We start from the raw sequence: 286,237 nt of genomic DNA, 5'->3' as shown, positions 1-286,237 counted from the left end.
TTAGCCCAGTCTTGGATATCCCAATTAATGTGTTCCCTTGTAAACCTCATTCGTGCCATACGGTGTTCCCTGGATGACAACGGTGCAGTAACAGGCATTCTGGGTGTGATTCAAAATTTTCTTAACCTATTCCTAACGGTTTTAATGGATATTTGAGCATTACGAGCCCTGGACAAATTGTGTTGCAGTTGCCGTTCGTATACGTAAATAACGATCATCTACAGATATAGTACATCTTCGACGACCTGGAACTGGCCTTCTGATGTACTCTCCTGTATTTCTAAATCGTTTTACAACCTTTGAAACATTGGATTGGTTGATTCCCAGCAAATCTGGCACATATTGCTGCCATCTTCTTCAATTAGGGTCTGGATATGGGCTGCTTGTTCAGGTGTTAAATTGCTTATTATTTCTTTAAAATGCCGTAATAAACATAAATTTTTCACAGTATTTCTATTTTGTTTCTTTTCATATTCTTTATACACCACACTTTTAATTTAAAATTGTGGTTCATATTGGTCACACGAATCAATAAAGTACCAAATAAAAAGTTCCAGCCAATACTACATACTTTAGGTAACGTAGTATGCGAAAATAAAATTTTAGGAAAATTAGTACGTATTTTAAATTACGAAATATATATTTTCAATATGATAAAATTGAATTACTACTGGAAATATCCAACGCAATTTGAAAATAAGTTCCACATTGCATTGAAGGAGAAGATGTAATAAAAATATTTCTGTTACAAGTTGTAACTTTCAATTAACACATTTAAAAGACACTGAATGGAAGAGGGACGCCTCTATGAATGGCGCGACGAAATGCACTTGTGCACTCGATTCAATAGCCAGGGCCGGCACCAGGGTACGTGTAACCCATGTTACTGTATGAACAGAAAGAATGTAGATTTTTATGTAAAAAATGTATATTTTTAGGTTTAAATGAACATAATTTGTGAGTTCAGTTATTATAGTATGTTATGATTAATAAAATTAATACTACTTGCTTAGTGAACGGTCTGATGATCTTTGAAATGACTCGAATTTGATTTAATATTAGTGGCTATTAAACATGAGGCAGTGCCTCACCTATGAAAATGATTTTATTGCTGACTGTGCCTTTTATTTTCAAAGAGTAATGAAGATATTTGGTATAAAAGTGATTTTTGAGACAAAAGTATTGAATTATATTCGAATTATATGTTGTTAATTATGAGTAAATAAAAATAAAATATTTTTAATGTGCCTCACAAGACTCAAAACTCATGAGCCGCCACTGACTATTTGAGGTTCTCTTATTTTAAAAGATCTTAAGTTTAATTCAAAACTTTTTGATTGAAAAAATTGTTATACAACACATTTTTAGTTCTTGTTCAACAAAATCGATATATAAATAAAAAGTTAATACCTTAGATACCAAGTGAAATAATTCATTTACTATTTTATATTTGAAATCTTGATATTATTGGAATTATTTCAATTATTCTTAATATGTTTTTCTACTTTTTTTCATGGAAATGTGTCCAAATTCAAATCAACTCATTTTATGTTTTCTATTTTTATTGTATAATATTTTTATTTCTTTTTGTTTAAAAATTTTATAATATGAAAATTATAAATAAGTTAATTGTACTCTGTATACCGGGTGTCCACGAATTCATTAGAGAAGGACTTCTAGGACACTCGGTATATCAAAATGAGATCTGGTATAGGTAAATGGGAGGAGAGTTTTCGCATATTTTTCACCGGAAATGGTTCCGTTTTCGAATTTTTAATACCCTGTTTAAGATTATTGGATTGAATTGAAAAAATTGTATCCAAAAATTTTTCTTTTAGAAAAAGTGCCTGTCAAAAAAGAGTTGCCATTTGAAATATAAAGTAGTTAAACCTATTTTTATTGAATTATAATTTATTCCTGAAAATGTAAGTATGGATTAAGTGAGAGAAAAAGAGAGGCGGTAAATGTACTTTTGGCTGAAGGCTCCGAAATGTCCGGAGCCGCCCCTGTCGATAGGAAGGTTCGATGTTCGATTGGCCAGTTGGCGAGTGGTATAGTGGCTGATAGTGGCGGAGAGAAGGCAGCAGCAGCAGCAGCAGCAGCAAGCGGGCAGCAGGGGAATCGCGATGCAGGAAAGAACGGGCGGTAGGAATTTGATTTTGCGATTTTGAATAAGGGAATTGGCGCGAGGGTGCGCACGCATCCCGTCTGACAGTAGGTCGCGGCAGCCGTAGAACGAAGGAAGGAGCTCGTGCGCCAGTGGCGCCGTACCACAACTGCCATTGATTTGGCGGCGGACATATTCATGTGCTGAATTCGCGGACCCACCGAGTGCTGACCGCGACAAGGCGAAAACGACACGACAAGGAGTGCGGCTGCATCGGCCCGTGCCCCCCCGTAAGAATCGGTGATCCCGCCGCGACTTTGTGCCACTGCGGCTTCGAAAAGTCGATTTCGAGTCGAAAACTGACAGAAGCAGGGTGTATCGTGTAGTTTTTGTGAACACCGACAGAGCATCAAACACACAAAAAAAAATCATAGGCCAGGATCTATTTTTAAATTGACACTTTTGTGTTTGGTGTGTGCTATTTTCGATGTTTCCTCAGTAAAAATAACCCGTGTGTGTCCACCGTCCATACACATACAGGAGGAGATAGTATGTCGCGACAACTCGGCCATTTTTCGGTCGAGTGAGTGAGTTTTAATCGCATCTTGCGGAGTGCGAGAGGAGCCCTATTTGAGACGTCAGACGAGTCGGGTGCAGCTCGCCGCGATCGACGACGAGTCAGGTGTAGCGGTGCAGAGGTGTAGTGTGTCGGGATGTTGCAGCGGATCGGCCGTGGCCTCAGATGAGTGTCTGTGGTGTTGACGGCGGCGAAGAGAACGAGCAGAACCGCACGAGCACAACACAGGTCAGCACAGCCCCCAGTAGCGGTTGTAATGGTCCGCGGCCGACGGCAACCGGTTGTTTTTGTTGTTAGTTAGGTGAGTGGATGTTGTTCGGCTGTCAGTGTTGAGTGCGGGGCGTTGCGAAGACATAATAGCAGCCACGGTGGCGTCAGGTCCAGAGTGTGGCGGCCCAGTGGCCGCCGATAAGGGGGCCGATTGCTGGTGGTCCCCCTTGGCGGCCATGGGTTGCTTCGGGAATCGAGAGGCGGCCGGCCCCACCGAAGACACCAGGACTCAGAAACGTATCAGTGATCAGATCAACAAGCAACTCGCCAAAGAGAAACAGGTCTATCGGGCTACACACAGGTTGCTCCTTCTCGGTGCTGGTGAGTCCGGCAAGTCCACCATAGTCAAGCAGATGCGGATTCTGCACGTCAACGGCTTCAGCGAGAGAGAAAAGAAACAAAAGATTGAGGATATCAAGAAAAACATTCGAGATGCCATTATTGTAAGTACCTTTTAATATCTACCTGTCTCTCATCCACCTACCTTACACCAAATATCATATTTTTATACAGATATAATCCTCACTGAAAAAATTTACAACCACAAATTTAACATACATACTTCGTTAAATTTGTTAATATGTTTACACTTATTTATGTACAATCTCTGCTAAACATAACCTCGTCTTTAACAATGCCTAAATAAAATATTGGCTAATATTAAACATTAACAAAATTTGACAAATTATCAACTAAAATTTATTTGTCCTAAATTTATGTGTTTTATTTATCTACATTTTCTAATCTAACGGCGTGTAAATAAAATATAAAGCTAAATCAAATAGGATTAGGAAAATTTAGCGAAGAACCAACCAAAATCTATTTGTACTTGATGCCTGGATAGTAATTAAACTCTGCTGGCACATTTATTAACTATTCAAAATTTTATTTACTGTATATTTTAGTAGTTACTGAACTAAGTGGTTATCAAATCAATATAAAATTATGGAGACAAAAAATTTGTCATCCTCATTATTTGTATAATTTGTAAGAGTCAAAGGGCGAAATTTTTATATAACTGTTTTATAAGATGCTTCTGTATATGGTAATAATATTTTTCTAAACCCAAAAATAGACTGACACTAAAAAATAGTTTTGTTACTACGTTAAATGCATATCTAATTTTTTTTAAATTTAATTTTAAAATACACTTAAAAATTAATTTGTGTATTTTTTTTTTGCTCATAGAAATTCCATATAAAAATCCATTAATTTTTAACACCACTGAATATAGTTTGCCAATGTTATGTGTAAATATTTTGTTTTCGTTCATAAATGATTATTTCACGTCGCCTAGTGTGGATAACCAATTTTTAAGATATTGTTTTTGACTGTACGACGAGGAGAAATTTGAGCACCCTTTTAACTGGATAAAAATGCGAATAATAGAATGTGAAATACATTTAAACAGAAAATCAACTAGATTAGTAAAATCAGATAATTTTTTCACTAAAGTCTGTTTATCGAAAGGAATTCAAACAAATTTTTGATTGTTGGGACTTTTCCTCCCTTTGACAATTATGTAAGAGAATTTATAATATTGTGAAATAATGAAAAAAAAAATTGTGACAATTAATCCAGCAAATTTTTTCGCTTGAAATATTATTCAAGCACTTTGTAGTCGTTTTGTGCTTGCATCCCAGGAATTTTGCAGAAACTTTACTCTTCAAAAACGTATCCTCTAAAAATTAACGTTGTGGAGTAATTTGACATTTCGACTTGTTTGTTACGTTATGGTGATAACAAATTATAAAAATATTGGGTAAAACCTTAATATTTTCAAATAACCGCTACACATTATATATCTAAAAGACTAACAGAATATTTTACATTTAGGTGTATTATTAATTAATTTATTAAAATTATAATACGCTTATCTCAATTTATCTAACAGTTTCTAAATAAAATATTACCTAATGTTAAACATTTACAAAATTTGAAGATCCTCTCTAACAATCTCAGATAACGTAATTAGGTAACAATATTATATTTACAAAAATTATTATTTAATTAAGTAAAATACACGAAACTGGTTCTCAAAAAGCCACAAATAACTTTATGTTGCGTTATTTTTATTGTGAATAAATGAAATACATTTTTCTATTTTAATTCTAACGAACCAGGTAATTAGCTTGTTTCCGTACGATAAAAAAATTACCAGCACAATTAACAAAGCTTATGCAATTAATTTATATTTTTTAATTTTACATTCAGGTACTTACTTTATTAATAAATTCATTAAACTGATGTTTACCTTTACTTGTCTGTAAACTTTGAAACCTCCACCAATGTGTAAATAAATTTTTAGCTAATATGAAACATGATCCACAAAAAATTTACCGATAATCTTTAATTACTTTAATTAATCTCGAACGAAATTGTTTTTTTATTTAAATATTGTTTATTAATTGTAAAAACATTTAGAATTAATTATGTTTTTCTAACGGATGATATCATAAGGCGATAATTTAATAATAATAATATGCAACATTTTCTATCAAATAGACTTGTTAAATGATATTCGTTCGATAACAAGTTATTGTGAATTCTTTGACGGAATGTGATATTCACAATAAGTTAAGCTCCGATTATTAACACGCCACAGTTTATAAACACTGATAATTATTCTTGGAAACGAAACTTATCGCTAAAACCCTTATTCATTTTAAGAATATAGTATAAGCTGTTGTGACTAATTGAAACGTGTCATTTTGAAAATTGATCCAGTAAGTTTACTTTACATTGATAAAAATAAACGACCATTTAGTGACGACAGACTCACTGTTAATACTGGACGATATACTGTTAAATAATTAATATAAAAAATTAAATTTGGAGAAATGTTTGTTGTTGATTAAACTAAATTAAAATTTAACTAAAAATATACACAAGATTTCACTTACTGTGTGGTATGTCCGAATATATTAAGTTCATTTGACACCTATGGATCCTTCATTTATGTAAAACATGCATTAATTATACTCAGTGACAAAAAATTGCAACACCAAGAAGGGGGTGTTCAATGTTAATATTGTTTTAGTAAAACATAGATGTTATAGCAAGGGGTAAACGATTAAAATTTGGAAATAAAATAAGATTTTAGATTTTTCTTTAAATAATTTAGCTAATATCTAAACACTCTCTAACGGGTCTTGGCATTGATTCAATGACGTGGCCTATTTCCTCTTGAGGTATAGTATCCCAAGCTACGTATACTTCATAACTAACCTCCAAAGTCTTATGGCAAGGAAGAACATACGGCTCCACTACTTCCTGAAAATAACGTTGCGTTGTCATGTTCCTTTAGTAAAGACTAAAGGTACTACTACTACTATTTCCATGAACAATAGCACCCCATACCATAACGCTCATTGTTCAGTGCACATGTCGTTCAACATCAAACTGAGGTGTCCACCCAAGCAGTATCGGGAATCATCACAGAAGACGACTGGATGCCTTTCCACATTCCAATGTTGTTGTTTTTTATACCACTGTAGTCTTCGATGCTCAGCGGTCAGAGGTAGCAAAAGATGGGGCACATAATGCTGCAGTCCAAATGACCTTATACGACGGTAAACCGTTACAAAATGCCCTTATTCTCCCAACTAGTCAAAGATCTAATTGTCAAAAATCGGTTTTTGAAGGCCATAAGTCTTAGTTAGACGTTGATCTGTGCCCCTTCGACGTCCTGTGTCGAATATTCTCTGATTTTGGGCACTATCAAATCACGCTTGACAACACCTTAACAGTAGTTGGATGTCTGTTAGTGCGATTACCGTGTAGAAATGAAAAATCCACCTCCAGTAGACCAATAATTGGGCCTCTTTCAAATTCACTTAGCTGGCGACAAATTTCACGTACTCGCTCTCTAGGCATTTTAACATTAACATCGATATTTGATCCAACCAAACAGTTTAATTTTTTAAAATAACAAAAAAAACGAATAACAAAATTTATTTGAATTGTGGTAAAAAATGAGTTTACACATATCAATACAAATTTAAATTGTGTACTCCTTGCTATAACATCTATGTTTTACCAAAAGAATATTAACACCTCGTTCTTGGTGTTGTAATTTCTTTGTTAGTGGGTATATGCATATTATATGAATGTGAATGTTAAATTATAAAAAAAATCAAACTTTTCGTTATTAATTAGTTTCAATGTAATTAAAAATTTGAGTGAAGATCGACAGACAATGAGTGAATGTAATCAACGACCACAGGAAATCAAAAAACGTTTCTAGACATTAGAATTGTTATAGATTCATTGGATAATTATACATTCTTAAATAAATAGACCAACTACTCTGCGTGTTATTATTACACTGACACTTTCTATAAACGTTTACAAATTTACCATTTAACAGCTATTAATACGCATATGTCATATTTAAAGAATAGTCGAGTAATTCAAGGTCCATAAAATTATAACCGATGCATGCAAACTTTTTAAAACTGCAGCAATTAACTTTTCCATCTAAAATGTGTACCTCGTAAGTGTTATGTAGATTTATACGGATTAAACGAAACGAATATATTTAACTTCGACTGTAACCATGTTGACAAATGAATCGAGGTCAACGAATTGCAATTTTCAAAACAATTTACAATAAAGAATGACTTCCCAGGAAAATCGTGACTACATGTGAGTTTAATTTTATGACTGTGTAATAGGATCAAATTTTAATTGAAAAAAAATCACCTCGAACGAAACTCAATGATTATTATGCAGTCAATGATTTTTATCTGAGTTTAACAAACGAAATGAAAACGTTCGGTTGATAATAAATCTTCGTCAGTTTCACCGAGCTCGTGCTAAGTATTGCAAAATCGATATGTGTTAGATATTTATTAAGGAAAGTTGAATGAAGAAATTAAATCACGAAGGAAGTACTTCATCGAGTGTTGAAGACTCTTTAGTTGCTTTATTTATTGTAAAAAATGTTTGATTAATATCATCCGATCTTTGATGAACGTGATTTATGTTCGGAACAATCTCCTTTTTAAATCGGCTTATTAATGAAAAATGAAGCTAAGTGATATGCACTCGGCATTAATGTAAATTAGTGGTTTGATTTATTGAACTTTTTAAATCTGTTTTAATTGATATTTGTTGAAAATTAATGATGATAGATGGTTTTAGGTATTAGATTAAAATAGTTTCGGCTTGTTAAGTTTGTCGCAGTTCGGAATGTTCAACGCCACGTACTTTTGTAATTAATAATTTACGAAGCCTTTATATTAATTAATATTTAAAATGCCTACGGTCCCATAAAATGCATTCACTTAAGATTACTCAAACACGTAATTTGTTTGAATGGTTTCACTTCATTGGATAATTATAGACCGTCATTTTCAGGGTAAAAATTTTTAATAGCAATTTAATGACTGTGTCATTACGAACATGCCACCGACAATTAAAAGCGAAAAGGAACAGATGTGTCTCCCACAAACAAATATAAATTTTAATTTCAATAAACACTTGTTGGGGAAACTGGTCAAGTAAATCTAAAACACATAACAATTATTGAAGCACCGACGGTCGTTTAAAAAAGGACACTGACACAATAAATTATTTTTAGAATCTAGAAATATCTACGATTCTTAAGTGAATCACTAAAAATGTTTAATAAATATATGTCATCTCTTTCTTCTGTGTCTCTAGATATTATACGGTCTAGCCAATTAATTATTTATTTATTTTTGATCGTAATAATTAAATACATACTTTCATCGTAACGTCATTTGGAGCGCTATTGTTGTCTTTCGTTTGTTGTATAATCAGGTGAATTTATACAAATCCATATTATAATCGAATTGCATCATATAATTTTGTATAAATATATATTATTTAAATATTCTAAAAATTTCTACACTCCGTTTTTATTTCAATTTAACATTTTAAAATGTTATTATATTAAATTTAAATTTGATTATTTGTATTGTATCTGAATCCTTTCATTAGAATTTATCATTGTAATATTTATTTAATTCAAATTAAATGTGATAATTTTAGTTAATATTGGTAAAATTTAAGTGTATGATGCCCCTTTTCAATTTCAATTTATTGTGTCATTATTTAATTTATCAATTTTAATACAAAAATGATTTTTAATTTTTTCATTCATTAGATTTATATTTTATCATATTTTATAATTTATTTGAAAACAATGTTTTTAATCATGTAAATATAAAACAATTTGAATATGATTCTGACTATATTTAATACTCGTATATTTTTTATTCACTGTTTTATGTAAAATATTAAGAAGATTTGTATAAAAATTTAGTAAATTACAAAACAATGCCTTAATAGTAATGATTGATTTCAAATGAATTTCTAATTAATTGATTACTTTACATAACTTAACAATGACACAATTTTGATAAATATTTACTCATTGATTAATATACAGTGTGGCCCATAAAATTTTTGTCCGATTTTGACAATTTTTTTTCAATTGTCAGTCATGAAAATATAGACAAAAGGTTACCAAAAACATACGAGGTAACCATGAAAATTGAAGAAATCATATTAGCAATTTTTTTATAGAAAATTTAACTACCTTACTGGATTAAGCACCCCTGAAATTGGTACCAAATTTCATAAAAAAATTACCCATATTCATAAGTTTGTCGAAAAATTAAAGATCATATTCTTTTTATGAATTTATTTTTTTTATTCAATTAGTCTATATAATAAACTATCAAAAATGGCACAGAATATCTTATTTTTCAATAATATTGGATACCTGGATATATTTTTCAATATATTGGATATACTTGTACTAATGCCTAAATTTTAATTACTTCCATCGTTCAATTTATTTTCATTATACATTAATTCTACCACAAACTTATATTATATTATATATATATATATATATATATATATATATATATATATTAAGCACCTTCTGAAATGGGTATCTACTAAATTTCATAACTTCAATTTTCATGACTAAAAAATTACCCTGAAGATTTTCATTTTGAACAGAAAAACGTGATATTTTGACAATTAGTACATATTTTCATGCTTTACAATTGAAAACAAAGTTTGTTAAAATCGGACAAAAATTCAAAATATTGTACATTGTTAGACTTCAAAAAATTACGTAAAACTCTTGAAACATCCAATTATGCCATATTTATTTTAATCTCAATTTAGTTTTTGAACAATTAACAACATAAAATAAGCTATATACTAAATGGAGATGTGAAAATACTTAGAATTCAATACTTTTATCGTTTAATTAGTATGAAAGTATTATAATCAGTAAAGTAACATTTGCATGTGAAACATCATTTAAACTGCATATAAAACATTTCAACTATTTTTAGAACAGTAGGATTTAAAATAAATTGTTTTATTTCTTGTTCACGAAACTGATAACGTACCATAAATTTATATAAAGAAACGACCGTGTGCAATATAAGATATTAAATTTCACTGGCGTGATTCTCGATTATCACCCGATGCAATTCTTTTCGAATCGATAAAGGGTATCGAATAGCACTGAAATTTTTAATGTGACGACAAGACAATAAAAATATACAAGCGTTATGAATCATGATTCGATTAGTTCTGGCAATATTAGTGATAAAAATCGCTAACAATACAAAATAGAATTGATTTAGATATAGCACAACAGCTCGCTGTATCTATGCAGAATTTGGCTGTATCTATCAAATATTCGTTAATAATCCCATAACAATTATTTGTTAAATTATTTAGCACGTATTGCAATGACGACGTGGAATTTTAATTGGAGATAATGGAAATTAACAAAATTTGTGTTATACGGGGTGTTATTTTACTCATATCGTGTAACTGAGAAGGACTATTTTGGGAAATTGTTTGTATGTTAATCTTTGATTAACACTAAAATATTAATTTTTACTGTGTGTATTTAATTTTATTCCTCCACATTAGAAAACAACATTTTTTAAAGTATTTTCTAACTCTTTGTGGCACAGAATCAAATAAATAATGAAAAATTATTCGTTATTTATATGATACTATTAATAAAATTTTAATAATCATTCAGTTGATTGGAATCAATATCTTCAATTAACGTCTATTGCGGCTATATGTATAATATGAATACAAATTATAATAATTATATTTATCAATCCATCATTAATAAAATAGTTATTTATAAAAGTGCCCAATTTGTCAGCACGTATTTATTAGTTGTTACCTTAATTATGTCTATAAACTGAACGATGTAAAATATTTTAAACAATAGCTTATATTGGATTATTGGTCGAAAATAAAATACGACACGACTCAGTGTTAACGGATATGAAATATCATAATATGATTTGTGACACAAAATGTGTGCAGAACATTTTGTATGCTAATTTTAAGTCGGCGATCCTTAAATTTAAACAATATTTTATACGTGCTAAGGATTAAATTCCAGCAGTGAAAATGTGAAGGTTTTTTTCCTGTCAGTCAGGTTTTAAAAAGAATTTAGACATAACCGAAGAGCTTGCAACTCGCCGAACTTAAAATCAATAACGGGAATCGGGAGCGAGACACAGGTGAATATTTTTCCTCAATCCAATCTCGGCCACCGGTTTTATTTAATGTCTGTTAATGGTCGAATTTATGGAGTTGGTGCGTTTGTCGAATGGGATGATGGTAGCGTTGGATGTGTGTCTGTGCGAAAAGCATCCGGTGCCCAGGAGACAATCAGAAATATTTTATTTGATAAAAATAAATTCCGTATTTTTAGTTTGAAATCCGCTAAAATTATTTTATGGCTGCATAGCCCAATGACAAGTGTAGTTTGTAATTTACCGCAAATACTTTTTACAGCAACATTAACGCGTTATTTTTATTAATGATAATGTTCGTTATCAGACGTTCTGTTTGATTAATGCTGCACTAAAAATATTTTTTCGCCGCCGTTCGAATTTCCGTCCGGCCAAAATAGACGACTTGTGAAATTTTTAAGATAGATAATTCTTAATTATAGTTTCGTGTCTAATTAATGGTTCTATTTTTATACTATAATAGTACACCGTTTGGAATTGTAAATGTTTGATATGATTTTACAATGACAAAATGATTCAATGCGGCGCGCGAGATTGTTATGAAACCACTAACCTCCACGACTAAAAATATCGTTTCGCCCGAATATGGGTGTGCTTTTACCATTTACATCGGTCAGATTTTGAACGATTACGGGCCCCGGTGTGTGTGTGTGTGTTGCAAGCGTGAGACAAGCGAGATACAAAGAAATGGTATTAACGCGGCTAATTTTCGAGAACAATTCCAAAATTGGTCACAGAATGTTGCGACACGTTTTCCACTGCGTTCGGTCGTGGTCAAGGTGATTGTGAAAATTCGTTTGGGAACGTGAATTATCCCAATAAATGTATATGCTTTGATAATAATAACGGTCTGCAAAAATACATACCCATATTGTTATCAATCATTTCTCATAGATTAGGCAAAAAAATAAGTTGCATCATCGTGGAGTAAAATACATTTTCTCTTAAAATTCGTCAAGAGACAAGAAGGTGTGAGTTTAAAAATTACGGTTTATATAAACGCAGTCATTTGGTCTTCGCAGCTGGAAGTTGGCAATTAAATTGCGCATGCGTAAAACTATAATGAAGTTTAGTTCAATATTTTCTGTCTCATTCTGGTGTGAAGTTGTTAGCAAATGAGTTTTTGCAGATAAAAGTTAATGATTTACTTTATTACTCTTTTAAACATATAATTATTAAAAATGAGTTAATTATTTAACTAGATTATTTTTCAAATGGAATATATTTTCGATGCATTTGAAGATATTTAATATTGTCGTCTATGAAATTTGGTTTTTAAGAACATTAAACAGAATAAATTATGAGCTACGTCCTCTTTGTATCATAGACAAAAATCGACGAAATCTACGAGAACCATTAGTGTAACCCCTAATTATAGCAACTAAAATATATTAAATATATGAGCTGAAACATGTATATTATTGTTCCTTCTCTGTTAGTTGTATGCAACTGGTCAATTTCTTTAAAAAAATTCGTTGTTTTTTTATTTTTCAATGGACAATGGAAATTATAACAACTTTTTACTTTATGGTTTTTCATTGCTCCCTGTGAATTTAAATCGATTATTTGCTAGAGGTCTTATTACAATTATTTAATCATTGGCCGAAGTGAAACTGTAAGAAAAATTATAATTCATAGTTCCCAAGACCGAGAGAAACAAGAAGATATGACTAAGAATTTATGGTTAAATATTTTAGTTGTTTTCTAATTATTAAACAATCTAGAGAAACTGGATAAGTGGTAGCTACGAAAAAACTTGTCTAAGTTCGAAAAACTTGAAAGAAATTCGATAACTAGATAATTCGAATTTTATCGTCAATTGAAATTAAAGCTAACCTGGAGGAAATAGGATTTGCTGAAATTAGTTCAAGGACTGTGAGAAGATGTGGATGAGGGTTCGTTTGATCCCAGACCTACAAGGAAAACTCTACTAAAAATGTGAAAGTTTTATTTTGACTTCTTAGGATCACATTCACTTGATCGCAGAACAGTGAGGACGATTAGTTTTTAGTGAAGAGTTAAATTTAATTTATAAAAACAATTATGGTTTTGCTTATGTTAAGCAACTCAAAAATATAGTAAATTTAAATATAAATTGTCAAATCTATGTCACGAAGATGGATCAAAATTATAAAACATAGTGTTAATGTTAAATTAAATCACGCAGATTTATTAATTAAAAATCTCTTCCAAAAATAATGTTGCTATGTTTATGTCCGGCTCAATTCAGAAAAATAAATGTAACTTTTTATTGAATAAAAAAATAGTAGTAGTTTTTATACTGTATAAAAAATAATAGTAAATTAATTTTATTTTGCCAGTTTACATTAACAAAAGCGTACGACTACAATATTTAACATTTCAAAAGGTTGATAATTATGACCACCACTGTATAACAAATTTTTCATTAATATTACTATAATTATTAATCAACGATTATCTAGACACAAATATCACGATATTTGTCCTTATTTGTTTAGAAACTTTCTCTTACCTTACATGTAACGAGCAATATTTTTATGTGAATTCAGAGAAAAATTGCGACAAAAATTTATTCCGTAAAATTGGTCAACTGAAAGTTTCAAATAAGTTATTTTCTTTTGTAGTCGGGTGAGTTTCTATTTTTATCTTTCACTTGTGTATTCTACAAAAATTTACCACAAAAGATATTATATTTATGAATATCTTTGTAGTATTCCGTGCGTATGAAAATATAGTAAAAGTCCTGTTCTTTGTGTCGATTGAATAAAAATTCCCGTAACCTATATATTTTTTTAAAATAATGCACATGTCAGCTGATGTTATCCTATTACATCGACTTGAAATATTCTGACACAATTTCATACAAAGCCATTAATTATTTCATAAAATTGTATGACTGAAAAATTGAATTTAATTGAAACTTTACATTGTGTCTTGGTTGTTATTAAATGGACCATTATATACGGGACAACCTAGATACACTATCATACGTTCACACTTGTTAAATGAGCTTTTAGACAGTGATAAAAAATTCATGATATTACAATCAAAGTTAATAAAAAACTTGGTTGATAATGATTAGTTAATAAAACACTCAGTGACTCGAGACATGAACAAAATCAGATGGTCTGCGTCCTCCGACGTAAGATGTTCCAGATATGTTGCAGAAACTTCTCTACGTCAACTCAATTACTGTTGCAAACCTGTGTGGCAATAGCCCGAGAGCTCAGCCAACGATATCTCTATCGTTGATAGATAAATATTTTGGGGGCCAGTCAAGTGTTTCTGTACCAGATTCATCTAAAAACTGTAATGTGTGGTGGGTTGTATGAGGTCTGGCATTATCCTGTTGGAAAACTGGGTGTGGGCGGGCTTTACAGGTATGATAAATCAACAGGTTGTAAAATATCACTGATGTAATGAGCAGATGTTACTACTTCTACTTCTGATAAATACTATGAATGATCTGCTTACCAAGCAAATGGATGGTTCCAACGGAAAAATTATGTTTTGCCTCTAATCTGTCTCTTCAGTGTTGGTCAGGAAAAGTACTCCTTCAGCACAGTTCACAACTGATTCTGATTGGATGTGGTTCACTCAAAAAAGAAGGATAAGCTTGCTACAGTTGTATACCTGTAGCTCTAACAAAATCATGACGGATTTGTTGAATTTATTCGTGTTTTTTAAACATAACTCATTCCAGTACCAATCACTCGACCCTTTTCAAATTCCGATATTAGTTTACAACGGTTTGGTGCACCGTGATATTTTAACACTTTAACAAAACTACCGGAACGTTTAATGGCATACGATAAACATCTCGCAGGTCGATTTAACTTACGGTTTTTAAATCTGTCTGTTTAGGAATTCGAATAAAAAACTTACTATAAACATAAAGATAAACAAACCGAAAATCGCTTTTTTATTTAAGTTAGCTAAGCTAAACAATAAATATATTTTCTGTTCTGTTTAAATATATTTAAAGGGGATTTTATTGTTTTGTTTGGATTTCTACATTTTAGAAGAAAAATGAGTAATTTGAGTTTTTTAGACAATTTGTCATTTTTGGAAATTTTTAGAAGAAAAAAAAATTCTTATTCAATTTTGATATAATTATAAATACATATATATCAGGATAATTATTAGGGATAATTATCGAGGCATGTTGGATATCAGGATAATTATCAAAGAATGGGTATAAAGATAATTATTAAGGACAATTAAGTAAGATTATTATGAACGAACTCATTTTGAAATAAATTTTAAGAAACCCTTTTTAGAAGCTATTTTATATGTATTATATAATATTTCTAATATTAGATGGAGTACTAGAAATAGAATAGAATAAAAATTGATATCAACTAATAATATAATAAAAATACATGATTTAATGGAGAAAATATTGAAAAAAATAAAAATAACCAAAAACCAAAAATAATAATAATTTTTGTCACAAATTTAGATAATTGACAATTAAAATTGATTTATACTAAAAAAGAAAATAAAATTACTACAATAATTTTTTTGATGATTAATTAGATAATATGTTATAGAAAATTTTTATATAATCGAATTGTATAACCATTGATAAAAACGTATTCATTCCTTTCTTATACATCACATGTGTCAGATCGATGTTGTATAATCTCAGTTATGTACAGTTATTGAATAAAAACCGTCATATCAAGTGTATCTAAAATTTAGATATAAACTAGTTTTTTGGACACGGTGAATTCATTGCTAATGACAGACAAGTTGTTCGAGACAACCTAATAATAATCTAAATTAAGCAGAATCGGTATATTTAAAACTCGATGTGTTTTAACGACGTCTATTTCGAGTTGTTAGATAAAACTATTCAAAAAACTCGTTTTTATCTTTTTGTTTTCGTATTATTATTATTAATTTAAAAATAGCCACACTCTCTAAAATTAAATTTATTATTTTATTATATTATTGTGCAGAATGTAATAATAATAATTGATGACCCTTACAGACGATATCGGGCGCCATGTCAACGCTATCGCCTCCGGTGCCGCTGGAGAAGCCGGAGAACCAGGCGCGCGTGGACTGGATCCAGGACTGCGCCACCGGCCCGGACTTCGATTACCCGCCGGAATTCTACGAGCACACCGAGGCCCTCTGGAAGGACCGGGGTGTGCAGGCGACGTTCGAGCGCAGCAACGAGTACCAGCTGATCGACTGCGCAAAGTACTTCCTCGACCAGGTGCACATCATCAAGCGTCCGGATTACACGCCCACCGAACAGGATATACTGCGTTGCCGTGTCCTGACCAGCGGCATCTTCGAAACGCTCTTCCAAGTTGATAAGGTATAAAACTAGAGGCGTAAAGAGGTGCTGGTTTGATCTGACCAATGTAGTGTTTCCACTTAAGATGGACCTCCGTAGCCTTGACGCTTGTGACTTAATTTGAATCAATTTTGGCTCAAAAGATAGATCAGAATGAATGAATATTCTGCATCATCTAACTGAGATATAATAATATAATTTTTACTACAGTCACAAAATGTATTTTTCTAGTTTTAAAGATATTTAAACAAGTAATGTCTGATTGTAAGAACTAATATTTCATGTCTCTATTTAATATTCATTGTTTAGTTCGTTGAAGAAATAAATTTATAGAATGATTTTGTACTCATTTTATGAAATTTGGTTTTGTGCCCATTTCTAATGTTATATATTATTATCAAAAATAAATGTCTATGGGGGTTTCTATTACACTTCATGTATCAGCTTACCAAATAGTGGAGGTCTTTGCTCCACTAACAAAACAGGTAATGAGACTTTTACCAACTACTTGTCCCATTTGAAATTTTTGAAAAATTTTGTAATTTTTTATATTTTAAATTAGTCCGTCTAGCAACCCTAAAATATGGAACATAGATGTTTACTAAAAAGGTTTTTTTTTTAATTTGAGAAGTGAATTATTTTAAATGAAATTTCACTTTGAAAATTAGAAATAAAAATTGAATTTTATAGAAAATAGTGGTGTTAGACCCCCTGGCATTTTAATAACAAAATATTTTCCATCTATTTTTGATTAATTCCATATCTGTTTAATTTAAAATAAGTGAGATGTAGCTTAAGACCTCTACTATTTGGCCAGCTGGTATATAAGATACATTAAAGAAACTATTTTATACAATTACAAAAATGTGAGTCAGTTTATCCTAAAAAATAAAGTTTAATATTTATTTTTCTTAGTTAAATTAAGAAGTTAGTTTTTGTAATGTGAATTTTCAAATCCAAAAATAATAGAAAACATTTAGAACATTGAATATTATTATTTATTGTAGTATACATCTATTTTTGTTAATTTTGTATAGTTTATTGTTAGAAAAACTGCTAAACTCATTAAAGTTTTGAAAATTTAATTCACTAAATGTGTAGTTTTATATTTGAATTTGAATTGTTTCAATTTAGAAATGGAATAAATAATATCATTCGTCATTACGACAAGTCATTATTTTGATTGTGTATTTTACTATTATTTTTCCAGATGAATCATACATGAGTTTGCAGTAATTAAAAGTTGTTTAATTTTTCTAACCAAACATAATGATAACAATTATAAAATAAGTAAATTATTTGTTGCACTGAATTTTTAAATAATTAAAAGGTATTTTTACATATTACATAATGCATAAAAAATATATCACTATATTAAAAAAAATTAAAATTTCTCTTAGTTAATCTTACTTGATGGATTTTACTAGATAATTTTTTAAACTCTGTGTTTTTATTTTATACTGCCATACAATTATATTATATTATTTACAAGAATTGATTAAAATGCTCGTGTACTTCGCAGGTCAACTTCCACATGTTCGACGTGGGCGGTCAGCGGGACGAGAGGCGGAAATGGATCCAGTGCTTCAACGATGTGACCGCGATCATTTTCGTGACGGCGTGCAGCTCGTACAATATGGTGCTGCGCGAGGATCCGACGCAGAATCGACTGCGCGAATCGCTGGACCTATTCAAATCGATTTGGAACAATCGCTGGCTACGCACCATCTCCGTCATCCTTTTTCTCAACAAACAAGATCTGCTGGCCGAAAAGATTCTGGCGAACAAGAGCAAGCTGGAGGACTATTTCGGCGAGTTCGCGCACTATCAGACGCCGCCCGAGGCCCAGAACGAGGCCAACGAGCCGACGGAGGTCTTTCGGGCCAAGTACTTCATAAGAGATGAGTTCCTGGTACGTATCCGTCTTTCAGCTACCAACCAACGGTTGTCCCAAATGACACGGACTGGTAAAAATGTATTTTTTGTACAGGATGAGCTCAAATATTGAATTTACTTGCTTGGAAAGATTGTTGGCACTTACATTTGATAGTTATATATGAACTCCAATCATGGATGAACTACTTATATTTAAAGTGCCTTCGAATGAAGTATAATGTCAATTAGTAACTAGTAAATTTTAATTTTTAGAACATTTAATTATTTCACAAATACAATTTTAAATCACAAATTACCATTAGAGAGCTGTCATTATTACTACAATTCATTTTACTGAGACATAAATGAAACAATTCACAATTATAAAGGAATTTACTAGATAAATCTGATTACTTTAACCAGAAGATAATAATGAGTATTAAAATAATTATAATTTATGACAGCATCCTACTGTGTGAAGCCTTTAAAAGGTATTACAGGAAAGTAAAAATGATAGCTAGGAAATTGTAGTACTACACTTATAAGTTTTAATTTTCATAACATTTAATTCTCTCATAATTACAATGTTAAAGCAGAAATTGCTAACCTAGAAATGTTATTTTTAGTAAAAAGCAATATTATAGCGAGACAAACGAAGCAACTGACAATTAAAAAGGAGTTTAATACGTAAGCTTTGATCACAGCAAGGAAGTTATTATACAAAAGTTGAAGGAAATTAAAAATTATATGCCATCGTTTGATAAAACGTTGTTGTTCGTAGAATGCGAATAATTCATTTAGGTTAATGTCGTCATAGCACCGCGATCTTTAAATTTTAACAATATATGCTACTTTTAAAAATGCTACATACTGATAAACCTGTAAATGAAAAAGATATTTTTAAATACATGAAATGCAAATCACAAAATGACTCATTCATTCGTGCAACCGATGCATGTAGAAAACGTATTTAGTTTTTTACACTTCAATAACCATAAAGATGTAATTCAATTGCCAATCGAGCGTAAAATGAATTCCTTGTTTTAATCCATAAAACCAGATTAAAACGTGTATCTATTATTGTCGGATTCTCAGTGTAAAAACGATTAATATTAATAGTTGTTTTTTTTTATTTCAGCGTATAAGCACAGCCTCTGGTGATGGCAAACACTACTGTTATCCCCACTTTACTTGTGCCGTCGATACGGAAAATATCAAGAGAGTGTTTAATGACTGCCGTGATATCATTCAGCGTATGCATCTTCGCCAATACGAACTTTTATAACCGCCCACCTGTTTTTGTAGTCATCCCCCATACAAGCCCGTCTCTCCCAACCTCCACTATCCTGTCTACACCCGCCTCGTTTGTTGTTTTTACGTCTGGATACTTCTGGTTACTCTCGTCTCCAACGCTGAACGTCTGACTAACGTAGATGTTTTCGCTCACTTCCATGTTATGTTTGCTAGGGACCGTCGTCATATTTTGACTCAAATAGTAAGAAGTAAAATTATATATGATTATATATATATTATATAGTAGGGATGAATGTTCCTTTCAGTTTTAATTAAACATTATTTGGTAAGAATACAGTACCAAGACCATTATTTTTTATTTCTTTATACATTGACTTTATATAAAGCGTACTCTTGAACATTGTAGGGTATAAATTTAAGTGTATGCTGAATATTTTACTTTATATACACTTAAGATTCAATGCACAAGTTAGTCTATACAAGTATACCTGCGAATATACATGATAATGAAACGCAAAAATTACAGTTTTGTGCTATTGCATTTAAACGGGTATTAATTACATAATAGGATACAATTAACACAATTTATGATGTACATGAAACTAGAAAAATAATGATATGTTCCATTTAGGTTAATGTGTGATGCATTTGTCCTCTTGGTACGGTATTCCGAACAAATACGCTATTTATCACTGTCGTCCAAAATTTATCGCCGGTCTCCACTTTTTCGTTTCTCTGAAAAAATGAAAAAAAAAATATATAAAAATAAATAAATAATCTCAGCAGTCGTGACGCAACAGTAGGACCAACATTTACAACGCAATATTATCGTTAGTTATCACATGACTGGCCAATCGTAAAGTGGGCACATCGTTGCATAAAGTGTTACAAAGAATTGGTCGATCTCTGAAATGGATGAAATGCGAATGAACTTCCGACCCCGAACATAGGACTCGTCAAATAGAGTACAAATTACGAACATGAATTTATATCGGTTTCCCCTTCTCCCATTAAACGGATCATTTTTCAAGCCAGTTACATGAATGTACAATATAAAAGTCGATTGATTAAATTGATTTTCTAGAGACCAAAACTCGTTTAAAAAAAGTTTTTATTCAAGAACGCCAATAAAATGAAATGTTGTTATTGCCACGTTATCGTTGAAGTTGCATTATGTTTAAATACGTGCATTTATGAAATTTTATGTGTATTAAGTGTATTGTATGTTCATGTGTAAGCGCCTGACACGCTGATATTCGATACATTTCGTTTTTCTTGTTTTGTGTACCTGTTATTCGTTGAGCATTGTGCCAAAAATATTGTCAAGGACTACATTATAAAGGTGCGTGTCTGACGTTTATAATTGAGTTTTTATTTGGTTTTAAATTGTGATTAAATATGTATAGAATCCATTTCCAAAAATACCTATTATAAACCTGTTGAGACGTTATTCAATTAACGTTATTATTTTTTTTATTTACGTTAACATATTTTTACAGACATTTTTATATTTATTGTATTTGTTTTGTTTTGTATAATATAAACCTATTGTTAGTGCAATATTTTTTTCGTCGATGCCTAGAGTAATTTAAACTGGTCGTTTTTTGTGTTTATTTGCTTTGTGTCACTAAAAATTGTATCTTTTCAACTAGACGAGGTAAAAAAATGAACATCTTTATTTTATAGTGAAGTACTTAAGTGTAATGTGTAGATGATACTGTAATGCATTTAACTATAAATAAGTTTAATATTCTATAGAAGACACTCGTATTCAATAATTTCCTGTCTTGAAACTTCGACGACATAAGGGGTCACAACCACGTTACATGTATTCTTTGATTCCGTCAGTTTTCGACGTGTTTCGGCTCACTGTCTCATGATTTATTTTGAGTGAGCCAATCTGTTGATTAGATACAAATTTTAGTGGCGACAATTCAACACACAACGTGTAACATGAGTTAGCAATGGAGACTATGTTTAATTTTTACAAAAATAAAAAACTGTAGATGCACAAAAAGAGTGTAAAGTTTAGATTTATGTCCAAACTAAAAACTTGTAAATTAAGGTATGGAAACTAGTGTAATAAAGTACATCACTTATAGATGAATGTTGATGCCATAGTTGACAATGAAAGTAACCAAACGTGGATACATCTCTGTAAATAGAAAGTACTTCTGTTTACTTTATGTATGGTGACATTATGATAAATCTTGGAAAATAGAAACTTACAAAGTGTAATACTAGTGATACTGTAGACCAATACAAAAAATCACCATTCTTCCAAAAATAAATAAATTAAATGTTATCGTCTATTATCTGGTCTTTGAAATTTTGTCACTAAATAACCGTGTTTGGTTGATTTGCATTGATACCAAAGGCATTTTTGTAAATTTCATGTCCTTAGTTGATCCTTTTTATTTTTTCAAACTGTACCTCTTTGTTTTTTTTTAACATCTTTTGTTTATACGCAGATTTGTCACTCCGATGAATTCATGCTTTTATTAGTTCTGTAGTGACTAATTAATAATAAATATATGTGACGCTAGTCTAAGAACGAAAACGGTGAAATTGCGTGCTTCAATATCCGCATAGGCCAAACCAAGTGTGGACGAGTTTCGCTGTTTTAGTTATAAAAGTTTACTGAATGTTATATTTGTTAATAAATTATAAATATTTATATCTGTAAGTGGGTCTGTGGTCAAGTAGTAGAATGTTTCATGTTCTCAATTTCAATTGCTTGTATCATATTTAACACACTACTGAATGTATAATGTTATAGTAAATGGACAAGTCGTTGAGTAGTTGATGGTTTCGGACGACCTAACCTGGCTGATTTTATTTTTTATTTTTAATTCAAAGCAGAAAATTATTTTGCACAAACCATCAACCATCTCAAACTTGCTGCTGTCAATTTTACTTCTTGACTATACACACACTAAAATGAGATCGACGGATCATGTAATATCAACATATTGCTGTGTTATTGTTTTTTGTTATTATATTTAATATTATTACATAGAGATATGTTTACATATGTTAGACCTCAACCTAACACGTTTTTTTAAATGACATTTCTCAGCAATAAACGCGGCATATTAACGTGACTTTTTAAAGCGAATTATTTTAATAATCACTTTGTACATTTGCATTTTATGTTTGTGTTTTAAAACAAATTTCACGTAAATACGACGCAATTATGCTGATTTTCCTATTTGGTAAAGAATATTTTTATTTTTACGAGTACTGCCTAAATAGATTCAAATCTTTTACTGCTTTAATTTTCTGTAACAGCTATAAATTTGAGGAATATTGAATTCGCAGAGACATATTGTCAAATGTGTACTAAAAGCAAGTATTCTTATGTACAAGAAAATTACCACATGTAAATTATATATGTAGAGGTCAATAAAAACAGAATGGTGATATTTAAATAATAGAAGATATTTGAAATTAAAAAGAATATAATATATCGTAAGGAAACGATTTTGACTATGTTTCTTTTCTTCACACTTCAATGTTATAGTTTTTACTAGAAATGACCAAATCTAAAGTAACTGCAATATATCATTATAATTTGTCCTTGGATAAAAATAGTAATATGCTGATAGGCTACATCAACTGTCTACCCTTTCTCCTACTCATACCAGATTGAGGGAAGTTTCCCCAATAGGTTTAATGAAAAATGCACAACTGCAGTATAAAAAGCAATTTTGTGTAGGAACGATTGATCCCCAATTGTATCCCTCATATTTATCAGATGATTGTACACGTTCTACTTATACATACAATTTCTATGAAATTAATTCATTTAGAGATTCACTAATGAAACCAATGTGTATTTAAATATTTTCAAAGGATGGCTCATTTATACAATTAAAATTAATATTATAACTGAATGGCTAGTCTCAATATGTACAATGGTTTTATTAAAAGGACGATAAATATGAGGGATCTGGTCCTGAGCCATATTCTCCCTTCTCCCTAAAACTATGAATGGAGTGTACTGTACACATGATGAATATGTGAGTGAATAAAAATAGTTGTGAGCTGAAATAAGCAGTATTTTTTTGTTTTATTTGTTTATTGTTTTCGCCAATATTGTATATGTGAACACAGTGAGTGGTTCATAGCATGTGCTGTTTGATAAAAACTGCCTGTAATGAATCGCGTATCTATAAATATATAAATAAATATGAAATTATGTAACTAAATGAACTGTAATAAATATGTCTTATTTATATTAAGTGTTTGCTTGGTTTTGAGTTCATTTACACATTTTTTTATTTGTGAACATATTTCTTTACGAAACGTAATGTTCTACTGTATAGTGAAGAATTTGGAATATTTGATCAAAGCTTTATATTAAAATTAGTGGGTAGGTAAATTTTTGTTTATAATATGTGCATAAAAATAGAATGTAACTTTTTTTATGATATAACAAAATCTTTTTTAAATTGATTAAATGCCCACCAAATTCCATAAAAATATTCCACCAAAATTTTGTGATTGGTTACATCATGGAATTAGTAACGCATTAGTTCTCGGTTTCACTAGTAACAGTTATACTGAAGATGTTTTAACACTATCAATCTTGGGAATAAAGGTACCTCATTCTAAGGTTTAGTTGATACATATCATAAATTTAATGAATGCCACTTTTAATTCCTACCTGTCTACCCTAATATGCAATTTTTTATGAAAGATGGTAACTTTCGTAATTTTTTTGTCTATAAAAAGTGATATAGTACATCTGCCAGGTGATATATGTGAATATTTCCAGTTGAGTAACACTATAATTAATTACTTTGAATTTTATAAAAAATGTAAGTAGAATTAACAAAAACACTTTTAATGTAAAATAATATTTATTATCACAAACATTGTACATTCAATGGATGATGTCCATTAAATTAAAAATGTCAATACAATCACCAAAGTCTAAAAATTTGGCAAATTGTAAACATTGTATGTAAACTTATTAACAAATTATACAAGACAAGCTAAAACGCTTGTAAATAATTGCACATCAAGTAATCAGTCTATAAGTTGTTCGGCATAAACTCAAACAAAATTTATAACAGCTATAAAAATATAAAAAAAGAAAAATTCTAAAAATTAACAATACTTTTCTTGTGGTTTATTAACTTAAAAATTGTAACTAAATTGTAAATGTAACTAAATTCACCGAAAATTCTATTAAACATATCTTAAAATGATTTAAGTTTTTTGAATGTTTTGTCGTTGAGGCGCCTGATTGGTGTTTTGTTGAGCTGCGGTATTTTGTGTCTTCGGAATGGCCCTGATCGGTCCCAGGGTGACCATCTGTGTCGAACCTAATGCCGCCATGTTGCCGGGATTCCTGGTGTTTATGAGCGGCAGTGATAAATTTTCGCCGTTGGGGCCGGACACGGCGATGTAATTGTTGATGCCGATACCGGCCAGCTTTTGGAATATTCCGGGCTGTTTTAAATTGATTAGGGGTATAGCGAGATCACAGATGCCCGCACTGGTTTTGTGGTAGCTCTGCCTATGCTTGTTGAGACCTACGGCGTTTGGATATTGTGCGGGACACAAGTCGCAGCGGTACGGCAGACCGCCTCGTTGCTTTTGACTTGCGTTATTCGGTTTTGGAGGGTTCGACGATACGGCAGTGTCGTCTGTGAGATCAACCAAGGGCAGTGCCTCTTGAACCTGCATCAAATCAGGAATGTTAAGTATACGTTATGGAAAACAATTTGGATTTACGCACCTTGGCATTTCCGTTTGTTTTGGCCGCCGGTAATATGCTGACGGCTCCGTTGAGATTCAATGACGAAGGAATAGCTGCACTGACTGGTTTGGAGGGTTCTTTTTCCTTGGGCTTTGCCGTGGCCGTAACAGTGATGCCACGTGTCGCCAGTATATTTGCCACGGCTGAAGCGTCCGACTTCTTCGCTTGTTCCGCTGGTTTGGGTGGAGGATTACGAACCGACAGCGTGATTGAATCGGACAGGTGCATTATGTTGCCTTCAGATGAGTCAGGTTTACCCCCCTGCAACAATCGAGAGATTTTATATTATATACTGTGCACTTGGTGTTCGTTGTACATTTAATAATTTAAAAGATTTTGAAGAAAGGCACAAAATACCAACAGTGGTAGTGAAAAAAGTAGCACACTATTTAAAATCAAACATTTTGTAAGATATTTCATTATTCCATTTTTTTTTTTGCTTATAACCGTTCGAGATATTACTTTGGACAAAAAAGCAGCATTTAAAGTTGGTTAAAAGATAAAAATGTGTCTCGTTTGGCCAGCGTAATGTCCAGATCTAGATACAATTGAAAAAACATCAAATTTAGATGAATTAATATGTCATGAAATATTTGCTTCACCGTTTACAGGTTGGTTATAACGAACAAAGGATACCCAACAAAATATTACCAATTTTGTTGGGTTATGTATAAATTATTCAATAAATATATATTTTCAAAAGTGTGTTATTCGTGACCAGACTCTGGTCACCACAGTATTTGAAAATTTATTAAATCAATTCAGACTTCTTTTCCAAAACGTTTCAAGTAACATGTCACTGTGACATCAACCTTTTTTATTTTTTTATTATACAAAAGATATTAAGTAAAATGTTTTAATATCTCAATTTTTTGTAAAAATATTGATATTTTAAAACTTAAATAATTTAACAGATTTTGAAGGAAGGCACAAAATATCAACAGTGGTAGTAAGAAAAGTAGCACAAAATTTAAAATCAAACATTTTGTAAGATATTTCATTATTCCATACTAAACATTGTAGATATTACTTTGGCCAAAAAAGCAGCACATTCAAATGTATTTAACAATACTCTTAATAGTTAGAATTTATTTTTAGTAGGATTTATATAATTTTATTGAATAAATTCAGTTTCAGTGAGAAGAAAGAAATATGTGAAACATCAAAGTCTAAATACTGCTGATATCGATAAAAACTTATGATGATATCAACCTTTTTATATTTTTTATTATACAAAAGATATTAAGTAAAATGTTTCAATATCTCAATTGTTTGTAAATTAGTAAATAGTAACTAATAAAATAAAATAAATGTTACCTGAATATTCTCAATCTGTGGCAATCCCCCATCGGTATTTTTCGGCTGCATGCAAATGACTTGACAGTCCTCATCATCCTTGTCGGGAGTCAAAAGGTCGACACGCTTCTTTTTAGGTTGAAGCTGCGGGGCGGGACCCCCTGCGTCAGGTCGTTTCATGGTCGCCACTGCTGGACGCACTTGCTGTCCGTTTTGCGGACCCGGGACGCGAGGTCGCGGATTACGTGTCTGTACAGCGGCGCCCCTTGGTCGCATCCACGGCACACGAGCGCGAGTTGGTCCTGATCCACGAGGTAAACCAGGCTGTCGGGGCTGCATGGGCATCCTGGGGTTCGGCGCCTGAAAAATTTACTTGTATGAAGGACAACGTTTCGAACATCCGTTGAATCGGGACGACCAATTTGGTTTCAAGCAACATTTACCGGTTTTTTCTTTTTCTTCCTGCATTTCTCAGACACAAACGTGTAATCGCTGCTGTGATCTTGGGAACTTAATACGTATTCGTCGCTGGAACCACCAACAAATGGTTCAGAAAAACTGTCTGAACTGTGTTCGTAAAACATCATATTTTGCTAAACAATAAAGCCAAACGGACTGTCAACTCGACTATAACGAATATACTGCTGTATTTACAAAGAATGGCATTTTTTTATTATATAAACATATCACAGAAAAAAGTGTTTAAAAATAATTGATCAATTCAGTTCGCTTCATCCGTATTTAAAATTGTTTAAGAAATTACTTACAGAGGTGCAAAATTGTCTTGATAAGAAGTCTGTTTTATACCTGGAGACTTTTCCACACAATTTTGGATATGAATGGTTAATACTATTAATGTTTACTTACTTATTATTTAATAAACCTTATTTTTTCAAATTACTTAAAAAATGTGAAATAATAAAAAATGAAATAGAAGTGTATATTTTTCACTTATCACATATAATAGATTAGATTACATATTAACGGTATTTTCAAATGTTGTGAAACAAATTCTGGGAAAACGTAAGTATAACCCAGTTATGTTGGGAGTCTTCAATACAACAATTAATTCGTTTTAGTCTCATTTACCAGCCTGGGATCATATTACCTTGTAGTAATAATAATAGTAATAATGTATCCTTCATAAATTGTCAGTTACACCTAAAATAACCCACATATTATTTGTGTTTATAACAGCCACAAGTATCGCACTTAACCTCGCAGCTGTTACCGGCTCCAACCGACGATATTTACCGCCCGATTTCACTTATATGTCCATCTCTCTCTTGCATATACGATAAATGTCTATTGCAAGATTAGTCGTTACCTAACCTAACCTAATTGTTTGTGTTATTGTGAAAAGACTTTGTACTTACTGGTTGTCGAGGTGCTGCTTGTCTAGGCTGCATTTGAGGCCTGTAGGCTGGCGGTTGTTGTGTTTGCTGCATGTTATTCATGTTTTGACCTTGCGAGACCATGGGATTGGGTGGCTGTCCCATCGTTCCAGTCTGGTGACCAGGTGGTGGACCGGATTGTACCATCGGTTGGCCCATTGCAGGTTGGTGGTTACCGGGCGGCTGCATTTGACCCATTTGAGGTTGCATTGGTGGAGGCATGTGGGGTTGCGGTGGGTAACCGGGGGGATAATACATTGGACTTGGAGGCCTAAAATAATATAAATAAATATGAACTGTTAATAATAGTAAACAATGTTTCTTAGAAATATTTAGACAATATATACCATACGGATAAGTTAACACCACTTGGAACCATGTTAATGTACCGGATACAATCGTAATTGATTTATCAACTCACGCACCCACAACTTTTTTGATAGTTTAAATTTACGTTGAAACAATCGGTGAGTTTCAGTTTGTTTATAGTAACACCTACTTTGTTATTGAAATTGACATGGTGAATTTAAATGATATCTATCATCAAGCTGGCCAATACGAACTTAAAATTAAAGATTTGAAAGTGCAATTCAAATTAACATTTTATAAGTAGAAGAGCGATGTTCAGTAACGTTCAAAAAGAATATACAAAGTTTTATTTATGTATATGGATGCAATCGTAATCGAGACCTGAGATAAGATCCACTCACGCACCCACAACTTTTTTTGGTGATTGTTTAAATTTACCGTGAGTTTCAGTTCACTATAACACCTACTTTACAAGTAGGAGAGCGATGCTCAAAAAGAATATACAAAGTTTTTTTATGTATTCCGATAAAAGATCACTTAGCACAGCAGTTAACTTAAAATACTCACTGATACTGATATGGCGGGTACATTGGAGCTTGCGGATGGTGGGGGTACATTGGCGGCGGTTGATATGACGGCTGGGGCGCTGAAGGGAACTGTTGGATGTTGATCAAAACGTTTTGCTGATGAAGAGCATTTCCCTCGCGGTTGGTGGATTGTAGCCTCGAGACTTGTTGCGCTAATGCCTGCATTGGCAAGCCCGTTATGGAATCCAACGGGTTCTGACTCGAAGTCACCACGGTGTTCTGTGGATTGTATACTTGCTGATGATAAATTAACGTTAGTCAAATTATTAAATGATGTCGATTAAATTTACCATTGCTCCTCTGTTTCCTTCTCCCAATCTATCCAGAGATATGTATTCGCTGTCGGTGGAACAAAATCCATAGTCTTTCGCCTTGTCATTGTTGTTGAAAAGGGCCAGAATATTGTTATCGTCACTTTCTGGCAGTTTCAAAGGATCTTCCAGTGACGGTGTTGACCACATGGTGTTATTCGAGTTGTTTGGAGCTGAAATTATTTAAAACTTATAGTTTATAACTCTAAACTAAAATAAAAATGATTAAAAGTATTTAAACCAAATTGTTATGACATTATTGTTTTGCAATTTCATTGAAGTTTCCATTTTTAGCAATAATTTACTTATATTAAAAACTATTATTAAGTTTTGGATGTAAAAATAAATAGTTAAATTAAACATTTAAAGAATATAAACATGTTAGTTGACATTTAAAACATAAAATAAATAAAAATTCATTACACAAAAAAATAAAGAATTTACCGAAAATCTAATTAATTAAATTAGTGAGCAGTAACCATTTTCATTATGTTGTTTACAAAAACAACTACAAGTTTATTTATTAGTATTTTTGAGGTTAAGTTGTAGTTTTAAAATACATAAAAACTAAGTTAGTACAATAGTGGAAAAATAAATATTTATATATTATGGAGAAAATAAAATCCAATTATTTACTTTAATAAAAGACGTTTTTGTCCATTCCAAATATAAGAAATCTTAAATATAATTAGAAAAAAATGTTAAAACATTTAAAATGACCACCTTCACTTCAAATTTTTAAGCGTTAAATTTTGACGTACCGTATACAATAACATATTTTGTGAATGGTCAACAGACGCGATGAAATACATAGATTTGTTAATTTCAATTGTGCAATTTATGGATATATTAAAAAATAGTGTATTGCTTTAAAAAACCTCTACTCTTTTATCTAGTAGTATATTTAAATAATTATGAATATCGTGTTTCTATTTGAAATTTAATTGTGAAAAACGAACGCAGTTTCTTTGTGTCAGCAAAATTATAGAATTTTTAATTCAATTATCAATGTTATGTTCGGTATAACATACGAGATCCGCAGTTTTTATGTTTAGAAACTATGCATATTAATTATTCGCATGTGAGAAAACAGATTCTGATAAAAATATGTTCAATACAAGGAACTGACTTTTTTAAGATGGCTTATCTTTACAAATTATTTAATTAAGCAAAAACATTTACTTAATCAGAATCTATTTTTTAAAAATGTAAAAATAAAAGGAGATTGAATAAAACTATAATTAGTAAGTAAGTAATTAAAACGATCTCGGCACTAGTCTCCCCGATCTTCCGCCGAGATTCAATTTTATTGGACCCATCAAAGTGTCACGAAATGTTTATCAGTCGGCTTCTTTGAAACATGCCAATATTTTCATTTGTTTATTATTATTTAATTCCATTCGTATAAACAATGTTAACCAAAACATACTAATAGTTTAATTAATAAATTATTCAAAAGAGAGAACGAAATTTATATACCAAAACAGCGAGTGGGTACTACATTCAATAAATATTATATTAACTAACAATGGATCTTTTGGTAAATTAATGGCCACCTAATGGACTAAATATCTACATATCTGTGCATGTTCTTAGCGCAATAAAATATTTATTGTAACCATACCCATATTGGGATCGCCGGTTGGATTTTCATCTGTGATTTCGGTAATTGTCAGTGGTTCCTTGAGTAATCCGGTGGTCTTGATACGGATCTTGGGATAATCGGGTGAAGGTTCAGGCGGAGGTGTGGGCTGGGCGCCCGGTATACCGCCATACTCAGGCGTGGTGGCGCTGGTCGCGTCCGCTGCCGTGTTTGAACTCGTGGTACTGCAGCTGCTATTGCTCTCGATGTTATCTGTATCGGGTTTAAACAGTTAAATGTAATTAGATCTTAATGCTCTCTTATTGAACAAATTCTAATAGATTAGCTGACATGAAGCAACTGTTACTAAATGAATATGTAGAAAATTCCTAATTTTTCACATATACTCGCTGACAAAGAAATTGCAACACCAAGAAGGAGGTGTTCAAATTTAACATTGTTTTGGTAAAACATATTATTGTTATAGAAAGGAGTGAATGTTTGGCATTGGTTTTCTCATGTAAACTTATTTTTTACCAAAATTTAAATAAATTTTGTTATTCGTTATTTTTCATTTTTTTTTTTAAATTAAACTGATATTTAGTAACGTTAATAGTACGTAGCCAGCTAAGTGAATTTGAAAGACGACGAATTATTGGCCTAAAGGAGGTGGATTTTTGAGGTCATTTAAACTGCACCATTATGGGCCCCATCTTGTACCATCTCTGACCGCTGAGCATCGAAGACAACGACTTCAGTGGTGTAGAGAACGGCAACATTGGTATGTGGAATGGCATCCAGTCGTCTTCTCTGATGAATCCCGACTCCGCTTGGGTGGACGGGGAGAAACACATTAACCTCAGTTTGATGTTAAACGACATGTACACCGAACAATGGGCGTTATGGTATGGGATGCTATTGCTCATGGAAGTCACCTTTAGTATTTATTAGAGGTAACATGACGGCGTAACATTATCATTGGGAAGTAGGTTTGCCGTATGTTCTTCCCAACCTTAATCGGTCCCGGGGATCCTGCCACAAGTTGTCAACGTTAGTTTAAACTCTGATGCCACGGCTAGCCAGATCTCCGACCTTTCACCCATGGAACATCTTTAGGATATGATAAGTAGAAAGCTAGGAAATTTACATCAGCCCCCACGGAGTTTGGAGGTTGTAAGACATGAATTACAGGTAGCTTGGGATACTATATGCCAAGAGGAAATAGACCATCTCATTGAATCAATGCCAAGACGTATTGGGTAGTGTTTAGATAACCTCGATAGACAAACAAATTTAACTAAAATTTAAAAAAATCTAAAATTTTTGATACTTTGTTTCCAAATTTTAATCGTCTACTCCTTGCCATAACACCAATGTTTTACCAAAAGAATATTAAATTTGAACATCCCCTTCTTGATGTTGCAATTTCTTTGTCACTGAGTATATATAACATGATGGATTAATATTTACTGTTAATAATGATGAATTAATATTAATTAATACTAATTAGGTAGAAAATTTAGCCTTTTATATATCTATCTAACATTTTATTTTTTTATTAAATCTTGTTAGGGCTTAAAATATTGCAACTGAATAAACCATCGATTAAAAATATGAAACTGGCGTGGAAGTCATTGAAAATGGTTGAAAATCGTCTGAAACTACTTGACAGTTGAAAATTCATCAGCTGTAATTCAGCTGTATTTCATCCGATTTAAGCGGATTGGGTACCGTTGGTCGCGCAATTTTATCACCTTTCTAACAAATAATCAGTTCAATCGAGCTTGCCGTTCACTCCGGACACTAGTTTCAAGTCAGGACATAAATCAGAAAAGACAAATATTCCGTTATATATATGAATGACCCAAAAATGAAAAAAATAAATTTATTTATCATAATAATAATACAAAAAAAAATTCTATTTATCTAAAGTTCAATCCGAAGTAATTAGATTAAATACAATATCAGAAAACTAGATAAAAAATGTTAAAGTTTGTAACAAACCTTGTTTTTGTCCTTTTTTATGCAGTGTTTATTTAATATTCTCAATTATTCTAACCCAAACAATTATTATCTGTTTATTTTTTTTTTTTTTGTTTCAAGTATACCGTACGGAAGTACAAAATATCCGTGAAATGCGTGAACGGATGACAACGGCTGCCAATAATCTGCGTCCGGGAGCAGTAGCAAGGAGGAACGTTGAAACTAGTGCGATGAAATTGGATAAGACGGATCCACTTGTCTACTTGTAGGTCAATGGAGGAAACTTTGAACAACTTTTGTAGAGTAAGGTTTGTTACAAACTTCAGCACTTTTTATCTCGTTTTCTGTTGAAATTTTATTAGAATTTTTTAAGAAATCGACTTATTAGTGCACAAGCTGGTTAATAGAATTCGGATAAGTTATGACACACCCTGTATACATATTAGTAAATCATAAAAAAATATTTTTAAAGTATTTCTTTATTATAAAGAAAACTTGCATAGTAGCTTCGATAATACATATTAATTAAATTATAAAGTAACTTTGATCTAAACCCATTGAAATGCTTTAACTAAGATGATCAGAGAAGATTACAAACCTTTCTCGCTGCCGTTCGGCGTCCTCGTGCCAGCGTTTGAGGCGGGACTGCTGGGAGCGGGCGACACAACGCCGCCAGCTAAATTCGGCGAGAAACTGACGCTCCGTTCAAGTTCCTCGATGGTGACGTTCTCACTGCCGCCGCCGGCCGCGGTCCCGTTTTCCTCCTCTTCTTCGTTCCGCTCTGCCTTGACCCTTTGCTGCGGTTCCGCAGTTGCGCCGCCTGAAATTAAAAAGAATCACGTGTATATGCTGAAACGAGTTTGGTTTTTCGAAAATGTGACTAACCTTCGGCCAGCTTGACAGTTGGGGTCGCGGACTTCGGGTACGTTGATTCCGACTGCCGATCGGCGTTGTCGGCGTTCAGGGGCGATGTCACTGACTGTGACGGGCTGCTCACGATCTCGAAGCTGTTCGGGCCTCGAGTTCTGAGCGTGACCTTTAACGGTGGCAGCTGCAGCTTATCTACCACGACGCACGGCTGTTTGATGTGAAATATTAAGTGTTTGTATAGATATTCTTTGGCTGTGAAGGTGATATTACAGTCCCAGCATCGTAAAGGCGCGTAATCGCCTTGCTCCAATATATCTGAAAATATTCACTGTGATAATTCAAACGTTGTTTGTAAAATTCACTGAAAATTCAAAATAGACATTGTCTATCAGATCTGGTCTTTGAGAAAGGCTACATTTATCTTACTATACATTTGTACTTACTTTGTACTTTTAACATGAATATATATTTAATATGTTTATTGGCTCCCACTACGAGTTGAAAGACTAAAATAAAAAGTGTTTCTATTATCTCTTGTATAAAGTACAGTCTTTTAATTTGAATGCAAGTAATCTCAAGTCTCTTTGAAAGATTCAGTTCTTGTTTATTAAAAACATTACGAAGTTGTTAATTATACTCCAACGTCACTGTTGTTTTTTCCATTAGGTTGATGTTTCTGTATCATTTCTGGCAGTGCTGATGGATGGAATAAGAGTTTCTTCAAAATGCGGTACAGGTCTTATTGCTGAATCAGATTAGAATATAACCCTTTTCACAAAGACATAAATAGATTTTCTGTTTTCTTTCAAAGTACATACATAACAAAAAACGTTTGTCTGATTGGGTATGCCACGTTTTTAGAACAACTTTACTCACAAAAGCTCATCAATCAAGCCGGATAAGGCAGAAGATATTAGCCTAAAGAAGATTAAACAGGTATAGGTTTTAATTATATAAATATGGATGTAGAATATTTGTATTCCATCACAATTCATATAATAAACCACCCAGAAAAAAAAATAAATAAAACATGTTTTATTAAGAAAAATACTAGAACTCCCTAACCTAAATTACACTGACTTATGTTTCCAAAATTAAAACTGTTAAGAATGTTAATCATGGATATATCACTATTTGTCTGTGTTATTTCATTTTCTTAATTATTCAAGTTCTTATGTAAAAATTATTCATCAAATGAATTTAATAAACAATGAATAAAATACAAGCAAAAATAGTTTAACCCAGGTAGTGATTAGCCTTGTAGTATAATTATAAATAAACTCATTCGTTTTGAACCTTATTTCTTGAGCTTTGCTTCTCTTTTTCTTTATTTGTGTTTCCGTTTCTTTTATATCAACTTCCTGTTAAGTTAATTTAAGCAATCTCTTAACTCTCTCCAATGACAGAAATGTGCAAAAATATCTCTTTGTTGCGGTCCTCAGTGGATTGTGATAATAATATAATGCTTCTAGGATTACAGGTTTAGTCAACTCCTGACGATCGGTTTACGTAGTCAGCATATTGCGTAAAAGATAAAAGGATTCGATTTACTTTCCCTGGAAATGCTAGAATGCTAATTTTACTCCACAGGTACATCTAATTTTTAACCGCAATTGAAGCGAATGCTTGCGATTTACATATAAATTATACAGAGTATCTCAAAATATGAGTTGATTCGTATAGATATTCATCAATATGGCGTCAAAGGTTCTTATAATTTTTTTCTTAAAAAGCTCCCCTAAAGCATCTGGCTAAAAATCGCATTTTATTGAAAAACTTTTAAGGCGCTTGGTATAAAATAATATTTTTTAATAAATTGAATACAAGATAGGTATGTTTAAAATCCTTTACACACATTTGGATTCTTTGGTTCGCTATTTGCGTTTGACAATTGTCAATTCTCTCTTTGCACGCGATGCAATTGAACTTTTTATTAATCGTATTGTTAAAACAGGCATTACGAGAATTCTCGGCTGTATTGACAATAGATAACTCTGATGGAGCAATATTAAAATCAAGAAAGATTTTGATCATTGTATGATGAACTGAGCTGGAATTCAGCATATTAATATATTTGGAGGTGGACATAAATCTTAAATAATTCTGAAAGGAATTTTTAATGAATAAATCTTGTTGTTTAATTTTTGCTTTGTTGATGGGCTTAGAAGGATAGCAATTTTATCGATTATTTTGCTATCTACCCTGTCGTGGGAGAGGTGACTGACTGTGAAGAGTTGTCTTTGAACATTATTCAATGTCAATCGGGATTCATCCAAGCTATCTCAGAGTGCCGAAGGAAGTGTTGTGTCACACGTTAGGTGCTTCGCGGGATTTAAGTCACACACGACTGGTTAGGTCCTTGTTCCCTGTAAAGGGTTTTAAGGTTTGGTTTCGGATCTGAGTTACAGGTTCTGATTTCGGACTCCGTTTCCAAAGTTTAGTTCCGGAATCTTAAGTCTCGTTCCGTTACAAGTAAATGTATTATCTGTTCGTTCACTGGAAACAGGCAGGCCTCCGGACAGACTGGCGGTGGTCTTCGAACGACCTTTGACACGTTACTCAGAACTTTTTGTGCAGTTTAACACAAGCAGAATCATCACTTTTTATTAATTAAATATAAACTTATCACTTAAAATTACTCGTCCCCATTGTTCTGTGGTTCGGAGAACGTATAGTAGAAATTAGGGTTTTATTTGTAGGTCTGGGATCAAACGAACCCCTATCCACTAACCATCTTCTCACAGTCCTTGAACTAATTTCAGCAAATCCCATTTCCTACAAGTTGGCTTTAATTTCGGTTGACGATAAGATTGGATTGTTTTTTTACATTCGAATTATCCAGTTATCGATTTACTTTCAAGTTTTTCGAACTCGCACAAATTTTTTCCTGGCTACCACTTGGCCAGTTTTTTTAATAATAGGAGAAACGATTAACTTATTTAGTCGTAGACTCTTAACCATCTCTTCTTAGTTCTGTCGGTCTTGGTAACACTGAATTATATTTTTTTTTTACAGTTTCACTTCGACCAATAATTATACTCGTTACAAAAAGTATCACATAATTTATTTTTAACTAATTCTATGTGGAGTCCCCTTATAAGATCCATATCCAAAATTTCCGATTCTTCATTTAAAACGTCTCCCAGCTTATCAAGACTGTCTGGAGCGATATTACGGATTCTTATTCGTCTCCGTAGATACTCGATTGGACTTAGATCTGCCCGATTTGCTGGCCAATCTAAAACAAGAATTTTGGCAACGTACGGGCGAGTGTTGTGCATAAGAACAAAATTATCGCCTATAACAGAGACAAACGGTACTACATTTTCTTCAAGAATCTCTTTTATATACCGTCAGAGATCCACGTCACTATTTACTCATTATGCGCTTCTAAACATCAAACTAGAGCCACCTTCACAATTTCGGGTTCCTCTAATAGAACACTAGAATCCGTCTGTTAGATCCGAAAAGTGAAAATCTGGACTCACTCTTGCAAACTTTATTGTGTTCCCTGGTTAACAACGGTGCAGTAACAGGCATTCTGGGTTTGACTCTCTTACCCTTTTCCTAACGGTTTTAACGGATATTTGAACATTACGGACCCTGGGCATATCTTTTTGCAGTTGCCGAGCTGTAAGATGCCGCAGACGAAAAGATCATTTACAGGCATAGTACTTTGAACGACCGGGAATTGAACTTCTAGTGTACTCTCCTGTTTCTTTAAATCGTTTTACAACCCCTGAAACACTGGACTGGTTGATTGATTAACATCAAATCTTCTACAAATGGCTACGATCTGCCATCTTCAATTAGGGCCCCGGTTTGGGCTGCTTGTTCAGATGTATAATATATTACCAAATAAATCAAATGTACTGTACACAAACAATTTTAAAATAAAATTTTTCACAATATTTTTTGTTTTTCTTTATTTTCTTTATACGCCAGAATTTAAAATGGCGGTTTCTATTCATCTAAAGAAAATCATACACAAATATAGATTTTATTAAGAATTACGATTAAATTTTAATCTGTTTTCCTATTTTAAAAATTATGCGATACTTTTTGTGATGAGTGTATAATAAGCAAAAGACCGCCAGTAAATAATCGATTTAAATTCATAGAAAGCAATAAAAAAACATACAGAAAAAAGTAGCTATAATTTTGTCCACTGAAAAATAATATTTTTTAAAAAATAAAAATTATAAGAAATAATAGACATAACAATAATACAATAAACATTATAGATACTGGTATCCAATTTAAGTGGAACAGCTCATTTTTAATAAGTTGCTATAATTATGGCAACTACTGTATATACAAAATTATTTAGTAAGGCATATAAAAAAAAGTAATTGTACTTCAGGAATTTTCTATATGATATTCTTATGGTAATACGAAACGGGGAGTTTGCCCACATGTTTTGTAACACCCTGTATATGCACTGCAAACTAATTAAAAAGATAACTTCAATTTTTGTAGGTTCCATTTATGGATTAAATATTATTTCCTTCTCTTAACCCACTGTACATTTATTATTATTTGTCTTTGGACAGTTTTTTCTAACGTGTCTTGAAATACTCAAATCATTCAAAATTAATTATTTTGAGACACCCTGTACATTTATTTATTTTATTTTTTATTAAAATATGAATTAATACATATTTATTGAAAATTAAAAGAGTATTTGTTGAATAAGACACATTTTTCAAAAGGGTTTACTTTATTGTATCATTCCTTACTAAAATCACAAGTTTGTTATTTAAATTTGTGAAGACCGACTATAAAATCAGTTTAAAACTAATACTTTTTCATTTGTCAGTGACTGTAATTCACATTTATTTTCTAAATATTCGAGTCACATTAAATTCGAATCACCTTGTATGTTAAAAAAAATCGCATTTCTTTTTGTCATAAAACAAAACATATAAAATATACTGTAAAAAGATATTGATTTAAATCGAACATAAAAATTTAATAGACATAAAAATAAATTTTAAAAGGCATAAAAATAAAGTCCACAATATAATTGTGAATCACTTATAAACTTAAACTTATTTATCCTAATTATTAAAATAAAGTAAGGCCGCCAGTGTCGCCGCAGTCGTCGAAGTTCATTACCTCAACCAACTAAAATGTAGTTAGTTAGTCATTAAATTAAAATTGAACCGGGCTCTGAGCCGAGCACACACATTCATACGATGCGAATATGTGAGAGAGAATTCGCACACGTGATACTCAATTACCAATCGTCAATTGAGTTTTTGTTAATGGTAGGTTAAATATTACCGATGCACAACATTACCGATGGAGATGTTGCGAACATCACATTCGTTCTCTAATTCGCACGCTTACCTGTATTATCCTCGTTGTGTGGTGAAAACTGTCCAGTGCTCGAGTCCGTACTCATTTTTTGCCTACAACAATATATAAACATTCAATCGTGTCGTGTAGCCGCAATCAGTCCCTAAAGGAAAGCTAATCTAAGCTAGGCCATTGCATTCATCAACAAAATAAAAACTTGTTGCTTGGGCTGCATAACTTCAAAACAACAAATCAAATGCAAACTGTCACATCACACTATAACCACATTGCGCAAGATTCATAACTTCTCAAAACACCGATTTAAATACTCACAAGCATTGTTAATTCTGAGCTTGTCACTCGTCACTGTCAGACACACATGCGAAAATTTGGCGCGACACGCGACTTTCAAATCCAATCGATTTCGTATTGTTTATTTATTCTGGTAATAATCAGCAGTGGAATCGCTCTCCGTCTGACGCTGCAAGTTGTGCGGCTCTTCGACAACTGAGAGTGGAGGGGATACGGTATAACGCCGCAGTTGTTTTGGAGTGGGGTGCGGCGACGGTTCTCATTATATTGGGGGGAGTTTATGCTGGTGATGGAGAATCTCTTTGTTCCGTCGCATGGTGAAACTGTGGTTCTGACGGCGTCATGGTGAAACACACCGCCCTCCTCCTCCTCATCCTCCTCCGGCCTCGCCATTCCCCCACTCCTCTCGTCTCACTCACTCCTCACCCTCGAGCGATCGGGCGGCGCCGCATCAACTTTGGAGTTAACGTTTGTTTACGGGAGTTTGGGTTCACTGGTTATCGATGCCGACGTGTAATTTATGCGCGAACACGCCAGCTTAGTCACCTCATTAATGTTTCAATCACAATCTCACCAGTTATACCGAATTATTGAGATAAACTATTCAAGATAACAGTACACAGTTTAACACCAATGCTATATTTCTATAAACTGACATTAAATACAGATGATAACTAAATCCACTGGAACACACAAACATTAAATAAATTATTACAAAGTATAAATCAATAACTATACAATTTAAATTCAATACTCTATAGTTTTAATTTGAGAATATTCAATTGCATTATAATTATGAATCTCATTAATTTTTTACCACAGAATACAAACTAATCAATAGCTTAAAAAATAAATAATTAATATTGCATATAATTTTCACTCATTATTTTATTTTAAACATGACATCCTATTATATTAATTTCTGTAGTTTTATACTAGTTTATTCAATGAAATGACTGATTTAATGGGTCATCAATTAGTCATAGCTTCGATTAGTCACGGTGATTAACAAACGATATCCATAAAAAAATAATCAGTGATGAAGTTGTCGTATCTTGCTTCGAAGCTTTTAATGTAAATAAATGATATATAAATCAATGTTTCAAGATAAGCATACTTTTTCTGAATTTGTCAAATATTTCTTAGAATCAGCTATCGATTTTTCAGAAATGTTTTATTTTGATATTTATAATGACGTAAAATCCCCATTTTTTGGGTAGTGGTGCAGAGTAGCGTAATTTTTTAATTTATTTTTCAAAAAATATGTTCAACATGTTTTCATTATATCAAGTGGGTTTAAAAAATGTTTATGTATTGATATATATTGATATGAATTATTTATTTAATATAACAGGTGGGTTGAAAAGTTCGTAGGCTGACACATAAATAGCGCTACTATTATTAAATCTATATGATTCTCAGTTAGCCCGCACCTTAAAAAAACATGTGTATAAATTTGACAGGTTTCGTACTATTAGTTTTTGAGTTATAGCATTTTCAGTGAAACAACTTTTGTTAGTTTGAAAAAATGGAAAAAGAATATCGTGTGTTAATAAAGCATTACTTTTTGTCAAGAAGAAATACTACTGAAGCCAAGGCTTGGCTTGATAAACATGATTCGAACTTTGCACCAGGAAAATCAACCGTTGAAAAGTGGTTTAAAGGAGACGAAATGAGCACCGAGGATGATGCACGCAGTGGACGCCCCAAAGAGGCTGTTGAAAACATCAAAAAAGTCCACAAAATAATTTCGGATAACCGTAACCGCAGATAACTGAGACCCTTAAGATATCAATGGAACGTGTTGGACATATCGTGAATGAATATTTGGGTAATCGACCAAAAACAACAACGAATTGATGATTCTGAGCAGTGTTTGGAGCCGTTCAATCTAAATAAACCCGAATTTTTGTGTGGATATGTGACAATGGATGAAATATGGGTCCATCATTTCACACCGGAGTCCAACCGACAGTCAGCCGAGTGGACTGAAGCCTATTTTGAGGCTAAACACAAATCGTACTATAAAAATGCTATCGAAAAATTTTATGACTGCTATAATCGTTGTATCGCTCTCAAAGCCAACTATAATGAATAATAAAATCAAATTCTATAAAAAAAAAGATTTTTCTATGCTAGCCTACGATCTTTTCAGCCCAACTCAATTATTTAATACGAATCAGGTATTACAAAAGTTGTTTTAGATTAAATTGTCATTTTGATACAATATTTTAAACATTTTACAATAAACAATAAATCTTATGCAATCAAATATTTTTTATCCCAGTTCAAGTAACGAAGAAAATAAACATATTTTTTTCAATTAACAGTATCTTATCTAGTAAGTTTTGTAGTACAAATAAATGTAGTAACAAAGATATATAATGTATCAGAAATTTATGACCTTGTCTCTGAACTATCCATAAACACAAAAGATTTAACGACCATACTGAAGATTTCCAACCATAATAGCCTACTGTATATCTGCGGAGGCCGACTCTTGAATACCTCATTAATAGAGTACTTCATAAGACACTCTGCTGTACTTACAGAATATTTCCATTACAATACTAATTACCATAGTAGAAAGTGTTTGATTCATGTAGTTCTAAGAAACGAGCATAAACTCTAGTTATATTTAATAGTGTTGCAATTATTTATGCTGAAACTCAAAGAGATTGATTTTTTCAAAAACATCAATTATAATCAATACTATTTTTCATGTATGATCTATTTGATGATGCAGTTTTCATAAAATTGGAATACTGTGTACTGAACTTTTATGATATATAATAATGAACATAAGCGTAGAAACTTAATCCATTTCGAAAATTATTTGTATTTATAGAAAATATATAATCGAAAATACTATGTAGTTAAAAAACGATTTAATTTTACAAAACGAGTCAATTTTGCTAATTTTTTATTGTTTTACCAACTAAGGAGAAATAACATCAACTAAGATCTGAGATAAATATTTATTAGCAATGCTATATTATGAATATTACATGTAATTTAATTAAATTAAAACGCTGAGATTCTGCTTAATAAATTAAAAAATACAAAATTGTAAAAGTCGAGTGATTATTGCAGTAATTAATAATTAAATTTTATAATATTTCATTTTATGTTAAAGAATTATTTCTCTTAGGAGACAGTGTATCACTGGAATGAATTATTAATATTAAAATCCGACAATGCTAGCATATTTGTTTACTAAGATAAAAGTTACCTTATTACTTCTTCAATGTCTTTATTAAAATTTTCTTTAATTAAAACTGTCTAGTTATTAATAATCAATTTCTACATAAGTGGATGGCGCACTACTAATTGTTTTTTTTAGATTAGATGTATTAGTACATTTTAATTGTCTCTTACACTCCAAACAAGCTACATATATTGTAGCTCCGTTATTATTTTTTTAAGGCACTTTTTCTCCACATTTTTTTAGATTATACATTTAAGTTCCTGAAAACTTTTGTCTCACTCCATAGGGAATATTGCAATTGGCACCAGTCCGTCCACTTCTACTGGTAACAACGTAATATTTAATTTTGACAAACACCTCCTTCCTGTTGGGTTTGTCTCGATATTTTATCGACGTGTCTTGTAAAATTGATTATGCAAATTAGATTTTTCCAACTTTTCATAAAATATTAACATAAGTGAAAAAAATAGTACAACCACTTAATTAAATAAATAAAATAATAAAACACACAAAATATATTTTAAATTAAATTTAAGTAAGACACCAAATATTAACTAAATACAAACTAAAGTAATATGTATATACATACAATATTCTCTATAGTCTCAAACACATAAATATAAATTAAATAATTATTTTTAATTATTTTTTATTTATTATTTACACAATATATGTTTATTAAAAAAAAATATTGATTAAATATAATGTTCAAACAAAAAGGATTTCCCAGAATAATCGGAAATTCTGTAAACGGATTTTATTATATAAATATTTTATTATTATATCATATTTTGGATTGCAAAGGGACAGAGAATAAGTACACTTCAGTAGTCACTTGGAAGTAAAAATAAAACGAAGGATTCCACCAGGTACTCTTATTCAAGTTCCGTTCTTGGCCTCACATAGTGTTGATTTAAATCTTACGAGACTAGGACCAATCTTGTTCATCAATAACAGCTCGAGTGAGAAGTAGTATAAAAACTTTCGCGATCATTATTTGTTCTGTTAAACTTTTGGGTTTCGTCAAGTTTTTGCATAATTAATATATATGTCGACGTTTCGATCTTTCTGTTGAAATCATTATTCAAGGCTTAGGTTGTTTTTTGCTGTTATAAATTAACTGTCAGTAGTTCGTTAATTTGCCATTGATTGATCGTCAAACACATGCTTTATTTTATAAACAGAGTGTCGTCCTTAATAAAATGGACATTAACTTTCCGAATGATTTTTGGGGTGCTGTCTAATGAAAAAGTAACGTACATCAAAAATTAATTGATTTGGTTCTAAACATCTTGTTTTGTAAGCTATATCACAAAATTAGCACTCATTTATGACCAAAATATGAAAAAAAAATATTTTATTTTTTTACTTTTTTATAATGGGGTTTTGTATTTTGGTACGAATATTAAAAAAAAATACCACTTGGAATGCGGACTATCTTCGATTTTATATTAAGAGCTCAAATTTAAGCTCCTGAGAGCAAAGAAATTCGAAAATATCACTCCTAAGGACCACAAACAAAATTTCCAAATTATTGTCAAAACATAACAAAAATATGTAACATTACAAACGGCAAAATACAAGTTGCAGCAGGCTAACCCAAAAATACACAGAGCACCATTTACACATACTGAGACATAAAACGAACTTCCAAAAAGCAATAACCTTAGAAGTTGTTCCACGACATTGTAACTAAGATTACGGAAAGTTTAAAAATCCACAGAGACAAAGATAACTTGAACACTCAAGAAGGATAATCAGTCAACCCTACTTGGATCTGGCTTTTTAACAGAACAGTTTCAAGAGGCACCTGAAAGCTAAACCTTAAAAATAAAATCCCGGAACTAGAGGGTGAGTTACAGCTGTACCTTTGAGAGGATTTTGAAATCAGGTAAAATTTTACTAATGCAGTGGTTTCGTTAAAGGCCTCCAGCTAAGCCGGAAATGAGTTTGACGCTAATATCTATTACTGTTTTGAAAGTTGAGGGTTCATAGAGGAGAATGCCGCCTGAAAGGAATCTCTATATAGAAATATTCGAAATTTTCAGGATCATCTTTATTTCTGATGTGTTCCGGTATATATATATATACCAAATATCGTGGGGGTAAGTATAGATGTAAATTTCCCAAATAATTCAAGATAAGTATTGAAATCAAGTGATGTATTTTGGTTCCCAATTACAATCGAAGAAGGGATGTTTATTAAGCAAAAGTAAAACATACTTGTTTTTTATACCGTCAACAAAAGTGTATAAACTGAAAATTAGCCTTTCCTAACAAATAATAATAGATTTAATGTATTTTTAAAAGTGAAAACTTCTTAAGCCGCGTTGGGCATTTTTTGGTAGGGAAATATGCGTTCGCGTCATTGATATGTTCATGACTGGCGCACGCGCAATGTGCTTTGGATGGGTGAAATCTCGTGCGTTCACGTCACCGACATGCTTAAACCAGTATATCTGTAACTATACAATTGACGTATAGTGCTGTGTATATCTTATAAGTGAAGTTGAATGGATTTAGTGAAAAATTTATTTAAATATGTCCAGTGATCGAAAACTCAGTACTACAAAGCATAAAACAACAATCGAAGTCGCTTTTACGTGATACTTAGATAAATATTCTAACATTTTCATTTCTTACTTTAGTTACCATAAGCCTATTGTATCTTTTTATGAACAAAATAAAATAATTGAAAGTACAAAAAGTCTAAGTGTTGTTGAAGTTTATGATGACAATGATGCAAACAATTAAAATAATGTTAAAAATCAAGTACATTGAAATTTAAGTAAATACAAATACTATCCAAAAATAATAAGATTGTATATATATTAATTGTTATTTCAATTGAATTGTATTTATATTTTATCATGATCTTGTACAGCCCGTAATATATTTAAATAGTAAAAAAATTTATAAACATGTATAAAATTATTGTTCGGAATGTCAACAGATGTGAAAACCAAATTGATGTTGATAAATTTAATTCAAACATTATGAAATTTCAAATTTTAACATTAAAACTAAGTTGAGGTATTGTCAAATAATAAGAAAGAGGGATAAAGTGAAAAAATTAATATCAATTTTAAAATATTTTTTAATCTTTTAAGTTGTCATTTTATTTAGAAATTTGGATCAATTTGTCATTTTGGTTAAATGAAAGAATTGTTTCATAAACGTTTTACAATTTACATATTATTTAAAACAATTATTTTAATATTTAATGATAAGTAAATTGATATAACCTTGTCTGTTCTGAAATAGCATCACTCATAATTAGGGTCACCATACTGGATTTACCCAGACATGTTTGAGTTTTTGGTGTGTCCGGTCACAATTTGTAAAAATGTCCCTGGAGATCATCGTAAAAATAATTTAAATTTCTTGATAATTTTAATTTTTTAATGGATACTATGTGAGTATCAGTTGATCAGGATTCTTCATTAAAAAATGTTATTACTAACTTATTGGAGAATCAACATAATTAACCAACTAATAAAAAAATAAACTTACTTCTATGAAAGGTATAATTACCATATTTAATTTTAACATGACATGTTCTGAGTTTTCTGACTATAATAGGTCACCGGAAATTCTTCTGTCCTGAGTTCAGAAACCAGACAAATATCATATAAACTAGTTATTTTTACACAAGAGATTGAGGATAGAGTTTTGTGTTTTTTGATAGCATTGTAATTTACCAATTACCTTAACAATAGGCAACAACAACAAAAGCCTTTAAAGTAAGTAAATAAATGTTTGACATATTGTTTGGCAAACTCTGGATTTTTTCCAGATTTCTGGACTCACTGATTTATTGTATTGAAAAATTATTCTCTGACTGTAAAAAATAGTGATAATGATTAGTAATCACAATAAAATCCTATTAGGTTGGTGAATATATGTTTTGAAAATATATGACAAAGTTTGCTATAAAATACAGTTGATAAAATATACGTTATTTTATTTTAGTACATTGTAGCTTTCAAATTAAATAAATACATAATTAACTTATAAGTTCAAAGAATATTTTATACATAATTAATTACAATAACATAAAACGTAATAATGATAAATATATTCATCGAGACTTGTGTTTTGTGGTGAATTATATTTCATGTGAAAATACTTCAGCTGCACAACCAAATTATAATTTATACATTAGAATAACGAATACATTAATTAGTGCTACATATATTTATAATTTGTTTTGGTTTATTATACTAGTTTACAATTGGTCATTTGAAAACGAACGTAATTTATAATTCGAGAACAATATTGAAATTAATAACGAATATTTAAGCAGCCTATTAAACAAAGTTACGAGGCAAATCGTTTTTGCATTTCTCGAAAAGAATGAACCGAAATTGGTTTTGGCCGTTTTCCACTTTTGCACCGTCACCGCCCCCCCCTCCAATCCCGTCCCTACCCCAATCTTCGGTACGAGGAAAAAATTGGATTTCAAACTAAATGACACGACGAAATCCATTTGGAAATGAAACTCCAGGCCGACACGAACCGGTTGCACAAAACGAAATCCAAAATAATTGCAGAACAGCAAGCAGGAGGGCCAGGGGAAGGACGAGAGAGGGTTCCGCCGTGTGCTAAAACCTTGGAAAACGATCGATACGCGAGAGAGAACATTAACCAGGAAAACCGAGCAGCGTTCTGCCAGCTGGATATTGTGCTTCGAATACGACGAATACGCACACTCGCAGGAACAGTATTTTAAAGTGTGCATGTTTGTCGACGAGTTATAAACTACATAGCAACGCTCAGAGACAGTGATAGACGACCGGCTATTTATAACTCTTGGGAGCGATGTTTGTAACACACACACACACTCATACACATTTACCGAGCAGGAGCTATCAAAACTAGTTTCCGCTTTGGGAGGTTGGATAACCCAAATAACCTTTTACTAAAATAAGAACGATAAAACGTACGCTGTCGCGTTCTCTCTCCGAGCCAGCCGCAAAATTCATTTTCTATGCCTGGCATCATATCTCATCTTAATCACCTCTATATCTTTTTTCGTTTCTCTTTTCCTCTTTTACGATTTATTACTTTTTTCAAGAGGTCCCAGTCGAATTTATTCCGACATCTTCATGCTTATCAAAATTATCATTACTGTTTATAACACTCGTACGATTATCGTCTTATCTGCAAATACGAGAACTTTATTTTATTATTTTTTACTAAAGCAAATTGCTTATCTAATACACTTATTTATTTTAGCCATAAAATTTTAATCATACGGAGCGATACTGAACAGCTGCACGAAGTCGGAGAATTTCAGTCAGGGACGGACTTTTGAAGAAAACTATGAAACTTTTTGTAAATAAAATAAGCCGTTGCCAAACCAATAATGATCGTAGTGTATATTTTTAATCAAAATTACTGAAATGGATCTCTTCGATTAACGGTACGGCCGTGTCATGATCCTTGCGTAAACATCATGTAGTAATCCACTTAATTAAAACGGCCACATGGCCTTTGGAGGAACGGAATTGGGGTTGACAATCTCTTCTTTTGGCAACTATGAAACTAATAAAGTCTATATTAAGTTAAAAATTAAATGGGATAAAAGATAAGGAAAAATATAAGCTTATATTTTTATAGCGTGTCCTGAAAATTAGTGTAATCAGCGTCAGCAGGATGATTGTCATGCATGTACTTCCTCAATGACAACGGTTGAATGGTGAATAAATACAACCATAAATAGTGTTTAATTGAGGAAACGTCAACCTTGTTATAGATGGATAAGGTTTCAGCTGTTTTTATGTTACAAATTGTATCAACCAACTTCCTTTGGTTCTTATTGTGGGGTTTCCATCCTGTAAACATTGTAGATTATCAATAAAGTAAAACATGTTTTGTTAACCATAAATTTTGTAAATACAGGTATGTCATATTGATAAGCTGCGATAAAATAAGTACGCACTAACAAGTACTTGTAACGTTATCTGGTGACAGCAATAAATAGCTATTATTTATGGATATCATGTGAATCGAACAATAAACTCAAAACTTGTTTCCCCAAGAAACTAGTATTTTATTTATACGATGTCGATTTACGGAATACATTAATGAGTTTATTTAGTGCTCAGAAATATCCGCCTATAATTGTGTATAACAGCCTGGCATTTGTGTTCGTTACCGCCACCTAATCATATACATACAGTTATAATCATAAAATTATTCACATACATATATATATACATATCGCTTTTAATTAATGTTTGGAGGTCGTGCTATTTACATTTTGAGTTAACGTTTATCTAAAATCAACATTGATGCGGGCTCCGCTTTGTTTAGGAACGCTCAAATATGCCTGAATTTTCATACCATCCAACGTACCTACCAGCCTTACCCCGGCCTCGAAATTTGAGCTCGTCCGGTTTAGATCACCCAGTTGAAAGTTGTGACGGCTTGTTACGCTCGTTTGGGCGTATTTCATTTCTTCTCCACCCCCCACTCAACATCACTTTGACGTTCCCCCAAAAAATTTCCAACTATAGAGTATGCGGACGAGTGGAATTTTAAGAGTCGCGGGGAATAGGGGAGGGGACGTGCTAGACTGAAAGGTTCGTCACGATTCAAAAATGTTAAAAGTAAATTTTGATCGTTTCCGGTAACGTTTAGGAGGCAGTTACTGAAACAGTTAAAAACTCAGATTCGGAAGTTTAGCTAATACCTCGGTTTCCACAGACTTACTTACCTAATCCCTGGAAATACTTATTTCCATACGCATGGTTATGTTTATCTGATAACTGTTTCCATAAACACATTACCTTATGCATGGAATGTATACCTGGTTCCGAGGTAAATACGGAATAATACAATAAACACAGTAAGAGCATATAACCAGATAATTTTAAGATACTGTACTGGGTAATAAGGTTTGTTCTAACAGGCCACAAAATCAATTTATTTACTCATAGTTTCACTATACCGACTATTTTAATCTATAGCAATATGTAGTGTTAGTTTTGTGTTTTGCTCAGAATGTCTCAGTTTCCACATATACTTACCTAATCCCTGAAAATACCTGTTTCCATACGCATGGTTATGTTTATCTGATAACTGTGTATCCATAAACACATTACCATATGCATAGAATGTGTACCTGGTTCCGTGGTAAATACGGAATAATATAATAAACACAGTCAGAGCATATAACCAGGGAGTTTTTAGATAATATAGTGGGTAATAAGGTTTATTCTAACAGACCACAAAATCAATTTATTTACTCATAGTTTCACTATACCGACTATTTTAATGTATGTAGTGTTAGTTATGTGTTTTGCTCAGCATGTCTCAGTTTCCACATATACTTACCTAATCCCTGGAAATACCTGTTTCCATACGTATAATTATGTTTACATGATACTTGTTTCCATAAACACATTACCTTATGAATGGAACGTATACTTGGTTCCCAGGGAATAGGGAATAATACAATAAGATAAAGTAAGAGAATATAACCAGGTAGTTTTCAGATAGTATAGTGGGTAATAAGGTTTATTCTAACAGACCACAAAATCAATTTATTAACTCATAGCTTCACTATACCGACTATTTTAATTTATATCAATATGTAGTGTTAGTTATGTATTTTGCTCAGCATGTCTCAGTTTTCATAAGTACTTACCTAATCCCTGGAAATACCTATTTCCGTACGCATAATTATATTTACGTGATACTTGTTTCCATAAACACATTACCCTATGCATGGAATTAAAAACTTGGTTCCAAGGTAAATACATAATAATGCAATAAGAGGATAGTTTGTGGGTAATAGAAGGTTTGTTCCAACAGACCATAAAATCAATTAACCCTCTGGCATATGCGCAAAATGTTTTTAATGTTCCCTTTAAGAGTTTGAAACAATTTTTAAACGCTCCTTGTACAGAGCAAAAACTGATAATCAGAAAATAAAAATTTTAAATGATAATGTAGTACTTCAGACTGACGAAAATATTTTCATCTTTTGAAAGGCAATAAATAGATAAATTTAATAAATACTAAAAAAAGATAAAATTTAAAATACTCGAATAATTTTGTTATAATATTTTATAACCCGTTAAAATTTAAAATGCATACAAAATTGTTGATAAACTAGTTGCAAACCAGTGTACAAAAGATTGTTGGAACAAACCTTTTAGCTTCCCTTAAATCACACATACCTAATCCTTTGGATATTAACCAGTTTCTTAGCACAAAGTATATTCAGAATAATGTAATAAAATAGTCGTATCTTTTAAAATCTGTATTAAAATGAACAGTAAAAATGTATATTAATTTAAATTAATGCGAAACATCCATAGTTGACCAGATTATGTATAAATATATTTCCACTAACGTTGCAGTACAATAAAATTCATACGTCGAATATGAGGAGGTTTTTATAAATAAGTTTATATAGTGGATCTTCAAAATATTTATTTCGAATTACAACTGATGGTGAATGAAAAATAACAAGAAAAACTAACGATAATGTTGATTAGGGTGATCAATTGGATTTGAATATGGAAAACAAAAAAGATGAAGAAGAAAATTATTTAGAATGAAGATGAAGGAACAAAACGAAATTCTCCTATCTACCCCTGATCAACAAAACATATCAGGCAGAATTATTTACCTTATTTATCCCAGGTACATAATGAAAGGATATTTAATTCATAAACAAATTATACATTAATGAGCCGTGACTGTAATTTTCTGCTAATAACTTAATAACCTATTTTAATCCATATTAACCTTCTAATAACTGTCTCTAGCTTCAGTTCATTCTTTAGTCTATCATTAAAGTGAAGCTTTAATTATAATATGGCTGATGGAGATTAAATAGATATACTAAATGCCCCCACTCCTTCAAACCAACAAATATATTTCTACTGCTGCGTTAAGTCGATGAGAATAATTTATTGCGCATCAGCCATTAACTGTTTTTAAAATTAAACAGAATAATTCAAAACTAAAGCCAAATCCCATGCCATAAAATTCACATTACTATAATTATTATTATTATTTTGACATAATTTTGTAAATATTGAGTGATATTGTTATTTAAATATTTACATCGGTTGCAACCATTAATCAATTATATATTAAATATAATGTCATTGATTTGGTCCTGTTTAAGACATTTGATAAATAGTTTCAACTTCAATAATGAGTTTATTTTAATATTATGTCTACGTTCTGAATACATTGACGTTATTTTATACACAACGTAAATTAAATATAAAAATTTGGAGTTCAACTCGATATAATTATTTTTGATTAAATTGTACATTATGAAGGTCCGAGGTGGAACAGTCCTGAAAAAACAGCTTACTGTCCACTTACATCAGTAACGTTTTTAATGGATTTTGAAGATATACACGTTCTCCCCACTCACGTTTGTGGCGAGGCCATTCCGATGTTACTATGACAACCGCCTGTTTCCAACAGATTGCTTTGTTATGGCTGACGGCTCTGCTTGATTAATAGGCTGCTCATTGTTATGATAATTGCTCTCTGAATTGGGAAAATACTAATCGCTTTTTCTCTCAGAAATGTTATTGTGAAGTATTTCATCACATTTATCTTCATATTTTTTATTATCCCAGATAAACGATATCGTTAATTTGTTTTGTTCACTAATTATGTATTATTTGGACAAAAATAAAATTATTGTTATACAAGGATGCTGTAATCAAGTCGTCGTAAAAGTTTTAAGCTTTCGTAAAAGTATTCTGAGTTTGGTTGGCCACACAAAAATCTGCTTTTTAGCTTTAGTACAATACAAATTTTAATTACGTATGAAAAAAATTATTTGGAAGTTAAGTAATAACATTTACGTGTTTACGTTTAATTTTAAATGTTTATTCTCCAAAGATATTAACTGTTTATTGTTTTACCAGACTTGGGTTGTATGTGTTTTCTGAGGCTAGCTAACATCTGCTCCTCATGAAATGGATGCCTGAAATAACCTGAATTAATCTTTTTTTTTTAATTATTAGTGACCATAATTTGTTATATATATGGTGATATTTTAACTGTTAAAAACTTAAGATTTGATTGTTTTAAACAATATATTTATAAATTAATAAATAAAAATGTTAATTAAAATAAATTTATCAACGTAAAAATAAAAAGCTACCTACTTTTCAAAATGATAAATTAGGTATGTGCAGTATTTATCGTTTATAAAATGGAAAATTTTTACATGCCATATACATAAATTTAAATAAATACAAGGTTAAATAAAGATATTCTACATCTGTAATAAATAATTATAAATAGATGTGTTGTAATAGTTTCAAAAATATGTTAACATTTATTTAAATAAAAAAAAACATAATCTAATAAAAATATGGAAAATTACTAAAGTCAAAGTGTATCTGATAATTTTTTTTAATTTTAAAACTCGTATATCTCTTTAAGAATGACAAATGAAAGTATTAAAAAGCGACTGAAATAAGTTAAAAGTATTTAAATTTAGAACCTTTGTATTAAACAGCCTCCAAAAGAGCGTCGTTAAAATGCTGTTTTGAGGTTTCATTTGTGAAAGTTGACACAGTTGTGTAATTATGACTTAAACAAGGAGCCAATGATAAAAAAAAATGTAACGACATCCGTATCATTACTCCAAAATATAGAATTTCACATAGTCGACAGAAAGACGGGATAAAAGAACAAAAAAAAAAAAAAAAATAAAAAACAGATGATGAAGCCAAAGTGGCCAGAACCGAGAATGCTGTCAGGCAAATGGTCGTGGCGGAGTGGGTCCGTTGCGCGCAAGAGAGACAAGCAGAGAGAAAACATGCCAACATTACGGCGACCATACACATAACCTTCAGGCGTCCTTTTGCGGACTGGAATTGAAAGCATCAACATGAAAAGTTTTGCGTCTTCGTCGCTCGCCCTGTTCGCCGGCCTATTATCTCGCTCTGACCTCGTTATCGTTAAAAGGCTCGGCGTTGGGGCGATGACTCATCCAATTCTATGGATACAATTTCCAAAGCAACTCCTAACTTCCAAGCTCACTGCTACTATCTGAGCGGAAGGCAGTATTGAGCCGGCGACCTTTGTAAGTGCGGAAATCAGTTTAGCTTGTGGACTACGTGACTAGTTGCGAGTTGAATTAACTCGCTGATAATTATAGCTCGGCGCGCATAATAACTCTCTTGGCTTTTACGTCGTGCACATTTTAATAGTCAAAGTAATCAAATTCTTTTAAAGATAATATGTTGTTTTTACTTACATTATGTTTTATGATTTGTTTTACTTTCAAACATGTGTAAAAAATGTTAAATCATAAAATTCACATGAATGACTGAATATGATAAAATTTTGACTATAAATTTGAGGTTTTAGTACCTCTAAAATTTTTATACCTTTAAAATTGATCAAAGAATGAAAGTGAGTAAGAATTATAAGGCTATTTAGTTTATTGTATTTTAAACGATAGATTTACTTGAATTAATTTGTAATAAAATAAATAACGTATGTACTTTATTTATATGAACTCGATAAACATTTTTTTATTAAAATTGAGCTTTGGAGAAAATTTTTTATTACTATATATTTATGTTCTAATATTAGAATATGAATATGTTGTAGATTTCTTGGTAGGGGATCTAGTAAAAAATATTTTGAGGCCTCCCACGCATATTTACGCAATCATTGACGATATGTTTGATGTAATTTAATTAAAACATTTTAAAATTATCACAAATAAATATTTATATAACGCTGAAAATAAAAAAGTTTAAAAAGATAATATCTTAATGCTCATGAAACATATCTTAACTCTTTCATAGAAAAATTCACATATCTTTCTTACTTGGTATATTCCATTTTAAATTTACATGTTCACTCTGAATATGATTTCATTAGTATTTTTTGTGAACAAAAAAATAATAAATAAATACCTCAGCATTATTTTTTACTAAATATGTACATATTTATGTATGTGTATGTTTCGAATCACATATTTTAACAACGGTGTTACAGGGTTACAATTAAACACAATTACTTTATATTATGATGCTATTCAAATACTGAATAATATCATAATATTTATAATTTAATAAATTAAATGTAATAATTACAGAATTTCATAATTTCTAAGAATTCCTGACCTAAACGATTTTCCTATGCTATATATAGACTAAAAGAAATACTAAACAAAATAAAACCTTTAATTTAGTTTCTTTCACAAGCTTAATTCAAACTTTGTTCAGATGCTGTTTCACGATCTCATTTAAGTAAACTCACTTGACTATATAAGGTTTTAAAAAAATTATAAAATAGTAATAATCATCGTTATTTAACATTTTTGTGGTATCTTAAATTCTTTTTTTAACAATTTTTATAAGAAAATCGTAGTGAACGACCTTATTTGGTTCCCTAATCAGATATTATTTTTTTCCTTTGCTATAAGTTAAAGGAGGACTTTACGTTCATTTTTATTAATTCTTTCTTTATGATAAATAATTATTTAGTATTGCTGTAACATTTTATCATTAATATTTGTTATTATTATTATTATTATTATTATTATTATTATACATTCCACAATTAAACATAAAACTATTTAATAATTACTAACTTTATACAAATAATTATAATCCACAGAATATAACATGGAATGGATATTCCTTGGATGACCTTATTATCTATATAACATCGAATCAGTTTCTGATATCTCCTGGATGTTGTATATATCATATATTTTAATAGCATATTTTAGTAGAGGAACATCGATCTCATAACGATATACAAAAGTTAAGAAATCGCATTTTATTTTATTTATATTTTTTAATTTTGGTTAATAAACAACCAGTGGATATCTATGATAAAATATTTATTTAATATTTTCACAGAATATTTCAAAAATGTTAAATATTTTATTGCCATCTATCAATCCATTAGACATAAACGTGTGATATATTTTTCATAAGTTAGATCAAACTTTTTTTTTAATTTCATCTATTTCATATAAAATATATTTCAAATAAATTTATTTAATTTATTTAATCTATATATACAAGGCTTAAATTTTGTGTATATTGGGTTGTCTAACCTCATTAACCTCACTAAATTATAATCTAAAATTACGATGACGTTATTTACAGAAATATTGTTATGTTCGTAAATGTGAACATATTAATTGGTTTGAAACATAGACATCTTAAAAGTTTTATTGTTTACAACAATTTATAACCTGAAAACAAATGTCAGTTGTTTACAAACTACTGTGTTTTAATCTGTCTCTGAAGTTTTAAAGATTTATTGAAGCTAGTCTGTGATTAGAAGCTAACTTATGTGTATAATGTGGAATATACTCTGTGTTATGTAGGCTGACATGACGTGGAATGGTGTGAAAAAGTGTTTCGTGCCCGTTTGTTTGAATAATTCAATTGACTCCCCCCAAAAATATTTCTTTACGTTGCCGAGGTCGGAAAAAAGGAGAAAAGAATGGCTCGATACCGTTAATTTGCCATTTAAAAAGACGACGAGGTTTTGTTGTGAAGATCACTTCAATGTGAGATCTGTATAATGTTTAATTAAAAAGATATACAAAACTATGATTTTCTTTTAGTTAGAAAAAGACTGTACCAACTATTTGTATGCCTGTTTAAAAGGAAAACCAACTCTAAGAAGATATGTTGTTCCTCATTTATTTCTGTGTACTCCCAATCCAGATATCGACTATTCCCAATGTAAGTTTACAACACTTTGGATGTGATTTCTAAAGGTTGTTTTGAGAGTTTTACTGATTAAGTTTTGTGTTTAACGTAGATTTTATACTTTTCAATGGTAAAAATTAATTTCAGTCAATGAAGAAGGGCAAGAGATACCAATATTATGAATTGTCTAAAATGGGAATAAAAAAATTGTAATTATTATTAAATGGTATCTTTATATTGTTATAGATTCTTCATAACCATCATGGAAATCATGGAAACACACAGAGGCTATGGACAGCAAATAATTTGAATCTCATTAATAATTACCTAGTTACAGTCTGAATAAATCAATTCACTGTTGTAAACACCCCTATATGACTCCCAAAGTTTATTTATATTTTTATGATCTATTTTATTTTATATTGTGATTATAAAATTTATGGTAAATTAAATAATTTTTACGCAATTACTTATTCAAATTTTTTTAGCTTTTTAATTCCAAGTTACTCAAAGATAAAATGTGATTAGTTGGAAAATAGTGAATGAATCATATAATCAAATGCTTTTAAAATCTTTAAATGAAAAGAGAAACTGAATTTTTAAATTTCAAGGTTTTGGTTTACAGTGTTATGTACCCTCTCACTGTGTTTATATTTAAAAAATTAAATATGTAAAAAGAATAATAAATATAATGGTGTATAAATTATATTAACATACAGTTTGGAAACAAAACGAGAAAAAACCAACTGAAAAAAATTTATTCAGAATCTAGAAATAAATTAATTTACGTTAATATTTGATCCGGGAATTTTCGATTCCAGTGGGCAAACGGGAACATCCTTGGAAGCCTAAGCCCCGAATAAAGAGGACGAAAGCTGTGGTTTCAACTGTTGAAGAGAAGAATAATGGTAATTATATGTTCTAAATTTATATTGTAGGCAGAGCGGACAGGGGATTAACTTAATCAATTTACATTACCAACAAAAAAGTAGTGGTAATCATGGTATAATTGGTAAAATCGAAAATAAAATCAAATAGAATGTTCGCCAATCATATAGATTTAATATAGTATAGTGCTTACAGTCAATAATTTGTTGAACATATATGTTTATTATTGCAAAAAACAAATATAGATCTAGCAGATAACTGAGCCTAAGAAACTTTTAGTATCACTAAAGTTTTCATTTTTTTTATTTTTATTTTAGTAATAGAATTCAGGTATTACATGACTAAAGTGAAACTGTCCCAATCGATATAACATGCTAATAGAAATCATAATTTAAATGCTAAAATAAGATTATTTTGAGAGTATTGGCTGAAAATTATGATAAAAAATAAAGTAAAACGTCGTAAATAGAGAATCTTTGTGAACTACACGAGTATATGGTTAGTTCTTACAGTGGTGGGCACAACTCGTAGCTTTGTAATTTTTTAATATTGCCGAATCATTTTAAATCTGGAATAAGGAACTAATTGGCTTTTATTTGGATACTGTAATTTAGCGAGGTCAGAAGAATTACTCTTTAGAGAAAAATGCCTAAACTTGAGCAAAATTGTCACTTTTCTGTGGGGAGTTTTTGTAAAGCTTTCTACCGAAATAATACGAAAAGTAAGAACAAAAATCAAAAGTATTATATCTAATCATTAAAGCTTTGCTGAAACCTGAAAAGAAATTACGTGACACCCTATTTTTATTCGAATTTCCATCATAAAATAGGGGCGACACGAATTGTGTATCACATTCCTGTCTGTTAAAAACGTGAAGAACACCACTAGATTAAATAATGAACGCTGTTGCCGCATTTGCGATACAAGGCAAATAGTGGAGAGACTTCATTGTTGCTTGAACTGCCGCCATTCAGTCAATCAGGCAGTCGTGACGAAGATCTCATCGACCGTAAGACGCGTTTGGGTAACACAACTTGTCACTTGTATGGTATGTAGTACATAAACAATATTCGTATTTCTTAAATAATTTTGTTTTGATTGATATACCTACTATAAATATAATATAAAGCACTAACATTGACACTGTCCACAAAATCTCATACAACGTTGCTGATAACTTATTAATTACAAATAATGATACATCAGTAAAGACATTTAGTTTTACATACAAATATGTACGATTGTTTTTATATCATATATTTGTTAACAAAAATAAAGTAATATTCCTATTCTAATAATATTTGATAATTATAGTCAAATTGTCCAAAAAATTGTAGTTTATAAAATAGTAACAATAATTTTATTATTATAACATTAGTCAAATGTCTGAGACTGTACTACTCCTTTAGATTTCTTAATTATTCAAAACTAGACAATTATATATAATATAAAGAGTAATATAAACACAGGAACCAGTAATAAAATATTCGTAGTAACAACGGCAACGTTGGATCCTATATCCAGCCTAAATTGAGGCCGCAATTATACAGCTTTATTCAGCGTTTTCGTATTAATAAAAAGCCTCAAAATTATCACTTGTCTCAATCTTAAGCAGAAAAGTGATAAACATTAATAAACATTTCTTGTGTGAATTCAATGTACACTCATCACAAAAAATATCGCATAATTTTTAAAATAGGAAAAGAGATTAAAATTTAATCGTAATTCTAAAATTTTAAATCTTTTTATATTTGTTAATGGTTTCCTTTAAATGAATATAAACCACCATTTTAAATTCTGGTGTATAAAGAAAATAAAAAAAAAACGAAACAGAAATACTGTGAAAAATTTTATTTTAAAATTGTGTACAATACATTTGATTTATTTGCTAATTTAAGTTTATAACGGCATTTTAAGGAAATAATGAGCGATTTAACATCTGGACAAGTAGGTTAAATCGGCGCCCTAATTGAAGATGGCAAAGTTGATTTGATTTGATTAGCTATATGTAGCAGATTTGATGAGAATCAACCAATCCAGTGTTTCAAGGGTTGTAAAACGATTTAAAGAAACAGGGGAGTACACTAGAAGGCCAGTTTCCGGTCGTCCAAACATTGCGTCTGCGGCAACAGCTAGGCAACTGCAAAACGATATCCCCAGGGTCCGTAATGTTCAAATATTGTTAGGAATAGGTTAAGAGAATTTGGAATCATACCCGGAATGCTTGTTATTGCATCGTCGTTAACCAGGGAACACCGTATGACCACGAATGAAATTTGCAAGACAACACATTAATCAAGATATTCAGGACTGGGCTGTTATCCTTTTCACGAATGAGTCCAGATTATCACTTTTTGGATCTGATAGACGCATCCCAGTGTACAGACGCGAAGGTGAAATATTTGCTCAATGCAACATCAGAACAACCCGAAATTGTGAAGGTGGCTCTATTATGCTATGGGGTGTACTATCGCGTTCATAAGTGGTCTGCCACTTCAACGACGTCAGGCCGTAAACGGTCACATTCTGTATTACCGTGCTGTACCGTCTCGGCAGTGCACGGTAATACAGATTGTGACCGTTTACGGCCTGACGTCATTGAAGTGGCAGACCACTTATGAATGCGATAGTACATGTTTTGAAGGCCATACGTAGTTAATAGTATTTCATCGTGGATCTCTGACAGCTGATCGGTATATAAGAGAGGTTCTTGAGGAAAACGATAATGCTCCTCCGCATAATTTTAGATTATTTACGAGAGGTTGAAATTCTAGTTTTAGATTGGCCGGAAAATAGTCTAGATCTAAATCCAATCGAACATGTTTAGGACCTTCTACAAAGATGCATAATAATCCGTAATATCGCTCCAGACAGTCTGGATAAGCTGGGAGACGTTTTAAATGAAGAATGGGAAAATTTTGGATGTGGACTTCGTTAGAAATCTTATAAGGAGCCTACACATAGAATTGGGGATGTCATTAGAGGCAGTAACATCACGTTTTAAAATGACTCAACTGGCGTTGGAAGTGTTTTTTTCTCATTTTTGGTGATTTATTGTTTTAATATTTTGCTGGTTTCTCTTTTATTTTTAATTTTTATGTAATAAAGCTTTATTAACCATTCCTAAATTGTGTTACTTACCACTTATGAACAGTTTTAGAAAGTAAAAATAATAATTTTTAGACATATATCAATTATGAGATACTTTTTATGACGAGGGTACTAGCGTATTTGATTAATGATAATTACTTATTATACAGGGTATCCCTAAATTGACTGCTTAAAAATTAATCACATATTCTTGACCTCAAAATAGGTCTATTCGACCCAATTTACTTGTATAACATACTTCCTTAGACAGATACAGGCCTTCAAAGGTTCTTCCAGTTGCTGTAATGCTCTTAGTAACTGACCTCACAAAATTCAAAATCAATTTTGACTTCTTAAAATTTGTATACAGTGTGTTTAGATTAAACGTATTTGTTATTACAAAAATTAGAATATTCGATGTCCTAGAATTTGTAAGGTGAAACTTCAAAATTGATTTCTCTTCGAAACGGTGCATGCTATCGAAGTTCAACAAGAGGAGCATTTTTAGGCAAAATTTCATATTGTGATGTCGAAATTAAAATAAATTTACTTACAAAAAAGTTATTGGAGTTTGAAGTTCCTCCTCACTCCCTCCAACACCACTGTAGTCAAGTTTTTAAATAATTTCAAACTTATTTTGTTAAACTTAAAAAGTTGTGTAACTACAAAATTTAGTTATTCTTCCTTTGTTAGTTTCCGAGATATATCATGATAACTACATTCAGTAGCCAACCTCAAATCTTGTACGTGTTGTTGTTATTAAATTTGGTTTGTTTATAACACAATTTCAGGGACCAGACAAATAAATTTAATTCATAATTTTCTACTAGCATGGCTAATATTATTAACTTGATGAAAACTTTTTCCACAGTACCTAGAATGCCACAACCTAAGAAAAAGAAGACTAGAGAAGAAATATTAGCACAGAAGCGAGAAAATGAAAGGAAACGTTATGAACGAATGAAAAATAACCCAGACAAGCTAGAAATTTTAAAAGAAAAGAAAAAAGAGTATTATTTAATGTCAAGAACTACAGGAAAAATAAAAACAATATCTGAAATGACCGAACGTGAAAAAAGACGTTGTAGGAAGTCATGGCGGACTAGATCTAGCAAATATTATAAGAAAAAATGTGATGCTAAAGAGACTACTACACATTTTACGAGAGCCACCAAGGTATCAAGCTCACGTTGTCCGGATATAGTTTGTCAACCATCAACGTCCCAAATTGTGCCTTCACCACTTCAAGGACCATCTGCCAGAAACCGAGAAAATGCAAGAAAACGTTATGAACGAATTAAAAATAATCCGGACAAGTTAGCAATTTTAAAGGAAAAGAAAAGACAGTATTATTTGAAGTCAAAAATTACAGGAAAAATAAAAACAATATTTGAAATGACCGAACGTGAAAAAAGACGTTGTAGGAAGTTATGGCGGACCAGATCTAATAAATATTACAAGAAAATATGTGCTGCTAAAAAGTCTGCTATAGAAGCCACCACTTCATCAAGCCTGTGTAGTGAAGATTTAGTTTGTCAACCATCATCGTCCCAGATTTTGCAAGAACCATCTGCCAGTCAGCCGTCTAGGTTAAGGGTGGCTAGACAAAAGTGTAAACGAAACAAAGAAATAAAAGAGAAGGATGGACGAATTAACAAACTGCAAGGTGAACTGAATAAATAGTGAAATGGGCCGCTGTTTATTTTTTGTATTGTTGATTATGTGATCTTGTTTAAAACTCTGATGATTCCTAGGCCTTACTGTTTAAATTTTGTGATTAACTGTTTTTAAATATGAGATTTTGTCATATACACGTCACTTATTAAGCATTATTATACAAGTTTATTTTCATTTTCCTGTGCCACGTAACGCTTGATTTTTTAAAACGGCTATGTTTTAAATATTTATCAATATTTTGTCTGACCCACAAAACTTTAGCTTATTTAAGTCAAAACCTTGAGCTCTGGCCACTTTGCCCACTAAATATAGTAAATAAAATTGTAAACGTTCCGTTTTATTCCTTTATAATAAGAACTAGCCATATATGTCTGTTTTTAAAAATACTGTACATACTTCATGCTAACACTTATTTTAGGTAAGGCACAAGATGGTGTTTCCACCTCATCCAGTGAACCATCGAATACCAGTATGCATGAGGATAAAATGTTTTTTGAGAGGATAACACCTTATTTGGAAAAACTGAATTCGTATAAGAAGAAGGAATTAAAACAAAAAATTGTAATGTTGCTTACCATATATAGCAAACAAAATTTATCACATGTTACAGGTAACATATAAATACAGATATTACGAAGTGATTGATTTTGTCATAAATCATTTGCTCTTTTAGATACAATGAGGTTAAGCGTAGATGAACTTTTAAAAGTTGTAAGGAATAACCACACACTTATGTCTTTATATGGTAATGACTTTCACTGTACTTAATATTTAACAGCATGATAATTTAATAATATTTTTGATAGAGACAGAGATTTCATAGAAAAAGCCAATAAAACACAAAATATGTTATATATGACATTGGACAAAAGGGATCCAGATACATTTGAAAAAATGCACACATGCGATTCGAAGAAAATAGAGAATTAATTGATTATTAAATGTTGATGATGATGATGTTACATTTAAGGATGACTAGTTATCAAATTATACACTGCCATCCAACAATTTTCTAAAGCACAAATATATTTATAAAATCTTTTATGTTTGTAAAAAATAAAATTTTTATACATTTTAAGCTGCAATTTATTTTTATGTGATCACTGTAGCATCTTCGTTTAACGATTTATTCAATATTATACACATGATATTATTGCTAAAACCTTGAAATTATTAAAACCCAGAATACTTATCTTAAAAGATAAAGAACATATGGAAGGAAAGAACATCTGAAATACCTTTTGCAAAAGGTGCTTTCACTAAACCAGTAATTTAGTTGAAAAAGTAAGATGCAGAAAAACAACTAACAATATAATATCCTGTCGTCTCCTCAACAGGATACTCAATCTCCTGCATTTCACAGGAACTCTCCGATACATATATCAATATGTAATCAATTAAAATAAAATGTATTTTTATGTATGTATCATTTAATCCTAAATAATTGTATAATCGTACATAATTTGCACATAAACAATTGTGAATCATATAATTGTTGTACATTCGGTAACAATATTAAGGATTAAAATAGACCAATTATGTTGAATAATCCAAACTCCTTTAATATTAATTTTATAAAATTATCCGGAAATTCGCAGGCAATTTGTTACATCATAAAAAAAGAAATAATTCATAGAATTACTTCGAGCTGTTACGAGTGAAATGAAATTAAATTTATAACGAATTATTATTAATTTTGATCATTCATATCTATATTTGTAAGTTTTATTATTATTTATTAATAAATATTTTTTTTAAACGTGTGAAGTTTTAAGTAATTCTCAAATTTTACTGTACGTGTCAGTTTAATTTATTTTTAGTCTCTTTCAATGGTTTCGTCCTGTATGCATAAGTTTTGCTTGTGTGCGTTCAAGAGATAACATTTTTAAGTATTTATACTGACGGAATCAATATATTGTGGGGCATTTCACAGTGATATACAGGATATTACAAACATCTAGGCAACACAGTCAAATTAAAAAAAATGTTTTCCTGTTCCATCTTTAAATAATCACTTATCGTATATGTTTCTTCGCCACTGGGTGAGAAACACTGGAATTAAAATGAGACATAAACTTAAAAGATTTTCTTATTTATTTGAATTTAGCATGAAAAATATAGAACCCATCATTAACAAATAATTTTCACCCACCACCCAGTAGAAAATGATCACATTAAATTTTCAGGATTTCCTTCATATTGTTCAGCAGCCTGTCTTTCTAATTCTTGATAAACTTCTTCACTAGTAGGACTGTATTGCTCTAACGCTTCAAGCTCCAATACTTCTGATATTGTTACTTGAACTGGCAGAAAATGTTCCTTTAAAAAATGTAATTGTTGGATTAATATTACAATACAAAATGAAAAATTAAATGGTTATGTATGTTTTTCTTACCTCTTTATCTTCAGTGTGTCGTTGGGCTGTAGTAAAGTTCCCATCCAGTCTTTCAGTATTCTGAGATTTTGAAATATTCTGTGTCTTGACGTTATCTTTGCGTGACATACAAACTATTTGAGTTTGCGTAAATTGAGACTTATACAAGATTTTATTCCACAGAACGTTGATGTGCGGTGGGTTTTGGTTCGCCTTAAAATATTTAAGGATTATTATTACCTAATGACTGTTATGCTTTAAAGATTACTCTTAACCTTAAAGAAGCCTCTTTCTAAAAGATTGGCTAATATTAAGATGGATATTAGTGTGAAATGGGGACGCTAGACAGTACATATCAAAAAACATTCAAATCATGGATAATTTTGGATACATTCCAAGCCACTAAATTAAAACCAGTCAATTTACTTCAAATTTCAATGTATATTTAATAATTTTTATGATACAACAATAAATTTTATGCAATTTTCCTCCCCTTGGCTCCAGTAGTTTATCTAACGATTTGTTCAGTGTCTGAAAAAGTTTGCACAATATGAAAATCAAATACTATGTTTTAATTAAGTCATTAATGATATTTTATTGCATAGTAATACAAAAAATGCAATTAAATAAATATATTTCATGTAAAATATTAATGAGATTAGAATAATTTGAGTATATTATAATAGTACATTGTAAAAATACTTACATATAGAGAATATAACAGTGATGCAAAAATTGGTAGGTAAATTCATAACTGAGGTGCGAGTATGTGTATAAGAAAAATTTGTCTTAGCATGCACTTGAATTTACCTACTATACTTTTAATAATGTAATTCACAAATTTTAATGAGAGAATGCTCATGTTGAAGAATCTTGTGCAATGGTCAGATGGTTCGTCCACCTGGTTGGTCTGAAACACAAAAACAATATATTATGTATACTATAATTTCCTCACAATTTATACCATTCTTATTTATAATAAAATAAGAAAAAAATGAAGCAGATATAAAAGATATTGACCATCCAAGTTTAGGTTATATGTTCTCTTATATTATTCAATACAAATGAAAAACTTGATTAATACTAATTTTAAGTTTTTTAAGTTATCCTTTAGAAAAGTACTGGTATCGATAAATATTAAAATATTCATTAAAAGTCCGGAGACGTAAAAACCAAACTTTTCGTATAAATAAAATTGAGTCTTAAAAGAAGTAATACATCAAGTTTGGCTTAAATTTATCATATTTAAAAACTGATTACTATAAATTATTCCAATTAACGAAAAGTAAAGTTTCATTTGTAACTAACAACATTTAAATACATTAAAATTTCTTATAAATAATACAAAGATGAAATAAGAGGTGGCAGAACGAAGAAAGAATTTTGGCATTTGAAGAATTAATCAGGTTAGACTAGAATAAACACATTTATATTACAGGTATACACATGTGAACACCAAATCAACTCATTTTTTATACCTTAATGTAATTAATTTAAAATTATAATAAGTAGAACAAATGCTTCTAATGCCAAACATTTTTCTTCATTAAACTTCTTGTTTAATCCATCGTTATACTCATAAATATATTATAAAATGTGTAATTATTATTCATATTTCGATTTACGCAATATGGTGCAGACTTTTTCGTATAACACTGAATATTGTATACTTATTTGTTTCAAATCTAGTACTTAAAATATGCCCATTAACGATATCTAAAGATAATAACGCACATTGTCTTTTGTGAATTTGTAAAAATTATTATCTTCAAACATTGTTGATAGGGGAATAATGGAGATTGCTTACTTTCACATTAGAATAATTCTGCCTGTTTTGAAGCTCATTATTATATAACCAAGGTATAAAATGAGTGAATTGTGGTGGCACATATGTAGCCCTCTGGTAGGGAAGAGCTGAATGCATGAATGTCCTGACTATTAAATTTTGCGGTGTTTGTATTGCTACTGGATAGTTGGGATAGTGGGTATGCTGTTGAGATTGATGGGCATATCTGATGGGATTTGACGGACATGGGTGATGGACCAATGCCAATTGATAATTCGTATAATTGGCAACGTAGTTCGGAATGTAATAGAAGCTTGTCGTTGGAACTGCAACATTTATGTGTCTCGCGAATCTAGGATGTGGACGTGTCGATCTAATTGTAGGCGTCGTCTTCCCCAGTTTCATTTTCAGGGAAATCTTTTTGAACTTGCTGTTATATAGCTGCCAGTTTGGAGTTGGTGGAACAACACGATTTGTCTTTTTCATGTTAGTGGGTGGTTGCAACACTCTTAATGGAATAGGATCACTAGCAGTTGATTTAAACAAAGTTGATTTCTCCTCTTTTATAATAGTAAATGTCAAAGGATTTTCTGTTTCTTCCTCCTTCTTCTTGTCAGAATCGGACACAATTATTATGTTGTCATTCAGATTATTGACGGAAGAATCTTTGGGTGGTAATCCTTGTAATACGGCAGAATATAAGCGTTTCTCAGGTTTTATTTCTTGCTTTTTCTCCTTGTTACTACTTATACTGGCATTTAGCTCCTCTATTGCTTTTATTAAGCCCTAAAAATAAATAGTAAATCGATTTTAAATAAAATTATTCAAAATTGTGACTAAATAAATCATTTTGGGTATTTGGGGAACATCTAAGAGTAGATTTTGTCTATGTGATTAAATATTCATTCACCCTAATTTGCTCCAAATCGGATTCTTTATCATAGGTCGTCCACTTGTCGACATGTGAATTATTCTCATCGTCGGAGTTGGCTTCCTTGACATAAAAATTACCCATTGGAGATTTATAAATATTCATTATGATTTCATTATCCGGATCATGACTTGGGTTGTCATCTTGTTCAGTGTAAGTGGAATCATTTTGTTTAGTATAGTCGTCTGAAGAAAATTAACAATGTTAAAATTCAGCTTCAGTTTTGACCTCACTTGTTACTTACTATATATCTCGTCAACCTCTGGCAACAACCAAGGCTCCGTAGTGGTGTTGCATGAATCAAAGTTCATGGTTGTAGATGGTTCCGTTGTAATGTGGCTATTAGATTCAAGGTACGTTGGAGATTCTGTAACCACTTTATTTTCGGTACTACAAGAGGTGGCAGGCTTATTTAATAAGTTGTTGTCAGCTTCGAAGCACCACGCAGTGTGAGGTTCCGTATTATGTTCGAAATTCCAAGGGGGAGGTTCTGTACTGATTTCATTACTACAGTCAAAACACCAAGGAATAACATTATTAGGTTCGAAACACCAAGACGTCGAAGGCGCTGTACTTTTATCGTTATTAGAATCAACACACCAAGAAGTTGATGGCTCTGTACTTCTGTCATTCGCACACTGCGAAGAGGTGATTGGTTCCATATTTACATCCTTGCTTGATTCGAAGCACCAAGAGGTGGAAGGATTTGTTATGAAGTTCTCATTAGATTTCAAGCATCGAGAGGTAGAAGATGTGATATCATTAGATTCCAAACACGTGGTTGGGGGAGGGGCTTTGGTTTTATCATTATTAACTTGGGAAGATGTGGATTTAGAACGATCTGTATTTACATCATAGTTAGAAGACACACATGAAGACGTGGAAGTCCTAACGACTAATGTTTCGAATAATGCTGGGATAGGCTGTCGTCCTTCATAAGCTGCCCTTGTACTGTTCAAATCTCGTGGAACTGTTGGTCGTAACATGTGTTCTCTGATACAAAATTCCTGAAGAAAATGCACTGATAAATTTGTTAATAATTGCTTGATAATATCGCCTATATTGTTGTAACTTATTGTTCTATAAAGTAAATTAAAAAAATAGCTCGTTCTGAGTAATTCGAAGAAGATTCGTGGCGGTGTTTTTTCACTGTAATGCTTCTTCAAACATCTGGCACAAATTACTATTTAAAACATCAATATTAACTAAATAGGTTTTGTTTACATTTTTATTTTAATAATTTTAAAATATAGTAAAGACGTTTACCTGATGTGCCCTTTGATAGTCATTACTAACCCATGTACTGTCCCCATGAAATGCCACATTCTCATAAGCATTTTTCAAACGGTCTTCTATATTCATGATGGGTGTTGTCAAAAAATAAAAATTGAGAATAGTGTCAATTTCTCATGTGTAATAAGATTGTGATTATTGACAGTAAATTAGGAATAACTGCTTTACTGATTGAAATGGCTTTAATCTTAGTCTTAGCATTTAAGAATAGATAGTATGAAATATCTTACATAACATGTTGTCTATTATTGTAACTTACCTTTACATATTAATCTCTTTATTAAATTAAGTTTCACATGTGAACAATAATAAACTTATATTTTTATTAAATTTTTATTTTTACAAACAATTTAACAATGTTAGTAAAAATGTGGATGACTTGGATCGGTTAAAACATCATTTTTAAAGATTAATTAAAGAAATAACAATGTATGTTAACAGCAAAGCAATAGACATTCATTCATCAGAATTTTGAAATCAATTTCGGTGGAAATTCAAATTAATACCCAAGATATAACGAATGAAATTTTAAAAATTTCCCGTTATTTAACACAAGTTGAAAAAATTTCGTTGTAAACATTAAACACTAATCAAAAACTGTAACCACCAGTTTGATGGTCGAATACGAAACTAAATTCAAGTCATCCCATTTTATTTGTTAAGCGTTTACGCGGGGCACCTTGCAAAACGGCGGAGTACAAACGTCTTTCCGGTTCTTTCTTGGATGAACCGGGAGTTTCAGCACCTGCGGTTTCTACGGGGTCAACGAGCAATTCTTCGTCGGACACGGATGTGCCTATTCCCCTGGTTTCTTTGGGAGAAAGCTACAGACAAGAAATGTAAATTAACGCAAAAATAATACACAAACTTTTAATTATACAACCGGTCAGCTCTACCCTTGAACATTTTAGTCGTTATTACCTTGCTGGGATAGCGCCATTGATTGTAGAGACGCGAATATTTTAACATGTCATCAGAAGTCAACGGTGTCTCACATGCATTTACAATACTTCCAGTGACGCTACCATCGCTATCTTCAACATAACGATCTAAAATTGAAATGTGTGTGGAGATACATGCTTCTTATTATTTTACTATTTTTCTAAAATTACTGCTTAACTGATGCGCCAATTATAACACACTCTAGGAATTTACATGAACTCCTAGAGAAAATAATATCTATCTGTCTGATAGTATTTTTTAAACTTGCCGATTGTTAACCAGTTGCTTTATTAGTAATCATTTCTATTGGTGTACAAACTTATCTCTGATAAGCACTGAGCATTGACAAAATGTTATAGAACATTTAAAGATCATGGGGGCAGATGTAAATTACCAACTCTTCTTTTCATAATGACCCATCCATGTCATATGGACGAATCATCAGGAAATCTGACTGGGTGAGGCAATAAATTCATGCGGGCTTACCCAAACAAGTTTAGTAACATATGGATAAGTATTATCTTATTGGAAAAGGTTTAAATAATTTTACAGAAGAGTAAAGTAAAAAGAGGCTTGGTTCTTCCAAGCATTTATTAGTCAATTATTGGTGTTTATTAAATTTTGAGTCATATAAGGTAACAAACATTGGACAAATTATTATGATATTCTCAGTTTAGAAATTATAATCCATGATTTATTTGATCAGAAGATATAAATTTAGAAGACAAATAAATATATTGTTTAACCCTTTTTATAGATACGAAATTCAATGGAGAATAAAAAAAATGTAAAACATAAATTTTTTACTAATTTCGGATATGTTTTAAAACCAAAACAAAGGTACCAAATATTAATTCTTGGCTATACCAAGATGTTATTTAAACAATTTTTGTAAGGAAGTATATGAAAATAATAATAAGAATTGGTTTCATGCTGGTAATTCTTAAAACTCACAGAGATCATGGAACTTTGTGTAAAGTTCGTCAACTTCAGGCAACATCCATGGCTCCTGGGAATTAGCAGTGTTGTCCTCGACTGTGGTGGACGGAACGGACTGGGCAAGCGGTGTATCATAAAGTGATGGATCGTTATCTTCTGACGGTTGTCTGGTGTATAAATCCTAGATAATCGAATGCTAAATAAAAATATTTAAATCGATACCGTTTATTACCTTGTTTTGAAAGCCACTAGCCTGAGAAAATATTTCTTCGCCTGAGCATGGATCGCATACGGGAGACCGGGGGCCACTTACGGAACTCTCTTCATTGGAAGTGAACACAATGGGACCACCTCCGCCTAATTCTTTTAAAGCCAAAAAGGGTTTTTAATTAATTTTGTGCAATTAATTTACAAAATTGTAAATTTTGAAGGAATTCAAAATTGACAGTCATGTAAGAATGAATTTTTTTATATTAAAAGAGAGAAATATCAAAAGGGATTATAATAAATAATACGGCAGCTACTACTAATAATTTTTTATGTATTTATATTAAATAGAAGTACAAAAAACCATATTTAACATATAATTTTTCAAAAATTTTCACTTACCCCCTTTCATATTTCACCTATTTGATATGTCTAAACAAAAATATGACAGCTGTCATCGTTTCTTAATTTTCCCTAAAAAGGTGGCGTACAAAAAACAAATTAATTGGACATTTCAAAATGTAAATAAAGTCTTTGTTATAACTTTGAATAGCCCTCACCATAGTTTTGGTACATATCAATCTCGGGTAACCAAGAGTCAGTCCAAGATCCCTCAGGGCTGTCGTCACTTAGACGTTTAATGAACATAGAATTATGAGCAAATATTGTTTCGTATACTCCAGGTGGAGCCCAGCGTGCTTCAAAGATTGCTCGCCTCGCTTCAAATATTGCCCATCTCCTTTCCCAGTTGCGTAATTTCAATTCTCTTATATAAAAGTCCTGTAAATTTAAATTTATGAAGTACATGTGAGTTCCATTATTTTAAAAAACTAAGAACCAATACAACAAAAAAATTGTGGTATCTATAACATTGATGGAGAGGCTTTATCAAATTTCATTACATCGCTTTCGAAACGTACCTGATTGGCCCTTTGATATGAATTGGTTACCCAGGTGCCGTCCCCGTAGTACGCCACGTTCTCGTAAGCAACTTTTAATCGATCTTCAATGCTCATCATAAACGTCTAATAATTATAATGTTTTATATTGTCAAATTTTCATAACTACCTAAATGTAATCAATATAATCTTCAGTGTGGACTATTCAAAATATTATTTAACTTGGGTGGATTTATACGTATAAATGCCGTCTGCTGTTTACTACTTATGATGTATTTACATCTTATAAAAGTATTTCTCTACTAATGTGGAAAATCTAAACTTCATGATTTTTCTGAATTTCTTTCAAATACAATTTTCAATGTCAATATTGACACTTCGCTTTCCTGTTAATTACTGATAATGTATGCCAACAAAATTGTCACAATTGGAGGAGTACATTAATAAAACAACATCCGTTTTTAACAAATTTATTTCCTTTGTGTAATGATTGTGATTCAGAAAACATTTTTCGTAAATTAGTATTTACAACTTACAATGGTCATATGAGATCTCATAAATTATTCCTAAATATCACCAAAATGAGGTTTTTCAATTAAAACAGAACTAAATGATCACAAAATAACATAATGCAAAATAACATTGACGATAAACAATACCTTATTTTGCATCATTACGTTCCTTAACCTGTTAAATCAGTACTAAACAAGGAGTCATATTGATTATATAGGTAAGAGTAAATCAATTTTGAACGAGTTTTGATTCATTTTTAAAATTAATGGCCATTATATTTAAAAGTTACTCTCACTTAAGTATCCAATATGTGTATCATCATTAACATATTAGGTTAGGTTAGGTTGCATTTTTTAAAAATATTTATAGGTTAAAATATTACATAGTCTATTAAGCCCACACTTAACTTCAAAAAGAGAATACATCGGATTGATGCACTAAAAATATAGAAAATGTATGAAAAATATTTTTTCTAGTTAATACTGTTTTTTTTATTTTTTCTAAATAAGAAAATGCCATCACATTTTTGTTGTTTACTTATATGTTCAGTAATAAGAAATTTGATAATAAAAATCCTATAAAATTTTTACATTTACAAAGTTACACAGAAAATGAAAATATGCATTGATTTGGTTAATCTCTTCAACTTGATGATTATTATTAAATCGTTATAAAAAAATCCATGCTTAGGCCAATTTCCCTTATTTTTTTTATTTCTGCAGGTTATTGGATGACGATCTAATTTAAAATTTAATCTACACATATGATTTTATATGAATATAAGATACATGATTATACAAAATAAATGTTTAGGTCATTACATGATGTATGTTTTAGAACAAACAGTAAAAAGATATCTATTGAACGAATATATGTACAAACATTGGTAAACAAAGATTTCACACACATACTGTATCTAACGCAATTATCTAGTAAAATATGTATATAATAATTTATATCTATAAAACGGCTATATTACACTTTTTACTTTGGTACGAAACCATTTCAATTAAAATATAAAATAAATACAACTTTCCAATATGCCTTCTTAACAGAGAAACTACATAGTTATTAACTACCAATGAAAAGTAAATTGTCACAGTAGTCTAAGGCTGACAACGGTTTTATTTATTTGTCAAGAAAAGCATCAAATTCACTCTGTTCAAATGATTGAAAAATTTCTAAAACAAGACAATAATTATGGTACTGAATTAAATCAAACGTACAATTATAACTTAAAAAACTGAACACAATTTACATTTCATTAAAGAGAAAAAACAAGAACGAACGTGGACCGAAATTCAGTTCACTATCCATTATGTATTCCATGCCCTGAATGTGATTGAATTAAACTAAAAAGAAATGAACACATTTCCAAACTGGCCCCCTATCAGATGTAAACCTTTAAAATCATCTGTATGTCCAATACATAATCAACAGGTGACAAAAAGGATTTGCACCGTGGGTTGTAAATTTTATAATCCTAAATTCACTGTACAGGTGGGATCTATACAATAATCATTGCTTTGTTAATTGACCTCAATAAATGATTTATGTGTATTCTAAAACAAATATCAGGAATATTACCATAAAAATATAAAAACGGATATAAAAAATGGTATACATAATCATTCAACGAAAGCTTGTTCACACAATATAATATAAAATAAAAATCTGATTTTAAATGATTAAAACATCAATTAATAATATCAGATGATTATTGTATAAATTTAACAATATGTTTTAAAAATAAATAAACCTTCAAATAAACAACCAAAAAATTATAGTTCATACAAATCTACATACTTAACTTATACATAAATAATTTGTAAGCGTATTTTTTTACATATTTTTAAGTTTTAAGATTTTTATATAATTTTTTTCTCTTTGACATCATTTCATAAATAAAAGAATGCATTCAAATTGGAAGAAAAACTTAAAAATAATTTGTGTTTTTTAGTTTAATAAGCGACACTTTATTATCTGAACTTGAATATACAGACAATATGGATGACTTGGAAGCGTTATTTAAGTTAAAGATGTTTTCTTTTTGTTAGTGCCTACATTTATTTATATAATTATTTCAAATTATGTTTTTGAGGGTACAATAATATATCATAATTGGGAGAGACAATTTTTTTGCACAATTTACATTCAAGTCACCAATAATTAAAACCGAAATAGTTTAAAATGAGTATTATTTTCTGCCATTTAATTATCCAAGATATAAAGTAGTAAGTGAAGATTAGATGTGTTAACGGATCGAGATATCCCAATTTGGCTAAAATATATTACCAAGTCATCCATATCCCATTCTGTATCTAGACTTGTCACAGTTATCATCAACAACTGCAAGGGCGAAGATGTTTAACATTTCGTTTGTGCAGCGTCTCATGTGTCGGCTTTATATTTTGTGTATATTTTGTTTTATTATGCGCGACAGGCGTATAATGTCTGGGATGTGAGGGATAGGAGCTTAAGTAACGAGGGTTGGTTGCCAGTACCTGTTCGTTAAGATAAGGTAGGTGGCAGATAGCCTCTGTCACGCTTGCTGTTGTTCCTTCTGGTATGGTCTTCCGTCACCGTACATGCTCAGTGACGCAATATAATGATTGGGCATTATCTGTAATCAAAATGTTTCAGTTAGACATAATTTACAATGAAATATTAATAAGACAAAGCATTTTAAAGAAAATGCGTACTATCCCAATGTCTTTTAATACATAATACCTCGAATATGATGTCCTGATAACCGTAACACAGCGTACTTCCGAATGGATTAGTGGTGTTGGTTGAACTGGCTCTGTTCAATACAACAGGTCGATCGCTCGGTACCAATTTCTTGCAGACTTCTTCCCAATGAGAATAAGACGTAATCGTAGTTCCGCCGGCCGACTCCGGTAATGGCACTTCGAACTCGCATCTCATATACATGTTGAAGTTATAATGGCCCGGATAATTGGTATGAAGCACGAACTGTAAAATATATGTTGTTAGATTTTTTTTTATTATACTTCTGTATGTTTAAAAAACAACTAGCAATCAACTGGAATAACATATATGCACCTTCTTTGCTAAATGTGTTCTTGCGTCGAACAGGACGTCAAGGCCTAAAGTGAAGTAGTTGAAAAAGTAGTCACTTTTAGAAGCGGAGGCGCGTCTATGCGCATTTGGGCAGTGGATCTTCATTTTGTCCTCGCTTTTAAAGAACACCTGTAGAAATAAATTAGATTTGTTTCATCCAACAATAACAAAAAATTATAATTATACTTTAATTATATTACAACAAAATCGGTACTTACCCTTGATGGTGCTCCTAGTGCTGTGGCCACAACTTGAGCAGAATGACCCAACAGTACTTCCCTTTCAAATTGCAATTTAGAAGAGTCTATTCTTCGGTTGTTTGTGCCTATAAAAAATATCGAAATAAATAAACAGTTACTTTATAACTATCCAAAAATAACGAGAAAAAACACCATTAGATTAAGAATAAAAACAAACAGTAAAAATGTTATTTATTTCTAATTAGAAATACAAGAGACTCCAATCCAAAACACACAACAAAACAAAGTTTGTCAGAAAACAGACTTACAATTTCTTCTGGGTATGTAGCTTTTTAAAAGTGAAAGAGGAACTGAAAGGATCATAAATAATAAGAATAGATAATTACTGAAGGTGTTAATATCAAAAGTCAGTCAGTATAGTTAAATTAGTTCAGATTTACTTGAGATTGAGCTAGAAGAGGTGTTATTAAATAAATTTGTTGAGGCACCCATTAAAATAATTCAGAAGGAACCAACAATACTTCAACATAACAATTATAAATGTGAAACTACATTTAATTTTGTGTTGAAATCAGTATATTTGATTACAATTTGAACAAAAACTTACCTGTAAGTAAGCACAACTTCAAACCCTTTGTATAGCCTTCACCTCTAAGCACTTCTGCTTTATAAAGGTACAATTGGCCATGATAACATGATAGAGGTAGTTCTGGTGCTACAGCTTGATCTACACTTGATCCACTGTATATAGACATCCTGGATACCAGGGGAGAATTTCCTGGAGGAAACTGAAGAGAACCTAAAAACAAAGAATGGGTTTTGAATATGGTATCTTAATTTATTAAATTATTTTCAGTCCAAAATGTAGATATTTCTTTCACTTTTTTTCACAAATGTTTGGGAATTATTCTTGGATGTATCAAATTGATTTTCATTATGAAAACATTTCTCAAATTATATTTTGTAAATTGAAGGTTTTTTAATAACTAATTAACTTACCTAAATTATGAGAACTTCCAGACTGAAATTTAGATTCAACAGGAAAATAGAATGAGAGTCCTCGAAAATTTAAAATAAATAATTGCTTCTCCGAGTCATACACCCCTGGATGTGTGGCACCAAAAGAATGCTCAATTTGTTCTATAGACGGCAGCACTTCTGGTGAGTTGAATGGCAATCCACTAAAAAGTGCATGCAATCTATAGTTATAGCTTTTAAAAGTACAAGGAAGAACAAAATTAATATAAACACTTACCAATATTTTAACTTGACTAATTTCATACTGTATATTTCTATAATTTTAAGCCTCTGTGAAACTGGATCAAAAAATAGCCTTATACCATCCTGTGGCAAATTTATAACCAAATCAACTTCTAGAGGTTTCTAAAATACACAATAATAAGTTGGGGTCTATTAAAATGTTTGTTTTCAGTCTTACTGCATCATTATATAAAACTTGAACACCTTTTATAATACCAACTTGAGATTGTATTATTGAAACAGCTTGAGAAAAATGCATTCCTAAAAATTAGAATATTAGTTATAATAAGCATAAATGCCTTCTTTTACAATAAATTAAGGTTAAATTCACTTCATAAAAAATTAAGTATATTATTTAAAAACAATATACACAGATATATGTATATTATTAATAATATACGATTGTCCAAAAATAATAACAAAGAAATCAAAAAATCTGTAAATGTATAACAATCATCCTTTGAAGGTCATTTACATTTTGTTGCAATGAAATCCTTATAAAGAAAGTCTGCAACCATTAATTTCGAAGCGAATTTAAGTAAACACTAATGTCACCTTAATTTATATAAAAAATTAAAACGCATTAAACTGTACAATTAAAAGTAACCCACCTACAACGAATTCCCATTGTTCACAGCCTAACGAACGTTCAGGAACCACTTCGAGTGCTAACATCGTATTTAAACAAGAAAAACAGTCTTTTATAACTCTTTAACACTACAATCAATTACAGAACACCACGAAATAACTCACATTTACTGAACACTTCTTTGTCTAATTTCAGTTGAACGCCATTTTAGTTTTTGAACTGTCAGGCAGGAACAGCTGATTCTGTCAAGTGTCTGCGCAGTGCGCCGAACTTATGAACACCTGACATAAAGATTATTTTGGCGTGATGCCTCGTCCCTCGTTTCATAATCAAAACAAAGACGCAGAAAATTAGTCAGTCCTTAGATCATAACAAATAAACAAAACGCAGGAGAATGGCTATTTTTTGCACACTGGTATTGATAACCCAATCGTTATCTGCATACGCGCAGATAAGTTGCGTTTGTTAATCTTTAATTAGTACACAAAATTGTAAATACAAATATGTAAATTATGATAATTTAGCGTTTTATTAGTCTGGACGGTAATTAAGAATGTAAAGTTCATATTGCAGCAAACTGTTTTGGTTTCTCTAAATAAATAATTTATTTTTTATTATTTATTTAGAATATTCAATTAATAATGTTTTGTTTGTTTATTGATACAAAATAGTAAACGAAAATCGATGATGATAATTTTAAATTTTGTAAATATAACTACTCAAACCTAACTGGTCTATTTCAGTTTTGCAATTATTTTCTCTCATCAGTGAATAATAAAATTAGTATTTATTCAAGTTATAGACTCGCCAATAATACATAAACATAATTTAAAGAATTAATATGCTAAAATAAAATTTTCTATAAACATAATATATTTCGTTACATTAAGAACTGAAGTATAATTATTTAAAAGTAAAGATAAAGATTCTTCAAAGCTGTCAAACGGATTATATTATAAGAGAAACTTTTTCTATTTGAAATAGCATTTAAATAATTTATTTGATTAAAACATTTTGAAAAGAATTTTTCAAATCATTTTGTCTTATATTATTGATTGTTAATTTATACTATATTTTTGGTATTAATTTTTTTTTTACTTTATTGTCAAACCGACATTTTACATCATTTCGTTGTCTTGTTTAATTTATAATGAGAAGATTACAGTCTTTCATCACTCTGAGAGCTAAAGCTCTGTCCGCAGAGTCACAAAAAATTACACCCCATATCCTCGACTTGAGTTTATGGGTGGGTGTCTGTTTTCTCGCCGTCATTCGCTTCGAGATCAACGAATCTTGTTCTGGAAATAATCTGAGTATCAGCTTGCTGGAGTTGCTCATTATGGCTTTGACTTATTGTGGTTTGAAAAAGAGTCTGCAGGAAAAGAACTGGAAATATGCATGTCCTTGGGTGGTCATGATGTTATTCACGATGTATACCAACGAAATCAGCGGATTACACCACGTTATAAATGTAATGAAAACTTCAGAGTTTCCTATCTATGCGCCTTTGATGGCTCTTATCATCAACTTTATGTGTATGGCAGCTCGACTTTGCATGTTATTAAAGATCATTCCACATATATTTATTTCAGTGACGTTGTACCCAGATTTTGAAAATGCTCAATAATTTAAAATTATATGGAAGTGCCATTTCTACTTAATAAATTTATAGTGTAATATTTTATGATTTTTTTTTTTAATTTTGTCACACATGTGACATATTTTTTATGTCTGCATAAAGTAAAATTTAAACGTGTTTATTGACTTCAATAATAATAATTTAGCAATAATTTTTAATATGTACTGTAAAAATTACCCTTGAGTTATGCAAGTATATATGTACACATTTTCAACTGATTTGAATTGAATATATACCATGTATTCAATTGCATGAAGAATCTCGGAAAATCTGTAATTAATTTATATAAGTGTACATGTTTGAATATTGAGGCTAGGACTAAGTGCTCATGTTATTCTTATTATATTTTGAGTGAATGATAATACAGTTTATGGAAGGAGGCTAGTACACACACATACACTGGGTAGTTCAGTATATTGATCAATATATTAATATAAAAAACTCATCAAACATATAAATAAAAGGGTGCAATTTTTCTGGATACAATAATATTTATAAATTGAAATTTTGTCATGTTACAATAAAAATCTATTATATTGGAAATTTAGTTTTTATCCACATACATGATATATTGTTAATATTTACAAACGTACTATATACATATATAAATATATATACATACTCCATAAGAAGTCCATTTGAATGCAATATTAACAAAATAATGTTACAATTTGTAGTCCAATATATTGACCAATATAAAAATATATGTATATAATATATAATACAAAAACTTTTTGTTAATTATAATAAATTTATTATATTTAAGAAAAAAATGTCATATGATAATAACAGAAAAATTGATGAAATTTATAAACGTCTCTTAAAAATTGCAGTAACATAAATAATATTTAAGCTTGTTGGAATATTGGAAAGAATAAGAAATATAAAATATTAAAATTAACGGTATTTTTTAAAGAAATATCATTTTCCTTAAAGGGGTTAACGTTTAATGGGGTATTTCTGGAGGTGGCGCCATGTAATTGCCATTAGGATATCTCTTTTTAAAACTTTCAATCAAAACTGGATCTATAAGTCGAATACCATCCACTTGATTACCAAGCGTGATCCAGTTAGGTTGAATGTTGTGTGGCCTGCCAAATAACTCAATTTTTCTAGTTCCAGGAGATAACCTTTCTATCATGCCATATATTTCATCTGGTTTATGGCTAGTGGCTCTGACTTCTGCAACAATAACATCAGAATCCAGGCCTCTGTTTAGATTTGTTGGATTTCCCTTCATTCCAACAAGACAATGTTCCTTGCCATGATTGAGCCTGTGAACAAAAATTTAATTATATTTAATTCGACATTATGAGCAGATATAACTTGCCAATGCCCTGTTCTTCCAGTCCTAATAATTCTCTGTAGTTGATTAGTTTTAACCCAAATAATTTCATCAACACGTTCATATCCCCACAGCTTTAAACATTCTCTACCCAATTCCATGGCTCTACCTGTAACCCATAAAAATATCAGACCCTCATCTTGGAGTTGTGGAATTCCTAACTGCCTCATCTCGTCATCCGACATCGTACCATATGGTAATTCCATATGAATATCCCAAGGTGGATCCGCCATAATTACGGCAAATTTTCCTATTGATAAATTTTTAAAATTAAAATATAATAATATAAAAATACTAAATAATACTTAATAATCGTCAACACTTACCTAACACTGTCATATCTAAATAGCGAAGATCACATTGGACCCATTGAGGTGGGTAGAGGGCAGTGCTTTCTTGTATCCTTGCCGTGGGCCTGACCGGAGTAGAACTGCTCGCGTCTTCCCTTTGGCCACATCTATCAACTTCATAATGTACATATTTACAAGTGTCCATGTGAAAACAGGTGTTCAAGAAGGAACAATCTCCAAGTGATTCATCTGTGTGTTTTTGTATGATTTTTTTGAAGTGCAGTTTTTTACAATCAGCTCCACCGCCCCCACGTTCGCAATCAATTCGCGTGCCATGCGGACAGAACTCCATGAGTTGCTTTCCACCTTGGGATCGAAATCGTTCAGCCAATGAACGTTCTTTTGCAGTGGGTTTGCTCAATAAATCCAGTATTTCTTCTCCTAATTTTTTGCTTTCCTTTTCTTTCGTCGATGGCATTGATAATAATGACTGAAAATCAGTGTTATATAAGTTTCTTTTTAATTAAACTTAAAAAACAAAGAACTAAGAAATTTTGATACTAACTAACATACTTTAGATATAAGATCTAATTTATATTTTAACAGATATATTTTACATATATTTTACCCTTTAAAATATTAACTATGTATGAAACAAGATTTATACTTAAACTCATCTATAAAATATAATAAATAATATAAAATAACTAACATACCATAATATCTGCTTTAGGCTCTTTCTTTTCTTTTTTCTTCTTATCTTCATCATTATCTGAGGATTTCATTGGCAACTCATCTCTTTTCCTTTTAACACTAGGTTTTGTTTCCCATTTACTGTCTGCAAATTCAACAATCATAGCATTCACTTTAGAAACTTCAACTAAGGTAACTTCAACAGTAGTTGATCCATCTTTGACTGCTTCGTTGACAGTAATGAGTCTCTGTGTAGCAAATTTATATAGTAAATTGCATACTTGTTTGTGTGATGCATCTTTGTCTGTTGTAGGTTTTAAACAACTCAATAAATCTGTACTAGATAGTGGCAACTGCAATGTTACCTCACTCAGAGTTTTTAATAGTTGAGTCTCTAATTCAGGGTCGACTTTGACTAAGTCTTCTAAATCGGTGGATTCAGTTTTTGTCTTCACTTCTTCTTTAATGTTTGAAATGCCTGACAAACTGTTACTAGGGGATTCAGTAAAACTAACGGGAGACGAAGTAGATCCTAGATTTGTGCCCAAAATATCCTGCCTTTCTTTCTTTCGCTTTTCCAATCTTTCACGTAATATATTACGTTTACTTTTTATAGCCTGAATTTCATCCCACGCGTCAGACATTTTAACAAACGTTTTCATTTATCTGGTGTTAATATATTAATGAAGAAATTGAAATACCAACATTTTAAGAACCCTGTGATTTAGGCATCGTTAGAGGTTAGAATAAACAGTGCTGTGCAGTAGTTTATATGAACAGCATAGTTATGTCGATGTAAAGAAATTAACTAAACAAATATGTAAGATAAAATTATTGTTAATCATAAGTTCGTTATAAAACTATTTTATTCTCCTAATTATATATTTATCTTTTTGAGTTCAAAACTAGTTACTGTAGTTAGTGTAGTGTAGTAGTTTTAACTACTAATGGTATTCACTCGAACTACACATATTAAAATTATTATGTTTAAATAAATATTCTGCCCGTCCCCTAATTCGAAATTGTTTGTTATAAATTAATTAAACTTCCTTGAACTCATATATGTTTAACAAACTTAACTAAAAAAAAAATAATTTATTGGCAACGTTGCATCTGTGACGTTTACCACTTTTTATGATCAAGGTTTACTTTAGGCAAGAATAAATTATTTTAAAAATGTCAAATTTGGGGAGAAATCAGGTACTTGGTTTATACAGGTCGTTAATTAAAGAATCAAAGAAAATTCCTGCTTACAATTTTCGGTAAGTTTCATTCAGTAAATTGTCGGTGCTGAAATTAACCTAACTTTTTTAGCAACTATGCTCTACGAAAAGTCCGAGACTCTTTTAAAGAGAATAAAACATTGACGGATCCAAAAGTAATTTCGGAACAAATCGCGGATGCTGAACGAAACTTGGAAGTAATTAAGCGCCAGGTATTTGTGTTTCAATCACACAATATTGTGTAATCTAATTTTTTAATTTACTAGGCCCTAATAGGACAAATGTACAATACGGACAAATTAGTAATTGAGACAATTTCAGTGAGCAAACGGTAAAAATTGTGATATGTAAAAGACTGTGTGTTGTTACCAAAATGAGATGGCCTTTTGTGTACATTGTAGTGGAAGAAGAATCTAAGTTGTAAAATGTAGATGTAAGCTCCATATTAGTATTTTTAGGTATTGAATTATTCATATTGTTCATTCTTTTTAAGCAATGTAAGTTAATAATAAATAAATTAGTTCTTCTTTAAATAATTCTATTTTATATACTTAAGCATTGCATAATATCTCCACTTCCTCAAAATATTCTTTTCTAACATTTTTTAATAATAAACAAAAGTAATACATAAAATTTATTATGTGAAAAAATTACATCATTTCAATGGTGTTAACAAGATCACTTCCTAAAATATAAAAGTCCTCTACAATAGCATTTAAATTAAACACTAGCTTTCCATCTTCTAGTTTTCTTCCATTAACATGAGACACCTTAAACTCTTTAGTTTCAAATACCTTTGGATTCCATAAAACACCTATAGTATTTCCTCCAAAACTATCATAGAAAAATGAGGCATACTCTCCATAATTTTCCTGTAAAAGTTTAAAAATTAATTGTAACTACTATATTACTATGACAAGGTTTACTTACTCTTAATTCTTTTAAATATAGTTCAACAGGATTAAAATTAGTAATAGGAATTTTAGATTTCTTTTTAGGATCATATTTTTCTACAAATATTCCAGTTTTTAAGGGTGGTATTATTTGTTCATGAACTCTTGGATTTGCCGAAGAATTCAAATGTATTAATAAGTTGTAGCCTTGCCAATTTGGAGTAAATAAATCCTGAAATAAACCATTTGATACATTTAATTCTAAAAAACTTGCCTTCTTTCTTACCATAACATCATACTCTTCAGCCTCAAGAAGCTTCTGGCTATAAAAGTTTAATGTCACAGTGGCTAGACTTTGAACCCTTTTTAGAACTTCCTTTGTAGGGGCATGTTTAGTAAAAATTGACCGCCCTTCATCAAACGGCGTTATGATGTAAAGTGGCTGATGTGCACTTCTATTTTGCTGTAGTTTTCCTTCCAAGTCAGTTATTGCTTCCTCTGAAATGTTAAATTTAAAAGATGACGTAGAATTTAAAGGTCTTTCTCACTTACTCTCAATCTCATCATTGAAATTCACCAAGACGGGCTGCAAATCCCACTGAGCCTCAGAAAAAAATTTTAAAAATCGAAGGAATGATATTTGAGGTGTATTTGGAAGTAAGGATGTTCCTGATAGGTACAAAGATGCATTTAACAAGTCGATTACCACATTTGGAAACAGATACTCATCAATTAATTGTGACCTCAACCATCTTTTTATAAGTGCAGTACCAGGCCCAAAACTTGGATGCTGAGCTTGTATCCTAAAAGAATAATTCTAAAATCCATGTAATTGCATGATTTCATTGTTTACCCTTTGAGTGCACTGATGATTTTAGGCAATACATTTAAATTTAAATCCAAATTAAAGCTTTCCAATGTTTCCTTATAACATGTTATGCCATTATTATCAGACTCCTTTTTCACTAGACTTATTTCTTTTGGTACATAAATGCGATATCTGAAGATGAATCCTTTGTAAAACACCTCAATGTAGTCTTTTTTTACACTTGTGAGTATTTTATGTTCTGTTTTTAACAATTTGGACATTTCTAGGTAAAAAGATGTTTTTAAGTATCTTACTCCATCTAAATTATTTGGCCACTTTGAACTGTGCTCTGTAAAAGATAAATTTTAAATTTAATAACAATAACTTAAAATTGAATATACCTAATTGCAGAACATTATCTAAGGATTGTATGTATCTTGGAATTTCTTCATCATTTTTGTTAGAAAACACAATATTATTTCTATTAAAGTTTACATCTTTTTCAACTTCATAGTTGGTAGCCAAAGGAGGGAAAACGTCAGTATAACTAAAGGAAAATAAAAATGTATTAATATTTTAAAATTGTATCAATATAATACCTATAGACATCAGATACTCCTTGCACTCCTGTTATACTTAGAGACATTTTTAATTCTCTGAGTATTTTATTTAGTTCCTCAGATGTAGTAATTACTTTTAAACTAGCTTCCTCATTTGTTCCCAGAGGATAAGGAGTAAATATAATTTTGTTTCTTAAAAATTTTTCAAATTCTTCATAGTACATTTTATATGAGAGTTTCAATTTTTCTCCCAAAAGAAAATCAATAATTTTTTTCACTATAAAACGTTTTTCTTGTATTGTTCTTGTTTTAAAGTACACAGCTACTTTAGTGGATCCATCACGGAATCTAAAAAGATACAAATATTGCCAAAATTGTATTTTGATTAAAAAAATGTTTTTTTATACCTTCTATCACTAGACAATGATCCCCAAAATTTCCTAAACTTTGCAGCATTAATGTGATCATTCAATGCTGGTCCATGTTCTATAAAACTGAAGGCATGATCAGGATCCAAATTAATTCCAAGGAAAATTTTTTCAGGAATCCCATTTTTTCCAACATTTGTAATTTTTGGCACTAAATTTAGTACTCTCTTGTTTAAACCTTGTTTTAATACATCACATATTGTTTTTATTACTAATAAATGGTTATACCCAATTGACTGTGCTTTCTGTATATCATCATTGGGTACTTCCAAAGAATTTGGGAGATTACTCAGGCTAAAATATAAATGTGTTGTTTATATTTACTAATCAAAAGACATTTTAATTATATAGAGGCAGTCATTCTAAATCAAGAGCAAGTATGAGATAAAAGTATCTCAGAAATAAAGAAAAATTATTGAGAAATGTCTGCAGATTTTGTAAATTTAAATTAAAATTTACAAATATAAAATACTTACTTTAACACTAGGTCATACTGTAAGTGGAACGGTAACTTTGTTAAAAAGAGAGTTTGAAATGAGTTAACTCTATTATCATCTAGATGTTTCAGTGCCATTTCACATTCATTTTTAACTTTCTTGTAGAATTCGTAGTTCATAAAACCCAAGACATTGTAACAGCCACTTCTATCTATCAATACTACCTCATATTTATCTTTAAAATTATTTAAAACGTCGGGTGCAACATAATCACATATGCTGTAAGGAGTTTCATGTAGATCAGTGCTTGCAATAAAATTCCAAAAGTTTCTAACAACTTGATAGCTGCTCATATGATTGTTAATTTTTCTTTTTGTGGTCAGATATACAATAAAGTATAAAAGCACAGATTCAGAAAATGAACCAACTCCTTGATTTAATTCTCTCTGGTTTATCCAAACAGATAATAATTTTATTCCTTCTTGGATATTTGTTTGTTCATTTAAAACTGATTTTATAAAACTAGTATTTATGCTCAATGTAAAGTCATGTCCCAGTGTGCAATTGTATAACAAAGTGGGTGATTTTTTTAAATTTTCCAGATTCTCAATCTGGGAATGACCAAACAAATCAGTTCTAATATTATTTTGATTAGGTAAACTTCTTGCTGCTTTAAAATATTCATCTTCAGGTGTGGCATATATTTGTATAATCACTTTATCACAATCTGTTGGTGTAATATTAAGTATTGGGAGAAGGTGGTTGTCTTCATGATTAATTAAACTTATGCTTGATATTATGTTGGATGAACAAATTTCTTCAGCAATATACAGCAAGTAGTAATACCTTTTAACAATATATCTATTATTTAAGAAGTCTTTGATGTGAAAACATGCATGGGGCATCTTCAAGTTAACTTTGTATACCAAATTTGGACCTGCCAAGCAATTATTTTCATAATTTCCAAATGGTTCCACAGATTTTGGCTTTTTAAATTTTAAACTGACATCTTGATCAGTTTTAATATAATTATCATATTTGTTGGCTAGTTGACTTAAAAATTTTTCTGTTTTATTTTTAGTTTTCAAATGACTTTTTATATTTGAAAGTTGTCCTTCGTACTCCTTAATATTGTTGATTAAATCTTTAAATGCCTCAAGCCAATTATTAATAAACTTTTTTCTTTTGTTTTTTATCTCAATTTCTGTTATTAATTCTTTGATTTGAAGTCTGAAAAGGTTGTTGTTAAAAAGGTTTTCAGTTTGTTTTAGTTCATTCAATTCCTCAACAGTGGGTGGTTTGAACAAATCCTTCTTGTTCTTTTTATTACTATGTTGAGATATGTCTTCATATTTAACCTTTTTTAGAGTCTGTTTATCTTGTCGTGCTTTTCTTTTATTATTTTCAACCGCAACACTTTCCTCAGCATCGTCATCACTGCCAGATGAGTCAATTAAATCGTCAAACATCTAAAATTTACAATTAAACTCTTTCTCTGATAGAGAATACTATAAGCAGAACGTACCTCTTCTTCAAATTCCATGGTTTATTGTTATTTTCACGAACAAATAAAGTCACACTAACAACAAACTTGGTCACTTAACTTACATGTAAACAGAAATAAATAAGGTTAAGTTGGTGAGGTTATGTTTCTTAACACGTGCTGGCAACCATGCCGACAATAAACATTGCACCGATCACTAGTTAGCATTTAAATTTTCCACAGTAGGTGCAATCAACCAATCTAAAGACCTTGATGATGACAAGTACGGTACAATTGCAGGTCGATGCTTCGCTGCAAGGATTTATGTGGTACAAATTAATTAAATTAATCATTAAAATTATTTCGACAATTTTAATTTATTTAAAATTTCAACTTATAAATTAAGTAATAAAGTTCGATTCAGATGACATTACATAATTAATGAAAAAGTGATCTATAGAGATGCTTGGGTCAGAGAAGAAAAGTTATCAAAAAATTAATTTATTTCCAACCGATGAATTTTTCATAATTTAAGTTTAATTGGGAACTACATACCTCTAATTAAATGCAATCAAAATATTTTATATTTTATTTGTTCTGTACTATTTCTACAATTATTCATTTTGAACCTAAATCAAAATAATTTTTACTTAAATTAAATTTTAAAGAAAAATAAATGCGACATGTAACTGGTCACAGAAATATCACATTTTTGATAAATGTATATTTATTGAACAATTTATACATAACTTTAAACAAAATTGTTAATATTTGGTTCGTTATAACTACATGTAAACAGTGAGATAAAGATTTATTGAAATATTGAAAATGGTCCTTTAAAATTAAATTTCACGACTCTAATATTAATTATTAATAACCACAATTTTGATATTTTAATCGATATTATATGCCGTTCTTCAAGTTTTCAAATGTATTTAGATCCGGACTCTTTTAATCAATTTATCCTTGGTAAATTATCGTTGGCAAATGGTTGCATTACATCTCTTATTATGTCTATATAGATAAAACGGTCTATTTTACTGATATTTTTTTGTGAAGATCCTATACCATGCCAAGGAACGCAACCCCAAACCAAAACTTTTCTTCCATCGTGTTCCAAAGTTTTTCTGACGTATCTGGGATCTAAACTTTTATTAGGAGGACGATGGATGAATTTTTTACCATCTGAACATACTCTAGTTAACACTCTGACCATCACACTATGTAACACAGCCCAAATATTAAACAGAGTCAGAGAATACAAAAATAGCAGAATAATGCGCTTTGATAAAAAGGTCTTTTTGTAGTAAATACTATTTAAATAGTGGAAGAAAAGGAAACAAAAATAAACATTTGCAATTTTTTATTATGATTTTATTATTTACAGTCTATAATCCACAATATATACATAGATGAATATGTTTCATAACTGACAATAAAATATCATTTAAATAACATTTGTATAATTCTTTATTTAAAATGCCAACATTTCAAGCTAATCTTCAATAAAGGTAACTTTAACCCAGTAATTTCAATATACAACTTAAACTATACATGTAGATCATTAAAATTGGTTAATTTTATGATATAACAATAAATAGTAGCTATGTATATTTACAAATAAATAGACTTTAGTTAAAGCACTTAAAAAATATTGTACTAAAAGATATGTTCTAGTAAACAACATTAGGCTTAATATATATGACCAAAATGTGTAGGTATCATATTTGTCACGATTTAGTTTCCAGAACCGTTCAAATTAATTTTGATCAGATATTTTCACCCTAAATATAATTACAAAATATACGAATAATTCCATCTCTATCTATTGCTATCATTATACATATTTCTGCTATCTCACAGCTAAGTTTTTTGAGACATCCTCAAAATGATTGATGATTTTTTTAATTAAAAATATGTAATACTAAAACTTATATTTGGAACAATTTTAATACTTAACATGGCACAAATATACCTAGAAATTGTTAAAATAATTATTATAGATAACCTAAGGAAAGGTACACAACTATATAAATCACAATAAAAAAAAAATAGAAGAGTATGATTTTTGTATTAGAAATGTTTTCACAATTGGGACCGCGTGTCATAGTATTGTTGCAGATAAGGCATTTGGAAATATATGTTTTATCAGAGTTCGAACTATATTGAATATTTATATTAATTGCTCAACTTCAAATTCGTATAATGTTCATTTATCTCCAATATGGTCCTAACATTGTTTTTAGTACATTCACAATTTATTGTAGGATTTAAAATAAAATAATGTTATGTGAATATACTTTAGTGGTATTTATTAGAAAATCTTGCGGCCTATTTGTAATCAACAACTACATAGTGGCTGGTATCTCCAACAAGAAGCTAGTCAATAAATGAATTATCTAAAATTCCAAATCTATATATAAATACATATCTTTAATATATATATAATTCTTGTCTCTGAAATATATAATTTGTTTAAAGCGTAAATCACTAACTACCATATCTGTTAGTCTTTTGTGCATTACACGACTTTTTTGCATCTTGTAAGGCAAAAACGACTGATTATTAAGATTATAGAAGTCCAATTATATCTTTTCTAGCATCGGCAGTTTTAGTGTGTCAGGGACTTCTATTTCTTCTAAACATATCACTGAGGGGTTGAATGGAAATCTTACAGGGTACCTAAATTTGACGTCCATAAGTAGAGTCTGAAAAAATAAAAATAATACGTAAATACAAATCCCAAAATACATTTTTATCTTTAACATTTTGAGTGAGAAATATTGGACTTAAATTTAGAATATTTGCTGAATAAATTTACACAGATTATGCCACTATTTGTGTTTTCTATAGAAAAAAATATTGATCATCTAATGAATAAAATAAATATTCCTTTTTTTAATATTATTTTTCTATATAGGGAACACTCAGTGACATCGACAGTTCACATTTGATTTGACTCACATTGCCACGTATAAGTGTGGGTTGTCCTGGCATAATTTGAGTACCTTGTATATTGTTTGATCTTATAATAGGATAACCAGGAAGCATATTTATTAAGATCACCTAAAAGAACGTTTTACATAAGATCGAAATTTCCCAAGAAACTATGTTTTCATTTAAATTCCAATTTAAGTCCTTTTAACGCAAAAATATGAAGCGTCACATTTAAGTCAATGTTTAAATAATCATTGTATTTTTTCACTGGTAAATACATAAATAGAATGCATACCTGCTGCTCTTGACTTTGAGGCCTTTCCTGTAATTTAGCTTGAACCTTCTTAATAAATGACACTGGTACCCGTTGTTCGAATTCGTCGACTGGTGTGTACAGATTTAATATCTTGCAAATCTGTAATGGCGTTAGTGCACTGCACATTTCGCAAACACTGGCGACGTCTTCTTCATATTTTCTTGCTTGTAATAGGTGGGCGGCCTGAATTATAGGCTGGAGGGTTGCTTGAATCGATGTCTCCTGAAATGTACATCAAGTCGATGTAGTTTTATATATGAATAATTACAAACAATTAACTTACGTCCAAAGATTTCTCTCTGGTCCACATTTCGAAGTGTGAAAGATTGTGACGAATCTGAAGTCCTTTAGACCAATGACAAAGTTCTTTGCGCAAAAGGAGATTGTTCAAACTCGATGAACACAGGAAATAGAAGATTTGCTTGAATATTTGTGATATAACTTCTTGATCCACTCCATAAAATGACAGTATTTTGTGATGGTTCGTCAGTTCTTGTAATAATGCGGTAGTAGGTTTTTGATTACCTACAGGGCTTGTGGTTGAATTTTGCCTTGTTCTAAATCCACTCGGTTTATTCCCGCTAATACCGGCTATTTCTTCGTGTTCTAGAATGGCTGGTACAATGAGGGTTTGAATTTTACCTTCGAATGTTTTGATAAGGCCTTGATAAATCCAGACAGCAATATCTGACATTACTTGTCTGTACTCAGACAGATCGAAGTTTCTCAAACACTGTTCGTTTTGTTTCACTGTGTTCTTTTCTTGGAATGCTTTATCTCCGCTGTATTGCTTCATGTTATGGACCAATCGAAGTGTATTCGACAGCCACAGAGCTAACAATTCGAAATTTTCTTGATTTTTTCTTACAACCTTTTTAACTGAATTTGTGAATGCTGATAGAATTGCCTTAACTTTTTCGTCATCATTAACGTAGTCCGTGTGTCTGATGCACATAAACACTATGTAAGCTGGCAATCCAGGTAACAGGGCCACAGCGGTCCGGGGTTTAAGATCTACGAGAATAGTCAGATGTAATTAAAATACTTCTTATACATAAAACATATTTACCTATAACAAGATGTTTCATAATAATATTTTCTTGGCCCTCCGGGTATGAGAACATTCCTAGATATTCTCTATCTTTCTTTTTGATGCTAGGTAATGGCCTGTTGTGCTTAGGTACGATCTTATTATTATTGTCATTTTCCACGGTAATAGTGCTATCCACATCGAAACCAGTTTCCTTTAATTTCTTCATAAGTTGCTTCAGTTGTTTCTTTAACTTTTGCACACTCTTAGACAACGTATCCTTTGTATCGTGCAAATCCAAATTCTCGGCAGTCAGTCTTGCGATTTCGTGCTGCATGTAGATCTCATTCTGAGACTGGTCTTTGGAAGTCAAATTGGCAGAGAGAATTCGTTGTTGACGCTCGTTGTCCTCCTTCAACTTTTCAATTTCAAATTTATATTCACGCTCGTGCGCTTTGTATTTCGCTTTCTCATCCTGAAGTTCCAGCTCCAGTTGTTTGTTAATAGTTTTTTGAGTTTCATAAGCTAGAGCCAACTCTCCATCTTCGTTGATATACTCACCTAAAACGGAATCAGTATTATTTACGACAACATATATTACTAATGGTTTCTTTAATAATTCACCATTATAGTTTTTAATCACAAAAAAATGAAAACAAAACATGTCATGCAAAATAATAATAATAGTAAAAAAACATAAAAAAAAATAATCAACACACGATTCATGCAAGTGACATGCATGTTGTAGTCACAAACACTTGCCTGAAGCCTTCTTCTTTGGTTCTGAAATTCCATTTGCGAAAGGAGACCATTTAAAAATGATAAATAAATATTATAATATATTGAAATACCGTAGATCAAAGAACACGATATGTGACACCTACCTAGTCTTGTATTTGAGTTAACTAGAGACTTCATATTATTGGTTTGGTTGGCCAAAACACTCTTCAATTGCACCACCTCTTCACCTCTCCTGTCCAGTTCAGCCTGCATCTGCACCATCTGTTCTTGCAACTTCGACTTCTCCGTACCATCACTGATGCTGCTTCTCAACTCCATCAATTGAGATTTCAAGTTCGAATTGGTCAATTCTAATTCCGAAATTCTGACAGCATCGTTAGCCGCATTTTCTGCCCGTTCGACTCTGGGTGACATGTCTAGTTCGTCTAGACGTTTCTGCATTCTCATTTTTTCCCGTTCCATTGCTGATAACTTGTGTTGCAGCTTCAATACCAGACCCACGTCCACTTTACTATCCGGATCTTGTTTCGTATCGTTGCTGCTAGTCGTGCTGGGAGTTTGAGATTCACTTGTTGCACCTGCAGCTAATAGTAAAAAATAAATATTAAAACATCTTCTAAATTAATTTAACTCACCATCAACCTTCCAGTCAATATTTTCAAGTTTCTCTCTATTATGAGAACTAGACGTTGAGCGAACTGAGCCATATCCATGATCTTCCGGAAGATCGGAATTTAGAAGTGCTTCATCTACCATAGAAATGCTGCTTATATCACTGATGTTACGCCTGTGCGATATGTGGTTGTTTTGATTTTGAATTTGTTTTTCCAGTTCTTCGCAATGTTGTTCCAAATTATGGTATTCTTGTAAGAGTTTCTGATAGTTTTGTTTGTCGTTATCTTGTTCGTTCATAATCAAAATTTTCTCCTCTTCTAAACGAGTTTTCAGGTTTTCTTCTGCACCCTTCTGGTTTACCTTAACTATTTCATTGATGTTCTCCAATTCTTTACGCAGTTTGAGAGTTTCTTCCGCATACAGCTCGCTTTGTTTCATAGTTTCTTCCTTGAATTTTTGATGTTCGTTGAGAAGATCCATTTTTTCGTCTCGTTCGTTTTTCAGGTCTAATTCTATTTTCTCGATTTTCTTGTTCTTTTCTATTAAAAGATTGTTGAGATTTTTTATTTCTATTTCTAGAGCTTTGAATGTTACTAATTTGTTCCTGCAAATCAGATGGTGAGTGAAACTAAATAGAAAATAACCATTTAACTTACTTTAACTCCTTTACTTCCTGTTGGTACGATTTCATTTCATTATTTTGCTTATTAACTTCGTCAATCTTCTGCTGTAGGCTTATGATTTTGTTCTCTAATCCCTTATTAAGTTTCTTGACGTGTTCAATTGACCTCGCTTCAATACGTAGGCGTTTATATTGTCTCTTGGCCAAAAATCTTCGGATAGCAGCTTGACAAATAATAATTTGTCGTTTCCTTTTAAGCACTGTTCTTCTTGATAACCAGCCTCTAACATGCTTTTGTATAATGATTGCCTAGAAAAGAGGTACGTTAGTTTCATAGTATACTTAATATACCCATAAATATGTACTTTTGCGTTGTATTTAACTTTTAGGAATTCACGCCGGGCTAAATATCCCCTTGCACGAGACTGTATTCCAATAACGCATTGTTTCAGCCTCTGGTATTGTACTCTCTTTACCCAACCTCGCACATACCGTTGTATCTTCTTAGCAGCACGTTCTCGTCTAATATCTTGAGCAAGCCTAAAAAAAAATAAAAAAATTTAGTTCCGAAAACGAGTTTTCAATCTCTTGTTTACCTTCTGGCCAAAAGCCCCCTTCCATATCTCTGAATATTCAGTGCACAATTTTTAATTCTCAAGAACTTCTTGCGCCAGATGAATGCTCTAACTGTCTTCTGCATCATAATGCAGCACTGCTTGAGCTTATCGGATCTTAATTTCTCCAGGTAGGCGACCTGACCGGCCCTGAAGAAGATCTTTGTCTTGCCAAATTGGTACATATCCGTGTTCTTTATGTATTTGTTCAGAATGGTTTCACACGTTTTCTGCATGTTAGTCCTGTTGATGTCGTTGAATTTGCACAGCACTCGATAACGATAGAAGAAATCGATGTAAGTCCATCTGCTAGGAAAGCCTGCCGATGAGAGTCGTATTGTTTCCAGAACACCACAGGCTCTCAATTGTTGAACGGCTCTTTTCGGGTTGTACTCGAAAGGCGTTTTCGAATCATTAGGCTTGATACATCTGACGTAATGTGGTGTAGTTGCATTTAAAGTTGCCATGAGCATGTTTAGTGAATCTCTGAACTGCGATCCCACCGTTTTCTTGTGTGACTTTTGAGCACCTGGTAATTGCTTTGCCGGTATAATTTTCACTTTAGCATTGGGGGCTGCGAGTTTGTGTTCATTGCTAGCGAACAGACGTTTGACTAGATTATTTTTGCTTGCTTTAATGACGGAAATCTGTTCTTCAATTACGGTGTCCCTGTTTTTCTCTAAGAAGCCGTTGCTCTCATACTGGACTTTGTCGGCGAAGTGGTTTATTACGAAGGAAGACTGACCGAAACGGCCCTTCGAAAAGTGGGAGTATTTTATGCATTTATTGTACAATTTTTCTGTCCAACTTGCGTCGGAACCTCTGGGCATCTACAAGAAAAGTATTAGATAACAATGTGATAGATTGGAATTTTTATGTATGAACTTACTCTGCATTCCTCATCGAGTAGATCTAGTATTCCCAATTTGGTTTCGATGAGATCTATACAAGGCTGATTGTCATAAAACTCAATCATTTTCCATTCGATTCCTTCCTTTATGTATTCTTCTTGTTCGAGTTTGAATACGTGCATGTTAAATTGTTGCTGCAGCTTCTCGTTTGCATAATTTATACAAAATTGCTCGAACGAGTTCGTCTCGAAGGTTTCAAAACCGTAGATATCCAAAACGCCTGAATATTTAAATTAGTCAAAATAAGCAAATGTTGGTTCAAGTGTCAATAATACGTACCAATGAATTTGTGACGGTTTCCTGTCGACTCTAAAGCTTTATTTATAACCAGTACAATCCAATTGAATAATTCAGCATAGATATGCTTTGCCAATGCGTCCCTTGACATATTGGCATCTTCGACTGACATGGGTTTTAGAATCACGTCCCTCATAGAGACAATTTTCCTCGTACACAGCCATTGTTTCAAGTCATTCTCGTCAACGTCCAGCAGAAATGCCAATAAGTTCATGTGAACGTCTTTGGGCTAAAATCAAATGTTAAATTTAAAAATTATCCTTCATATTTCTGTTAGTTTAAATTAAAGTCATTCAGCTTTGCTGGCCTGTAATTGATATGTTTTTATAAAGACAAGAGAGTCGATTCATTACAACGATATAATTACTGAAACCCTATCAAGATAATTGTGTTTCTAATTATAGGAACTTAAATAATAATAAATTGATGTGATTTTCCAATCGTTGATTTCGCTACAAAACTTACAGAAATGCCACATCCTTCCTGATCCTGTTGATTCTCAGTCTTGATGACGCACTCGGCGAATCGAATATTTCCTAGATGTAGAATAGCTGCCAAAATTCTAAACATATCGTTCTGTTCCGTTTCCGAAAAACCTAGTAAATTGAGCGCGTTAACTGTTTCTTCGAAAGCCTCCAAATCATTCACACCCGCCACATCCGGACTTCTGCCCTGGTTTAAATATGTGAAATTGTCTTGGTGATCTGAAAAAACAAATCGTGTTTCCTCTGTTCAGCAAACATAACATCTCACCTACCTAATTTGAGGTGTGGTAGTTTTTTCCTTGCCGCGCAAAGTTGATAGAATATGTGGTAGTTCCTCTCATCTGGCGCTTGGAAAACAACTCGAGATTTCTCAAGGAGATACGTCCGCATGGATGCTCCGATTATGTGGTACTGCTTGCTGAATTGCAGTTCGATAAATTTACCGAATCTGGAACTGTTGTCGTTTCTTGTAGTTTTGGCGTTTCCAATTGCCTGAAAGTGAAATAGGTCGCTTAATTTTCTGTAAGTTCGTTACCATAATAACTATTTTTGGGGTACCAGTTTATAAACCAATTTTTTAGATATATAATTGTTAAAATTAAATTAATAAGCTTAGGTTTTGTTCATAAAATTTCTTTTTCTTTGATTAATGTTGCTTATAATTTCTAGGATTGTAGTACTTTTTTAATATTTCCTTTGAACTTTTCCAGTAGTTATATTTTTTCAATAAATGTCGTATTCCTAATTGTATATGCATTTTAATTTATTTTAAAACAGTAAATATGTCATTTGTAAGCAGTTCCTGTCGTCGATTTGTGTACAGAAGATTCATCATTTCTTCTTCTGTCCCAATAGATACCTACTTCCATGATGGGACTGCTGGCCAGCACCTTCTTCTCGATTTGAGTCTCGGTGGCATTGCCGCCAACGGTGGCGAAGTACCGCATCGCATACTTGGCAGAGACCGTTTTGCCGGCACCACTCTCGCCCGAGACGATGATGCTCTGGTCACGCTGTTCGCGCTCCAGCTTCGTATAGGCCTCTTCTGCGACGGCAAAGATGTGCGGGTCCAGGTCGCCCATCGCTTGGCCTCTGTACGTCTGTATCGTGTCGATGTCTGAAATAAAGCAAACCGGTTTATGGGTCGGTTGGAGAATTGACTGTTTCGGGGTCAGTATTGCCGCTGATGGACCGTGAATGCTTATGGGAATGGTATGTAAGTACCAGTGAAATGGATAAGTTATTCTATAATTGGTTTTTGACTTATACGATGGGTTCCAATAGAAACAAATCAGATTTAACCGGCAACTAATGATTGATGCTTTTGTTCCTCAATATTAAATATTTTATGATGAATAATAAACTAGGAATTACCCACTTTAATAAGAATGTAATAAAACTGAATTCACCGTGAACGGGTTTTGAACCGGCAAATTGAAATTATTGTGCAACTCAATTAAATTAAATAAATATTTTGATCGTTATCGAATTTTAAAAACGAAAGTGACTAGTTAAACAGTTAATTATGCCAATTAATTGCAATCGATTTCTTGCCGTGCCGGGCAAACTAATCTAATTAACTGCTCTAATGACTTCAACTTCAGACATTCATAAGTCGCATCTAAGGACAAACCTCTTTCGCAGTTCACACACAAAATAATCTTACCATAAATGGGTAATTCATCGTAGGGATTAATCGCCACCAGTACGATTCCACAGTACGTGTAAATATATTTATTCTGACAGAACCTGACTTGTAAGTTGTAGAGTACGGCAGGTTCGTGCAGATAGGAGAGAGTAGTGAGATCATTTTCGCCAATCAGAATTTGCGGATTCCTCAGGAACGGCAGGTTCTCCTCCGATTTGACGGCCAACGTTTTCGATTCATTGTCCTCGGTCACCACGTCGATCGTTTTCTTGTTTGGTTTGTAGTCCTCTGTCAGTTCGGCACCCTCCCATACTTTTTCCGGATGCGGGATCCATACTTTCGCACCCTGAAAATTAGTTGCTTTGAAGTTTGTTTGTAAATTCGATTAATTTTCGAATCAAATCGATGCGTTGAATAGGTTTTGATTGGGCGTTTATGTAAACACGGTTTCAGAAAGAGAACGGCCGAACGAAACAGAAAGGTCATGAAGTTAATAAAGTCTACGGGTTGAAAGCTAATTTGATTACCCAATATCCAATCGAGACCCCATAAATAATCGTATTGGCAAGTTGGAATGACTGCATGATATAATTCTCGTTAGATTTTGTACTTGCTTTAATTTATCCAATATCATCACCCATTTCGACCACTTTATTTATTAGTGTTGATATTTTGTATTATCTATTAATTTTAAAAAATATTACTTTGCTTCCTAAGCAAAGCAGTTAGAACATGTTAAATACTGAAGAAAACTTAAATATTATTTTTTCTGAAGTTTTGTACTGAAGAAAATACAGTCCTTCAAATTTAAATTTTAAGAATTGTTTTTAACTCATATTTTCGTAACCTTTGGTCCTCTCGTGTTTAAATTTGGTATGTATTATCCTAAAATATTTACCTTCAATTCGATATCGATTCGATTTCCATAATGACACAGTAGCGTAGATTTTGGGGGGTGCTCCTCTTTTTCTCGCCCTATTTTCCTCGCCACTGAGTATTTTTGAAAACTATTAAGTTTTTCATATTTCTTACAGAATTTAGAAAAAATGGTTGCTCTGGATTAATTTTGATTAACACAGTCGATTTTTTTATTTTAATTTTATTCAAACATAATCTGGAATGTCTCAAAAATGAATGTCGTAATTAAAATTAATCAAGAGCTTATATTATTTCTAAATTATGTAAAAAATATAAAAACCTTCATAGTTTTCAAATTTTGAGTGGCGTACAAAGTAGAGTGAGAAAGAGAGGAGAATCCTCCAGAATCTACGCTCCTGTATTACTGGATAAAGTTTATTACATTGAATTGCAGTCAGGTATTTTAGGATAACACATACTTAATTTAAACATGATTGGACTAAAAGTTACGGAAACATGTTTATTTTAATTTTCTTCAAATATTAGAACAGAAATATTTTAAAAATGGCTGTGTTAATCAAAATTAATCAGTACCTCTCATTTCTAAATTATGTAAAAAATATAAGAAACTAGTTTTAAAAAATATTGTGTGGCGTAGAAAATAGGGTGAGAAAAAGAGGAGAATGTAATAAACTGTTAGTATCGATATAGTTTATTACATTGAATTGAAATGTATTTTAGGACAACACATACCTAGTTTAAACACGATTGGACAAAAGGTTATGGAAATATAAAAAAAAATGATAAAATGTAAATTTGTAGGGCTGTATTTTTTTCAGAGGAAAAAAATTGAAAAATCAACATTTTAATTGTGGATGTGACTTCCTAGAAAATTATAACTTTCTCACAATATTTCGACAAAACTAAAATAACTCATTAAAATAATTATGGGAAATATATTTTTACACTACGAATTTTAGCAGATTGCGCATATAATTTAAAATAATGGTGAAAGCGAATTAATGAAGGAAATATTTATATTTACACCATTGCGACCGCTAAGTATTTCCTTGTGTATTAATAAATTGGATGCGGTTTTTCCTAAAAGTAATTAAATATTTCGCTTTTTTGTGTGAGATAATTTATATCATATACAGGAAATATGTAGGTGTCGCATATCTTTGACCACAAAAGGACAGTCGGTGGAATTATATACGTTACGAATCATTGAAGTCTTAGTAGCCACGATTGGCACACCAAAAATTCAACAAAATTATAATAACACGTTTTACAAATGACCCACATTTTATTAATAAGAATAAACTGGTTCAAAATGCACGAAAGATGCAGATATGTCGGTATGGCCGTTTAAGAAAGGACGTAAATGAAATACTTGTTTATATATAAGCCTGTGAAAGTATATAAAATGTAATATGTTATTGTTTTAACAATGCCATTTAAATACATAATTTTGTTTATTTTTTTACATTTGTGGCTAAAAACTTTGCCTGATTATAAATATTTTTTAATAATAAGGGACGAAGTGATATTAATATATATTTAACGGTTGGATGTATTTTTTCTTTAATGATACTAAATTATATAAATATTTATGGTTGCTTACGTTTAATCGTTTACTTTCTATACTTTAACCCATTATGTATGCAATTAATTCAATTTATTTTAATTATACAAATATCTAACACACTCATTTCCTATAACTACCTTCCAATAGTGCATTATTTCATTTATCAGTCTTCCACTATTCGAGATTTATCACATCACTGAATACAGTACAAAAGTTACATACCAGATCACAAGATAATGGGCGATATACGTTCTGATTATTTAAATTTATAAAATGTAATTCCGATAACTGTATACGTTATAGATTCTATACCGGTGGCTTTTTTTAAAGCGTTTGCTACAGTAACATATTCTGTTCGCCGTGACCTTTGCCAAAGTAAAAGAAATGTAGCAATCCTTGAACCTGAAACGTATTTAAAATTTCATGCACAAGCTCTTATACACTTGGGAAATATTAAAAGCTTCTTTTAAAGTATAATTTTCTGCATTTACAATAAGAATATAATTTGGCATCGTTCTGTCGCCCATTCACTGACGTTGGTCATGTTTTATATATTTTTTACGACGATAGTTATCTTGGATTCCATAAAATTTTCGTCACACACGATTTAAGTGCACTCTGAACGTATAGTAAACAGTCCAACATGCGGGAATAATATTCTCTCTATTATAATAAAACTGATATAAAGATGGAACAGATGAAATGTGCTACAGTTACAGGAAATTAAATACTTAAATTATTCCACGAACAATGACGACTACAAAATTATGTTTCGTTAACAAACTGAAAAGGTAATTTGTATGAGTCTTCGTTTGCGACACCATTTAGGACATAACGGTTCTACATGGACGTGCGAGTTGTCGGTTAAATTTTAAGATTCGTTCAAATTTTTAAGTCGGGGAATTTCCGACGGGTTCCTATCTCGGCATTATAATTAAATTAACCGAAACGATGCTATTTTGAAGTGGTTATTGGATGGGTGTGAGTCCACAAAATACAAGAAGTGTGTGTTAATTTTTATGTATATGTTTTCGAATTGGATAAATTTAGAATTGATTAGTCGGTTTTATTAATACTCATTTAATAGCCTATTGTGATTTTAATATTTAAATGTAAATCTTTTTGTAGGTCACTGTTATGAATAATAAATTCCATAAACATTATGTTATTTTTAAATGAAGTAGTTTTATTATCAGGGGAAGTAATAGTACTTCTTCAAATAATATATAAATAATAGGCCATCAGAAGTAGCAAATGAGATACTGTAACCCATAATTTCGTTCTATCAACAGCATCTATAAACACGGACGCGGAAGTGACATTTCTGCATATATTTTATAACAAACGATAGAGGCAACAAATACCCACAGTGGTTATTCAACAGATCACATTCAAAAGGTCTGAAAAACTGGTCTTATTTCAATGAACTTTCACTGTTACTCTCTGTTTAGTTTCGTCAACGTTATTGTTAACATTTATTCGGTGTATAATCTTCTCTCACAATGCAGCAACAATATCTTGCACCTATCATTATAATTATTACATTAATAGGAACTTTATTAAAATAGAATGTTCAGATAGTGGCCGTTAAATGATCACGATTTTGGAGTTGCTGCACTCAAGGATTTATTTCGCTTTTTTACCATAACATTGGACTAGTTAAACTTGATCGTATTCTCATAATTGGAAGCAATTATTGGAAAACTGTTTGTGGAAGATTGATTGTTGCGGATGATGCTGCAATAAAATTGTGATCGATAATGGACCGCATGAATCTCAGACCAAATATTTATCTGAGCAAAAAATTGGAGAACTGCATTAACGTTGTTGCCGTCGATGAAATAATTCAAGCATAATATCAATGCAGTTTCTCCATTAAATCATCCGATTCCCAAGTCACGTTTGTGCGATTTTAAGGAACGGTGTGTTTCTATTAAAATTAATCGTTGTTAATCCGACGTTTCTTGGATCACTAACCTTTCATTTCTAAAACCGGTACCTCTCACACACAAAAAAAAACACACACAACAACGAAAACGAACCAGTTAAAAAGTGTTCACTGGATATAATTTACAAGAGGTCGGATAGTTAAAAAGGCATTAGTTTGACTAGTTGACATTTAGTGGTGCACGTTCACTTTTTAGAATGAAATTTCATTGAACGGAGCAGCCACATGGTTTAGAGAACGTGCGTACGGCCTTTAAACGAATGGATGTTTATTAGTTTGCAATTCTTTTGTGATTTACCTGTGTATGTGGTTGTAATTGTTTCTGATTTATTATATCATGTCGCCTGTTGCAATAATACAATTGCATAAGGTAAAATTGGTGAACACTTTCTGAAGTTTGTATTCACTTTTGATCATCCTGGCCTCAAGTAATCTTATTAGTTAGATGTCAATGAAGTATGTTGTTATTATTATATTATTTATTGATGGAATCAACTGATGATTCATATTTTAGATTAAAATAAAATAATCTAAAAATATGTATATAAAATTTAGATGGTAATTGTTTTGAATCGCGACCTATTTTTAGCTATAAAAAATTGAAAAAACAACTTCATATATTTTTTTTAATATTCTTCTCTTCGGCGCATTATAAAATATATTTTGATCAAGTAAAAAAAAGATTTCCTAAAGAAAAATTAATTTTAAATTTGAAAAAATTCTGATTTCTACGGTTTATGCTTGAAATTTTTATGAACAAATTTTTTTATACTATAGGCCCTTTTTTCGAAAAGTTCATCTAAAAGGATGTTTTTCAAAAAAAAAAACAAGAAATAGAAAAAAAATTGTCAATAAAATTTTTCAATTTGATTTTTTTTCAATCAAAATTTCAACATGTGAAATCATGAAAAAAATATAAACATTTTTTTATTAAATTTAATAAAAATTACAAAATTTACATAAAAATTCATAAAAAATTGAAAAATCACTTTATTGACGTGAAATTAATTTTTCTCTTAGAAATTTTGATCTTTCAATTGACTGATTTTTTTTTTGTAAATATGAACTTTTTGAAAAAATGTATAATGTGTGTATGTATATGGTATAAAATTTTTTTTTCATACAAATTTCAAACAAAAACCGTCAAAATCGGCATTTTTTTAAATTTAAAATTAATTTTTCTCTAAGTAATATTAATTTTTTTACTCGATCAAAACATACTCTTTAATGTGCCGAAGATATAATTGTTGATAGCTTAATTTTTCGATTTTTTATGACTAAAAATAGGTGGGGCCGTGATTCTATAATGATTACAACTTACTAAAATGTATTAAAAATATGAGCTACTTGAATTGGATAACAGTACCAGAATGTTTATTTTTCATTAAAAAAATTCTTTGAAAAATTGTGCATTTTTATATTCAAATAACAAAATTAAAACAACTATTTACGTTATGGTCTTTCATTACTGTCTATGACTTTAAATCGATTATTTACTACCGGTTTTTTGCTTATTATAATATTGGTCAAAGTGAAACTGTAAGAAAAATTATAATTCAGAGTTACCAAGACCGAGAGAAACACGAAGATATGGTTAATAGTTTACGGTTAAATAAGTCAATCGTTTCCCGTAGTATTAAAAAATTTAGAAAAACTGGCCACGTGATAGCTAAGAAAAAAATTGTCTGTGTTCGAAGAACTTTAAGGAAAATCAATCAATAATACCAAAAAATAATCCAATCTTATCGTCAACTAAAATTAAAGCCAACCTGGAGGAAATGGAACTTGCTGAAATTAGTTCAAGGACTGTGAGAACATGATTAATGGATGGGATTTGTTTGAACTCATACCTACAAGAAAAATACTCTGATTTATGTTCAGAGATATACTAAACAATTTGCTTCCATACATTGAAGAAATAGTGCTCTTCATAAATGTATTTCAACATTCAACAAACGATCCCAAATACAAAGTCAAACAGTATCAATGTTATAAATTAAGTAACACAGATTTAAATATTAAAAATTCCTTTTAAAATGATCAACTCAGTTAAAAAAATATATGTAACATTTTAGGGAATAAGAATATAAATAGGTTTATAGTGATGGCTAATATATTCAACATTTTAAAATTTTGCTATAATAATGGCCACCACTGTATGTCAAAATGTCCGGTACAATATGGCCATTGTCAACTATTTTTTGATGGAAAGGTATATTGTGATATTGTGATATTCACATATTCATCCATTAAATAATAATTGACATCGATAATACATTATCTGCAATTACATTAATTTCTTTATTTTTAATTATTATTTATATGTAATAAAACTTGTATGAATCATATCTTTATCACACCATTATCTTAAGTAAATGATCAAATATTTACTTTTATTTACTATATTTGAAAAAGCATAAAATATAATTTGCCGTAACGAGTGAAAATATATCTAGAGGTAATTTCAAACCAACATTTCGGACATGAATTTACTCGTTTATTTTTTAGTATAATATGCGTGTTCTGGTTAATGCAAAAATATGAATGGGCGTATATTTATGGCGCCTACACATTTATGAAAATCCGTTTCAATTAAAAGTTGGTTTTCTTCTTACCTTGGATTTTACGTGGGTATTTAAAATAATTAAACTATTTTCCAGCATTCGTTATAGTTGCCATAATGATAATAATAATTAAAATGACTCATTGTATTAGATTTTGTGTATACAATAAAATAATAAAAATGACAATGTCAAAATGTAACGTTTCTAGTAACAGTAATTTACGTTTTGTTGATAAATGTCTATAATTATTTATTCCAGTAATCTGTAATAATACTTTAAAAGCCAGTTATTTGTACTATAAAAGTAGGAATAATATTTTATATATTAAAAGCATGAATTTGCATAATGCCAGTGCCTAAGTACGGAAACGCAGCGGTACCTCTATGTTTAATGAGAAAGTTCATAGATTATGCTAAAAAACAAAAATAGTATAATTATGTATATTTGTATTAATTTGCTATCGTAATTGCGGTTTTAATTTCCCTTATTTAAGTATACCCAAATGTAGATATTATTTTTTTAATTTCATTATTTTTTTATCGAAATATCTGCAAATATCGCAATCAATGAAACGTGAACGATAAATTAGATGTTTTTAGCTGTAAATCACGGATGTACATAAATAAGATAACAAGTAAATACCTGTCAATTAAACATTTAGCCGGTGTGGAAATTATAAGTCGTACCGTATAAGGTCTAACAACTGAAACAATTTTATGTTCCTTAATGCATGAAGGCTCTAATTAATTAGGCATGTTGTATTAAGGATAAATATGTGAGAATAACAAAAATATGAACGTTTGATTAAAAAAACCGACTCCAGTTTGAAACGTGGTATGTAAAAAATATTAATATTATTAAAAAATAGGACGTAATTAAATAGTTTTAATTTGCCTTGACCCCTTAAGACTGGATCATAGACCCAAAGATAAATCACACTGGTTACAGTTCAATGCTGTTATTGTTCTAGTGCAAACTCAAAATATGTTTACCGTTCGACTAATTAAACATATTTTAAACAAACAATTTTGTTGATATTTCGCGGTTAATTATTTATGGTGGTTGTCGCAGCATTTTACTGCGTGGAAGCCTGCAAGAGCACGTTGTTTTACATATGAGAGTGAATATCGACGTTTTCCACGGAACTAGGACAATTTTGATAAAACTGTATGAATGTTCCATTGAACCTGGGGACGTAAATTGTGCAGTGCACCAGAGAAATTTGCCGAATAATTAAAAGTTGCAATCGTTTCAATGGTGAATTTCTACGATTCCTGACAAACAATATTAATTCATGTATGGATGTTTTCCCATGGTTTTGATAAACATATTGTATTAAACGGTTATTGTTCTGGGGGATAATATGAGTGAAAGCGTGTTACTCTATATCGGTATAATTAGAAAAATTGTAAGAGTGTCATAAAATAGACTTTGTAAAATTTGAAAATCCACACAATGCAGTTTTGTGTGGAATAAAACAATCACTCGCACTGGTTATTGTTTTGCCCAAAATGGTTTTATTTTAATAAACTCTATTGCTCTTTTGACTAATTATAGTTCAAGGATGTGCGTACAACAATTTTTGTGTGATCAATTTGTTTGAACGGTTTTTAAATAAACATGAAGTTCGTTTAACTTTCTTAAGGTTAATAAAAAAACATTTCGAATTTCTCCATACAATTTCCATTAAATCCTGCATAATTCATCAATAGGTTACATATATTATATGTTTTTAAAATATTCCCAATTTTACATATTTTAAGCTTGCTTGATTAGATTGTGGTTTTACATAAATTATGTATCGTCTAAGAAGTCAAAAATATTCTAACGAATTGTGTGAAAGTCTTTTGTTGATATTAACAACCTATGTTAACAATGCTGGGTAATGTGATTAGATAGTGACGATTAACCAGGATTAGAATCGATATAAATTTGGCAATTTACCAGAACATTGTTTTAATCTAGTGAGTCAAATGTTGTTATGTCGGTACAGATAAAAATAATGAATTATTCGTTTACACAAACTGCAAGTACAACAAAGGGACCACGGTCGCAGTTTAAATCCCCGCACCATTAATTCACCAATCAAATGAACGCTCCGAATATTTTCAAGTAAAAAACAAATAAAAAAATACAGACTTTTTCTTGTAATATCAGCAGAATTAATAAATTTCAATAAATTTGTGCTGTAATTTAAAAAAAAAATTAATTGACAACACAAAAACGAATCGATAATAAATTCCCCTCCGTGGTCCCGGATTAATTCGAAAACATTTCTGCCCTACGTCAAGAAAACCATCGTTACCTTCGAGTACAGTTCCAATGTTGTCATTTTCCCGGTTAAATATCACAAATTGAACCCCAATTTCACAAAACAGCTGTATTATCACAAAACTCAATTTTTTTGCGGCCGCATTTGAAGTGCACTATTGTATACGTTACATGTCACACCTTATCTTATCACATTTTTCAACGCGACAAGTGTACACTGGCGGAGCGCGTAAAATTTTCTACCGTCCCCGAGATACAGTCCTGCTTCTTGAATGCGCACCATGCGCGTTAGTACTATGTAGAGGTTGAGATTTGCAGGAGGCATGTGTTAAAGTATAGATTTCGACGGTCGCAGTCGCCGCCCTCTGGCGAGCAGGTAAGGACTTATGGCGGTCAGCAGGAGAGCAGTCCCTGCAGGTGAATTTAAACCGTTCACGGTTTGAATGATGGAGGGCTCCATGCATATTATCCGTGGGTATATTTATAATTTGGGAACACACAAGTAAAAATAGATAAAAAAATATGTATGAAATTATTTGCAGGAATACTAAAAATTCTTGAATTTATAGTAGTTATTCTTCAGTTTAAAAAATTATAAATAATTATAATAATAAATTAAATAATCAAAAAATAATGTTAATTAAAAAATAATGTATTTAAGTTTTTTATATATGCCATTATAATTGAATTAGCTCGAATTAATTTGAAATTTTAGAAGCGGTTTATAAAATAAAATATATATTTCCAATAGAAAATACGAAAATTTTGTTATAATTTTTTTATTTTATATAAAAATATTTTGAAAATATTGATAATAATTATTCTTCTTCATTCTAAAAAAGTATAAAATAAATATAATAATAAATTGCTTAAGTGATTTAATTAAAAAATATTGAAGTACTAATTTTTTATTTATGTTTTTAATAGAAAATATGAAAATTTTGTTATATTTTTTTTATTTTACATAAAAATATTGTGGAAATATTGATAATTATTCTTCTTCATTCTAAAAAATTATAAAATAAATATAATAATAAATTGCTTACGTGATTTAATTAAAAAATAATAAAGAAATATTTTTTTATTTATTCATTAAAAATGAATTAACTGTAAAATATATATTTCCAAAAGAAAATACGAAAATTTTGTGTTAATTTTTTTATTTTATATAAAAATATTGTGGAAATACTAATAAAAATAGTAAAATATTTTTTTTATAATTTTTGTTAATCCAAATAATAATAATTATAAAAACACAAGCACAAGTAACAAAATTAAAAATTAAAAATTTTTTTTTATGTAATATATTTTATAATTGAATTAAATTTACTAAATTTGAAATTTTTAAATAATTTATACAATCATAAAATATGTAATATTATATACAAAATTTTTCTGAATTTTCTGATAGTAAACGAAAATAGTTAAAAAGTTATTTGCAGAAATATTAAAAATTCTTTTAATTTTAATGGAATATATAATTGATTTTAATTTAAAAATATGTAAAATAATATTAATAATAATAAAATGCAAAATTAATTAAAATAATTAAAAAGAAAACAAGGAAAAACAAATTTCTTAATTAAGTAGTTAATATATACCATTATAAATAAATTAATTGGAGTAAATTTTATTTTTTTAAAATGTTTATAAAGTAGTAAAATATGTAAATTTAAAAAAATTGTTATAATTTTAAAATATTATTGTTTGCATACACCCATTCTCAGTATGTTCTACTTTTTCCTTTTCCTAATTAATTATATAATTGATTGTTATATATTAATAAATATTTTACATTTTATATAAGTAGTGTCATCTATTAGAAAGTGGAATAATAAAACAGTATTCTTTCAAATTAAATTTAAGTGTTACTCTTTTGCAACAGATGGCAGTAGCTGTTCTATGTAATCTAAGACCTGTACTATTACAAATATTCTATACGTTTATCAATTGTATCAATTTTTTTTAATTAATTTCAATATTTAATAATAATAATTGATAATGTGTTTAAAGTTTTTTTTTTTAAATTTACTAAATAGTCGAAAAGATATTATTACAAAAATTTTAAAGATGTTTATAAATTCAGAGAATTGAGAATTGCTTCATAAATACATTAATCAATTATGTGTGAAAAAAATTTTTAGATGTCATAAATGGTTTTAATAATATTTTAAAACATATTGAAGTACGTAATATTTATTGCTATATCTATTTATTAAAAATATATATTATTACATAAATTAAAAAGTAAATGTATAAAAATATTTAATTTAAAAAATAATATCTTAAGTATTATTATCAATTTACGGTATTTATCCCTTTAGGAAATAATATATAGATATTCAGTTAGCATTTAATTATTAATTAAAAAAATTATGTTCCACTCAACTATTGTGTATTTAAAATTCATAGGATTATTAAACGTCTTGAGCAATTGTATTTAGTGTCTTTTAAACGTAATTGTTCGTAAAAATACCGTATATACAAACAAAACCTGTTCCATTATTAATCACTTTAAATATATGCCATTTTCACTTAAAATATTTACAAAGGCGATCGATCCATTTAGTCCGGGAAAACGTTTACCTTTTCACACAGCAACTAAACTAAATGGGAAGTTCTTATTATTTTCCGATCAGTCACTAAATTACGCAACTTGTACTATTCTTCCCAAGATGGTGCTGGACTGAACAGTCCTCAACATCTGTTTCTTCAGCGATCGCGTCGCGATGATCTCACACAAAAAGTGGCTGAACTAGCTGGATTTCCTTGTAATATCAACTTCATTATGATGAAGAAAGATTCCTAGTGTCAATGATCTTAACCGAAACTGGTATCTGAATTCGTTGAATAACTACGGCTTCGCTTTCCTGAAACGATGCCGATTATTTTCTGATTATGCTTTGTCTGTGACTGTCGGTTTCTGTGTTTTGGAAAAAACTCAATTGATTTTTGAATCCGAATAATGAATTTTGTTGAATAATTTGTATACTGGGCTGATGAAAATACATATATTCCAAGACATGGACATCTAGGGCCTTTATAACTTTATTTACTCGACTGATTCACAAGCTCTAAAATTATGAATGTTCAATAATATACAATAACTGTGTTTACATTCTTTCATTAACAATAAAATATTTCCCACTATTATGCAAAAAATCCTTTATCTAAAAAATTCCCACTTCGTTATATTTTATGAACGAAACATCGAGTTGAAATAGTTTGGCAAAGATTAAAATATTTGCGATTTTAAGTCGAATAGATACGTGTTATATGGCAATAACTAACTAACTAACTAAACAAGTTTCGGTGTTTCATTGAAATAACATGTGAAAGAGGTCATTAGTACTACGAGAAAATTATTAAAATAAATATTAATATTCGAACTAGGTCATTAGCAGGCAAAAACGGTAAATAAAACACATTAACAATTTAACTAAAACATTGCATAATACGGATAATGCACTGTTTACCTAATCTAAATATATTTTTTCTTAGTACCCCTGATAACAAATATTTTAATAATACATGTGCATCTTGTTTTATAACACTGTATGATTAATTATTAAACAGTGTTTTTAGGATTTAAATCCATAAAGGCATGTCGAACTGATTGATGTACCAAAATAAATAGAATATGAAATGCTTAAAAAACTACGAATGCAAGTGAATATTATTAAGTGATTTAATGATAGCTATGTGAATAACTGAATGAATTTTTAATGAACGTATGCTCGTGGTATTAAATACTGCTTTTATGTAACAGTTACGTAATTTCATAATATATAAGAATATTTTCTGTAATTACTATGTAAATTTATACCAGCCCAAAGCAAAAGAAGATAAATTTATATCATTATCGTTAAATTAATTAAAATGTTTAATGGGCTTTTTCATTATCTACACTAATGTAGTTGTTATAAACCCAATAAAAATACCAAAAATTATTAATAAGTTATTAAATTATTTTATTAGGCTAGCATTGTTCTGTTTTAAAAAATATTTACTGATGTTACAATATTTTGAAATACTAGTGAGTCACGATTCATTGTTGGGCTGATATTTGCAAATAGCTGGGGATCATTAACCTTTTAATATTAAATATATTAAAAATCAATTTTAAATTAAATTTTGCTTTGTTACATGATTATTTATTAGTTGAACATTTTTAATCGAATAATACGCATTAAAATTAGTTTTTAATTGGTTTAAACATTATTAATTCCACAGTTATCAATTCAGGAACATTAATATAAAGTGATATCAACAACTTTTACTTTTTCTTCCTATTGATAGTTTAAAATAATTTATAAAGTATAAGTTTTCATAATTTCATATGAATTATAAATAGTAAAAATTTAATAAAAACATAAATAAATATTAAAATAAATTTATTTAAACAAATAGTGTAATGTTATTGAATTATTGAAACCTTCTTCAGGTCGAATGTACATCAAAATAATTCAATATTTATGTAAAATTTGACAGCTTCTATTTTTTATATCCTAAAGTGTAAAGAATCAGACGTGCTTGTAATTACATGTGTTTTTTTTTCATTGCATATGTGTATAAGAATATAAACAATAAAAATATTAGTTTTTTAATTTATATTAAGTTAATATAATAATTATTATATTTTTATATAAGTAATTTAATAAAACAATTCTTACAAATGGTCACTGCAGAAAATATGTAATGTTTCCTAATTAGTTAGTTAGCAGTTAAATTATGGAATGAAAATTGCAAAAAATTATGAAAAACGTTAAATAAAGATTAAAATAAATTAATAATATAATATATGGAAAAATAATTTATTATTTGGGTGATTTTTTATAAAATAGTTTAAATCTGAAACTTTTTTAGGACTAGTACACTAAAATATTGAAAAATGAACGAAAAAGTGTTTCCGGCTTCTAGTTTTTTATATGCTAGAATATACAAGATAGTGGTGTAACAATTTTACATTTACAGTAGTAACAATTTTACGTTGTATTTGTGTACAAGAATATAAAAGTTAATGTTTTTTATTTAGTTAAAATTTATGAGATAATTTTTTCTTATTATTGTACAAATTGATATAAAATGGTATCTACAACAGAATTCTACCATATTAATAACATAAAGTAAATAATTTATAAAAAATAATAAAATAATCCTTTTGTAAAAAATAAGTACAAATAAGCTTTTAATTGTTTCCTAATCTTAAATTATAAATTATGAATTAAAAATGGCAAAGGTTTATTAAAAACAAATATATATTCAAGTATTAAATTAACATTATTTGGAATAATAATTTATTCTTATTTATATAAGTAAGATTTTTTTAGAAAATTATAATTTTATGAAACCTTAATTAAATTATGAATTAGAAGTGGCAAAAGTTTATTAAAAACAAATATACATTTAAGTATTAAGTTAAATTAATAACATTAGTTGGAATAATAATTTATTCTTATTTATATAAGTAAGGTATTTTTTAGAAAATTATAATTTTATGAAACCTTAACTAAATTACAAATTAAAATTGGTAGAAGGTTGTTAAAAACAAATATATAATTAAGTATTAAATTAAATTAATAACATTATTTGGAATAATAATTTATTCTTAATTATATATAAGATATTTTTTTAGAAAATTATAATTTTATGAAACCTTAATTAAAAATGGCAAAAGTTTATTAAAAACAAATATATATTTAAGTATTAAACTAAAAACATTATTTGGAAAAATAATTTATTCTTATTAATATAGGTAAGATAAAGTATTCAACTGAATTAATAATATTATTTGAAGTAATAATTTATTCTTATTTACGTAGGTAAGATAATTTTTAGAAAATTATAATTTTATAAAACCTGAATTAAACTATGAATTAAAAATGGCAAAAATTTATTAAAAACAAATATATATTTAAGTATTAAACTAAATTAATAACATAGCATTATTTGTAATAATAATTTATTTTTATTTATATAAGTAAGATATTTTTTTAAAAAAATTATGAAACCTTTTTCAGGTCTTGCGTACATCAAAATACTGTAATGTATTTTGTAACCTAAAGCGCAAAAAACTATGACAGTGGTACTTCTGGTACAAAATTATCCAAGTGCCATTTTTTTATATTCTTTATGTGTACAAGTATATTAAAATTAATGTTTATTATTTATTTAAAATTAATGAAGTGAATTATTTTATTATTCACATTTAAATTTCAAATTTAGATTAATCAAGTTTTTATATTCAAAAACTTTTTTAATAATTTTTCCATTACCGGTTTTTTCTCCCGTTATGAATAAACATCAAAATATTTGGAATATAACAAGAAAGAACAAAAATAAAGTCAGAAGTTCACACAAAAGATTTAGAACAATTTCAAAATTAAATAATGAATGGCAACTCTAACTGGATTATTGATTAATTTATTGCTAACAGTACGGCCTATTAAGGGTGTCCCATAAAAATGACTAGCCAATAAGTTTTTGGCGCCAATTAAAATCTGGATCAGTGTTTAATCCGGCGACGTGTGAACAATCGACGGTCTTCGTCGAAGTACCGGATCGGTACACCCGTGTGTGCGCCAATCATCATTTTCCCACATGTAAACAACAATTTCTCGGACGGCACAATTGCAAGCGGAGGCAGAGGTACGCCGCGGCGAGGATCTTGCGGCGAACGCCGCGTCGATTACAGTTTCGCGGGTTCCGCAGCTTCACCTCTTCTCCTCCGGAGGAGACAATATGACGTTGCAGCATACACACAGTCCTGTAACCTAACTGCTCTTGTACCGCTAACCGGGCGTTCCGTTATTCGACGACGGCCCGCGTGTCAGTGACCCCTGAAGCCTCCTCACCTGGGCCATACTCGTTCAGTAACAGCCGCACCGCGCAACAACAGGTGCGTTTTCCGAAACACCACCGTGTCTCACCGTCACTTTTTTTTTTACTTGTAACCCCGTCCCTGGTTCGCGATTTTCGTGGTTGGACCACCCCCCCACACTGTGGTGCTTGGGCCCCAATAGCCCCTGTTCTTGTGCTGTGTGTGCAGCAGGACGCACGTGATCGGTGAAATCCTGCCGCGGCTACGCGAGGATTCTTTGTTTGTGTGCGATTGTCAAGGACGAGGATAACCTTCAGTCAAGGTAATTTTATCTACCATGTGTGTGTGCATGTGTTACCACCTAACCATTTGCCCTAGGACGACTTTTCTTTCAAAATTCTATGACCGCCAATTTTTCACCGTTTTTCAAACTTTGTTCTGTTGTGTTAGTGACATGTTAACTTCTAAAGGTTTTAAGGGCTGTTTTAAATGATTTGGAAATTATAATCATACTTTGGGAACAATTTTAAACTCTTTAAGTTGCGTCCATTTGAGTCAAATTTGAAGTTTCGTCGCGCGTCTTTTGGATCCGATCTAAGTTTGTAATTCGTATTAAAAGTTTAAGGGGAAGTTCGTTCAATATATTAAATACAAAATATTTTAAATTCCGTTTAAAACTTTGTCATTTAATTGTCAAAATCTTGTTTTAATTATTGTCCTTTCAAGGATGGATGTATGTCATGTAACTGTTTCTATAATATTAAATAATAATAATTCTTTTAACTTGCTTACTATTAAATATTAAATTATTATTATGCTCACATTTTTAAAATATTTGTTTATGTAGTAATAACTAAAATAAATTATTACTTGTTTTTTTAAAGAAGAATATTTTTTAATTTTGTATGTTAAATTACTAATAACTTTAAAATGCTAAAAACACGTTTGTAATATTGTTATATTGGGACAAACGTTCCTTTTATGTAAATGTTAAATGTTTTTGAAATTTTAAATATATTTTAATATAATTTAAAACTAAACAAACTTCAAAAACTTTGTCTTTTCTTTTATTAATATAAGAGTAAATTTAAAAAAATAATAATTTATATTCAATAACATACGATATATGGCATATTTTTTAAAATTTGATTTATTGTAACTTGTCAATTACAATTGCCATTTTACCAAAAATTTCGTACTAAACTCTAACATGTATAATGTTAATAATATGAAGCAATTAATTAACGAATTACACGAATCAAATAGGAATTTGACCATTTAAAAAATTTGCTGATAAATGTAATAAACTTGCAAGCACAAATTATTAATAATTAATAATTATCCAGGTTCAAATATTGTCTATTAAGTCTTACATAAATTTTTTTATGTTGATTGTCTCTTCTAATTCAAACGTTGGTGAAATTTTCGGAACAGCATTCATACTGTGTGTTTATTCTAACTAACAACCGGATATAATTTTGTGAATAGTAATTTAAAATGTGTCGACTATTGTTCAATTAATGATTTTTGAGGCTGGGTGGTCTCCAGAGACGTTTTATTTTATGTCGAATGCCTTAAAATTAATTAACTTTCAAGAATGTACCATCGATTAATTTCCTATAACCTCATGAGAGAAAAAATATATCTTTACTGCACATACTAAAATATTTTAAATAATTTAAGTTAATTAAACTTTTATTTCCTTTCGTCATTGGAATATAGAATTCCCTGATTCCAAAATAAAAGAACATTTTTATTTTTAATTTTTAATTAATTTAAATACAAAATTGAATAACTAAAACGTTTCAGAATTTTGCGTAAAATTATGTCGATAAAGTTTGATGTAGTTGTTAATTGTAATTAATTTGTGATAAACTAAATTAGTTGTTGTACACATGGAAATTTGAAATGCTATATCAATTATTATACGTTTACAGTTTAATTAAAACAATTTTCTGCTGGCCGTATATTAATTTCATTAAATCCCTATTGAATCAACAACGGGTGTTTTTGTTTAAATTGGATTAATCAATAAACTGGGATTATTGTTTTATGATACAATCGAGTGGCGTTTAATTTTGCAACCCCCCACCCCCGGTCGTTGTTGGCGTGACGCAGTAAAATAATTTGGTAAAATATCACCGTTCTCGCAACGTTACATTTTGTCACGTTGCATGCCTTTACTTAATATAATTAATCTGTCCCATCCATTGCATTCTTTTATCCTGCATTGTCGCCCGGTGTCGTTGACATTGAAATTTAGCTTAGTCGAAATTAGCCTTTGTTTACTGTTTATGCAATTTACTTGTACGGGTTTTGTACGACACTTGCACATTATGGCAATTCGACAAACGCACGGCAATCACGACGAGACCGCGCCGCACTTCTGGCGACGTTTCGACCATTTCGGTCTTGTCGATTCGAAATCGTGGGGGCCTTTTAATTAACGCGTCATTAATTATTTCATCCGTCCAGGCCGGAACGGTGCGGAGGAAATGTTATCAACCCGATCGCCGACGGGGGAGGGTAGAGGGGGAGGTGAGGCTGTGCCGATGGAAAATTTATTCGGCCCGGCCAAACAAAGAGGCGAAAATCAAGCGCCGCGTAAAATTCGACCGGGAGTTCAAGACGGAGACATTGAACTTGTGCGTGTAGGCTGGCAACCAAACGCACTTTTTGGTTGTTCAATAATTTTAATGCTGGCCCAGAGGCGTGCGTTACGAACACGTTCTTTTTTTTTTTTTCTTTCTTTCATCGCGTACCCGGTGAGAGAATTAACTGTAAATGCCACATAAATTATATCTTCGAAAGCTCCGTCGTTCTTTATTTTATTGATCAATAGAAGGCTGAAATAAATTTGCCCGTCTGTAACTGAATAATTAATGTGACTTTATTTATTTAATTTATTTTTTCTTTGTGTTACAGTGTCCAATGGGGTGGAGATCGGATGGATCGGCGGATTTAGGCTTTTGACCATGTATTGCAAAATATTTGGGACCTTTAAGAAAAAAGCAACGTCGCCGTTTCGTGCTTGAAAATCATTGTAATCGTTAATTGCATAGGTACCTGTTTCGTATTAGTTTTACTCTTTACGTCACATACTTGAGCTGGCAACGAACTGAATGTGTGTGAAAGACAGAAGAGGATATTCAGTTTGCCTGTGGTGTTATGAGGATTTAGTACAATGCCCAGCACGATAAGAGGTAAGTCAGATTTCTCAGTAGTCGTTAGAGAAATCTTAAAAATGGCGAAAGCGCTAGTTTAATTTTAAAATAAAAACTGGCTTTGTTTTGATTTTTTCTTATGCCGACACAGGGGTACAACTAAATAAACCAAATTTATTAATATTTAGAACTTGGTGTTAAATAAGAAGCATCTCTCTGCTCTGTTCTGACTTCCAAATCATCATCAGCATCACCAGTTAAAAAAGAAATATAAATTTTTGACATAGCCAATGATGACTTGTAAATGGAAACATCTAGAATTTTAATATTATAATAAAATAACATTAAGAAAATAGATGTTCTGACTTACAAGTCATCAACAGAGGCTACGTCACCATTTAGAAAAGGAATATAAATTTTTGACATAACCAATGATGACTTGTAAGTGGAAACATCTAGAGTTTTAATATTATAATAAAATAACATTAAGAAAATAAACGTTCTGACTTACAAGTCATCATCAGTGGTTACGTCACCAGTTAAAAAAGGAATATAAATTTTTGACATAGCCACTGATTACAAATCATCAATAGAGGTTGTGATGTGATAAGTTAAAAAAGAAATAAACTAATGATGACTCGAAGATTTAATATAAATTAAAACAATAGCAGAGAAGTGTTTCTTATTTGATTCCAAATACTACTTCAAAAAGGAATAATACAATTCAGTTAATATTTAGAACTTTAATCACTTCTTTTATGTATAATACAAAAGAAATTAAATATTATTATGTTTCATCGTTACGCAAGATATTGAAAACTTAATCTCGTTTACAATGAGGAAGAATCCTCTTTAAAACTCGTATAAAAATCTGACGTATCAAGTTAAAAAGATGAATTCTGTATAGAAAGCTTGATAAAACCGCTTTGTAACGGAGGAGAGCTGCCTACAAAAACCAATCAGAATTAAATTCGGTCCCACGAATATTGCAAGCACTAAATTCGTTATGGTAAAGTTTCCTCTTAATGTTATATATTAATTAATTATATAAATTACATAACTTTTGACAACGTATATTGTACGTATTCTGCAATGACAAAAGTTCAAATTAATTTCCATTTTAATACATCATTTCCTTTTCCGTGTAGTATTTTTTTTCGTAAAAAGACATTTAGTTAATTGCGAATGTGTCCGAAGTTAACGCGATGCCGTGACCAAAATTGTACTTTTATCTTAATTGTCCGGAATTATCATTCCCATTGTTAACAAATTTTCTTTATCCGCCAAATTTCGTCGGTTTGTCGACCTCCGCATCGCCTTTTCAGCTGGCTATTGACCTCTTATCAGGTCGGACCCCGGACTTTTACTTTTCCCGGATGGCGAAAATGAAAACAATGATTTTATCGTTGTATATGTAAATCGTGGCACGCTGATGTTTGAGACTTGCAAAAAAGCTTTTGCACAGCTTTATAATATCCGCACGGTCTATTAAATGCTGAAAGCTTTTAATTACGGTACAAAGACCCCGGCCTCCATAATTCATGGTAAAACCTCGAAAAATTGTTGATAAAAAAATCGACTAATCAAGATCTACTAATTAATCTAATTTTAGAACTGCCACCATTCCAGTTTGAAAGTATGTTATTGTTATGTAATTTTTTTAGAGAGTCTCCCGTTTATCTTTTTTTTTAATTATTTGAATTGGGCACGTAATTATAACAATTTAACGTAATTTATCGCTGCTTAAGGCGATTTTGGGCATGTTAATTAATAATGAAAAAAATCCAATTCCAGAGCACACCTTCCGGCCAGACAGCTTTGTGTGTTTTAATCGTCCGAGTTGCGTGGCCGAAGCTGCAAAAATTGCCGATAAATAATTACGGTTCGCATAAAAAATCCCGCGGTAATGATATTTCCTGCCGCGAAACGAACCGGTACCGCCGATTATGTGTACCATCTCCCAAAATTGTGAGCCGCTCTCGAACCCGTTACCCACCGATAACTATCGATTCTTTATGGGGGAATTTCGAAATGGTTCAATTAGGTACCGTTAAGATAAACAAATGGGCATTTATTCAAGTTTATGTTCATTGATTGGGAATCGATTAATTACGGGGATTGGTTTATTTAAACTGTGAAGGGGATCGGTAACTGTTGTGTGGAACAGTTGCTGATGTTATTTTTTTTTTCTTACATTGACGTAGATACCACTTCTTAGAACCGTACGCAAATAATTGTCCACCTTTTGACAATTACCTTCCGTGTGTTTCCAAAAACGACTTAAAACAACTTAAACGGGTGATCTTACAAACGTAGCAGCATACCAATCATTTTACTGCCTTGTATCATTTGTTTCGTTAATTGTGTAACAGTTGTGGGAACACTGTCATAATTAAAATCACATATACGGTCTCGTTAATTAATTCATGAACCATTAGATAAAATATTTATTAGAAACGGCGCATAGTTTGACATGACTATTTCCTGCAATATAAAGCATAATCATTTTTACCAGTCCCATAAACAAAAATTAATTGACTTTCTGTTCATTTGCATCTGCATAGCACTTTAACGAAAAAAAAAAAAACATCAACATAACAGTACGTAAAACTACAATAAAATTTATAGTTGATTACGTGCCATCCAACTCGACGTCACAATTTTTCAATTTCGAACGCATCACAATTAATCATAGGAACGAAAACGAGACACGTTGCATAAGAATGTACGCGCATTCGTAAATAGTACTCGAATGGTCTTTCGGTCATGGGTGAACGTGTCGGTGTCAAAATAAAATAAAAATTCCATTCGTTTTCTGTACGAGGAGATGCGGGATGCTGTCGTGATGGAATTTCGACGTGTTCAACGGGTCACCATGAAAAAATTAAAATAAAGTTTTCGGATGCATTGGAAATGCGGAGGCGAACTCGTCTGAGAGGGAACATATCATAAGCGGAAAAGTAAACTTTTCTCACTTCGGAACTTTTACTTTTACGTAGTTTGCCACGTTTTTGGTAACAAGTTTAAACTCGAACAAACAATTCTAGACAATTACTAACAGGTAGTAATTTTGAAATTAAACAAAGACCAGTTACTGAAGAGAAAGAGAAATTTTACGTCCCACCCTCAAATAATATTTTCATATGGGAGGATAATGTATCAAAAAACCAGAAATATGTATTAAAGTACTTCAAAATGTCTCACATTTGGAAGCAAATTTTACTTATTTTACTGGACTTTGTCTATGTTTCTTAATGATTAACTTTAACAACCTAATAAATCTTCTGTGTCTTCTGACAATGCCTATTGGGCAAGCCTGGTTTTCAAATGTGAGACATGTGTCAAAGTACTTTAAAACATGTCACATTTGGAAGCCAAGCTTACTTCTCACACCTCCTAAATTTGTACTACTGAAGCTACAATTTTTATTAACTCTTTATATATCTATTGTTGCATCATATAATATACTTTGTGCAGCCTGTAATAAAAATACTTCCATGAACTCAAAGCTGAAAAATCAATGACGAACTATTAAAAATAAACAAAGATTTAAGTCCTCTTCCTAAACTCCAATCCATTTGGTCGGAGTCGAATCAAGGACGAAAACAAGGACGATTTTGAGGGTAGGGACGCCACTGGGTGGATGATCGCCGCCGCGAACCCAAGGGAACGAAGGTGTAATTCTTGAATGCGTGGCCGGGGCGGGCGGTTTTATTTCGGCGGTTTGATGGCCGGTCGCTGACCTTTCACACTCGCACCGTGACTCTGCCACTCTTTCGGCCGAGAGCCGCCTTTCCGGGATATTCCAGCACGAAACCAATACGTACACCTATAAATTAATAACGTCAATCAATTAACAGACGAGTGTAGTAAGTTTTTTTTCCGACTTATCTAATCGTAAAACTATCGGAAAGAACGTGAAAAAAATCACGTGAATGGATGCGACGTGGGAAAGTCCCGATGTTAACGTATTCGCTTCATAAAATCTAAATTTAGGTGACAAGGGTTATTTTCTTGTTCTTTGAGTGATATCCTCCGTTCCGCTTTATTTGCAAACACTTCTGACGTGAGCAGACAAAACAGACCGAATTGATTTTTTAAGTTCATTGAACGGGTCTATTTTTATAATTTGCATGTATACGACACTTAATTTATATTTCGCAGGCGGAAATAAAATGAGTCAAAATGTAATATACGACCGAAATGAAAAAATTGTCCACATAACAATGAATAAATTATCAAAGTCTGCACGAATGGTGAGATAAGAACGTCTGGACGGTTTTTATATTACTATTATTGTTGCTAATCGCATATTAAACAGGCACTATTTGGGTTAACGTCGAAAAGGAAAAGTGTATTCGAGTTTGTAGCTGAAAATGAGATCGCAAAAAAATGAGATCAAGAGCACAGTTTCGCTCTTTTCTATGTGGGTGCTCAACACGACTCCACTTGTGAATGGATTTAAGGTTACGGACCTACATACTAGTTTCAGATAATTTCAGCGAAACGAAAACTACTCTGACGAGATGAAATGTACATCGTGCATTCTAAAAAATTCTACTTTTATACGAAGTTCAGGGGCTCATTATTTTTAGTAGGCAATTTTTAATATTGGTTTCGAATAAAGTTTCTTCCTATAAATTTATTCAGCTGGAAATGAACAGAAATAACTATGTTCAAACACATTTTCAATTATGAATTCAAGTTCAATGTAGTAAGAACGTAAAGCAGATTCCAGCGTTTAAAGAGCAAAGGCAAAGAATACGTGTGGATCAGAAATTGAAGCCATGGTCAACTGCAGTTGATGAGGTAAAACAATTATCATACTAAATAGATATTCAAGAGTATATTGAAAACAATAACTATCATAAAATGCACTAAAGAGAAAGCTTGAAATTTCAGTTATGAAATGCCAAATGAACGATCAACATACTACAAACACGGAATAAAATGCAAGCTTTGACTAATGAGAATTTTCAGAGCAGGTTCAAATGTAATTGTAAAAATAGCTTCCATTCCATTCAATCCCAAATTTTATTCTAACACGCACCTACATACGATCAATTAAATTATAATGTTCATTTATAGATTGGAGTAATTTATAAGTCATTATAATTTCCCCGTTTTGTAAAGCTTTGACCATTAAAGACATTTAAATTTTCAGACAAGTAATTTATGTACAGCAATCATTTAAATTATAATATTTATTTTAACTCTGTGGTAGTTTATAAACTACTTTTTTGTCTTTATAAACTTTGACAATGAGGCCATTTAAATTTTTAGACAAGTATAAGCTTTAATTGTCAAAAAAGCTTTCATCCAATTCCAATCCAATCTTTTTATACTTTGACCAACGAGGACAATTCTAACAAGTATTTTATGTACAACAATCATTTAAATTATAATATTTATTTTAGCTCTGTAGTAGGAGTCACTAAACTACTTATTTTGTCTTCTCTAACTTTGTCCAATGAGGACCTTTAAAATTTCAGACAAGTATAAGCTTTAATTGTCAAAAAATCTTTTATTCAATCTCATTTTTAATTTCAACAAATATTTATCTACAACCATTATTTAAATTGTAATATTTATTTATAGCTCTGCAGTAGTTTCTAAGTCACTAAACTGCTTTTTTGTTTTTTTAAATTTTGACCAATGAGGAGCTATAAATTTTCAGACAAGTATAAGCTTTAATTGTCAAAAAAGCTTTCATTCATTACCATTTTTAAGTCCAACAAGTATTTATCTACAACAATTATTTAAATTGTAATATTTATTTATAGCTCTGCAGTAGTTTCTAAGTCACTAAACTGCTTTTTTGTCCTTTTAAATTTTAATCAATGAGGAGCTTTAAATTTTCAGACAAGTATAAGCTTTAATTGTCAAAAAAGCTTTCATTCATTACCATTTTCAATTCTAAAAAGTAATTATGTACAACAATCATTTAAATTATAATATTTATTTATAGTTTTGTGGCAGTCTATGAGTCACAAAAATATTTTTTTGTCTTGTCAAGGTTTAACTATTGAGAACAAGTTAAAAATAAGTTTTAATTGTCAAAAAATTATACATACAATCACATATTTCATTTTTAACATGCACTTAAAGGCAATGAATTAAATTATAATATGGCAATTTATGGCTTTACAATAATTTATAAATAACTAAAATAAATTTTCATGTCTTGCATTTACCTGGGATAAGTATACTTGTTTCGATTCTCCGCGGGGTTCGACATGTATTGTATTGTATTTCACATCACGTGCATACCTGAACACGAATCTCGAATTACATCCGAGCACTTTTTTCATCACTCGCAATTTGGTATCGAACAAAATCGACATTTCGCACAATGATCCCATAGATACGCGGGGGTCGTGACATAACAGTAAATATTATAGATGCATGCTTCTCCTGTACCATCCGGTATCGGTGTGGGTGTAAAATAATCGAGTAAGTGGATGAGGATTTTTGCTTTTGTGAAAATGGTTGATGGTGTAAACACTGGATTTTGATTTGTATTGCGTGACGCCACTTGCGGGCATCCAAACATCCTATCCACAGGCAACGAATATCGATGGAACATTTTCAAAAAGTCTTCGTCGGAGACGAGACGAATTCCATCGGCATTCCTATGGGTTTTTCTAATTAGTCGACAACGAAGATTTGGTCGTTGGCTCGGGAAATTGGTCTCAAATCACGAACTGTATCATGAGAATTTCTCGTGATCCATAAACTACTCCTATTTTATCAGAACCAAACAATGTTGTGCAATGCTCCGTAACCGTGGATGGGATTCGCATGAAATTTCGTGAATCACACAGCCCAAAAATGACTCCATCTCCTTTTAACTGTAATCAAGTTGAACAACCTTCTGCTGATTGTGATTCAGATTGCTTCATCTTCATCATGAAACAATTTTTGTCCGTGTTCACGCCTACCGTGTCCAATTCGTTATGATCAATGCACGAGGTGTTGTAAAAATAAGCATGACATATTTGCAAAATAAAAACTGATTGGCGAATTGCGTATGTTTAATTATAAAAATGTGTGCCAGATCGTTGATATAATATTCATGTAACATATAATAAATAAATAAAGAGGAATGACTTCAAACGTTTAACGAATTAATTAATGCAAATCAAATGTACAAAAACTATACAACATGAAATACTAATTGAATACAGCTTACCTGATTGAAATCTAGTTTATGGCGTATATAATAATTATCTTACAACGTTATTTAATTTTGTAAAAAAACCCACAACATTAGATAATAAATTATTTAGTTCTTGTTCAGTTCGATCGGCAGAAATGCAGCTGCCAATTATATGGTAAAACAGTATGTGAGATTTTATAACCTTAACAGTTTAAGTCACAATTGAGACACCTGTTCAACAATCATTAAAACAATCATTAATAACAGGAGTCCAATAGACCGTAAACACACACAAACAGTACACAAACAATAGACGTTTAATTTAGATAAATAAACAGTAGCGTCAGATTAAATTTTAAATATAAATTAATGGCACGTCCTTTGGGAATGTGCTAAACTTCTTTTTGGTCAGTGGTTTCCGTCGCGGAAACATGATTAAGTCAAAGTCGGCTGAAATCTCGATTAAACCATTCCGGATGTCATAGGATGTCGCTGCCTGCATGTTGGCCTGCTTTGTACTTAATTAAGACACATTTCCAGACCAAGACGTCAAATTAACTCCGCATGGGGAGGACTTTACCCCCCATTTGTGGTTACTTTAAACAAATTAAAATTTATGTGGTAACCATTAATTTTGTTTTATATGCATGTGTGCCGGACAGGATTCGGAATAAAAAGCAATTGGGTTGGTAACTGTTGTAAAAACAAACAATGAACTTTACTGTACTAATGCCATTTTAATCGGCCACAGTTACAGTCCTGATCTAAGTGTGTGGCATCGACAATTATCTATAAACATCTGATATGTGTGTAATGAATAACACTTTATCTGTGCCGTTTAAAACCGTTAACGTTGTTGAAACGGACAAATGAAGAATGGAAGAATGACCGCGGGGTCGACATCTAACAGTTGACTTCTACGGTTTTATAAATTCTCTGGAAGATAACGCAGTCGTGGTTAATGATTTATTGACTACTTCTTCACTTTGACAGTCGTTCATTCAGTTGTTTCAACTTAAATTGGAAACTGGGAAAAACAATCACCATAAATCTTTGTAATTATTATCTATGCTTTTTGTTTGTACATTTTTATAGGCCGTGTCTTTCCAATTTTAAAGGTCGCATATTTTATTTAAATACGCCACGAATTAATAAAAAATGTACCGTTGAAATACTCCTCCGAGTTGTTGAGTTCTTTCTCGGGATTTGCGTACGGGTTCTTGATTCGACTCGAATGTTTTGAATTAAATTATGTTGATGTGAGACGTAAAAACAAATCTTATTAGGCGCCATTTATGAAGTTGTTCTTTCATGTATTTCAACATATTATCTCCTAATATCATAAACGCGGACGGAAACCTTGAATAATGTAACGTTCCTCCATTTTTGAGCGTCCGCGCCTTTGATTTCGAATGGTTTCTTTTTATTTACAAAAATAATTACGAACGTTATTTACGGAACATCTTTTCCTCAAGACTCATTCATTCTTCAAAGCTCGACTGCCTTATAATTTAAATGTGTTTAAAAATTCACGACGACTGCTTTTTCCACTCTCGACAATTCATGCAAATTTAATTTGGTCCCATTCCACCTACAGTAATTATAATCCAGATTACGGATACATATACGTATAGACGGACGGCGAAAAAAATGAATAAATGAAGGGCGCACGACGTCCCGACATAAATGTTGGAAGTGTCCGCCGTCCATGGGAATTTATTCGTCCCCGGACGCGTGAATGGAACGTCAAAATGCGGAGTGTTGGGCCGCCCTGTTTGAATGCACCCTTGACGCGGAACAGGATAGGAAGCAACCCCGATCGAAATAAGGATTCGTCTGTGTCCTGCAGGGCGCACGCGTATCACAAAGGATCGTTTACAATGGAGAAGAGAGTCCTTTTCAATTTTCCGACCGGTGCGATAAATAAATCGGCACATCGGCATTATAAAAAATAAATAAATAAACAAATACACCTTGAACGATTATTTAGTTCGACCGTTGTCGGTGTCAGCGGTTTTAAAATTTCGTTTCGGGTTTGGCAACGTTTTCATGCAAATATCGTGTATTGTTGATGGCGGTTTTGTATGACAAATTGAACCACAATTTCGGGGACACGACGTAAAACGAGTTCTAAAAGAGGCTCGTTGAATATTTCGACCATAATAAGAGAGAATTTGAGGCGTGTAATAAAATTGAACTTTAATAAACCTGAAAGAGTGAACACGGGGAAAGAAATTTAGTTAATATTTTGGTAATTATTGCCAAAAATGGTCCAAAAAGTACAGCTAGGTAAGTTTTTTGTCGTGTTTTGATAGTTGTGTCTAATTCAATTTTAATTCGAGTGCACTCGTGAGCATTGAATGGACATTTCAGCCTCCTGAAAAATTAAATAGAACAAGCAAATGTCAGACGTGAATGGTAAAATCGGATGCGAGAACATGAATGGTAAACTGGTGGTATCGAAAGAATGAAAATAGGTCCATAATATATGGGTTAATGGTATTTAGCCGTGGCGAGTTTCCGCGTCGCGACGCGTCGTCCTTTTTCTTCAGGAATTTCCCCGTTGTGAACGCGCCTCGCTAGCGTCACTCTAGTGGCGTAGTATCGAACTATACTACAGAGCATTACCAAATAGACTCTGAACATAAAAAATAATTCAGGCCCAGTTTTTCAGTCGCAATCAGGTCAATAATATTAAAAAATTAGTGTGGATTCGGTAACGTCGACCGGAATCGCTGGAAAAATTCGCGCATCGGTTCCGGGACTGTTTGTAATACTAACCTGCATTTCAATCGATTAAAAAAAAATATTGATCATAAACAGAACCGTTCTGTAGTAGTGTTTACAAATTTGCGTCTGACGATTCTGATTAAACCCTAATGTGTTCGTATTTTGTGATGTACAACATTCAGTGTTTCTTGTGTCCAATTTTTTTCAACGGAGTACCTTAGAATTGTTACCTTTTTAAATAGTTTATATTGTTGTGTTGTTGATAATCTATGAAAAGTTGGTCGCATAGTTTTTACGCATATATCCCACACAGATTTCCGTTTGTATATAATTGTCAATAGAGGCCTTTCTATTTCCTACTCTCTTTTTTGGTTTGTAACGTCATAATAACAACAATAATAAATATAGCAATACGCCACAAATTTATTTCGAGGAAGCTAATAACTTTTTAAGACTGTCTTAGACTGAATTTGACTGATACCATCGGATTGACTGAAATTTACACCAAATAGTACGATTTTATTCGATTTTTCTGGTGTTACTGGACACGTCTGGATATTTCAATAATTTTTCGGTGTATCGTTTGTATATCATAAATTTCGATGTTTGATGTTTTTTATAAATTCACTTTATAGTTGTTCCAATTTTTGTAAGTTTTTACTGGCTTTTACCTATATTTTTTGATAACGCAAACAACCAAAACAAAAACCCAACAAAATCGTTCGATTATGGCACTCCGAGCTTAGGAATAAAATAGCAACAAATAAAAAAAAAACACACAGTGGACTTGATTTGTTTATTATTCGGTTCGCATCCGGGTGATCCGTGAAAATTATCAAGTTCGTCGTGAGTAACGTTATCAAACTGGCGGACCCGGACATAATCACGATCGAACTCCAGGAGGTGGAGGAACTACCCGATGCTTCGCCGCCACCTCCAGAGACCAGAGTCGAGACGACGTCCACGTCAACAGCTCAGCGACCGCCGCCGACCACTTCGCCACCGACTACCATGACAGGTAAACAAAATAAAAGTACCACACACACCGTTTTTTGAATGGTGACACATTCCATTTCTTTTTTTTTTTTTTTTTTTGTTTTCGGTGTGAGTCCGTGTAACGGACAGTTTTCCCTTTTTAATCGGGTTTCATTGTGCTGTCGATTTCTGCCCAATTAGTGGTGTTTTCATTCATTGCGTTCGTTGTGACAATAAACTGCGTGGAGGGTGTTTTTTCATCGCCCTGCGCGTTTTCCTTAATCCGACAGTTTAGGTTAGTTTTTTGAATAATCACGACAGGACCGTTTAAAATTTTAAACTGATTAGTTTATTTAAACCAGACTCATATCCAGACTTCACGGTGTTGTTGTCACATTTCAGTAGTTAGCATCACCACAAGTTTAAGTAACACTGTTGTATACTTTGAAATTAGAAACTGCGAGTGTTAGCTATTAAATTAAAAATAAAGAAAAAACAGATGTTTCGAACGATTTCTTGCCAAATATTAAATGACGCCTGTCGAGAAAAAAACTACAACGTAGCTATAAATCCGCTGACAAGTCGGTGCTAAACAATAACTTTAGTCATGAGTTAGTTGTTACGTGACTGATAGGATCAATAAACTTACACTAGAACAAAAAATAAATGTATCCTAGGATGAGTCAATCTTGGAAAACATGATATTTAATATGTTTATAACCAGACAAAACATAAAGTTGTGTATTTTTTTAAGTAATCCCGTGCGTTGTTTTATTTGTTATAGAAATAGTAGAAATGAGGGTCATAAAAACACGAAATTACCCTTAATCCTGACTATTTTCTATGGCAATTATACGATATAATAAAAATGTGTTTCTAGTAAATATCCTGGAAACAAGGACACTGAATCACGCTAACCAATTTTCTGATCAATCGAATTAAGGCGAGGATTTGTTCAGAGGATGAGTGTGCATCGTGAAGTAATAAATCAGTGGAAAGCCAGGTTTTAAAAGTGATTGCTTCATCAAAACCGTTAAAAATTAAAGTGACCGTATATGGTACAGACTGATGGGAACGGTTACGTAAAAAGAATGCAGGTGGCTCGTTAAAAACGAACACACACACACATCCATATGTACGTGAAGATAAAAATTGAAAAAGTATGCTTGTTTATTTTCATATTATTGTATATAACTATGTAGTTTTTGTTGCATGTAGTGATTTATACATACATCTGTTTTGCTAAATCTTTATTGTATATTTTGTTGATGTGTTTAATGTATAGGTCTGTGACGTGTATATGTCTTGTGACGTTTCCAGTATACAGTTTTCAGACAATATGAACTTTTTTAAGTCTTTGCAGTATTGGCTCTAGTAACTTAATATCTGTCAAGCCCCGTTACAATGTCCGGGGTTGATAGAAACATCATTAAATATTACACAAATGATTTATTGCTATGGGCCTTAACAAAATTACATTTGTTTTTCAATCATCTTTATTTCACATTTATCATAAAACCTATAATTTATTCATTTATTCTTAAGAAATAATAATGAATAAATCACAGAATGTTCCATAAGTTCATTGTTCCTATGATTTAATTGACCATCTTAAATAATAAAATTCTTGGTTATCTCGAAAACAATTTTACTTAATAATGTAATGTATTTTATCCAAAAGTAAACTAAAGATTCAAATTTACATTTAAAAGATTCCAATGCATTTATAAAGTTATGGAAAAAGGTCAATTAGAAATCTAGAACCAATATATACCATATAAAATCAGATGTTTTTGAAATTGTTCTTTTATAAATTGCTTTTAAAGTGCATTTTTAATTAATACAATTACTTTAAATACTGTTGAGTATTAATGAAAAAAATTGAATATGTATTTAACAAACAATTATTAATATTATTTTATTTAATGTCTCTAGTTTATTTTATATTCGATCTCCAATCAACTAAATTATTGTAAAATTATCCTCAGTCTGAAATTTCTCTATTTATAATAAAAAACGAATTAACTATTTGCCTATTTAATAAAGCAAATTAAAATAGTAATCATAAATCAATTAGAGATGTTTAAATACCTAGTCTTTAAATAAAAAAAATTAATTGTGGTGTTCACCAGCATTTATCTATTTTTAATTAAAAATTATTTTATTGACTATAATAGATAATTATTTGTTAGTTAAACAGGGAGAAATAAAAAAAATTGAGCTAAAAATTAATTTGATATAATTGAGCTCCAAAATGAACCAAAATCGACAAATGAGGAACGTGGCATTTTTTTAATTCTAATGCTCTATCTCAGTAAAATATAACATTAAAATTATATCAATTTTTTACCATTTAAATGAAACAATGTTCAATTTTTCTTAATTAAATTTTATTTTATAGATAAAAAATACATATATAAAGTATCTTGGGGGTATCCACAAACCTTTTGGAAAGCACACGTATTGATTCAAAATTAGGTACTTAAAGTATTTTAAAATTGTAGTTTCAATAGTAGAAAAACTAGAGACCATTAAAAATGACCGATAAGAATGGGTCTTTGGACAATGGCAAATGAGAAATGTTAAAGGCTTTGTTTTCAAATGTAAGCTTTGTCATTTTAGTGGTCATCAATGACTGTACAAAGTTCTAACAATATTACTATTAAATAACTATCGATGACCAGTATGTTGACAGTTGTACATTCACCTCAAAGGTCTCCAAACTGTGTGTGAGAGCTTTTGAGGTAAATTTACTAGTCGTAAGTTATTTATCATCAATTACAGTTAGTTTATTTAGTGATTACTTTCTAATTTGTACAAACTAGTTTATTATTAAATAACTGTCAATCATGACAAAGATGATAAAAATTGTATATTCTTGTTAAAAAGACTCTAAACTTTGTGTGAGAGCTTTTAAGGTAAATGAACTGCCAATTTACTTGTCTTTAATGACAGTTAATTCATTTTTCTAATATATTAGTACAATAATACTATTAAATAACTGTCAATTGTACATTCACCTCAAGAAATCTACTATTGCCCACTGGGCATTGTCGAAAGGTGCATTCCTAATGGTAACGGCCTCTAGCTCTTCTGCTATTGAAGGTACAATTTTTTTTCTATCTGTCTATATTTATTTTTGAATCAGGAATCTGCCCTTTAAAGGTGGTACCATTAGAATCCGTTAAAATATTTTCATAATCGATCCCCTTGAATGGTATATTTAGTTCTAAAAATGTCGTACCTATATTAAAACAAGTAATAGACAAAATTTCGTAGATCGTATATACATATAATATTTTTATAATCAAATGAACAATAATAATATAAATAATTATGCAGCCAGTAGCAGATCCAATTCACAGTTTTACAATGAAAATCTAGCACCGCAGAATCATGGAATATAGATCACGAAACGACCGTATACGAACAGTTGTGTACAGTTTTTCAATTTACCTAGAAATTCCAGTAATTAGCCAATTATACCACGCGCTTGATCCGCACAGCCAATTCTTCTATAGAGGTATTGGTATGTGTATGTGTGTGCGCGCGTACAACGAACGTATGCAACGGAGGAACGGCAAAACGGCAAAACAGAAAGAGAGATGCGGGCCACGGAGCTCGGGTATGAGAAGCACGCTCTGGGGAATAGCGGTACCGAGGCAACGAGCACTGGGTTAGCAGCGCGACCCGGTACAGTTAGGTGCGACCGGGGCCCCGTTAGATCACCGACAACTGCGCCTGACGCCGGGCCCCTTCGGCCTGGCTTCCACGCCACGCTCGTTGACCCAATGGCGCGCTGAGGATCCGTTTTGCACGGACCCACGTCGGTACAGACGTGTCTTTGGAAAGTTTCTGAAAAACCGCAGCTAATTTTTTTTTTCTTTTTGATTTTTTGGGCGCGTCCCGCGATGAAGATTGATGGTTCGGTGATTATTGGTTTTTGGGCAGGTCGCCGCCGTCCTACCAATTATTTTCGCGTTGCACTTTGTTTATTTTTTGTGTTTTTTTTTTTATTAATAACGATAATGGTGCCTACGTGATGTAGGTTACGTCACGTCACGTATAAATCGACAAATTTGCCACGTTCAGATTGCCTACTCCATAATTATTTTACCGTTTTGTTATTATTATCTTAGGGTTTTGTTGCTGATCTGCAGTACCAGATATAGTTCGGGAACCGTACCAATGATAAAAATTGAAATTTAGCCACAAAATTGTTAATGCAAACTTATGGTTTAACTTTGTTTATGTATTTAAATGGAAAAGTCTAAATCAGTGACAATTGTTTTGGAACAAAGTAAATATATGCAAATTAATTTTTGGTTTATTCAATTTTAATGCGGAATATCTCAACATTCTTTTTAATTTAGACTTTTTGATTCATTGTTTATTTATGTTGAGAAGTTTCATGTTTCTAAATTATTCTGTATGGATGAACTTTCCTCCCATTTCGTTAACCTACAAAAATTACAATTTATAGATTTTATAAAAATAAAAATGGGAATTATATAATTTTAAAAATATATGCAATTTTTTCTCAATAACATATGTAACATAAAATTAATACTACAATTTTAAAAATCCTCGAAACACAATAATTCATTTAAATATACTCATTATTAACATTAATAAACTGCTTCTTATTAATAATTTACAGTAATTATTGTAATTATTATATCGACTGTACTTCAAAAGTAAGTTTGTGTGTTTTCAGTGTATAAACAGTTAAAATATACACTGAAAACACCTATTTAGTTTTAGTTGCAAATATCTGATACAATTTTGATATTTTGATAAAATCAATTGAAATCTGTGATCACAGTTGTAGAAAAAAAATTAATATGTTAAATATCATAAATCTTTTGTCTTTTTTGCTTTCAATTTATTATTTATTTATTGAATTATCATGTTTTAGATGAACTTTGTTCTTAATTTATACCAAAAATAGATTTCTTTATTTACTATTTATATTACATTTATTAAAAATTTATTATTCATTTATAATAGAAATTATTATAATTTATGTTTAAGTTACAAAAAACAAAAAATAAATAGAAAAATTTAAATATTCAGGTACTTAGAAGATCATAAAATACTTCTCAATTACTTATAAAAAATTTAGTTAAAAACTAAAAAATTTAATATGTATATATATAAAAATGTTATAATATTATATAAATTATTAAATACAAAAATATAATATATTATAAAAATAAATGCTCCTATTAACAATTATTCAAATTATCAGTAAAACTATTTGGGTAAATTGTGTATTAAATTTGCGTATATTTAAATTAAATTATTAGAATATAAGTTTTTAATATTTTGTTTTTATCTAGAAAAATTATATATAAATACTTGTTTGAGTTTCAAGGACTTATCTTTAAATATCCTTCTAAATTATTTAAAAGACCATAAAAGAACTTTTTTCAACTACATGTCATATATAAGTACAGTCTGATGAAATTTTTAATAAAATTAGGAAACTATTGAACGTTTGACAGAATATTTTTGTCGAAATAGGAAGGAGCACTATTTTATAATTTATGAATATTATCATAAAATTTATGAAAGATATATTAAATTTTAAAATATAATAATAATAATTGTCGAACAATATTAATAGTATTCCCCCTACGTTAGTAAGTTAAGTAATTGTGAAAAACTTAAAAATTTAATTATAAAGAATTTTCTTGTCTCAGTAATTTTTTTACGTTATATTCGAAAAATTTTTATACGAATAATTAATGAAATAAAAATCTTTAATAAAAATATCTAACAAGCTGTTTCAATATAAAACTGTGAACAAAATTATAAAATTTTAAAAATTTTATATAAATCAATAAAACTTATCTAATTCGTATCTTTGTATAGAAATTTTGACATTCTTGATTTATTTCAATTAGTATTTTTATTATATTATTTTACTATTTTGTTTAATAAACTGATGTACATTTGACTTAGTTTACATATTTATATGAATATGTTTGTAAAACGTCTTCATTTTATTTTAAAAAAGATTTAAATAAAATGTTATTAATTTTTGGAAATAATAAATCTTAAAACTTTAGGTTTCCATCGAATCTAATTTAACAAGATGATTCAACAAAAAACTATTAATATTTATAAACAAAATCAATCAAAAAAATTCTTTATTTATATTTTTAACATTATATTAGAAAAATTTTCAAACTAATATTGAATGTAGTTATTATTATTTTTATAACGAATTTTCCAACGCACATTAAAAATAGGTTATCGTACACAAACCCACTTCGAAAGTTACACTTTACTTCCCACCCATGCCCGCTGAAATTTCCCATTAATTACAAACAAAATAACTGTAATCACACACTCACACATCCACATCATTGTGCGGTTCTCAACGAATATTTTCCACGATAACTCCAAGTAAAATCATCCGCGCCGATAATCGATTGCATTAACGTATTCACGTCGAAGCAAATTGCAGACATTACTATTTATAGTCAGCGTATACCGCTAATTTACCTAGAAATAAATCTCGCACCGCGGCTCGAGACAATGACACGGCCGCAGCCACGGACCGAAATTATTCATAAAATAAACGACGACCACGGGTCGTGGCTCAAATTTCAACTTTTATCTCGCTCCGCATAATTGTCTTTTGCATGGTTCTATCCGTATTTGGAATGCAACAACTGTTACTTGAACGATGGAAATTAAATAATAAAAATACGTAATCACTAGTCATGTAAATTTATTAAGGTAAATAAACTTCAGCACAAAACTATCGGCGCATTCACCATTTATGTAATATGATTTTTTGTTGTTCTTACTCATGAAAAAGGTCAACAATTATGTAAATGTTTCTAAAATCTCTTCTTTCTAATAACCCTTAAATAATAATACAAAAAAATTCAATAATAAGGAACTTTTAATATAAATTTACATTTTCATCGAATCTGATCTGTCAAGATAATTTAACAAAAAACGATTAATATTTATGAATCAATAAAATTTCACTAATTTCTATCTTTCATAAATTTTACAATATTACTATTTTTTATATATAACTTTATATTTTGTGTTTGTTATTAAAACAATTTTTTATTTTTCAGTAATAAGTAATAAACTAAAAATTTAAATTTTCATCGTATCTAACCTGATAATTTATTAAAAAACTATTTGAACAAATTTAATATAAATGATATATATAAATCAGTAACGATTCACTAATTTATATATTTTTGTAAAAATTGCAATATCCGTGATAATTATTGTTTCTTATTATTAAAATAAATTTATTTACATTTTAATTATTGAACTTATTAAATATAAATATTTTTAAAATTTCTTAATTTTAATTCTTCTTTTCTAATTTAAGTTCTTTAATAAAATTATAAATATATTTTGATAAGTCGTCGCATTTTGTCAGACAAATTGTGAACAAATTACAAAGAATATTTTATATAAATCAATTTTCTAATTTATACCTTTGTATAGAAATTACAATATCCTTGATTTATTCTAACTTGATTTTTATTTAATTATTTTGTTTTGTAATATTAAAATAATTTTATGTAAATCTCTAAATAAATAAAAATATAAAACCTTCTCAATCATAAAAATTTAAACTTTTATCGATTTAAATCTGATATTTTAACAAACATTTATCAATCAATCAAAATTAACTTAAATATTTTATATAAATCAATAAGGTTTCAATAATTTATGACTTTTTGTTAATATAATATATTACAATATTCATGATATATATACTAACTACTTTTTATTTATTTTATTTTATAATGTTTAAACTTATTATATATATATTTTTAAAATGTTTTAATTTTATTAAAATATATAAGAAATCCTTAATAAAAAAAGACGAATTTGTTTAGACAAATTGATTCGTTGTAATTGAAGCAATAAAATTTCTCTAATTTACATCTGTCTATTATTTGTATTTGTTCCTTATTATTAAATTAAATTTATGTATATTTTAATTATTTAATCAAATATTTTTAAAATGTCGTCATTTTAATTTAAAAAATCAACTATTTTTTAAAATGTTTTAATATTATTTAAAAAAATCTGTAATAAAAAGATATATATTTCGCCAATAAAATAAATAAATATATAAAGTCGAATATTTTCAGAAAAATTGATTTATCGTAATTGAACAAAATTACAAAGAATATTTTATATAAATCAATAAAATTTCTCTAATACATACCTTTGTGTAGAAACGACAATAACCTTGATTAATTCTAGAATTATTTTTTTATTATTTTGTATTTGTTCCGTATTATTAAAATAAATGTATGCATATTTTAATTATTTAAACAAATATTTCTAAAATATCGTCATTTTAATTTAAAAAATCTCCATATAAAAATATAAATACTTTTTCAATAATAAGAAATGCTTAATAAAAATTTAAACTTTATATCTTCTTATCAAATGTAAATGCATATGCGTTTTGATAATTTAACTTATTTACATATTTCAGTAATAAAAAATCAGTAAAAAAAGTTGTCGAATGTTTTCAAAAAATTGAAAATTCAACAAAATTACAAGAAATTTTATATAAATCAATAAAATTTCTCTAATTCATACATTTGTGTAGAAACGACAATATATCCTTGATTTATTCTAACTAGAATTATTTTTTTATTATTCTGTATTTGTTCCTTATTATTAAAAAAATGTATATTTTTAGTTAAGCATATAAATATTTTTAAAAATCTTTTAATTTAAGAAATCTTTAATTAAAAATAAATAATAAGAAATACTTAATAAAAATTTAAATTTTCATCAAATCTAATGTGATATTTTAACAAGAGACTATTAATATTTCTGAACAAAATTAACATACATGTTTTATATAAATCAATAGTTTCACTAAATTATCCCTTTTTATAAAAATTACAATATACATGATATATTCGAACTAGTTTTTTATTTTATTTATTATTTTGTATTTGTTTTTGTATTAAAATAAATTTATTTATATTTTAATTAGTTTACTTATTATTTAAACATATCTGTAAAATGTCTCAATTTTATTAACAAAATATATTTTATTAATAAAATTTATCTAATTCGTACCTTTGAATAGAAATTTCGATATCCTTGATTTATTTCAATTACTATTTTCATTTTATTATTTTGCATTAAACTAAACTGATGTACATTTTGCTTATTTTACATATTTTATATAAATCAATAGTTTCACTAATTTATGCCTTTTTGTAAATATTACAATATTCGTAATATATACAACTATTTTTTTAAATTTTATTTCTTATTGTGTGTTTGTTTTTTGTTATTAAAATAAATTTATTTACATTTTAATGATTAAACATATTATATATACATATTTTTAAAATATCTTCATTTTATTTTAAATAAAATGTTATCAATTTTCGGAAATAATAAATCCTAAAAATTTAGGTTTCCATCGTATTTAATTAGACAAGTTGATTCTACAAAAAAATATTAATATTTATGAACAAAACCAATCAATAAAATTTCTCTAATTTGTATTTTTTAGGGAAACTGCAATATGATTGATTTATTCCAACTAGTTTATTTATGTTGTTTACTATTTCTTGTTATTAAAACAAATATATTTACATTTTAATTACTAAATTAATATAAATATATTTACCAATTACGTATATTTATGAATACAGTTAATACACGAAATTGTTGATTTTATCTTCAAACATCAATTTATAATAAAACACATAGCAATTTTGATTTAATAGAATATGCAAATTTATTTAATTAAATTTGTAGTTTTTTTAAGTAGACGAAATACGAATACGCATACGCATTTGACTAAAAAAAAATGCTTGCAAAAAAAATGGCACGCAAAACGTAAACAATAACACAAGCTGTGTGGCCGGTCACGATTGAATTACAACAATTGGCGGTTCGTCCTGATGAAATTGTCCTTAAACAGTCGGCGGCCGGCACGTGACCGGATCGAAAACCAAAACAGTGACAGAGAAATCGATCCCCGTGGCATCGGGGGAAGAGAGACCGTACCGCGCGTCTATTTACATTAGCGCGCGCCTCCCTCGCTCTCTTCCGTCTCGTTCTCCCGACGACAACGGGACTCTCCACCGAGCCGCGCTCGCTCCATTCGGGTTGCCAATATCCGCAGTCGTTGCGCCCGTGACGTCATCACTTCCGCCTACGTCATCCGGGTCAATAAACTGCCTTGAAAGGTCGCAGAGGTTGATGTCTGCGGTTGGTCTACCGGCCGCCGTGCGGCGCTGCTGCGTCGCGACGTTGCCGATGCGCTCGGTATTTCGTCCGGACGGTGATTAGAGATGATTCCGCTAAAATTATGTAACGTGCATTTTAAGATGTCAAATTGCTGGATGGAGGGGATCCGACGGGATAATGGGGCTTGATTGTATTAAATAAATTCCCCTAAGTTAATTTGGGCACATTTATTGATAATCAAATTTATCTTATAATGGTGAATTATAATTAAATTAAATTATGTGGTGTACGTTGACAATTCTAGTTTTGATTTTGATGAATTGTTCTCATTAGGTGTAGTGTAATTCTGAGGGGAACATTCACTTTTCATTTACAAAAATTAGAAGCTTAGACAATAAAATTAATTAAATTTCGTGGAAACCCCCTATTTAATATGATAAATCATTCTAATCAGATGTAATGTCATGTAATCAGGAAAATTTAATTTTTGATTTATAAAAGTTCCAAATTTATTTGCTTGTGAATTGTATTTAGCTTATTTTATTTGGTTTACAATAGTTTCCTTGTTTTCCAGTAAAATTTATTGAATTTTGTGGACACTCCAGTCTAATATTAAAAATTGTTTTAATCAGATGGAATGTAACTCAAAAAAATATAGATTTTCATTTATAAAAATTATAAATTTGTGTACTATATCTAACTAGTTTTATAATAATTTCGTTGTCTTTCCAGTAAAACTGATAGAATTTCGTGGAATCCTTAGTTTAATACCAAAAATTGATCAAATGTAAGGGAACTCGGAAAAATTTAGTTTTTATTTATAAATTTTTCCGAGTTATTTTTATATAAATTTATTTGCATTTGTATTGTATCTAGCTAGTTTTTCAATAATTTCCTTGTCTTTAAAAACTGATCGAATTTTGTTGAATGCTTAGTTTAATGTCAAAAATAGTTTTAATCAGATGTAATGTAAAATTTAGTTTTTTATTTATAAAAGTTACAAATTTATTTTCTTATGTATTGTACCTAGCTAGTTTTACAATAATTTCTTTGTCTTTTCAGTAAAATTAATTGAATTTCGTGGAAACCTCAGTTTAATATCAAAAATAGTTCAAATCAGATGTAATGTAACTCAGGAAAATTTGGTTCTTCATTTATAAAAGTTAAAAATTTATTTACTTGTGAATTGTATTTAGCTAGTTTTACAATAATTTCCTAGTTTTCCAGAAAAATTGATTGAAAACCTCTGTTTAAAATCAAAAATAATTCTAATCAGATGTGGTGTAACTCTCAGGATTAGTTCTTCATTTATAAAAGTTTGTCAATTTATTTGCTTGATTATTGTGTAAACGAGTTCTGCTATAATTTCTTTTTATTTTCAGTAAAATTAAATGAATTTCGAGGACCTCAGTTGAATTTTATTGAAGTCTTAATTTACCTTCAAAATCTGTTCTAATGAGAAGTAATGAGACTCTAAGGAAACATGAGTTCTTCACTTTTAAATAAAAATTATTTTGCTCATGTGTTGTACGTAGCTAATTTTTCAACAGCTTCCTTGTTTCTCCCCAAAAATAATTAAATGTCATAGAAACCCCAACTTAACATCAATATAATTAAGCAGAGGACGGTAAATATTTTGCCGGCGAAGTATCTTAAAACAGTGTAATGACGGAAATGCCATTCTGACAAAACGGCAAATCGCTAACATATTTATAAAGTTACCGAAGCGATGTGACCTACTAAGGAAAATTGCTAGGCAACGTTGCCTTTCTATATTTGTTGTTTCCCTGTTTGTTTTAAATAATGCGCGGTAGATGACGCTATAAAAGTATAAACTCGCATTTACTGCCCGTTTTCAACACTAATTTATACATAAAATAATTATGTGCGTCTACGCACGCCACAATCACATTAATTTCAAAATTTATTGCTCTAATCGTAATTTAATTAAATGCAAACGATTTTTATTTTTAAATTGTATATATTAATGTCGAGGATAATTCATAAACCTAGTTTCTTTCGGAATTAGTTTATCTTATTGTCTTTTGCTCGTATTTTGCTGTGCAATTAATTTAATGGGACTTTTGCAATTTATTAGAATAAATGGAAAAGCACATTTAATAAAAGTTTGACACATAATAAATATCATCATAAATAATGTAGATATTTAAAAAATAAATTATGTATTTATATATATATTAATATTTATTTATGTATCATGTAATCTAAATAATTTTATTTTCCTGTTAAAAATCTCTCGTGAAATTGTATATTATGAATAAGAGGCGATGAAAATAGGGGACTCCCAGGAAAAAAATACATGAAATTCAGAGATAGTTACTCAATACGAATATTTATTAATGCATCCATTTGGATGGGATATATGGATATAAGTATATATATAAGTATAAGAAATAGGGGGAAACAGAGGAATCCCAGGAAAAAAGCACATGAAATTCGCAGGTACTTACCCAATACGAGTATTTACTTAATGCATCCATTTTTTGGGTAAACAAAATAAGTTTGTGTATTTACCAGTTTTCAGTCTACCCACTCAACTGGTACTTACCTCACTACCCACACAAATATGTAATAAAATTGAAAGTTTTTTTACAATTACAATTTCGCCGTGTCATTACACCCGAGTCCAAAAATTGATTGTCTTTTTTTTTCTCGTCGTCGGTTTATTAATAACGAATCATCGTTGCGGCGGCCAAAAAAGTAAACAGCGTCTAACCGGCTAATGCCGTGCGAAATTGAAAAATAATTAGATATTGTTCGACTGATTTATATACGTTTCGCAAATTATAATAGAGAATTTCGTAATAGAAAATATGTGCAAGTAATGATTCATGCACGACCCAGGACCATATCAATAAGCGGACGAAATGAAAGTTATTAATCAATACCCGAATCTCGAAATTAACATACACACTTTCGATATTTCGAAAGGCCCGTGCAAAAAAAAAATCCCGACAGTACACAAGTACGAAACAATGTAAGCCAGATAAAAGATTAATACGTTCCTTAATTACATACTGTTCGTCTATTGAATCGTCGGCGATACACTGTAGCCGAATTTGTTGTTATGTATTCTCTGCAGCCATTGCCCAACATCGTTTACGGATCTGTGAGTTAACGACTGAATAAGTGGGTGGTCACGACTAATCTAACAGCCAGTCGGGCAGGAATTCGGTGTTTTTATGAAATTGAGGAAATGTATAAATACCTCGCAATCTGTTAAGTAAAGACTCGTCGGGGACTGTGGAGACTCCAATTTTGGGCGGAGGCGACATCTATTAATAGAATTTGCGATTATTAATTAAAGAAACGACAGACCCATTGACATGTTAATTAAAGAAATATTCAAAAATTTATTTATAGAGATGAGTTAAGGGTGGGTGAACAGGTAAACAATTACTTGTTCCAGTTTCGTAACTTTTAATGATAATAACTATCATTATCATTACAACAATAAAAGTTACAACAACAAGTGTTACTTTAATATTAGAATTCATACATAATTTATACACCTATAACATAGTTAAAAGTTTCAGAGGTGCACTGAATAAACAGTTGAATTATTTACATTAATTAACTTTATATTTGCGTTAAATAAAAATAAAAGAAACGCAATTAGGGTAAGTTAAAAATACAAATAAAATATGTCACCATAAAAATAAAAAGAATTACACTGTGCGTCTTTTGAAGTGGATAATTTGAATTATTTAAAAAATCAGAACACCTACGGTATTATGTTGCAACAAATATATTATCACAATAAATTTTAATAAACAATGTAATCTTTTGCATAAATTAAACAAAGTTGCGTCAACAACAATACTTTTAAGATAGTAATAAAACTAATAACACCAAATTCCTTGGGAAATTAATAAAACAAAATTAATTACAATAAAAAAGCAGAATATTAACTACTACATTTTCCTCCTTTGCTCTACGAACAATTTTTACCCTCCTTGGTATTCTCAAAATTAGTCAACTAATAAATTCTTCGATTTATAACTCGCCATTATTCTCTAAGCCAAACTTTGAGCCTGATGGTTTCGAGAGTATATGTTTCTTTTAAGTCGGAGCCATACGTGTTCAATGGGATTGCAGTCTGGTGAACGCAGGGGCCACTGGATTCGAGTAACGTCATGATGTTACAATGCCAAATTTACAATAAAAAAACTAAATCTGGTCTAAATTCTTGAGCAAATGGAATAATAACTGGTTGAATGATCAAGTCGAGAGATCGTTGAGCATATATAGTTTTATCAGTTTAATATGAGCAACTTCGTGCGTGTCTCTAAAGGAATTCCACCCCACACTGCAACAGAACTACCTTCAAAATCAACACTTGAAGCCATGTTACGCTCATGATATCCCTCAGCATATTCTCGCCATGTCCAAATACGGCTATCCAAGTGATATAATGTGTACTTAGACTCTGTGAACAAACAATTACGCCATTCGGCTGATGTCCATAGGCGGTGATCGTTGGTCCATGCTTTGCGGGCAACCCGATGCTTCCTGCTTAACAGAGAGTGTTGAAAACGTCCTCTGACTCTAAAACCAACTTCATGCAACCTTCTTCTGATGGTAGACACTTTATCAGATATACATTTGTGCTACTTGTCAAAATCTTCAAATAAATTAAGAATAAACCGAATAAAATGTGTTAAAATCCACAAATAAAGATTTTACAAACAATAAAATGTTGTTCATTTTTATGTCTAAATATATGAAAAAGTAAAATAAAATTAATATTCTGACTACCTAGAGCAGCATTCAAAATATCCAAAATATTTTTAAATCAATTTAATTTAAAAAATTCAAATTATCCACTTCAGAAGACGTCCAGTGTATTACTTTTGGCGATTACTAGTGCAGAGGTAAGTTAAGTCTGAGAGATTGGAGAAAATTGAGCACTGTAAAGCACAAAATGACGAAGAGCTTAAACATTTTATGGTACAGTCGAGAAATAAGAAAAATAACATAACACAGCCATTAAATATTTTAGGATTAAATTTATCAAACTGCATTTTGAAATGGTTTATATTAATTTATCTTGTTTCTTTTCAGGTGAGCCGCCAAAATCATCGCTAATCCATTGCACAAGTCCAATAATATAAATACGAAGGTAAAAGTACTCCACTCAAAACGTCGGATTAACAGCTTAACCAAACGATCTGATGTTATCCCAAAATTATTGGGAAACTGACACATTTAAACCAATTAAGATGCATTTAATGCGTCAATAATTTCGTAACGTCGATTATCTCAGCCTTTCTCTTTTCCCCAATCAGAAGACACGGTACACATTACAACAATTTAAACGCGTCGATTTTTTCATTATTTTGCATTTTTCCCACTTATTCCTGGACCGTCACGAAAATAGACGGTGCAGTTTTACCGCAATGTATTCGCATTATTACGTTTTTTTTTCGGGTGGATGTAATGAGACGCAGATGCCGGTTGTTAGCACGTGTAAACGCTACGGGTGATGTTTCCAAACAAATAAACGTCACGTTAAATTAAAGAAAATAACCCGCAAATAACATTTGCATCAATGATAATTGCGTCCTGGAAAAAAAGTTAAATGGAAAAATTGTAAAAAACCTCTTATGCCGAATGACTAATGGAGTCTTTAAGTAGACAAGCGGACGAATGTGGTGAAACAAGAACAAACATGTTTTACAGTTAATTTAAATGCCATTTGCCAGAGATGGAGACCAAATGTGACGGACGAGAGACATGCGCTCCCCAAAAAACCGATGCAATTTCACAAGGAATTAGGCACTTCTTTCGACTACGCGTGTTTACTTCATTTACTTCTTTTAAAACGTACAGATTTGATTTAGTTCCAAGTATTTAGTTACCGCGGAACAACTGACGGATTGAAGTTGGCTCTTTAATAAATTGCCCGGCTCCAATTTTAGCTTTAAGCTTTTCAATCCGCGAGGGAAATGAGGAAATTTGGGGGGAAGTGGGAAATCATGCACAAAAGAAAGCAAATATTGGCCACTTCCTAATTAAATTTATAGCAGGTCTATCGTTCGTACAATAATTGGATTGTATTTTAAAAAAGTTTTCATTGGCAAAATACAACTCCTTCATGCGAAACCCGAACGTATTCCGCAAATGTCAACGGCACTTAATCAAAAACCTGAACGGGTCGTTTATTTTTTTTATGCTCCCGTCTTCTTTCACGTATTTTAAATAACACCTGTTCATTTCCTTTTCAACCGTTCCATGACAGAAACATATCGTCTGGACGTCGCGTCGAAAGTCCGATAAAGCGTACCCAATTTCTGGCTGGTGCAGTTACGACACCGCTAGATCATTTAAATTGATGCGTTTCATGCTCATTAGCGCCAAAATCGTATAAATTGAATTAATTAAGAAAGTTTTATAATCTTCAATTAATTGTAACCGTCTCGCTTATATGGTGAATTTATTGTATCCGTAAAAAAAGCTCGCCTTGTGCATTCTATACTGATTTAATATAATGCACAAAAAATGCGCATTCACTATTTAATTGAGGTGAATAAATGACATAGATTTGCAGTCAATTTTTTCGTGGTCTCTTCCATACTTCCATACGTTTTATTGGAGTGTGTTTATTCGAGTTAGGTGTTTTACATATTTTGAGGTGTGACATAAGTTACCCTTTGCGGTAATTGTTTAGAATCACAGCTCTATTTTCACCCACAAAAAATAGAAAAATTGAGCTATCGATACATTTTTTAGAGAAAAATTAATTTTAAATTTGAACGATACTGATTTTTCCTTGAAATTTTTATGAAAAATTTTTTTTATATTGTATGTCTATTTTTTTCTAGAAAGTTCATCAAAAATAGAATATTAAAAAAAGAGGAATTGATATTCGACCTAACCGAACCGATTTTTTTTAGAAAGTCCATCAAAAATAGAATATTAAAAAAAAATTGTCAATAACGTAATTTTTCAATTTTTTATTTTTAAAAATTTTATAATTTTTATTAAATTTAATAAAAATATATTTATATTTTTTTCATGATTTCTCATATTTTTTAACATTCTATTTTTAATATACTCTATTACTCTATTATTAATTTTCAATAATTTACGAAAAATTTTGATTGAAAAAAAAATCAATTTTTTAATATTCAGTGTTAAACAATTTCTATTTTACCATCAATAGATAAAGTTATATTATATTATAATTGAATAATAATGTTATTCAAGGATTAAATATTCTGGCTTATATTTTTTAATTAAAATATTTTTGTTATAATTTGTGTATTGAATAATACGTACTAATATAATTAGTACAATTGGGGATTATAGAAAAAATATATATATATATTTTAGAATCTCTGTAATTTTTCATTTACTACAACTTATACAATTAATTAGAAAATCATTTTGATCAAGATGACATTTTGAAATAAGAGGTTTTCTTTCTAAAAATAAAAGACAAACTAAAAAAGAAACGTTAAAATTGCTTAATTAGTTGGAGTTAATTAGAAAAATTTGATGATTTAAAAATAGGAGATTTTCTTATAATAATAAAAATTCACACTCAGTATTATGATTTCTTATGAAACGCGAACAAATAACAAGAAAACTATTAAGTTTTGATATTTTACTAGTTTGAGTTTACAGCTAAATAAATAAATAAATAAATCGTTTCCCATCAAAAAAATTAGAGAAACTGAAATTTAGATAATAATTCAAAATAAAAAAAAATCGAATCTTATCGTCACCTGAAATTAAAGTTAACCTGAAAGATATGGGACTAGCTGAAATTAGTTCAAATGATGTGGGAAGACCTATAAGAAAAAACCCTATTCTATTAAAAATGTTCAATTTTGACTTGCTGAGGATCACATTCCCTGGACCATAGAACAGTGGGAGAAGTGACGAATCTAAATGTAATTTATAAAAAAAAATATTGGTTCTGTTTATATTAAACGTCCTACATAAAAAAAAATGTTATACCCACATGAAACACTGTGGCAGTTCAATTATGGTATGAAGATGCTTCAATTCTTCTGGTGTAGCTCCCTTTAAATTGATATGCAAAGATATATTAAACAACAATTTGTTTTCATGTATTGAAGAAACGATGCGCTTAATAAATATGATTGAACATGAAAACGATCCCATACACAAATCCAAAATTGTGGCGAATTAGTTAGAAGATCAAAGCATGGATATTTCGTCTTGCCCGTCTTAATGTTCAGACATAAAACATGGGGGATTACTTGAAGAAATATAGACTTGTATATTCGGAAAATAGTCGAGTCTGTGTCACGGAAGCAGATCAAAGTTATAAAACAAATGTCATATTATACAAGTGTTAATTTTAAATTAAATGATACAAATTTAATCATTAAAAATTCCTTTCAAAATTAAAGTTACTATATTTATGTCCAGCTCAATTCAGAAAAATATATGTAACATTTTATTGAAAAAGAATATAGTAGTTTTTATAAAACAGCATAAAACAACAATAATAACATTTTAAAAAGTTGCTAGAATAACGTAAAATATTTTATATTTTTACTAAAATCTTCTATTTTTACACGGTGTTAATTGAATCAAATTCAAGTTTCATTCAACAAATTTTTTCTCAACTAATTTAAAGCAGTTACTAGAATCTAATGGTTAAATTCTTACGCATTATTGACATATCCTGTTCTTGCATGGTTACGCACTTTTTCACACACATTTCCAAATAGAAAAAACAAATTAATTTTTTGTGTTCGAGCCACAATCACCATAAGAATAGATTCAAAATGCCATAATTGATAGATAATACAAGTCAATTAAGGCGCGTTGCATAAGAACGCGTTAAGTACCGCCATCGTCACTAATTTATTTTCCAAACAGCAGTTGCAACGTACAAAATACATTACTCGACGTTAAATTATCGTGTTTATTTTCGAATAAATGCATTATCCTTTAAATAGGACACCGACGCCGAAATAGAAAAAATAACGTGATTTACTAGAAAGAAAATTACGTATCCTGCGTGCCTATGTGTGTGTGTGTGTTTGTGTGTGTGAGTGGATAGAATACACCGCGGCGAACGTATTTATTATCTTGCTTGGAAAACTTTATTACTGAAATATTACATAAATTAGTGCGGCTATCATAACGCAGAAACACATTGTATGGCCGCGGGGGCTAGAGTTTCTCAAAATGTAAACAACCGGTCCGAGTCGGACTCAAATCGATAAATCTCGTCCGGCATATGTTTGCCTCTATTTGAATGCGATTGCATCGTAAACTCTGAAATAGAAGGAAACTCGATCTTTGTACAGGGTGTCCCGTATTGGTTGATTTTGACCGTTATTGAGTATTTCCCAGACTAGATGCAGAAAAACTCGGAGAGATTTTTTCCCAACCAATCACATTCAAAATATATTTAAATATAATATATACATATAGTAATGGGAATAAGGAGATAATTTAGATGGAAATAATAATTAACATAAAACGTCAAGTTCTAAATATTGTTGACATCACTAAAAATTACGATGCTCTCGAAAAATGGTTTAAAATGTATTAAGTAATATGAAAAAACTCACTCAAATGGAAATACAATAAAAAATGTCAAAAAAAAAACATCTTCTTTTATTAACAGATAAAATTAATTGGGTTATGTCTAGTAGAACAATCAGACGTCGACTGAATGAATAAAACTTTCAAGGATGAAATATAGTAAAGAAACCATTGGTATCAAAATAAAATATTCGAACATGGCTAAAATGTATAAATTATTCTCTAGAATTTTGGTGAACGGTACTTTGAAGAGATGAATTCATGTCCAATAGAGCAAGATCAGGTGGTAAAAATACATTCATCGTCTTCCTAACAAAAATTTGGATCTCAGATACACTACATAAATTTTGAAACACGGTGAAGGAATGGCATGGTATAGCACCATCACAAAAAATTATTAGTAAAATGAACTGTTTCGTATTTAGAGACATCATGGAAGATGTTATTAAATTGATTTTTATCCATGGTTAAATAAAAATGTTGAGATTCTCGATTGGAAAGTCGTTCAAAATTGGTTAAAGATAAAAATGTTGAGATTTTAAATACAATTGAAAACTTGTGGAACGTCATGTATCTTGATTAAAACAACAAAAAGCTTCAAATTTAGATGAATTGTGGTTATTAATTGAAAAATTACCTAATATTTAGCCCAGTATCCCTTATTGGCTATAATGTCCTCACAACTTTTTGGCATAGATGAGATTAAATTGGAAATTATTTCCAAGATTTTTTATTTGTTCAAACAAATTTGCTTTATTTGTGATGTAATTTGCTCTAATCTACTTATCCACAGTCTCCCACAAGTCTTCTATTGGATTAAGATCGAGAGATTGAGCTGGCCACTTCAGGATATGATTTTTTGTTGAACAAACCATTCTTTAACATCTTCTAATCTGTTGAGATACACAAAAACGATTCATTTTGCCTTCTATTTTGTGAACCAGACCCATACCATAAGCGGAAAAACAACCTCAAACCATCACACTGCCACTGATTAAGAGTTGTTGTAACATATTTTAGATGAAGTCTGCTATTTGGTGATGAACAAACTGTCCACTATCACTTCGGAAAACTTTGAATCGTCCGAAAATAATACTTCTTTCCAATCTCTTGCTGTCCAGTTCCGTTCCTGTTAAAATTATCCTCAGTTTGGGACATCCCATGCAAAAATTAACCATTTTCATTATATACACTTTCTGCTTAATAATCCAAGATATCGTTTAATTTTCTTTGACAACATACTTAATATGAAATTTAAATGTGAAGGACCACGTGAACACAATAAAGTGTAGACAATAAAAAGATTAATTTAAAAGCAATATACCTTACCTGCATGTCTAACGCATCGAATGGTGTACCCACCACACACAAGAATGAATAAGCAAACGCATAATAACGACACAGTCCCGTTCCCAATCGTAAAACTTCATTTTCGTCATCATCAACAACATTCGCCCATCTCGGGCCGATTGGCTAATCGAGTGGCGGTGCACGTTAATTTTTCGGGCACCGCATACCAGAATTCAATTCCTGGCAAAACGTGCATGAAACCGTTCCACAATGAAAAACTGGAATTGATTTACCACTCGAGCCCGTCGAACGTTGCGGGATGGATGCATCGCGACGCGCGTCGCGTTGCTTATTTTTGCTGCGGCCGTATGTGCGTTTGACGGTTTACTTTTTATTCGTAAATTATTCAAAAGGCTTTTGATGAAATATGTTATGAGCGCTTTTCGTCGCTGATTTATCGCCAGTTACACGCGTAGAAAGTTATGACGGATGGCATTTCTGGCGGGCGATGGCAAAAATGAAAATGGCGTGCGGATTTTAGGCGTTGGTCATTGCACAATCGTGGAATCGGTTCGGATAAACGGAATTGATTCGATGTTGTGTGTGGGTTTTGCATTCGATTATTGTTCACAATGGTCTCAATTACGGTTCATTTGTCTTTTATCGTGTGTGAATTTTCTTCGGAATTATCTTGCTGCACGTTCAAATTAATTAATTCAACCTTAATAAATTCTACATTGTTTCGATTTTTTATTACTGCAACTTTCAAGGTGGTTTACCAAAAATGTATGATTGCGACAGTGTTATTTTATTCTAATTGCGCCGTTTAAGATGGAGGCACCCGCGTAATTTTATAATTTATGGATCGATTTTGATGAATAGCTCATAAGAGAGACAACATAAGACTCCTTGCATGCCATAAAAATGACTTTTATATCATCTAACCAAAGTATGTTATTATAATGAGAAAAATTGTTTATGGTATTTCTTTTAAAACACAAAATGGCATAGATTTTATACACCATCATCTGATCTTAAGCAGTTTATTTCTTAATTCCAACACAAGTTTAATTTTGTCTGGAAGATTTTATTCACCACTTTATTGTAAACTTTTAAAGATATTTTAACAAACACCATTTGATATTTCGCCATTGATATTTTTATTTTATTCCCTAGTTTAGTTCACACGAGTTCATTGGAAGAAAATAATTTTTTATCTCTGTCACAGATGTATTGATTTGCTGCATTTTGAAGGATGATAAATTCAATGGGGAGCTTTATTTTTTCATGAAAAATACCCTAAGGGATGTTCCATAAAAATTACAAAGATTTTATACACCCCCTCGGGGTGTTTCGACTTTCAGACTCCCTCCAAATCAAGAAGCAGAAGTGTCACGTTTCTCTTTGCTTCAGTCTCTTTTGCTTTGCATTTTGTTGATTTTCTCCGTTTTTCCATGCAGATTTTTGATATGATCTGAATATGTCTTTGATGATTCAAAATAACTGCCACATGCTGTGACAAGTTCTTTTGATGATCTGATCTGAAATACTGAAAGGATAGCTTCAAAAATGCTCAAATTTTTCAATAATCATATACATGTACATCATATATATATATACATCATATTTTAATAACATTTACTTATATCAAGTAAAAAATATCAAATTATATTTTAATAATTTTTACTTTTTATTTGAACTTAAAATCTTAATATATTTTTTTACATTAAATAGTACTTGTTTCATTGGTTTTAAAATTGTCGGATTCACTTTGAATTCTGGCAGTCGACGTAAAGTGGGACAAAGTTAAAATAAGCTCTGAATCAGCATGGTTCCCGGAACCAAAAAGCACTAATAAAAAGGTTATTACACCGTGATAAAATTTAAAAAGCTAATTCAGTTACATAGCTCATACATATTTAGTCAACGATATTTATCGCATCTTGGTTATTCATGTTATTCCGATGTTTTTGTTCAACAGGCACTAATTATTTAACAGTAAATATGTGGTTGCAGTAAGATATAGATACATACGTATCGTATGTATCATGAGCCGAACGACCCGTTAATAATTATTGGTACGACCCAGAATTAATGTGTTTTAATCAATTTTCAATTAAAACTTCATTAATTATTCTATTTGCAATAATTGATTAGTATTCTAAATTATAGTTAATTAAGTCTTGTGTAAGTAAGAAAGTATGAGAAGACATGAATAGACCCAGCGCCGGGTATTAAAAGCAAACGTTGCACAATTTTTATTTGTAACAGATCACTTTATACAAATTAGAGTTCCACATCGCAAGTGTCTAGTACTCTGGCAAGTCAAATTTGTAACACGTTTAATTAAAAAGTAAACGGCCATTGTGTTGTGAGGAGCCGTTCTTCCGAAATGAAGTTGAATTACTGTAACATCCGAAACACGACGAAAAAAAAAAAAAAAAGAAAAGAAAAAGAAAAAAATAGGAAAACAGAAAAGAAACACAAAACACACAATCTATTTTGAGTGCAGCCGTGCATAAAGCCGATGAAATAAATTCTCCGATTCCATCTGCATAAACAAAAAATCATCGCCGAAGAGAAATCCCAATGCGAAAAACTGCAGCCGATCTCTAAAAATACACACAATCGCAGCAGCTTTAATTTATCTGCGAGGCATGTTAGCAGCAACTCTTTATAAATACACTTTGATAAATTGGTCCGGTGAAAAATTAGCGAGATTTTACTTTCATTTCTCGGTAAATGGGCACCGGATTTAACACACAATTACGAATAATTTAGCGGTGTTTTAAAATTAAACATTCGGTGCAATTTTTTTTTTATTTACGTGCGCGGGTTATGTCTTTCATATGCCGTCATAAATATCCGTTGGTGGACAGAAATGCGCTCTGTCTCGGCTAATAAATAACTCGTTTGGGGCGCACTCAATGCATATTTCAATAAAACTTTACGAGCACGTAAAAAACGACAATAAATAAGCCATCTCAATAAAAATTATGTTCAAAAATACGGACGGAAATTCCATATACAAGAGCGCTTTATGGCTCATTTGCTTTAGTTTGGGCACTATAAGTTTCTTTCTTTATTAACTCGGAGGTGCTGAAAGGGAAGTGTATACAAATATAATATTTTAACCACAACAATTATGTTCTAACAAAATGCTATTAATAAGTATAATAAACGTCAAACTTTTAATGTTTCTAAAATAAATCAATGGTTAGTTAATTTCATAATTCTACTTATGTAAGTGGTTGTTAAAATGTTATATTATTTTTAATGGAGTTATAATTGTTTAATGTCAAAAGAACAAAACTGAGTTAGGAGTTAATTTCATAATCTGTTTTGTTTCAATATTTAACTTACATTTTAATATAAAAATTTAAACTAAACAAAGTCATATTTTTATCTTTATAAGCATTAAAATGAGCAAAGAATTTAATTAATTTATTTTAAAAATCTTTTACAGAATAAACCCATATTTTAAAATTTCAATATACATTTCTTAAAATTTAGATTATTAACTCCTTTAATATATTTATGTCTTATTAAATTTTCATTTTGATTTTAGTTATTAAAAATTGACTTTTTATCGTTTTTCTAATAACATGAAGCCAATTATTGAGATTTTATACAATTTCAATCAAAATTTAAAATTCTATATGATATTTGTATATTATATATTTTTCAATTAATGATATTTTCTGTTAAGAAAATTTCATTAAATTTTGTTTTGATCTGAATTGATTGATAAAAATAAAACTTTTTGTAAAAATATTTTTACAATTTCCAAAATAACTTTAAAATTAGATGGTTAGTTCTCTAACTACTAATCTAAAAAAGGTTTTAATTTACCAAATCTTATAGAAAATAAAGAAGAAGAAAATAGAAAGTTGAAATTTTTCACTTTTAAGTCTTATATATATTTAACATATCTTAAAATTTTATCTAAGCAATTTTAATTCAATTTCTTGTTATAGAATTTTAGAAATTAGAAATTTACTAATAATATTACTATTAAGGATACACTTTGACATTTTTTAAACAAAATGAAGTCGAATATCACGTGGCATTTATATTTAGTATATCTCGAAATTTTACCTCCACAAGTTAAATGAAAGAGTAAAAGTTTTATTCAAAAATTTTAGAATTTTAGATGATATTTCTATATTATTTATTTACCAATTAATCATATCTTCTGTTAAGAAAATTTAATTAAATTTTGTTTTGATTTCAATTACGACTGAAAAAAAAACAAAACTTCTAATATCATAATGAGAATATTTAGAACCCGGACCCCAGTTTTCGAAACTACTTTAAAATTAAGTAGTTGGAAAACTAATTAGTAGTTTCAAAGAGGTTCTAATTCACAAATCTTGTACAAAATGAAGAAATATAAAATCTGTATTTAATATATCTCAAAATTTAATTAATAATTCTTAGAAGATATTTTTATCTTACCAAATTTTCAGTTTAAATTTAAATTCTTGTTAAATAAGTTTTAAAATTAGAAATATTTTGATTTTACTTATTAAAAAATACTCTTTTTTTGAACAAAATAAAGCCAAATATTTAGTCATAAAGCTTTATCATTACGAGTTAAAGGAAAGAGTAAAAGTTTGATTCAAAATTTAAAATTCTATATTATTTATTTTCCAATTAATGATACCTCATGTTAAGGAAGTTTAATTAAATTTTGTTTTTGATTTCAATTATGGTTGATAAATATAAAACTTGTGTCATAATTAAAATATTTAGAATAGGGACCACGACTTTCAAAACTAATTTAAAATTAAATGGTTAGCGAACTAATTAGTAATTTAAAAGAATTTTCGTACAAAATAAACACATGCACAATTTATATTTCAGACATTATGAAATGTCAAATAGTTACAAGTTGAAAATTTTAAATTCTGTCGGATAGTTTTTCCAATTAATTTTCCAATTTAAAGTACAACCTTGTTTCAGTTCAGTTGTTAATTAAACTGAAATAATCTCGATAAATCGAATTTAGTGAACGCATGAAATGCTTAAAGGTAGAAATTCGCCGGTGTCTCAACAATCACATAGAAAGTGTTTAATGGATAACAATAAAAACGTTGTCGCCTCATTCGGTGCTGATTTGGGCGATAGCTAATCGCAGAACGAGATTCGGGGCACAACACATGCTTTCATACATTAAAATGAGCATGTCACATTGTTCATAAATATTCCGTATTTCGCAGCAATGATGCAAACAGTTGCAGGTTATTTACCTGCACAATTTATCTGATGTATGTTTTCAGTTTTTACATCGAACCGCAACGTTGCAAACGCACATAAAGGAATTACTAATGTGCAAAGGTTTTGCAATGCACAAATGTTGATAGTTGCCTGATATTTATGATAGCAATGGCCGGCGGGTCCGTTGCCACTCAACGCGCCGGATTCCGTCGCATTTATTTACATCGGATGCGTGTACGACGCGTCACGGGAGCCGATGGGCGACGGCGGCGGCGGCGACATGCGTCCGACACACGCGGGCATCAAATCGCAACGGCGATCGTCTGCATCGGATATAGGTCAGACACTAAAATTAAATCACTTTTACCTACCTGGGTTAACCACCTCCGGCTAATTATAAACATGCGGGCCCCGAGCCGAGCGTTATCTTGGCGAAAATTTTTGTCGGGGACCTCACTTTCGCTTGTTTATCCCGTTGGATTGGCAAATAATATGTTATGTTTTAATTTTGTGCGTTCCGTTGATTTGTTTTCAAACAATTTTTCTCGGGTGATACAACGGCGAAAACGTAACGCTGGCGCTGCTGCGAATTGCAACTAATATATTTTACTTTTACATGTTTATTTATTAACTGGTGTCTATTACATTATATTATTTATTTGCTGTCAATAAATATTTCATAGAAAAATTAAAGTACATTCTTTCTTTCTCCAAAGACTAAATGTCATTAGATTTATATGGGTTTGATTAAGTGGGCAATAAATGAAATTTAGTGTTGTATTTTTTGAAAAAGTATTTCAAAAAATTGAGTCTTGAGAATTAATTTCGTAATCTGCTTCGTTTCAATATTTAACTTACATTTTAATATAAAATTTTAAACTAAACAAAGTCATAATTTTATCTTTATATTAATTAAAATGAAAGAAATTAAATAATTTAATTTACAAATCTTTTACAGAATAAACCCATATTTTAAAATTTCAATATATTTTACATATCTTAAAATTTACATTATATATCCTTTAATATATTTTTATCTTATTAAATTTTCATTTTCAATTAAAATTCTTGTTAGGAAATTTGAAATTTAGGAATTCATCTAATATTCTGACTTTCGTTATTATAAACTGACTTTTTTATCGTTTTTCAAATAACATGAAGCCAATTATTGAGATTTTATACAATTTCAATCAAAATTTAAAATTCTATATGATATTTGTATATTATATATTTTTCAAATAATGATATATTCTGTTAAGGAAATTTCATTAAATTTTGTTTTGATTTGAATTGATTGATAAAAATAAAACTTTTTGTAAAAATATTTTTACAATATGTACCCCTATTTCCGAAATTACATTAAAATTAGATGGTTGGAGAACTAATTACTAATCAAAAAGAGGTTTTAATTTTCCAAATCTTGTACAAAATAAAGAAAAATAGAAAGTTGAAATTGATTGATAAAAATAAAATTTCTTGTAAAAATATTTTTACAATATGTACCCCCATTTCCGAAATTACTTTAAAATTAGATGGGTAGATAAAGAAAAATAGAAAGTTGAAATTGATTGATAAAAATAAAATTTCTTGTAAAAATATTTTTACAATATGTACCCCCATTTCCGAAATTACTTTAAAATTAGATGGTTGGAGAACTAATTATCTTAAAATTTTGTGTAGCCAAATATAATTCAAATTTTTGTTATAGAATTTTAGAAATTAGTCGAATATCAGTAGTTTATTTTACATTCTGTCTTTCTCCAAAGATTAAATGTCATTAGATTTATATGGGTTTGATTAAGTGGGCAATAATTGAAATTTAGTATTGTACTTTTTGAAAAAGTATTTCTAAAAATTGAGTCTTGAGAAGTGACAATTTCTAGTTAATGTCCCACATATAGTTACAAAGAAAGATTTTCATCATTTTTAAAAAATGTGTCGAATTTACTTTGGCATTTTTAATTATTAAGTCTGTGTTATTTAATTGAACACTTTTTATAATATCCTTTTTCTTTTACAATTTTAACCCATCTCCGTAGGATGGACTCGTACATTTTTCAAATATACGACAAGTCTATATTATTTGCTTCTTGAATTGCTGTAATGAGTTCATTTAAATTTGTAAAATTTTTATATCGAATTTGGTTACAAATGTGATCCCCCATCTTTTCTATAGGGTTAATGTTTGGATATTAGGATGGGCAGGACAAAACGCCGATGTTTTGGTCTTCTAATTAATCTGTCAAAATTTAAGATTTGTGTTTGGAATCGTTTTCATGATGAAACACAATTATTAAGAGTATCATTTCGTAAATATATAGAAGCAAATTGTTATTTAATATATACCTGTACAAAAATCAGTCTGAGGGGACCTAAGCCAGAAGAATTGAAGCATCCCCATAGCATAATATAAGGCAAAATGGATCGTTTTGTGTATCGAAATATATTAGAAGATGTCATGCTACTCTAATGTGAATGGGAAATGCCGTTAAAGTTTATAGTTCAGCATGACAGTGACCCCAAACACACTACCAAACTTGTTAAAGAATGGTTTTTTCATAAAAAAATTAATGTCCTATGTGGTCAGCTCAATATCCTATTTTATTCTAAAAGAAAACTTGTGGGAGGTGGACAAGAAGAACAAGATCAAATAAATTAAATTTGTTTGAACAAATCAAAAATGTTTGGAACAATATAGATGAGGAAATAATTTGCAATCTAATTTTCTCTATGCCATAAAGATGTGAGGATGTCATAGCCATTAAGGGATACTGGATAAAATATTAAAAATTAAACCATTTACGGATTTACTTTTTTATGAAAAGTCGCGATAAAATTTGTTAATTTTCTGGTTTTGTCTAAATCTAAATTTTTCCATACTTTTTTAAAAGAATAAATACTGCATTTAAAATTCAAAACCAATAAGTAAATATTTTGAAAAGTAAGAGATATTTCGGCATAAACCGAACTCCTCGTCCCACAGATACACATTAACTGAAACGTAAATTGCGCAAACAGATAATTGTGGAACTTTAAATATGAAATAATTAATGTTTAAAGCCTTGTTTGGCGATAAAGTTCCCGTAACGCATGCTATCAGATCTTTTTAAATCGGCAACAGCCGAAGAAATTATTGCCCTGTCAGATTAACTGTTTCTCTTTTAAAGCAGACGGGCTAACGGACGGCTTTCTTTATTGCCCGATTTCTTCGGGAATTATTACCACTGAATGAATTTATCGTGAACCCATACACTTTATTGCGAAAAAATATCGGTTTATGAACGTGAATGTAGTTAATTTTCCGTGTGTATGTGGTTGTTCCGTCGTGGCGGTGCGTTTTCAAAGATAATTGGTTCTTTTAATTTCACTTTCATTTAATTTTGCTCAAGGGCTTAGGCGACCACGTACGCTTATATGCTTTCTATTATGATTTAATTCGAGATAAAGGTTTTATAAGACTGGATTTCTTTCGCTAATTAATCTTTCAGCGTAATTGTGGCGAAAGTCCTATATGGCTATGGGGGTGTAGCTTCCACGTAGATAGAAAAAAACATCGTTTGTACGTTATGTAAACATCCATTTTGAGATTTTGTAGATAAATTGTCGACATAAAAATTAATTGATAATAAATAAGACATAAATAAATAACACTTGAGCAACGCCGATTATACTTGTATTAGTTTATTGCGATAAATGGTAAATTCTATTTAATTATGAAAGTTCCCAAGATTATTTTGCAACGGTTGCAAAACTTCTGCAAACGCATTTCCCATTAATTTTTATTTAATGCGCCTGAAACGATCCAATTATCTTTTAAATTGTTGTTTATGATAACATTTTTACAGATTTAAAACCCTTGTTGTTGTATTTGTTTTATATATTTTTACTCAAACAACAAAATATCGTGCTGCGACTATAAATATCAACGCTCACAATCAAAGATGCTAAATTCGTCGCCCACCATACTTTTACATCAACATCACACGCAAAATTTAATTGATTAAAACCACCTGCAAAAAAATTCTGTGGACATTTCACCATGACTGACATATTGTGATTTACATAAACAGGTGTAAATGGTTTGCATGACGAAAATTATGTTAAAATTTACGTTAGATATATGGAATGGGCCGGTTTTGATGATGAATGACGATTTTAATTATTTATCTGCAGCGGTAACGTTGTTTATTATAGTTGTCTTCCTAATTAGACAATTTGAAATTTACAAACGCAATTACCTGTTTTGCGTTGCCGAACGTAGAAACGGAGCCAACGGTAGTTTGGAACCCGACTAACGGTTTTTTATCAAATCATCGGTTAGAATGTGGTAAATTAACATAATTTAGATATTTTTTTTTTAATGAGGAATTATCGATTTAAATTTTAAATTTATATTTATATTCCAAACACACTGTATGCTAAAAATATTCTATTAATAAAACATTTAATTTTTTTTTATTTTATTTTTTAAATGTGTTGGAAAGACATCTGTATCTTTTTTGTTTGTGACTACATTTTAATTGATTAAAGATCAAAAAGATATGCAATAAAAAATTCTACGAGTGTCGCAAAAAATATTTTCTATATGACCTAAATATTTTTCATTCATACATACGAAATTCCATAAGACAATTCAACAATTTCACATATTAAATAAATAATAGAATAAAACGTGAATATTTGAGAATATGAAAAAATGTCATAATACGCTGGTTCTCACAATCAATTTAGTGCTTTTTAAAATATCTTCAGAAATGTATAACCGAGTGGTGTCATTAGTGAACATAGTGTAACAAACAAAATAGAACTTCTGTACTAAGAATTAAACTAATTGTGTGAACTAGTATATTAAATCACTCTTTGATATTCTGAGACATTTTTTACCATTTTGTTGTATAAGTTATTTAATAAGAAGACACAAATTTATTAGAAAAGTGTAATTTTCTAATGTCCGGACAGATATATTAATTTTATAAATTTTTTTCAAAGAAATTTTTCAAATTTTTGACCATAAAAATATCATATATGACCTCTACTGATGATTATGGAATTCAATAATATAATTTATAAAATTAAAAATTTGTTATTTGACTATTTTACAATGTGCTTGTTTGGTGCACGGTTTAAATTCATTGTCTGAATTATTGACCAATTGAAATTATGAAATAAATTATTATAGTTATTTAGTTAGCCAAATTGAATAAATTCATTATTTTAATTATTGAACATAATCCCGAAACCAACAAATTTTTTATTATAAATTAACATTGACCTGCAATGAAAAAAATAATCTTTACGTTTAACTTTCTTTGTATAACAGTTGTAATCCTCAAATATTTAAAATTAAAAGATCTCTTCATTCTCTATTATTCATATTTACAAAATTATTATAAAAATTAACATCTTGCAATACAAAAAAAATAAAAAAAAATCATCTTTTATGTTTAATTAACTTTCTTTGTGTAACAGTTGTAATCTTCAAAAATTAACATTAATAATAAAATAAAATCATATATATATATATATATATATATATATATATATATTTATATATATATATATATATATATATATATATATATATATATATATATATATATATATATTAATAATAATAATAACAAAGTTGCTACATATTAGAATTTAAAGTTCCATCTACGTATGCCTAATAAAAATGAACTACAAAATTTATTGTTTTTTAAGATTTTTATGATTATACTCAATGATTAATATAATTAATTTGGATGTTCTACGGCATACCTGAAATAAACATACCGATACTATTATAGCAGCATGTGATTTCTTATAAAGCAAATTCTCTTTCCCTTCCCAGAGTAATTAATAACAAAAACTACATTACTACCAGCATTTAAACATCCACCTACGTCTGTCTAATGAATATGAACTACAAAGTCTTTTATGATAGATTTTAAAGCAAGTCGTAATATGTAATTAAAGTGCATTTGAATTTTTATAAATATTTTCGGTAATTTAAATAATTAATTTATTCAATATTTTTAATACAAATAATAATAATTATAGAATTATTTAATTATATATGAAATACATTTTTATTTAATAATAAATTATTGTAGTAGTTGTTGTAAAAAGGAAATTATTTATAATGAGTGAGTTATAAAATAATAATAGAATTTTTGATACTATTTAATTATTAGTATTTAAATAATTTTAAATTTTATTTATAAATTTTATCAATGGAAATATTTTATTGTTATAAACGCAGACTTTGGATATTGTACAGAAAATTAATTTAAAACCATCAAAAATTGTATCTTTCTAATAATTTAATTTCCATCTTCAAATTCATACTTTTTATCGCAATACAAGAAGTATTGCGTTACAATAATAAATATAAAAATTAAATAGTCATTATGTAGTTGATTGAAAATACATATAAAGTTAATTTTCTTTCTTTTCCCAGAATATTTAATAACAAAAACCAAATTGCAATTAGAATTTAAAGTTTATATAATGAATATGAATCATAGAGCTTTTATGTTGAATATTAAAATATGTCATTTCAGAATTATTTATAATAGTTTTTCGGGATATTTATGAATCCAATAATTAATTTGGCTGTTCTACACTCTGTATTTGTAACACAAACTATTACAAAAATATGTAATTGCATATGCAATAAATTCTGTTTAATTTTGTTTTTTTAATTTAATAATAAATTATTGTAGTAGTTGTTGCAATAAGGAAATTATTTATAATGATGTGATTTACAAAACAATAAAAAATGAAGTTTTTGAAACCGTGTTTAAATAAAAGAGATTTCTTATGTAAATGTAAATCATGTTCATAAAGTTTATTCCGTGGAAATGTTTTTGGTTGTAAAATCAGACTTTGAACATAGCACAGAAAATTAATCTAAAATATTATCACTGTAATAATTTATGTAATGTAATGTCCATCCTCAAGTAAGTATTTTTATTGCAATACAAAAAGTATAATTACGTGACATTAATAAATACGCAACTATTAAATAGTCATCATGTACTTGATTGAAAATGCTTATTATTTTGTAATTACAAAATAGGCACATAAAATAAAATGCATGGGTATATTAATGAAAACGTAAAGATTTACTTTTAAATTAGTTACAAAGTGGAAATCCTTGTGTGTGTGTATACATCGAAGAACCATCTGTTTTAAGAGACGTGATTCTGGCTTCCAACAGTTAACTTTTAATTAGACAGAATGAACCGGCCGCGATAATCGCCACAATGTAATCGTAGCATAATTGCGAGTGCATTGTAAATAATACGTTTTATTAGACGTTACGTGTTTCAAGTTTCATTGACATTTATCTCATTACGGACTAATTGATAATGCATCGGTCTGTCGCGCGACACTACTCCCCTACCCGCCTTTTGTCGTCGCCGCCGCCGTCGCGAATCCATTTCTGACATTGAAAACACCGACGACGACGACGACGACCAACGATAAAAAGACACCATGAATGAGAGAGCCAGTGAAATGCGTGAAATTGTGATGCACATATAGTTGTAAAACCGACCTTGAATTCGCGTGTTACGTTTTCAAACTCATCTATGTCAATAATCGCTGTTTGCATCGCGAGGACGGACTGACGTTTAATAATAAATATCGGCCGACGGTTCCGTGCAGTTCGCATTTCGTACGTTCGGTACGAAAACGAAACGAGAAAACGTTTTTCGAATGTGTGCACTGGGAAATCAAAAGAGCCACATGGTTAATTGCACGTTATGTGTACGTATTCCTCGATACACCGTCGAACGAACGTTGCCTTTCTAATTCTTTGCGACAGAACGATAAATGGCAAATGGGTGTGATTTGATAGTTAACATGTCACTAGAGAGTTAACATGTCTATTACAGGCATTTCCTAAACCGCTTGTACAGCTAATTAGTGAATTTTTATTGCCGTTTTATAAGACGTTACGGCGAATATTCCCCGGAGGACCGACATAAAAATACAAATATTAATACCACCACCAACCATCAACGTCTGTGACATTAATTAATAATGGTAAAATTAAATTTAATTGCGTCGTTTGCAGAAAAGCCGGGGCTCGCATAAAAATACTTTGGAGAGCCGGTTAAAAGTATTAGGTAACGAGAGAATTCGGCTGATCATTATTCTCATCTCGCCACTTTCACCATGTCCAAAATCGTACGACCGCACTTCCGACAGACGGAGAGAACGAAATTTTATTCGACGAATCAAAAATTTTACAATTTCTAATTCGATGTTTTTTAATTATTTTTGCAGGTAAGACAAGTTGGAGGTAAAACATGTCAGCAGTACGTGAGTATTATACGTCGTTACGTTGCAGGACAATTTTTTCAGTTCTTTTAACAAAAATATTCAACAGTTATTTTTTATGTTACAAATAAAAACAAAAGGGCGATTTTAAACGTTGTGTAGAATGGACCTTTACGGTTTCGTTGATAAAATATGTGATAATTGAGGAAGCAGGAAAATCCGCAGTTGAAGAAATGCAGGTGTGGATATTTCTATTCCCAGAGTAATTAATAATAAAAACTACATTGCTATAAGAATTTAAACTTCCACCTACCTTTGTCTAATGAATTTGATCTATGTACAAAGTTTTTTTATATTTCTTTTCTTTCAATTATGTTAAATATTTTAAAAAAATGAAAATGAAAAATGATTTAAAATCTTTGCAAATTGCTGGTTCAATAATATGTTCTAAAAAATCGACTTTTCGAATCATTTTTTTAAATCTATGATATTTTTACCAATCCATTTATTTTTTATTTGGATCTGATTTTTATTTACAAACGAATATTTGTTTAATTTAAGTAAATATTAAACAACGATTTCTCTTCTATTGTTTTTATATATTTTAGTGTTTAAATTAAATTACAGGCGCCGTTAAAAATTTGTATACAAACAGTTTTATTATAATATACTAATAAAACATATATTGTGTAAGGTATAGATTATTTGTCATCCGTTTTAACAGAGGTAATTTTTATACAATTTTATTTAAAAGTCAAATAAAAGAGCACATCTTTACTATTTTTTTATAATTCTATTACAAATTGATTTATTTTTTAAACCCAAATGATTTTTCCAGTTACAAACGAATAGTTGTTTAATTTAAATAAATATTAAATTATTGTTACACATTAATAAAAAAAACATTGTCTAATGAATAGATTATTTAAACACCAATTTTTTCTAGAACACATTTACTTCTATTTTAAATTGTATCATCCGTTTTAGCAGAGATAATTTTTTGATGAGTTGATTTTTGAGTAAAAAGCAACTCTCTGATATTTTTTTATTCTTTTATTACCAATTGCTTTATTTTTATTTGGGTATAATTTTTTCATTTACTAACGAATAGTTTTTTAATTTTAATAAATATTAAGTAATTTTCTTCCACTGTTTATACATAGTTTAATGTTTAAATTAAATTCCAGGCACATTTTTATTATTACACATTAATAAATAATAGATCATCTAATGCACAGATTAATTAAACATTAATTCTTTCCTGAACGTATTCTGTCTTAAATTTTATCATCGGTTTCATGACAGATAATTTTTAAATAATTTTAGTTTCGAGTTAAATAAAAAGCATCTTCCTGCTATTTTTTTATTTTTTAATTACCTATTTATCTTTACATTCCAGGTGCCCATTTTTAAATATATATTTTTATTGTTATACATTAACAAAAAGTAGATTGTTTAATGCATGTTAATGAATTTTGAGTTGCATCATCCGGTTTAACAATTTTATTCTTGAGTCAAATAAAAAGCACCTCTTTGCCATTTTTTTATTATTTTATTTTAAAAACCTACATATTTCTCCCTCTTAATGTCCATCAGTGACTACGCCAATAGCTTAAAACATATACTCTGTTCGACCAAAGTATAACTTTATGTTTTACATCTTCGTGTTTTTGATCAGATAATACTTATTTTAAATGCACCGTCAAGAAAATATATCTGAAAATTTAATTTGTGTATTTCTTTTTTAAATTGAACAAGAGTGTCGTTTATTTGACTCAAAGACAAAGAATATATTATAATAATGAATAATAAAATAACCTGAAAAATTAAGTTATGTGATACGAACAACGACTAACGACAATTTAATAAAAATCATTCGAACGAAAACCTATTAGTTGAAGCTTTTAATTAACCTGACTTACAACTAGTACTTAACTAAGTTACGACCAGTTATGCAACTGATGTAAGTGAAATAAATATTAGTCGAATTGACCAGTCAACTAACCAATTGACTGATTCAGTCGACTGATTAGTCAGTTATTCAAATAAGTTGTTAACCGAATAGTCCAGTTATTCTCAACACCAATTTCGACCAACAAATCGATTTTTTGACTTCATAATCAATTTACGTTCTTTGGAAGATTTCTTATTCTGTCATATTCGACATGAGAAATTTCACAATTCACATTCAAGTACCTTTTTCGTTTTGTTAAGGCCGTGTAGTAACATATTGACACAATACATACACAAAGTTTCTCACTAATTTCGCTAAGAAAGTGAACGGACACGACAAAAAGGCATGTAATTTCGTTGTTACTTTTGTGTGCCTATGGTATAATAATACCGATTCCAACTGACATTTTAGATTATGCTAAATGACAGTGCAGATGTGGGAATAATCCGTCGTCGTTTTCAAGTAAAACAGACAATCCAACGAAAACGACTTGATGACGGTGAGAAAAATATGCCGCACCGAAAAATATTTGTGATTACATGTATTACGGGCCGTGCGACCCATTTTTTTTTTAAATATAATTCAGTTTACGATTTCTTAAAGAGTTGTCCACAATATTTGCCAATGATTTAAGAACACCCGAGTCACTATAATTTTATTCGCACTGCAAAAGACTACACAGCTCCGTTCGCATGAATTATTAATTTAATTAAATTGTAAACAATAGGTAATATATAATAATAACAGGAGAATATAAATGCAATTGCCTTTGTTCATTAAATTGGGTCAGATTACTTCACGTCAACTTTATCGGGACATTTTTTTTTTTTCGCTTTGCTCTTTTCTTTTACGGCCGGACACAAAGTAAATGCAAATATGGCGAATTTTTCCTTTTACGATTATAAAAAATACACTAATATATAAAATACGAGAACATATGTGACATTTTAAAGGAATAACTCTGCGGCAAACACGCATACTACTGTTGTTTTCTCGATGGAATTCGGTTTAATATTTCTTGATATTTTTAAAAAGACTGGAATGTGGACATCTGTTATCAGCGAGCACTTTTATTGTAATTTATTTATTTATTTGTACATGCAGAAGTAATCTACAAAGTTACATTATAATTATCTGTAGTTTGCTTGTGATGTTATTAATTGCTGGAAATTTTCCTATAAATTAATTTGCATATTTTTAACTAATCACTGCATGACAAACATTCTATACTAGCAGCAAATTTACATGATAACTTGTATTACATAATCTTACACGACATGTAAGGCACTTTTTTGAATGTCTTTACAAAAAAAAATTGAAGGAACGTTTAATTTTAATGTACTGTAAAAGATTTACGGTAAAACATACAATAATAAATAACTTTACAATGGAGTTATCAATTGCCATATGATAAATCAACGACTGTACGGTATGTAAACAAAAATAATGTCTTTTAAAATACACGCACACATGGAGTGCGGTGCTTATTATATTTCTTTACGCCTCCTAATAATATCCTTGCATAACGCCACAACGGAGGTTTGAAAATGCGCTTACATAACTTAATGGTTTATAGATTTTGAGATACCGATCGTTTTATACGGAGAATCCGTGAAAAGACGTCCATTCATTCGCTGAAGTAACTCTCCCATTGTCTATTGTGTTTTTTTTTGCGAGTTGCGAAACTATTTTAATTTTTATCATTCGCGCCCGTGTAAAAGGAAGCTGGAGTAACCGTCGATGGACGTGTGTGTGTGTGTAGAAGAAGTTCTGCATGGAAGTGTTATTTGTTATGTAAGGCGATTAAAATCTGGCGTGTGTGACGTAAAAAGTACATTTTCGATGCCCCGCAGCCCTCGAACAAAACCAATGGATGGAATCCATTGAATATTTGTATCAGTGGATCGGCGGGGAGTGCGTTAACCTGAGATCGGTTTAAGAAATATATTTAAAAGTTGTTTAGTAGGTGATGAAAGTAGTCGTGAATGCTGAATTTGAATTTATGACGTAACTTTTAGCAAATTCAGCCGCTTAATATACATAAATTACAATTAACAAGCACACACTGGACGATAAAATGGGCGGGGGAGGGGGCAAAACTGCAACACGTATCTCGAACGGTGTGTTTTGATGAAAGTTCAATTGCGAAATAAATTTCGTCCGAAGGATATCGAGTTAAGATCGTTTTTTTTTTGCCTCACCGCCACGGAGATAAGCCAGTGGTCGGCAAAGGTGATAAAATATTTAAACGATAATTGCAAATGCCAGCTTTCAGAAATTACCGACTGCACTGGACCCAACAATCCTCTAAATTATTCATTCTTGATGTAAGGAGTGACTGATTATAAATCTCGATTGTGTAACTGTAAATTTATTGTAATAATTATTGCTTGCGATGTTGGACGTTATAATTAAAAATATTACTCACATTGAATTTATTGTGTTTAAAATTTTTGCAATTTTAATGAGTTATGGTTACCTATGTTGGTATTATTAATTATCACACACTCGCAGCACGATTATCTTTGAATATTTTAACGTTTTTTACCACACTAAAATTATTAACAACTAAGAGACGCGAATGCTATTTTGTTGGTTGTAACTAGTGCTGGAAATATCCGACATTCCAGTAACGACTGCTCGACTATCGACTAATTTGAATAATCGACTAATCAGTCGACTGAAATCAATTGGATGGATGCTCGACGCTGGTCAATACGACTAATGTTTATTTAAGTTAATTTTCACCAATTTCAATAGTCAATCGAATGGTCGGTTTAAATACAGAAACTGCATCGGCGACCGTAACTTATAAATCGCAAATCAGGTTATTTGTTGCTCGACCAATCTGAATTCCAATCCAAATTTAAAATACGAATGGATATTTTCTTAAATCGAACAAATTGATTCTTGATAAGGATTGTGCACTAAACCACTCGTAGTAATAAGTAACGTAAACAGTTTTAAGTTACCCGAGGATGTGTTGTATAACAGATATCTGTTGGATATTTACATTAAAACAATATGCACTCTGATGTAACACCACCAATAAAGCTCAGGCGGAAAATCTACATTGAAAATGATAAATATCCAATTTGTGTGAAATTAATTGGTGCCTATAAAATCACGTAAAATAATTAAATCGACGATTGAATAACTTTTAATTTTTGCCAAAGAGAAATTATTGTTTAATTATTCGTTTTCTTAGAAATTGCTTATTTCAGTTTTACTGACATATGCGGCAAATAACAATTCTAAAATTTAATTTGCCGTAATACATATGGATAACTTGGCAATTTCTCCCAATTAACGAAGGATGGATGGAAAAAAAGTCGATCGGAAGAAGTTAACGTAACGGGATTCCATGATTAATGTAACATGGATGTAACGTTTAACAATTCTTAAATAAATAAATTTAAAAACGGGAATTTATAACCGGGGGGCTTACTGTAGAGGTATGTTTTATAAAAGATTTCTTATGATTTTATTTTGTCGGTTTCTTTGAATGTATAATGTGATAAAATCTACACTTTTTGTGTATACGAGGTCTGGATGATAAGTACTGTAGAAAATATTTATTTTTTATAAAATCAATTTTATTTTTCGACATAAAGTCACTTTTTTCTCTAATTTTCTTGTATTTCATCATTAAAGTCGAATTTTTTCCATCGATCCATTTTTTGTGTTCGAAAATATGAAATAATCGCTGGGTGCTAAATCAGGCGGATATGATGAATGTAGTAATTCAAACATTCTTTTGAAGTAGGCATCAATCTTGCGGAAAGCTTTTTCATATTCAAATGTGTATTCATTCAGTTGAGATACATACCTACACAGATTCACCCACTTTTGATCGTTTATCATGATATCATGAATTTTTTCAATTATCTTTTGGTTCATTGATCTTGTGGCTTGTATGGCCGCATTTGAATACATCTAGTATTACATTGTTGATAATGAAGGTGCAAAATAGCCACATACTTTGCTTTAATCTGATCAATGATTTTCTCTTTCAAAAGCAAATATTTTGTCACTGGTCGCTGTTTACTTTTTTTCCATAGGCTGACACGTGCCAAGTTTTTAACATACAACCCTCGTATATGTGTATAAATGAGCTTATATCCCCCAATTACTCATAAGAACTTAAGGAATGCCTACATTTCAATAAAGAGACGTTTCTACCGAAAAATGCATGTAACGACCCCTCCTCCCACCCCGCAACGAAATACAAACGCACAACTTAATGAAAATTCCCTTCATTAACCCTATTTTTAATTGCGCCCACACAGACCAGACGGAACGATTCGGGGGGGGCGGTGGGGCGTCGGTGGTTTTACGCGGACGAAAACAGACCGAAAGAAAAAAAAATCTCATATAGTCCTATCCAGGGCCGCGCGGCAATAAAGGCGAAATATGAACTTCCTCTTTTGCATAACACACATTCCGGCTCGAACACAAAGCGCCGTTAACTATCGACGCAGTATTACGTCACACTTCAAAACATGGCGTCGCCGTGGCAACCAGCTGGCGCCGAGCGGGACGCCCGCGAACTAAAGGACGTCGTGGCGTCAGCGTCCTTGCACAGGGACGGACCATAGGTCTCTTTTTCCTTCTTCTTTTGTTGGAGCACCACACAGAAATAAATTAGCGAAATTAATTTAATATTGTTTAAATTATCCTGAACTGAATATTAAAAAAATGAATAATGAAACTAAATATTTTGTTCCAGACCAATTAATTTATTTGAGTGATGTCAATGTTTATAAAATACATTTATAAAACAGTGAAAAAATAATTAACAGATCGATTTTAATAAATACATATATTCAAGATTTTTTAATGCACATAAAATTTGAATTTTACAGTTTAAAAACTACTGGACTATAAAGAATTAGATTTATTGTAGGTGGTACCACTTAAACTTTGACTAATGATTTCTTGAAGATCTGATTAATGCACTAATTAAAGTTTAATAAAACCTGTTGTGTTTTTCTATAGGAAAAAAATGTCCTGAATTATCATAATTAATGTTTACCAATTTGTGATTAAATTGCTACAGGGTTATCGCATACATCCATATGTATGTATGTATTATGTATTAATAAATTTTTTATGCATAAATATGCAAATTTAAATAAAATCTAAGCGCACAATTGTCAATAAAACTAACAATAAAATGCATTTTAATTAGAAAGCTCGTAAGGAAGAACATTTACAATTAAATATAATACTTATTGCTGTAAAACTAAAACATAATTGTCAGGTGTTTAATATAAAGTGCAATAAATCCGGATAATTACGAATCACAAAAACCGTCCGACGAAGCCGTTCCTCACCCGAATAGTTTTATTGCGGAGAAAGCTCGAAAGACACCGAGGAATCATAATGAAATTATTTATCGCTCCGCCTCGAGATTATAATTAATTCCTGGTAAACCATTATTTATATTTTATAATAATAAAATCTTGAATTTAATAAGAGGCAGCAACGGATCCTGGCCGTGCGAGCCGCTCCTGTAAGAACACTATAATAGCCTTTTATGCAGGCCGTCTATTCACGACTAGAATTCTGAAGCCTCAGCAGCATCGTGAATAGAGGACAGAGGCTGGCGAGTAATGCGATATGAATATGTGCCGAAACCGCAAACAGCAGAGCTTTTGACTTTTAAAAGTTTTTCGCAATTTTTTTTTTTATCAATTTCTATCGGAGCCGCTAAATACCAACATGGTAATTTTGGCGAATAATAGAACTGAATTATGGAATCTTGAGTGTGTGTGCGTCTTCCACAATTAACTATATATTTTTAAGTATATTTTTTTGGGGCTTTGTTCGAGTATAATGGGTTTAAATTTGGCGGATGACTCAATTTTCCTTGTAAGTCGCATTGAACGGTAAATAATGCATTTAGTATGCACGTTATAATATTTACTTGACCTAGATCTTCAATTGCATTTTTAACAAGTCCCCTAAGTTGCAGATGACAGTTTATTAAAACTTACATCGTCTAATAAATGTACAACTCATCATTTCTGAAGTTTGGTTGTTATATGGTATAGGTGTTAACAAGAGGACGATCTTAAGGGAGATAATCTATTCTTGTTAACATAAATGTGGATCATTAAAAATGTAATCTACAGTTATTATAATAATTAATTTATAATTTATTAATTTATCTTTCTTTTTAATTTTTACTACCTGGAATTTCTCATTTAATATTTTTAGTGTCTTAAAACAACTAAAAATTAATCATGAAATTTTTAAATATTCTGAGTAATGACCCTTTTTTAATACAGGTATATCTCATTTCAGTTTCTTAATTTAAAGATTTAGTCAACACCAACTGTAATAACTTCATAGAATTTTCATCCAATTATGTTTCTTACCAATTAGTGGTTTTTGTCTCTACTATTTATTTCACTTATTTCTTTTTACAAATCAAGGATTTTAAAAAAAATTATAATATTCTAATAAAAAAGTTTTTATTAGAATATTTTATATATTATTACTTTGTAAAATATTAATTTTATTTTTTTAATAAACATTTCTTTTTCAATAATAATACGTTTAAAATCATTAATATATAAAAAACACCTAAAAATTAATAATTATAATACACAAATATTTTATTTCAATTATTTAATTTAAAGTCTTTATTATTATTTTTCAGTAACAACTGTTATAAATTCATTTTTTTGCATTAAAGTGAGTAAAAAAATACAGATATATTAAAAAACATCCACCAATAGCATCAAAATTTTTACAGACTAAAAAAACTTCAATTCTGTTTCTTACCTATCAATAGTTTTTGTCCATACTATTTATTTTAATTATCTCTCTTTATAAATCAACGATTTTATAAAGCAAAGTATAATATTATAATACAAAATTGTAGCACAAAATTTTACATATTGTAAAAAAATAATTTTATTTTTTAAATATATATTCCTTTATTCTTAAAATTAATTAAAAACGAAGAACTTTTTCAATCTCCAATTGATTATTTAATATTTTTACTGCCTTAAATATCAATATGAAAAACAAATAAAAAATTATGATTATTTTTAATACAGGAATATTTCATTTCAGTAATTTATACTGTTGTAACTCCACTTTTATTGTTTATAGGTACAGGATTAAAATCTTGAGAGGCCAAAAAATATATATTTTTTGAAAAAAATTTTATTCAATTATGTTTCTTGTCAATCAATATTTGTCTATCCTATTTATTTTAATTATTTTTCTTTATAAATCAATGATTTTTAAAGTAAATTATAATATTGCAATAAAAAATAATTTTACTTTGCAAAATTATTATAAAATAAACAAAATTTTGTATTGTTAATAGTTTTACTTTTAAAATATTAATCGATAAATTTGATATTTTTATTATATACAATAAAATTAAAATTTTCAACATTAATAAATGTCTGTGCGAAAACTTAAAAATATTATTTTTTCAAAATTATACTTTATATATTAATTTAAAAAATATTTAATAACAATAGTTTATAACAATTATTATTATTTTAACATCTTTACTTTAAATTTATAATTATTTAAAATTAGGATATTTTAAAACATTAATATATTATGAACAAAATTAAATAAAAAGAATTATTTACAATTTTCATATTTCCTTTAATACTAAATGTTAAATATAAATAGTATGTGTAGGTGTAATAATAAAAGTTACGTGACTGAGTAAAAAAGGCTCTCGACAAGCGTGTCCAGCAACATCAAACGACGGACCAAGATCGCCCCAAGAAACAGTCAGCTCCCTCACATCTAAAAGCCATCCCCGTTGCTAAGTGGCGTTTCCCCTTTCCTTGTAAAATTCGCTCCGGCTGCGACTGATAAACAACCCCCCGCCGGTATATTTCTCCGAGCCCTTACGACCACTCGCCGCTCAAAGGTTGTTTATTGTTGCCGCACAACACAATTAAGTAGAAATGGGCGGGGTCCCACTGTAAATATTTACTAGTGCACTTTTCTTGTTTACCCGCTCACGATTCAGAAAATCACCGGTGACGTTTTAATCGGTTTAACGGCACCTGTCAACTGCAGGGCAGCCAAAGGGTTAACGACGACCGTACAAAAATGCACAAACGGACCAGCCATCCCCGTTTTTACGGCAGGTCGCAGCAAGACGTCTTTATAGCATTGACATCGAACCAACGTCGATTTCTTTTTATTTTTAATTGTCCGGCACACACAGGGTACGGGCAAACGGGGTATTACATTACGGTCAGGTGGGAAACCCGCATGGTTCACGAAATTGTTTTTATCCGATTTCGAGGTCGCTTATTGTTTTAATATGTTTATCTCTTTATTGATCTTTCTGCGTCCGAAAATAAAAGAATGCACGAGCTTTCGATGTTATCTTCGAAAATATTGATAACCGGTTTAATTAATTACTTTCACACATCGCAACGTAATGGGCTTTCTGTTTAAGTGAAGGTCGCCGAAGTGTACGTTCATTTTCAAATTTTATGGACACACACACTCACTGTTATCTCGTTTCGGAATCGCTGGAACACTAATTTTAATTTGTTCTTGCGTACAAATATTGTTGATTTACCGATTCGATTAATTTGTTTGTTTCAATTTATCAATCGATTTTGGTCACAATGAAATCCAGTGTTACAAAATTATTACAATTACAATCGAGTTAATTAATAAAACACAAGGGAACCTGGGTTCAGAAACGAATCAAACATAATTAACGGCGACTCAATAATCGACTGGTTTTCAACATTGGACAATTACAAAGCGTAATTTTCTTGCTTGTTGTGGGCTAAGTTCATGTTAATAAATCAAGTATTAGAACAATTAACATACATTGAAACGAATTAAATGTTTAAATTAACGTCGAATCGAATCGATATTTAATTAACGGTTCGTCTTTATGACGGTTTTAATCGATAATTCCATAGTTAAAAATTTATATTTTAAAGTAGGAAATTTAAGGTAAATCAATTTTATGACTCATCTCCTGCTGTGATGTATATGTGGAAAAATATTCATTGTGTGTTACAAAACTACAATTTCAATGGCCAAACAATAAATCTATTTAAATTTTATTATTAAAGAGTTTAAATTACATTACTTTTTTTTGTTAGTGAATGTAAAATAAAACAATAAAACAACTGTTAATTTGAACAGGTTGAATACTGGAATTGTTATTAATAAATTTTTAACTGACAGTTTACGTTTTTGTAATAATTATTTTGATTCATTGTTTAGCACATAAAACAATACACCATACATTTGTTATGTTAAAAATATATTGTTTAAAACGAATTACGTTTATTTGAGGTAAAATTTAGTTAATAAATCAAAGCGTTAGACATTTTTTGATAAAAGTAATAAAAACATATTTCACCTTAAAACTCTGAATTATAAATATGAATCATTAAAAAATTTAAATAATTAATTTGATAAATCATTTATAACATAAAACAATACATTTTGTGATTGTGTGTTAATGTCTCAAAAAATACATGTCGAATTGAGGCATTAATTGATTTATTTTATTAATTTGAAGAATATTGTTTTCATTCAAATAATAAAATACGTAAAAAAATAGCAATTCATTAAAATTGTCACTTTTTTTCTGTGTATTGTTAACTTTATTACAAAATATTACATATTTCATATTAAAACAATAACCAAATTAGAATAAAAAATAAAAAAATTAAAAATATATAATTTTTTTGATTTTCAATATCTACTTCAATAAAAAATAAATGATTTAAATAAATTAAATACAAATTTATTTAATGATTAAATAATATTAAGTAATTTGTTACCACTAAAAAATAAAATGTTTAAAAATGAAGAAAGTAACAAATTTTCACGATTTTCTTTTAATATCAACTGTATTATAAAACTATTAAAAACTGAGTACTAAAACCAATTTTAATAATAATTTTTTTATTATTATTTTTTTAATCTTCACAATCAACATTCTTTTAATGTCAACTTTATTAAAACTCATATTTCACCTATAAAATAATTTCGAAGATTTCCATTCAAACGATAAAATATATTAAAAAAATAAAAAGTAATAATATTTTTATAATTTCACAATTTTTCTTTTCTTTTAAAGTCAGCTTTGATTAAAAAATGTATTGGTACATAAAATTATTAAAAATATTTTGTTTTTATCGAATTTATTTGAAATTAACGAGAGAACGTTAAAAGAAAAAAACCAAAAATTTCATTTTTTAAATTTCTTTTTTATTTTAACTCCTTTAAAAACACATTTCAACTATAAAATAAATTGAAAGATCTTGTTTCCAATCAAACTATAGAATATATTAACAAAATAAAAAGTAATAATATTTTTAAAATATTTTTATAATTTTACTTTTCTATTGAAGTCAATAAAAACACGTTTCACGTGAAAACTGTGACCTATCGAAATGAATCATTAAAAACATTCGTCCATCATTATCCAATCGGATTGAATAAATTCTCTATCGGATTTCAAAATCGCAATTCATCGATTCCCACGGAAGAGGAAAAGTTTAATTACTCAAAGAAATTAAAAAAAAAACGTACATTTGATACTATATAGTGCAGATGTTCCAGCGAGAACATATGGCTCACCTAACTGTATTAACTATTCCGATAACAGGGTTTTTGTGATGTTATATAATCGCCCACTACTACCTGTTGATTGTTCTGGATCCGGCGGAGATTTTTTTACCGTCCCATTAGGGCGAACCTATTCAGGAAGGGTCCGTGTACCGCTAAAGAGCTTTTTATTGATGTAAAAGATCGTGTTGTCCCCCATTGTTGGTTTGTATCAATAAAGATACGAACAAATTAAGCGTCGGGTCTTCGTAATAAACGCGAATTTGTCGAGCGATGGAGCGATTACGTGTCCATAAACTTTCTCATATACCTGAACTCCGTTATTTAGTAACAAGAAACGGAGAAATCCGCCAGCGTAGCAGGCCAGCCTCTCGAGCTGGAATGAATGAAATCACGCACTTATCTTGAACGAAACGAAAAAAAAAAAATAAATAAATAAATGAATAACCGCATCGTAAGTTTTGCGTTAGAAAATCTAAATAATTTATATGCAACAATTTTTACAGTTAATTTAATGTGTGTGGTTTGATTTCAGGTATGCCTCAACCCAATTTCAGATTAATTAAGGTAGGACAGGTTCGCACACGGATTGTCACAACGATTTCTAGAATATGCGTTCAATTATCGTCTTGTTTGAAACAATAAAAAAAAAACCGATTGCTTACAATATGAATCATACTCGGAGTTCATTAACTTTTTCCATTAGAAACACATCGCGCTCCGCATGGTGTTTATTTATTAATAATAATAAAGAAAAAACTGACCGCAAAGTTATCGTGGGATAATAAAAAATTTTTTTAGGTAAAGTAAATTATTGTTTAAATCAATAAAGAATGTACGTCGTGGTGGACCGTGGTTCTAACTGAAATTAAGGATGGGCCCACATGCGTGCCTGGAAGAATGTCAAATGCACATTCCTATTAATGGATGCTTATTATTTATAGTAGGCCTTATACAGAATCAGATAGATTACCTGCTTTTCATATGCAAATTATTAATTAGTTACATGGGACAATAAATTATTTGTTTGTTATAAATTAGCACTACATATTAGGTTTTAAATCGTTGGAGTTTTATAGCAGGTGGTTTAACTTAATACATCAACAATAATTAAATTAATTAATAATGAAGTTTTATTCGTCTTGTTTCAAGGGTCTATCGGCAAAATATGTTTCAAGGAAAACTAAATTCATATAAATGTACGTAAATGGGCAAAAACATAATTTCTATAACTTAAATATGTAAGAACTTAGATCAATATCTACAGGGTGTCCCAGGATAAATCACCAATGTCCCGGATCTTGAATCACTTTTAATGCACTTGTCATAATTTGATATTTTTTTTCTTACAACTAATTTAACGATACAATATTATATTTTTCAAGTAGTTTGATCAACGAATTAAAAACACCAATAAGAACTGATTTGATGTAATGTAATACAGATAGTTTTAGACACCATGTGTATATTTATTACTTGAAAGCCTATTTTAACTAAAATATGTATTTTCCTATTATTATTATAGGTATTTTTTATGGTAAAATTTAAATTTAAAATCTTACTATCTATAAAAATGTACGTAATCAGTAGAAATTTGGATACAGTGGGATCATAAAAGGCCTCCCTTCTCTGATAATCAACCAACAATTCAGAAGTAAACGAGATACTAAATCTCTCTCTTGTTTTTTAAATTTTGATCTCAAATACCTATTTTCTTTTTTAGTAATAAAAACTTAATACTTTTTTGATCCTTTCCTTAAAATATAGGTAATAATTAGACACTTTTCAACTTTATCGCCAAATTTAATTAGATTGACAACATTTTACATTTTATATAGTTTTTATTCGTTTACCTTGCTCCAATCAAAAGTTATTGAGGGAGGAGGTTTTTTACGACCTTGTCTACAATTTCTATAAGAAATGATTGATGATAAATGATGAAAAATTTATACTTTAATTATTGTTTTAAAACAAAGTTTTTTATATAATTCATAATAATAATTTTATTAGATGTAGGAAATAATATTTTAAACATGAAAAATAGTCAATTTACAACTTCCTTGTCCAGCAAATGATTTGGAAAAATTTAAAAACTGTATTGCTCCAGAATTACAATTTATTGCGTAATATAAGCAAATAAATGTGCAAAAACTTTTGAAATCAATTAAAACTTGATAATTAAATACAGGAAGTTTCCATGGAGGAATATTATATTTGTAACTACATAATTATATTCCTTCTTCTTGATCATTTAAAGAAGCCATTCAATAATGTTCGAATGTTACTAAAAATTCAAGAAAGGCTTTACCAAATTTTAGTTTACATTACCGAAAAAATTACGTCCGACTTGGTGAATGAAAGATTCACACGCCGATTATCTGGGCATTTCTCATCGACCCGCACGCAGTATGCGTGGCTTAAAAATGTGCGTTGACTCAAAGTTCATTGAACTGCGTTATCCGAAATTGATTATTCCGTAAGGTGTAAATATAACTAAATAACTATTAGAAATAATCTTAATAGAAGGATTATCGCCGATAAAATTATCGTCGTTACTTTCAAAGCTTCCATTGTCAATATCAACTATTAATTTAACAAATTGAAACGATCTTACAGTGCACATGCTGACAATGATGCCATTATACCATTCTGTAATAGGAATTGAATTTTTCCTTTCGGAACTTTAAAGTGAATTTCCATCTCGAAGCTGTGCAACGTACTGAGGTGAAATAAAATTTCCATTTTTTTAACACGTTATGATAATTTCGATTGTTCCCCTTGTTTCGTTGCGGGTGCGTGACTTTCTAAAGTAAAACTTGGCGTGTAGAAGCTAAATCATAATACCCGCGACTTACCAAATGTAGCGAGTAGAAATCTCGATTATAGACATCTAAATCTATCAGGTTTGCATTGAAGTTTAATATCAGCCCGTACATACTTGGGCTGCCGACGATTATTGCGCAACACGTTCACATATATGGATTTAATTCGATACTTTAATTTATTTGATTGAAATGCGTTCCAATTCCAGAACAATTTGTACGGTAAACGGCAAAAAAAAAAAACGAAAACGCACCGATTCATTCACCGTCTTGCCCCGTGCGCTTTTCAATTTTAAATTTATTTTTATTTTTCCTACCCGTTTTGACGTGATATAATCCAGCGCTGAAATTTTTCACCGTGCGCCCCGTGCACTGTAATTTCAGTCGGCATTTTCTGTAAATTAAAATTATCGTTGATTGTATGTTATTAGCTTCCGCGCCGTGTGATTTGAATTTTATTTGATACGCAAGTCAATCGATAATACTAATTATTTATAATTATCGGTCTTGGCCGGTTTTAAGATGCATAAAGTCAACATCCATGGCTGTTACAGAAGGCAATATGAGAAGCCTTATAATTTGTGTTTTAATCGAACGGTCCGGTTCGTTGCCGTAATATATGTTACAAACTATGATTATTCAGTGTCGATTTGTTGAAAATATCGCGGCCTCATGGCGGCAACAAAGTACCGTGTTCGCAAGAAATGCAACCGGCACCACGGACGAAATGAATCTAAGAAGCTGATGTCATGAGGCGACTATTCAGTGGATCGCCCACGAAACGATCGGATCTTGGCTAGAAAGTAATTTCCATAAAAGTTGCACAGAGAAAAAGTTACGAAATTAGTTTCGTGCGTAGATCTTATCAGTGGAAGGGTGGGTATGCGTATACACACACACACACGGGCACTGGCACAATCGTACAAGCATAGTTGCTTTGAAAAATAGTCGGTGTTAATATCGACCTAGTTTTAGTTTATCATATATTAAATAGATGCTTGTAAGATAGACGCAGTACATTGAGACATGAAACGCATTAACCAATTAGGACATTTTAAACTGTTTGCTGTAGATCACGGGCCGTATTAAATTTGATTAATTGTTCCTTTTGCGCAAACGTTTGTTTAGAAACGTAACACTGAATAGGCGAAGTGAATGGGCATTGTATTTTAATGTCGAATCTATAATAATATCGCAAATGCAGCTTAAACTCCGCATAGGCATTTTTAATTAAAAACATTATCCTACAATTATTATTTATTAACAAATATCTATATTTCATGACAAAAACTAATTTATTAAGCAATTTCTTTCACATTTTTCTATTTTAAAATGATAATTTATGTTCTACAGTGTTATTAGCCAAATTTTGTCTCATTATTAATTTTAATTTAGGAGGCACAAAGAAAAATTTAAATAAAATATGCATATTTATTTCTGAAATTTCCCTGTATAGTATGCTATTTTTGGATATACAATTCGTAAATTAATTTATTAAGTAACTTTTGTTAAAAATGTTGCTGAACATTTGGATAAATTTATATTTGTAAATAAATATGAGTCAATTTTATTAAAAATTATCATAAATCTATTAGGTATAAACTTTCATATTTAAAAAAATATATATGATATATTTTGATCCACTATTAATAATTTTAATTTAAGTGATACAAAGATTATTTCTGAATTTTAAAGAATTTTTCCCTGTATATCAGTCGTACAATCATAATTAGTATATTATATACAATTGGTAATTGGTATTAGTTAATTTTTAATAAAAATGTTATTGAAAATTTGGAAAAATTTATAGTTGTTATAGATGAGCCATTTTTATCAACAATTATCGTAAAATCTACTAGATATAAATTTAGTATCTCAACAATTGTAAAAAAGAAGAGAAAAAAGTCTGTTCAAAAATCTTTACCTAGTAATATATGCATGCTATTAAATTTTCATAGAATGTTTCATAAAAAATCAGAAAATGTAATTTAATTTTTTTATTGTATCTCTGTATAAAATAAATAATGTAAGGTTCAAAATATAACCAATACGGTACAAAAAAATTACGTAATATTAAAATTTTTAGTACAATAAATGATGTAATTGTACAAAATTATAAGTTATATTAAATTTATATAAATATTTATCTGCATTCTTGTATTTTTTTAAGCTTGTAAGTAATTTTCTTCAAATACATAATAAGAAACTTACATAATTTTAATTACGAACATCAATAAAATTGTACACAATCAAAAATATTAATAAGTTATATGGATATCTATATATATTATAAATAAACCTGTTGGTTTTCATTATTTAATATTAGTATTCAACTCCGAATAAATTATTCCGCACACATAAACATTTAACTAATTAAATATGAAAGAGCGATTTTAAATTAAATATGCAAATAAAGCGTTTGTGCAATAATATTGAATTATATAAAATAAAATGTATATTTTTACGTACACTACAAACAAATATAATAAATATTATGTTCGTGACATTATTTATTAATGTTTTTTATTTGTTTGTTTAATTTCTTAGTGACCGAATCATCAGATGTTCTTATCAACGAATAAAAATAGAAACAATATCGTCCCTGGTGCGTCTGGTTAATTTTTTAAATTCATGCTGTTGATTTTAAATTATATAATTAATTAATTATTATTTACACTGATATTCTTGGAATATTTACGCGTACTGAAAAAGTATTTCGCAACATTTGTCACATAAATTGTGTGACAGTAAAGTAATATTTTTTCCGAGCTAAGTCTTAAAAATTAGGGTTTAAATTAAATATAATGTACCAGTGGATACAGACGGCCATTAAAATTTCAGTATAAACATTATATTATATTTGAAATATTTATTTTGAAAGCAAAAATATTACGGCAAGCGACTAACGTTTCGTGTTCATTTCATTTTCGTTACAATTCACATTTCCGAAATAACCGTATTCTCTCCGAGTAACGGTAAGTTCCAAAATGCAGCGGGCTCTTCATTTACAGTTGTTAATAACGCAATTCTTTTGAATTGTGTCTGTTAAAATGTTTAAGTTAATATTGTTTGTCTTAAGGTTTATAATTAACTAGTTTAAATGATTTTATAATTATCTGTAATGCTTTCAGAATTGTAGTATAGTATAGTATATATATTTTTGAACATAAACGTAAACTGAAAATGGAGTGTGATAATAAAAATTTCAGACAAAGTAATCAATATTTTCTGGTAATATTGTTTCTGAGCTAAAATATAATCTGTGATCGTCTTAAAATTTATTAGACTTTAAACTTAACCAGTAGGCACAGACGGCTGTAAAAATTTTCAGTATAAACATTATATTTAAAACATTTATTTTGAAAGCAAAAATATTACAGCAAGCGCCTAACGTTTCATTCATTTCATTTTCATTACAATTCACATTTCCAAAATAACCGTATTCCTCTCTAGGTAACGGTAAGTTCCAAAATGCAACGAACTCTTCATTTACAGTTGTTAAAAACTTAAATCTTCTGAACTGTATCTGTTAATATTATTTGTGCCATAATTTAAATTTAATTAGATTAAATTATTATTCTTTAACACTTTGAGAGTATTTCAAAAGTTTTTATTTGAAGAAAATTGGTTAAATAAAAATTTCAGACAAAGAAAACGGTATTTTCAGATAATGTTTCATCTGAGCTGAAACATAATCTGTTATCGTCTTAAAAATCATTAAGTTTTAAGTTAAAAATAGTGTACCAATAGACACAGACCGACAGAAATTTCAGTATAAACATTACATCTGAAACATTGGATCTGAAAGCAAAAACATTACGGCAAACTCCCTAACGTTTCATTCATTTCATTTTCATTACAATTCACATTTCCGAAATAACCGTGTTCCTTCCCAGCTAGCGGTAAGTTCCAAAATGCAGCGGACTCTCCATTTACAGTTGTTAATAACGCAATTCCTCGGTTTTAATACTGTCACTGTAAATATTTCGGTATTTCCTTGTCCAGACACCACTTTAACGGCAACTACCGTTTCCCAGCTAACGAATTGGTGTCTGTGTCTGTTTGTGTGTGTGTCTATGTGTGTGTGTGTGTGCAAGACCGACTTAACAGTATTTTCTAATAAAATCCGTCGGTCCGGTCCGAGCAGGTTCCCTTTAAAATTAAACCCGAGTCGCAGTGGTGCAGGTCGTTAAACCGGGACCGAGAGATCTCGGACGCTGCGGTGATGAGACGCGTCGCCGAATAAGTTTTGGTACTCCAACTAGTTTACGAACAATTGTTCGAGGCACCATCCTTCTTCGTTCCGTGGGTACCGCGACCGTTTTTTTTTGTCTCATGTTGAGGCAGTACCCAATAATACGGATCATGAATATTCATAAATTAAAAACGGTAACTGCAAATAATTTGTGTGAGGCTAATTGAAAAATTCGGAGAACATTAATTAACAAACTTAACGTTAATGTAAATTAAAATCGAAACGAGATTTTGAATAACTATTTTAACGATAAGTTAATAAATTTTTAGGGAAAACATTGAGAATCTCCTGTTATCTGTTACAAACACCCGACCAACCTGAATAAACATGCGGCAAACATTAAAAAATATACAATATTATTATTTTACAATAGAATAAATTTATTTTAGTCCTGTTGCAATTTAAAAACATCGGTAAAGCTAATATACTCTAATTTTTGTCGAGAGTTTGAAGTAAAAAAACTGACAGGTTGATTATAAATTTATATTCTTAACACTCGGCGTTAATTATTTATTTTTATAAAACACAATCTTAATTACTATGCGAAAATTAGCCTTATGCATATACACTTGGGAACAATTCACTGTTCTATTGTGGTTGCAAGAGAGCTGTCGTAATGATCGGTTTTACGAAAGATATCCTCAAGGACTATTAAAAACGATATGATATTTAAATGAATAAATTCTATTATGTTTATTTTCATAAGTATTTTGCAATATTTTTATTAAGCAGTCATTGTCTATTCAAGCTGAAATATCAAGTGTTAATTTGAACGTTTCGAATTGTCAAAAATGATAATTGCAGCTAGTGTTTTAACGTATTAGTCTTTTCTTGTATTATTATACCATATTGTGTTTTGCAATTCCTCAAAAAATTTGAAACCTCCGTGATATCTGATCTACCTGTAAAAAAACACCGAAGATTATAGATTAAAGTTATTGAAAAGTGCGTGTCTTAAATTCTCATTGTTCCACATTTTTTACGTCCGATAATGGATGTGTGTTGAATAGACTGGGCAGGTACTGATTTTTACACGCATGTTCTGGTACCGTTACCATTGAGGTGCATAAGGTACAACATATTGCAGACAAAAGACCGAACACCTAAAATTCAATCTCTGTATAATTATAAAAAAAAATGTTATGGGATATTGTGAAAAATATTCTTAAACTAACATTAAGGATGTGATACGAAACTCTCCGGTTATAATTATCTCCCATTTGGCGTAAGAGCCCGGAGGCACGATAAAAAATCTCGAATTAGAAATTCGATGTGACCAAAAGAATGTCCTATTGCAACAGACCAAATTGGCAAAATCTGATTATCCGCCAATAATTTTGACCAACGCCTTCGAATAATCTGATTCAGTAGCTTGTACTGGTTACGTACCATTAGCCAAAACATAATTGGCCGGCTTCACGGTTTAACAGAACCAGTCTGTCATTTGTAAAGTTTAATTTTAAAGGGAAACAACGATCCTGGTTCAAAGGACCTGAACGGCACGTTTATGAAGCGGCAATATCGTCCGACTTTAATTTATTGGAGTCCCGAGAACTTAATAAGATAAGAATACCCTGCGGACGTAATACTAGGCTTGACCACTTCGAGATTGTCATGTTAACAAGACACCAGGTACCGGCTACTGCACTGTGCGAAAAAGGGACGAATTTACTTTATTGCGGCCGGTTGTAAAATTGATTTGTGAAACTGTGGTTGTGTGATGTCACGGGACGGTGTTTATCTGGAAATGGGCCATTAGGATTTCTCTAAAAAGCAAACAGAAGCTTAAAAGTGAAAATTGCAGTCGATTTTATTACGGCTGAAAGGCAAAATATTATCAGTAAGTCAGCCAATAAAAAAAGTCAATATGAAAAATGTTGGAAAATCATTATTATTTGCCGGTACCGCGTAATAAAAGTCGCCAAATGTCGAATTATTACGTTTAATAGCCAACTATATTGATTGACGTTTGTGTTTTATTTTTTGCACAACGGAACTGGCTGATGGTCGAACGTTGAATTGAAATTCAGTTGAATGTGACGAGTAAACATTAAAGAAAACTCCGTAATGATGATACTATTTACTCGGACAAAACTTCCAACCATTATTCAGTAATCTGCTAAATGTGTCGTTCATCTCATTAAACTTTAACTTCGAGGAAAGTTTTTAAAAAGGAACTTATTAAAAGTTGCTTAAACATATTTATGCAGCACAAACTCCAATTTTACTATAAACATGTGTTCGTCAGGAAGTTTTTTCTAAAAATGAAACGGCCTACTTCTGATTCAACAGTATAATTAATACTAAATAAAAATAGTTTTTTTTTTTGTGAGACATAAATAATTTAGAAGTTAGCCAAATGGTGTGGTACGGAAATTGGTCGAAACATATTTTTCTCTCTACTTTTACTCTGCTTCGTCCTGAAATTTTAATGAAGACGTCATTGTCTTTTTTACATGTACAGAAGTTTCCAGGGTGCATTTAAAATATTGTCAGTAGGATTTTTTAGTGATTTAATACTAAAAAAATATTTTGCTTACATTTATACTGTAGATTTTCAGTGTTTTATGAGCTACAAACTTGTTTCAAATCATGTAAATTTAATTTTAAATAAAGAGAGTATTTCTTTGAAATTGGATGATGTAAAAAGTTAACCTGAAGGTGCAGAACAGGGTTGTTCAAGCGATATTTTTGTCTCTGAACTGTGCTTTCTGAAATCACTGTTTTTTCGTAAAAAAAAGTTTTCAACATTTACAACACTGCAAGCAGGATTTTTGAGTAAAAATATTTAGCTTATATTTATTCTATAGGACACATAGTTTCAAGCCACAACAACAACCAAATTTTTTATATAAATATTATAAAATTAAAAGAAATTTTGTTTGAGGTGTGAATTACCACACAGTGTATGTTCAAAACATATTTTTCTTCTGTATTGTGCTTTATCCTGAAGTATTCATAAAGTTATCATTGTTCCTTTTACAAGTTTTCAATATGCATTTAAAATATTGTTCCAGAATGTTTTAGTGATTCAACAGTAAACAAATATTTTGCTTACAGTTATTTTTCTAGAGTTTCCTTCATATTTTTATAAGCTCTTTCAAATAACTTCAATATTTTTTTTGTATAATTTATATTAACTAAGAAAAGATTTTTTGTGAAATGTATGTAATTTAAGAAGTTAATCAAATGGTGTGAAACGGAAGTTGTTCAAACAACATATTTGTCTCGGTACTGCCCTTCGTACTGAAATTTTGATGAAGTCATCGTTGCCTTTTTAACGAATCCATTAAAATTACGAAACACATTGGCAACAGGCAAAATCGTGCAAGTGCGGGCTACCAAATGGACAAAATGTAGCACGCATTATACATATATATATATAAAAAAAAGAATGCACGGAAAACGTATTATTTGTCAACAAACAAGAAATCGTCGGATTCTCCGAGCGCATTCTATTTTAAGTCCCGTGCAACATAACAGCAACTCGCCTGCAAACAGTTTTTCATTCATGTAAACCGTCAATAGGAGCTTTTTACCGTTCGACGATAAAACCGTCTTTCGGTGAAAAACTTGAAAAATGCACCGTGACGGTCGTCTTGTCGACAAGAAGAATATAATAATAATAAAAAAAAAATACAGTTAGCACAATTTTAGGCATGCGCCGCGGACAGTTCGTTTGCCCACTTTCTACTTCTAGCATGGTGGTGGTTGGGAGATCCAAGTTTTAGTGTACGTCAAGACACCGCCGAAGCGCCGCGTCCTGGGTTCCGGACGTTTCGATGTTTACAGTTACCTTTTGCCTTACGCACACTTCGATGCGTTACGGTAACATCTGACGATCGTCGAGCGCGCTACGCGATTGAACGTTCCTTTTTTTTTATTCACTTCTTTTTATCCGTTCGGTGGTGGTCCAACGCTCTCTGTGCCAGTTCGACGAAAGCGCTCGCAGGATTATCAGTGACAGTTCGGGCACGTGTTATCAACCCCCTTAACTATCGACGCCAGCCATGGATTTAATTAGAAGGTTTTCGATCAGATGCGTGGTTGTTTGTGATGATGTGATGTGATTGTGCACTATTAAAAATTTTTTTTTATCGCTGTCCAATCTTCTCCACATTGGATTTTTCGTTTTGTTCATATTTCTTCGGGAGGTGCGTACAAACTATTGCGGTTTGTTGATTTGTTATGTAATTTTATTGGTCTGGTTTTCGAAACGTGACAACGGGGATTGATTAATATTAATTAATTAGTTGCATTGCGTACTCCATTAAAAACCGGTTAAAATTTATACGGATTACATATTTATTAAATAAAAAATAATGTAAACATATTGATTAAATATTATGCGGCAATAAATATTTAATTGAAGCGACGTTATAAAAAATGACGAGTCTGCAGGAGTATAAAATAATATTTTTTTTTTCGACAACAAATTCATATTTTTATCATTCATTTGTCAGTCAGATTTTAATATGAAGAATTATAAATTGATTGAATATTGATTTAAAATATTTAACTGCACTAAAAAAATACGTTTTAGATCATTAACATTAATGCGAATTTTTACTCAAGAGGCAAACAAATTAGGTAGTAAAAATAATTATAAAAAAGGTAAATTAAAATTAGTATTAATTATTCTTTTTTAAAATATGAAATTTATTTTATGGGTTTCTTAATAGAATTCTGATAGAATTAATTAAATTTTATATTGTTTACTATAAGGATAATAACGATATCCTTAAAATTTTTCATAAAATGGTTATTTTTAGTTTAAATTAAATTTTATTCAATTTTAGTTATATATTTTGACTGAAATATGTATAGTTTTAAGATTTTTTTATACATATATAAAATATAAATTGAAAAGAAATCCTACAGAGCTTTTTAAAAATCATCTTGTTATATGAAGCCAACAGACACTTCAAAATTTACATCAATTTGAGTTATAAATAAATAATATTTACACAGAATTTTAATAAAAAATATGTTTGAAAAAAAAAATCACAGAGCTTTTTAAGGATTAACTTGTTATTTAAAGCCATTTGATATTCCCAAATTTATATTAATTCTAATTAAAAATAACATTTACATAGGATTTTAATAGGAAAAATAAATTGAGAAAAAATGATTACCAAAAAGTTAAAAATAAAGCCTTTTAGAGCTTTTTAAAAATCATTTTGTTATATGTATTAATTCAAATTATAAATAAATATATGTAATAGAAAAACAAGTTTAAAAAATCACCAAAAATTAAACAAAAAAGGTATTTCACTGATTTTTAAGGATAATTTTGTTATTTAAAGGTAATTGATACTTAAAAATTTATTTTAATTCGTGACAGAAATAAATTATGTATCACCAAAGTCACCAAAAAACGAATTCAGAAAAAAATCACCAAGAAATAATAAAAAACTTTTGACGTAAATCTATAATTTGATACAGAAATTTATTTTAATTCAAATTAGATATTCACACGTACACAGGATATTAATCAAAAAAACAAGTTCAGAAAAAGAAAACATTCATCACCAACCGAAAAATTAAATGCAGACATTTCAAGTAACGTTCGACAGGCCAATTAACGCCGCGAAAATTTGTTTTAATCCAAATCAGAAACAAATCGTTTGAAAAAAGAAAAAAAAAACACGGCCACATCACTCCCGCGTCCGAGTTTGATAATTTCGAACTCATTAAGAAATTTAACGAGGGGTCGCGCAATCGATGAAAGAAAAATCCACGGAAACATCCACGAACGGGGCGGGGACGCGAAACAAAGCGGCATTCATAGCGATGCGGATTTTTGTTGTTTTTTTTTTTTATTATTATTTCAGTTCAAAAGGAACCCGAATAATAATGGTTATTATGCCGAAATATAATAATAATAATGGATCCGTCATACAGTTAATGCAACAGTGGATTTCTCGTGACGCCGAAACTTTTTCGTATCTGCCGAATAAACAGTTACCTTCGAAAGTTCATTAACCACGGTTGTACGTTATATATTTAGTTTTGTAACTGTATTACATTAATAATTATGGGGAAAGTTGGAAATTGTATTTTTTATGTAAATTGCAAAATTGCTTTTATCGCTTATGCTAATTCGGTGTCAATCCAAAAGTAGGCGTTTGGCAGTATGTTTTTTTTTTTATTTACATATTAAAGTACAGTTACTTTTTATATTCGGCAGGTACAAATTATTATTGTTGTTCGGGAACGTGAAATAAACATTGCCGATTTAGATTATTCCCAGTAACGATGCATCTGAAACAGGATGGATGCTGAATAAATTTCCTTTTCGTAAAAGTTAAGGAAAAACAAAGAGTTACGTAGATGCCTACATAAAGTGCTTGGCAGTAATCAATACTATGCATTTTAAAGACGATATGACGATACAGTCTCCTTAAGGCGCACCGTGCACCGAAAAGCTTTCCTCACACAAATTTAAAGGCGAGAATTAGACGCAGTCCAGGTATTAGACAATCGAGGTTAACGATATTTATGCTAAAATATACCTGTTTATCATAAAACTGTTTTAAATTGCTTATCTTCCCGTGTTTCGTTCGAGTTGTGCAATCAATTCACTGCAACCGAATATGCATTTCGTTACTTAAGCTTTGCTCGCCTCACCAAAGCACACAAACTCCACTTCGTTTGCCAACGAAGTTACTAATTTTGGACAATTGGTGGATGCGATTGTTTGTTGTTGTTGGGTACTTCGAAGTACTGTGCGGGGGTTATATAACGTTGGCGTTCGTTGTCCTGTTGGTTTTATTTGCATTTCCTCATATTTACGACTTAATTATTTTCTAACTACTTTGTTTCATGCATTTCGGAAACGCTTAGAACATGTGACATTCCCTCAGTAAGAGCCACGACTCGTTCCATTTTGCACTAGACGATATAATAAATTTTTAAAATGGTAATTCCAATGGATTAATCGACACGGAATATCAAAATTACACGTGTTTTGTGTAAATAATAATGCTTTATCTATACACGATTCCCGAAGGATGGATCCATTAATTATTTAATATCTGGTAATTTTGTCGTGCCGTTGTTGGTAAAAGTATACCTGACTTTTTTACGACTGAATTATGAATCACAGTTAAGTAATGTTATTTAAGTACTTTCATTTTAATAATGTCGTTATAATGTAGGCGTTGTTGGCGAATCAAAAAGTCTACATTTTAGTTGATCAAAAACAAATTTAGAAACCAATTAATTATCACTAATTTGCCGAATATTAAAATTACATGCAAATAATGTTTGGGGATCTATAAAGAATTCCCGAAGGATGGATTCATTAATTATTTAGTCTGTAATAATTTTGTCGTTGGTAGTACTTTTTTCCAGTAAATAATAAATCACAGTTTGAAATAAAGTTAAATACAGCAGATTCATTTAAGTACTTTCATTTTAATGATGTCATTATAATAATTATTATTGTTAGTTGTGAATTTTAAATGTATAAAAAATTAACGGTTAGGTAATCTATGAATTATTTGGTTATCTATTTTTTTCATAGTTTAAAATAAAATAAATGTAGATTTCATTTTGATAATGTCATATTAATGTAAGGTTCTTAAGTTTTGAAGAAAATTATCGTCCAAAAATAAAAAATTTGGGAATATCAATATGTTTTATCCATAATCTACTATCACAGGTTGAATTCAATAATTTGTAATAATTTTATTGTGCCACTGTGATAAGAGTTTACCTACTTTTTATTCAAATGAATCGTTGTTTGAATTGATGTTACATTCATTTTAAGTACTTTCATTTTAATAACGTCACTATAATACGACCCCTCGTTGATGAACTTTTAAAATTGCATCAAAAAGCTTTTACACTCCGTTTTATCAAAAAAAAACCCGCCGTCGACTTCACACGTTCGTGAATTATACGATTTTTCCACACGCCGTCGTCAGTGGGTACTCAACACCACAATCGCGATATTGCATAACAAGATTACGTTTAATCAAAATGTATTGAATAACGACTGCGTCTAACGTTGTGTTTGGCCTGAGTCACACGAATGCGGTTGGCATAGGTCGGGAACCGCATGTGCTGAACAGCAGCTGAATATGAGTGTCTGTAGTGGTGGGCATGTAAAAATAAATTCATCTATCGCTAAATAAATAGTGAGAACAAAACCATATTAGTGTATTATCGGACCAATCGCCTTTGTCACGTTCGGATGCTGGATACCATTGGGGGATACTCGACACTTTCGTTCTGTGTACACGTTCTGTGCCCGACGACTTCGATGTACACCTGAATGTTTCACGTTAACAATAAATTGTATATTAACGGCGCAAATGATAATTTGCTTTCGTTTCGCTTGTCCGGTATCTCCCATGAGTCGTGTTTTGCCAACGAAAACAAAAAATTGACGAAACACGAAAGAAACTAGATTATCCAATGTTATTTCTGTAGGCAGAACGGATCGATTTAAATGGAGAAACCAAAAGGGGGTGCATCCTTGCGTTTATTATGAAGAGATGGAGGATATATTGCACCAAACGTACCAAGAACAGGGATAGAATGAGTGCAGGGCGATTTAATCACATAGGACTGGGCTGAAGTTTTTTTTCGTTATTTATCCGTGCAACAGTACAGAAAAAACTTTTATTTCAATAACCGTTTTCAGCCGCCGTGCATTCGGTAAAGTGGATTAAAACTGTTTTTGTTGTGTGATACGAGTTACCAAACATGCTGACAAACAATAGAAAGTGTAAAGTTGTCAGTGTTTTGTAAATATAAGGATTTTTAATAAACGACCGTCAAAATGTTCGAAATGTGGAACAATGTCGCCACTAAACTGGAAGCTCAGCAAACGCAGGTGCAAAGCCAGCAACCGCACACCTCTGGAGGATCCATTAAAGGTAATGTGAACCACATATTTGTTACTAATTAAGGTTTAGTACAACTGATGTGGACTACACCTACAACTGCGACTGGAAGTCGATTTATTGTCGAGGCTTCTGGTCCCATTCTAACGAGCAAACTTTGTACATTCAATCCATCAATATTGCATTAACTTACGGCTCCATTCAAAAGATAGTGTAACTAGATGCTCCGTGCGCCTTTATAAAACTCGAAATCGTACGCGAGTTGTTGGAAATTAGGAAAAGTTGTTGTTGCCCTAATTTCAAACATCTCACCGTTGCTCAATTTCCAAGCACGATCGCAGCATCAAAGCGTACAATAGCAATGGCGACAGAAAAAATCTCTCAACCTAAATGGTTTCACGTAACAAAACCTTAAACCCGGCAATCTCTTGTCGACTTGTCAGCTCGTTGGGCGCCAATTTCGTGTGTCCCGATGTGGCGGAGCACCCGTGAATTATAAATTATCACACGGAACACAACAGTTAGGTATTCCGAATCGCCTTATGATTGTGGCTTATTTGTGCGTGCCGGCGGCCAATATAAATGCAAATGCAGCCTTAAAGGGCCATTCACAACGAGCCGAATTTTCTTTGTGTCAATGACCCGAACGCCGGAGCGCCGCCCACCATTATTATTAGTGCGAGTGTGTGTGTGTGTGAGTGTGCGTTTCACAATTTGATGCAAATGAAATAGAATTAACGCAGGCGAATGCATATTAAGTAATTCGGGGACGGCGTATGCGTGTGTCTTTGGCGACATTAAATCAGGTAGCTGTTTCAAATTAGCCGTTGCGTATCATGGGAATTTCGTGGAACCTTGCCCGTTTGGGCGGGACGAATTGATGGGTAAACGATTTTTACTGTAGTCGACTTGATTGAGAATGAGGAGCAACGGTTTGGTAATAGGGGAATGTACAGTTTTGTATTTTAATTGGGACCGTCATATTGGATGGAGGATTAAATGAATTAAATTAAGTGTGGATTAAAATAATAATTTGTAGTACCGTTCTCTTGTAAACACCATTTAAATCGTCTCAATTTTTAACATTACGTAGAACAGTAAACCAATACTTAATTTGGAAGCAGTGAGGAACGATGGAGAAGAAACGGATGAATTTGATTGAGAAGCAACAGTTTGATTCATTCCGAATGTTTCCAACAAGTCTGCGATAAGTAAATTGGTACTTGACTAATTCCAAATTTTTTCCCTCAGTAAAACAACTTCTGTGCACACCTAGACGTTCATTAATACAAATAAGTATCATATTTAGTTAAAAGTTAATAATAATTAAACACATAAGAATTGAGAAATGTGAGAAATGTCAGAGATTAAAGGTTTACTACCGAGAATGTAATTGCATTGCACCTTTGAATGATCATATAGCAATTTACAAATAAGTAAAGTATCACTTCGGTGAACGTTTACTACTGAAGAAATTACCGTACAGATATGTTTTTCAGTTAGTTACAGATAATTAACGTTGACTTATCTCGAAGCAATTTTAATGGCACGTTTTAAAGTAAGTGCTAACAACCGAATGTGTGAAAACCGCACAGGTAACCAGTAATTCAATCCACAAAAGTGGCAACAGGAAACGCCAAGTCGGATACGATCTGATGATGTAATTCTAGTTTTTAATTTCCTTTGTTTACTTTATTTTGTAACATAAAAAGAGAATGGGCGGATTGTATATTAAAACAAAAAAAAAAAATAAATAAATAAATGTATAACTGAACATTTTAGGAACAATTCTGGGACTCATTAATAGGCTGTTACCGTTTAATTTATTTTAATGGCCGAATTAAACATCTGCTTTATTGTTGTATAAGCATTACGGTTTAAATTTTTGTGAAATTGTATATTTCATAATATAAAAATTACAGTTAGCTTTACGATTGCAGCCACGAAAACACACATTCACGAGCAACTGTTATTAAAGTAATTAACAAAATTATTACCGCTACGTCGGAATTTTAAGTTTTTTCGCTTCGCGTTTATTATTAAAGTTTTCGGGGCCAATTTAACACCTTACCTACTTACAACATCCAGCAAAACAAGAAAACTTCACAAACTTCCGACACCGTAAAGTGACAAAGACATACAAACATCTAAGTTGCCTTAAAACTTTAAAATGATTTTCACATACTAGCATCGTTTCGAAATTAACCGCCGGATAGTTTTATTTTATTTCCAACCCCTTCCCCGGAAAACTCGTGCCGTGGATCCCTCGTGCGAAATGGAGGAGCGATTTAATAAGGCCGGCTTCGTTTCAATTACGCAGGGATAATTGTGTGTTGTGAATGTAATTTAACATAACAAAATAGAGTCAATTAACAGTTATGAATATGAAATTGTGTATGCAACGAGCAAATCCGCCAGAGCCGATTCAAGATCACATCGCCGGCCCCAAATTAACAATTTAAACGACAGCTTAAATTTCCGCCTAGTTATGGAAACCTAAATCCGCTCCACAATCATTATTGTTAACTAAATCCTAATTATAATAATTAGTGCCGTGCAACATCAGGATAAATTAAATTTAATGCGGCGGCAATTAATGTAACTGACAATGCGTAATTAGACGGCCCAGGATTATAAATACGGACGCGTGGATCGATCTGCTCCTCGTCTATTGTGTCACTCGGAAGAAAAATTGTCAATATGGAGTTACGTTTCACGATGGAAATTGGTTTTTGCGCGATGGTCGCCGACTCGGATTGCGTTCGACGGTGTCGCAACACTTGGGCAACGGTACGCTCTTGTTGCCGGTTTTAATTTCAAAATTCACGATCGCTTTCGTGATCTCGCTGACCATGATTGTCTGTCAGGTAAAAATGATAACAATGATCATTGTAATGGTTGCATCGGGCGTGTTTTTTTTTTTTTTTTGTTGTAATTTTATCGATGTCTTGGTTGAGTTAAAATTCTAACTAGAAGTGTCTATGTTCGCTTTGATAAAATTGAGGAAATGTACATTTATTCTAGTGCGTAAGTATTGAAATAACCCATTTGATATGGTCGTAATGTTGAACCTAATGGTGCCACGTGCATTAAACAAACTGTGACATTTACGAGTATGTACCTTCTTTCCGACTAATCTCCAACAATGAACGAAGACAAAGAGTTTCGAATCGAAAAAAAAACTGTTAAAGACAGGTCTAATTTTGTTTCCGACGTCTTGTCCTAGAAAGAAGTTGATAAATTATCACGGGACTTATTATTCATCTTTCCATTTAATGTTGGATCAATGACAGTTTAAACACACGTTAAATGATGATTTTTGCTATTACGTTATCATTCTGACCCATATAATTTAAGTTCAATAAACTATGGGACTGATAAGAATTACTAAAGAAAAATACACACACAATGAATGTGTTTACTTACTATTACAGGAAATTATCATATTTACAAACACTATCATCTAATAAAAAATTAATGTTTTATTTTTTTTAAATTAAACTGCATAAATATTTATTAAAAAAAATAATTAATCAACAAAAAGATGGAAATTTCTAGTGGACTTCACAATTGCTGTGGGACAATTTGGGGGAACGGTTTTATAAGAAACGTAATACAATTACAACTTGTCCTTCTGTGAAGTGGAGTATTGACCCCCATTGAACCAGTTACCCATAAATAATATTTATAACCTTAGAAATATGCAAAAACCGGTTGGCTGATTTATTGAGTTTTGCCGAAGATTATTCTTTATTGATCTGCGAGAATGACTTCATCTTATTGATTCTGTAATGTGGAATTTCATTTAGTTTCTTCAATAATGAAAAGTTGCCATTATGTGCTAAATAAATTGTGCAATGCACAATTGTGCATTTTTAAATTGGAATCGTTAATTAAAGTTGATTTTGAAGTAAAATATTAGAATAGAATATGGCACAGTCCATGCAGCGTAACTTGACGTGTGCTTTATCAATGTTAATCGTATGTATATTTGATGCACTGTTGCCATGCGTTGTAGAATTTAATTACTTAAAGGATTTTGTATATTTTTAAACTGGAATCGTTAATTAAAGTTGATTTTGAAGTAAAATATTAGAATAGAATATAACGCAGTCCATACAGCTTGGCGTGTACTTCATCAATGTTAATCGTATGTATATTTAATACACTGTTGCCATATGTTGTAGAATTTAATTACTTAAAGGACTTTGGATTTTTATATTGAAATCGTTAATTGAAGTTAAGTTTGATCTAAAACATTAGAATAGAATATGGCACAGTCCATACAGCGTAACTTGGCAAGTGCTTTATCAATGTTAATCGTATGTATATTTGAAGCACTGTTGCCATGTGCTGCAGAACTTAATTACTTAATGACTTTTGTGTCCCACTCGATGTCAATGTTTTTCTATAAATATTACTAATAATAATAATAATAATAATATAAAATATATAAGATTTTATAAATTAAACAAATTTACCAAAAAATTAAATATAAGGGAAATTGTAATATATATATATATATATATATATATATATATATATATATATATATATATTAGGATTCGATTTTTTTATTTATAAGAAGACACTTAAAAAATTACATACATTTTTGGACGGTAATTCAATCTGATAAGGCAATTAAAAAATTTGTTTAATTAATTTTTAAATACAAAATATTATATGTTATAATAAGATATATTTTATCCATTAATAAATTAAGAATTCTATTGATTTCAACAATTTAAATGAAATTTAACTCAACCGGTTATTTTTTTATTTCAAAAAATATTTTACATTATAACATATTCGGATTAGTTCGTACATTTTTTATCACATTTTAAATATTAAAGCTTGATTTTATTCAGCTTAAATATGAGAAATCCATTTTTGTTTACATTTTTATACAACAAAAAACTTTTTAATATAATTCCAATATATTGAAAATTAAAAAAAAAAAACAACATATTATATTCGTAGTGTTTTTTATATTTTTTATCCTGTTTTAAAAAACGAGAAATTCATTTCTCTTGACATTTACACGAAACAAAATGTTGCATGCTACAATAACATATATACATATTTTTAATTAGATTGTTAAAATTCCCATAGACCCCTTTCTTTTAATGAAATTTGATGAGATTCAGCCGGACCTCTCCCTTCCCAGTTCATCAGTCGAGGTCCCCTAAGAGTGTAGATGGATTTTACGTCAGAACGCTTCGAGACGACGCATTCTGACGACGAAAAGCTCGCATAGCTTTGTAAACCGTAATCAGATAAAATTCTTCTTACAACCCATTTTTATGGTTGCCGTTTCGTATGGACCGCATGTAATTAACGGGAAAAGAAGTAATTTTTGTAGTTCAAATGCGTCATGTGTCGGTGCGTCGCCCATAAAACTCTCGACTCGTAAAAGTGAGCGATTCCGAGAAAAGCTCATTGCTACATTGGTCGTATTTAGCATTTTAATTTGGTACTTTTTTTCTAGAATACCGAACGTGCGAAGGTTTTTCGCTACGATTATGGTCTTTGAAAGTTGTCATAGTTGTAAACATATTTACAAGTCTAGGGTTCATGTGAGGTCATTCTCAATGATTTTTATGCAATTTCACAATAAATACACGCAACCGAATTCAATTGTTGTTTTTTTTTCGTAGTTGTTCATTAAGCGATTGCGACATCGGATATTATTGATTTGTGCGGTGGCCAATTAAAATTGAATTCAATCGATTATACAGGCACGGTCACAAGAACACTTAATATAATAATATTAATAACAGTAATAATAATAGTGATAAAAGTTTATTTTATCGTTTACTCATTTAATAGTCATCACTCGTGGCTATAAAAATGAGGTGGGTCTCCGTTATGCAATATGCGAAAATTAGATAAAATTTTGCAACTGGTATATTAATTTTAAATGTTAATACGCCGAGTTGAACGATCTATGAGTTTTGCATGCATCCTTGGGATTCCATAAAACAACGCGGTGTGCGATCATTTCTTCATTATTATTGGTGACGTATTTGATACACCTTAATTCGACGAGAGAAAGTCAAGATTGTCGAATTCTGCACGGTGCACGACGACGAAATTTAATATTACCGAAATGTTGACGCAATTAAGTCGCGGTTTCATTTCGGCGAATTCGTATTTTTCATTTTTTTTTTATTTACATAAACAAAAATTGGGGTGGTAGAAGAAGGTCGTCAACAAATTTGTTTCTGGCCTTGTGGCCCTGCAAAATTAGTTTGTCAACAAGTTGTTGTCAAAATAACGATTCATGCCAATGTGTGTGTAAATTTTATTGACCGTCAGATCTTTTCAGACCGTTGAAAATTACAATTGCGTATGTGTAATTATGACGACGTAGCTTGCTCGTGGAGATGATCATGAAAGTTGGGAGGCTGACAAAAAATCACATATTTAGGTTGGAACTCATAATTGAGACATAATTTTTTGGAACCGGGTGATATCATAAAAACTTTTTTATGGCCTGATGTATGTCAATAAGATCGTGATTAGTAAAATATTTTGATCTCATTTTTATTTTTGCTAAAACTTCTCATCTTATCTCAAAGTTAGATAGCTCTTTTCAATATGTATTAATTTAATTATTTAAAAACATATTTTATGTGAATTTATATATCATTTTATTTCTTGATTTTTGTATTACAAAAAAAATTAATTAATATGTGGTCCTATATACAAATTTTGTTATCATTTTTATACAACAAAAAGCTTTTTATTATTTTACACAATATATTGGAAATTTAAAAAAATATTTTATTATTACATATATTCAACATACATTTTTATCTGATTTTTATGTGTGAGAAATTCATTTTTGCTAAAATTTGTATATCACAAAAACCTTTCTAACATATTTTCCGATAAATAAATCCCAAATGAACGTTTCAAATTTGATTCTGGTTTATTCTAATTAGTTGTTGTTTTAATGAACTCATTTTTTCAGTTCACATATAAAAAAATTTTAGCAACATTATTGTATATAAAAAAGGATTCTTAATAAATTATCTTTTATGCAACAAAAATTTTTTTATTGTATCCAATATACTGAAAATTTGAAAAATATTTTTTATATTATATTCACTCGTATTCTATACTTTTTTTCCAATTTTAATAAATCAAAATTCATTTATGATAAATTCATTTTTATTAACATTTTAGACAATAAAAACCTTTTCGTTCTATTGCTCAATATATTGAAAATTAAAAAATTATATTTTATCTTACATTCAAAGTAATATCTACTACATTTTTATCTGATTTTGATAAATAAAAATTCATTTTATCAGTTCATCTATGAGAAATACTAACATTTGTCTATAACAAAAACATTTTTAACATATTATCTGATAAAGAAATTCTATGTGGGCGTTTCACATTTGATTCAGGTTAATTTTAATTAATATAATTATTTTTTATATTTATTCTTATATTAATTTAATTAGTACACTTTTTATTACATTTTAATTAATAAAAATTTATTCTATTCATTTTATATTTAAGAAATTCATTTTTGGCAAAATTATTGTATATAAGAAAATATTTTTAATAAATTATCTTATATACATTTTAATAAATCAAAATTCATTTTATTCAGTTCATTTATGTTAAATTCATTTTTATTAACATATTTATATAATAACAACCTTTTATATTTAGAAATGTATTGAAAATTTAAAAAGCATATTTTATCTTATATTGAAAGTAATATTTAATAGTACTATTTTTTATTTATTTGAATATATGAAATCACCAAAAATGAGTCAGTATAAGTCCAAATCGTTTGAAAAAAATTTAATTGAATATGCGTCCGATTAAATTTTGGGGTTTTCCCATGTGGGAAATTGAATTTTATTAAAATATTTATCAAAAAAGATGATTGATTCTTAGCTGTGCCAAATTTAATATTCGACACACTTATTTTTTCAGTTGACTACTTACTTAAAAAGTCTCACAAGTTTTTATAATTAAAAACAAGTTATAATTAGAATATATTTATTAAAAAATTGATTTTTTTAACCTCTAAAATCAATTTTTATTGAGAAAAATCTTATTTTTCACTTTGTTTTCTTAATATTTCTCAGAACAATGTTAAAAACACTTAAAATTTGATGTTCATCATTTAATATCCACAATAGATAACCTATTTTATTTGGGATTTTCCCAATTATTACATGTTTTTTTTTTACTTAACTAAATGTTACCTAAATACCACACACAATTTAATGAAGTGACGACTTATTTTTGAAAATAGGAAGATATCTACCCAAAGCAATCGATCCGAAAAATATTTCTTTGTTTAGGCCCGTAATCTTAAGCCACATTTAACGAACAACCGTCATCCGTCTTTCAGCGACAAGGTCGTGTTGTACATTTCGTAGGAGATCAAAGCGAATGCAACCGTCTTTGGGACGTTTTTCCCGATTGGAAAAACGTACGGTCAGAAAACGTCGAGATCGGGCACTGGCAAACCGAATGAACCTGCCAATTACCGAGTCAATAACAACAACCAAACAGTATCTCCTTAGACCATGGTGAATCGTACGTATTCGCGGACCTCGGTGTCCTTGGTATGAGTCTTTCAACTTGTGGCCTACTTATTGGCTCGGCGAAGCCTGTTCACCGTCCAAACGGTGCGGCAAACGTCCAACGGTTATTAAAACGTTTCTTTTTTTTAATAGATAATTAACGGAAAATGTCCGAACACCGGTGGATCGTTTAATTGACGTCTTGGTTCGTTTGAAAAATCCGCACCATTCATACGCCACGCTGAAAGTCCGCCGTATTGTGTGTGTGCCCGTGTGTTTTCTATGCAGATGGTAACTGTACAACGGTGGACCATTGTATCCGGGGAATCCTTTTCAATATTGCGTTTGTGCAAGGAACGGCACGGAGGAGGATAATGATCGTCGGTGTCGGATAACGTCCGCACGTGGATCCGGACGTATAATTTTTTTCTGTTCAATTTCTTGTGCCCCATAAAGGAAAATAAATCCGTGCATTTCGCATTCGATTTAAAGCGGGATTAACGGGCGACACAAATATTTGTTGTGCCGTTCGGTTGTTTAAAAAAGGTCCATTAATCTTCATGTAAATTTTATTGAGATATATCGGAAGTTAAACTGACGCTGATTTCAATTGATTAATGTCTGTGTGATATTGTAATTTAATCACACATTCGGCAGCTAATTAAACCCGGAGGGGGGTGGGTGATGGGACAATTAAGAGTGGCGCATCCGCCAAAATCCAAATAATCTCTTTGAATGTTTTATTGGTTTGGTCCAAAACGTATTGATTGAACAGTCTGTACGATCATAATGAATTACACAACAGGTCAATAGCATGTGACGAATTATTTAGTCAGTATTAAAGCACGTACACAACGAAAGTGGTGCTGGGGGCTTCCCCAAACTGATGTTGTAAGTGGACTACAAATTTGAAATGAAACAGACTTTGTTCTTACAATAATATTTTGTCACATCAATCATATAATTTGCATACACATTATAAGGATGATTAAGAAACATTTTTTTGTAATCTATATATTTTCAATTGAAAAAAAAAAACAATTAAAAATTTTGTTTGCGTGCAGAATTAAGAAATTAACATTTTAAACGTAGACTTTACATTTTTGTATTAACGAACTATACAGTACCACTCTTTAGTAGTTAAATATCTCATTCTTTCTCGGTTAATCAGTTCTGACCGCTCTATATACATTGATGAGTGTACTGGGTAGACAAACTGGAGGTCATTGGCCATATTTCATAAAATACTTGTTGATTAAGTATAGAAAATAAAAATTATTTATAAAATTGATATTGAAAAAAGACGTGAAAAATATTTTTAAGCTTTTAACACCACTGACTGAAAAAATCAATTTTCTTTCTTAATTTGTCAATGAAAGATGAATTTTTAAGTTTTTTAATTATTTCTCTGAGAATATTTGCCATACCAGACCTAAGAATGATAAATTTAATATTAAAATATTGTTTTTTTTTGTTTTATCATTTTCTAAAAATTTTAAAAAATGATAAAGTTTGTAAAAACTGTTACGATTGTTAATTGCCTCAAACTAAATTAGTCTTTATTTGGCAATTTTTTCACTATATCCTCTTATTTTTAGTTTAAAATATTCTTATTTATTGAAACAGTTGTTACATTCCTGAGGATGAGACATACACTCTGTCTTTATCGATTGAGTTTATTCGATAAGTTTATTTCTGTTAAAGATCTGGTGCCAAAAGAAATGAAATATTTCAATTTTTTTCAAGGTTTTCTCATAATTTTGTTTTTTTTTTTCAAAAATATTCTTTTTATGCACTTATTTCGTATTAAGGTTCGGTTTTTATATTTCGAAATTAACTTCATTAGATCAACTTTTTTTGTGATGTGTTTAAAGCTTGACATTTAAGACATTTAATTAAAATATCAACTTATCCTGTATAAATTTGTAAGTTGTTATATAATTCTAAATTCACTCACATAATATAAAATCTGATAAACAAAAAAGCTGAAGAAATTTTCTGAAAAATAAACGAAAAGTGCTATTTTACTTGTACCACTGAAGGTATTAATTTGACCTATTCAATTCAGTTAAAAATTTCGGAGATATAGTCGACAACCTCCAAAATACTTTATTTTATAAAGATAGTACTCAAAATTTTAAGATAAAATAAAAATAGAAGGAAAAATATGTTTGCTAAAACTGTTAAAGTGGTTAATTGCTGTTATGTAAATTAGTCTTTATTTGGCAAAATGTTCATTACATATACATATTGTTAGTTTACAACATTCTTTAATTTTTCTTTGCTAATGAAACATTCCTGAGGATGATACACTCAGTCTTTAATAAAGTTTTCTGGTTTTCTCATAATTTTTGATTTTCTTTTCAAAAAGCTTCTGTTTACGATCTTACTCCATATTAATTTATCTCCCATAATTTCAAATTAAATTTATTAGAAACTTGTCAACTTATTATGGTGTGATATTTGAATTAGATTTCTCACTATAAAAATTTCGACTTAGAACGCAGTTGAAAAGCAACTAACTAATGGGGACTTAGCACCAAAGACATTTAGTTAGAATTAAAATGTCTACTCAATCTGTATAAATCTGTACATTGTTATATAGTTCAAAATACATACATATAAAATATAATATGATATGATAATAGAAAATATGAAAAGACTTTTTCCTGCAAAATTTTTTCTATATCTCCATTTTTCATCAAATTATTCCTATTGTTATTCATTATGTAACATAATTAAATTATATTAAATAATAATTGTTGAAATTGACTACATTGTTGCTTGCAAATTTCCGTGAAAATCAGCTTATCCACACGTATTGTGACATACATGCATGTATAATAAGATCGCGTATGCAACAGACGCACGGCGTTCGTACGCAAGAGGTGGGTTCCCAGCGCAATTATTGCATTTAAACATCGGCATTATTTACTTTATATTTTGTTTATTGTATGCGTGTGTGTATGTGTGTCTGTTGTTAGGATTGTGTGCAACATCGTTCAAATATTTACATAATCGAGTGCGGTGCATAAATTAAACAATCCACGATCGAAAATAGACGCGATAAAAATAGAGCGGATTTTCAAAATATTCGGCCACTCAAGACCGTCGCTTCCTTGTCCGTCGTTATGGAACTTATTTTTAACATCGATGAATTGGGCACCGATAAAATAAATGAAACTGACATCGTCGACATAAGTTTTTTGCTCTATCTCTCTCTCTGAATTAATGAGTATAAATTGTACAACCTTTATGAATTAATATATAATGACTGAGAAAACGTTTAAACATTATTGTTTTTGTTAACAATATAAGTGTGTGCTTGTGTATAAGTATTCGTCAGTCGTAGGAGAAATAATCGACACACACAAGTACATTTATATAACCATCATGATTAAACTTATGCAAGTTATAAATAAAGTTTCAGATAAAGCCACACACACATACACACATACACGGTTACAGTAATTTGCGCTTTCACTTTTTTAAAGTTTAAAATTCTTGGCCCGTCCAATCGGTCTTTTCTATACGCCGTCATTATCTTGTCGTTGCTAAATTGAACGTTGATTTCTCTCGTTTTTCTCACTCTAAAATAAACAATTATAAAAATATAACACGAATGAATTTTTATTTTGCAAGACCACCAGTCGGCCACATTAAATTTCTAACAGGATATGGACATAATTAAATGTGGATGTGGAAAATTACTCCGCTGAATTACACAACGGTGTATTATAATCCGAAGAATTAATAAGAATACTTTTCCATTAATGAACCGCCACTTCTTTTTCTATACGATCGTTCCGATCGATCCCATTGTCGGTGGCCCATAAGCTAATTAATTCTTTTGTGCCGCATAAAAAAAAAAAAATAATGAAATCGTCAATGATAACACACCTTACTCATGAAAAGTGACTCTTATATTCTTACCTTTTGAAAGGTCCAATTCACACCTACCCATTGTTGGCCGGGCTCGACGTGAACTTTGATAGCCCCACAATGTCCACCTGTTGCCTGTACATTTAAAATATCAAATTTTACATACACATTTTACGAACGCCCGTGATATTTCAGGCGATGCCGATGCAAAGTGTTTCCGGGCGGTAATTTACGCATAATTAACCTTAGAACCGCGGCGTCGTAATAAAGAAATTCTTTATTGTGAAGTTGATAATGACACAATAATATTGCCCAATAGAACGTGAGCTTTCACAATGCAAAAGCACTTATTTAATAACAATTAGCCGATAATACCGTATTACGTACGGCGAATTATAAAATTGAAAAGACAATGTAAACAATGATTTTTTTGCCATGCGAAATAATCAAATGACCGTTTGTGCAACGGGGCAAGTTACATTCGGAATTTTGACGAACGCCATTACGTATGCATGGAAAATCTCGCACACGCATGTGGTTTTTAGAAAGCAGTTTCCACCGCCACCAAAACTGGCCGAGGCGAAATTTAAAAAGTCGACATTAAAGACACTCAAAGCAGCGGATATTTTATTTATTAATCATCACAATGTACACGTTGTTATTTTTCAGATACAGGTTTTTATTAAAGGTAAAAGAAAGTTGTTCATGTTCCATGCCTCGGAGACTGATTATGAAATTCGCAACTTGTTTTATGCCTCTCATGTGAGCGTGCGGCTCACAAATGTTCTTTTTTTAACGAAATCAATTTAAATTTATTGCGCAACGTTTCAGTTTCAATTTCTTTTTTTTTTTATTATTATTTTGTTGTAAGCGACAGCCCATCGGCAGTGAAAATGTTAATCGACATGATTTTATAAACACATTATAATTTTATGTACCGGTTTTTAATGTGCCACACGTTTTATGTAACGTTTGGATGTGTGTGATTTTTCGGAAAAATGTTCAATTCGCACAACGTATAAAAATTGTCTCGACGTAATTTACGTGTTCGAAACGTGTAATCGAGTTAGTTGACTGGTCGAATGAAATCTTGGTGCGGAGTGTGTGCGCGTACATTGTTTATTATTAGAAAGGATATGAAAGTTGATTACATAATTTTTAAGTCCGCTGAAATGATGTATTACTAGTTTATTTTAAACGACAGACTTTCCCACCTCGGTCGTTAAATTAAAAAGTTGCCGTACACAAAAAAATATGTGCGGAGATTGATTGGATAATCTTCTCCGTTGGCCGGTGATGTTTTCGAGTGCACGAATCTGCGTGCGTGAAGAATATTAATGAATATGTGATGCAAAAAAATATACTCAATAAAGGTACTTCTGACGATGAAATTTGATTTACCGTTAAATTACTATTTGATTATTTTGCTCAAAACTTTTTTATATATCAATTTAAAAAAAATGTATAGTCAAAAACCTTAAATTATCAATTCAAAAATTAAATGACCATTTATTTATTTTATTCTTAACTTTTTTATAGATCAATTTTAAAAAAGGGATAGTCAAAAATCTTAAATTAACAGTCGAAAATTCTCAAAAAAGGTACTCCTAATAAAATTAATGGATTTACCATCAAATTATGATTTGATTACTTTATTCGTAACTTTTTATGCATCAATTTTAAAAAAGGATAGTCAAAAATACCAATTAAACAATTCAAAACATATACTTGAAAAAGATACGAAAAAGTTGGATTTACCATAAATTATTATTTGATTATTTTATTCATAACATTTTTGTACATACTTCTGACGATAAAATTGGATTTACCATTAAATTATCATTAGGTTATTTGATTTAATTTTTTTTTTGAGAATCGACTTTAGAAAAAGGTGGTAAAAAAATTGTTAAATTAACAATTCAAGATATTTAGAAACGGTATTCCTAATAATATTATTGGATTTACCATTAAATTACCATTCGATTATTTTATTCATAACTTATTTGTAGGTAGATAGAATTTTAAAAAAGTATTGTCAAATTTCTCTAATTAACAACTCAAAAATCTTAAATTAACAATTAAAAATACTCAAAGAGGTACTTCCAATAATATTATTGGATTTACCATTAAATTATTATTTGACTATATTATTCATAACTCAAAATATTCAATATTCATAACATTTATGTAGATTTATGTTAAAAAATATCTATAAATTGTAAATTAACAAATCTAAATACTCCAAAAAAGTTGTTGTGTTGTTAAAATTCGACTTGTTGTTAAACTATTAGTTGATATTTTGATTGTATTACCCAATTAATTAATTAAAAAGTTGCCGCACACAAAAACCTATGTGCAGACACTGATTGGATAATATTCTCCATTGCCGGTCGAATTTTTCGAATGCACGAATATGCGTGCGTGAAGAATATTAATGAACATGTAATGTAAATATTTTAATGGTGCAATGTTAAATAATTCGCGCGTACGATCGTGTTATACAAAATCCCGATTGCTGCACATGAACTAGGATGAAACAGTTTTGTGACGGGCCCACTATCGACGTAAATCTTTCAAACGCTGTATCTAATTATGTAATCACAGACAGTATTTGGAAACAACTCTATTAACGTTAATAACAGAGATTGCTGTCAATAAGTGCCTGTATTTATAATCGCTTCTCCAATAAACCGCCATAATTAACACCAGTAAGTACATAAAAATGAACTGTTAATGGCAGTAGTACAATCAATAGACCAAGTGCAATGCGGTTATAAAATTATGAAAATCGATTCCAGAAATGAACGCAAGAGTCATAAATATCAAAGTACACAATAAATATTTTGTGTTGGTGTTTTGAGAATGCAGGAAACGATAGCTGCCCGGTGATTAGATTGTGACCGCGGTTTTGTAGAACTCCTTTAGAAATTCATCGGAATCTTTCTGTGTGCTATTGATAAAAATTTCGGATTAACGGAATATCTCTAACTGTGTTGTCCGGATGCTGAATGTATTTTTTTGTTTCAGGTGGGTTTCTCAAAAGCGATAAAAGTTCTACTTCATCCAGAGGTAGGAATATGTAACAGAAAAATAAATATGCTATGTTTGTTTGGCAGTATAAATGCGAATGGTTTCGAAGAAATCAAACCATGGGGTTTATATTAAAACACAAAAAGTGCATTTTTCTTATTTTGTCAGTTATATTTGTTTATTATATTAAAATTGTTTTTAATATATTAACATTTTATATATTTTATTTAATCCCGCAATTAAATGGATATTAAAATATTAGATTATTATTCTGATAATATAAAAATACATTTTTTACAATATCTTTATATTATCTGTATATAATAATAATTAATAATAGGTACATCTATTGATAAAAATCAAACGTCATCCAAAGATTCTTAATGACAAAATAATATGTTATACACAAATTTATCTTATACAAAAAGAGTTTTTGATAGAACTATTAGTAAACAATAAATATTTACAATTCAAAAATACTCAAAAAGGTGCCCCTAACGATAAAATTTGATTTTCTATTAAATTACCATTTGGTTATTATACTTTTTTGTGGATTGACTTTAAAAAATAATAGTCAAAAATCCCAAATTAACAACTCAAAATATTCAAAAAAGGTGCTCCTGACGATAAAATTTGATTTTCCATTAAATTACCATTGATTATTTTATTAATAACTATTTTGTGAATTAACTTAAAAAGAGGATAGTCAAAAATTATAAATAAACTCAAAATACTTAAAAAAAAGTATTCCCAACGATTAAATTTAATTCCATTTGGTTATGGTTATTTTATTAATAACTATTTCTGCGGATTGACAAAATAAGTGTGATTAAAATGTACATTTTTTTAAGGGTATGTTGGTGAAGTTTGTTTTCTTTGAACTCTTCATAATAAGTATATTTTAGTAAAGTACAAAACTAGAAGTTGAAGTGACTGATTAAAGTTTTTATTACACAAATCAAACCAAAATATTAAAGTAACTTTGATAACTACATCAAAACCTGTCGAATTATTCGAAGTTTGACTGACGGATAACCGTAAGACTCGAATCAGTGATTTTGTGATATTTCAATATTTAAACGGAAATCATAAGCTTTGGTATAACGTAAAACACACGTCCTTATTCGAACGCAAAATCGAAACCATTCCCCGATTTGTAAATTAAAGTCTGATTGGTTTTTTTTTTTTAAATAATATCTCCTATTTCGCATAGACAACACAACCGGTCTATGATACACAGAGCACAATGTGCTCATCTATTATGTGTCCATTTTTCTATGAATAACGATCTGCTGTGTGTGTGTGTGAGTGTGAGTGTGTGTATGTGTGTGTGTTGTGCACGTAGAAACGAACGCCACGAAACGGGCCGGCGACTCGGAGTCAGTCGAGGCATCCAGTAAGCCGCAAGCCGTGTGGAGCAATGACCTAACTCGCAACTCGGTCTCAGTGACCTACTTACTGAACACATGTAATACCCGCCGCACCGAGCGGCACCGCGCGAATTCACTAGGATCTCCCAACAATCTCAATTTACAATGTGTATTTTCTTTAACGCTGTTATGTGTGGTTGGTTTCATACCAGTTTAGTCAAATATAAATAATATTGACTTATCACTGCTGGGCTTTGAAAATAGTCTGCAATCTGAACGACTTTTGCAAATAACTTAAGTCACGGATTTATATAATTTAAATAAATTATTTCATGTATGCATACATTAATTTTATGTAGATACATTTATAAATTACCCATAAAAGACACATTATGCAAACTTCAATTTTATTACAATTACTTAAGAAATCAGTTTAACAAGTACCCATAATTTACGTTGCTGAGTTTGGTCAACAATGATACATACAAGTTTTGTGGTTCTAAATAGAATTTGAAATTAATCACAATTCGTACAACTCATGAAATACATACAGATTTAATGAAATTAAATAAATTACACCAATTTTACATATATATTACACCTTATGCAAACTTCAATTTTGTTACAATTACTCAAGAAATCATTGAGATTATCGAATCTGCTTTATTTACATTGCTGAGTTTGTCAAACAATGGAATAAGTTTCGTGGTTCTAAAAAAATACAATTTTTTTAAGAAATACGTACAGATTTAATGAAATTAAATAAATTACAACAGTTTTGCATATATATTAAGTAGATACATAAATTACCTATACACATTATACAAACTTCAATTTTATTACAATTACTTAAGAAATCACTGAGATTAACGAATCTCCTTTATTTACATTGCTGAATTTGTCCAACAATCAGATAAGTTTTGTGGTTTTATATAGAATTTGAAAATAATCCACAATTCGTTCAACTTTTTTTGAGAAATACGAACAAATTTAATGAAATTAAATAAATTACATCAATTTTACAAATATATCAACACATGAAAACTTCAATTTCACTATAATTATTTAAGAAATCACTGACTTTAACGAATCTCCATAATTTACATTGCTAAATTCGACCAACAATAAGATTAATTTTGTGGTTATAAACAGAATATGAAAATAATCCACAATTTGTACAACTTTTCTCAAGAAATAAGTACAGATTAAATGAAATTAAATAAATTACAGCAATTTCACATTTATATTAAGTAGATACATTTATAAATTATCTATATAAGACACATTATGAAAACTTCAATTTCATTATAATTGCTTAAGAAATCAGTGAGTTTGACGAATCCCCTTAATTTACGTTGCTGAGTTTGACTAACAATGAGATTAGTTTTGTGGTTCTAATTAGAATAGAAAATAATTCACAATTCGTATAACTTTTCTTAAGAAATAAGTACAGGTTTAATGATATTAAATAAATTATAGCAATTTCTCATATATATTAAGTAGATACATTTATAAATTACCTATATAAAACACATTATGAAAACTTCAATTTTATTATAATTGCTTAATAAATCATTGTGTTTAACGAATCCTCTTAATTTACGTTGCTGAGTTTGGTCAAGAATCAGATTAGATTAGTTTTGTGGTTCTAATTAAAATTGAAAATAATCCACAATTCGTATAACTTTTTTTAAGAAATAGGGACAGTTTTAATAAAATTATGTTAAATAAACATCAATTTTACATATATATTAAGTAGATATATTTATAATATATAAAACACATTATGAAAACTTCAATTTTATTACAATTACTTAAGAAATCATTAAGTTTTTGAATTTTCTTAAATTACATATCTGGTCAACAGCGAGATAAATTTCATGTCCCTATATAGAATTTGAAAATAATCCACAATTCGTATAACTCATCTTGGAAATTGCCTTTAATGAAGCTAAATAAATTATAGCAAATACACATTTATATTAAACACTTCCATTTTGTAAATGTTATCACAAGACACATCATGAAAACGTAATTCCTTACAGCAACCATTTGAAACGTTAGCGTCCAACAAAATCCTAAATTTACATTGTCGAGCTTGACCCATGACGACGAGATAAGAAATTTCGTATTACTTCCCAAGTTCCGTTGTTCCAGTCAAATAGAGTGAGTTGTTTCGCCGTTACAAAACACACCACACGAGATAAGTAATGGGGAAAATGCTCCGAAAGATTTCCATCGGTGAAATTCTCGTGCGTCGCGGCCGTTCGTGCCGGCTCGCCGTCCACGACGCGGACCTCATCCACCGACCCGTTCCCGCAATCGGGACCCGGTTTCACATTGCAGGATGTCTGCCGCCCCGTCCCCACGGCGTGTTTGTTATTTGTTTTGATTGATTCGACTTTTTCGTTTTCGCAAAATTGTTTGTGTACATTTTGCATCGAGAGTTTATGTAAGTGTAAATCGAACGCGGAAGTTGTACGTTTGCAGTCGCTTTATCGCTTATTTGATTAAAATGGAGATTTATGATTTCAGTTGCGGCTCACTTCCTGTACGGGCCCGACCGTTTCGCGCCGCGGCCTGGCCGATTTTTTCATTTCGATTTATTTATTTACTTATTTAGCTTTTATTTCGTTTTTCCGTCACACATGCTAATTTTAACGGACCCCGCCGCCCAATCTGACTAGCGTTATCGAAACGGTGAGCCCCGGTTTTGGTTACGGGGTCTTAGCATGTTGCCAGTGAGTCAATTGTATGTTTTAACCACATGTTTCAACTACTCTTATGTAATAAATGTAAATAATGTGTTTGCTTATAGCGGTGGGTCGTTAAAGTCGACGCTTTGAGTTGTTAAAACTATTTATGGTTTTGGATGTCTAAATAATTGAAACTATTTTACCTTATATCAGGATAATAAATCTGCGCCGGCGATAATTCAATTATATCCCGAAAGGTCCGTCGATATTGCTAGTTCTGGTGAAATTTTGGCATATCACTCCTCGCGGGGAGTCGACTCGTACAAATTTAAATAGCTGATAACATTTTTTATCAAATCTTATTATCATACAAAACTATATTTAAACAGGCACGAACAAATAAACCGTAGTAGTTAATCTAATTTTCGAGACCATATGTTTTAGATAGTGACTATGAAAAAGTCTTTTAATAACTTTATTTACTTTTGATATTTATGTTCTCCTTTGTACACATACACATGTATTATTATATTTATTTTATGGACTTTTACATACAGCACATATTTTTACTATAATTAAGTATGTTTCGTTAAGTTATTTTGTAAATACCTCTTGAACAATAAAAAATAAATAATTTAAATACAGAAATTTAAGAGTATTGCTAATTTATGTTTTCTTAAACAAATATTTTAGGAATATGCCACAACTTGTCAATTATTGTTTGTAAATTTATTTCAGTTATGTACACATTAATTTTAAATTTGACTTAATATATATAATTAACCATGAGTCATCATATTTAAAATTATTGGCTAAAAACTATGAACCTTTTTTTAAATGTGCATAAAATAATTCTCAATTTTAACATGACAATTAATTAATTCATTTAATACAGTTATATTTTTTAAAGTAATAAAACTTTTAATTGCATACTGAAATATAGTTAATTATGAATTTTATTTATAAACATACATATTTATAGAAACTTAATAAGAACCAACTTTTTTAAATAAATAATTACAAACATCGAATGAACATTTTATTAATGTTAAAGGTAATATTGTATTTGTGTTGTTATTTAAGTTTTAAAAAAATAATGTAAATATATTTTTTTAATATATTATCCTCTTTATTCAGCATAATTAAAATATTACACTAATTATATATGTTTCTTAGTAATTTATTAATTAAATTAATCTTGTATATTAATTGAAATTACATATAAAATTTTTCATTATTTGTTAATTAATTATTTTTTTTTAATTTTTATATATTTATAATAAAAGTAATATATAATTTATAGAGTTTGTAGATTTTTATTTCTAAAAATAATCAAAATAATTTATTAAATATATTTTATTATTTGTTTAGCATAATTTGTTTTAATTTATTTTATTAATCTTAAGTATTTAATTAAAATCACATATGAATTTCTCTGTTATTTGAAAATTTATCATTTTTTTATTTTTTATATAGTTACTAGTTTAATGTATATTTGTATAGTTTTAAATTTTAAGATTGAAAAAATAATCTAAATATTATTTGAAATATTTTAATTTTTATTAAAAAATTATTATATTTTTTTTAATTTTTATATATACTTCTAACCTAATATATACTTCTAATATATATTTTGTATAGTTTATGTTTTGTTTATTTATTCAGTATAATGAAAATTGATAATATAATATAATATTATATTAATTAAATATATCCCCATCCATTTATTAATTAAATTTATTCATTTAGAGTTAACAATATTATTTAAAATAACATATGAATCTTCTTTTTAATATTAATTTATTATTATATAGTAAAAAAATAATTCAAATAAATTTTGAAATATATTTTATTATTTATTTATTTATTTAATATAATTAAAATTGATAATATTATATTATTTGTCAATATGATCCCCATTCATTAATTAAATTTATCCATTTAGTGTTAACAACATTAATTAAAATAACATCTTCTTTTTAATATTAATTTATTATTATGTAGTAATTTGTATGAATGTAAATTAATTTCTAAAAGTAATCCAAACAATTTTTAAAATATATTTTATTATTTAATTAGTATGATTAAAATTACACTAATTGACAATAAGTTTCCTATTCATTTATTAATTAAATCTGTCCGTTTGTATGTATATGTATAATTAATTTAAAAGTAACTATGATGAAATATATATTTTGTACAGTTTATAAATTTAAAATTATGACAATAATGCTAAGTACATTATACTACTTATTCGGTGTAATTAAAATAAATAACATTACACTAATTATGTACGTGTTTTCCATTCATTCATTAATTAATCTTGTCCATTAAGAGTTAACAGTATTAATTATAATTGCATATGAATCTTCTTTTTATTATTAATTTATCATTTTTTGATAATTTAAAGGTTATTATTGGGTATGTCGTGAATTTAAGTTTCTATAAATAATTCGAATATTTCTTAAAATATTTAATATTATTTATTTGTGTAATTAAAATAAATAATCTTGTGCAATAGGTTTATCAACATTACTTAACATTGCATATGAACTTTCTTTTTATTATTAATAATAAATCGTTTTTTATTTATCTGAAAATGTTCACAAGAATTACATTATATTAGTTATTTATTTCATAAATATGATTACAGTATTTCAAGACTAATTAACTATTTAAAACTGATAAATGTAACAATTTTAATAATAAAACAATATAGATAATAGCATGGAAGTAGACAATATATAATTGTATGTACATATAATTAGATAAATTTCGGTATCGGTTTATCTTTATTATCAGATTGTGTGCGGTCTAGGTGGTGCATTATAGAACTGTTACAAAAAAAATGATTATAAATAGGATGTGAAATGTTTATCGTCATCTCGCATTGAAACAAATCGTCATTACAAAATCAATATGTAAACCGGGAATGAGTCGGTGTCAACGTCTTGCGTTATCTCCGCAGCAGTTCCTACACCTGTTTATCGTTGGGCGCCACGAAAACGTATCGAATTTTTCGTGCCGCGGTCAAATCGAACGACGAAAAATCCCACATTTCCCGCACCAGAAAATAAAGAAGCGGACCCGGGCCCCCGTCCCACCGCGTCTTAATAATTATTTCGGACAAAATCCTGCAATTTTTCAAGAAGCGTTTTATATCGATATTGACCGATAAAGTCCGAAGTGTATACAATCATAGTGAATATAGCGAGGTTATTGAACCGAACTGTGAAGTGGGGATCAGATGCGTCACAGCGACTGAAGTGCGATGATGTTCGCCGCGATCCGAGACGTGCGCTAGAACGAGACGGCGATACCGCTGTGTGTCGTTGGCCAAGTACATTCCCGGTATTACTACACACAGATACATGGACAATTTGCTGGGACAGACTTTCTTAAAAAATGTCCAAAATATGTGCTGGTTATTTGTGGAATCTTGATTTTTCCGACGTCGTCAACGTGTTCGAGCGTGTTCTGTAAAGTGACGGGCCGCCAGACGTACGCGCCCGGTGACATATAGGAAGTGGTGTTTTTATTTTAATAGTAACCAGTGTAAATATTCGGGCAGTGTTTATTTTTAAGGGAAACTCGTCGGTGATTTGTTTGCAGGTTTCAGTGACCGAACGTACGGTTCAAGTGGTGCCCGTTTGTTTTAAATACATGTTCCGTTTCGAGTGTCATCGCAGTATGTGCTTGCAAATATCGAATTACCACCGCGGACTGGATTCGCATTAACATAATAGTGCACGGTGTCCACATTTTGGGCCGCAAAATCTTTCGACGTACCGTGCAGGATACGATTGATTGTCGCACGTCGCTCAGGATCGCAGCACACGTAACAATTTTATTCAGTCCTAGATTAATTTTACCATTTCCAAATTTATCGTCCGGCTCGTGTCCGTCAACCAAATTACGAAAGTCGCACGTTAAAACCGAAACAAAATTTCTAGATGTGTATTAAGTGTTATTGTTCCATTATCACTCCCTGTAATCGGTCATTCACTTTTATTTAAAAATAGAAATAAGAAACATTGTTTTGTGATGGTTCTTCGCACAGTTCTCAAATTACCATAGGTACAACAAGTGCATTCGCCAAACGTTTCAACCACCGGCACCGTGCCCACCATCCACCGGTCAGTTTTCCACGGAACTTTTCCGACGCAATGCCGGCCGAGATCTTCGGTCTTATATTATTTGGCGGTGAATAACCCCGAGTTCAATGCCTTTTCGCCGCGCCTCTCAACACAAACCGCTTCATATTAAACGGGTTTTTACTAATCAAACATCTTGCATTCGATGTACTAAACGCTTGCCTAAAAAAAAAATCGACGTTTTAGCCCAAATTCGATGTACCAGCGGCTACGTCGACTCATCATCGATCCGAAATTCCGAAAAAATTCCGATGATTTAACGTTGTTGTGTGTATGTGTGTGTGTGTGTAGCCGGTCGGTCCGTGAACGTCCTTGTAATGCTTCGAAGTTCGGGTGAAGTTTTGTAAATGCTCGGGAAAAAAAAGGTCAATGAACCGCCGAAGATGACTTCTGTACATTGTTAAATTTACCGATGACCCGTCGTCTTATCTCGACGCCTCTCCTCGCATGTCGCCACCGCGGATTTTTTAACGAATTTTCACTGGTTCGAAATGGCACGATCACAGATTTTCGCTTGATCGCAAACGCGACCCGCTTAATAAAAGTATCAGATAAACAAGCAATTAATCGAGTTTAATTAACGCTCTGTGATTGTATATAAAACTACGAAACTAGTGTAAAGTACGTGTCATTGACCTCTAATCGACGTGATCGATTAACCGACCACCTTAATTAAGTTATCGCACCCGAATTAATTCGTGCGGCCCGACAAATAAAATCGCCACCTTCGTTTCCGATTCACCCGAATCTTAAGGCGAAAAATCGGCCGTTCGATCGGAAATCACTTCGAAAATTTTCGGCCGGTGTCAACGACCCCGCGGGTTCATCGACAATTTGGCAAATGCATGATTTTTTCTATTTATATTTTATTCCTGTTTATTTGGCTCGTCTATATTTTAAAAATGGTTAATTAATCAATATTTTCCGTTGGTTGTATGTACGGCGGGCCGTTCGCAAGTAAATCTGGCGTGTCGTGTCGTTGACCTTTTCCAGGCGTTAACAAATTGTGTAAACGACACAATCGTTCCGTATTGTTTTCGGCGTACCCGCAACGCGAGTTAACCCGTTCGCAATAAAATAGCCGTAGAATAAATCGGCGTCGACTCGACCACAGAGGTGTCCCGATCTTGACCCCCGCCGGGGGCGGCGGTGGTGGTGGTTGAGTCGACCGGACCGATGAAGGCACGCCACTTCGTACTCTCCCAAGTTTTAGGTACCCTAACATGGAAATCGATGTGTTCGAAACGAACTCACGGCTGAGATCGTGCGTCACGTGAACCACCTTCGGTGGCTGTGTTTGTTGTGTGAGCACCCGAAACTTTTAAGAGACCGTTTTCCATCGTTCCATCGCTTTTTTGTTTTTTTTTTTTTTTTGGTTTCTAAATTCGCTTTATTTCCGTCCCCGTTTTCGGCCATGCGCCAAACCGCACCGGAAGGGGCGAGAAAAAGTGACCGAACGTTTTTTGTGTTGCGCGTAAAATGGACTCGTTTCATGAGTTGTTCACCGGGGATAATTGGTCGCACGGGGACGGCAGGGACGTGAGACAGGACAACATATCGTCGGTTGATTCGTCGACGCCGCCGCCACTGCACCAATTGGACGACAAAGATGATAGGAAAAGTGCCAATTCCATTAGAGGTAAAACGTAAAATTTTACTGCCGCACAGATGCCGATAACGCTGTTTATGTACTTTTAACTGATTCACACACGCGGTCTCGTCATCTCCTTTTTACATTGTCGTCGCTTCTGGTTTGCGACTCTCCTTTCTTTTATTTTTTTTTTTTATTTATTTATTTCGTTTGTTGTCGGTGTTTTAAGGTTTCGCGTTACGTTTTCGAATGGTTTCGCATGAAATGGACTGCGAAGTAATGCAATTAATAAAATGTGTTTGTATGCATTTGAAATTCTTACACGGCGTGGCTCATTTATGACCCAATTTTAATGGTTAATTGACTCTTCGCTCGAACATTTTTTACAGTCAAAATAACATTGATGAGGGTATTTTCTATGAAAAAAATAATTTAACTGAATTGAATTCTCCTCTAAAATATATACAGGGTCTTTGACTATTATGAGTATTTCCGGACCAGGTAGACAGAAACTGATTTAAATGTCCAGAGCTAATTTTTATAAAACAATACTTCAAACAACAGATCTACGAAAATTGTCTTATGACAATTTTCTTTAACAAAATATATTTCGTTAATACTTCCAAATAATAATATGTGCAATATTTTTATTTTAAATGGAAACGACAATCGAATTTTCCTTTGAAAGGCAACATAATAGCTGAAGATAATAAATTTGGGACATCTTGTACATACCAAATTTCATAAAAAATGTTAAATATTAATAAGCCTTCTGATGAATTTATTCCTGCCCAACTAAATTGTGGAACAAAGTGCCAAAAAGATATTATATGGTACATCAAAAAGTTACTTAAACATTAATTCTCTCACAAACCGTTTAATTCTTAGTGCCAACAAAAGGCACAAATTCAATTTTGTCTCTTTTAGTATATTTACTAATGACCCCATTCAGTATACACCTTTAAAGATATTTTAAATAACACTAATCAGATTGTGAGGACCGTTAAGTCATTATTTGATATTCCCAGATATTATTTACACATTATAAATAATAAGTAAGAAAAAATTCATTGGAGAATGTTCTTCTCAAGTCCTCCGAATATATATTGATATTTAACTTGTTTATGTCGCACTTTTTTGTTTTTTTGTTTTGTCTGTTAAATTGAGCAATTTTCTATTAAAATGGAGATATGAATTAAAAGAAGTTACGTAGGTGTTTCTTAAATGAGCCACACCGTGTATGTTATATAACATTTACAATAAAAATATAAGAACAATTTATAAAGGTATTTTTAATGAAAAAAATAATTTAATTTAACGTTCCTTAATATATATACAGGGTGATTTTAGCTGTTTCCAGACTAAATAAACAAAAATAAACTGACTCTGGCAGTTTCTGAAATATCTAGGAAACTGTTTTTTGGCAGATTTCCTCAAACAAAATATATCTGTTTGGAATTTCCAGATAATGTTTTAAATGGAAGCAACAATTTGATTTTTCCCTTAAAAGACGACGTATAGTCAAAGATTACTAATTTGGGACATCCTATACATATCAAATAAAAAAATATTGCAATATTGCATAAGTCTGACAGTTTTAAAAATATTCTACTAATTAACTTATTTATTCTGTTCAACTAAACCGTGGAACCAAGTGTCAAAAATATCAGACAGTAACTGTTTCTCATAAACAGTTAAATTCTTAGTCCCAACTAGAGGCACAAATTCAGTTTTGTCTATATTAGTATATTTAGTAATAACCTCCCCTACACTTTTAAAGACATTTTAAATAACACTAATCAGATTGTAAGGACCGTTAAGTCATTATTTGATATTCCCAGATATTGTTTACACTTTATTCAGTAGCTTAGTTAGTAAGGTGTATAAAAATTCATTGGAGAATGTGCTTTTTAGTTCCCCCAAACCCTTATTAATGTTGGATCTCCGTTAAATGCTAATAAATTTAAATTAATAAAACAAAGTTACGTAGGTGTTCCTATCTTAAATGAGCCGCACTGTGTATGTAAAACAGTTAAACAACGGTTTATATACATACATACTTGCATTTAAACTGTCACAACATTAATATAATGTGCTGTTACTTAAAATGTTAATTAAATTAACAGTAAAAGGTTAAATGTATTTTTTTGAACTACATATTGAACCCAACTACCAGTGTTTTACTTTTTGTTATTGAAAAGCCTGCAATAAATCTAGAGAGGCATGCGCTACGGTATATAATAGATTATCAATAAAAAATCAATACATAAATACCCCAGTTACTTTACTTGTTGCCCCCTGATTTCGTGTTTTACGTTTTAACAAGACAATGCAGTTCCAGTGGCTACAGTAACGTGTGTTGAATTATTAAATTGATAAATGGGCAATTCAACAACATAACTACTAAATTATTTTTATAGGTTTATTAAGCCAGCAGTAGATAATCGTTTGACATTAAAATTTAATAATGGTTTCGTTTTGTGTTTTTGTTGTTAATTAATTACCGATTAATCGTTATTTTGTTGCATGCAACCCACCAATTTTTGGACGTAAGCAACAAATTAATAACTATTAATGTTAAACACCTTTAAAATAATTTGGCCAGTAATCAACGATTGCTAAACTATTTAAACTAATTACACTTGTAAGCAACAAATTGAATTGTTACCATATTGTTGGGCATACATTTGTAAATATATTTTTTTAATTTGTGTAATTAAAAAAATAAAAAACAAACAGGATTGAATTGTTGACACGCATCAGTTAAATGGATGCTGTTCGTAAGCAGCAAATTAAGCTGTTTCCTAACAACCTCGAAAATAATCTGCCATCAAAGTCAATTGTTCATAAACGACATTTAAGATAATTATTATTAAATATATTCTATTCGTCTTTACAGTAATTATTCTTGGAGAAAACAAATACAGTGGTTCCAAAGTGTATTTTAAAATGATTCGTGAAAAACAAATTTAATTATTGCTAAATAATGCTTTCAAATAATTTTACTAATAAGCAATGGTTGCCTGCAAGCAACAAAATTTCAATGACGGTTTCCTAACTCTTGTTTAAAATACTACGTACAGAAGAAAAATCTAGTTGATGCTAAGCAACTTATAAGAGAATTCTGCTTCAAAGCAACTAATTGAATTATGTCTTAATATATTCTAAACACACAACTTTTAAAATAACTTCTTTCATAAACTAAAAATTAATTTAATACTGAACTTTATTTAATATCTTTAGACCAATTTTTCCTCAGCCATCCTTTGCTCGTTGTAAGAAAAGTAAACAGAATTCTTGTTAAATTGTATTTGTTTTACAACTTTTTCTTTTAATCAATAAATATATATATATATTCTATAATTAAATAAATCGTTGTGTCAAAAAAATTTCACATTTTACCTCTCGATTTCAAAGCAATTTTAAGGTTAATAACAATTTTATAAAACGAATAGTCAGAAGGTGAATCCGAACAACAATATGTCATCAATCAATTGAATGGCCAAACTTGGGTTCGTTGCTTAATTGATCGTTCAAATAATTTGTCTTGCACGTTTCCGGATAACTTTCTAAAACGCCATCGTATAATTCGAGGAACCAGGAAATAAAACCGCTTTTGAAACAGTTAAGATTTCTCAAACAAAATTTAGCTTTTATCAACTGGTTTAAGAGAAGTTCTTGTTACTTGACTGTTTTTTTTAAATATTCATTAAACCATTCGTGAAATTGTCTGTACAGAATGGAATGTGTTAAATGTGCGGTCGCACATGATAATAAACCGATACGAAGGTGTTATTATGAACCGCAGCTCAATTTATTACCCGATAATTAATTTGCGATCTTTCTTTTGCAGCACAAATCGAAATAATCCCGTGTAAAGTGTGTGGCGACAAAAGCAGCGGCGTCCACTATGGGGTCATCACGTGCGAGGGCTGCAAGGGATTCTTCAGGCGGTCGCAAAGTTCAGTGGTAAATTATCAGTGTCCGAGGAACAAAAACTGTGTAGTGGACAGAGTTAATAGGAACAGATGTCAGTATTGTCGACTGCAGAAATGTCTGCGGCTCGGAATGAGTCGGGATGGTGAGTAGTCCATATTCCTATATTCGTGTTTCCACAGATTTAAAAATATCTCTTAACTAATTTAAACTGAGTGCGTGATCGCCTTGATTTTGAAAACAATACAGCCGATAAATTACTGCAACAATTTATTTTCATTGTCCACGTCTTTTTTTAACCAAGCGAGGCAATAAACTTTTTATTGCACTCGTGTGCACTAAACACACTCTTTTACTTAGAAATTGGACTTAAAATCTTTGTAATGTTCCTGGAAATGATCTATTATTTAATTTACTTCAAAGTACTTTCAAACATATTGTACATACAAACACAAAAATGTAAATTTTTTACTTAGGAAGTATTACATTGTTTAATTTTGATTTTTAATTCGAAAATTAACTTCCAATGTATTTAAATTATTTTAATTGATTTTATGACTGACATTTTTTTTGTTACATTTTTTTGCTATTACACAATTTTATCAATTTATTTATAATTTAAAATTTGCTTTCAGAGTATAAATTGATGTAAAAAATTTTAACAGCTTTTATATTACAATATTTTTTTATTATTACTTTTTTCACTTTACAATCGGTTTAATTATTTTTTTATTTATAGGATAATATTATCAAATTAATTAAAATTAAAAAAAAAATGTGTTAAATAATTTTAATTGATTTTTAATTTTTTATTTTGTCACAGATTTTTAAATTTTTTGTACAATTAATTATTTTCTATAGCTTAAAATTATCAAAAATTTGAAATATTCTTAAATTGTGTAAATTTTATTTGTAATTTGTTATTGTACAATGTGTTAAATAATTTTAATGAAATTATGTGGTTTTAATAGTTTTTTGTTTGTTATAGCTTTAAGATTATTGAAGCCATATTTATAAATAATTTTAATACAGTTTTGTGGTTAAAATATCTATTTAAATTTTTTCTTTTTATGAGAGTTTTAAGACATTTCTAATTCTATTATTGAATTTAGACATTTACAGTATGTTTAATGAAATTTTTTATCGAAATTGTTAATAAAATCAAGGCACTATATTATCAAGAATGGCAAATATTTAGAATTAAATAAGTACCTACTTTATTTTAAACAATTCCATCTTGTTAATTAAAATTCATTAAAGTAACGTAACGCATCTTCATTTAGCATAAAATTAATGATAAGGTATTTTTAATTGGTATTTTATAATACCACAAATTACAATACCACTTTACATAACGCCTTCGAAGCAGTATATTTTATTTTGTAAACAAACGGAATAAAATTATAGCAACGTTTATGTAACAATGGTTTTTGATTTAATAAATTTCATAATAACGAAATTGCGCTCGCCTGAATGAATGTAAATATTGCATAATATATTAGCGATGCAGATGTGAGAACGCAAATCTGCAATATAAACCGATGTATGGTTATTTTATCAAATCTTGGCGAATACAATTAAGTGATAACGGTGTCGACTGATTATACTGATGTGGCACGTAATGTGCACGTTTTTGGAATAGTAATAACGAAGATATGGTGTAAAATGAGGTCTGTAAACGATGTATATGTTTTGTTTTGTCGTTAGAAATTCTTCGGTTTATTAAATAAGGTTTTGTTGATGAGTTTAACGTTTGGCGGATGCGCCAGTTTCTTTCAGTTCAGTAACTGAAGGCTGTAATTAGATTACACTAAATGTAAACTACTCTATTTCTATCATAAAATTAATATATCCGTTAATCAAAGTATTTAATCTTGAAAGCCGTAACTTTTTCTCTTTTGCAAAAATTGGATTTTGATTGGAATTGATCAGTGACAGCCCCTTTTTTTAACTTGTCTTCAACTATGTATCCTTCAAAGAATCCAGCATTGAATGGGACAGCAGGAAATCACATGAGACGAGATCTAAAGAATACGAGTGAAAAAGAACTTTCCATTCAAACTCCAACAGAAGTGCACATGTTTAAACGGTTGGCCATGGCATGAGAGAACCACTTTCCCTTGCATAGGATTTTTCCAAGATTGGACAATTCTTTGAGTTACTCAGTAAATTTTACGGATGAGGCTTTATCACTATAGACAACGTTTCGTTGCTGATTTACTCAGTTAAAACAGTAAAAGCCTTGAATGGCAACAATGCAGTTTGCTTCACTCCAATTCAATTCACTAAACACTCAAAATCAATAAAACAATGACGAATAAACTGTCAAATGTTAGATTTATTAAGTATGATATCAGAAAATATAATTTAAGTCATGATGCCTCCGACAATTCGACATCACACCTAAAAAGCATATAAATCGTTCGACATCGAAATAATTACCGATCCCATAACTTAATAACATTGACAAGCAATTGAAATCTGGAATAATTTACGCGAAGATAAACGAGCCATCGCCCCTTCCGTCGAATTGAATCGCGGCCCGATCCATTTCGGTTGTCAATTAAACGCGGACGGGAATTTAAATCATGCCCATTTTATGAACATGTCCCGACCTTAACGAGTCATTTTTCATCATGCGAATGGGTCAATGGTGTAACTGTACATGCGACGCAACAATGCATGCAATTTTTTCATCGGTCGCGTACATGTGCCGCCGTGAATATTAAAACCGGTGTAGGTGAGATCAAAGAAACGCGGCGTTTTTCGTCCGAGATCGAGTGGTTTGCGGGGAGGCCTATAGTACACGGCAATCGATCACCGCAGCGTCCCATTGACGCATCCCGTTTTAATTGAAGTCGCCTCTATTCAGGAATTTTTAATAAACCGGACGCTGAAACATCTATTGAAACGAGTCGAATTTGAAAAAAAAAAAAAGCGACGAGCCGACTGGCGTACGCTGATTGCACATTTTCCTAATAGTGGCATATCGCTCATTTGGTTCGTGACGTCGACACGATCGTGCACACCGATATCTATTTATCAATGCCGTTTGTTGTTATCGCGGTGCTTTCGGCGCGATGCAGCAGGAGCAATCAGCTGGCCTCAACTCGTCCATAATATTTCTGGTGTGACGTAGACGGACCGTCACGAGTGGCATTCTTGCCACTTGAAACATACGTTTCGACACAGAGACGTAGCCGCCGTATTTTCCAATTGATCTTTTATCTAATCTGTGTGTTCCTAAGTTCAATTTAGAACTGGTAGTAGTACCGACTCAATTTGGAAAATCACTGTTGATTCGGTGACCTAAAAATTTGATAACAATTGTATTGGACTATCATTTGGAAGTAATGAATGATTTATTTGTTTATTGACATTAATAACACTTGCATTGATTATTTAGAGGAACTGAATATGGAGAACTATATTGGAAATATGCTTAGAAACATCAAAACCAGTTAAATTAAAAAAAATATTCGTTTTTCAGTTCAAATAATAACTAGTTAAAGTAAATTGTTTAAATTTTAAAATGCTGATTAAAAATAAACAAATATTACCTTCAACATATGAATTCAATGAAGCAAAATACTAAAAATAAATCAAAAATAAAGAGTAAAGAGAAGTAAAAAATATTTATAATTTTATTAATGTCGTCCTTAACTTATATGAAGTTTTAGCATTTACCTTTATTGTCTTAAACTTGTTAGAAAGTTTCTAAATATCTTAAAAAAACTTTATTATGGTCTATTGTTCTTATTAAAATTAATAAAATTAATTAATTAAAACTAACTAAACACTAACAAATTTTTTCAGGTATTTTTTTAAATTAAAAACATTAAAAGGATAATATGATAATATTTATTTAACAAAACTATTTTTTAAACGTTTTACTAAAACATTTTTAAATAGCCAAAATTTTCAATGAAAAAAATAAATAAATAAAAGAATAAAAGTAGGAAAGTTATAGTTCCATTATATATAAAAGCTACTTTTTTATTTAAATAGAAAAAATTTCATTCATAAATTGGTAAAAGTCGAAATAAATACATTTTAATTATTATAAAATTAGTTACGTCTCAACAATTAGTAATTAGATTATTAAAGTTTTAATTACATTTCGTTCTGAAATTATTAATTAATGAAAATGTGCTTACTACTGTTGTCCAAATATTTTATTAACTGCACTAGAAATAACAGATTATTGTTGTTATGAAATAATGATATTTATTTAAATAAATCATAGTTTTAACATTAATTTTATTAAATTAATTAACTCTAGCAAGTAATATAAATATTTTTAAGTTATTTAGTGATTTTGAATTAAAATGATAATAAATACGTTGATGCATTATTTTGAGACACACAAAAATTATTCTCAGTAATATGAGATGGTCCTAATTTTGGATTAATGAATAGGTGAATCAAAGTTGACGTGTTGCATACTCCTCTTTGTTCTACCAGTCTTCATCGTGTGCAACTGTGGTAACACAACAGTTTTACATTTACACATTAGAAGGAGGGTATATATAATAATAAAAAAAAAATAAATAAGGTAACGTCAAGTTAAATGAGACATGTTTTATGTAACGGCGTATTTCTTTTGACAGTCCGTGTGTGTAGAAAACAAAAGATACAGAAACGTACCCATTAAATGCCCCATCGACATTCGGACTGCGTAACTGTGTTTCTTCATACCCACTTTCGGTCAACGCACACCGTCAACTGTAAAAAGTCAAGTAAATGACGCACCATCGGGGAGTGCCCCCGCGTTTTATGTTCACTTGTACCACTTTTTATTTGTGATTTATGGCCCATTATTGCTGAGTTTATTCCCAACATTGTTTGATGATCATTTTTTTTTTTATTTTTAGTATTTTCGAAATGTTGGGTTTAATTGCATCTGGTATTTTCGGGACTGATGCGTCGGATAATTATTACGCTGTACTATTTCTAGTTTTCTACGGTGTAATAAATAAATTTCGACCGTTAAATATAACGTTCTGTTTCAATTATAAATACTGTCAAATTATTTTATCTATAAAATTTAATTTTTAAAGAATTTAATTGAATTATAATTTATTATAATCCTGTCTATGTCAATTATTTATTGCCCTCTCGGCAACGTATCTATAAATACAGTTTTTATTGCCATAAATTGATAATTTAATTAATTAATTATTCATGGCTATTATTTTATTCATAGCTAGTTTTCGTAAAGTACATTGGAAGGAAGTTAATTATTAGATAAATCCAATTATTTAATTTTTTATTATAAATAATACAGTGCAACGTTAAATAATTTATAAAACAAATATTAATAAAAAAAATCATACAAACAAATGAGATATTTTTATTGCTACGTGAATATGAATTTATTTTTGGTTCAGTATTTGCGTTGTCACTGTACAAACAAGCATTGTTTAATCTAAAATTGTTTATTTTCCATTTTTTCCTGTGCGTCTGATGAAATCGATAAATAGTTCATATTTGATTAATGGGGAAATATTAAATTAACTAATGTTGAAGGATACGCCACTGACCAGGCGAGGCATTAGCAATCAATTTTCCGGCACGACGCCACAGCAGATCTAGCGGCGGTCTTCGAAACGGTATAAAGCTCGGCCGTTTTGTTGTAAAATTCTTTACAGTTAGCACACTCGGTTTTTAGTAGGTCACGCGGATTCCTCGGGTTTTATGTGAATTTATGCCATGTTAATGGGCGGCACATGATCATTTAGGTAACTGGAATCGAATTACCCACTGTTTCGCGATCCTCGACACCGAAGAAATTAAATCCACTGGTTAATTAAAATTTTTGTTGTGTCCGCTTTTTAATTGTTTTTTATGGTAATGGATAGTTTGTGTGGACATTTGAATTCATTATGCGGCAGTCAATTACATGAATTCTAAAGGAATTAAAACCAATTACAGTAATCGGTGTGTTTGAAAACAACGTTTACACGATTTGTTTTACTACACAAAAATTTAAATAAGGGATACTAATCACACGTAACAGTTTGTTAATAAAGCAGCTCATTAAGTATACAGTATATTTATATACGAAAAAACTAAATATTTGCCATTAAATGTCGTCATCTAATAAAAGAACAACACGTGCCGTAACTGTGAACTCATTTTATGTAACGCCACAAAAATGTCAAAATGTACTTACTGTTATATTTTATAACTATGCAAATTTAATTTATAATTACAAGTAAAATTTCTTGCTTCCCTTTTAATTTATTGATGATGTTAGGTGCAAGAACTGAATCTAAAGGTAAGGGATTATAATCTAAAACTCCTTATCAACATTTAGTGAGTCAAAAATGTCAGTATCTACTGTTATATTTCATAGTTCTGTAAATCTGATACATAAGTTAAAATAAAACTTCATCTTCTAATGGATCTTATAAGAAACAATGATCATACAGTACAAACTTGTTGTATGGTTCAACAACTATACTCAAATGTGAGGAATTAAAACCAGAAGCACTTTTTCAACCTTTCTTTACTATGTAAGAACTTTAGTTTGATCATATTATTGAAATCATTTTGTTCCCTAATAATACAAAATAAAGTAAGAATCTACTGTTATATTTTATAGTTTTAATATATAATTACCAATAAAACTTCTCTCTTTAGTTTTTATTTTAAATAGACAATCGAGTAAGAAACAATGATGAAATATTAATCATATTTTAGTTATAACTGAACTCAAAAGTGAAGTATTAAAAGCAAAATCTCTGTTTTAACGTTTCTTTCTCATCAAAAAACCCTACTCTGGTCATAGTACTAAAATAATTTTGTTCTCTATTAACATCATAAAAATGCCAGATCTGCTGCTAAATTTTATAATTTTGCAACAATAATTACAAATAAAATTTCCTTTCTTCTTCAGAAAACCAGAAAATAGTGAAGACTTCTTTTGCAATCTAAGAACCTCACTTGAAGATAATCTATTCCTTAATAACTATGTTAAACTATGTCAATATTGTATCAGTGACCGTTTCAACTTCTTTCAATCAAAATCAGCTGTTCACGTGTCAGTTTTTGAGCTAACAATAAGGCACACAAAATATATTAACGACATTTTGGTGGCCGAACCTTGTGTTAAACAATCGGCGCAATAAAACGGACGCACGAACATCCAGAACGTGCCGCGTTCGAAGGATGTTGCAAAAGCCGAACATCCTGCACTTTCCTCGGATCTTACCAGCGAATTATCCATTTTTTCGACATCTTCATATATACGCGTTACGCCGGTCGATCGTCTCTCATCGTCTTTTCTCATTTTGCAGCCGTGAAGTTCGGTCGGATGTCGAAGAAGCAGCGGGAGAAGGTGGAGGATGAGGTCAGGTTCCACAGGGCACAATTAAGGGCACAGAGCGACGCCGCGCCCGACAGCTCGGTGTTCGAACAACAAACGCCTTCGAGTAGTGACCAATTACATCATAGTTATAATGGAGGGTGAGTCATTGATACTGCTTCGGTTAATCCATTAAGACAAGCGGGAGTTGTGGAGCTGGTGCGATCCGCGTCTCGCTCCCGCTCCGGCACAAACTACAAGCCGTTTTACTCAGGATAAGCAGATAAGTTTTGTCCGCAATTAGCATTACAGAACAACAACCCCTCGCTCTGAGTTATCGTGTTAATGTTTCTTTAATATTTTAATCCCAGCTACACCTACAACAGCGACGTCGGAACGTACACTCCCGCATCGTACTACACGGGTACCACGCAGGTGCAGGCGAACTCGATGGGCTACGACATCTCGGCCGACTACGTGGACAGCACCACCGCATACGACCCACGACCGGGTCTGGAACTCGGCGACACCGGCAGCCTGATGGCCAACGTCGTCACAACAGGTAATTTGTCCCGAATTATACAACGAGCTAACATCCTCAACGGCATATGTATGCATGTTCAGTCACAGTCTCTTATCTATCTTGCATCTATGTTGTGCTATTAAGGGGGACATCAATTTTTATTGGGGTGTCGATGCACAAGGAATATGTAATGGGCCCGCTAAGTGGGGTAAGTGTTACGGTAACGACGGTTTTATGAAGGGGAATTAGGTTAAATATCTGTATTGTGTTGGTTGGTGATAGATTTACATGTGTAGTTGGGAATAATTTTAAAAAATGGCGGATGCGCAGGTTTATTTTAAAAGTAGTCCAGCTTCTTTGGTCTCAAGATATAATGTAGGTGGACAGAAATTATGTTGCCGAGAGTACATAAATTCATGAAGTGATCCCTTAATAGCACAAATTATACCTATCAATATTTTGTTATTAAATATTGTCATGAGGGCTAACTGTTAAAAATTTACTGCGGTAGAATTGACTGGGGAAGTACTGGTCAAATCAAATCATTTGAATAACAGTTGTAGGTCGATTTTATTCACTTTCTTTTTGTAATTCACATTTTGTGGGTTTTGGGACTTGGTTTTGAAGCAAAATAAATGACAATATTTAATAACCAGTCTTCGAACGACTGACCCCTGCGTTATGGTTTAGGGAATACTAACACGAGTCCCGGTGGCGGTGGCGGTGGGAAGCAAACGACCACGGTGACGCTGTCGGAGGCGCGTGGCTTCAAACGTCTGAGCCAGACGTCGTCGACGACGACCATGTCGGGCGGCACGACGACGGTCGTGTCGGTGAAACAGGAGGGCGCGGGCGCCGGTGCCGCCGTCGTCGACAATCTGGTTGGCGGCTACGTGGACAGCACCACGTTCGTTAGTTCGCCCGCCGTGCAGGCGACGGCGACGGCGACCGCACGCCCGCCCGCCTCCTCGCAAACGGTCCAGCAACGGAACGCAGACGACTGCGAGCCGGTCACTTTGCCCAGTAAGTTGCCGGTGCCCAATAAACGAGTCCTCCTCTCTGCATGCGATTCTGATTTGCCGTTTTCATTTTTGTTTTTTTTTTTACTGTTTTGGTAGATTTTACTGACCGCACGAACTGGACTGGCTGCAGTGTTGTTAGATAGTATCACTAACTCGATATTATTTGATTTTTAACTTTTTCATTTATACGACAAATTAATCACAAAACAAAATGATTCATGCAACACATATGTCTCCATTAAAAGTTCATATCATTTGTGTAGTGGTAATTATTTTAACCCTTTTATTATTTATTTTATTCTAAAAACAACAAAAAAGTTAAAAAATTAAATTCAAATACAGAAGGTGATATTCAAGGAAATAGCAAAATGCTGTATAGGAAGATACAATTTCTGTAAAAGAAAATTATTGTACATTTCTTCCAACTTTAAGACACCTTATTCGGTAAGCAAAAAGAATAGTACCTTTAGTAAAACATGTAATATAAAAAATTGAGTTCCCTATAGTCACATCATTGGACATATTATATATTATGATTTATATACAGAGTATTTTTCTTGCACATAATAAAATATAATGGTGTAAAAAGTCCCATTAAACATTTTGTAATTAAACTGGGCGTTAATATAAATAATAAAGTTATTTTATTAATATATTATTACCAGTACATAAGTATTTCAATAACAGAAATTAATTAAAGATAATCAGACTTTTAAGCGGTATCTTTAATATTCTCAAATTAAATTTTATGTTTTCAGGAACGTTAATTAAGTATTAGTTGAATGCTGAAGGAATACGTGGCACAGTTAACCGCTACGCTAAATGTCGATTTTATGGAATAATTTTAACTTAATTGCGTTGTATAATTTACAATCAAATCGATCACAGTAATTTTTATTACTACTTAAGAAATAAATTGCTAGTTCTATTATATTATTAAAAATGGTGAATGCGATTAATGTATTATTCAGTATAAATTCTGATTATTGTTTGTCGAATATCTAACAACTAGAATATTTTTAATATATCATATTATTACTGTGTGTATGTTTATTCCTCAAGATTATGATCAGTAGAATAAATGTATGCAAGCTTAAAACTGGGTAAAAATTGGGATTAATTTAAAGTAATAATTTTAGTGGATGTCGTGAACAATTTACATATTTGTTAATTTACTTAATTTGGTTGAATAGAACATTTTATTGGATTTGTTCGTGTTTGTTACGTAGGTAGTTGTATTAAAAAGAACTTACTTTTTGTGATCGATTTTTGTACGATTATAATTTTGAAACGTTCATTATGTTTTTTGCACAATTAGCTGGAAAATGCTGTCACAACCGGCGATACTGAAATAGTGAATTGTCTGTTTTAGATCCGAGTCAGATATCCGAGCTGCTGTCGAAGACAATATCGGACGCACACTCCCGCACCTGTCTGTATCAGCTGGAGCACATACACGAGATGTTCCGCAAGCCGCACGACTTGTCGCGGCTGCTCTTCTACAAGAACATGGCGCACGAGGAGCTGTGGCTCGAGTGCGCGCAAAAACTCACCACGATCATCCAGCAGATCATCGAGTTCGCTAAAATGGTACCTGGATTCATGAAACTGTCGCAGGACGATCAGATCGTGCTGCTCAAGGCCGGCAGCTTCGAACTCGCCATTATCAGGTAACTATGCCCTGATAGTCCCAGATACGTCGGAGCCGGTACTAACTTTGTTTGGATTTCAGGATGTCGCGGTATCTGGACTTGTCGCAAAACTGTGTCCTCTATGGTGATACGATGCTGCCTCAAGACGCCTTCTTCACATCGGACACAGCCGAAATGAAGTTGGTGACGTGCGTCTTTGAAATGGCGAAGAGCATAGCCGAACTCAAACTTACCGAAACAGAGCTGGCGCTTTACTCAGCCTGCGTCCTCTTATCTCCAGGTTAGTAAATTAGCCCTAACAACATATTAAACCGTATAATCTTGGTAGGAATGAACGGGTACCTTTAATTGTTGGTGTTTTTAGATCGACCTGGTTTGAAAGGCTTGGGAGAAATAGGACGACTGAGCCAAGCGGTACTGAGAGCACTGAGACTAGAACTAGAAAGAAACCACAACCTCCCCATCAAGGGAGATGTAACTGTATGTGATGCCTTGCTTACAAAAATACCTACATTAAGGTACGTGACTTTTGCTTATCCTGTAGATGATTTCTAATTGACGGTAATTTTGCAGAGAAATAAGTATGCTTCACATGGATGCGTTAGGCAAACTCAAGCGGTCCGCTCCACATCTAGAGTTTCCCGCACTGCATAAGGAGTTATTTAGCGTGGACAGTTGAAAACTTTCCCAACTCTCCTGATCTGTAGCAGCAGCCTTGTGTAGCTACTGTAAGTAATTCGGAGCAAACTACTAACTTGTACGTTGCTCATAAATGCTTCCACTAAAATCTTTGCGTAGGCATTAATGATAATGTGTTTTCTGTTTCAGATTCCTTCATACTGAATGTATCGGCCTTAATTACATAAATAATATAAAATTAAACTATAATTTCGTTATTATAAAATAAAATTTATTGTTGTGACATAGAAATTTAAAGAGAAATCGCAGATCTCCTAAGTATTGACTTTTAAAAAACTGCAAAAGCTTTAGAGCCAGGCCCTGATTTCAAAGTACAACTATTTGTTTGTTGTTTGTTATATCTATGCAGCGTGTTAAAAAATGGTTCTGAATCCAAGGTGCTGATTTTTTGTTTGGAGTATAATTTTTGCGGTTTTTTAAATAAGAATATTTATCATCTTATCTGCCACTTAAAATAACACGCTACTACACATAAGATTAAAGTTATACACTATTGATATATAATATATGGACACTGCGTCAAAGAATGTCGGACATTTACAATTATTTTAGGGCTGAATCCACCACTTCCGTGGACATACATATTGTGCGTAAAAAAATATGCAATCGATATAAATAGTGATTTTGTTTAAATGATAAATGAGATCTCCAATTGATTATGGCTAAAGTGAATTTGTATGTCCATACGATAAAAAAGATGTTCAGCTTTAAAAGAAAACGACTAGTTAGACTGCGTTAAAATACGTATGTATACAGAAATATTATATGAATCACTTTAGTTTTTAGAATCATAGCAAACATACAATACAATATAGAAGACTGTAATGCTTATACTGTAAGTTTTCGTTGTTCTTTGGCGTGGTGCTTTTTAGTTAAGTTTTACTTGGTGACACATGGTTTTATAAAAATATATATAAAGAGATGTATATGTATAAAGTATATGAAATAGAATATAGAATATTTATGAAATAGAACTATATCTGACTCTGATTTGCTCTTTGTTTTGTTGTGGATCTGAGCAAAAGTATTTTTGTTCTCTCCAAAGGAAAACAAAATTTACAATCGTGATAAACAGGAAATTCATTTTCAAACTTAAAAAGATTCGAAAATCATTACCTTTTTCAGAAATTACATAAACATATTTTTATCAGAATTTGATTCGAGCTGCTATACTTTTTTCCACTTTATAAAAGTTACAAATCGCTAGATTAACCAAAGACGATTTTTATACATTGAATTTCCTCTTTCAATAGCTGCACGTAAAATTAATTAAAATCATGTTGAATGTCCTATTTGATCCCGTAGATCCTTAATCTACCTCTTGTAACAGTTATATTGTATGGAATAGACACTAAGATAAAAAACCTACAAAATAATTTTGCAATAATCATTAGTTTAATAGTTTGTGCTTGATAGGAAAAACAAATACATGGAAATTAGTTTATATCTCTGTAGCTTAGATTTTGTAACGGTTGATTTCAACTCTATCGACAATCCAATCGACCTTTATACAGATTTTATCTAGTTATCGGTTACATAAGTGCAATACAGTTCTTATTTCACGTGTTGGTATTCCGAAGTCGTCGTACGATCATACGTTTAAAGCACTGGGAATTTGCATAATTTTCCAGAGAAAAATATTAGACTGAGTAAAAAAGTGGCTTAAAATTTTTAACGGTGTAATCTTAGATGGTTGTAGTAGGAAATGTAATTCGACAAGCGGGATAACGTGTGAAATGGACGAGTACCAATGACTGAAATAGAATAACCAATTTAAATTGTTTCACTGTTTATGTAATTTCTTTCTCAAAATGCCAGGATACATAGTTCTAATTTTAAGTTAGTTTTAAAAGTGCTTGTCAATGTTAACCATTGTCAACGGATATAATTGTTTATATTGTAGTGTTTCAACCCAGTGTTATAAAACTATTTATATTTGTTGTAGCATAAAAAATTAACATCACGTTTATTTTTTATTGAAAAATATATATTATGTTTATTATATTATTGAATAATTTTGTATAGAGATTTTATATATTATTTGTTAGGTTTTAAGGGCAAAGTTATTGACAATGGTTAACATTTATTTTATTTTGAGAGGCTATTAGTTATATTTGTGTTTAGCGGGCCTCGCAATTTAGTTCGTCAAACGTTACTAAATTCATTGTTGTGCTATACGCACCTATAACTTTTTATGATATGTAATTTGCCTTTTTATGTTAACTTTTTGTTAAATAAATATACACCTCCTTTTTATACTTTCTTTTAATCGCTACTCGGCTACTGTCAATGAAATGTACAATCTGCTCTTTCGAAGTGATATTAATTTCAAACTTGTAATCTTAAACTTTACCTCAGTTCTATTTAATGAAGAGTTAACACAACGTAAGTTACAAGAATTGTAGAATAGCCATTTTCTGTAAAATGAAGGGTCGGCAGAGGGTAATGGTATCGCTATTGTTAAATAATAATTGATAAAAGTTAAAAATGTTTAAAACATATTAAATGTACCTTTTTCAAATCTGTACATTTAATTAATTTATTAGAATTTTTGCTACTGGTGAAAATTTTAGTGTAGTTGCTAAAATTTCGTTTATATATCTCATTTCTGTTGGTTTATAACAATTAATGCTGTTTGTTAATATTTTTGTTATAACTGTGGTCGTAAAATATTTTTATATTGTAAATCGTAATTGTATAGGTTTTTTATTCTAATCAAAGTGCAATTTTTAGAATGAATAACAAAAATATTTTCAAATACTTAATTGTCAATGCACCAGTAGAAATATTATATATATTTTTTTGTATTAATTTCTTTGAATTTATTTCACCCCATAACCCCTAATACATTCCTGTTTCTTTTTATTTATTGATCATTGAAACAATTTTAGTGTACTGAAATAAAATGTAAAATTTAATGCATGCCACCTTTATATTAAAATCTTTGTAAAGGAGAAAGTTACTTTTATTAATATCAAACTATTCAAAATAAGATAAAAGGTAAGTAAATGTGTATATTTAAGAATAATTCATAGCCTTGTACATCGTCTTATTAATATTCTTGAATATAATTTTAAATTGAATTTAAATTTAAAATGTATATATAAAATTATTACTACTATTATTGCTTCAGACTCCTGCTGTGTTCTTCTGTTATGCATCATAAGTTCAATATTTCCTTAAGTAACAGCAGAGTAAAGTACAAAAGGCTGTAATAATCTGAAAAAATATTTTAAGTTACTAAAATAATCAAGATTGTGCACTTACTTACCTCAAGAAAGCTAAATGGTATATTAAGACAACTTAATCTTAAAGCTGTACTGTACTAAATTATAACCTTTTATATAACTAGATCGTATCGTGTAGTTAGTTTTAGTACAGCAGCTCAGCGGTAAATTGATACTGGAGTTTCGTGAGGTCCAGAACTTCCACAACAGTTCAACCAATCATTCATGAAACTAATCTAAAATATTAACTTGTGCTTTAATATGTCACCATGTTTTCAACGATGGATGTGCTAGAACCATCAGATGTGAATGCATTTCCGATGTTTTTAGTAATATAATCATTTAGATATCAGTTGGACACGTTCTACATATAAGGGCAGCAATTCCGCATCCCACTTAAAATATCAAGATCATTGTTCCATGATTTAATGGATATTAAATTTGTTTTATAAAGATACAAATGTCAGCATTCTACGCAATATACAATTTCCAAGATTAATCTAAAGTATTCAATAATAATAAGAACCAAGTTAACATTGGTAACAGAAGTAAAACCACAGCGGGTATAAATGATGAGGAATTAAATAATATATAAAATAACATAATTAATAAATATAATTTAATTGTCAATGTACCATCAGAAATATTAATCATTAAATTTATTTCACCCCATAACCCCTAATACATTCCTGTTTCTTAATTAAAATTTTTGTAAAAGAGTAGTTACTTATATTAATGTCAAATTAATATAATAGGTATGTAAATATGTATATTTAAGAATAATTTATAGTATTGTACATCACGTGATTAATATTTGAAATAACAAGTTATTACTAATATAATAAATTATGGAAGGCGTATGTGATATACGAGCAGGAAACTGCTGCATTCTTCTGTTATGGGTCGTAACTTCGATATTTCCTTAAGTAACAGCAGGATAAAACGCAAGTGGCTATGCCGACAATAATCTGAAAAGAAATGGCGAATTTATTTTAATTTACTAAAATTAAGTCAAGTTATTCACCTCAAGAGATCCATGTGCAATATTGATGTAACTTAATATTGTGTTAGAGCCGATAACATATTCAAACTGCGCCAAATTACACCCTTTTCTGTAACTATTAGATGCTATCGTGCAGTTGGTGATTGTTTCCACACGTGTTATATCGCAGCAGCTCAGCGGTAAATTAACATTGGGGTATCGTTGCGGTCCAGAACTTCCACAACAGTGAAACTAAACATTGATAAAGCCAATTTAAAATATTAACTTGTCTTTTAATAACTTACCATAGTTTCAATGGTCGACATGTGGGAACTACTAAATAGAAAAGCACCTTCGACGTTCTTAGTAATATCATCATTTACGTATCGGTTTGTCATGTTATAGACGTAAAGGGAGGCCACCCCGCATCCCACTTGGAATAACGCAATCATCAACATGATTGTTCCATACTGCAATGATATTAAATTTATTTTATATAGATATAAATTGGAGTTAAATTGTACTTACACATTCTACACAGCATATTACTTCCGAAAGTATTCCAAAACATCCAAAAATAATAAGAATCAAAGTTAGTACAGATAAAAGAAGTAAAACCACAGCGGGTATAAATGATAATGAATGAATTAATATTTTAAAATCTATGGTCAATAAGTACGTGTACAATATACAGCAGGAATACAAAATCTCAGCAGTGCATAGAAGCTGTAAAAAAATCACTATGTTAAAACATTACTGACATAAAAATGATTTCAGAAAGTAAAATTGAGAAGCAAATTGCAAATTAATAAATACGTAAAATTGAATATAATAAAATCACACACCGCTAAAGATACAATAAAAGCAACATTAAGCCTTTTAAAATAAATTTCACTCATCTTTACACTTTTAACTGAACTATACCACTAATGTAAAGGAATAAATTCTAATTTTTACAGTCTAACAGGAAACCAATATGACGTGTTTTATAGATAACTCCGTGAAAATACCAAATGTGATATGTACTATCAATACCGTCTGTTTTATATTATAAGGGTATTATTTGTAAATAGAGAAACGTTATAATATTTTACTCTTAAGTTGAACTAGGTAGGTAAGTACTGATAAATTAATTATCTACTCAAATATTGTAAATTTCCACTGATGTTTGATGTGATGAACTTCTTTTGAAGGAACCATTTATTTTTCCTGGCTGTTGCCATTTTTGTTTTAAACCTGTTTCTATGTTATAATAATTTTACCAGTCGTGTCTCATATACCAGCAGTATCTTTTTTCCTAAGTTTTAGCAGGTACATATTGCCTGGTCCACTTTAATTAACGTACCGCGAGACCATAAACAGGAAATACCTTTTGTACAAAATCCAAAAATACGGCAGATTTATTTGTCAGATAACTTTTGATGTAAAAAGCACAGCAAAATCTTTGTCTTCTATCTCCACAAATAAAAATTAACGGATTTAAGTCGGGTAGTCGAGGAATCATTGCCATTCGTCCTATCCAATGCCTTTAGAAGTACCGTTTAAATAATTGCACATATTTTGTGAGTAATGCGGAATTTCATCTTATTGGAAAAAAGACCTAAAATGGAATTTCTATAGATTCCAACTATACGTTTCTGGAGTTGGCGAATGTATTTCTCATTAAAAATCATTGGATTGACACAGTCACTTAGGGCGCTGAAGATTTTGTTATGGCTTTTCCGTTAAACATTGTAAAACTCACACACCAACTTGACGTGTTATCAAATTTTGTTGAAAAGTTCTCTCCAAGTCGAGAATATTGATTTTGAAATCTCTGATTGGGTTCTGACATATTTGGCATTTTGTTTTATGATATTTCCTCAACTTCTCCGTTCTCTGGGTTCTTAATACTCATACAATAACAGTTGGGCTGAATAGAATAGAAAAAATCTTTTTTTTTTTGATAGAATTTAGATTAAATTTTTATTCAACATAGTGGCCTTCGAGGGCGTCTTTTAAAAAATTAATTTTCCGGGAGGTCTGCAAAATACTTCCCCGCGTGCTGAATTTTTTATTGACGAGCCATCTTTTGAGGTTTGGGAAGAGATAATAGTCCGATGGAGGTAAATCTGACGAATAAGGTGGATGGGGAAGCAAATGGAGCCTTAAATCGATGCTCTTGTGTGCCGGAGCATTGTCTTGCAAAAACAATTTTTTTTTTCGCTTCATGTGAGGCCGTTTCGCAGCGATTTCGGACTTTTCGCTGCAATAATGCGCAGTAATACTCTTTTTCGAGGTAGACCACGAAGAGTATTCCATGATAATCAAATCGGAGGGCCAACTTTTCTTTTGTTTCCTTCGTCGTTTTCTGTCAAAAAATGTTTTATGAGAGAACGAAAATCATGATGCCAAACACGTAACCGAAAATCAGCTGTCAAAACAAAACTAAGGGCTGTATCGCTCTGAAATTTGACATGTCGGCCTAAATATAAATGGGCTATAAGGTATCATAATCTTTTTTGCGATAGCAACGCATTTTGGTGGTCAACAGGTTACTATTCAGCACGCCTGTTATGTTAACAGAATTTTTTCCATAATAGATTTATTGTGAAAAAAAATCATTATTATAAAATACTTTTATATTTTATATAGTTGTGTTTCAGCAGGATCAAGCTTAAAGTAAAATTATTATTGTGGCGTGGAATGCACTGTGACTCACCGAAGGGAAGAACAAAAAACTATCATTTCCTCCTATTCAGTTTGTTTTAATCTGATTTTATGTTTTCGTGTAATTATACTTATTACAAGCGTCATCAAAACTTTTTTCTTGGGGTTTTTGACTTTGAGACAAAGATGTAATATATTTTCTCACCAGGTTCAATGTTATGATAATACCAAGGTACCAGTTGCTACACGCTCTGTTGGATCCTCGTTATCTTTAACGAAGTCGAACTCGAACATTAGTCGGTGTTTCGTTTTTAATACTTTTATTAAACTATTTTGTGCCGTCTTCAACAAATATATAATTGCGATAAATTACGTGTTATTTGTTCCCGAATTGAAGCAGTACAAAAAAGCGTGTGGCTACTGCAAATAATAGATTCCGAAGCTTCGATCAAAACATACAGCACTCCCGACCAGGTAAATGAATCGCGATTAAACACCGTAATTACGAACTCGCGTTTGCGACAGCGAATATTAAAGCAGATTTATGGTCAAGATTCCGAGAAGTCTTGACCTTCGCTACGAAAATCTGTAACAACGCGGAGTGTTCCATCTTCTTTTTTTTTCTGGTTTATAAATTAGACGAACAAGATGCGGCGATAAAGCGCTTCCAGCATTTATAAAAAGTTTGCCTCCACGGTTTCGAGGTCTTAAGCCAGTTGGGTTCTCGAGACGGCCACTAATTGACTTTTTACGTTGCCGCCGCGAACACTGGACTGATTCTTCGGACGGACGAACGTATCGCAAGACATGTAACTTAAAGAAAGTGAGTAATTGGCCGCTGTTTAAATTAATTACGAGTAACCAGTGAGGCGTGAAAAAGTTTTGGTTCGATCGGGGATTTATTGTGTTCGTGCCAGTGACTATGATTGATTTAGTTTGTTTCTTGGGCTGATTAATTTATTTAAAATGTACGAAAAGACTACGGGGTTGATTCTAGCAATGGCCACCGGATTAGCTGTTTTAGGTATTGTTGGCGCGTTGACCATCGACAATCAATTGACCATTATCAAAAATGGTAAGTTGGTTATTGCTTTAATTTATTGTATTATTTATTTTTGTGTAGCAAAAGTAATTTCATGTAATTCAAAATCATTTGTTCTTGTTGTGTGCAAATTTAAATTGTTTTCAAGGTTAATTTCGATGGATTTTCATTTTCCTAAACCAATTACATGACGTAATTTATTTAAATAAGAAACACATGTGTATACAAAATCAAGTTTTTCTACACAAAATCATCAACAATAAACTATTTAAATTTAATTATTAAAAAACATATTTTTAGAATCTGAAAACTAGTTTGCGGCTAGATTTCAATTACCATTTATATATTATTATTATTTATTCCACATTAATTTTTTAATCCAATAAATAATTAAAAAAAATATCTACCACTATACATGTTGTATTAAAAAGAAACTGTACACCTGGACTTAATAATTTCAAATAAAACGATCAATCAACTCATTCGAACATCATAATAGGTAATAATTAATTCCAGAAGTATGCTGATCTTTATCGCAAAACTAATTGTTCGACAAGCTTAGTAAACGTTGTAAATTTTAATTGTAGACACGGATCGATGTTCGGGTGAAGGGTGAATTTATTAATTTCGCAGTCAGTGACCCACTGACACAGGAATTGGAGAATAACTGTATAAAATCATATCCCCAGGGTTTAAGCAATGAACCAATTTTTTTAATAATTTAATAGTGCCGTGAACCATCGTGGGAATTGACACAAAATAGTAAATTTGCACATCATCACAGTGATTACAAATAATTGATTATTATATTTTAACAAAAAAAAAACATGCGTGATTTTGAGTGCGAAAGTAAAAAACCAATTTAGTTATAAATGGCGGTGTGCATGTCACTAAAGGAATTCCAATTTAAATTACCTTGTATTAACTGTAAACTCGCGATTCAGGTCCTTGATAATGAAACGTGTTAATGAACCTACTTTATAAAAAAAACTGAATAATCTTAATGTTTACAACAGAATTTAATGAATCATGAAAACGGATTTGATCTTGTTCTCTTATTATGTAATAACTTATTAAGTAATTCTTGATAAAGGACAAAAAATCAATTATTTTTTAATTGGACACATTGATTAGTCAATCGTTATAAATGTAAATTTAATACAAGAAAAAGTTGTAAATCCTGAAGTGATGTTAATCTGCTTAATTTTAAACGGAACTGCTCTTATTAAATCACTACAAATGCTCATTTAGCACTTCCTTTTATCAATAAAATTGCAAAATTTAATTATTCCAGATTGCTATGAACGAATGGCAATTGGTCAAAGACTGAACCCACAGAACGTGTACAAGACGTTCGATTTAAATACAGTTAGTGATTGTCAAATGTCTTGTACAAAAGAGAAGGACATCTGTAAAGCTTTTAGTTTTGGGTAAGTACTAATCCGACTTAAATTAATACGTTTATTCTAAATTATGACTGAAATAAGTTTGCTGGTGCGGAAACGACCTTCTTCAGTACTTTGAGATTTCCTGTAAAGATAAATGTTCGAAGAAAATATTACTCACCGGTGATTTAAATACTCGTGTAAAATTTCTGGACAAATGTTCATTATTTGTTTTATGTAAATGGCTACCAACAATCCGTGAGAACAATTAATCATTTTTAAAAATACATTAAACTGAAGCTGAGTTTCCAGTGATTGGGTACACACAATTATGATGTAAAAAACAAGGTTGCATCTAGGTGTTTTAATTATTAGGTGGTTGGTAAAACAACAATTATGTTCAGATGTAATTTTATATTATCTGTATTTCATTCACAACAATCACTTAATCATAATATGAGTAATGAATTTAATAATTCAGTTTCCTTGGTCATATTTTAGATACATAAATATATAAACATTATAGTTTCAATACTTCTTTATGGTACGCAATGTTAAAATTTTTAGTAAAATCTTTTTAGAATAGTAGAAGCTATTAAATGAAACTGTTAAATGAAAAAAATATATTAATAATATGTGTTAATTTCTTTTAGTAAATTAAATAAAATGTTAGAAATAAAAAGAAATAAAGTATATAACACGTAGTGTTTTAGTTACAATCATATTCAAATAGCAGTATAAGACCATTAATCAGATTGAGACTTTCCTGGTAGTCTGTGATTCCTGAGTTTCGCTCATACACTTTTAAGAAGGCAACCCAAAATACACCGATGGCAAACATTTGCCTTTGTTAAAGTTTAAACAATATATGTTGTTGCAGAATCGGACCGAAAGGCAATGCAACCTGCGAGTTAAGTACAGAACTGGTTAAAGAAACTATCGACTTAAAACCCATCGGAACCGTGGCGGACACAGACTTTGATCTCTATATTAAAAAATTAGGTTGTAAGTTAGTTATAGATAAGTCACCTCCGTTCGCTTCGTCGCATCCGAATAAACCACAAAGACCCGATGAAACTAGTTACTCGAAACCAACTGGAGAAGATGTCGATAAGCCACAGTATGGAGATAAACCTCGAGATCCCTATGGTAAACCTTCAAACGGGTACAACTATGAAAAACCCATAGACAACAGACCACCATATGATGAAAAGGCTAAGCCTTCTTACGACTATGAATCCGGACACGTGCATACCTTAGTTAGTATAGCCCATGGGCCAAACACGCATTTGGACTCAGTGCACGGTATAATTGTAAGCGACGATTCAAACAAACCTAATGGATATGAGGATAGTAACAGACCTCCATTCAGACCATCTTCTTTATCTCATCCTTATGATGATTTAAGACCTGAGGGATCCAACGCAGGATACGGTTCAAGACCTGATCCAGATAGGTACGATAATAAACCCACAAGTCTGGTGAATTTTAGTTACAAGGATAAGCCTAGACCTGGTGGTTATGGTAATGGTCCAAATGGTTATGATGAGAGACCAGATTATGAAAGACCTCGTCCACAAAACGAGTATGACAGGCCATCCAGACCATTGAGCAGGCCTGATTATGGTAATAGGTATCCTATCGACTACATAGGACCTGGTAGGCCAGATGATGAAAGACCTGACTACGATAGGCCCTCAAGACCATCAAATGGTTATGACAAACCTTCTAGACCAATAGATGATAGACCTGATTATGGCAGACCTCCTAGACCATTACCAGATGATTTAAGACCATCAAGTGGTTATGACAAACCTTCTAGACCAATAGACGATAGACCTGATTATGGCAGACCTCCTAGACCACTACCAGATGATTTAAGACCATCAAGTGGTTATGACAAACCTTCTAGACCAATAGACGATAGACCTGATTATGGCAGACCTCCTAGACCACTACCAGATGATTTAAGACCATCAGTTGGATATGACATGCCTTCAAGACCTTTAAATGACAGACCTGATTATGACCGACCTTCTAGGCCTCCCATAGATGACATAAGACCATCAAGTGGTTATGATAAACCACCTAGGCCTACTGAGAATAGGCCAGATTACGATAGACCTTCCAGACCGCCAAGTGATTATGACAGACCTTCCAGTCCATTGGATAATAGGCCAGACTATGGAAGGCCTGGCCCTGATGACTATCACAGACCATCTAGACCAAGACCTGATTCATATGACAGGCCAGATGCTTATCCAAATAGACCGGGTCCCCGACCTCCTTTGGATTCTTATGACAGCCGACCGATGCGTCCCACTTATGATAGATATGGTGATAGGCCGAGCAATAGTTTGTATGATGAAAGACCTTCAAGGCCATTTGATTATGACAGGGATATTGATCGATATGACTCCAGACCTTCAGGACCTAACAGGTTTGTTAATCTTCAACAAATAAAATAATATTGAAATATTCAGTATGTTTTGTAGTTTCGAGTTATTTTGGCTTATTCTTGTTTTAGGTAAGGAAGCCTATTCAAGCAAAATTGTAGTATGTTATAATTATTCCATATTTGTATTTACACATGTCTTTAATAAGACAAATTTGATTTTTAATAAAATTAATATATAATAGATGTGCTTAATATTTTGAAAAGAGGTCGATGTAGTTAATTTCAACAAATCGAAGGGTATTGCATCTGAATGTTCCATTTAATTATCCCAGTTATTTTATTTATAACAAGATTTGTATGTAGTTCTTGGTCATATTTCTATTATCAGAGAAAATAATAAAATATATAAAAATAAATATGTTTAATGTAAACAACATAAAGGTAAGTAAGAAGAAAAATTAATTCACAATTTAAAAATTAATATACCTCAAATTAACTACTATTTAAAAATGTAAATAAAATACTACATAAACAACACATTAACTTTTTTTACAATTTTTAACAATATAAATTAAGATTAAGAACTAAAATGTAAGTATGGTACAAGTAAAGGTCTTTAAAAATACTACAAAACTATTGATTTAGTAATATTACTAGTCATTTTTCTATAAATAACATTGAACATTCTTTTTAGATATGATGACCATCCACCGCCACCGTTTAGACCAGTACCCGATGATTATTTTAGACCTCTATTACCCTACGAACCTCATCCTATTAGACCATTGCCCAATAGATACGGATCGTTAATACCTCACCCGGATGACTATACGAAGAGGCCCAACGACTACATGTACAACAAGCCTGACAATAACGGGCTTGCACCAAGACCCATCTACAAACCATCTAAAGGAGACAAAATGGACACCTATGGGGATAAACCGGCCACAAATTCGTCAAACTACGGAAGCACCACAGAAAAAAATTTGAAGGATTACGAAGGTTCAAAGAACAAGGATGACAAAAACGGCAATAAGAAAGGCGAGTCCGGATACGGTGGAAATAAATCCATTGTATCACAAAGTGTCGGGTACAATGGAGAAAAAATTACGTCTATTATCACGGAAATACCGAACAGTGAGTACCTCGAATTATTTTATATTACGCTTGCACAGAAAACGGATACGGAGTGCCAAGTGATTTCAATTGGCGATTGGACATGAAACCTAATGTTTAAGTTTCGCGGGATTATAAATATCATTTTTTTAACTTAGTAATGCAAATTTTGATTTGAATTGCAAAAGATTAATTCATATCGAGTTTGGTATTTAGCACAAAACATTAAGGAAATATTTTGTCATTATCTTACGAATTGTTTGGCACAAAAACTGTAATTATCATTCATAATTCAAAAATTTTCGCAACTCCCCTTTCAATCGAAATGATATATTTTTATAGGTCAGGACTGCATTGCGCAAAACGTGATTGTTTACCAGTCACAGGATACAAAACAGTTCGGATCTACTTAAATGATAGATGACCGTACAACATTAGTTATGCATGTTAACAACAATAAGTGATCATTGTTGTTAACCACTATGGCAACCTTGTCTATTATTTACCGACAGCCCCAGTTATAAGATCCTTATCTGTGTGATGTAAGCGAAAAATGCATCGGTTTTGCGTGGACGAGATTGGCACTTTGCGCCTGTTGTTTTACAGTTCAGTTACTAGAGTTAATTGCCACGCGATGCTAATTCGGCAGATAACCATTCGTGTACTAACAACAATTATCCAAATTCTTATCTGCAAGGCCACTATCCATGTATCTGGCTTATCTTAAAATTGACGCATTTACCAACCGCACGCAAGAACACTTCCAACAGTTTTTGTTAATTTCGTGCCAAAACCACGTACAAGGCAACGATTCCATCGAATTTCATTCATCGCTATTGAAGCGTGTCCCTATAGAAAAATACGTTTTGTTCCTCATATTAACCGCAACTTCACAATGGACAAGAATGAATAATGCCAATTTGGTGGCAGCGTTCCGAGAAGGATGCGCTAAGAACGAATCCCAAGGCCACAGATCATCGCCGGACAAATTGCCCAATTAAATAGCGTCGATCCGTTTCCTTGAATCGGTGGATTCTTTGTTCAGTCAATCAGTATGGATCTTGGCCAAAGTAAACAGGATACCGGCCGTAAAAAATAAACACAATACACCAGTCTTTATGACCCATTATGTCTTGCCGGAATGCTGAGCGAAAATTATCTGTTTTAATTTGGGATAATTTTACAGTTTGCTGTTATGCAACAGGCACAATTACTATGGAGATTTCAATGCCAGACGATTTTAATATTTTTCGAATCAGTTGTATGATTTTTATAATAAAAAAATCAGTAAATATTGAATCAAATCAATGTTTGGAGTACAATAATAAGCAATTCACATTCTTCCACTGAAATACACGGTGGTTCATCTAACTTTTTCATGAGAAGTTTATGGAGAACGGAAAAAGATTGATTTGAAATTTTTATGGCAATTATAACTTGACTTGAATAACCATTTTGTTTGAACACAATTTCATTTCCGGTTTCCCCGAAAGGAACATCAACTTTATTATTATCAATGGAACACCCACTGTTGTTTTGAATTTTTAAATTCTTATTGTAATTGCAAATCAAATGCATGTCCTAGCATGTCCTAGAATTAACCCTAAAGGTTTTTGGGGTATCAATTTTCTCCAAAATTTTTGATATATCGATTGTCTAACTAAAACGTCTCTAAATCAACTAATTTTGATATTCAAAAATTCATTTTTGGCACACAAATTAATCAGGAACCATCCTATAAGGAGTTATTATTAGTAGTCCTAAATTTTATACAGAGCGTCCGTTATGCACATTTAATTTTATTCATTTTAAAACATCAATAACTTTGTTATTTTCTATGGAACATCCGGTATATTTTAGCATAATTAAATTGAATTTGGTTAAGGTGTATGCCTAAAATGAACTTTTCAACATCAAGATTCAAGGCTTTACAAATATTTTGGTAAAAACAATCTGTAAAAATTTTTGGAAAAAAATTATAGTAATAAGTCAAAAGCAATTTAATTTAGATATAAGACGTGATATAGCCATATTATTTCCAATTACATTTAAAAATTCAAAAATATACAGGATGTTCCATTGAAAATAAAAAAGTTTATGTCACTTCCAGGGAGACCGGAAATTCTATTCAAATTAATTAGACAAATTATAATTGTTTACAATTAGTACAAGTCATTACTTTTTCCATTCTCCATAAACTTCTAATGAATAAATTTGGTGAACCATCTTGTATATACCTAGAGATATTGAAGAGAAATTCGAATAACAAACATTTTTTTACAGTAATTATTAATAAATCCGAATTAACTGATTATGAATGAATCATCAAAAAACCTCCAAAAATAGCAGTTTCTCCAAAAAAAAAAAACGAAATTAATGATCAAAAATAGTTAAAAAGACAAGATTAGTTATAAAGGTAATATAAGAATTTGTTAATTACATCTTTTATTTTTTAACCCCCTTAACAATTTCTCTTTGAAATAAACAAAATAATAGTTTAAAAAAATATATTATATTAAGTAACAACATTTTTTTCCACATTTTCTTGACGGAAGAAATTAAATTGTCATTTATTATGTTGCTTTATGAAAACATGTTAATGAATTTAATTATGTATACATAATATTAATAGAACTGTTTTAACCGTCAACTACGAATTTTTTATAATAAAATGAATCACACAAATTGTTTTGTGAAGATTTCAAGGTTTTTTCAAACAACATTGATCAGCTTTGAACTAATTACGGAAGTATATAAATAAAAAGCATTCTCATTAATTTAATTATTGCACGTCCATGTTGCACAATTTTATTTTAAATGCCGCCAATAAAAAACACCCACCTCTCATAAATTAAACACAATTAGTTCTCATCAGTAATAAACTACATAATTTTAAAAAATTATTATGCGAAATTCAAACATTTATATAACATTTAATCATTCTAACAAGTCTTCGAACAATGGTACTATATATTCCAAGTTTAAGCAATATATTAATAGTCCCAATAAGGTCTTACGCAAACCTGTGATTTATACGAAAAAATCCTGTTTTATGTAAAATTTTAAATTGTTAATTTCGTCGTTATCTGCAAAACAATTTAATTGTGTTTTGCTTAATTATGCGCAAGAGTTATGTTTTTTTTCAGCACATGCCCAAGCATTGTTACTTAATGAGTTAGATAAAAACAGCTTTAATAAATAATTAGCCACAATAAGTTAATGGGGGAATTCTTAATCAGGTTTCATTGTGAAAAAGTCAAGGGTATCGAAACGTTTAAAGTTTCAGTTTAAAGGATTCTTTGAGAATCGTGCGTCTTACTCACTTCATAAAAAAAAAATATTTTATGGGAAGCGAAATTGTGGAACATATTTGGGGTTTATGTACGCAAAATTCACACATAAAACACAAGAATTTATGTTAGTGACCTTCAATCCGTCGACATTGCCATTTGTTTCCGTTTAAAATGATTTTTTAAGTGTGTTTGTATTTAATGTAAATTATCCAAAGATGTGACTAAACACAATAAAATTGTCTATAATGGTAAATAAAACAGTTTCAGTCACAGTTGAGATTGTCTGAATTGTTATACGAAGGACGTTAGAAGCAAAGTTGATGAGTAATAATTGCTGCAAAGTAAAATATTCAACAAATTATTAAAATTGGTTTAAGAATAATTACAATTACGAAATGTGTAACGTGAATGGACTATTGGTGAATGACTTGGTAGTGGGACAATTGCGGTATTTTAGTCAATGCGGATAAATAAATAAAGGGAAAATTGAATAGTCCATTAAACTGCGGTACGTACAAAACCCTAAATAGCAACTTCCGGATTTGTAGATACTCTTCCCACACTCGCAATGCTCATAAAATATGGGTTAGTGAAGATGTGTGGAAATCGAACAGAAGTACTCAAATGGTTCCCACACTATTTTCATATTGCCATTCATATTTCATTTTCTATAAATAACAAATCATTTGGATATTTAGAACAAATTTTTGTAATTCTTCGTAATTCAAATTAACTAAAATTTGGACAGCTGAAACTTAACTAAATTGGGGGTGCGATAATACAGTTGAAAACTTATTTGGTAACAATCATTTTTCGGTTAATTAAGTTAATTTGGGTATCCCCAACTTATATGGTTATGCAATTCCAGGTTTTTCCAATAAATATGTCAGTTTTGATAGTCTGACCATGTCGCAACGTTTACAGATTTGTTGGGATGCGCTGAAACTGATCTACGAGCTTTGGAGCCGTCTCCTCCCACGCGAAATGGAGGGAACGCTGACAAAAAAAAGAGCTGTCATTCAAAACACTGGCACCGAACGTATCCTTGGATGAAATGCATATATTCGTTGAAAATACGTCGCTGGTTCCCAGTAGCAAACGAAAATCTTACCCAAACCCGACGTATATTGTTCATTGTTCGGTGTCTGCCATTCCGTTACGTGCCGCGCACTTACGTAACGTCGCAGAACTTGGAATCGCGTTTAGAAGAGCAGATCTCCGAACGTACGGGAATTATGAGGAGTTTTATTAATTAGATGACGTAAATTCGGTGTTGTTTCGTAAACGAAATTCGGTTAGGAGATCGTGCTCGTGTGCAATTTTGGGATACGGAAAGGTTTTTCGGGGAAGTATGGCCGGGCCGCGGGTATGATCATGACGGACTGTTAAGATGCGTCCTGGGTTCTATCGGCGTCGAAGTGTTCCTAATTAAGCGATCGCGAGGGACTCAAAATCAAAATGAAAGTGTTCTGTTCTGTGATATTTTTTGTTTTAATCGATAACTGCCTCATTAATGGTTCCATTATCATCGTAGAAGATGCCAAAGGTACTTTTTCTAGATATTAACATTTTCTAAAGATTGTTTCTTAAGTTTTCAGTAAAAATGAAATAAGTTTTATTTCTGAAAATTAAATAATAAAAAAATTTAAGTATTTTTGTGGAAAAAAAATAGTAATAAAATAAAAATAATAAATGTAACATTCATTTTGAAAAAGGTTATAGTTGGGATTACAAATTTTTATTTTTTAATATGTATTTAGTTTTTACGATACACAACAAGTATTATCTGAAATTTTTCTTCTATTTAATGTAAATTAATTTATTTAATTATATTATAAGAAGTTTGTTTCAATTTCATTTTCAAAAAAGTTACAGATGGCATAGATGAGAATTTTTTTTAATATTAATTAATATATTTTTTAAATATGTATTTAGTTTTCACAATACAACAAGAACAATAATCGTCTGACTTTTTTTGGTCTATTTTATATAATTAATTTAAATTTAATTAAACGTCAGATTAATAATTTTTCAACAAAAACGTTTACAGTGAAAAATAAATATTTGTCTTTAATATTGACATAACAAAATATTCATTTTATAAATTATTTTAAATATAAAATTATTGTTTATCTAAAGAATTTATTACTTAACATAGTTTTATTTTAATTAGTACTAAAAATATACAGTAATTAAACAAATATAATAAGTTTTATGTTGTACGCATTATTTTCGATACCGTTCGTTGTTTTACTTACTATTGAAATCTCCCATAAAACATTATACTTTTTATAAAATTAAAATGGGTAGCCCACGTTCAGTTGTTTCTTATTTAAAATTTAAATTATTAAAATCTAATTTTTGAAAAATAGAAAATTTATATTGGGACTATTTTTCTAATAAAACTTATTACATTTTAGCAAGAAACTTACTGCTGCTGCATTATTTGTCACAAATTATTTTTTATTATTATTATGTTCTATAAAAATTAAATAAAAATAAAGCCTTAATTAATTTTGAAAGACATTTTTAAAAATTAAGGAAACTAATACATGAAACCTCTTAAGTTTATCTGAAATTTAAGAAAAATAACTATTAAATATTTTTATTAATAAATCTATATTCACTGTTCGAATACACAAAATTTGAATTATTGAATTTTCCAATATATGAAATTTGTATTTTCCATTTTTATACCCTAATTAAAGTATTAATGCAGTATTTTTACTATAAAAGAAAATGATTTAAAGTAGAGTTTAAGCAAATGTCGTAAAAAGTTGTCCTCCCATGATAACTACCTATCTCTTATAAAAACTAAATAGTGTTATCAATCTAACCATAAAGTTGAGATGTGTCAAATTGCTTAGTAAAGTAAGGGCACTTTTGATTGATTATTTTTTTAATGTATTTTTAGTTTACCTCATTTGAAAAGTGGTTTTATTCTCTTTTCAATGCTTTATTATTGGCTAATCGAGTGAGTAGTTAAAAAATTATGATTGATTTATTTAACTATTCAGTGTTTATCACTAAAAATTGTATATTCTTATAAAGTTAGATATTACAGGACAATATTTACACAACAGAAGATAATTTCAATGTTTTTTACTTCTTAATTATTGGTTTTACTTTTCACGACCTCACTATATAATTAAATATCTGAATCATTCATTGAAAATAGGTATTGTAGGTCAATATTTACATAACAGAAGGCAATTTTAGTGTTTTTTTACTTCTTAATTGTTGGTTATACTTTTCACGACCTCTCTGTAGAATTAAATATTTGATTTATTCATTAAAAATACGTATTACAGGTCAATATTTACATAACAGAAGACAATTTTAGTGTTTTTTACTTCTTAATTGTTGGTTATATTTTTTACGTCCTCACTATATAGTAAAATGCTTGGTTTATTAATTCAAAATTGGTATTACCGATCAATATTTACTTAATTTTAGTGTATTTTACTTCTTAATTGTTAGTTATACTTTTTACGACCTCACTGTGTAGTGAAATACTTGGTTCATTAATTCAAAATAGATATTTCAGATCAATATTTACTTAACAGAAGACAATTTTACTGTTTTTTACTTCTTAATTGTTGGTTATTTATGACCTCACTGTACAATTAAATACTGGAGTTGATTCATTCAAATGAATGTTGGAATAATCAATTAAACGAATGAATGAATGGTGAACACTAATTAAAACACGACATTGAATATGTTAATTTAATTTGTGAGCATTCAAGATATCAGTTAACGATAGTATTTTTTCAGAAGCGATTCCAATCTTATTGTAATTATAATCGCGTATTATTTTCACATCTGTATATTTGGGACAAGCGCAGATTATTGTAAACAATAATTTACATATGAAGTTTTCAAGTTTTCATTTCATAACATTTCTGATAATCATCAATTTTTATATTTATTTCAAAACCTGTCCATTGTTTGCAAACTAAATATCCTTATAAAAGTACACAATAATGTTGAGTCTTACAAAATAATCGAGCCAGTCCTTTAATTATTTGCAAAGGTCGCAGTTTCCCAATCCAAATTAAGAATAAAGAAAAACTAGATTTTCAAAATTAAGTCGTTACTTCACGTGGGTATAACATCGTTAGCGGCACAATAAAACTGTTTCAAAAACAACAACAATATTGAACTATTGCTTTTTTTAATGATCGGTTGGCTGTGTTGTCTATTAGTTCACAGAGGCGCAAGCCAATGTTTCTTTTATTGTATTAAATTTCGTAACGCGAACCAGTTAACATAGTTTCTTTGAAAAACAATGAGAAATGATTGTGTATCAAGTTTATGGTCTCAATAAAGCAAGCACGTTTGAATAGCAATGCTGAAATCTACCGCAAATTCTATTATGCCCGTACACATGTTCTTTTCGCGCATATTAATGAGAAACCACTGAGAACACATTTTACAACTTATACGTAATATTTATATTGTTTTAATCGAAGCACAATTTTTTTTTCCTTTTCAGCTTGTTTCAGGAGGGTGTTGGCCGGCAAACGTGTGGCCAGGGGATACGTGAAACGTGCGTTGAGCTGCGAGTCGGCCGAACAATGTCAAAGAGAGTGTGCGGACGAAAAACGATTCATCTGCGAGGGCTTCAATTACCGGTAATTATTTTATTATAATTACACGGCCATTATACCACGATTTGGGTAAACATTCAAAGCCAAAGGACGCAGATGGTGTATAATTATTTCTACACTTAATGCGTGTGACCAAGAAAATTGGTCATTGTGTTCGTGGATTTTTGAATTACTTATTTATCTTACATGGAATGTTTTAGTTGTTTTTAGCACCATACTAATTTTAATTATATATTTCGTTAACAAATAAAAGGCATACAATTAGGACAACTTTGGTATTATGGTTAATAAACATTTATATGTGACTGCATAAGTTCGAGTTTGTTTCGAGTTTCATAAAATGTACAATAATAAAAAACAGTGCATCTATTATTATTAAAAATTAAGTGTGGTATAAGAAGTGTAAAAAGTGAACATTTATAGTAACTATATGCTTTAATAGACCAATTTAGGTGGGAATCTCGTTAAATAAATATCTTCCGGTGTTTTTTTTTTTCTAACAATAAGTTTTTATAGTCTTGCAGTTCACTGCACCAAAAACTACAATTAATCAGTGCTTCCTCGCAAAATTTGTTCAATCGTGACAAATTTTGGCGTAGTTGCACAATTTCGAAACTGGGTCAAAACACCATCACCAAATTTCTGGTAATTATTTATAATGACAATATCAGTACAGTATCGAACAAAATTAGGGAGACTTTCTTTTTTGTTAAAATACTAAACAATAACTAATGTAAATGGCCTAATATTTAATATTTCGTCCAGTATCCCTTGTTGATTAGAGAGATTAGACTGTCTATAGTGTTCCAAAAATTTTTGATTCGTTAAAAAAATTGCTTTATTTGCTCTAATCTTTTTATCCACAATCTCCCAGATGTTTTCTATTGGATAAAGATCGGGATATTGAAGTGGCCACTTGAAATATTGATTTTTTGTTGAACAAACCATTCTTTAATAAGCTTGGCAGTGTGTTTGGGGTCATTGTAATGCTGAAATATAAATTTTACCGGAATTCTCATTCACAATAGGGTAGAATAACATCTTCTAATATGTTAAGAGAGAAAAAACGATCCATTGTGCCTTCTATTTTGTGAATCGAGTTCATACCGTAAGCGGAAAAACAACCCTACTATTTTTAGGGCGATAAACGGACTGTCCATCATCACTTCCAAAAATATTAAACTTTGGTTCGTCCAAAAATAGTACCAATATCTTGCTGTCCAGTTCTGATGTCTGCAAGCAAAAGAAAGTCTTGCTTCTCGATTCTTTTTTAAAAGATAGTGTTTTTTTGCTGAACGTCTTCCTGGTACTTCTGCCTCCACTAACCTACGCTGAATTGTCCTCGAAGAAATATAATAGTACTTGAACATTCAATTTAGTGGTGCACAGTAAAATAAGCAACCTACAAAACAGAGGCATTGCTAATTAAATATAATTTAATGTAATTTATATTTATATTGCACAAACAACGATTAATTAAATAATTCTCACAAATTTAATTTTACATTTTAAATGGGCCTCGCGACAATCAGCTATATAAATTTCTGTTCATTAAAATAATTATTGTTGAATCTGTTGCACAACCTACATAATGCAAAAATGATAATCATCTCATACAATAGGTGTGATATGCCGGACCTTCAACAGGCGCCTGAATTCGGCAGATGGCCTTGCAAGGCCAACATATGTAACAAAGTGATGGACATGCGGTTTGATCACGAAAACGACCGTATCTAATTTTCGCTGTAATATTTCTGACCTACATGGTTTACGATGCACCCGTCCGTAATAAACACATCTGCATGCACATTTGTTACGCAACTGGATTTTTTTTCGATTAAACTGTTCATTAAATTTTGCGTGTCTTGGTTATGTAATTGGCTTCTGTGACGATGAGCGTGTTATCTATTAAGTGTGGGAATGCATATTTTTATGATAATGATCAAAATTCAAATGTGTTTTAGATTGGACCCAAGAGGTCGTGGTAAAGGCGACTGTGAACTGTTAGATCTTCCCTTGTCGAGACTAGACTTGGGCCGGGATATTTACCCAGATGCCGATTATGATTATTACGAAAAAGACAGAAACGCTGCCGCAGTTAATTGTAAGCAATACAGACCTGGAAGTTACTACTCTTACGGGGGCGGTGGTTACAAGGGTGGATACGGTGGAGGCTACGGTGGAAGTTACGGAGGAGGCTATGGAGGAAGTTATGGTGGGGGGTATTCGTCTGGGGGAGGATACTCATCTGGTGGAGGATATTCCTCAGGTGGTGATTACTATTCGGACAGAAGGTACGATAGTAAACGACCAGATGATTATGGTTTAAGACGACCTGGCGAAAGATGGCCGGATGATTACAAGTATGGAAGCAGAAGACCCAGGCCGGAATTTGATAGGAGATACGATGATGGATACAGGCCTTCAGGCAACAGACGTGGAGGTAAATATCTCCCAACTAGTATAATCTGGGATGTATTATGCCTTATCTAGTACAATTCACCAATTTTGTTCTTGTATTTTATAAGCACTTAAATGACATGTACTTATCTTAAGAATAAATAAATATTTTTGGATTCTAACGGGTTTATTCTTTTTTACAGACTATTCATATCACCAATCACATCATTCCCAACACAACTACGAAAACAGTCATAATTACCATTACTATTACAGTGATAGGGATAGTTATCAGGATAATCATCATTACTCGGGCATTAATTATTTGCCCGCCACTCATTATCATAGACCGCACTATGACACTTCTTATGATTACAAACCGCACAAACCTCCATACAGGTATGACAGACCTAAATATGTCGGAGATAAATATTTACCCGAGAGTCATCGTGATAGAGATTATTGGGGATTCGATAAAAATACATGGGGCTCCTATGGCGGATTGTATGGAAACTTTGGCGACTACGATTATCACAAGTTTTATAACAAAAATCGATATGATATTGATAGAAGGAACTACTATTTACCTCCGAAACCCGAGAAACCAAAAGATTGGGGTCAATACGGCGGCACATATGGTAATGGTGGTCATCTCCAGTATCATGGATACGGAAACGGTCAAAGATTTGATTACTGGGGATTCAATAAATATGAAGAGAAACACAACGGACACAATGAGTATCATTTTTACGTGGATCTGCCGCCAAAAGGGGACAGTTACTTACCTGAACCTAATCCTGGAAGTTACTTGCCAAGACCAAGTTCGGGAAGTTATTTACCGAGACCCGATTCAGGCAGTTATTTGCCAAGGCCCAGTTCAAGTAGTTACACACCAATACCAAGTTCTGTAGGTTATCCATCAAGACCTAGCTCGGGAAGTTATTTGCCCGGTCCCAGCTTACCTAGTTATTTGCCAAAACCGTTTAAACCTAGTTACGGAATTTCTCCCACCATCGACAACTATGAAAATTCAATTTTGCCAGCCGAACCGCGGTTTCCTACGTATGATTTTTTGAGGGATGGTAAGTAAAATAATAGGATGTGAAAAAATTATTGTCTTGTTGTAAGTAGGTAAGTACCTACTACTTCACATTAGAGACACGATAGAAGTATTCTAACAGAAGCACATATGTTACAGAATGTTCTCTGCGAAGTGCAACAGGATTTCGTCTTCACAAATCAGTAGTAAGAAGATTCTTTTTAGTGCCAAGCATCTACGAATGTGAATTGTTGTGCTTTAAGGAAAAAGATTTTCCATGCAGATCATATGCTTACAGGTTATTAACGTAAAATGAGTGAGAAAGAAGAAAAATCCAATTTCTGATTCCAGGTACACTACTATTTTAAATGCTCCAACTGATAACTGTTTCCTAAGTCCTAAAAACTACAAGGAGTTAGACTATTACACAGATTTGGAACCAGATCGTGATTTTGATATTTATACGATGAATAATGAGAAGAGATGCCAACAACCTGTAATATTAGGCAAAGATGAGAGTGGTACGTAACACTGAATCTGAAAATTTCGAACAAATACGTAACTAACTGATGGTTCTAGAATGTTTCTGGAGAGTAAGAAGTGGCCAAAGATTAGACCATAAAGTAGTACGCGATTCCTTAACAGTTAATTCTATAGTAGACTGTCAATTAGAATGTCTTAATAGCCTTAGGTTTACTTGTCGAGCTTACAGTTTCAGGTATGTAGTAAAAAAAGTTAAAAAGGCTTAGGTCGCATTGAATACTTGTTTTTCTAGATATGGATCTCCAACAATTGGTGGCTCTGTTGATAATTGTTTGCTCACGGATTGGCCATTCTATGAGCTAGATCCCAGGCATCATTTTATTCCAGAGTACGGATTTGAAGTGTACGAAAGGGGTAGTTATGGGCATGGCTGTGAACCAGATCATTTCGGAATAAGAGGACGTCACAGGAAAGATCCTACTATTGAAATTGATCAATGTAAATATATGTTCTTATAAAATATAGGAAATATTATTTAATTTTTGTTTTAGTGTGCTATGTTGGTTTTGGATCACCTGCAAGATTATTGCCCCAAGCGGCAAGGAAAGCATTAAACGTGCCAACAGAATTGGATTGTAAAATAGAGTGTTCCAAAGCTAGAGAGGGAACATTGTTTCAATGCATGTCGTTCAGTTTTAGGTAGAAGGTTAATAAATGAAAAGCTTTTTGTCTAATTTTATTTATTGTGTTCTAGATCTGGTGACACAAGAGGTAGCCCTAATTGCGAATTGTCTGATATTTTACAAAGAGACTTGTTACCCAACGTTGACTACGTTCCAGATCCTGATTCTTGGTTATTCGCATGGGACAATTTCAATCCTGAATGCTTCACCTTGGCACAAGAACATGTTCACACTAACCACCTAGAAAATAGAAGACATGACATTAAATACAACGTTTTGGACACGTGGAGAGTTTACAGTGTCAGTGGTTGGCCATGCAAGAAAGGTACAAAGTGCAAAGAAAATATTGAAGCAGGTTTTTGGTTTTGCGAAATAGAAGGCGGACATAACTCTTGGGATTATTGCTGCCATCCGGACCACCAATGTGGATATAGCCACGGATATCCATACCAATGGTACAGGTGTTACGAGACTTAATATTCAATGATAACGATTTGTGAATTTTAGGTGTTACGTTGGGCCATCGAGGACGCAATGGAGAAAATGCAGCGACCGATATTACCCATACTTTGAAATACCCGTAGACAGAGTGGATCCGTTTTATCCAAAACCATATTTACCCATAGGTCCGCCGAAGCACAAAGATCCTTGGATACCAGGACCACCATACATTCCAGAGTCGCCGCCATCTCACTTCAGACCGGGAATTCGACCTAACAGACCGCCGGGAATACCCACAGACCCACCACCAAAACCTAGTTTGGACGAGTACGAGGCACAGTTTGATAACGAGTTCCTACAACCACCTAAACCTGGAGGATTTGGCCAGCCCCGTCACTGGCCAGTCTCCTATCTGCACAAAGAAATGCCGCCTAACGCAACTGCTTCATCACCAAAGAAAATGGATATGAAGGTGGAGGACACGAATCCCAAATATGCTGCCATACAAAATTTAATTAACGTGATCAAAGCCAATGACCTTAACAACGTCCAGTATCATATATCCAACGAATCGAACAAACAAGACGACATATTATTCGTTAAAATACCATTACCAACTAACTTTACCAAAGAAAGTAGATCTCAGAAAAACGTCTTGTCTAGTAATACTTCAGTAAATCTGGAACCGGTAAATGTGCGAGAGGATTTAAGTAACAATCGGAACTCTCGTGCACAGAAGGTGCCAAAATTTGAGAGCACGAGTTATAGACCGGATAGCATTAAATGGAATCAACCATCGTCATTTAGAAGGGGATTCATTGAACGAACTAACATTACTAATCGTGAAACAAGACAGGGAAGATCTTTTAGATTTTAGACGATATAGTTTAAGTACTTTAGTGTAGTGTAATTATTTAATTGCTTTTATAATAAAGATTTTCTATTGACTCAAGTTTTTATTCTAGATTTTGCCAACATAAAAAATTTCAAATTATTCACTTGTCAGGCCTTAACAGTCAATATTTAATCGGGGTAACTTTGTAGAAATAAAAGTAAAAAACTTCTAACATTTTATATATATATATATGTATATATATTGTTAATATGGCACATTTAATGTATTATAAAGGCACAAAAATGGCTTCCTAGAAACCATTCACATAAAATCATAAAACTATTTGTACCTGATCATTTGGGTTAGTATTCTAAATTACATTTAGTAATACCAATAATATAACATTAACTATCGCTTATAATATGATATGTTCAACATGCAACAATTTATTATATCTAAATTCAATAAACAATAATAAACATATAACTAAGATTCCTGATAGTTCTAATAATTGAATTAGACCGTCAAGAAAGTTAAAACAATTCGATGATTTTTTCAAAAAAAATTCTTGACTAACCAATTCATTACTGAAATTATTTGTACTTTAGCTTATAACACAGAAATGCATATAGTATTTTTAAAACAAAATTAATGATCTGTAATATAACTTTAACATAATCTATACATACATTGACTTGGGAAATATAGTTTTTTAAATATGTGTTTCTATAAATTTATGGGATAGTAATTATTTAACCTGGGTTTCAATTCAATAAAAAATAAAGTGTCTAAATAAAGACAAAAATTAACTAAAACACCTATTTAAAGAAAACAATTTTCTAAATCAGTACATTTTAAGTAAAGTTAATTAATTCTAATGCATTGCACATTACATTGCTGTTATTTACTTAAAGCATAATAGCGTTTATAGCTGCAACTTAAAAGCGACGTGCCAAATGAGAATTACTATCAACGAAATGGCAAGTTTCATATTTAAAAATAATTTTGGACTTGCACGCTCTACTAAACTCTACATACCTAACATTATTGACAAAGCTTAATAAACATATATGAGGTAATTGTAAACAATATTCTAAACTATGCAGCTTTTCATAATCGCAGGTAATTATACATGTATATGGTGATACAAGAGATAAACATATTTATGCACCCTTAAATTCATCTAAAAAATATACAAACTTATTGTTCTAAGCATAAAATATATACTAAAATTTATTAAAATTTATAATACTATATTGTAAACATTCGATAATTAATTGTTAAAATATCATGTGTAGGTCAACGCGTTTTTTTGTTGCGTTGATAAAAATATCACTTATTAGTACGTATTTTTCTCTAGCTTCTGTTGCGTCAACATTTACTTATTAATAAAATAATAATTGTGTTTACTTATAAATAACTGTACTGCAAAAGGTCTTTGTTTCCCACAGCCTAAGAAAATTCTGATGGAGGCATTAGGAAATATCGACCCTTCCGGTGCGTACGATGTATTACATACGAAAACTGCTTCACCTTTAATTCGCAAAAGAATTAAAAGTGAAACTCTTTAGTGTTTGCTAGTTAAAAACTCCCCGTAACTCACGCATCTACTTACTAGATTTCATTGATATAAATATCTTGTAACAAAATATATTTAAAATATACATATTTAGAACTTCGTAAACCATTTATATAAAAATACAAGGCTCCATAAGACACAAGTTTACACATTATTTAAAGAACACTTTACTTTAAAATAGTACAAACTGTCATCACTAAAAAATATATGTATATAAATATCTGTATTATTGGCGAATGCGCTTAAGCAGAAGAATACAACTGTCACTTTCTTGTATCACCTCCAGCATGAACATCGTCTCTTCTTCTAAATGGCTGAGCACGTCGTTGCTCAAGTGAATGTGGATGGCCTTTGGACCCTCGATATAAATATCTTTGATCTGGTCCGGGGCCAGACCATAAATTGCCGAGAGCTTTTGGACCAGTTCCACATTGTTGTACGAGGTGAGGAACACGGCGTTGAAGACTGAAGATTTTTCGCGACAGACGTATATCTTCAATTTTGGCGCGATAGATCTATAAGAAAGCGAAACAGTTGTAATATAGGACTAAAATACACCATCTCCATAATATTGTTGTTTTATAAGTAATTATTAATTATAGTTAAATTATTAGTTACTTACTCCATATGCAACGAATTGTAGAGTCTTATACCATCGGCATGTCCGCAAATCTGTATCAGGTCTTCCCTTGACATACGAAGCATGTCGGTTCCACAGAAACTGCAGAACGTTTGCAAATACTTTTCGAAACGGTTTCTAGTCAGCCACGCGATGGTCTGATCCGTCGACGAGGACGGCGTTAGTTGTTCGTTGATCTGTAAATATGAATGGCATCGATTAATAAAGAAACAATAAATATTGTATCGGTTTACCTTTTCGAATTCGACTTTTTTCTCCGGTACGCAGATGTCCATTTCCAACGGAGAGGGAATCGAAGCCTGTTGGGCGATGGCATTGTCGATTTTCGGAACGATTCTGTTTGGGGCCAAATTTGCATCTGGAGGAACACTGTAAAAACAAACGTAATGTAATATTTTGTTTTAGAGCTGTGCTAAGAAATTTTGTATATAACCACGAATTAGTCGTGAGAAAACTTTTATTTAATTTTTCAGAGATTTATAGAAAATTTAAAAATTAAATTATTAGTATAAATCATTTAATACAATTCTTTATGGTATGATACACAATACCAATATTGAATTATCTTAATTTTTGTTTTAAAATACTTTCCTAACATTGATAAAACAGAGGAAGTGGTTAATATTGGAAATTCGTCAAATATGTAATCTAAAGTTTGTGTTAATAAATTCCTATTCCAAATTTAAAACTAGAATTTTCCTTAAAATGAGTTAAGAAAATATTTTTTCCATCAAAAAGATTAATGTCTATGCTTAAAAATTTTTATTTAACTATAAACATAAAAATTAATTGACTGTTACAATATTAAATTATTTATGTGTTATTCTATATTATTTTTTACCTAATGTTGTGTCAACTAAAATCTGAATCAATTTATTCCCCCATTAAGAACAAGGAGTTAAAACAACCTATTAATAAGACAAGCTAATTAAATTATGAAATTTATGAATTATTATAATATTAAATTAATATTTTTGTTATTCTAAATTATTTTTTATTCTTCACGTAATGTTGATACAGGACGTAGTTAATAATTTTGGAAATTTACAATTTGCGTCAACTAAAATTTGAAACAATTTATCCCCATTAGGGGATCAAATCTACTTCTTTTCAGTTTTATAATCGGCAATTACAATATTAAATTATTATTTTTGTTATTCCAAATTATTTTTTACTCATGTCGTAATGTTTATACAACAGAGACGTAGTTAAGGTAACAGTTCTGGAAATTCACAAATTGCGTCAAATAATATTTGAGTCAATTTATCCCTATTAAGAACTTGCAAATTAAATTATTGTTTACAATGAGTAAAAACAATATCTGCATAAATGAGACAAGATTTTTATACTTTTTCTGTTTAAGATGGGTAAATAGATTTTTAAATTATTGTATAAAATTTTTACTTTTGTTATTGTTAATTTAAATCCACTTCTTTTCAGTTTTGTAATTGGCAATTAAAATATTAAATTATTATGTTTGTTATTCCAAATTAATTCTTATTCTTAACGTAATGTTGACACAACAGAGGACGTAGTTAAGGTATTTTTGGAAATTCACAAATAGTGTTAATTAAAATTTGAGACAACTTATCCTCAATAAGAACTGAAAATTAAATTTTTGTATGAGTTAAAACAATATCTGCATAAATGAGACAAGATTTTTATACTTAAGGATATTTCTGTTTAAGATAGCTAATTAGATTATGAAAGGAGGAACAATTTAACAAAATAAAATGTTGTTGTTAATCTCAAATCTACTTTTCAGTTTTATAATTGGCAGTTATTGTATAATATTAAATTATTATGTTTGTTATTTCAAATTATTTTTTATTCTTGATGTAATGTTGATACAACAGAGGACGTAACTGAGGTAATAATTTTAGAAATTCACAAATTGTGTTAACTAAAATTTGAATCAATTTATCCCCATTAGAAACTTGAAGTTAAAATATTGTTTACAGTGAGTTAAAACAATATCTACATAAATGAGACAAGATTTTTATACTTAAGGATGGTCAATTAATTTATGAAAAGAAGAACAACTTTAAATGTTTTTATATTATTATATTAATTCCTTCAGTTTTGTAATTGTAAACTGTTTTTAATTTTCACCTATGTTATTACAACATTGAAATATCGTTTTTTATTATTCACCCAATGTTGATTAATCATGTGAGGTGATAACTTCGGAAATTCGCTAAAAAAACATCGCACATCCGACTGCACAATATCTCGTTGATAACGTGAAAACTCCATATTTTGATAGGGTATTAGATAACGTTCTAAAAATATCCGAGATCGTATAAAGTATCGGATGAAACATAGTAATTGAATAATCGACCGTGCAGCAGTAATTTAATAACGCATAAGTAGTTCATACAACATGCACGAGTGTAATAATAACTCAATTTAAAACTTAAGGATTCGTTGACATTTTCAACTTTCTAAACCCCCACGACCCGAGTCGAAAAGACGACAGGCGAAAGGGACCCGTTCCGTTCCTTTCGTCGTCGGAATTGCACAGGTCGGACCGCTAAAAACGCACTCGTGTGCATCGCACACCTCTACGAACGCCGTTTGGCCGGCACTGGTGCACTGGTGCAGTTCAGGGCCGTCGGGGGCGACTTAATTTCCATTCCCGTGCGTTTTTTCCGATGCGAGACGGCCACCGAAACCGGTTCCATCCCGATCGAATTTCGTCGCGGCGACGGCAAAAATGCGAAACTCGCTTTGCATAAGTCACAAACGTGGAAACGATGCAGAAAATGCCCTCTCCCTGCACATCTCCGTTCGCGTTGCGTGTGTTCAATTGGCATTAATTAGGACTAATGAAGCACACACAACGGGTCGTAATGTCGGAATTCGATGCAACAGAACTGCAGGCACACGCTCGAATATTAATTGTGTTGGATTGATTGCTAATGATTGAGGCAGATTTTTTTCCTGCCATAAATAAACTGTTGGTACGCTTGTTTACGAGATAAAGATAACAATTTTTTCTCTGTCTGACTCAAGTATTTCCTTGTTTGAATATGAATATGTGTTAAGGTGTGTCACATATTAAAATAAATATAGTATAAAATGCGTAAGATTGATCCCATGTAGAATTGTTAAAGAAATTTAGTTAAATTGCGAAAATAATGATTTTACAAAATATTTGTCAATTTTGATATTCATTGTACAGTAGTGGCCATAATTATAGCAACTTATTAAGCAAATATTGGGTTGTTCGATAATTAATGTCGTTTTTTTCTCAAAGATAATGTGAACTGCATTTACAGTAGTATTGCATGGCTTACATTATTATATACTATTTTATACTATTAGACTTTAAACTATGTTCAGTCAAAAACTGAGAGTCATTAGTAAAAAACAAGTTGATTAAAAATTAAGTTATTAAGCATTATCAACATATTTTATTGTTTTACTTCCAAAAGGTCAAAAATGAGGTACAAGCTCCAAAGAAATTTTATGAGGACTGCCTTACTGAACGCCAGTTCGCCTTCGTTCTGAAAATTTTAATGTGCAAGATGCACCACATACTGGTCGTCAAACCACTGCTGATGACAACAAAATAAAGGTGTAAATCGAAACTAACTGGCGTATGAGAACTCGAAAGATAGCAGACAAGCTCGACATATCAAATTCAACCGTTTACTTGCACGTATAACATCTTGATTACGTAAATAAACTGAATGTTTGGGTTCTTGTCGAATTGAAGGAAATCCATCTCATCAAACGCATTAACTTTGCGGCATTTCTAAAAAGAATCATAACGGATGCTGAAAAATGGATTGTTTAGGATAACGTAGTCCGAAAAGGATCATAGACCAAGCAAAATGTGCTCCCACAATTGCTATTCAAAGCCAATATTCATCAAAAGATAATGCTTTCTGTGTGGTGGGATTGCAAGGGTATAGTCTACTTTGAGCTGCTTCCAAGAAGCCAAACTATTGATTCGAATGTCTACTGTAATCAACTATTGAAATTGAACGAAGAAATCAAGAATATCCTGAACCAATTGTAAAGGCGTGATCTTCCACCATGATGATGTCAGACCCCACACCTCTTTGATAACCCGTCAAAAATTAACAGAGTTCAATTGGGAATTGATACCTCATCCACCCTATAGCACCAACAGATTACCATTTGTTTTTCTCCCTTCAAAACAATTTGAATGGTAAAGTTTTCGATTCCGATCAGACTGTTAAAAATGAGTTGGACCAGTTCTTCTCTTCTAAAAACCAAGGCTTCTTCGAACGTGGAATTTTTAAATTTACCGAAAGATGGCAAAAGGCCATCCAACAATATTGTTTAATGTTTGTTGTTAATATAAATTATAGTAACCTTTTATTTTATGGTCTTTCATTGCTCTCTGGCCGAGGGGAACAAGAAGAGATGGCTGAGAATTTTCAGTTGAATAAGTCAATCATTTATCGTGATATTAAACAATTTAGAGAAACTGGCCACATGGTAAGTAAGAAAAAAATTGTCCAAGTTCGAAGAACCTGAAAAAAAAAATCGATAAATAGATAATTCGAATGTCGAAAAACAATCCAATCTTATCATCAACTGAAATTAAAACCAACCTGGAGGAAATGGAACTTGTTGAAATTAGTTCACAGACTGTGAGAAGATGGTTAGTGGATTAGGATTTGTTTAACCACAGACCTAAAAGAAAAACCCTGGTTTCTACTAAAAATGTGAAAGTCCAATTTTGACTTGCTTACGACTTCATTCATGGACCACAGTGAAGACGAGTAGTTTTTAGAGACGATGTATTAAACAAGTTGCTTTCATATATTGAAGAAATGTGTTTCAACATGGAAACAATGTTAAAAGGAACAAAAAGAATATTATACAAAGTTTTAATGTTAAATTAAATAACAGATTTAAATCATTAAAAATTCCAGTTAAAATTAAAGTTGCTACATTTATGTTCAGCTCAATTAAAAAAAATATGAAATTTTATAGAACAAGAATATAATACTGTACTATATAAAACAACAATAATAAATAAATATTATTTTAACAGTTGACATTAAATAAAGGAGTTGTGGTTAAAATATTTAAAATTTTAAAAAGTTGCTATAATAAAGGTGTCATATTATGTCAATATTATAAAAACATTTTCTGTTATATTTAAGCATTTTTTTATAACGTAATTAGTGCAATCGATTAACTGAAAATTTAAACGTAAAATAATTAAATTAATTTCTTACCTCTATTAATTTATATTCTTCATTACTAAACCGTACAGATTGGTACCCATTATTTCTATTAAATGTTGAATTTTTTAAAGAATAATAAAAAATAATAAATTTATGAAATATTTAGTAAAATAATGGAATTTTTGTCAATTTTCAGATTTATTATATAAGAAATGGAAGAGAAAAAGCTATAAAAATATTTGTGATTGAATAAACTATCCATAAAAAATGTAAAACATAAGACTTTGGAGTATTTGTTGATGAAGGCAGTTATTGAAATGACGAAAATTGAATTTTCATAAGGAGCAACAGCTAATTGAATGCCAAAAGTATAAATGAAAATAATAATAATAATAATAATAAATAAATGTGAGTGTGTTTCAGATTCAATATATTCAACTTTCGGTAAAAGAATGTCAGACATTTCTATATTTCTATGACTTAAATGGATAAAGCAATATTCCAATTATTCAGTAAATATACGAGACATTTAAAATAAATTCCTTAGTTTTACAAGTTATAAAAGTAAAAAAGCCCAGGATAAAATGAGTCATCTAAGAATAAATTGCTAATAAGTTTAATTTTATATGGAGTAATTCGATTTTAAATTTTTATTTAATTATACGATTTGCACAAAATAAATTAAAATGTAAAAATATTTTTATTAAATTAAAATACACGTATTTTAGTTTCATCCATAAAAACCTTGGAGTACAATATAATTAATTATCGATTGTTTGAATTTCCTAGACCAGCTTTGACAACTCAGAAATGTTTTTATCAAGGACTTAGAAATATTGAAATATTTAAAAAATTCTTAATTCATCCTTAAAATTCTTAACAATATTTTCTACCGCAAAATTTCCAACCAATTATTTTTTTTTTTTCTTGAAAAATATTATCTACCAATTTGGTACCGGAACATGGGTCTGGTTTTAATTTAGTAAACTTAGTTAAAATCAATCTAGTAAAAATATATATGTAGCATATTAAGTAACAACAATATTGACCTTCAATCGAATCCTACATATTTATAACCAAGGAACAACAAATTTGTGAATAAATCAACGTCGTTCCGCCAGAAAAGGAAAACGCGAACGAGCATCGGAAACCGATTGATTTCAATATCGGTAATGCGGCAGCAACGTTTGGCGCAACAACAAACCAAACGCAACTGTTCTTTACCAGACCGTACCAGATCGGCTATTTGCAAAACAACCGGTGGCGCGAACACCTTGAAACGCACGTTACGACGTTCAATTGAACCGAATAAAAAAAAAAAATGAAAAGCAAGCGTTTCCACAACGTACATATGAACGGTTCGCAGATGGTGCCTAATTTTGGCCGAATTGCTCTTCATGAGGGTGCCCAGATCCGTGCCGGCCATCCTGAGCCGGTCCTTGGTCCTGTTCCGCCGCAGATTGGGGTGGATCCGCATGCTGAGCCGTCTGCCGACGAGACGGGCGTCGTTCAGCCTGTCGCAGTACGCGTGAAAGAATTGCGCCTGCACCACATAGTCACATTCGGTGATCGTCATGGTGTGGATCAGCAGGAAAATCTTGTTGCTGTTCCTGTTGTTGTTGTTGTTGTTGGTCTTAGCGTCCGCCATTTCATATGAGCGCGACACAGTTACGGCCGTGACAATAGTGGACGCTCTTCAGGACAAAGTCTTTTCTCTTGATAGCCCGTACCAGGAGGCGGAAATTTGTGTCATCTGGCGTGGAGCCCTTGACGGACCATGACAAGTGCGTGGCGGCGGCGGTGATGGTATCTCGTTGTTTCATTAACGCGAGCTGAAACGGTTCGTCGACGGGCGGTCGCCTCCTTAACCATTCCTGAGGTGATGCGGGGGATGCTTCGATCACACGAATTGATCGCAACGTAACAACCATAAGTTTTACGGATAACGTGGGTGGGCCGCGATATCCAAACACACAAGTCCCCTTCAAAGTATGTTATATTCCATGGAAGCCGATCAACGATAAATCATTATACACGACACCGGCCACCCTGAACAACTGAACAACCGCACGGGCCGAAGGCGCACACACACAACTAAACAACACACCGACAGGCGAAAAGTGCACACGACGAATTGGCGAATGTCCCAGTGTAACGAAATCGGAGGGTCGGGAGTGAGTTGTGTTTGTACAATAGCCGTGGCCGCCGAGAAACGTCTGGTTAAAAGCGACTTTACGCTAGATATGGCCTCAAACCAGCTGTAACTAGTTAGGCCGGGAACTAGCAGTTTTAATCGGTGCGGAGTGTAGTTTCGAGCGCTGGCCGACTGCCTGGCTTGCCTGCCTTCGCGCCGAACGTTGCCTCCGCCGTGCCGTGAAGCCGCGCTGCGCCGCCAACCCGTCGAAACGCATTCAATTCAACCCACTTCTCCGTTCTCTGGTGTTTGGTCTGCACAGCCGGCACCTTATTCCCATAGCCTCGACAACCTTCTTCCGTTCCTTCACTCATCCGACCGAAGGGTCACCCTCCACCAAACGGCGTTGCGAAAGCCATGGAGGTTGTCGAAAATTAACCACGACCGCATTGCATCGCAAACAACGGTTAATACCGGTGCAGCGGAGCTGCACCATAAAAACGGCTACTTGATGAGAGGATGAGTCGAAAGCGGTTTTATCCGTACTCTCTTATTGATTTATGATAAACCGCAATAAAATGCGACTTAAAAAACAACTAAATTTTTATTGTCGTTAATTAAACGACTTAAGCCTAAGCCCCATCCATGCTTGAACTGGTTAAGTCCGATCGACAAGTGATAACAGTAAAAAAGTAAACCTATATCAATTCCGAGGATCTGATTAGGGTAAACCGTGTTATCGGGCTTGGGATCGTACATTTCACCTTAGTAACGAAATTTGGAACGAATTACGAAACGGTTTAGAAACTGCGCTTAAGTTTTATCTGGTAACTAACCTCGCACACACAAATCACCTCAATTATCCAGTAAACTTGAACAAACAACAAGACGTTAGTAATTTTGTCAGACAAAAAAATTAAGGTGTCTACACAAAAAAGGAACGATTTAAACGTCCCTAATAATAATAATAATAGAACAATCCACACAAATAAATCAACGCCAAAATCAATTTGTGGTGTCCCAATTTTTTCTGGGTTACACGCACGCACACACACACAATCACGGATCACCTCCAGAAAATGCAACGGTAGTCGGTTCAAACTAGAAATTTCGGCGGCAATAATGGCACCACTAAGAAGTAGTTAACAAAATGCAATAACATTAACATCTAAATATAGATGGTGCCTAATAGAGTAAATTAAATAACAACCCAGCCGAACGCGCATATTATGCAAGATCACTTTTAATCTCGACTAAAGTATTCGCTGATGTTGATCTATTCAATAAACACAAAAACTAATTTACATAAAACTATATAAAAACATTGTCATGCTATAGGTATGTTAGGTGACTTATTTTACTTTGACATAAATACTTTTATTTATTTATAGTTAATATAATTGTATTTGTTTTTAGATCCCGTTTTATTTTTAGTTTTCTAAATATTTTTGTTTGGTTTTTCTAATGTGATGTTTCTATTATATATTTATTTACTTTATTTTTAGACTTTGTTCAACATCTATTAACTGATAACTTCAGATTAAATGATGAAATTTAATACAAGTCACTTTGGCAGCAAAAACAATCATTGTTGTGATTAAACCCATATCATGCGTAAAATTAGACATATTAAAAATATTTTTCTCAGTAATGGACTCAGATCTTTGTGGATCATCCAAAATTAAATGAATTAAAATTTACGAAAAATACAGAACATCTTAGCTTTAAAATAATCATCAGTTGTTAAGTTCAGTTACCAAATATATTATCTAATTAATATGTTGTAATGGCTAATTATTTATATAATTAATTAAAATTAATTGCGCCTGGATTAATTATTAGCAATCATTACTTACTTTTTATTTACATTAATAAAAATAATTTATTATAAACAGCAACATAAAAAGACTTTAGTAATTCAAGACTAAAAAAATTATAATTGTAGATATTTTACTCGGTGATGCAATCAAATCTTTGAGGAGGGTTATAGAACTCTTGGTATAAAAATGCTCATCTTGTCCAGAGTCACGATTTTCAGTTGATGCATTCAGTTACAAACGTATTATCAATCTAATGTGTCATAAAGACAATTATTTATCATTAATTGAAATTAATAGTGATTGGATTAATTATTATTAATCATTACTTATTTTTAATATATTAAGATACTTCAGTAGCAATATTCAATTGACTAAAAAATATTAGTTATTGCTGTAATTAAATCAAATTCACAAGGTAATATAAAAAGCATCGAAAAAAGATATTTTTCTCGGTAATGGAATCAGAACTGTGTAGTTTAACTTAACGACATGTAAACAGACAATTTTATAGCTATCAAATTTTTAATGATAGTAATTAATAGAGGCTATAGATGTTAGTGACATCTTAATTGGTCTCAATTTTACATGTCATAATTCGTGTCATTTTGATTATTACGACTGTGCATACTTCCCTAATGGATGGTTCATTGGATGATTTGAATACATGAAATGGTATTTTAACGCAAATTGAAAAGTCGGAGTAATCAAGATTTATTGGACGTTTAATTAATAATGATACTGCAATAAAACTCTAATTTTAATTGTAAAATAAAAACAAATGATCTTACAGCGAAAATTCTCAATTTGTAGGGGTTATTTCAGTGAACAGAACTTGTAAACATACTCATTTTTTTTGAGTTATTCACTTAGATAATGTATGTTTCAATTAATCATTTTATAAATATGAAAAATAATTTATTAGATGAAAATTTATTCGGGGTGATTTCTTTGATTTCGAATAATAAAGTCTCCATAAAAAATTGGATGATTTGAATAAATGAAATGGTATTTTAACGCAAATTGAAAAGTCGAAGTAATCAAGATTTATTGGACGTTTAATTAATTATGATACGGCAATAAATCTTCAATTTTAATCGTAAAATAAAAACAAATGATCTTACAGCGAAAATAGACACTTCTCTCAATTTTTCAGGCGAATTTGGGTGAACATAACTCATCTTTTTATTTGAATTATTCACTTAGATAATGTATATTTTATAATATGAAAAATATAGAGATTTAGCTGAAAATTTAATCGGGGTGATTTTTTCATTTCGAGCAGTTAGCACTACATAAAAAAATATCTGGTGCTAAGATTAGTACACCTCACCCATTTCATTAGGTGAAGGGGATAATTTACATCTCTTTTTTTTGGCAACTAATAAAAATCAAAAGATTGCACCTTGTTTCTCCTACTTTCTATCATATTATTTCCATGTTTTATGTGATCTAAGTTAGTCAGTGCTTAAAGTGCTTTAAACCGCATAAAATATCGATTAAAAATGTGAAACTTATGTATCAGAATCATATATTGAATGAAATGACCAAAAAGGCTGAAAATAGTCAAAAATTATATCACTTAACAGTAATCAGTTGAGTTTTACAGGGTTTGCTGTTCATTTTGAAAGTTAGTTTAAGTAAAATCATAAATTAAAAAAAACCACGGCGGCCTAATATATAAAAAAATAAAATATTTTTTCGTGTTCAACTCGCCTAGTTAACTCTGGTAAATGTGTAATAATTTACATTTGTTCATTTGTTTGGCAACTAATAAAAATGAAAAAATTATACCATATTATTTCCATGTTTTATCTGATCTAAGTTAGTCAGAGCTTAAAATGATAGTAACTGCATAAAATATCGATTAAAAAATTGAAATTTGGTGTATCAGAATCATAATAAATGACAAAAAATGACTGAAAATAGTCAAAAATTATATAAAATTTGATTTTTCACCAGCTTTATTTCAGTCATTTTTAATGATGAACGTTTAACTAAAATCGCAAATTAAAAAACCCAAGGTGGCTTAATATATATGTATAAAAAAATAATTGTAAATTCCTGTTCAGGTCACCTAATTAACTCTGGAAAGTTTTAAAATTTCAATTCTTAAACCAGTATAACAAAAAGCGTAATAATTTATATTTTTCAGTTTGTTTGTCAACAAATAAAAATTAAAATTATTTAAAAAATGTGTCTTACCTTTTGGAGGTGGCAATGGGAGCGATGGGTGCGGAAGTTAAGACTGCCTCATCTGGTATCTGAAATTATAGAAACCCTGCTCAGTTACAAAACAACAATCGTACTAGTGTGCACCGGTTATTTTAAGATCCCATACCAATCGAACCATTCGATATTTTGCCTTGGAATTCGAAAAATAATGTTGATTGAGAAAAAGGTCAATTATTTGACACTGCATTCTGTTTAAGAGGTAGGAAAAACATCGTTTCACATTAATTAATAGTTAGGAAACAATGCGAATAAACATCATTGTTTATGTGTGAAAACCCGGCACACGCAAATGCGTTTGCGTGACCACGAAACCTCATCATCGAAAATTTTTTTAACTTATTATCAATGAGTTATTAGTCGTTCACATCTAACTGACGCCGTCTCATCGCCCGGCAATTATACACATCCGATAACTGCAAACAAAAACGTTCGTTCGGGTGTGCGAATTGTTTGATAAATTTACGATTTTCTCCTGTGTCGCATGCGGATGAATCTGGTTATAACGTAAAGAATTCTAGCATTGAACAGCGCACCCGACTCTTCTTAATTAAGTGTCGACTTTTGACGTGGTCTGAGGTTAATTTGGGTGGCTGTGTCGTGCCGATTGTCGGGGTGAGTTTAAATTTTTGGTTTGAACAATACACACACAAACATGTACATTTCACATAAATAACTTTAAATGAACATAATACATATGTAATTAAAAACAATAATTAACTATCTTTAGAAATTTAATGTTTTTCAAATAAATTATTTTAACGAGCAAGTGTTATAGTACATTTTGGTACATTTTGTTGCGTGATAATTTACGTCTCACCTTCGCATTTACGAAACACATTATTGCATCCATCATTGAATAGAAATCGTACGAGTCACAGGACGAAGCTAAAAGGGCAGCTTCGTTTTAAAATTTTCCTACATAAACATCGTTAAAATAATAAATTCAATTTTTTTAAGCACAAGTATCAAACAATACGTATTAAGTATCTATGTGCATAGATAATTTCTGTTCGAACTGGTATAATCCCATTTCAAATCGTTTTCGTGCTATCGTCAAATAATTTTTTCAACGTCGTTTCTCCACCATTTTTACACGTGAATTTTACTAGAACGATCTGGATTGCATTGCCTCACGACCGTTGAATAAATTATCGAGGTAAAAAAAAATGCTACCGGTCATCAATTCATTACGTTATTGTTTTCGTGGTCGCGTCAGTAAATCTTGAAAAACAGAAAACTACACCGCACCGCGATGTTTTCAAATATGTAAACATTAAAAATAATAAGATAAATTCAAATATTAGATGAACTATGCACTCAATAGACAACCCAGGTTGCGTCATATCTAGTAAATCCTTCTAAATTAAGTTCAATCATTGTAACATATTATTTAATAGAAATATATATATATATATATATATATATATATATATATATATATATATATGTATATATATATTTTTGTTAATACACCATTTACTTAATTGATTGAATTTTAGAGTTCGTTTCTTTATATATATATATATATATATATATATATATATATATATATATATATATATATGTATATATATATGTATATATATATTTTTGTTAATACACCATTTACTTAATTGATTGAATTTTAGAGTTCGTTTCTTTGTTTAAAAATAAAGGATATGTTAGATATCACAAAATGATTGTATAATACTAAATCATGTTAAAATTGTTATTTATATAATGAATGAAATTGTTATTGATATATCCCACAATGAGACAAACAGCAAAATAAAAGACAAAATACGTTGGGTTAAGTTAGATCTTAAAAAATCAAAAGAAATTATTTAGATTTTATACCATGATCTGTCAAAATTGATATTTAAATAATAAATTATAAAAGAGAAAGCAAAATATGGTAAAAATGTTGCCATTCAACTGAATTTGTATAGACGACATTAAGGCATGACATGACCAAATTGTATTTAAATAATGAATTTGATTCATCTCACCACAAGTCAAACAACCAAATAAAAAGCAAAATACGTTAGATTAAGTTTGATCTTACAAAATTAAAATAAATTATTTAGTTAATTTTAACTATGATATAATATGATTAAAAATCATACGAAAAATAACAAAATAAAAGACAAAATAATGTTAAATACCTTACCAATTAAATGAAATAATTTAGATGATACTAAACAATGGTATGTCAAAATTGTTATTTATATAATCTATTTAATATATCCCACCATGAGGTAAACAACAAAATAAAAGGTAAGATATGTTAGGTTAAATTATACCTTACCTCCAAAGAAATTATTCATATATTTTTAGGTAAACCACGGCATATCAGAAATGTTATTTATATAACAAATTTGATTCATCCCATCATAAGAAAAAAACAAAACAAAATAAAAGCAAAATACGTTAGGTTAATTTAGACCTTACAAAATAGAAAGAAATTATTTAGATGATTTTATACCATGGTCTGTCAAAATTGTTATTTAAATAATAAATTTGATTTATCTCATTACAAGAGAAACAATAAAATAAAAAGCAACATATGGTAATTAAGGCTAAATTGTATTTAAATAATGAATGAGATTCATCTCACCAATAATTTAGATAAAAAAATGTCAAAATTATTATATTCCAGCATGAGGCAGACAACAAAACAAAAGGCAAGATATGTTAGGTTAAATCAAATCCGATGATTTTAGGTAAACAAATCAAGGCATATCAGAAACGTTATTTAAATAGTAAAAATTACCTTACCACTAAATTGAAATTATTTATATGATATTAAATAATGGTATAGTAAAATCGTCAATTAAATAACGAGTTTAATTCCTTCCATCGGAAGACAAACAACAAAATAAAAAGCAAAATATGTTAAAAATCTTGAGAATAAACTGAATTTGTATCGAAAATGAATTTGAAATATCCCATCATGAGGCAAACAACAAAATAAAAGGCAACATACGTTATGTTAAATCTTATACAATCAAAAGAAATTATTTAGATGATTTTAAACCATGGTACTCTTATTTAAATAATAAATTTGATCATCTCATTAGAAGAAAAATAACAGTAGTATCTCAAAATCATTATTTAAATAACGAATTCGATTTCTTCTACTATACAACAAAATAAAAAGCAAAATATGTCAAAAATCTTGCCAATCAATTGAATATGTATAGATAGCAAACAACAAAATAAGATATATTAAATATCACATCAACCAAATGAAATTACTTGGATGATGTTAAATTATACAAAAACTGTATTTATATGATGAATTTGATTCGTAACCTCATTAGACAAAAAACAAAATGTCAAAAATCTTGCCAATCAATTGAATATGTATAGATGGCAAACAACAAAATAAGATATATTAAATATCACATCAACCAAATGAAATTATTTGAATGGTGTTAAATTATACAAAAACTGTATTTATATGATGAATTTGATTCGTAACCTCATTAGACAAAAAACAAAATAGAAGTTACACACCTTATACCCAAATGAAATTATTTAAATGATATTCATCAAGAGTATATCAAAATTGTTATTTATGAAATGAAAATGATCAGCCTGCCAAGAACAACAAAATAAAAGATCAAATATGTTAAATTGCATAAATCAAATGAAGTTTTTTAGATGATATTTAAACATAGTATTTTAATATAGTTATTTACATAATTGATTTGCCACGTCCACGTGAGATAATCAACAAAATAAAACGCAAAATAAGTTATATATTTTACCAATCAAATGTAATAAATTATTTAGATGATATTAAAACATGGTATGCCAAAATTATTTTTTATATACCGAAGTGATTCATCCTCACACAAAGTAAACAAATTAAAAGGCAAGGTAAGTTCAACACCGTATAAATCAATCATTAAAGCCAAGGTACGTCAAAATATTTTTGTAACATTCCGATTGAAATAAAAATATTAATTGACACGAAAAATAATTCAACCTCAACAAAAACTAAAATGAAATACGTACATCATTTAGAACGGTACAATCGTAGCTCGGCTGATACTTTTCCTGTTCAGATACCGGCCGTTTGAGTATCTTTTCGCGATCTTGTTTGTGCTTTCTATCCGCGCCCTTCAGCTTGAACACCTTGATTTGACAAGCTGCCGCATGTAGCCGCTTCGAACTTTCCAAACAGTCCATGCTTTGATATGTTTCGACCTGAATACGGAACGGCACACCTTTCTCTCCTCCGTGCTTCTTTGGCGTGAATTCTGTGCTGATGCAGTTTACCTGAAATAATTTATTTATGTTATTTATACTCGTCTTTCATTTTATAATACCGAAATTTCTTAATATAAATAAATATCGTATTGTTTAAATAGTTTCTCGACTTCTTTTCACTACCTGGACTATATATAATAATTTATTTATGTTACTTGTTGAAATTTATAATCATCTTTCATTTTATAATACTGAAATTTCTTATTATAAATAAATATAGTATTTTTTAAACAGTTTCTTAACTGTTTCATCATTTGGACTTACTTTAATGTACACTCCGACCTCCTTAGTGGGATCCCAAGAGAAGTGGATTATATTCAGAGCATTTGAAGGTTGCACGATGTCGAAAGCTCCGTACGAAAGAGGTACGTCTACCTCCAAAATCCTGTCTCCAGGTCGGGCTTTTTGCCACAGCGTCATCTGTTCCTTCTCCATATATTGTAGCCTACGTTCGTGGAAGCATATGCGTATCACCGACTGGAAGAAATCGCTCGATAAGTACTTTTTGAATTGTTACTTAAATCATTAACATACCCTCAGAATTTTTCCTCTGTACATAGAAAGGTCGCCAAGCTTTTTCACTTTTATCTCGTAACTCTGGCCCTGATTAAGGTACGTTAAAGTATCTTCGTTTTGCTTTGTCGCGATGCTCGTTGCAGCGGCGAGTACATATTGAAACCTGTAGTCTTCGATTAAACTGTAGTTGGTGGACGAGACGTTGTAGTTGTCCTGGGACGTTGGCGAGGATAAATTATTACCTGTAATGTAACGAAAAACTATTTAATCTCAAACATTCTTTTAATTAAATAAATCTACCCAGCAAATAAGAGAACATAGAGAACATTTAAACACCAGGACTAACGCACGTAAAATGCGTTCAGGGACTTTACCCTGCGTACACTTGTTACAACCCAAACAATGTTAACGAACTTATTGCCTATTAGTTGAATAATTTGGTCAACAAATGTGCAAATCATCAACCATTATGTATTATATCCAATTGTTAAGTGAATAGATGTTAGGTTCGATTTTTCTGATCCAAGGTCGCATCTACATTTCGGCCTTTTTGTTTATATTGTTCTTATGTTTCGCGGGCTATTGTGTTGGATGTCGATCCCTCCGAAGAACGGGACAATGACTCGATTATTATGTATATAATATTAAAAAATGAGAAATCCTATGATAAATGGAATCACATTTTATAACCGACTCAAACCCAGAAAAATGAACGATGTTTAGAGATCTTGTACAATCGAAAACTCTTTCTGAGGTTTGCGTTTGTTAGTGCTGAATGTTTTGGATTTGTAATTTTTGGTTGATTAATGCTTGTTAAAATATCATTAAAAGTGTAGAACTTATTGGTATCATTAATGAATAAAAAACTGTTTCCACTAAACATTAAATTTAAAAACTAACGTGTTAAGACACAATCTTATATTTTCAGATGTTTTTGACACTTCACTCCAAGTTTTTGTTGGAAGAAATAAACTCATTAGGACCATGTCAGTTTTTACCCTGCCAGACTTACTAATAAGTATTTTATATGAAATCTGGATTGTACTCATTTTAGATGGATGCTAAATTCAATGGCGATTGCTCTTTTCATAAAAATTGTCCTTTTTGAGTCAAAAAATGTTACAGTAATCTTCGTTTTTATGATATAGAGAACAATGTTTATAGATTACATAGACTGTTTATTGTCTTTAATATCTTTTGAACTATTATTTATTAAAGTTGAGTTATTAATAAAAGGATTCGGGGGTGTCCCGACATTAACACACTGTATATTTTTAATTTAGGAGAATAAACTTAATAATAATAATAATAGTAATATAATATCAGGCATTATAATTTCTTAGTAAAATAATCTTACAGCACTGGATAAGAGGGAATCAAATATATAGGTGCAGTTGTACTCTTCACCGTACAACTCAGCAAATTTATTTGTTAATAAAATAGTAATAGACACAGGGAGAACAATTGAAACGCATTTAAAACAAACGTTTTAAATCAGGTTTTGCTTGTAGCAGTTCGTCAACCAATGTCAACCCCATCAGGAACAACAACTCACCGTCCATCACATTCTGTAAGTTGACTAATCCACTTTGACTGAGCAGCTGGTTGATGGTGTTGTTGAACATGGTCTGGCTGTTGTTGTCATCCATACCGCCACAACCGGTGGCTGCTACCATGGTGCCGTTCTGTTGGTTCTGCTGCGGCTGGTGGTGTTGCGTCGACGTGGGACTTTGACGATTCTCGCGGACCGTTTGCAGATTGGTGATCTCGTTGGTGGACCCGGGCGACGGCGCCTCCTGCTTGAACACCGTCATGCTGTTGATCTGGAGAATGGCGTCGCTAAAATCGAAACGGTACATCAGTTCACACGTACATGTCGATCACCAACAAACTCATAGTAAGTTACGGTGGAGACACACATTCAACTGTACATAAGGAGCTATTAGGTGGCAACGGTTAATGATGAAAGCAAAAATTACCAAATTAGGTCGTCCATGCATTAAAACGGAGCTAGATTTTTGTGAAAAAAATGAAAATACGACCGTTGCACGTTCCCTTATGGGGACAAATTAATAAAGAAGTAGCTAATTTCGCCACACAATACCATTAAATATTAATTAATTAAGTGTGTTTTAATTATGTGATGTGTTGGCCTGCGATAATAATAAAGATTTCGTTAAAAACGAATGTTTATAGTATTTTTAAACTCATGGAAATACTTGGAAACGTTCTGTGTACATTAGATTTGCATTGTTTGCAACGTGAACGAGCACACGCGTACTCAAAATTAGCCGAAACATATTCAAATATGTTTTCGACGCAACTCTTTTTAAACACTTTGCACAAACCACAAACCTATAGGAGTTGTTGGCCAGCTCCGATCCGAGGCTGAGGGGACTGTCGATGTCTCCATTTAGTTCGTTGTATTCGTCAACTGGCCAATGGGCCGTCCTCGTGGTACCTGAAAACGAAACCAGCATAATTCGAAAATCCACATTACGCACGGCAACAAAATGTTGGAACCTAGACCAGTAAACTCCCACTAAAAATACCGTCGCGTAAACAAACACACGTCGACCTTTCGGCGGTCCCGTAAACCAAAACGCGGAGACCAATCGTCGCTGGTTTTGCGTTATCGTTTGCAAAATAGACAAAACATTCAATCCGCACAATAAATATAATATCGATAATTTCTGACTGAATTGTGTTACATAAAAACTCACCAACGCAAAACCAAGGACAGCGTGTTTTGTTCGAGAAATTCGAACGTCGGAATGTATTTAGAAATGAAAATTTTCGCCGCGTAAACTGCATTAATTAAAAGAAACGCGGTGAATATTCAAATGTACGAGTACGGCTGCGATTCGTGAATAGATAAGCCGCGGGCTTTATTATTTGATATGTTAAATTAAGTAAGTACAGTTTGGCTTCGAGAAAGATAAAAAAAATAAGCTCAATTCTTTCCTTTTTTATTGTAACTGTCGTAAAGATGATCTGATTAATTCATAAAAATTAATATCGTTATTGTACTGTCAGTATCTCAATTTATAAATGTATTAAGTGACCCATTTAATAAAATCCAATGAACGAACACGTGGACTTCGGCTACGATTTTCTCGATTGTGTTTTAATGAAAACAAAAAAAAAAAATAAATAAATGTTGTTGTGTGCATGTCGCTTTTGCTCGCCAATACGCCACGGGAATTATCATGAGAACAATTCATGGACAAGGCTTTATGAATCTGTGACCCCCTTAATTGATACGAAAGCATTTAAATTAGTATTTATGCCCGCTCTCAATTGACAAGTACGTTAGACATGGATGTATTTGCCTCAATGGTTTTGCAACCAGTGACGTCCGACCTGCCTATGTTGGTTCTCGGGGGAGAATAATAAATAACAATAAAATTATCCAAGACTATTACTGGATTATTACTGGATGTGGTCATTATGTTGAATATATCGGGGATGTTACAGTACCCCTAAGTTTGGCAAGATTTTATAAATAAGGGCACAACCAATTTTTTTACAGAAACTATTAGGGTGAATTAAAAATTAGGAGTAGAAAATAATTATTTCGATTACATTATATACTAATGAAATATTAATATTTTAGTAGCACATTTTGCCAGAAACACTTGTTATTACAATAACGTTATTGAATCAATAACTATTTATGGAACTTTCTTGTTTATTTGCTGTACACTCGACGACTCTCCTTCAAAAACTGTAATAAATGTAGTTCAAAAACATTGTTGAGACAAAACCAACATACACAAATCAATTGACATTTTCAAGAATTGTTTTTCCCACACAATATTGAATTATCAAATTTCCTTCACCATTATGGTACTTCCAACGTTCAAATCCAGTGAGTACTCGTAGTTGCCTACGGAATAAACATTTTAAAATTGCAATTTGGACAAAACTTGGTCTGCGCCGCTGAACTATCGAGTCTTGTGACAGCAATGTGCTCTTTGTTAATTGAAAAGGTCGCGATGTAGTTATTGACGTCACCGGGCAATTTTTTACTTAACACAAGAGTGTTGCTGAATTGTTTCGGTCGTTTTGTCTGGTCGAATAATTTCTTTTTTAGTTCAGTCACCAACGGGATGCTTGTCTAAGAGAATAATTAAGATGTTGCAGAAGGAAACATTTTCTTGTTGGAGCTTCGAAAGAAGTCAAATGATTAGTTTTTAGTAACATAACATAATATTTACTTGGCGAAATTAATTATTAATTAATAATAATTAAAAATTGTATGGAACGTAATTTCCAAATACGTAATTAATCTATTTATTTTCGTGACTAAATTAATTATATAAACATAATTAATCTAATTTCTTGAAGATAACTAGTATTGAATGTAACATTTAGAAGTAATACAACAAAATGACTTGCATCAATTTGAAACACTTGTTTTTAAAAGTTACTTAACGCTCAACATTTAGCACCAAATAGATGTGTAACGAAATTATACATAATGCAAATAAAAGACATTTACGTAACTTAATTATTCTGCTTCGGTTTGCGACACATTTAAACGAGGACTTTTTTGATACAGTTCATATTTCACATGGTCACTTCTTGCACAGCAACAGGAATTATTTCAAACGTAACGTCAATAATGTCTGTCAAATACATACTTCTTAACAGGCAATCCATCTTAGCGATTTAACTGTGCCCATGTACATTGAGGTCCCGCGAAACTTCGTACCATTTTCAAAAAAAAGAGAAAATGAAAACAACAACTATGGTTCACATTGCCTCGGCGTGAAACCGTGGCGAACGTACAGACAACTCAAACTCGCTACATTCGCTTCAAATTTGATAAACTGCTCCAGTGATAAGAAACGATAACTTCTTGTCTTCTAAATACGTATGTAAATACTACGGGACGATTCCCGCAGCCGTAGTCTATGAGATTTTGATAGGTTTAATTTCAGTGTTTATCTCATTGTTGATAAGCGAACAAATTGGTTTGTGGTTAGGGCAAAATTATGACAGTATCTAGTTATCATTTATATCTCAAGATAATTGCAAATTGCAAGGACTGATACAACGTCGGGTTCTTTACCCACTGATAAACGAAATTATAGTATTCTCACAATAAAGTAGAAAAAATACAATTTTTATTTATGATATCGGACCAGTGCAATTGATTCCACATTTTGGTTAGTTTATGATAATAGAAATATTGAACAAATGGTTCAAAATGTCATAATATACTAATCCAAATATCATCAATTACCTATTGGTTTTATAAATTTTTGAGTACATTAAAAGTAAATCTTATAGATTTTTTTTTATATTGGGCACTAGTTTAAACAATTTGGAAATATAGTGGTATGTATATCTTGCTTTTTATCGTCCAAAGTAATAAAATAAACAATGAAATTATTGTCCCATTTGAAGATGGTCACTTATCGTTAATTATTCTGTTATAATCGAAATTAAATATTTATTTGTGGTACAATTATTAAATAATAGTTGCTACACTTTTGAATGAAACTAAAAGTATTTCAAAAACAATTTTTACTATTATAATTTAAAATAATCTCGTCTTTAAAGCACTCCCTACAATATAATCTTGTATGAAAAACGTTTAAACTGTTTATTAACTGCAGTGAGTACTAGTGCAGCGTGTGTGTACTTTTTAATCGAATCCCGCGTTGTCTAGTTTGAACTAACGCGCCACACAAAAAGAGCGTTCTTCGGACTAAGCAAAATAAAAATTGTCAGCGACATCAATTCGCTGCCTTCGAACCAATGAGAGGCCAATTGCCTGCGAATTAATAAAATGAAACTGTTTACGGGTTTTTAACAACATTATATTAGTTTGCACTGTGCAAATTTATACAATTTTAGCCTGAAAAAAGGCCGCCACATCAAATTTATCAAAGTGCAAAATTTGCCTGATACTGTTTAAGAAAGAATTCATTTACCAAAAGTCATAAGGTCAGTAAAATACATTGTTTATAATATAAATTCGTAAGATTATAAATTAAGGTAGAACAGAACAGAAAACCTACCCTTCTGTAATAAAGCCTTCTTCGTCATGTGGTTCGGTTTTTCGTCGAGGGATAAAGGGTCTTTATTAATTTTGTAGCTGGTGGATTTAATTTTGTGTTCCTCCTCGTCCGTGAGCTTGCGTTTACGTGACGTCCGATCGTTGAAGTACTTCTCTTCGTCTATTTTCAGCGTGTTCCAACCAAAGATCTCGTCGTTTGCCTCCATGCTGTTGTCGGACGTGATGTTCCAGGAACTTTTTGAATTTGGGGAGTTCTCATTTAACAATAAAATGTCTGTGTTTTCGTACAATTGATACGCCATAATAAAACACGGGTGGCGAATTAAAAACTAGCGTTCGACCCTCAAATAATGCATGAAGGCTCCAACCAAAAAACTATAATCGTACATCTAAGGCCTCTACTATTTTTTTGCGTTAATATTATATTTTGCTACCAAATTGCCGGATCGGGCAATGAGTTCTAGTCCAGTAAAATTGATTTAAAGGCACGAAATTTTAGAACATAACGAAAAACGAATTATATAGTTTCTTGATCCCAGTAGTTTCGCGCTGTCGATGATTTTGGAGGAAGCTGTTGTCGATGCTTAACATTTTAAATTGCAAATAACGTGATTCAATATCCATTTATCACAGGATTGAAATTACAGTCAGACCCCTTTTAATATAGGGTGTACGAAATTTCAACAGTAACCAAATTTCAGGACAATTGAATTGCCATAGCCGTTTTGGCGAGAGTAACTCTGAAGACACTGTAGCACCGGCACTAAACACCTGTATACCGGAGAACGCCCACAGGGCCAGAAAATGAACCACCAAAACAACCCACAAAAAAAAAAATAACTCAACAGTCAGCACCACACTTGAGGAGGATCCTATCTGAACTGACGAAACGTGTATTTGAACAAATACTTAATCCATCAGTGTATGAATTACTTAAATTAGGCTTAATTTAGACGACAAACAGCGAAGGCATTTATCATCTTGACAACAACTTAAAATGTGGCTGTGTAAATGCGACTTATTTATGCAAGAGGCTAATTGATAATTGTGAGAGTCGCCCTCTATGCGCCAAATCGGGACGGATTTCAAACCAGCGCGTGTGGACTTTATTTTTTTTTTTTTCGCAGCAGATCGGGGTGGTCGAAACCTGGAAGATCAGCAACGTCCCTCTCTGCAAAAAATAATCACTTATTACAATTTGAAGCTTTATGGAGTTTGATGATTTGTGAGGATGTAATCTTGGGGACAATTCAATTGTTTTGCGTGCAATTATTACAACCATAAAGATAACTTGGTTTACTACTTTAAATGGTCTTGTAAAATTAATCTTTGTTCAAGCAGATTATTTTTTAAATGAATCTAGCGATTTTAAATTATTATAAGACAAACGTTAATCCAATATTCATTCATGCCTGCTTCCTGTTTCTTCAGATCTATGTGTTATTATTGTATATTTTACAATATTTTTATCGATATAACATAGTTATACAGGTACATATAACTGTAGTTAGAAAAATACGTTTGAAGGTGGAAGGTACAAAACAATTTCCATAATTTATAAGTGGTCGTACAAATTGTCAACCTATAGGTTACTATTAAAACACTTACAGTTTAAAGCAAATGCTTATTAATAGAGCGATTCTTTTAATTATAATCAATTCTGGATCACCTTTAGGACGGGATAAGATCTTTTGGACATTGAAAATTACCATCTGCTCAAATAATATTTATTAATCTGCTTCAATCGCACCACAGAACTGAAGTCTAGCAATTCGTAGACGGTATAAATATTGGGAAATCTGCTACGTAAAAATACGTGCGAATTATTAAAAATAGTTTTGGATGTGACGTAGGTACTCTGCAACTAAAATTAAGTGGGTTTTGAAGAACACACTTTGGCACTGTCCGCGATCCAGATCGCATCTTTCTGAATAACATTTTTATATTTTAAATGTCACAGCTATCAATAGCGAAATTATGAATGTAATAACTATTAATTATACAGGATAGAACTTATGTCCGTGAACAGAAAACAAATCAATTTGAACACAACACATTTTAGAGTGTACAAAAATAATTAAGAAGAGTGTTCTGTGGTTTTCGACTACTTAAAGCCAAGGTTAAATATTTCTGCTTAAATACATGTGTTTGTTGCATTCAAAAAAATATGCCGTAATTATGTTATTAACAGCTAATTAAGACAACTTTCAAACCATGTTCAAGCAGGAAAAGAACTTATTTCTTGGTAGCACTGGAATGAGGTTTAAAGAAAACACATTTTTTTGTTACATGCGTATATTTCACCATAATACATGAATTTATGCCTTAGTTATCTAAATCCTGTAATTTTTATTTCTTTCTAACAATCTCTACTCAATGATAACCTCTTATTTAAGAAAATGCAGTTAATTTTCTTTAAATATTGAGTTGAATTTTACATTATATTTTTTATTGCTTACAAAACAAAATTTTGATGTAATTTTTTAAATAAACAAGTCATTAATTATCTAACAAAATGCAATTAATTCTGTTTAAATAAACTGTTCCCAAAGCAAATAATCAATTAATTCAGTTATAACCTTTTACATAAAAAATTAATCCTGTTATTTTCCTTCGGGATCAGCTCTTACCAATAATACCCGTTGTCAAATTAAATACAAAATGCAAAAATTAATTATCTTTAAACTCTGAATTTAATCTGACAACGGGGTATTGTTGATAGGAACTGTTCCCAAAGCAAATAACCAATTGATTAATTCATGTGCAACTTTAGATAAAAATATTCATCTTGCTATTTTTCAATACATCTGCTCTTACCAATGATAATTATGTTAACCAAATACAAGGAACTGTTCCCAATGCAAGTAACTAATTAATTCAGATATAACCTTTTACATAAAAAATGTATCCTGTTATTTTCCTTCGGGACCAGCTCTTACCAATAATACCCGTTGTCAAATTGAATGCAAAATGCAAAAATTAATTATCTTTAAACTCTGAATTTAATTTGACAACGGGATATTGTTGATAGGAACTGTCCCCAAAGCAAATAACCAATTAATTCAGATATAATCTTTTACATAAAAAATGTATCCTATTATTTTTCTTCGGGACCAGCTCTTACCAATAATACCCGTTGTCAAATTGAATGCGAAATGCAAAAATTAATTATCTTTAAACTCTGAATTTAATCTGACAACGGGATATTGTTGATAGGAACTGTCCCCAAAGCAAATAACCAATTAATTCAGATATAATCTTTTACATAAAAAATGTATCCTGTTATTTTTCTTCGGGACCAGCTCTTACCAATAATACCCGTTGTCAAATTGAAAGCAAAATGCAAAAATTAATTATCTTTAAACTCTGAATTTAATCTGACAACGGGGTATTGTTGATAGGAACTGTTCCCAAAGCAAATAACCAATTAATTCAGATATAATCTTTTCCATAAAAAATGTATCCTATTATTTTTCTTCGGGACCAGCTCTTACCAATAATACCCGTTGTCAAATTGAATGCAAAATGCAAAAATTAATTATCTTTAAACTCTGAATTTAATCTGACAATGGGATATTGTTGATAGGAACTGTCCCCAAAGCAAATAACCAATTAATTCAGATATAATCTTTTACATAAAAAATGTATCCTGTTATTTTTCTTCGGGACCAGCTCTTACCAATAATACCCGTTGTCAAATTGAAAGCAAAATGCAAAAATTAATTATCTTTAAACTCTGAATTTAATCTGACAACGGGGTATTGTTGATAGGAACTGTTCCCAAAGCAAATAACCAATTAATTCAGATATAATCTTTTACATAAAAAATGTATCCTGTTATTTTCCTTCGGGACCAGCTCTTACCAATAATACCCGTTGTCAAATTGAATGCAAAAAGCAAAAATTAATTATCTTCAAACTCTGAATTTAATCTGACAATGGGATATTGTTGATAGGAACTGTCCCCAAAGCAAATAACCAATTAATTCAGATATAATTTTTTACATAAAAAATGTATCCTGTTATTTTCCTTCGGGACCAGCTCTTACCAATAATACCCGTTGTCAAATTGAAAGCAAAATGCAAAAATTAATTATCTTTAAACTCTGAATTTAATCTGACAACGGGGTATTGTTGATAGGAACTGTTCCCAAAGCAAATAACCAATTAATTCAGATATAATCTTTTACATAAAAAATGTATCCTGTTATTTTCCTTCGGGACCAGCTCTTACCAATAATACCCGTTGTCAAATTGAAAGCAAAATGCAAAAATTAATTATCTTTAAACTCTGAATTTAATCTGACAACGGGGTATTGTTGATAGGAACTGTCCCCAAAGCAAATAACCAATTGATTAATTCAGATGCAACCTTTTATGTAAAAAATTAATCCTGTTATTTTCCTTCAGGACCAGCGCCTACCAACAATAGCCCTTTACCAAACAATAGGCAAAAATATAAATTAATTTTAAATTTTGAATTTCATCTGGA

The 286,237-nt window shown here is 30.8% G+C and overlaps 15 protein-coding genes across 29 annotated transcripts; 5 read left to right on the top strand and 10 right to left on the bottom strand.

The window, feature by feature from the left end:
* The first annotated feature begins 1,938 nt into the window (after window positions 1–1,938).
* On the top strand, window positions 1,939–24,178 carry LOC109595848 (guanine nucleotide-binding protein G(s) subunit alpha). 2 transcript variants are annotated; one of them, XM_049961424.1, is made up of 5 exons: window positions 1,939–2,912; window positions 2,982–3,397; window positions 16,497–16,832; window positions 18,334–18,723; window positions 19,825–24,178. In XM_049961424.1, exons 2-5 carry the CDS (start codon window positions 3,131–3,133, stop codon window positions 19,969–19,971), a joined length of 1,140 nt encoding a protein of 379 aa, XP_049817381.1. In that variant the 5' UTR covers window positions 1,939–2,912; window positions 2,982–3,130; the 3' UTR covers window positions 19,972–24,178. The 2 variants fall into 2 exon arrangements, with proteins under 2 accessions (XP_049817381.1, XP_019866837.1); XM_020011278.2 differs by having other exon boundaries at window positions 1,939–3,397.
* Window positions 24,179–24,786: 608 nt separating this feature from the next.
* On the bottom strand, window positions 24,787–39,831 carry LOC109596011 (bromodomain-containing protein 4). Its single transcript, XM_020011466.2, has 11 exons — window positions 39,677–39,831; window positions 39,395–39,456; window positions 34,058–34,357; window positions 33,771–33,992; window positions 31,232–31,462; window positions 29,587–29,780; window positions 29,277–29,533; window positions 28,383–28,671; window positions 27,028–27,366; window positions 25,690–25,971; window positions 24,787–25,631 (listed from the first exon to the last, which is right to left on the bottom strand). The coding sequence occupies exons 2-11, from the start codon at window positions 39,447–39,449 to the stop codon at window positions 25,158–25,160; spliced, it is 2,643 nt and encodes an 880-aa protein (XP_019867025.1). The 5' UTR covers window positions 39,450–39,456; window positions 39,677–39,831; the 3' UTR covers window positions 24,787–25,157.
* A 16,135-nt stretch (window positions 39,832–55,966) lies between these two features.
* On the top strand, window positions 55,967–63,275 carry LOC109595236 (axoneme-associated protein mst101(2)). 2 transcript variants are annotated; one of them, XM_020010552.2, is made up of 7 exons: window positions 55,967–56,403; window positions 56,461–56,581; window positions 57,370–57,456; window positions 61,398–62,192; window positions 62,622–62,813; window positions 62,877–62,948; window positions 63,010–63,275. In XM_020010552.2, exons 1-7 carry the CDS (start codon window positions 56,224–56,226, stop codon window positions 63,024–63,026), a joined length of 1,464 nt encoding a protein of 487 aa, XP_019866111.2. In that variant the 5' UTR covers window positions 55,967–56,223; the 3' UTR covers window positions 63,027–63,275. The 2 variants fall into 2 exon arrangements, with proteins under 2 accessions (XP_019866111.2, XP_049817067.1); XM_049961110.1 differs by having other exon boundaries at window positions 62,877–63,011.
* A 999-nt stretch (window positions 63,276–64,274) lies between these two features.
* Window positions 64,275–68,656, bottom strand: LOC109595639 (uncharacterized). The gene is made up of 6 exons (XM_049969645.1): window positions 68,561–68,656; window positions 67,539–68,301; window positions 67,274–67,479; window positions 66,385–67,149; window positions 64,599–64,790; window positions 64,275–64,522 (listed from the first exon to the last, which is right to left on the bottom strand). Exons 1-6 carry the CDS (start codon window positions 68,654–68,656, stop codon window positions 64,373–64,375), a joined length of 2,172 nt encoding a protein of 723 aa, XP_049825602.1. The 3' UTR covers window positions 64,275–64,372.
* Window positions 68,657–69,222: 566 nt separating this feature from the next.
* LOC109595673 (uncharacterized) lies at window positions 69,223–71,916 on the bottom strand. Of its 2 annotated transcripts, XM_020011094.2 has the most exons (7): window positions 71,744–71,916; window positions 71,596–71,700; window positions 71,236–71,455; window positions 70,701–70,831; window positions 70,484–70,649; window positions 69,509–69,636; window positions 69,223–69,411 (listed from the first exon to the last, which is right to left on the bottom strand). In XM_020011094.2, exons 2-7 carry the CDS (start codon window positions 71,692–71,694, stop codon window positions 69,229–69,231), a joined length of 927 nt encoding a protein of 308 aa, XP_019866653.1. In that variant the 5' UTR covers window positions 71,695–71,700; window positions 71,744–71,916; the 3' UTR covers window positions 69,223–69,228. The 2 variants fall into 2 exon arrangements, with proteins under 2 accessions (XP_019866653.1, XP_019866660.1); XM_020011101.2 differs by having other exon boundaries at window positions 71,596–71,916.
* Window positions 71,917–72,030: 114 nt separating this feature from the next.
* On the bottom strand, window positions 72,031–77,715 carry LOC109595247 (PHAF1 protein CG7083). Of its 2 annotated transcripts, XM_049970550.1 has the most exons (10): window positions 77,243–77,715; window positions 76,810–76,892; window positions 76,627–76,754; window positions 76,371–76,552; window positions 75,979–76,170; window positions 75,680–75,721; window positions 75,390–75,496; window positions 75,154–75,300; window positions 74,818–75,063; window positions 72,031–74,710 (listed from the first exon to the last, which is right to left on the bottom strand). In XM_049970550.1, exons 1-10 carry the CDS (start codon window positions 77,304–77,306, stop codon window positions 74,630–74,632), a joined length of 1,272 nt encoding a protein of 423 aa, XP_049826507.1. In that variant the 5' UTR covers window positions 77,307–77,715; the 3' UTR covers window positions 72,031–74,629. The 2 variants fall into 2 exon arrangements, with proteins under 2 accessions (XP_049826507.1, XP_019866135.1); XM_020010576.2 differs by lacking the exon at window positions 75,680–75,721 and having other exon boundaries at window positions 77,243–77,711.
* A 1,541-nt stretch (window positions 77,716–79,256) lies between these two features.
* On the bottom strand, window positions 79,257–82,118 carry LOC109595553 (N6-adenosine-methyltransferase subunit METTL3). The gene is made up of 4 exons (XM_020010937.2): window positions 81,211–82,118; window positions 80,531–80,984; window positions 80,190–80,454; window positions 79,257–80,133 (listed from the first exon to the last, which is right to left on the bottom strand). The coding sequence occupies exons 1-4, from the start codon at window positions 81,847–81,849 to the stop codon at window positions 79,806–79,808; spliced, it is 1,686 nt and encodes a 561-aa protein (XP_019866496.2). The 5' UTR covers window positions 81,850–82,118; the 3' UTR covers window positions 79,257–79,805.
* Window positions 82,119–82,292: 174 nt separating this feature from the next.
* LOC109595749 (LYR motif-containing protein 4) lies at window positions 82,293–82,946 on the top strand. Its single transcript, XM_020011172.2, has 3 exons — window positions 82,293–82,449; window positions 82,502–82,622; window positions 82,677–82,946. The coding sequence occupies exons 1-3, from the start codon at window positions 82,364–82,366 to the stop codon at window positions 82,743–82,745; spliced, it is 276 nt and encodes a 91-aa protein (XP_019866731.1). The 5' UTR covers window positions 82,293–82,363; the 3' UTR covers window positions 82,746–82,946.
* Window positions 82,947–83,031: 85 nt separating this feature from the next.
* On the bottom strand, window positions 83,032–87,176 carry LOC109595268 (nucleolar protein 6). 2 transcript variants are annotated; one of them, XM_020010588.2, is made up of 10 exons: window positions 87,062–87,176; window positions 85,576–87,005; window positions 85,079–85,393; window positions 84,711–85,019; window positions 84,513–84,658; window positions 84,157–84,460; window positions 83,856–84,106; window positions 83,590–83,801; window positions 83,341–83,535; window positions 83,032–83,282 (listed from the first exon to the last, which is right to left on the bottom strand). In XM_020010588.2, the coding sequence occupies exons 1-10, from the start codon at window positions 87,077–87,079 to the stop codon at window positions 83,061–83,063; spliced, it is 3,402 nt and encodes a 1,133-aa protein (XP_019866147.2). In that variant the 5' UTR covers window positions 87,080–87,176; the 3' UTR covers window positions 83,032–83,060. The 2 variants fall into 2 exon arrangements, with proteins under 2 accessions (XP_019866147.2, XP_049817318.1); XM_049961361.1 differs by having other exon boundaries at window positions 83,341–83,801.
* A 1,191-nt stretch (window positions 87,177–88,367) lies between these two features.
* LOC109595926 (unconventional myosin-Va) lies at window positions 88,368–106,771 on the bottom strand. Of its 2 annotated transcripts, XM_049968261.1 has the most exons (17): window positions 104,245–104,307; window positions 97,254–97,581; window positions 96,451–96,704; window positions 95,860–96,079; window positions 95,568–95,806; window positions 95,085–95,331; window positions 94,784–95,025; window positions 93,877–94,724; window positions 93,646–93,820; window positions 93,315–93,589; window positions 92,679–93,262; window positions 92,187–92,627; window positions 92,065–92,085; window positions 91,342–91,863; window positions 90,556–91,286; window positions 90,252–90,494; window positions 88,368–89,727 (listed from the first exon to the last, which is right to left on the bottom strand). In XM_049968261.1, the coding sequence occupies exons 1-17, from the start codon at window positions 104,290–104,292 to the stop codon at window positions 89,605–89,607; spliced, it is 5,541 nt and encodes a 1,846-aa protein (XP_049824218.1). In that variant the 5' UTR covers window positions 104,293–104,307; the 3' UTR covers window positions 88,368–89,604. The 2 variants fall into 2 exon arrangements, with proteins under 2 accessions (XP_049824218.1, XP_049824224.1); XM_049968267.1 differs by lacking the exons at window positions 92,065–92,085; window positions 104,245–104,307 and adding an exon at window positions 106,499–106,771.
* Window positions 106,772–116,465: 9,694 nt separating this feature from the next.
* LOC109595859 (probable nuclear hormone receptor HR3) lies at window positions 116,466–233,035 on the top strand. Of its 7 annotated transcripts, XM_020011322.2 has the most exons (11): window positions 185,272–185,656; window positions 189,942–190,390; window positions 219,492–219,719; window positions 226,876–227,044; window positions 227,255–227,445; window positions 228,097–228,429; window positions 229,801–230,098; window positions 230,161–230,360; window positions 230,445–230,598; window positions 230,654–230,808; window positions 230,909–233,035. In XM_020011322.2, exons 2-10 carry the CDS (start codon window positions 190,294–190,296, stop codon window positions 230,757–230,759), a joined length of 1,776 nt encoding a protein of 591 aa, XP_019866881.1. In that variant the 5' UTR covers window positions 185,272–185,656; window positions 189,942–190,293; the 3' UTR covers window positions 230,760–230,808; window positions 230,909–233,035. The 7 variants fall into 7 exon arrangements, with proteins under 7 accessions (XP_019866872.1, XP_049824912.1, XP_019866881.1 ...); XM_020011305.2 differs by lacking the exon at window positions 228,097–228,429; XM_020011289.2 differs by lacking the exons at window positions 185,272–185,656; window positions 228,097–228,429 and adding an exon at window positions 215,261–215,686 and having other exon boundaries at window positions 190,344–190,390.
* Window positions 233,036–234,758: 1,723 nt separating this feature from the next.
* LOC126265956 (23 kDa integral membrane protein-like) lies at window positions 234,759–235,929 on the bottom strand. Its single transcript, XM_049968997.1, has 5 exons — window positions 235,834–235,929; window positions 235,517–235,714; window positions 235,294–235,458; window positions 235,031–235,240; window positions 234,759–234,974 (listed from the first exon to the last, which is right to left on the bottom strand). Exons 1-5 carry the CDS (start codon window positions 235,885–235,887, stop codon window positions 234,903–234,905), a joined length of 699 nt encoding a protein of 232 aa, XP_049824954.1. The 5' UTR covers window positions 235,888–235,929; the 3' UTR covers window positions 234,759–234,902.
* Window positions 235,930–238,333: 2,404 nt separating this feature from the next.
* On the top strand, window positions 238,334–257,477 carry LOC109595064 (uncharacterized). The gene is made up of 14 exons (XM_049969593.1): window positions 238,334–238,712; window positions 239,974–240,109; window positions 240,945–242,504; window positions 243,157–243,599; window positions 251,370–251,508; window positions 253,449–253,927; window positions 254,088–254,966; window positions 255,083–255,221; window positions 255,275–255,444; window positions 255,503–255,641; window positions 255,699–255,904; window positions 255,958–256,105; window positions 256,161–256,544; window positions 256,597–257,477. Exons 1-14 carry the CDS (start codon window positions 238,604–238,606, stop codon window positions 257,405–257,407), a joined length of 5,742 nt encoding a protein of 1,913 aa, XP_049825550.1. The 5' UTR covers window positions 238,334–238,603; the 3' UTR covers window positions 257,408–257,477.
* A 131-nt stretch (window positions 257,478–257,608) lies between these two features.
* Window positions 257,609–282,192, bottom strand: LOC109595796 (transcription factor CP2-like protein 1). 3 transcript variants are annotated; one of them, XM_020011219.2, is made up of 10 exons: window positions 281,747–282,192; window positions 278,070–278,175; window positions 277,270–277,553; window positions 275,733–275,956; window positions 275,463–275,675; window positions 274,944–275,207; window positions 270,912–270,970; window positions 259,818–259,953; window positions 259,567–259,760; window positions 257,609–259,459 (listed from the first exon to the last, which is right to left on the bottom strand). In XM_020011219.2, the coding sequence occupies exons 1-10, from the start codon at window positions 282,045–282,047 to the stop codon at window positions 259,171–259,173; spliced, it is 2,070 nt and encodes a 689-aa protein (XP_019866778.2). In that variant the 5' UTR covers window positions 282,048–282,192; the 3' UTR covers window positions 257,609–259,170. The 3 variants fall into 3 exon arrangements, with proteins under 3 accessions (XP_019866778.2, XP_049824881.1, XP_049824890.1); XM_049968924.1 differs by lacking the exon at window positions 281,747–282,192 and adding an exon at window positions 280,361–280,668; XM_049968933.1 differs by lacking the exon at window positions 281,747–282,192 and adding an exon at window positions 278,238–278,417.
* On the bottom strand, window positions 282,171–283,458 carry LOC126264122 (uncharacterized). The gene is made up of 2 exons (XM_049969002.1): window positions 283,354–283,458; window positions 282,171–282,916 (listed from the first exon to the last, which is right to left on the bottom strand). Exon 2 carries the CDS (start codon window positions 282,367–282,369, stop codon window positions 282,241–282,243), a length of 129 nt encoding a protein of 42 aa, XP_049824959.1. The 5' UTR covers window positions 282,370–282,916; window positions 283,354–283,458; the 3' UTR covers window positions 282,171–282,240.
* Window positions 283,459–286,237: the final 2,779 nt, after the last annotated feature.

This window comes from Aethina tumida, chromosome 1, assembly GCF_024364675.1.
Source record: "Aethina tumida isolate Nest 87 chromosome 1, icAetTumi1.1, whole genome shotgun sequence".
Taxonomy (NCBI): domain Eukaryota; kingdom Metazoa; phylum Arthropoda; class Insecta; order Coleoptera; family Nitidulidae; genus Aethina; species Aethina tumida.
Note: the sequence above shows the minus strand (reverse complement) of the source record. Positions and strands in the feature narration are given on the sequence as shown.

What these genes read in the sequence shown, in the direction of transcription:
- LOC109596011 (XM_020011466.2), bottom strand. Translation starts at nt 39,449, where the DNA reads ATGAGTACGGACTCGAGCACTGGACAGTTTTCACCACACAACGAGGAT. An exon ending in AACTGTCAAGCTGGCCGAAG is followed by an intron (nt 33,993 to 34,057) that starts GTTAGTCACATT and finishes TTTTAATTTCAG; the next exon opens with GCGGCGCAACTGCGGAACCG. An exon ending in AAACAAACGGAAATGCCAAG is followed by an intron (nt 25,632 to 25,689) that starts GTGCGTAAATCC and finishes GATTTGATGCAG; the next exon opens with GTTCAAGAGGCACTGCCCTT.
- LOC109595247 (XM_049970550.1), bottom strand. Translation starts at nt 77,306, where the DNA reads ATGTTAGCACTCGAAGTGGTTCCTGAACGTTCGTTAGGCTGTGAACAA. An exon ending in ACAATGGGAATTCGTTGTAG is followed by an intron (nt 76,893 to 77,242) that starts GTGGGTTACTTT and finishes TCTAATTTTTAG; the next exon opens with GAATGCATTTTTCTCAAGCT. An exon ending in CTACATACCCAGAAGAAATT is followed by an intron (nt 75,497 to 75,679) that starts GTAAGTCTGTTT and finishes TATTTTTTATAG; the next exon opens with GCACAAACAACCGAAGAATA.
- LOC109595926 (XM_049968261.1), bottom strand. Translation starts at nt 104,292, where the DNA reads ATGCTGGAAAATAGTTTAATTATTTTAAATACCCACGTAAAATCCAAG. An exon ending in ATACCCACGTAAAATCCAAG is followed by an intron (nt 97,582 to 104,244) that starts GTAAGAAGAAAA and finishes ACTAATTTTCAG; the next exon opens with GGTGCGAAAGTATGGATCCC. An exon ending in TAACTCAAATACAAGACTAG is followed by an intron (nt 92,086 to 92,186) that starts GTAGGTGTCACA and finishes ATGGAATTTCAG; the next exon opens with AACCAAAGAAGAAGGCTTCA.
- LOC109595064 (XM_049969593.1), top strand. Translation starts at nt 238,604, where the DNA reads ATGTACGAAAAGACTACGGGGTTGATTCTAGCAATGGCCACCGGATTA. An exon ending in AGACCTTCAGGACCTAACAG is followed by an intron (nt 242,505 to 243,156) that starts GTTTGTTAATCT and finishes CATTCTTTTTAG; the next exon opens with ATATGATGACCATCCACCGC. An exon ending in TGCAGATCATATGCTTACAG is followed by an intron (nt 255,222 to 255,274) that starts GTTATTAACGTA and finishes TTCTGATTCCAG; the next exon opens with GTACACTACTATTTTAAATG.
- LOC109595749 (XM_020011172.2), top strand. Translation starts at nt 82,364, where the DNA reads ATGTCAAATTTGGGGAGAAATCAGGTACTTGGTTTATACAGGTCGTTA. An exon ending in ATTCCTGCTTACAATTTTCG is followed by an intron (nt 82,450 to 82,501) that starts GTAAGTTTCATT and finishes TAACTTTTTTAG; the next exon opens with CAACTATGCTCTACGAAAAG. An exon ending in TGGAAGTAATTAAGCGCCAG is followed by an intron (nt 82,623 to 82,676) that starts GTATTTGTGTTT and finishes TTAATTTACTAG; the next exon opens with GCCCTAATAGGACAAATGTA.
- LOC109595848 (XM_049961424.1), top strand. Translation starts at nt 3,131, where the DNA reads ATGGGTTGCTTCGGGAATCGAGAGGCGGCCGGCCCCACCGAAGACACC. An exon ending in ACATTCGAGATGCCATTATT is followed by an intron (nt 3,398 to 16,496) that starts GTAAGTACCTTT and finishes TGACCCTTACAG; the next exon opens with ACGATATCGGGCGCCATGTC. An exon ending in CGCTCTTCCAAGTTGATAAG is followed by an intron (nt 16,833 to 18,333) that starts GTATAAAACTAG and finishes TGTACTTCGCAG; the next exon opens with GTCAACTTCCACATGTTCGA.
- LOC109595796 (XM_020011219.2), bottom strand. Translation starts at nt 282,047, where the DNA reads ATGGCGTATCAATTGTACGAAAACACAGACATTTTATTGTTAAATGAG. An exon ending in GAAGGCTTTATTACAGAAGG is followed by an intron (nt 278,176 to 281,746) that starts GTAGGTTTTCTG and finishes TTTCGTTTTCAG; the next exon opens with GTACCACGAGGACGGCCCAT. An exon ending in CTGGCCAACAACTCCTATAG is followed by an intron (nt 277,554 to 278,069) that starts GTTTGTGGTTTG and finishes TTTCGATTTTAG; the next exon opens with CGACGCCATTCTCCAGATCA.
- LOC109595673 (XM_020011101.2), bottom strand. Translation starts at nt 71,694, where the DNA reads ATGATGAGCATTGAAGATCGATTAAAAGTTGCTTACGAGAACGTGGCG. An exon ending in CATATCAAAGGGCCAATCAG is followed by an intron (nt 71,456 to 71,595) that starts GTACGTTTCGAA and finishes TTAAATTTACAG; the next exon opens with GACTTTTATATAAGAGAATT. An exon ending in CACAAAGTTCCATGATCTCT is followed by an intron (nt 69,637 to 70,483) that starts GTGAGTTTTAAG and finishes TTTCAATTTTAG; the next exon opens with ATCGTTATGTTGAAGATAGC.
- LOC109595236 (XM_049961110.1), top strand. Translation starts at nt 56,224, where the DNA reads ATGACGTGGAATGGTGTGAAAAAGTGTTTCGTGCCCGTTTGTTTGAAT. An exon ending in GTTGTGAAGATCACTTCAAT is followed by an intron (nt 56,404 to 56,460) that starts GTGAGATCTGTA and finishes ATTTTCTTTTAG; the next exon opens with TTAGAAAAAGACTGTACCAA. An exon ending in ACGAATTAACAAACTGCAAG is followed by an intron (nt 62,193 to 62,621) that starts GTGAACTGAATA and finishes CACTTATTTTAG; the next exon opens with GTAAGGCACAAGATGGTGTT.
- LOC109595268 (XM_049961361.1), bottom strand. An exon ending in CAGTATGACCTAGTGTTAAA is followed by an intron (nt 85,394 to 85,575) that starts GTAAGTATTTTA and finishes TTTATATTTTAG; the next exon opens with CCTGAGTAATCTCCCAAATT. An exon ending in TTTCAATGATGAGATTGAGA is followed by an intron (nt 83,802 to 83,855) that starts GTAAGTGAGAAA and finishes TTAACATTTCAG; the next exon opens with AGGAAGCAATAACTGACTTG.
- LOC126264122 (XM_049969002.1), bottom strand. Translation starts at nt 282,369, where the DNA reads ATGGATATTGAATCACGTTATTTGCAATTTAAAATGTTAAGCATCGAC.
- LOC109595553 (XM_020010937.2), bottom strand. Translation starts at nt 81,849, where the DNA reads ATGAAAACGTTTGTTAAAATGTCTGACGCGTGGGATGAAATTCAGGCT. An exon ending in TTTAGATATGACAGTGTTAG is followed by an intron (nt 80,455 to 80,530) that starts GTAAGTGTTGAC and finishes ATTTATCAATAG; the next exon opens with GAAAATTTGCCGTAATTATG. An exon ending in ACTGGAAGAACAGGGCATTG is followed by an intron (nt 80,134 to 80,189) that starts GCAAGTTATATC and finishes TTTTGTTCACAG; the next exon opens with GCTCAATCATGGCAAGGAAC.
- LOC109595639 (XM_049969645.1), bottom strand. Translation starts at nt 68,656, where the DNA reads ATGAATATAGAAGACCGTTTGAAAAATGCTTATGAGAATGTGGCATTT. An exon ending in ACTATCAAAGGGCACATCAG is followed by an intron (nt 68,302 to 68,560) that starts GTAAACGTCTTT and finishes CATTTTCTTCAG; the next exon opens with GAATTTTGTATCAGAGAACA. An exon ending in CCGATTTGGAGCAAATTAGG is followed by an intron (nt 67,150 to 67,273) that starts GTGAATGAATAT and finishes ATTTATTTTTAG; the next exon opens with GGCTTAATAAAAGCAATAGA.
- LOC126265956 (XM_049968997.1), bottom strand. Translation starts at nt 235,887, where the DNA reads ATGAGTGAAATTTATTTTAAAAGGCTTAATGTTGCTTTTATTGTATCT. An exon ending in CTTTTATTGTATCTTTAGCG is followed by an intron (nt 235,715 to 235,833) that starts GTGTGTGATTTT and finishes ATTTTTTTACAG; the next exon opens with CTTCTATGCACTGCTGAGAT. An exon ending in TGTCGACCATTGAAACTATG is followed by an intron (nt 235,241 to 235,293) that starts GTAAGTTATTAA and finishes ATCAATGTTTAG; the next exon opens with TTTCACTGTTGTGGAAGTTC.
- LOC109595859 (XM_020011322.2), top strand. Translation starts at nt 190,294, where the DNA reads ATGTTCGAAATGTGGAACAATGTCGCCACTAAACTGGAAGCTCAGCAA. An exon ending in CATCATAGTTATAATGGAGG is followed by an intron (nt 227,045 to 227,254) that starts GTGAGTCATTGA and finishes TTTTAATCCCAG; the next exon opens with CTACACCTACAACAGCGACG. An exon ending in TTCGAACTCGCCATTATCAG is followed by an intron (nt 230,099 to 230,160) that starts GTAACTATGCCC and finishes TTTGGATTTCAG; the next exon opens with GATGTCGCGGTATCTGGACT.